At 44.9% G+C, this 202,793-nt stretch overlaps 4 protein-coding genes and 3 non-coding genes across 7 annotated transcripts; 4 read left to right on the top strand and 3 right to left on the bottom strand.

Moving 5' to 3' along the window:
* Positions 1 to 12,161: 12,161 nt before the first annotated feature.
* LOC100485355 (low affinity immunoglobulin gamma Fc region receptor IV) lies at positions 12,162 to 16,887 on the top strand. Its single transcript, XM_031891843.1, has 3 exons — positions 12,162 to 12,340; positions 14,884 to 14,904; positions 16,559 to 16,887. Exons 1-3 carry the CDS (start codon positions 12,310 to 12,312, stop codon positions 16,885 to 16,887), a joined length of 381 nt encoding a protein of 126 aa, XP_031747703.1. The 5' UTR covers positions 12,162 to 12,309.
* Positions 16,821 to 63,062, top strand: LOC100497613 (Fc receptor-like protein 5). The gene is made up of 11 exons (XM_012954266.3): positions 16,821 to 16,992; positions 17,248 to 17,517; positions 22,525 to 22,806; positions 23,719 to 24,000; positions 26,270 to 26,572; positions 41,263 to 41,409; positions 50,477 to 50,539; positions 50,774 to 50,799; positions 58,987 to 59,058; positions 60,461 to 60,547; positions 62,358 to 63,062. Exons 1-11 carry the CDS (start codon positions 16,890 to 16,892, stop codon positions 62,394 to 62,396), a joined length of 1,674 nt encoding a protein of 557 aa, XP_012809720.1. The 5' UTR covers positions 16,821 to 16,889; the 3' UTR covers positions 62,397 to 63,062.
* Positions 19,057 to 19,142, top strand: trnay-gua. The gene is given in 2 exon segments: positions 19,057 to 19,093; positions 19,107 to 19,142. It is a non-coding gene; the product is annotated as a tRNA-Tyr (tRNA).
* On the bottom strand, positions 19,966 to 20,037 carry trnaa-ugc. Its single transcript has one exon. It is a non-coding gene; the product is annotated as a tRNA-Ala (tRNA).
* trnal-cag lies at positions 20,496 to 20,578 on the top strand. Its single transcript has one exon. It is a non-coding gene; the product is annotated as a tRNA-Leu (tRNA).
* Positions 63,063 to 63,365: 303 nt separating the features above from the next.
* LOC108648391 lies at positions 63,366 to 114,096 on the bottom strand. Its single transcript, XM_031891174.1, has 9 exons — positions 113,864 to 114,096; positions 111,953 to 111,976; positions 97,436 to 97,456; positions 92,746 to 92,766; positions 84,517 to 84,537; positions 80,492 to 80,512; positions 76,348 to 76,365; positions 74,450 to 74,470; positions 63,366 to 67,938 (listed from the first exon to the last, which is right to left on the bottom strand). The coding sequence occupies exons 1-9, from the start codon at positions 113,958 to 113,960 to the stop codon at positions 67,841 to 67,843; spliced, it is 342 nt and encodes a 113-aa protein (XP_031747034.1). The 5' UTR covers positions 113,961 to 114,096; the 3' UTR covers positions 63,366 to 67,840.
* A 12,521-nt stretch (positions 114,097 to 126,617) lies between these two features.
* On the bottom strand, positions 126,618 to 184,544 carry LOC100493151 (myelin-oligodendrocyte glycoprotein-like). The gene is made up of 10 exons (XM_012969907.3): positions 184,416 to 184,544; positions 181,111 to 181,191; positions 174,112 to 174,468; positions 146,848 to 146,949; positions 142,997 to 143,017; positions 135,757 to 135,777; positions 133,292 to 133,309; positions 130,459 to 130,479; positions 127,409 to 127,777; positions 126,618 to 126,720 (listed from the first exon to the last, which is right to left on the bottom strand). Coding segments are annotated over exons 2-10 (984 nt in total). The 5' UTR covers positions 181,184 to 181,191; positions 184,416 to 184,544; the 3' UTR covers positions 126,618 to 126,718.
* Between the last annotated feature and the right edge of the window lie 18,249 nt (positions 184,545 to 202,793).

Raw genomic sequence — 202,793 nt, 5'->3', positions numbered from 1 at the left:
CCATCCCTTGCCGTGTCCATTACACGAGCTTTCAGGCTTTTAAACAGCCACATAAAGGGGATTATCTCTCCAACCAAGATTCATTCATTTGTTGCCGGACTACAAATCCCAGAATAATGTAATATATAATGATGGGTGAGGCATGCTGGGAGCTGTAGTCCAGCAACGTCAGGGCTGTATTCTTAAAGCAATATTGCACAATAAAACGTGTCCCCAAATCTCCACAGCCAGCAACTGCATTAAAATGCAAGAAATCCCCCAATGAGAATCCCAGCTGATGTGAGTAAATCCGGCTCCCTGTTCTCTGTTCCTGCAATTGGAGTTGGGAGCAATAAGCACAGTTTCCCAGCACTGAACAAGTCTGTCCCTTTATCCCCATGTCTGATTCCTGTGCCATATAATGACGGGAAAATGACATCATTATCTCTATATGTAAGGTACCAGCAAGGGGCCTGACACAGTGCTGGGAATCAGCATTCTCATTGGTTAATTTTTTTGCATTTATAATGGAGTTTTTGGTCAGTAGAACTCTCACTGATGAATTTTATTGCATCTATAATTATATTTTTGGCAACTCCTATAGATAACATTAGGGGGCACTAGGACAGCATTGCGTTTGGGTTTATAACCCTTTTAAAACTCCCCTTTTCAGTCAAGCCTATACCCCAAGTCCTCAGCTACTTGGTCACCCACTGAACCCCCCTTTCTCTTTCCTCACACTATCACTAACCACATGTCTCACTCTGTACCCACCATCACTTTCCTAACGAACTCAGAAACTCAGCGGCCATGCTGGTCACCCTCACTGCACATCTCACAATTTAAAGCCATAGGGGCTATTTAACCCTACAGGTCCCTACATCCACCCCCAGGAAAACCCATACACAATACAATATCATAGTACCAAATTACATAGTGCAAAGCACCACAGAACCATGTACATCCTCTTCTGGCTGCCTCTCCAGAGCACTACTGGGTAACAATGGTACAATATTAATATCAACAGTACAATCAATAACATTGGAGCAGAATGGGGTATCAGGCCTCCCCTTTTCCAGTTGCAAAAGCAGGAATCAGCTTCTCCAGACGGCTTGGAAGGGTCCCACCCAGCAGGGCAATTGGTAATGGGGGCATTTAGCAGCAAAATCCCACAGCTCCCTGGTGACCTCTGCATTGCACTTCCCACAGCAAGGAACTATAACCCTCCTGCCGTCACTGTCAGACTTTAGTACAAATGTGCTTCGCCGCGTATGGAGATAAAATAAACAGTGTATTCAGTGCAGTGCATGCAGCAGTCTCCCCTCAGCGCTGATTAGAGCTAATGCACATACCCATCTTTCGCGATGGATACACACAAAATGGCGGCAATGGCTTCACATGTGGGAACACCCCCCTGGTTAACTTGCCCCAAATATTCACTAGCACCAAAATGTAAATGCACGAGACTTAAACAGAAGGCAGTACCCGCAGCCAATGGGAGTAACGCTCAAGAACCTCAGAACCTGAACCCACAGCCAATTACCTTGCGCATTTTACAAAGGGAACAATTGCCTTTATTTACTTCGTAAAGAAAGATACACCAGCAGCTTAACCTTCGAGCCCCACGCCTTTTGGGCACCTAATGTAACCTCTATTTCAGCTCAATAGCTGCTTTCCCGGACTAGTACCAGTAGAACATGGGTTACACTGTACTCTCTCACCCAGAATGGGCCTTCGCTAAGTGGAAGAGGAAGGTGAGGGCATTGTGCAACTACACCTCTCTTGCTGCTATACAGAAAAATGAAAACAGAGGGCGCCACAGGTTCTTGCAAATAACAAAATAACAAGTGTTTATTAAACACCCACAGGGTTACTCACAATACAGCTTCAGGGGCCAGTGGTACCGGCAATGCCACATACTGTACATTTGCTGGGGGGGGGTAGCATTTGCAAGGGGGATGCGTTCCAAAGTGATTCATTTACAATTAATCTGAATGAGTTTAACAAGGAGAACTACAAGGAGAGCCACTACAGACTGCTTATTGAAAAGTATGAACTGTGTAACATGCAGAACAACTCACTGCTGCACTGAGGAACCCCCCCCCCCCCCCACCTGCTACTGCCATTCCCTGAAGCTACAAGACTGTACCCCCCCCGCTAATGGCAAAACTCACCTCATTTCTACTGATTGTATGCATGGTGCTCCCTAAGGCAGTCTCTTCCTTTAACCCCTCTGTTGTCTGTCCATACTCCATACACATATCCCCCTCCTTGCTCCCATCTACATACTCCAGCTCCTTCACCCTTTGTAACTACTTGCAACACCTCTGTCCCCCGTTATTTTCTTCTCCCATATAACTAACTTTCTTAATGCACATAATTTAGAGACCTGCTGCAATCTAGCTTTCGGCCTGCGCACTCTACTGAGACGGCCTTGTGCAGAGTTACAAGTGATCTTAAGGTGCCAAAGCCAATGGTCTATACCAGGGATCCCCAACCTTTTACACTCATGAGCCACATTCAAATGGAAAGAGTTTTGGAGAGCAACACAAGCATTAAATTAAGTTCCTGGAGGTGCCAATGAAAGCTATAATTGGCTATTTAATAGCCCCCATGTGGACTGGCAGCCTATAGAAGGCTCTGTTTGGCTTTACACTGGGTTTTATGCAACCAAAACTTGCCTCCTTACCAGAAATTCAAAAAAAAGCCCCCTTTTTGAGGCCACTGGGAGCAACATCCAAGTGGTTGGGGAGCAACATGTTGCCCCTGAGCCACTGGTTGGAGATCACTGGTCTATACTAATCCTTTTGACTTTGTGACTTTGATGGCATTTAATAAAAAAAAATCACTATGCATTACATAGTGACCTGTATGACGCCAACTGCATTTAGAGCAAAAACTACCCCAGACCCAAAAACCTAGAGGTGTGTAGTTTCTAAAAAATGTTTTTCACTCCTATCATTAGATATACCATGTTAACATAGAGATGCACTCATCTGTTTTGTTTCAATGTAAAATTGTAGAAAATCCCGTTTTATTATTGGGGTGTCTTCTGGGCAAGAAAAGTGAGGTACCAATACATATTTGGTATTGTTGGATTCAGCAGAATCGGGGCTTTTACAAATAATAACATTTTTGGCAGTAAATGTCAATTTTCTTGAAAATAAAAACACATTTTTCTTTCTTTCTTTCTTTTTTACATATTTCACGCAAAGTTTTTGTTACATCTCCTGAGAAAGTACAATTTTTTTTCCAATTCGTTCCAGAAAAAATTATTATTTATTTCATGGAGGCTTTCTTGTCGAAAAACCTAAGCAAATGTAATGAGTGCAAAATGTCTAAAAATTGCTTGTCAGTAGATGTTCGCTTTTAGGGCAAAGTGGCTGGCAGTGAAAGGGTTAACACGTCATGGCTTTAGATAAACTAAAGAAACTGTGCCATGTAAGTCATGTATATTCACTGAACCTTTCCAAGAGCATTAATTACTACTCAGAAAATCACTTTAAAGGACATGCAAACCCCCAACACAAATAATTTAATAAGTGGACAACCTCTTTGAAACCTTTAAATACCTGGCACTCTGGTTGTTCATAGGTTAATAGTAAGGCTGTAGCACCCCTTTATCACACGTGGTTCCTCCTCCTCCTCCAACCCACTCACCCCCCTCCCTTATGAATTTACTTTGGTGCTTGGCTACTGGGCATGCTCAGTTCTTCTTATCTCAGATTACTAAACACGTCCCCAGTGGGGGAGATCTGTGCCCTCAAAGATGCCCCAGTAGCCCCCCATCTTCTTTTCTGCTGATTTAGAGCACAGGCTCTGTGCTACTGTCACTTACCTGCACTTAGGGACCCACTCACTATATACTGTATATATAGAATATAAATAGCGCAATATACTGTATATATAGAATATAAATAGCACACTATACTGTATATATAGAGTATAAATGTCACACTATACTGTATATATAGAATATAAATGGCACACTATCCTGTATATATAGAATATAAATGGAACACTATACTGTATATATAGAGTATAAATGTCACACTATACTGTATATATAGAATATAAATGGCACACTATACTGTATATATAGAATATAAATGGCACACTATCCTGTATATATAGAATATAAATGGCACACTATCCTGTATATATAGAATATAAATGGCACACTATACTGTATATATAGAATAAAAATGGCACACTATACTGTATATACAGAATATAAGTCACACTATACTGTATATACATGTAGCACACCCTTGAGTGTTGGCTATAAGTGTCCTTGAGCTGTGTGTACCTGTACTACATTTGCTATGGTGTAAGGTGTAGGCTTCCGTCTGGCAACTCCCTGTAGCTCCCAGGACCCTGTTGTTCCGTGGGTGTCACTTACCAGGATGTATTGGTCCCGTCTGGAGAGTGATTGACCAGGAGAGTGAGGGTTGCTGCTTATCAATGTGAACTTCTTTATTTAATCCAACAGTGTTCAATAGTACAGGCAGATTCAGGTATCTCTTTCCGCATACAGCCCAGGGGATTCTCTTCCTTCAGATAATCTCCCCTCTATGGGAATATAATATAACCTGAACTATCCACTTTAAGTCCCTGAACTGTGGCTATTAATGCCACAAGGTAATAACCTCACTGACCTCCTGTTGGGGCTTCCAACTGCCCAACTAAATACCCTATCTGCCCCTTTCACTCCTAGAGTGACTATTAAGTTGTCTGAGTTATCTAGCTAGTCCTGTATCTCACCTCTGTAAGAGGGGAAGTCCCAGGAAAAATACCTCCAGCACACTGCCACCTAGTGGTTGCTGCTTAACTAGTTTAGGAAACTCTCTTTGTTTTTTACACAACAATTAGGACCATTCTCAGGTGTCCTATTCCCACAAGGCCACCTTCTATATTGCCTGTCCAAAAGGGCAATCCAGCTAAGGGGCCTGATCTTGGGGTCCCTACATACAGAATATAAATGTCACCAGGGTCGGACTGGGGGGTGCAGGGCCCACTGGGGCTGCAGCCACAGGGGCCCGCACCCCCCAAGGTGCCTTCTCTGGCCGCATCCCCCGCAGGGGCCCTTCACTGCGCACCCTTAAACCCCCCCTGCAGGGACCCTTCGATTCGCACCCCTAAACCCCCCCCCCGTAGGGCCCCTTCGCTGCGCACCCCCTAAACCCCCCCGCAGGGGCCCTTTTGCTGTGCACCCCTAAACCCCCTCACAGGGGCCCTTCACTGTGCACCCCTAAACCTCCCCACAGGGGCCCTTCGTTGCGCACCCCTAAACCGCCCCGCAGGGGCCCTTCACTGCGCACCCCTAAACCCCCCCCACAGGGGCCCTTCACTGCGCACCCCTAAACCCCCCCGCAGGGGCCCTTGTCCGACATATGTGAAATGCGTCAGGGGAGGACATCATAGGCCATAGAAAGCAGCAATAGGGTCGGGTCTGGGCTGCTGGGGCACACCAGGGCCGGGGCCCATCGGGTATTTTCCCGGTGTCCCGGCGGCCCAGTCCGACCCTGAATGTCACAATATAAGGCTGACTAGTAATTCATTCAGATAGTAATTACATGGCATCTCAGAAACCAGTGCAATTAGCATCAGAATTTAGCAATCAACCTGCCCTGTAGCATCAGCTTATATGAGAGCCCAACCTCATTTTCTGCTTGATAATTTGCTATGACCCCTAAGCTTAACTTATCAACAGCTGCCCAGAGCCCACTGAGCATGTGCAGTGTCACTGTCACTTTCCAAGATGGGGAGCTCCTGTGACAAGTCTGGAGGCCTGGATCATTGCTGCTATTGAGATGCTGAAACTTTCGGCTGGTGCAGTAAGTACAGCATATAAAATATGGCATTTTTAGCCATATTCATTTCTAGGGTTTAGGTCTTCTTTAGCAGAGTTATTCTGTGTATTCATCTGTAGATAAGGAACAGTGACCAATGGCACACAGACTGCAGTGACTGCCTCACTGTTTGCCTACATATCCCACAGACAGACCACTTCCCGTGCAAGATTTAGAGTTTTGACGGCCATGATTCTCCCTGACAGCCCCACAGGGGTAAAAATGTACGGTGTCCCTTAGGCCTTATCAAAAAAGACCTTATCTCCAAATTGCTGATTAAATGTGCCCCTAAGTGTACATTACAATTCAATCACACACACTCCTCTCTTGCCTGCCTACTGCCTTCCTCTCCCAGGCCACGTGCATTACATTACTAATAATTATTACTAATAGTTAACATTTTGAAAGTTAATTGTTGTATTTTTGTATAAGTGTTGGGAGTGAGAGTAGCCTAGAGGCGGGGGGAAAGTGTAACCTGGGGGCCTCACATCTCATTAATCCGACAGCGAATGAGACTTTACTTTGCATTTCAGACTTTGCCCAGTCCATTGCAAGAAATTAGGAAAATCATATTCATGTATAGTTTAAAACAACAGACAAAAAGTACATTCAGCACAAGCCCTATTCATTGCACTAATGCTGAAGGGGAGTATGTTGCCCTATTAAGGTTAAACAGAATATGTTTGTACCAGTCTGTGTTTGTAAATGTGCCACCAAGTGCAATACATTAGGTCTCCCCAGGGCAATGATGGTATGGGGGATATAGCTCTACAGATATGTACCCATCATAGCTCTCAGCCAGAGAAGAGGCCCAAATGTACTGTGGTACTGTGAATAAACAAAAATCTTATCCCAGATATACAAATTCAGCCCACAGACTGAGCCAACACATATTAATGGCTGCCAGATTGATTATCGCCAGCAACTGGAAAAAAATAGGACTTCCACTAAACTCTCTTAAAGCAAAAATAATATGTATAGCTCAGGGTTGGACTAGGGGGTGCAGGGCCCACCGGGGCTCCCGCCCTAGGGCCCTGCAGGTGCCCCAGCCAGCCATGTCCCCTACCCCCCAGGGGCCCCCCTAACCACCCCCACAGGGCCCCCACCTGACGTCCTCCCCGAGCGCGTATAAATTGAATGCGTCGGGAGGAACAGTCAGTAGGGGGAGCGCCGGCAAAGGTCGGACTGGGCCGCCGGGGCCACCCAGTCCGACCCTGGTATAGCCACTAATGAAAAACTCTCATATATGCTACGGAACGATATGGAAGCCTACGAAAAAATCTGGCTACCTTGGCTACTCCACGAAAATGACCCCCAACTATTCATGGCACTACGAGCCTAATCACAGAACTACACCTTTGACCACAGAAACCGGCAAACAACAAAAGAGAATTATACCCATACCCTACTAAAATAACAGGTCCCAGCCGCTACAATACTGTTGTTCACTGTTTTAAGTTACTGTATTATACTCTCCCTATTCCCCCTTCCCCTCTCCCCCTTCCTTCTCTTCCCTTTCCTTTCTCCTCTTTTTACAATTAACGCAGACTACAGCAACGAGCAGTCTACCATTGTTGTAATGCAATATGAATAATAAAACCAATAAAAATTGTCTTTTTAAAAAAAAAAAAAAAAAAACTTATCCCGCTGCCTAAAGTCTGCAACATTTCTACCAGGCACTTCCCCTTAAAGGAAAATAGAGTGTGAAATAACAGAGAAATAGAGGAAGAAACCCAATCAGTGGCTTCCGCTTTTCTACTCAGTGTGTATGTGCCAGAGACCCCATCATGTCTGTCCCGCTGGCTGTCATTCTGCTCTGTAAGTACAAAAAAAGCTATATGGATAAATGCTGAAAATTAATGTAAAATGTCCACCTTTAAACACTATTACTGTTTATACTCGAGTATAAGCCTAGTTTTTCAGCACCCTTGGCTTATACTCAAGTCGGGTGCCATGGGTCCCTCCAGACTAGCACCCTCTGTCCTTTGTGTGCAAATTAGGCCACCCGCAACCAGACCCTCCAGTGCCCTGGCCTAGGCTCCCACTAGCAATACTTATTCCCCCTTACATCCCTCCAGGACTGGGTCTGCTGCCAGTTTGCAATGAGCGTGGGGTAGTACTCATATTGTTTTTGTTGACCCTCTTCTCCGCTTACAGAGCTAGTTTACTGTTTTTCTTTGAAATAAATATTGAAAAACATATACCCCACTGATGCCTCAATTAATGTCATTTTATTGGTATTCATTTTTATTATTGAAACTTAGCAGTAGCGGCTGCATTTCCCACCCTATAGGCTTATACTCGAGTCAATAAGTTTTTCCAGTTTTTGAAGGTAAACTTAGGTACCTCGGCTTATATTCGGATCGGCTTATACTCGAGTATATACGGTAATAAAGATACTTGCACCTTTACATGTTCTTTAACACCTAGTAGAAAGTGCCAAAAGCTGGTTCAGCCCACAAAGTACAAGCTGCACCAATACAAGGGAATTAAGCCTTGGGCAAACTGCTAAGTGCAAATAAATATAAATGGTGCTGTTTTTTGAACTTTGCACCTTGCCCCACAGGTTGTGCTCATTGGTAAAGCTCTTTGTGCTGATAGAATTGAGAAGAGAGATTTGCACTTAGTTTTGAATGCAAAACTACCTGCACTTTGTAGTAACCAATGCATCCAACATTAGTGTTAGTATCCCCTTAAGCTTGCACCGTTATTACTGTACAGCCTATAGTAAGCATTACATACAGTAATTCCCAGCAGTGCTGAGCACCTAATCCTTAATCTGGCACAAGGTGCCAAGCACACCCTCCCCTGACCATTGCCCTTGGTGCGAGTTCTCTGTGCATGGGCCCTAGCCCACTCTAATGCCACACAATGGAATTGATGCCATTCTCACCATAATAACACGTGTGCCCTCTGCCAGTGATTTGATTGACTCTAATTTGAGTTAAGAGTAGAGGTGGCCATACTCAGTAAGATCCGCACATTTGCTAAAGTCACCAAACCAGTGGATCTACTCCCGATATGCCCACTCAAAGATGGTCCTATTGCCAAAGGATAAAATTAAATGGACCGCCGACCGCATCAACAAGCTGATACGATGGAAAATCAAACCTGTCCAATCGAGATCCGGCCAATTTTAGGGCAGATATTGGGTCGGGTAGGTCAGTCGGGGGTCCCCATACATGGGCAGATGAGCTGCTGAATCAGTCCGAAGGACCAGAATTGCCAGCTGAAATCTGCCTGTGTATGGCCTCCTTTAGTTGCAGAACATGTTATTGGGTGGCGGTTGCACTTGAGCTATTGCAGTCTACTGCTACTGCTACTACTAATAATTAACATTTTGAAAGTTAATTGTATATTTGTATAATTGTTGGGAGTGAGAGAGGGGAAAATGTAACCTGGGGGCCTCACATGTCATTATTTCGACAGCGAATGAGACTTTACTTTCCATTTCAGATTTTGCCCTGTCCATTGCAAGAAATCAGGAAAATCATATGCATGTCCAGTTTAAAACAATAGACACAAAAGTATGTTCAAGCCCTATTCATTGCACTAATGCTGAAGGGGAGTATGTTGCCCTATTAAGGTTAAACAGAATATGTTTGTACCAGTCTGTGTTTGTAAATGTGCCACCAAGTGCAATACATTAGCTCTCCACAGGGCAATGATGGTATGGGGGATATAGCTCTACAGATATGTACCCATCATAGCTCTCAAATGTACTGTGGCACTGTGACTAAACAAAAATCTTATCCCACTGCCGAAAGTCTGCAAAATGTCTACCAGGTACTTCCCCCTTATAGGGAATCACAGAGTGTGAAATAACAGAGAAATAGAGAATAAACCCCGGGCAGTGGCTTCTGCTTTTCTACTCAGTCTGTATGTGCCAGAGACCCCATCATGTCTGTCCCGCTGGCTGTCATTCTGCTCTGTAAGTACAACTTCACTCTTTTCCCTTATATCCAATTATCTGTTATTTGTCTTTTGTAGGATGAACAATAACTTCCCAGCACTGGTTCATTAGGTTATTAACATTAGTATAGAACATTAATATCATTTACTATTCAGATGCTCAGCTGTTGATGATATATGGTAGATATCTGCTTAGGTGAGAAGAAATAAGGCCTCATCTTCCTCCCACTTAGTATTTATGGTGAAAAGAGACATTTGCCGCCAAGGGAAGAGTTGTGATGATAGACTTAATCTTGTATCCAAGAAGCTGAACATTTTCCTAGTGTGAATAATGTACCAAACTATGTTGCCTTCTGGGAAGCCGGGCAGGGTGTGGGTTCCTTTAACAGCCGGGTACGAAGTAGAGATAAATCACTTGCTGAATTTATGGTGAGAGTGAATGCAGCGCTCTCTATTTTACTAGAACAGGTAAATGAAAACTATAAGAGAACAAGTACAAATAATATCAGTAAGAACAAACCAATACAGTAATACAATTTATTTACCCCTGTGGGGCACCACATATAACTGAGAGTTGTGTGCACTTTATGTTGGTGTATCTGTAACCCAAGGTGTGACATCCATAAGATCCAGTACATTAGATCTATAATCCATTGATAGAAATCTATCTAGTGTTCCCAGGGATTACAGTGCCCAGTATTTAGTCCTGGTTCTCCTCTTGGGTAGAACTGGGCCACTAACTAAGCAGGGGTGACTGACTCTAACGGGCACCGGAACCTGGGGCTCTAACCTACTCTGGTCAGAGAAGGGACCTGATTACTGAACCTTCTGGTTCTTATAAAACAATTCCCTAAATCCCTAACTGGGCCCTAAATCTGCACTAGTTACAGTGAGTGCCTATTGGAACTGGAACCTAATGGTCCTAGGGTGCAAGAAGAGTAAAAACCTTCCCTGACTGGCACTTACCGGCACACTAAGGGGAACCTACAGTTGGTACAACCTTTCCTGAACTTTACCAACCATGCATCCAAGGGGGTCTCTCTCTCCCTGCTGCCAGATCTGTGCTCTCTCCTTGCCTTATTGCCTTGGCTCCCTCTTTCCCATCTCTCCTTGCAAAGTCACATGGTATCAGCCTTACTGGTTCCAGATTGCCTAAGGCTGCCCATCTGCAGGCTGGAGGTGCCCTTTGCTCTTTGCCTGCCTGTTACAATAATAAGTAGAGTTATAGCCTGTTGTCTCAGTACAACAATATGTGGACCGAGGGCTAGGTCTTCATTGTGGGTTCCCTCCTTAAATAAAAGACAGGTTTGTGTTTGAGTTATTGGAGAGCCAAAGAGAAGTGGTGCCATTGGGTTAGTAGAGGTAGGTGGTAGGACGAGTTGTAGGTAAAGTGCTTTCTAAGAAGTAGTTTTCTCTCCTCCTGCATTGGCAGTGATATTTCAGTAGAACTAGAGATAGAGACTTCCATTGCGGCGGTTACAGTGTTTTCCATATAAAGTGAAATATCGCATTAATGGTTTCGGACACTAATGGTTTTTAAGGCTCATTTACAAGCTTACGCTTAAGCACTTTTATCCCATAATCCCATCATCATTACAAGTTGCACTTGAGCTATTGCAGTCTACCGCTACTGCTAATAATTAACATTTTGAAAGTTAATTGTTGTATATTTGTATAATTGTTGGAAATGAGAGAAGCCTAGAGGCGGGGGGGGGGAAATATAACCTAGGGGCCTCACATGTCATTAATCCGACAGCGAATGAGACTTTACTTTCCATTTTAGATTTTGCCCTGTCCATTGCAAGAAATGAGAAAAGTCATACCCATTTCCTATTTAAAACAATAGACACAAAAGTACATTCAGCACAAGCCCTATTCATTGCACTAATGCTGAAGGGGAATATGTTGCCCTATTAAGGTTAAACAGAAATTGTTTGTACCAGTCTGTGTTTGTAAATGTGCCACCAAGTACAATACATTAGCTCTCCATGGGGCAATGATGGTATGGGGGATATAGCTCTACAGATATGTACCCATCATAGCTCTCAGCCAGACAAGAGGCCCAAATGTACTGTGGCACTGTGACTAAACAAAAATCTTATCCCACTGCCTAAAGTCTGCAAAATGTCTACCAGGTACTCCCCCTTATAGTAGGGATCCCCAACCTTTTATACCCGTGAGCCACATTTTAAATGGAAAAAGTGTTGGGGAGCAACACAAGCATGAAAAAGGTTCCTGGGGGTGCCAATAAGAGCTATAATTGGCTACTTAATAGCCCCTATGTGGACTGGCAGCCTCTACAGGAAGTTCTGTTTGGCATTATACTTGGTTTTTATGTAACCAAAACTTGCCTCTTTACCAGAAATTCAAAAATGAGCACCTGCTTTGAGGCCACTGAGAGCAACATCCAAGGGGTTGGTGAGCAACATGTTGCTCACGAGCCACTGGTTGGGGAACACTGCCTTATAGGGAAACACAGAGTGTGAAATAACAGAGAAATAGAGAATAAACCCCGGGCAGTGGCTTCTGCTTTTCTACTCAGTCTGTATGTGCCAGAGACCCCATCATGTCCGTCCCGCTGGCTGTCATTCTGCTCTGTAAGTACAACTTCACTCTTTTCCCTTATATACAATTATCTGTTATTTGTCTGTTGTAGGATGAACAATAACTTCCCAGCGCTGGTTCATTAGGTTATTAACATTAGTGTAGAACATTAATATCCTTTACTATTCAGATGCTCAGCTGTTGATGATATATGGTAGATATCTGCTTAGGTGAGAAGAAATAAGGCCTCATCTTCCTCCCAGTTAGTGTTTATGGTGAAAAGAGACATTTGCCGCCAAGGGAAGAGTTGTGATGAGAGAATTAATCTTGTATCCAAGAAGCTGAACATTTTCCTAGTGTGAATAATGTACCAAACTATGTTGCCTTCTGGGTAGCCGGGCAGGGTGTGGGTTCCTATAACAGCCGGGTACAAAGTAGAAATGACACACTTGCTGAATTTATGGTGAGAGTGAATGCAGACTCTCTATTTTACTGGAACAGGTAAATGAAAACTATAAGAGAACAAGTACAAATAATATCAGTAAGAACAAACCAATACAGTAATATAATTTATTTACCCCTGTGGGGCACCACATATAACTGAGAGTTGTGTGCACTTTATATTGGTGTATCTGTAACCCAAGGTGTGACATCCATAAGATCCAGTACATAAGATCTATAATCCATTGATAGAAATCTATCCAGTGTTCCCAGGGATTACAGTGTCCAGTATTTAGTCCTGGTTCTCCTCTTGGGTAGAACTGGGCCACTAACTAAGCAGGGGTGACTGACTCTAACGGGCACTGGAACCTGGGGCTCTAACCTACTCTGGTCAGAGAAGGGACCTGACTACTGAACCTTCTGGTTCTTATAAAACAATTCCCTAAATCCCTAACTGGGCCCTAAATCTGCACTAGTTACAGTGAGTTCCTATTGTAACTGGAACCTAATGGTCCTAGGGTGCAAGAAGAGTAAAAACCTTCCCTGACTGACACTTACTGGCACACTAAGGGGAACCTACAGTTGGTACAACCTTTCCTGAACTTTACCAACCATGCATCCAAGGAGGTCTCTCTCCCTGCTGCCAGATCTGTGCTCTCTCCTTGCCTTATTGCCTTGGCTCCCTCTTTCCCATCTCTCCTTGCAAAGTCACATGCTATCAGCCTTACTGGTTCCAGATTGCCTAAGGCTGCCCATCTGCAGGCTGGAGGTGCCCTTTGCACAGTCCTCATTTGCCTGTTACAATAATAAGTAGAGTTATAGCCTGTTGTCTCAGTACAACAATATGTTGATCCAGGGCAAGGTTGGCCAGTCATCATTGTGGGTTCCCTCGTTAAATAAAAGACAGGTTTGTGTTTGAGTTATTAGAGAGCCAAAGAGAAGTGGTGCCGTTGGGTTAGTAGAGGTAGGTGGTAGGATGAGTTGTAGGTAAAGTTCATTTTAAGAAGTGGTTCCTCTCCTTCGGCATTGACAGTGATATTTCAGTAGAAATAGAGATAGAGACCATTGCCGTGTTTTCCATCTAAAGTGAAATATCGCACTAATGGTTTGAGACACTAATGGTTTTTAAAGCTCATTTACAAGTTTAAGCTTAAGCACTTTTATCCCATAATCCCATCACTGTTGCAGCCTTGAGGGGACAATGGTCCTGACACAATTGGGGCTAAAATAAGAGCAGTTGCCCATGTGCTTCAACACAAATAGCACCCAATTGCACTGAAAGCCTTCATCATTTTGGGCCCTTGATGTCAATGTGACACTGGTGCCAAATTTACTTGGGTGCAAGTTGACTGGGGTAATTGAGTCCCATTGCTGTGCCTAAAGTCATGTGACCACATAGTATAAGTATCAGCAGAGTTCTGCATGGCTGCCATCTTGGCTGTGTTATTGGTGATCTCTTTATTCCTTGCCTTATCTTAAAGGGATACCGTCAGGGGAAAACATGTTTTTTTCAAAACCCATCCGTTAATAGAGCTTCTCCAGCAGAATCCTGCATTGTAATCTGTTTTTCGCATGGGGCTAGCCATATTCTTCATTTCCCAGGGTGCCACAGCCATGTTGGTAAAAATACATTTGTTGGTTCAGAGGGAAATATTTGATGTGTAAACAGTGTCATTTAGTAATGAAAAGTACCCCATAAACATCATGGCAGTGTCCCTTTAATGTGCAGGTGTATAAAGGGTGCTGATGAGAGAGAGTGCTTTCTGTAAGGTTATTATAACATAATATAAGGGCTATGAGATGATAAGGTAGGAATGTACCAGCCCAAGTGCTACAAGCTGGGTTGGAAACAAAGCCAGAGGGAGTAATTATACCCCAGTAATGCCCTATAGGATCACTAGCCACCAGGGCCACCATCATAGGGAGAGAGGAGAGAGACCTATCAGGGGCCTGGTTGCACTAGGGTGTAGGCTAGCGTGAGAGGCACGGATACTAAATCTAACCAACACAAATAGCTGAGTCGCCGCAGACACAGAATAGGAAGTGCTGATGAATGTGTCTGATGTAAGACAAAAAAAATCCAACATATGTTACTTCCTTATCATTGTTGGGGTAGTTATTAACCCTGTGTTGCCCTGTCTCTTCTGTTTTGCAGTGCTGCCCATGGGGAACGTTGGTGAGTATATATATACACACAGGTACCTTGCCGCCACCCCCTTTCCACCAATTTTAAATGCACCAAAGTCATGCGTACCCTCTGCAAATATGAAGCAGCAGGCGTGTATAACATTAGCGACTATAGAGGAAGCTGACCCCATGCTCTGGGCCCCTCTGTCCCCCAGGCCCCACTGGAACTGCATCCTCTATAGTTACACCACTGTCTGGGGGCCACACACTATGCCTTTTATAAAATTCTGAGGGGGGAACACATGCTGCTGAAATGCGGGGGGGAACTTATTGTGCCAGTTGTGAAATGTGGAGAGGGGGGCATACTGTGCCAGTTGTGAAATGTGGGGAGGGGGGCATAGTGTGCCAGTTGTGAAATGCTGGGGGGGCCCATTCACTCTGCCTGGTATTAATATTAGGGGTAGTGACGAGCAAATCTGTCCCGTTTTGCGTTGCCGAAAAATTCACGAATCTTTCGAAAGATTCATGAAATGGCAAAAAATTTGAGAAACAGCAAAAATGGCGCGCGGCAAATAAAAAATTGTAGCGCGACTATACTTTTGATGCGCAACTATTCTTTTGCCACCTGTGACTATTCTTGCGTGAATTTTTTGGATGCACGACTATTTTTCCGCACCAAATTTTTTCATCCATTTTGTGAAACAATCCGCCAATGGCGAAATGCAGAAATTCGCCTTGAATTCATGCCTGCCGAAACATTTCGCCCATCACTAGTTAGGGGGCTACAAACTGTGCCAGTTGTGAAATGAGGGGCCACACTGTGGTTGCCATGGGGGGGGGCTGGACTCCAACTCTTGTGGGCCATTCAGCTCCAGTATGGATCTCTTGTGCAGAATTACATGGTGCTGTGTATGATGCTCATTTAAACAGTTTTACCACCCATTCTAACAACAAATATTGTCCTTCCTAAGACTTTTCATCTTTAATTTCAGTAACATTTTAAAAACATTACTAGAAATTACAGATGTAGCGAACTGTTCACCGGCGAACTAATTCGCGCGAACATCGGGTGTTCGGAAGTTCGCAAACTTTTCGCGTATGTTAGCAATTTGGGTTTGTGTGGCGTTTTTCCGCTGCGTTTTTTCTCGGCCTAAAAACGCCGCACAAGCCACACATGGTGTTTTTCAGCAAATCCAGTTTCCATGGTGCTAATAGTGCGAAATAGCAAAAAACACTGCGTATTTCCGCTAGGTCTGCCAGCTGCCTTTGCGATTTTACGCAACGCTGTGTCAACAAAGTATTTTTCAGAGAAATTTTTGCCCTTGATCCCCCTCCTGCATGTCACTGTCCAGGCCGTGGCACCCTTTAAACAACTTTAAAATCAGTTTTCTGGGCAGAAATGACTTTTCTAGGTTTTAAAGTTCACCTTCCCATTGAAGTCTATGGGGTTCGCAAAGTTCGCGAATATTCACACTTTTTGGCGTAAGTTCGCGAACCTTTTTTTTGAGGTTCGCTACATCTCTACTAGAAATACTAATAATGCCCATTGGACAATCACGGACACACACAGGGCATTTATTTATATAGAAAAACTGGAAAACAAGCAAAATCCAAGATTGCCCTATGGGCACTGCATTCACTACTAAAGAATAAAAATGAGTTTTATGGAGCTGATTATTCTGCCTCTTTGTGTTATTCTGTAGGAGCTGCAGCCAGACCGGTGCTTTCCTTCTCCCCAAACTGGGCCCCAATACTCACTGGTGATAATGTAACTCTGACCTGTAACGGGGCCCGTCCTGCACAAGGGAATGAGAGATATACCTGGTACCGAGACAGTAACCCAATACCTGGAGTGGAACAGCAGAACTATACTATCCAGGGGGCCCAGCTAGGACAAAGTGGGAGGTACCAGTGCCAGATTGGTGAGAGAAGTGAGAGAAGTGCTGCCCTCCAGCTGACAGTTAGTGAGGGTGAGTTACCCACCCCAGCTCTGAGAGTGCCCAGAAATGATAAGGAATGTGATGCTACATAGAAATGTCCCAATTCCCCATTTATTTCCCTATAGTTTCCTTCTCTTTATTGCACCAACCTCCCATCTGTATATCTATTTACCCAGTACAGCTGCCAGTTAGTGAGGGTGAGTTACCCACCCCAGCTCTGAGAATGCCCAGAAATGATAAGCCAAGGGGCAGGCCCAAAGTCAAAGTTGACTTTTATAGGCAGAAGAGCACAGAGAGACAGGAATCCAAATACTCCCCAGGGGTTTGGGTTTGCCACACATGAAATTACACCACTATGAAGCTTTAAAGATGTGTGCAAGCAGTGTTGAAAATAAAGATTATTTTAACTGAAGCGTGTTTCCATTATGTTCCTTTATTTTCCTTTATTTCAGATAAAGTCATCCTACAGGCGCCCCCTGGTGCCCATGAGGGGGAGGAGCTGACTCTCAGATGTTACACTCGCCCTGAACATAAAACAACAAACACAACAGTTTTTTACAGGAACAATTCAATCATTAGGCCCCTGGGCTCAGACTCCCTTGTGCTTGGGGGGGCACAGACCAACATGTCGGGGCCATACAGCTGCCAAACAAAGTTACATGATAAGTCTCAGGGTGTCAGTAATCCTTACACATCTGCTGAGGAACATCTTTCAGTCACAGGTAAATATAAACCTGTAATTTATTGTCAGTTTTGTACTGAGAATTTTGTTAGGTTATTGGTTTAGAAGCACCCTGCATGGTATATTCATGTAAATAATAGACGGTTGTCATCAGGGGGTATTGTATAGGGTTAGAATGCAGGAATAAAGTTAAATCCATAGGGGTAGGAGTGGGGTCATCTCCCACCCACAAATTATTACTTTGGTGTATAGTGACTTGCTATCAATGGTTAAGCAAGCCTGCTGATTGGGTACAAATGGGCTCTTCCTTCCCTCCTGGCACCAAAACACTTGCCCCATCCCTATATTATTTGCTGTTGTCCCCAGTCCTTAGCAATAGAGACATATAGATTGCAAGCTCTACGGGGCAGGGACCTCCATCCTCTTGTGTCTTTGGCTCTTAACTTATTGCAACTGTATCTTGTATTTATTTGTATTTACTTGTATGTATTCTACTGTACAGCGCTGCGTACATAAGTAGCACTTTATAAATAAAGATATACATACATACAATAGAGACCCACTAACACACCAATATGCAGAGCCGGACTGGGCTGCCGGGCCGCCAGGAGGAAATCCGGTGGGCCCCGGTGGCCCAGATTGATCCCCATCTATGCTCCCCTGGCCGCCGGTGTCCCTCCCCTGACAAGTGACTTTTACTTATACACACTTAGGGGGGGACAGTGGGCGGCAGGAAGGACACTGGACTGGTGTTGGGGCCCCCCCTGTGGGCGGTGTGGGGAACCCAGTGGGGGCACCTTAGGGCAGTAGCCCCGGTGGGCCCTGCACCCCCCCAGTCCGACCCTGCCAATATGGGCCTAATGACAAACAATCCAGGTGCCATTGAGCAGAAGCAGAAATGTCAAGGGGTCAAATAGATATATGTCACCAAGGGGACAATAAAGGGCATGTTTACTAAGCAATTATGAGATAAAGTTACATTTTTGCTTACTTCTAAATAATTTTGAGATTTAAAAGTGGCTTTTCACCAAAACTTGATTTTTTCATTATTATTCCCAGAACAATTTGAGTTTTTTTAAAATAACTCCCATAATTCATGATTTATTAATGTTAGTAGTTACATAGCTCCATTGTAGCTGAGCTCGAGCCCTTCCCTGTTTCCATAAACTCAATTGTAACAAAAGGGGGTGCCTGTATCATACACATAAGAGTAGCAGAAAAGAACCCCCCAGTCATTTTGACATCTGACTTCTTTATTGTGTGATGTGGTGTAAAAAGTTGCATTTTCTCGAAGCGACTTTTCCTTGCAACTTTTTGCAAGGAGAGATTTTCCCTATACAATTGTAGTGTACCGCCAATAACCCCCAGGAATGTAGGCAGGTCAGAAGGACAGCTTGCCCTTGCGAAACAAAGTCATTCCTGAAAGCAAGTGAAGAGGCAGAACTTCTTTCTGACAGAGCCCTACTTAGCAAGACCTGGGAGCAGTACCCTTTATGTCTTCAGTCTCTCCAAAGTTGCCTCTTTGAAGTCCATCCACCCCATCCCTTTAACAAGACACGGATAGGTAAGGGTCCGCCGGCCTTCGATAGCTCAGCTGGTAGAGCGGAGGACTGTAGGTCTAATCAAGCAAACCTTAGGTCGCTGGTTTGATTCCGGCTCGAAGGACATTTTCCAGCTGTTTTCCCTGCAAGCCAGTGGGGTGATATCTCAACAACTTGCCAAATTCGCTCTTTTAGAAAATGGATTTCAGAGCAGAATCCTGTTGGGGCAGTCTTGTTGACTGATGCATTTTGAATGAAAAATACGCAGTTTACCCCGACAGTATTCCTCTGAACAACTTTGTTTTTAGAAGGAACACATTGACAGGCGCAAAGCATTGTGATTATGATTGAACTAATGAGGAGTCCTCTCGCCAGCTTCTGACAAGAAGCAGAGTGGCGCAGCGGAAGCGTGCTGGGCCCATAACCCAGAGGTCAATGGATCGAAACCATCCTCTGCTATCCCTTTTTAGGCAGGCAGCAAAACAACCTAGAATCTGGCTTTCAATCCACTGTCTAGAGCCATTAAAGGAGGGTTTCAGTCAAATGATTTTGAGGATGAATGGTGGCAGGCCGCTTGATTTCTAGGCGACGTTGAATCTCAGTGCAAAGGAAATGAATGAGAAGAAAGGGATGAGCTTGCGTATCGGTTGTATCGGTTATTGATTGCTTTATATGTTACTCTGTATGTCCAATGTATGTAACCCACTTATTGTACAGCGCTGCGGAATATGTTGGCGCTTTATAAATAAATGTTAATGTAATGTAATATTGTGCACTGAAATCTGTGACGGTGGGTTAAAGTCCTTTGAAAGCGGACTGGTTCTTTAAGAAGGAGAGGCTAAGAAGCGTTTACGGCATTCCCGAGATGGCTCGCTAGACAGAATGTGACTGAAGCGTTACACGCACATAAAAAGAGAGACCCACTCCTGCCTTCAAGAGCCCCAGGTTGGAGATGCTGGGGATTGAACCCAAGACCTCATACATGCAAAGCATGCGCTCTACCACTGAGCTACATCCCCCCAAAGCCTGGTCAAAGCCGTTTTGCTTATTGCCTGAACATTGATAATAATAATAATCCCTGTGCTTCAACAAAGCCTGAGCTGACTATTTGGTTATGATATACTTGCGACGGAATCAGACGGCAGGAGCCCTTTGGGAGGCAGCCTTCTGCTGTCAGAATTAGTGATGAGCGATTTTTTTCGCCAGGCATGGATTCGCAGCGAATTTCCGCATTTCATCATTGGCAAATTGTTTAGCGAAACTTCTGTGAAAATTTGGCGCAAAATAATTTTTTGGGCGGAATAAAAAAAATCCACGAGCACCAAGAAAATAGCCACGCCAACAAAAAATAGATGTGGGCGACAACAAAAAGACGCAAGCGACCAAAAAAATCGCACAACAAATGCGTTTTCGCTAATTTTCTTGCTGTTTCCCCAATTTTATGGTGAAGCAAAAGGGATGCGTTCACCCATGGCTAGTCAGGATGGCCGAGCGGTCTAAGGCGCTGCGTTCAGGTCGCAGTCTCCCCTGGAGGCGTGGGTTCGAATCCCACTTCTGACATTTGGCTTCTTGCTGCCAGACATGAATCTGGACTTTCAAACCACTTTAATCACTGACAGCCAAATAAGAATCTTACAGAAGGCGGTGCACCTGAGTTGATGACATATTTGGATGCTGCTGCTTTCCCATCCGTAATCCAACTAATTCAGCTATTGCCATTCCTCCCGAATAATGGATACTATTGCAAGTTTGGGCCAGCTCTCTCATCTCATTACACGCAAATATGAATGAGCAAGAATGGTGGAAAAATACACGCCCTCCCCTCTGCCGCACGGCGCCTTTTCCCTTGCTAGCCCTTTTTAGGCAGGCAGCAAAACAACCTAGAATCTGGCTTTCAATCCACTGTCTACAGTAATTAAAGGAGGGTTTCAGTCAAATGATTTTGAGGATGAATGGTGGCAGGCCGCTTGATTTCTAGGCGACGTTGAATCTCAGTGCAAAGGAAATGAATGAGAAGAAAGGGATGAGCTTGCGTGCGCTTCTTTTGATAGGGTGCCGCCATCAGAGCAGGGGTTGTGATAGATTCACGCTACAGCACAGCAGGCACCGTGTATACAATTGGCAGGTGGCGCACAAAGCTCACACTTAATCTTCCTTGTATTGCTGGAGCCTTTGTTTCCACCGAGCCAGTAGAGCAAAATGACACCTGAAATGCGCCAACCAATTACAAGACAGTGACAAAGCTGGCCACGAGGCAAAGCAGCCTGCAGGCGCTGCCGCAACCATATGGAGATGCCAATGTTTTTCATCGGCAGACTTTAGTGCCTAGTGAATTATATATGATCAAATGGTTTTAGTATTTCAATAATAACTTCGAAAGGGTTTTCTTTCCTTTTCTTGCTCTTTGTCAGCTGAATATCAGTCTATCAAGTTTGGAGTAAATTAGCTTGGTCTTCTATAGATTCTTCTGGGGTTATGTAATAAAAGGCACTAAGTTTGCCCAGGAGCAGTAACACATGGTAACCAATCAGCAGGCAGAATTTACTGGTCACTTGTTTAAAAGCAAACATCGTATTGGTTGCTATGGGTTACTGCTCCTGGGCAAACAGTGCCTTTTATTACATAAAGGGGTTCATTTCTTATCTCTGAGTATTCACCAAACAGCTCATTATAACCTGCTGGCATTATACCCAATAATCTCTCATTAGCTCTATTCATGCCACCTTTGAAAGGAGACATATTGGATAAATGTGAAAAAACCCTAATTTTGTAGGCAATTATGAATAATATACGGTGCTGGTTTCACCTTTGGCTATATATTAATCCTATCTGTAACAATGGCCCCTTTATTGGAGCTCCCTATGGATCCTATCAGTTCTCTATCGGTGTTTCAAATGAGGGGTGGGCGTGTCCTAATGGTCCCAGCCAGAAGCACAACAGGAGGGGATAGCCAATCACAGCCCTGCACTCACACAAGCACAGACAAGCTTTAGTTCCCTATCTGGTCAGCCTAGCTGCTGATTGGTTCCTATCCTACTGTGCCGCTGCCCCCCCTGCACATCCAGAGAATTCAGCCAACAGGAAGTGGTACAGATGGGCGGGGCTAGTGGGATTTTGGTGGAATTTCTCAATAAATCAGTCAGAAACACAACTTTTTTAAGCCCAATCCATGTCATAATTTTTTAAAAAATTTCCTGGTTACTTGTCTTCCCAAGGCCCACACCTCATGTAATGCAGCTCCCTTCTCCTTTGGCACTGTAAGGACAAGTAGGACCCCTTGGGCTGAGCTTGATGTGGCCTAGGGACATTATTGTGCCCACATGGGTGCCATTAGTGTAGGGTCCCCAGATAGAAAAGGGGTTCAAGCTATTGTTATCCTTCAGTTTCCATTTCATTGAGTTGTGCCTGAGTGGTAAGACTATACTTTCCATTGTTCCGTCACCTACAGGTTATTGTGCATATTATTAATATATTTCATGTTTCGGCTAACTTTGTTTCTTTTGTAGAGCTGTTCAGTTCCCCACAAATAAAAGTGAGTTCAGATCAGGTAAGAGAAGGAGATCACATGACCATAACATGTGACACCGAGCTCAGCCCACACAGAGAGACTACAGAGCTGCAGTTTGCTTTCTACAGAAATGGGCACAATGTGCAGGGATTCAGTTTATCCAACCAATATGGAGTCCCCTCAGCTCAGCTGGAGGATTCTGGGAATTATACCTGTGAGGTACAAACTCCAACCGGCAGTGTGAGGAAGAGGAGCAGAGAGGAACATATACAGATACAGGGTAAGTATGCAATAATTTATTGCTGAAAATGCCCAATTGTCCAATGTGAGGGAAATATAAAATAAACATGGCCACCATGATCTATATATATATATGTAGTCGCTAATGATTGTGTCTGTGCTACTGAGAAACATGCAGCCGAGTAATAAACGTTTGTATCTTCCACTATGGGGGTAACAGGAGTTCAGGCTCTTTTACTCACCCAGGGCCATTTAACACCTTTGCATTTTCCCACAGCAACTAACTAGTTATTAGTTCACTCCCCCCTCATCAGAACCCCTTCATCTGTGCTGTGTAATCTGAGCTAACAGCAGCCAGAGTTGCAGCAGGAAGCTACTGAGACCAAGCTAAAATGGCAGCTGCTATCTTAAACAAACACAGGGAGCTTCTAGGGCTGTTGCTCAGGTATGGTAATGCTTTCTGCAGAATAAATATAGCGCTCTAGGTGGCACTAATGTGGCTAATCTATTGGCAATAAAATGCCAAAATGTCTTTCCTTCTCCAAAAGACTATGGAAATCAGGATAGAGGATTTCCCAGGAGGTTCCACAGGAGGTGATCCAGGTCCACTAAAGGGGGTCACAGAGGTGAAGTGGGAACCTGAAAAGTCTACTCCTGTTGTGTGTTACTACTTTGTCTCAGGGAATCTGTATACTGTGAGTAAACCCTTTGGTGCCCAATAAATCTTTTGTTGTTTGGGAGAACCTCTGGCACTTTAGTGTATTCTCTATACAGCAGCAAGAGAGCTGTAGTTGCACAACACTGTCACCTATCTCTTCCCTTTAGCAAAGGTCCATCTGGGTGACAGAGACCATTGTGACTCATGTTCTGCTGGTTCTAGTCTGGGAAGGCATTATCTGAGCTAAAATAAAGGTTACAATAACTGTCATTAATAATCAATTTTTTATTTTAGAGCTGTTCAGTACCCCACAAATAAGAGTGAGTGCATATCAGGTGACAGAAGGAGATCACATGACCATAACATGTGACACAAAGCTCCGCCCACACAGAGAGACTACAGAGCTGCAGTTTGCTTTCTACAGAAATGGGCACAATGTGCAGGGATTCAACTCATCCAAGCAATATGGAGTCCCCTCAGCTCAGCTGGAGGATTCTGGGAATTATACCTGTGAGGTACAAACTCCAACCGGCAGCATTAAGAAGAATAGCAATGTGACACATATCCGCATACAAGGTGAGTGTGTAATAGTTGAAACTGCTAAACTGAAGCTGTAGGTTAAACAAAAAATACCACATTTTAATTTTTGACGTGTCACCATTATGAATTTATGTAGTTCATATCCAGGATTAACATTGTAAATTCACCTTTTTAATTCCTGGGATTTACATACTGATGGAGCCAAGTTGTCACATTATGTCTCTTCCAGTTAACACAGGGAAAAAAAACAATAATCACCAGCAGGTGGCGCAGGGTCTATGGTGTTTTCTGTTGTGTTTTGCAGACAGGTCTTTGCACTCTAGCACCATCTAGTGGCAGGATTTAACTCTTAAAAAATAGTATCTGGACATGGTGAGACAAAATATGAAAACTTGCTGGCAGCATCTGTATGTAATGCAAATATATCTCCATAATCACAAGCTCTCTGTTTTCATCACTTGCTCTACAGAACAGGACAATGCTGCCAGGCAATGTGAGTCATAGATTGGTGCATACAATTGGGCACTTGGGTAGGAAACTGGCAGAGTTGGAAGTGGGGTAACACTGTGGTCCATTTTGGGCCCAGTAGGAATGTTTTAATAATAGCATAGGGGCGAGTATACACGGTGTGATGGTGCACTAGGGTTGCTATTTCTCCGGTTTTAACCCAGACAGTCGGTTTTTGGAAGGGCTATCTGGTCAAAACCTCCTGCCCCATTTTCCAAATTAGGAAAACCAGGCAGGACTGGTTCATAGCCTGTACAGAGAGATACCATAAAACTATGGCACATAGGGATTCCCCTGTACTAAGCACAATTCAGCAGGAACAGCCCCCTAAGTTTGCCCATAGCCTGTACAGAGAGATACCATAAAACTATGGCACATAGGGATTCCCCTGTACTAAGCACAATTCAGCAGGAACAGCCCCCTAAGTTTGCTCATAGCCTGTACAGAGAGATACCATAAAACTATGGCACATAGGGATTCCCCTGTACTAAGCACAATTCAGCAGGAACAGCCCCCTAAGTTTGCTCATAGCCTGTACAGAGAGATACCATAAAACTATGGCACATAGGGATTCCCCTGTACTAAGCACAATTCAGCAGGAACAGCCCCCTAAGTTTGCCCATAGCCTGTACAGAGAGATACCATAAACCTATGGCACATAGGGATTCCCCTGTACTAAGCACAATTCAGCAGGAACAGCCCCCTAAGTTTGCTCATAGCCTGTACAGAGAGATACCATAAAACTATGGCACATAGGGATTCCCCTGTACTAAGCACAATTCAGCAGGAACAGCCCCCTAAGTTTGCCCATAGCCTGTACAGAGAGATACCATAAAACTATGGCACATAGGGATTCCCCTGTACTAAGCACAATTCAGCAGGAACAGCCCCCTAAGTTTGCCCATAGCCTGTACAGAGAGATACCATAAAACTATGGTACATAGGGATTCCCCTGTACTAAGCACAATTCAGCAGGAACAGTTTGCTCATAGCCTGTACAGAGAGATACCATAAAACTATGGCACATAGGGATTCCCCTGTACTAAGCACAATTCAGCAGGAACAGTCACCTAAGTTTGCCCATAGCCTGTACAGAGAGATACCATAAAACTATGGCACATAGGGATTCCCCTGTACTAAGCACAATTCAGCAGGAACAGCCCCCTAAGTTTGCTCATAGCCTGTACAGAGAGATACCATAAAACTATGGCACATAGGGATTCCCCTGTACTAAGCACAATTCAGCAGGAACAGCCCCCTAAGTTTGCTCATAGCCTGTACAGAGAGATACCATAAAACTATGGCACATAGGGATTCCCCTGTACTAAGCACAATTCAGCAGGAACAGTCACCTAAGTTTGCCCATAGCCTGTACAGAGAGATACCATAAAACTATGGCACATAGGGATTCCCCTGTACTAAGCACAATTCAGCAGGAACAGCCCCCTAAGTTTGCTCATAGCCTGTACAGAGAGATACCATAAAACTATGGCACATAGGGATTCCCCTGTACTAAGCACAATTCAGCAGGAACAGCCCCCTAAGTTTGCTCATAGCCTGTACAGAGAGATACCATAAAACTATGGCACATAGGGATTCCCCTGTACTAAGCACAATTCAGCAGGAACAGCCCCCTAAGTCCATAAAGATTCCTGTGGATAAGAAACAGTCCTTGGCCTTTGCTTGGTATGGCTGTGCACTGCTTGTGCTTTTATATGCATGAACACATATAATATAATGATTAGTCACTGATTTTCTAATTTTAGTCAATGATTATTACCTACATTTTGTTTTCCAGAGCTGTTCAGTGCCCCACAAATAAAAGTGAGCCCAGATCAGATGACAGAAGGGGATCACATGACCATAACATGTGACACAAAGCTCAGCCCACACAGAGAGACTACAGAGCTGCAGTTTGCTTTCTACAGAAATGAGACAAAAGTACAAGAATTCAGTAGATTTTATGAATACAAAATACTTTCATTTGCGCTGAATTATTCTGGGAATTATACCTGTGAGGTACAAGCACTAAATGGCAGGGTGAGGAAGAGGAGCGGCGTGTTTAGAATCTATCAAAACCATGAGCATAATAATGATAAAGGTAAATATTCCAAACCAGTATCATGTCACATGGAAGTGTCTGTCTATAAAAAAAAAAAAAATATATATATATATAACATTATGGGCACAGTATTTACAGTGGAGGAAATAATTATTTGACCCCTCACTGATTTTGTAAGTTTGTCCAATGACAAAGAAATGAAAAGTCTCAGAACAGTATCATTTCAATGGTAGGTTTATTTTAACAGTGGCAGATAGCACATCAAAAGGAAAATGGAAAAAATAACTTTAAATAAAAGATAGCAACTGATTTGCATTTCATTGAGTGAAATAAGTTTTTGAACCCCTACCAACCATTAAGAGTTCTGGCTCCCACAGAGTGGTTAGACACTTCTACTCAATTAGTCAACCTCATTAAGGACACCTGTCTTAACTAGTCACCTGTATAAAAGACACCTGTCCACAGAATCAATCAATCAAGCAGACTCCAAACTCTCCAACATGGGAAAGACCAAAGAGCTGTCCAAGGATGTCAGAGACAAAATTGTAGACCTGCACAAGGCTGGAATGGGCTACAAAACCATTAGCAAGAAGCTGGGAGAGAAGGTGACAACTGTTGGTGCGATTGTTCGAAAATGGAAGGAGCACAAAATGACCATCAATTGACCTCGCTCTGGGGCTCCACGCAAGATCTCACCTCGTGGGGTGTCAATGATTCTGAGAAAGGTGAAAAAGCATCCTAGAACTACACGGGAGGAGTTAGTTAATGACCTCAAATTAGCAGGGACCACAGTCACCAAGAAAACCATTGGAAACACATTACACCGCAATGGATTAAAATCCTGCAGGGCTCGCAAGGTCCCCCTGCTCAAGAAGGCACATGTGCAGGCCCGTCTGAAGTTTGCCAATGAACACCTGAATGATTCTGTGAGTGACTGGGAGAAGGTGCTGTGGTCTGATGAGACCAAAATAGAGCTCTTTGGCATCAACTCAACTCGCTGTGTTTGGAGGAAGAAAAATGCTGTCTATGACCCCCAAAACACCGTCCCCACCGTCAAGCATGGGGGTGGAAACATTTTGCTTTGGGGTGTTTTTCTGCTAAGGGCACAGGACAACTTATTCGCATTAACGGGAAAATGGACGGAGCCATGTATCGTGAAATCCTGAACGACAACCTCCTTCCCTCTGCCAGGAAACTGAAAATGGGTCGTGGATGGGTGTTCCAGCACGACAATGACCCAAAACATACAGCAAAGGCAACAAAGGAGTGGCTTAAGAAGAAGCACATTAAGGTCATGGAGTGGCCTAGTCAGTCTCCGGACCTTAATCCAATAGAAAACCTATGGAGGGAGCTCAAGCTCAGAGTTGCACAGAGACAGAAACCTTAGGGATTTAGAGATGATCTGCAAAGAGGAGTGGGACCAACATTCCTCCTAAAATGTGCGCAAACTTGGTCATCAATTACAAGAAACGTTTGACCTCTGTGCTTGCAAACAAGGGTTTTTCCACTAAGTATTAAGTCTTTTTTTGTTAGAGGGTTCAAAAACTTATTTCACTCAATGAAATGCAAATCAGTTGCTATCTTTTATTTAAAGTTATTTTTTCGATTTTCCTTTTGATGTGCTATCTGCCACTGTTAAACCTACCATTGAAATGATACTGTTCTGAGACTTTTCATTTCTTTGTCATTGGACAAACTTACAAAATCAGTGAGGGGTCAAATAATTATTTCCTCCACTGTATTGCAAACTAATATACAACAGTGGCAGATATAACCTGTACATTCCCGCCTAATCTACTTCAGTCTTATAGTCCCACCCCTATATTCTGATTGGCTGAAGTGTCTTCATAATAAAGGAGCCCTCAGCTATCAGCCCCTCCATCCATCTCTTAACTGATCTCCAGACATGATGTGTCTGATAGTTACATAGTTACGTTGGGATTAAAAAAGACCAAGGTCCATGAAGGTCAGCCCTTCCAAGTGATCCCAGCACCCACATACAGACCCATACCATACCCCGGTTTTTATAGCGCACCCTGCTGTCCCGGATAGTTCAATGAATGTCGCGCATTTCTGTAATAGATTACGGAAATGTGGGACATTCATTGAACTATCTGGGAAAGCGGGATGTGCTGGCTGAAGACAGGCGCTCCGGCTCCTTGTGCGGCTCCGCTCCTTATGCGGCTCCTTGTGCGGCAGCGACAGGCCCTTTTATAAGGTTGCGCCCCTGGGTACGTGTGACATCAATACGCACGGGGCGCAACCTTATAAAAGGGCCTGTCACCACCACATAAGGAGCAGAGCCGCAGAAAAAGGAGTGTCTATGGGGGGCACTGTGCATGGGGGTAATGTCTATAGGGGCAATTGGGGGCACTGTCTATGGGGGATACTGTCTATGGGGCACTGTGTATGGGGGTACTGTCTATGGGGGAAATTGGGGGCACTTTCTATGGGGGCATTGTGTATGGGGGTACCTTCTATGGGGGCACTGTTTATGGGGGTACTGTCTATGGAGAAAATTGAGGGCACTTTCTATGGGGGCATTGTGTATGGGGTACCTTTTATGGGGGCACTGTGTATTGGGCTACTGTCTGTGGGGAAATTGTGGGCACTGTCTATGGCGTCAATTGGGGCACTGTCTATTGGGTCAATTGGGGCACTGTCTATGGGGTCAATTGGGAGCACTTTCTATGTGGGGTACTGTCTATGGGGGGTACTGTCTATGGAGCACTGTCTATGAGGGTACTGTCTTTGGGGTCACTTTCTATGGGAGGCACTGTGTATGGGGCGTACTGTCTATGGGGGCACTGTGTATGGGGGGTACTGTCTATTGGGCCATTGGGGGCACTGTGTATGGGGGGGCAAAACTGGTACATAGTTATAACTCACTTATAACTGACTGCCTTCTCTCTATATTTGTATTTTAGATGTAGGAGTTGCTATATTGTTTTCCTTAGGTCGTACAGTATGAGGGTATAGCATATTTTGCGTCTTGAGTATTTTTTGGGAAAAAAATGGGCTGTGGTAATTGGGGTGTGGCCACAAAAGTGGGCGTGGTCAAAATGTGTCCCTCTTTTCATTTTTCAAATGTTTGGAGGTATGCCATACTGACCTATCTATCCACTCACATACAGACCCACACTGACCTATCTATCCACTCACATACAGACCCATACTGACCTATCTATCCACTCACATACAGACCCACACTGACCTATCTATCCACTCACATACAGACCCATACTGACCTATCTATCCACTCACATACAGACCCACACTGACCTATCTATCCACTCACATACAGACCCACACTGACCTATCTATCCACTCACATACAGACCCACACTGACCTATCCACTCACATACAGACCCACACTGACCTATCCACTCACATACAGACCCATACTGACCTATCTATCCACTCACATACAGACCCATACTGACCTATCCATCCACTCACATACAGACCCATACTGACCTATCCACTCACATACAGACCCATACTGACCTATCCACTCACATACAGACCCACACTGACCTATCCACTCACATACAGACCCACACTGACCTATCTATCCACTCATATACAGACCCACACTGACCTATCTATCCACTCACATACAGACCCACACTGACCTATCTATCCACTCACATACAGACCCACACTGACCTATCCACTCACATACAGACCCATACTGACCTATCTATCCACTCATATACAGACCCACACTGACCTATCCACTCACATACAGACCCACACTGACCTATCTATCCACTCACATACAGACCCACACTGACCTATCTATCCACTCACATACAGACCCACACTGACCTATCCACTCACATACAGACCCATACTGACCTATCTATCCACTCACATACAGACCCATACTGACCTATCTATCCACTCACATACAGACCCACACTGACCTATCCACTCACATACCAGACCCACACTGACCTATCCACTCACATACAGACCCACACTGACCTATCTATCCACTCACATACAGACCCACACTGACCTATCCACTCACATACAGACCCACACTGACCTATCCACTCACATACAGACCCACACTGACCTATCTATCCACTCACATACAGACCCACACTGACCTATCTATCCACTCACATACAGACCCATACTGACCTATCTACCCACTCACATACAGACCCACACTGACCTATCTATCCACTCACATACAGACCCATACTGACCTATCTATCCACTCACATACAGACCCACACTGACCTATCTATCCACTCACATACAGACCCATACTGACCTATCTATCCACTCACATACAGACCCACACTGACCTATCTATCCACTCACATACAGACCCATACTGACCTATCTATCCACTCACATACAGACCCACACTGACCTATCTATCCACTCACATACAGACCCACACTGACCTATCTACCCACTCACATACAGACCCATACTGACCTATCTACCCACTCACATACAGACCCACACTGACCTATCTATCCGCTCACATACAGACCCATACTGACCTATCTATCCACTCACATACAGACCCACACTGACCTATCTACCCACTCACATACAGACCCACACTGACCTATCTATCCACTCACATACAGACCCATACTGACCTATCTATACACTCACATACAGACCCACACTGACCTATCCACTCACATACAGACCCATACTAACCTATCCACTCACATACAGACCCACACTGACCTATCTATCCACTCATATACAGACCCACACTGACCTATCTATCCACTCACATACAGACCCACACTGACCTATCTATCCACTCACATACAGACCCATACTGACCTATCTATACACTCACATACAGACCCACACTGACCTATCCACTCACATACAGACCCACACTGACCTATCCACTCACATACAGACCCATACTAACCTATCCACTCACATACAGACCCACACTGACCTATCTATCCACTCACATACAGATCCATACTGACCTATCTATCCACTCACATACAGACCCATACTGACCTATCTATCCACTCACATACAGACCCATACTGACCTATCTATCCACTCACATACAGACCCATACTGACCTATCCATCCACTCACATACAGACCCATACTGACCTATCTATCCACTCACATACAGACCCACACTGACCTATCTATCCACTCATATACAGACCCACACTGACCTATCTATCCACTCACATACAGACCCATACTGACCTATCCACTCACATACAGACCCATACTGACCTATTCATCCACTCACATACAGACCCATACTGACCTATCCACTCACATACAGACCCATACTGACCTATCCACTCACATACAGACCCACACTGACCTATCCACTCACATACAGACCCACACTGACCTATCTATCCACTCATATACAGACCCACACTGACCTATCTATCCACTCACATACAGACCCACACTGACCTATCCACTCACATACAGACCCACACTGACCTATCTATCCACTCATATACAGACCCACACTGACCTATCTATCCACTCACATACAGACCCACACTGACCTATCCACTCACATACAGACCCATACTGACCTATCCACTCACATACAGACCCACACTGACCTATCTATCCACTCATATACAGACCCACACTGACCTATCTATCCACTCATATACAGACCCACACTGACCTATCTATCCACTCACATACAGACCCACACTGACCTATCTATCCACTCACATACAGACCCACACTGACCTATCTATCCACTCACATACAGACCCACACTGACCCATCTATCCACTCACATACAGACCCATACTGACCAATCTATCCACTCACATACAGACCCATACTGACCTATCCACTCACATACAGACCCATACTGACCTATCTATCCACTCACATACAGACCCACACTGACCTATCTATCCACTCACATACAGACCCACACTGACCTATCTATCCACTCACATACAGACCCACACTGACCTATCTATCCACTCACATACAGACCCACACTGACCTATCTATCCACTCACATACAGACCCACACTGACCTATCTATCCACTCACATACAGACCCACACTGACCTATCTATCCACTCACATACAGACCCACACTGACCTATCTATCCACTCACATACAGACCCACACTGACCTATCCACTCACATACAGACCCACACTGACCTATCCACTCACATACAGACCCATACTGACCTATCCACTCACATACAGACCCACACTGACCTATCCACTCACATACAGACCCATACTGACCTATCCACTCACATACAGACCCATACTGACCTATCCACTCACATACAGACCCATACTGACCTATCTATCCACTCACATACAGACCCATACTGACCTATCCACTCACATACAGACCCACACTGACCTATCCACTCACATACAGACCCATACTGACCTATCCACTCACATACAGACCCACACTGACCTATCCACTCACATACAGACCCATACTGACCTATCCACTCACATACAGACCCATACTGACCTATCCACTCACATACAGACCCATACTGACCTATCTATCCACTCACATACAGACCCACACTGACCTATCTATCCACTCACATACAGACCCATACTGACCTATCTATCCACTCACATACAGACCCACACTGACCTATCTATCCACTCACATACAGACCCATACTGACCTATCCACTCACATACAGACCCACACTGACCTATCTATCCACTCACATACAGACCCACACTGACCTATCTATCCACTCACATACAGACCCATACTGACCTATCCATCCACTCACATACAGACCCATACTGACCTATCTATCCACTCACATACAGACCCACACTGACCTATCCACTCACATACAGACCCACACTGACCTATCCACTCACATACAGACCCATACTGACCTATCTATCCACTCACATACAGACCCACACTGACCTATCCACTCACATACAGACCCATACTGACCTATCCACTCACATACAGACCCACACTGACCTATCCACTCACATACAGACCCATACTGACCTATCCACTCACATACAGACCCATACTGACCTATCCACTCACATACAGACCCACACTGACCTATCCACTCACATACAGACCCATACTGACCTATCCACTCACATACAGACCCATACTGACCTATCCACTCACATACAGACCCATACTGACCTATCTATCCACTCACATACAGACCCACACTGACCTATCTATCCACTCACATTACAGACCCATACTGACCTATCCACTCACATACAGACCCACACTGACCTATCTATCCACTCACATACAGACCCACACTGACCTATCCACTCACATACAGACCCATACTGACCTATCCACTCACATACAGACCCACACTGACCTATCTATCCACTCACATACAGACCCACACTGACCTATCTATCCACTCACATACAGACCCACACTGACCTATCCACTCACATACAGACCCACACTGACCTATCTATCCACTCACATACAGACCCACACTGAACCTATCCACTCACATACAGACCCATACTGACCTATCTATCCACTCACATACAGACCCACACTGACCTATCTATCCACTCACATACAGACCCACACTGACCTATCCACTCACATACAGACCCATACTGACCTATCTATCCACTCACATACAGACCCACACTGACCTATCCACTCACATACAGACCCATACTGACCTATCCACTCACATACAGACCCATACTGACCTATCTATCCACTCACATACAGACCCATACTGACCTATCTATCCACTCACATACAGACCCATACTGACCTATCTATCCACTCACATACAGACCCATACTGACCTATCTATCCACTCACATACAGACCCACACTGACCTATCCACTCACATACAGACCCATACTGACCTATCCACTCACATACAGACCCATACTGACCTATCTATCCACTCACATACAGACCCACACTGACCTATCCACTCACATACAGACCCACACTGACCTATCTATCCACTCACATACAGACCCATACTGACCTATCCACTCACATACAGACCCACACTGACCTATCTATCCACTCACATACAGACCCACACTGACCTATCCACTCACATACAGACCCATACTGACCTATCCACTCACATACAGACCCATACTGACCTATCTATCCACTCACATACAGACCCATACTGACCTATCTATCCACTCACATACAGACCCATACTGACCTATCTATCCACTCACATACAGACCCATACTGACCTATCTATCCACTCACATACAGACCCATACTGACCTATCTATCCACTCACATACAGACCCACACTGACCTATCTATCCACTCACATACAGACCCACACTGACCTATCCACTCACATACAGACCCATACTGACCTATCCACTCACATACAGACCCATACTGACCTATCTATCCACTCACATACAGACCCACACTGACCTATCCACTCACATACAGACCCATACTGACCTATCTATCCACTCACATACAGACCCACACTGACCTATCTATCCACTCACATACAGACCCACACTGACCTATCCACTCACATACAGACCCATACTGACCTATCTATCCACTCACATACAGACCCACACTGACCTATCTATCCACTCACATACAGACCCACACTGACCTATCTATCCACTCACATACAGACCCACACTGACCTATCCACTCACATACAGACCCATACTGACCTATCTATCCACTCACATACAGACCCATACTGACCTATCCACTCACATACAGACCCATACTGACCTATCTATCCACTCACATACAGACCCACACTGACCTATCCACTCACATACAGACCCATACTGACCTATCTATCCACTCACATACAGACCCACACTGACCTATCTATCCACTCACATACAGACCCACACTGACCTATCCACTCACATACAGACCCATACTGACCTATCTATCCACTCACATACAGACCCACACTGACCTATCTATCCACTCACATACAGACCCATACTGACCTATCTATCCACTCACATACAGACCCATACTGACCTATCTATCCACTCACATACAGACCCATACTGACCTATCTATACACTCACATACAGACCCATACTGACCTATCTATCCACTCACATACAGACCCACACTGACCTATCTATCCACTCACATACAGACCCACACTGACCTATCTATCCACTCACATACAGACCCATACTGACCTATCTATCCACTCACATACAGACCCACACTGACCTATCCACTCACATACAGACCCACACTGACCTATCCACTCACATACAGACCCATACTGACCTATCTATCCACTCACATACAGACCCATACTGACCTATCCACTCACATACAGACCCATACTGACCTATCCACTCACATACAGACCCATACTGACCTATCTATCCACTCACATACAGACCCACACTGACCTATCCACTCACATACAGACCCACACTGACCTATCTATCCACTCACATACAGACCCATACTGACCTATCCACTCACATACAGACCCATACTGACCTATCTATCCACTCACATACAGACCCATACTGACCTATCTATCCACTCACATACAGACCCACACTGACCTATCCACTCACATACAGACCCACACTGACCTATCCACTCACATACAGACCCATACTGAACCTATCCACTCACATACAGACCCACACTGGACCTATCCACTCACATACAGACCCATACTGACCTATCCACTCACATACAGACCCATACTGACCTATCTATCCACTCACATACAGACCCACACTGACCTAATCCACTCACATACAGACCCACACTGACCTATCCACTCACATACAGACCCACACTGACCTATCCACTCACATACAGACCCACACTGACCTTCCACTCACATACAGACCCATACTGACTATCCACTCACATACAGACCCACACTGACCTATCCACTCACATACAGACCCACACTGACCTATCCACTCACATACAGACCCATACTGACCTATCTATCCACTCACATACAGACCCATACTGACCTATCTATCCACTCACATACAGACCCACACTGACCTATCCACTCACATACAGACCCACACTGACCTATCCACTCACATACAGACCCATACTGACCTATCCACTCACATACAGACCCATACTGACCTATCTATCCACTCACATACAGACCCATACTGACCTATCCACTCACATACAGACCCATACTGACCTATCCACTCACATACAGACCATACTGACCTATCTATCCACTCACATACAGACCCACACTGACCTATCCACTCACAACAGACCCACACTGACCTATCCACTCACATACAGACCCATACTGACCTATCTATCCACTCACATACAGACCCACACTGACCTATCTATCCACTCACATACAGACTCATACTGACCTATCCACTCACATACAGACCCACACTGACCTATCCACTCACATACAGACCCACACTGACCTATCCACTCACATACAGACCCATACTGACCTATCCACTCACATACAGACCCACACTGACCTATCCACTCACATACAGACCCATACTGAACCTATCTATCCACTCACATACAGACCCACACTGACCTATCTATCCACTCACATACAGACCCATACTGGACCTATCCACTCACATACAGACCCACACTGACCTATCTATCCACTCACATACAGACCCACACTGACCTATCCACTCACATACAGACCCATACTGACCTATCCACTCACATACAGACCCATACTGACCTATCCACTCACATACAGACCCATACTGACCTATCTATCCACTCACATACAGACCCATACTGACCTATCTATCCACTCACATACAGACCCATACTGACCTATCTATCCACTCACATACAGACCCATACTGACCTATCTATCCACTCACATACAGACCCATACTGACCTATCTATCCACTCACATACAGACCCACACTGACCTATCTATCCACTCCACATACAGACCCACACTGACCTATCCACTCACATACAGACCCATACTGACCTATCCACTCCACATACAGACCCATACTGACCTATCTATCCACTCACATACAGACCCACACTGACCTATCCACTCACATACAGACCCATACTGACCTATCTATCCACTCACATACCAGACCCACACTGACCTATCTATCCACTCACATACAGACCCACACTGACCTATCCACTCACATACAGACCCATACTGACCTATCTATCCACTCACATACAGACCCACACTGACCTATCTATCCACTCACATACAGACCCACACTGACCTATCCACTCACATACAGACCCACACTGACCTATCCACTCACATACAGACCCATACTGGACCTATCCACTCACATACAGACCCACACTGACCTATCCACTCACATACAGACCCATACTGACTATCCACTCACATACAGACCCATACTGACCTATCTATCCACTCACATACAGACCCACACTGACCTATCCACTCACATACAGACCCACACTGACCTATCCACTCACATACAGACCCACACTGACCTATCCACTCACATACAGACCCACACTGACCTATCCACTCACATACAGACCCATACTGACCTATCCACTCACATACAGACCCACACTGACCTATCCACTCACATACAGACCCACACTGACCTATCCACTCACATACAGACCCATACTGACCTATCTATCCACTCACATACAGACCCATACTGACCTATCTATCCACTCACATACAGACCCACACTGACCTATCCACTCACATACAGACCCACACTGACCTATCCACTCACATACAGACCCATACTGACCTATCCACTCACATACAGACCCATACTGACCTATCTATCCACTCACATACAGACCCATACTGACCTATCCACTCACATACAGACCCATACTGACCTATCCACTCACATACAGACCCATACTGACCTATCCACTCACATACAGACCCATACTGGACCTATCTATCCACTCACATACAGACCCACACTGACCTATCCACTGCACATACAGACCCACACTGACCTATCCACTCACATACAGACCCATACTGACCTATCTATCCACTCACATACAGACTCATACTGACCTATCCACTCACATACAGACTCATACTGACCTATCCACTCACATACAGACCCACACTGACCTATCCACTCACATACAGACCCACACTGACCTATCCACTCACATACAGACCCATACTGACCTATCCACTCACATACAGACCCACACTGACCTATCCACTCACATACAGACCCATACTGACCTATCTATCACTCACATACAGACCCACACTGACCTATCTATCCACTCACATACAGACCCATACTGACCTATCCACTCACATACAGACCCACACTGACCTATCCACTCACATACAGACCCACACTGACCTATCCACTCACATACAGACCCACACTGACCTATCTATCCACTCAACATTACAGACCCACACTGACCTATCTATCGCACTCACATACAGACCCACACTGACCTATCTATCCACTCACATACAGACCACACTGACCTATCTATCCACTCACATACAGACCCACACTGACCTAATCCACTCACATACAGACCCACACTGACCTATCTATCCACTCACATACAGACCCATACTGACCTATCCACTCACATACAGACCCACACTGACCTATCCACTCACATACAGACCCACACTGACCTATCTATCCACTCACATACAGACCGCACACTGACCTATCCACTCACATACAGACCCATACTGACCTATCCACTCACATACAGACCCATACTGACCTATCCACATCACATACAGACCCATACTGACCTATCTATCCACTCACATACAGACCCATACTGACCTATCTATCCACTCACATACAGACCCATACTGGACCTATCTATCCACTCACATACAGACCCATACTGACCTATCCTATCCACTCACATACAGACCCATACTGACCTATCTATCCACTCACTAACAGACCCACACTGACCTATCTATCCACTCACATACAGACCCACACTGACCTATCCACTCACATACAGACCCATACTGACCTATCACTCACATACAGACCCATACTGACCTATCTATCCACTCACATACAGACCCACACTGACCTATCCACTCACATACAGACCCATACTGACCCTATCTATCCACTCACATACAGACCCACACTGACCTATCTATCCACTCACATACAGACCCACACTGACCTATCCACTCACATACAGACCCATACTGACCTATCTATCCACTCACATACAGACCCACACTGACCTATCTATCCACTCACATACAGACCCACACTGACCTATCTATCCACTCACATACAGACCCACACTGACCTATCCACTCACATACAGACCCATACTGACCTATCTATCCACTCACATACAGACCCATACTGACCTATCCACTCACATACAGACCCATACTGACCTATCTATCCACTCACATACAGACCCACACTGACCTATCCACTCACATACAGACCCATACTGACCTATCTATCCACTCACATACAGACCCCACACTGACCTATCTATCCACTCACATACAGACCCACACTGACCTATCTATCCACTCACATACAGACCCACACTGACCTATCCACTCACATACAGACCCATACTGACCTATCCACTCACATACAGACCCACACTGACCTATCCACTCACATACAGACCCATACTGACCTATCTATCCACTCACATACAGACCCACACTGACCTATCTATCCACTCACATACAGACCCATACTGACCTATCTATCCACTCACATACAGACCCATACTGACCTATCTATACACTCATATACAGACCCATACTGACCTATCTATCCACTCACATACAGACCCACACTGACCTATCTATCCACTCACATACAGACCCACACTGACCTATCTATCCACTCACATACAGACCCATACTGACCTATCTATCCACTCACATACAGACCCACACTGACCTATCCACTCACATACAGACCCATACTGACCTATCCACTCACATACAGACCCACACTGACCTATCTATCCACTCACATACAGACCCATACTGACCTATCTATCCACTCACATACAGACCCACACTGACCTATCCACTCACATACAGACCCACACTGACCTATCCACTCACATACAGACCCATACTGACCTATCTATCCACTCACATACAGACCCATACTGACCTATCCACTCACATACAGACCCATACTGACCTATCTATCCACTCACATACAGACCCATACTGACCTATCCACTCACATACAGACCCATACTGACCTATCCACTCACATACAGACCCATACTGACCTATCTATCCACTCACATACAGACCCATACTGACCTATCCACTCACATACAGACCCACACTGACCTATCCACTCACATACAGACCCACACTGACCTATCTATCCACTCACATACAGACCCATACTGACCTATCCACTCACATACAGACCCATACTGACCTATCTATCCACTCACATACAGACCCATACTGACCTATCCACTCACATACAGACCCATACTGACCTATCTTTCCACTCACATACAGACCCATACTGACCTATCCACTCACATACAGACCCATACTGACCTATCTATCCACTCACATACAGACCCACACTGACCTATCTTTCCACTCACATACAGACCCACACTGACCTATCTATCCACTCACATACAGACCCATACTGACCTATCTATGTGATGCTGGTATTTATGCTGGTAACATCCTACCTTTTGTATTACAGATACGATTCCATTAATGCTGATTATAGGTGGTGCAGTAGCACTGGTTGTGTTGTTATCACTGCTCATTGTTGCTCTCTGTATCCTGAAGTCCAAACACAAACAACATCGGACACAGAGCAGCCGGCGTGCAACTCTCTCGGAACCAGGTAAGCACTCACATGGATTTTTGGGAGTGACTGTGTGTAGGGCAAAAACTTAGGGGGTGATTTATCAATGTACCAATTCAAATTTTTATCACAATTCAATTTTTTTTTTATGCTCAAACTCCCAAAATTCAAGTTATGGCTCAAAAACTCACATTTTTGGTATTTATTTTTAGGGTACTCTAGTTAGCAAACTCAAGTACATCAGGAATTCAAGTTTTTTTATTCAAACAAGTTTTCCATATTAAGAAATAAGCGAGAATTGCAGTTTTTTTAAACATGAGTTTATTCGAATTAGAAAAACTCTTGAACTCAAAACTCGAAAATGTATAAATAAGCCTTTCTCTGTCTCATTCACATAGATCCAATACCAATACAGAACATTTAAAAAATGCAAAGAGGGAGAAGAATAAATGCTGAGCCCCTGATAGGAAATAAAGATACATTTGCCCTTTATAAGATTTAATCCAATGATATTACAAATGTTTGTACATTCTCCATAACATATCAGTATTGTCATTGTTGCTAGTTGCTAGGCAGCTATGAAGCTAAAGCCACATATGTTCCCAATGCCAGTGTTCAGCAGCACAAGCTATCAGACTAGTTACTGAGTAATACAAAGGGCATTTATCAGCAGTCGAGTTTTATTTTTATCTCCAATTTGGTCTTAAAAACTGAAATTTGAGTTATTTTTGAGAAAATGTCTAGTTTTTATTAAGTGCAAAAACTCGAATGCAAAACTTCACCATCTAAAAGCTTGCGAGTTTCTATAGAAGTCAATGGGAGTTCATTTAGGCAAAGTCAAGCCATATTCTTAAACTGGAATTTTTTGAGTTTTTAGAGCTCATAAACTGGAAAAATTTGAGATATTCAAGATTTCCTTATTAATAAATAAGTGACCATTCGTTATGCGAGTTTATTTGATTTAGGAAAACAAACTCAAAAATTGATAAATAAGCCCAAAAGTATTCAGTCTTATTGGCCTTCATATTACAATCAAAAAGACACAGCTTGCATGAGAAAGGCTCCCAGTATTAATATGGGCTCTGAGTGATCAAGGAGTGACAGAAGGACATTACTCCTCATAGCAGAGTCAGAGCCCCCCATTCTCATCATTACCATTTATAGGGTCAAAGGGCAAGAGAGAGATGATCGGGGCTCCCCCTGAGTATATCACCCTGCTATTCTTTACTATTTTTCTATATTTGTTTCTATTGGAAACAGCAGGTGTGGTAGGGGGCTCAGTTCCTATGGGGTAGGGGGCTCAGTTCCTATGGGGTAGGGAACTCAGTTCCTATGGGGTAGGGAGCTCAGTTACTATGGGGTAGGGAGCTCAGTTACTATGGGGTAGGGGGCTCAGTTCCTATGGGGTAGGGGGCTCAGTTACTATGGGGTAGGGGGCTCAGTTCCTATGGGGTAGGGGGCTCAGTTCCTATGGGGTAGGGGGCTCAGTTCCTTTGGGGTATGGAGCTCAGTTACTATGGGGTAGGGGGCTCAGTTCCTATGGGGTAGGGGGCTCAGTTCCTATGGGGTAGGGGGCTCAGTTCCTTTGGGGTATGGAGCTCAGTTACTATGGGGTAGGGGGCTCAGTTCCTATGGGGTAGGGGGCTCAGTTCCTTTGGGGTATGGAGCTCAGTTACTATGGGGTAGGGGCTCAGTTCCTATGGGGTAGGGGGCTCAGTTCCTATGGGGTATGGAGCTCAGTTCCTTTGGGGTATGGAGCTCAGTTACTATGGGGTAGGGGGCTCAGTTCCTATGGGGTAGGGGGCTCAGTTCCTATGGGGTAGGGGGCTCAGTTCCTTTGGGGTATGGAGCTCAGTTACTATGGGGTAGGGGGCTCAGTTCCTATGGGGTAGGGGGCTCAGTTCCTTTGGGGTATGGAGCTCAGTTACTATGGGGTAGGGGGCTCAGTTCCTATGGGGTAGGGGGCTCAGTTCCTATGGGGTAGGGAGCTCAGTTCCTATGGGGTAGGGAGCTCAGTTCCTATGGGGTAGGGGGCTCAGTTCCTATGGGGTAGGGGGCTCAGTTCCTATGGGGTAGGGGGCTCAGTTCCTATGGGGTAGGGAGCTCAGTTCCTATGGGGTAGGGGGCTCAGTTCCTATGGGGTAGGGGGCTCAGTTACTATGGGGTAGGGAGCTCAGTTCCTATGGGGTAGGGGGCTCAGTTCCTATGGGGTAGGGGGCTCAGTTCCTATGGGGTAGGGAACTCAGTTCCTATGGGGTAGGGAGCTCAGTTACTATGGGGTAGGGAGCTCAGTTCCTATGGGGTAGGGAGCTCAGTTACTATGGGGTAGGGGGCTCAGTTCCTATGGGGTAGGGGGCTCAGTTCCTATGGGGTAGGGAACTCAGTTCCTATGGGGTAGGGAGCTCAGTTACTATGGGGTAGGGAGCTCAGTTACTATGGGGTAGGGGGCTCAGTTCCTATGGGGTAGGGGGCTCAGTTACTATGGGGTAGGGGGCTCAGTTCCTATGGGGTAGGGAGCTCAGTTACTATGGGGTAGGGGGCTCAGTTCCTATGGGGTAGGGGGCTCAGTTCCTATGGGGTAGGGAACTCAGTTCCTATGGGGTAGGGAGCTCAGTTACTATGGGGTAGGGAGCTCAGTTACTATGGGGTAGGGAGCTCAGTTCCTATGGGGTAGGGGGCTCAGTTCCTATGGGGTAGGGAGCTCAGTTACTATGGGGTAGGGGGCTCAGTTCCTATGGGGTAGGGGGCTCAGTTCCTATGGGGTAGGGAACTCAGTTCCTATGGGGTAGGGAGCTCAGTTACTATGGGGTAGGGAGCTCAGTTACTATGGGGTAGGGGGCTCAGTTCCTATGGGGTAGGGAGCTCAGTTACTATGGGGTAGGGGGCTCAGTTCCTATGGGGTAGGGAGCTTCAGTTACTATGGGGTAGGGGGCTCAGTTCCTATGGGGTAGGGGGCTCAGTTCCTATGGGGTAGGGAACTCAGTTCCTATGGGGTAGGGAGCTCAGTTACTATGGGGTAGGGAGCCTCAGTTACTATGGGGTAGGGGGCTCAGTTCCTATGGGGTAGGGGGCTCAGTTACTATGGGGTAGGGGCTCAGTTCCTATGGGGTAGGGGGCTCAGTTCCTATGGGGTAGGGGGCTCAGTTCCTTTGGGGTATGGAGCTCAGTTACTATGGGGTAGGGGGCTCAGTTCCTATGGGGTAGGGGGCTCAGTTCCTATGGGGTAGGGGGCTCAGTTCCTTTGGGGTATGGAGCTCAGTTACTATGGGGTAGGGGCTCAGTTCCTATGGGGTAGGGGGCTCAGTTCCTTTGGGGTATGGAGCTCAGTTACTATGGGGTAGGGGGCTCAGTTCCTATGGGGTAGGGGGCTCAGTTCCTATGGGGTATGGAGCTCAGTTCCTTTGGGGTATGGAGCTCAGTTACTATGGGGTAGGGGGCTCAGTTCCTATGGGGTAGGGGGCTCAGTTCCTATGGGGTAGGGGGCTCAGTTCCTTTGGGGTATGGAGCTCAGTTACTATGGGGTAGGGGGCCTCAGTTCCTATGGGGTAGGGGGCTCAGTTCCTTTGGGGTATGGAGCTCAGTTACTATGGGTAGGGGGCTCAGTTCCTATGGGGTAGGGGGCTCAGTTCCTATGGGGTAGGGAACTCAGTTCCTATGGGGTAGGGAGCTCAGTTCCTATGGGGTAGGGGGCTCAGTTCCTATGGGGTAGGGGGCTCAGTTCCTATGGGGTAGGGGGTCAGTTCCTATGGGGTAGGGAGCTCAGTTCCTATGGGGTAGGGGGCTCAGTTCCTATGGGGTAGGGGGCTCAGTTACTATGGGGTAGGGAGCTCAGTTCCTATGGGGTAGGGGGCTCAGTTCCTATGGGGTAGGGAGCCTCAGTTCCTATGGGGTAGGGAGCTCAGTTACTATGGGGTAGGGAGCTCAGTTCCTATGGGGTAGGGAGCTCAGTTCCTATGGGGTAGGGGGCTCAGTTCCTATGGGGTAGGGAGCTCAGTTCCTATGGGGTAGGGGGCTCAGTTCCTATGGGTAGGGAGCTCAGTTCCTATGGGGTAGGGGGCTCAGTTACTATGGGGTAGGGGGCTCAGTTCCTATGGGGTAGGGAGCTCAGTTACTATGGGGTAGGGGGCTCAGTTCCTATGGGTAGGGAGCTCAGTTACTATGGGGTAGGGGCTCAGTTACTATGGGGTAGGGAGCTCAGTTCCTATGGGGTAGGGGGCTCAGTTACTATGGGGTAGGGAGCTCAGTTACTATGGGGTAGGGGGCTCAGTTCCTATGGGTAGGGAGCTCAGTTCCTATGGGGTAGGGGGCTCAGTTACTATGGGGTAGGGAGCTCAGTTACTATGGGGTAGGGGGCTCAGTTACTATGGGGTAGGGGGCTCAGTTCCTATGGGGTAGGGAGCTCAGTTACTATGGGGTAGGGAGTTCAGTTCCTATGGGGTAGGGGGCTCAGTTACTATGGGGTAGGGAGCTCAGTTACTATGGGGTAGGGAGCTCAGTTCCTATGGGGTAGGGGGCTCAGTTCCTATGGGGTAGGGGGCTCAGTTACTATGGGGTAGGGGGCTCAGTTACTATGGGGTAGGGAGCTCAGTTACTATGGGGTAGGGAGTTTAGTTCCTATGGGGTAGGGGGCTCAGTTACTATGGGGTAGGGAACTCAGTTACTATGGGGTAGGGGGCTCAGTTACTATGGGTAGGGAGCTCAGTTACTATGGGGTAGGGAGCTCAGTTCCTATGGGGTAGGGGGCTCAGTTCCTATGGGGTAGGGAACTCAGTTACTATGGGGTAGGGGGCTCAGTTCCTATGGGGTAGGGAGCTCAGTTACTATGGGGTAGGGGGCTCAGTTTCCTATGGGGTAGGGGGCTCAGTTACTATGGGGTAGGGGGCTCAGTTACTATGGGGTAGGGAGCTCAGTTACTATGGGGTAGGGAGTTTAGTTCCTATGGGTAGGGGGCTCAGTTACTATGGGGTAGGGGGCTCAGTTCCTATGGGGTAGGGGCTCAGTTACTATGGGGTAGGGAACTCAGTTACTATGGGGTAGGGAGCTCAGTTCCTATGGGGTAGGGGGCTCAGTTCCTATGGGGTAGGGAACTCAGTTACTATGGGGTAGGGGGCTCAGTTACTATGGGGTAGGGAGCTCAGTTACTATGGGGTAGGGGGCTCAGTTCCTATGGGGTAGGGGGCTCAGTTACTATGGGGTAGGGAACTCAGTTACTATGGGGTAGGGAACTCAGTTACTATGGGGTAGGGAGCTCAGTTCCTATGGGGTAGGGAACTCAGTTACTATGGGGTAGGGAGCTCAGTTCCTATGGGGTAGGGGGCTCAGTTCCTATGGGGTAGGGGGCTCAGTTCCTATGGGGTAGGGAACTCAGTTACTATGGGGTAGGGGGCTCAGTTCCTATGGGGTAGGGGGCTCAGTTCCTATGGGGTAGGGGGCTCAGTTCCTATGGGGTAGGGAACTCAGTTACTATGGGGTAGGGGGCTCAGTTCCTATGGGGTAGGGGGCTCAGTTCCTATGGGGTAGGGGGCTCAGTTCCTATGGGGTAGGGAACTCAGTTACTATGGGGTAGGGGGCTCAGTTACTATGGGGTAGGGAGCTCAGTTACTATGGGGTAGGGGCTCAGTTCCTATGGGGTAGGGGGCTCAGTTACTATGGGGTAGGGAACTCAGTTACTATGGGGTAGGGAACTCAGTTACTATGGGGTAGGGAGTTCAGTTCCTATGGGGTAGGGGGCTCAGTTCCTATGGGGTAGGGAACTCAGTTACTATGGGGTAGGGAGTTCAGTTCCTATGGGGTAGGGAGCTCAGTTACTATGGGGTAGGGAACTCAGTTACTATGGGGTAGGGAACTCAGTTACTATGGGGTAGGGAGCTCAGTTCCTATGGGGTAGGGGGCTCAGTTCCTATGGGGTAGGGAACTCAGTTACTATGGGGTAGGGAGCTCAGTTCCTATGGGGTAGGGGGCTCAGTTCCTATGGGGTAGGGAACTCAGTTACTATGGGGTAGGGAGCTCAGTTACTATGGGGTAGGGGGCTCAGTTACTATGGGGTAGGGAGCTCAGTTACTATGAGGTAGGGGGCTCAGTTACTATGGGGTAGGGGGCTCAGTTCCTATGGGGTAGGGAACTCAGTTACTATGGAGTAGGGAGCTCAGTTACTATGGAGTAGGGGGCTCAGTTCCTATGGGGTAGGGGGCTCAGTTCCTATGGGGTGGGGGGCTCAGTTCCTATGGGGTACTCCAAATCATCCCAATTCTCATGTGTGGGAAAACAAGAGCTAGGTTTCAGATAGATACACTAAGGACATGGGGTCTGGGGGGGGGCACTGACCATTTATGCAGGGGATCCCATTCACTGGCACGTGTGTGTTTGTTCTGGTTCCTAGGGACCTGGATACACTGACAATCCTCTAGTGATGTAGGATTGATACCTCTGCCGGCCTTTTTCTCTGGGCAGGGGATGGGCAGTGACATCATGGGGGTGGGGAAGAGGTTGGGGTGTGATGTCATGGGCAGGAAAGAGGTCGGGGTGTGATGCCACAGGGCGGGAAAGAGATGAGGCAGGGCTATGAAGCAGCAATTTCTAATTGGCCAATCGCCATATCAATCTCAGTGAGTCCTAGTTTTTGGAAGGGCTGTTCAAGTCAAAACCTACTGCTTTAGGAAAACCAGGCAGGAGGTTTTGACCTGGACAGACCTTCGGAAAACTGGGCAGTCTGGGTCAAAACCGGATAGGTGGCAACTCTAGTCCAAACGTGCCCTTTACATCGCTAGGGTCTATATTGTGCAGGGTATGGTCTGCAGGCTGTTTATACGAAAGTTTCTCCTTAGGATAAAACTAGTGAGTTTATTTATCAGCATTCCAGTTTGTTTTTCTAAATTGAAAAAACTGGCTTATTTATTAATAAGGAAAACACTCAAATATTTTTCAAGTTTCTGAACTTTAAAAACTCAAAAATTCAAGATTTTGAATGTGCCTTGACTTTGCCTAGGGCAACTCCCATTGACTTCTATAGATGGCAAAGTTTTACAATTTTTGGGTATTTTTGCACTTAATAAATACCCGACATTCAAGTTTTTAAAATTCGAATTCGAGGTTTTTTAGGGCAAAAAAACTAGAATCATGAAATAAAAAAATCAAACTCAAACATTGATAAATCTCCCCCAAGTGTGGCCCTAGCCTAGGGACAGTCAGATATTCGCTATACCCAGTAGATCTAAGTCTCATTGGGCCTTTATGGGAGGTTCTGGGACTCAGGCCCCACAATAACGTTCTACATTTTCCTTCTTTCAACCTTAGAAACATGAAGTACATTTACTTTACTACAATAAAAATCAGTAGAAACTGGAAAATATCTGATCTGTACATTATGCTTAGTCCTCAGGCATCTGTATGATAACTGCCCCTCAGGGGCAACTGCACCGCAACGGTGATCTATAGAAGTTGCTGAACAATGTAATTCTAGATGCAAAAAAATTCACCAATGAGAATTCTACTGACGGAAAACTTCATTATAAATGCAAAAGAATTGACCAATGAGAATGCTGATTCCCAGCACTGTGTCAGGCCCCTTGCTGGTACCTTACATATAGAGATAATGATGGCATTTTTCCCCTCATTATATGGCACAGGAATCAGACATGGGGATAAAGGGACAGACTTGTTCAGTGCTGGGAAACTGTGCTTATTGCTCCCAACTAGTGATGGGCGAAATGTTTCGCCAGGCATGGATTTGCGGCGAATTTCCGCGTTTCGCCGCAGAAAAATTAGCCGCACGTCCAAAAAATGTCGCCGGAGTCAAAAAAGAATAGTCGCAGGCGTCAAAACAATAGCCGCGCGACAAAATAATAGCCGCGGACGACGAAACAATAGCCGGGGATGACAAAAGAATAGCCGCGGGCGACGGAACAATAGCCGCGTGACAAAATAATAGCCGCGGGCGACGAAACAATAGCCGTGGACGACAAAAGAATAGCCACGGGCGACGAAACAATAGCCGCGTGACAAAATAATAGCCGCGGGCGACGAAACAATAGCCGCGAGACAAAATAATAGCCGCGGACGACGAAACAATAGCCGCGTGACAAAATAATAGCCGCGAACGACGAAACAATAGCTGAGGACGACAAAAGAATAGCCCCGGGCGACGGAACAATAGCCGCTGACGACAAAAGAATAGCCGCGGGCGACAAAATAATAGCCGCGGATGACAAAAGAATAGCCGCGGACAACAATTTTTTTTGTCGCACGAATTTTTCGCCGTTTCGCGGATCTTTTGAAAGATTCACGAATTTTTCGGCGAAGCGAAATGGAACAGATTCGCTCATCACTACTCAGCTGGGATTCTCATTGGGGGATTCGTTTGCATTTGAAAGTAGTTACTGGCTGTTTTTTGAAAAGTTTTATTGGGCAATATTGCTTTAGGAATACAACCCTGATGTTGCTGGACTACAGCTCCCAGCATGCCTCAGCCTTCATTACATGTTATATTATTCTGTGTTTGGTAGCCCAGCAACAACTGAATAAAGTTTGGTTGAGCAGCACTGTGTAGCAGGGTTTCCATCCCCTTTAAGTTATTATTAACTGCCAATATCATGATTTTTTGTGACAACAGTGCCACTTGCTGGTGAGTTCCTGTAACTGTACAGTCGGAGATTCACCTTCAAAAGGAAACAGGAAGGAGCATCTGAGGTCTCTGATCTCTTTCCTGATCTGAACAACATCAGAGCCCTACTCTGTTTCCTTCTGAAGGTGTATCTATCCGACTATACAGTTATTGGGACTGACCAGCAGGTGGTGCTGTTGTTAGAAAATTCATTATATTGGCAGTTAAAAAAAACTCAAATATATCTGAAAAAATAAAGAAACTAATGTCAATTGCAAACATGTTTGGTAAGCAGTTTGAACCATTTAGCATTTACTAAGCCTTTAAATAACACGGGAGCCTATAGGGATATAGGGGCTGTGTATATATATATATATATACATATAGCATAGTTTCCAGTTATTTCCGTGAGTTTCCTCCTAATATGACCCACCCTTTAGTAAGTGGAACCCAAAGACCTCAGGGTGAGCTCATAATACAGAATTCTCATTTGTCTCTCATTCCCAGGAGAAACCAACTTGGAAGAGGAGGTGTGTTATATCTCCATTAACTTTAATCGGCAGCCTAAAGGTCAGTCCCAAAGCTCCGCACTCCCCTGTAACCTGCGCTACTATGCTGGGCATTTATTATACTGAATTAGCAGCTTGAAATAATATATATATATAACATAAAGTATATGTGCTGTTCCACTATACCCACTGTTACCCCTATATACATATCTACTGTGCCTGCCTGATGGTATATATATATATATATAATAATCTTCTCCTAACAGAAACACTATTTCACATTTCTCTCTTACAGGTCACTCAGCTGCGCAAAATAATGATGTGAGTGTCACTGTAACCATAAAATATCTTATTGTCTTTCTATATATCTATATAACTTCAGAATAATAACAATAATATAACCAATTAGTCAGTCTGATTTGATATGTATAATTACTCATCTGCTGCTGAACTATACAGGTTGGGGAACTCTGAGTATCACTCATGTATTATAAGGGATAATGTACCCCCTACTGTAAATGATAAGGATATTAGCAGTCACTGAGGGGTTCTGTGCCCCCCATATAAAGGCACAAGGCTGCAGGCTGAGTTATACAGGGAACTCTGAGTATCACTCATGTATTATAAGGGATAATGTACCCCCTACTGTAAATGATAAGGATATTAGCAGTCACTGAGGGGTTCTGTGCCCCCCATATAAAGGCACAAGGCTGCAGGCTGAGTTATACAGGGAACTCTGAGTATCACTCATGTATTATAAGGGATAATGTACCCCCTACTGTAAATGATAAGGATATTAGCAGTCACTGAGGGGTTCTGTGCCCATATAAAGGCACAAGGCTGCAGGCTGAGTTATACAGGGAACTCTGAGTATCACTCATGTATTATAAGGGATAATGTACCCCCTACTGTAAATGATAAGGATATTAGCAGTCACTGAGGGGTTCTGTGCCCCCCATATAAAGGCACAAGGCTGCAGGCTGAGTTATACAGGGAACTCTGAGTATCACTCATGTATTATAAGGGATAATGTACCCCCTACTTTAAATGATAAGGATATTAGCAGTCACGGAGGGGTTCTGTGCCCCCCATATAAAGGCACAAGGCTGCAGGCTGAGTTATACAGGGAACTCTGAGTATCACTCATGTATTATAAGGGATAATGTACCCCCTACTGTAAATGATAAGGATATTAGCAGTCACTGAGGGGTTCTGTGCCCCCCATATAAAGGCACAAGGCTGCAGGCTGAGTTATACAGGGAACTCTGAGTATCACTCATGTATTATAAGGGATAATGTACCCCCTACTGTAAATGATAAGGATATTAGCAGTCACTGAGGGGTTCTGTGCCCCCCATATAAAGGCACAAGGCTGCAGGCTGAGTTATACAGGGAACTCTGAGTATCACTCATGTATTATAAGGGATAATGTACCCCCTACTGTAAATGATAAGGATATTAGCAGTCACTGAGGGGTTCTGTGCCCATATAAAGGCACAAGGCTGCAGGCTGAGTTATACAGGGAACTCTGAGTATCACTCATGTATTATAAGGGATAATGTACCCCCTACTGTAAATGATAAGGATATTAGCAGTCACTGAGGGGTTCTGTGCCCCCCATATAAAGGCACAAGGCTGCAGGCTGAGTTATACAGGGAACTCTGAGTATCACTCATGTATTATAAGGGATAATGTACCCCCTACTTTAAATGATAAGGATATTAGCAGTCACGGAGGGGTTCTGTGCCCCCCATATAAAGGCACAAGGCTGCAGGCTGAGTTATACAGGGAACTCTGAGTATCACTCATGTATTATAAGGGATAATGTACCCCCTACTGTAAATGATAAGGATATTAGCAGTCACTGAGGGGTTCTGTGCCCCCCATATAAAGGCACAAGGCTGCAGGCTGAGTTATACAGGGAACTCTGAGTATCACTCATGTATTATAAGGGATAATGTACCCCCTACTGTAAATGATAAGGATATTAGCAGTCACTGAGGGGTTCTGTGCCCATATAAAGGCACAAGGCTGCAGGCTGAGTTATACAGGGAACTCTGAGTATCACTCATGTATTATAAGGGATAATGTACCCCCTACTGTAAATGATAAGGATATTAGCAGTCACTGAGGGGTTCTGTGCCCCCCATATAAAGGCACAAGGCTGCAGGCTGAGTTATACAGGGAACTCTGAGTATCACTCATGTATTATAAGGGATAATGTACCCCCTACTGTAAATGATAAGGATATTAGCAGTCACTGAGGGGTTCTGTGCCCATATAAAGGCACAAGGCTGCAGGCTGAGTTATACAGGGAACTCTGAGTATCACTCATGTATTATAAGGGATAATGTACCCCCTACTGTAAATGATAAGGATATTAGCAGTCACTGAGGGGTTCTGTGCCCATATAAAGGCACAAGGCTGCAGGCTGAGTTATACAGGGAACTCTGAGTATCACTCATGTATTATAAGGGATAATGTACCCCCTACTGTAAATGATAAGGATATTAGCAGTCACTGAGGGGTTCTGTGCCCCCCATATAAAGGCACAAGGCTGCAGGCTGAGTTATACAGGGAACTCTGAGTATCACTCATGTATTATAAGGGATAATGTACCCCCTACTGTAAATGATAAGGATATTAGCAGTCACTGAGGGGTTCTGTGCCCCCCATATAAAGGCACAAGGCTGCAGGCTGAGTTATACAGGGAACTCTGAGTATCACTCATGTATTATAAGGGATAATGTACCCCCTACTGTAAATGATAAGGATATTAGCAGTCACTGAGGGGTTCTGTGCCCCCCATATAAAGGCACAAGGCTGCAGGCTGAGTTATACAGGGAACTCTGAGTATCACTCATGTATTATAAGGGATAATGTACCCCCTACTGTAAATGATAAGGATATTAGCAGTCACTGAGGGGTTCTGTGCCCCCCATATAAAGGCACAAGGCTGCAGGCTGAGTTATACAGGGAACTCTGAGTATCACTCATGTATTATAAGGGATAATGTACCCCCTACTGTAAATGATAAGGATATTAGCAGTCACTGAGGGGTTCTGTGCCCATATAAAGGCACAAGGCTGCAGGCTGAGTTATACAGGGAACTCTGAGTATCACTCATGTATTATAAGGGATAATGTACCCCCTACTGTAAATGATAAGGATATTAGCAGTCACTGAGGGGTTCTGTGCCCCCCATATAAAGGCACAAGGCTGCAGGCTGAGTTATACAGGGAACTCTGAGTATCACTCATGTATTATAAGGGATAATGTACCCCCTACTGTAAATGATAAGGATATTAGCAGTCACTGAGGGGTTCTGTGCCCCCCATATAAAGGCACAAGGCTGCAGGCTGAGTTATACAGGGAACTCTGAGTATCACTCATGTATTATAAGGGATAATGTACCCCCTACTTTAAATGATAAGGATATTAGCAGTCACTGAGGGGTTCTGTGCCCCCCATATAAAGGCACAAGGCTGCAGGCTGAGTTATACAGGGAACTCTGAGTATCACTCATGTATTATAAGGGATAATGTACCCCCTACTGTAAATGATAAGGATATTAGCAGTCACTGAGGGGTTCTGTGCCCCCCATATAAAGGCACAAGGCTGCAGGCTGAGTTATACAGGGAACTCTGAGTATCACTCATGTATTATAAGGGATAATGTACCCCCTACTGTAAATGATAAGGATATTAGCAGTCACTGAGGGGTTCTGTGCCCATATAAAGGCACAAGGCTGCAGGCTGAGTTATACAGGGAACTCTGAGTATCACTCATGTATTATAAGGGATAATGTACCCCCTACTGTAAATGATAAGGATATTAGCAGTCACTGAGGGGTTCTGTGTCCAAATAAAGGCACAAGGCTGCAGGCTGAGTTATACAGGGAACTCTGAGTATCACTCATGTATTATAAGGGATAATGTACCCCCTACTGTAAATGATAAGGATATTAGCAGTCACTGAGGGGTTCTGTGCCCCCCATATAAAGGCACAAGGCTGCAGGCTGAGTTATACAGGGAACTCTGAGTATCACTCATGTATTATAAGGGATAATGTACCCCCTACTGTAAATGATAAGGATATTAGCAGTCACTGAGGGGTTCTGTGCCCCCCATATAAAGGCACAAGGCTGCAGGCTGAGTTATACAGGGAACTCTGAGTATCACTCATGTATTATAAGGGATAATGTACCCCCTACTGTAAATGATAAGGATATTAGCAGTCACTGAGGGGTTCTGTGCCCATATAAAGGCACAAGGCTGCAGGCTGAGTTATACAGGGAACTCTGAGTATCACTCATGTATTATAAGGGATAATGTACCCCCTACTGTAAATGATAAGGATATTAGCAGTCACTGAGGGGTTCTGTGCCCATATAAAGGCACAAGGCTGCAGGCTGAGTTATACAGGGAACTCTGAGTATCACTCATGTATTATAAGGGATAATGTACCCCTACTGTAAATGATAAGGATATTAGCAGTCACTGAGGGGTTCTGTGCCCCCCATATAAAGGCACAAGGCTGCAGGCTGAGTTATACAGGGAACTCTGAGTATCACTCATGTATTATAAGGGATAATGTACCCCCTACTGTAAATGATAAGGATATTAGCAGTCACTGAGGGGTTCTGTGCCCCCCATATAAAGGCACAAGGCTGCAGGCTGAGTTATACAGGGAACTCTGAGTATCACTCATGTATTATAAGGGATAATGTACCCCCTACTTTAAATGATAAGGATATTAGCAGTCACTGAGGGGTTCTGTGCCCCCCATATAAAGGCACAAGGCTGCAGGCTGAGTTATACAGGGAACTCTGAGTATCACTCATGTATTATAAGGGATAATGTACCCCCTACTGTAAATGATAAGGATATTAGCAGTCACTGAGGGGTTCTGTGCCCATATAAAGGCACAAGGCTGCAGGCTGAGTTATACAGGGAACTCTGAGTATCACTCATGTATTATAAGGCATAATGTACCCCCTACTGTAAATGATAAGGATATTAGCAGTCACTGAGGGGTTCTGTGCCCATATAAAGGCACAAGGCTGCAGGCTGAGTTATACAGGGAACTCTGAGTATCACTCATGTATTATAAGGGATAATGTACCCCCTACTGTAAATGATAAGGATATTAGCAGTCACTGAGGGGTTCTGTGCCCCCCATATAAAGGCACAAGGCTGCAGGCTGAGTTATACAGGGAACTCTGAGTATCACTCATGTATTATAAGGGATAATGTACCCCCTACTGTAAATGAAAAGGATATTAGCAGTCACTGAGGGGTTCTGTGCCCCCCATATAAAGGCACAAGGCTGCAGGCTGAGTTATACAGGGAACTCTGAGTATCACTCATGTATTATAAGGGATAATGTACCCCCTACTGTAAATGATAAGGATATTAGCCGTCACTGAGGGGTTCTGTGCCCATATAAAGGCACAAGGCTGCAGGCTGAGTTATACAGGGAACTCTGAGTATCACTCATGTATTATAAGGGATAATGTACCCCCTACTGTAAATGATAAGGATATTAGCAGTCACTGAGGGGTTCTGTGCCCATATAAAGGCACAAGGCTGCAGGCTGAGTTATACAGGGAACTCTGAGTATCACTCATGTATTATAAGGGATAATGTACCCCCTACTGTAAATGATAAGGATATTAGCAGTCACTGAGGGGTTCTGTGCCCCCCATATAAAGGCACAAGGCTGCAGGCTGAGTTATACAGGGAACTCTGAGTATCACTCATGTATTATAAGGGATAATGTACCCCCTACTGTAAATGATAAGGATATTAGCAGTCACTGAGGGGTTCTGTGCCCATATAAAGGCACAAGGCTGCAGGCTGAGTTATACAGGGAACTCTGAGTATCACTCATGTATTATAAGGGATAATGTACCCCCTACTGTAAATGATAAGGATATTAGCAGTCACTGAGGGGTTCTGTGTCCAAATAAAGGCACAAGGCTGCAGGCTGAGTTATACAGGGAACTCTGAGTATCACTCATGTATTATAAGGGATAATGTACCCCCTACTGTAAATGATAAGGATATTAGCAGTCACTGAGGGGTTCTGTGCCCCCCATATAAAGGCACAAGGCTGCAGGCTGAGTTATACAGGGAACTCTGAGTATCACTCATGTATTATAAGGGATAATGTACCCCCTACTGTAAATGATAAGGATATTAGCAGTCACTGAGGGGTTCTGTGCCCATATAAAGGCACAAGGCTGCAGGCTGAGTTATACAGGGAACTCTGAGTATCACTCATGTATTATAAGGGATAATGTACCCCCTACTGTAAATGATAAGGATATTAGCAGTCACTGAGGGGTTCTGTGCCCCCCATATAAAGGCACAAGGCTGCAGGCTGAGTTATACAGGGAACTCTGAGTATCACTCATGTATTATAAGGGATAATGTACCCCCTACTGTAAATGATAAGGATATTAGCAGTCACTGAGGGGTTCTGTGCCCCCCATATAAAGGCACAAGGCTGCAGGCTGAGTTATACAGGGAACTCTGAGTATCACTCATGTATTATAAGGGATAATGTACCCCCTACTGTAAATGATAAGGATATTAGCAGTCACTGAGGGGTTCTGTGCCCCCCATATAAAGGCACAAGGCTGCAGGCTGAGTTATACAGGGAACTCTGAGTATCACTCATGTATTATAAGGGATAATGTACCCCCTACTGTAAATGATAAGGATATTAGCAGTCACTGAGGGGTTCTGTGCCCCCCATATAAAGGCACAAGGCTGCAGGCTGAGTTATACAGGGAACTCTGAGTATCACTCATGTATTATAAGGGATAATGTACCCCCTACTGTAAATGATAAGGATATTAGCAGTCACTGAGGGGTTCTGTGCCCCCCATATAAAGGCACAAGGCTGCAGGCTGAGTTATACAGGGAACTCTGAGTATCACTCATGTATTATAAGGGATAATGTACCCCCTACTGTAAATGATAAGGATATTAGCAGTCACTGAGGGGTTCTGTGCCCATATAAAGGCACAAGGCTGCAGGCTGAGTTATACAGGGAACTCTGAGTATCACTCATGTATTATAAGGGATACTGTACCCCCTACTGTAAATGATAAGGATATTAGCAGTCACTGAGGGGTTCTGTGCCCATATAAAGGCACAAGGCTGCAGGCTGAGTTATACAGGGAACTCTGAGTATCACTCATGTATTATAAGGGATAATGTACCCCCTACTGTAAATGATAAGGATATTAGCAGTCACTGAGGGGTTCTGTGCCCCCCATATAAAGGCACAAGGCTGCAGGCTGAGTTATACAGGGAACTCTGAGTATCACTCATGTATTATAAGGGATAATGTACCCCCTACTGTAAATGATAAGGATATTAGCAGTCACTGAGGGGTTCTGTGCCCCCCATATAAAGGCACAAGGCTGCAGGCTGAGTTATACAGGGAACTCTGAGTATCACTCATGTATTATAAGGGATAATGTACCCCCTACTTTAAATGATAAGGATATTAGCAGTCACTGAGGGGTTCTGTGCCCCCCATATAAAGGCACAAGGCTGCAGGCTGAGTTATACAGGGAACTCTGAGTATCACTCATGTATTATAAGGGATAATGTACCCCCTACTGTAAATGATAAGGATATTAGCAGTCACTGAGGGGTTCTGTGCCCATATAAAGGCACAAGGCTGCAGGCTGAGTTATACAGGGAACTCTGAGTATCACTCATGTATTATAAGGCATAATGTACCCCCTACTGTAAATGATAAGGATATTAGCAGTCACTGAGGGGTTCTGTGCCCATATAAAGGCACAAGGCTGCAGGCTGAGTTATACAGGGAACTCTGAGTATCACTCATGTATTATAAGGGATAATGTACCCCCTACTGTAAATGATAAGGATATTAGCAGTCACTGAGGGGTTCTGTGCCCATATAAAGGCACAAGGCTGCAGGCTGAGTTATACAGGGAACTCTGAGTATCACTCATGTATTATAAGGGATAATGTACCCCCTACTGTAAATGATAAGGATATTAGCAGTCACTGAGGGGTTCTGTGCCCATATAAAGGCACAAGGCTGCAGGCTGAGTTATACAGGGAACTCTGAGTATCACTCATGTATTATAAGGGATAATGTACCCCCTACTGTAAATGATAAGGATATTAGCAGTCACTGAGGGGTTCTGTGCCCATATAAAGGCACAAGGCTGCAGGCTGAGTTATACAGGGAACTCTGAGTATCACTCATGTATTATAAGGGATAATGTACCCCCTACTGTAAATGATAAGGATATTAGCAGTCACTGAGGGGTTCTGTGCCCCCCATATAAAGGCACAAGGCTGCAGGCTGAGTTATACAGGGAACTCTGAGTATCACTCATGTATTATAAGGGATAATGTACCCCCTACTGTAAATGAAAAGGATATTAGGTATGGTATGTTCTACAAGTACAAGATATTACATTACAGATACAGTGACCTCTGTTTCTTTGTTCAGGATGGAAATAATGTTATTTATGCTGCAGTGAGGGGAAATGATACAGGGAATGCACAGGCTGGTTATAAACAGGTACGGTTTGTTATTGTATCTCTCTGTGTGTGATACAGACCCTATAATGTATCAGATCTACTACTCATCCCCCCTCTCTTGGTAGGGAACCCCATAACCTGACTGCCCTTACAGTAAGGAACCCCTTCCTATGCTGATGGTGAGATCCCCTTTCCTCCCCACCCCCAATGTACCACTCATTCCCCCTCTCTTGGGAGGGAACCCCATAACCTGACTGCCCTTACAGTAAGGAACCCCTTCCTATGCTGATAGTGAGATCCCCTTTCCTCCCCACCCCCAATGTATCACTCATTCCCCCTCTCTTGGGAGGGAACCCCATAACCTGACTGCCCTTACAGTAAGGAACCCCTTCCTATGCTGATGGTGAGATTCCTTTTCCACCCCACCCCCAATGTATCACTCATTCCCCCTCTCTTGGGAGGGAACCCCATAACCTGACTGCCCTTACAGTAAGGAACCCCTTCCTATGCTGATGGTGAGATCCCCTTTCCTCCCCACCCCCAATGTACCACTCATTCCCCCTCTCTTGGGAGGGAACCCCATAACCTGACTGCCCTTACAGTAAGGAACCCCTTCCTATGCTGATGGTGAAATCCCCTTTCCTCCCCACCCCCAATGTATCACTCATTCCCCCTCTCTTGGTAGGGAACCCCATAACCTGACTGCCCTTACAGTAAGGAACCCCTTCCTATGCTAACGGTGAGATCCCCTTTCCTCCCCACCCCCAATGAATAACTCATTCCCCCTCTCTTGGTAGGGAATCCCATAACCTGACTGCCCTTACAGTAAGGAACCCCTTCCTATGGTGATGGTGAGATCCCCTTTCCTCCCTACCCCCAATGAATAACTCATTCCCCCTCTCTTGGTAGGGAATCCCATAACCTGACTGCCCTTACAGTAAGGAACCCCTTCCTATGCTAACGGTGAGATCCCCTTTCCTCCCTACCCCCAATGTATCACTCATCCCCCCTCTCTTGGTAGGGAATCCCATAACCTGACTGCCCTTACAGTAAGGAACCCCTTCCTATGCTGATGGTGAGATCCCCTTTCCTCCCCACCCCCAATGTATCACTCATTCCCCCTCTCTTGGTAGGGAATCCCATAACCTGACTGCCCTTACAGTAAGGAACCCCTTCCTATGCTGATGGTGAGATCCCCTTTCCTCCCCACCCCCAATGAATCACATCATTCCCACCATGAATGTCCTAACATAAAAAAATATTTTATAGACTGATGACAACATTCCATAATCCAATATGTACTCCACCTTGGAGTAGGGGGGTGCTGCTGTATCTGTGGGTCCCTGTCTGCCCCAGTTGCCCAGGACACGGAACATACAGAGTCCATGCCATTGGTTGGTGCATGCTATTCTCTAATGCCATTGGTCAAATGTCCCTTACAGGCTCAGAGAGAAAACTCAGTTGTTTATGCTGCTTTGAAAACTCCAGAAAGAAACAAAAACAATCGAGAACGCAGGAATATCCCCCAGGTATTATTCTTTTCTTTATTATTTTATGAGTAAAGACTGGACTAAAGTGACTGACTTTTATTCCTTTACTGTTTTATTTTCCCTTTTGCCTCTGTATATATAAATATATATATAATTCCCTATTGGTTTCTTTCCCTTTGTGCCTATGAAGATGTTACAAACTTGATTGCAGTTCCAGTCCTGCCCAGCCTGCCTTTGTCAGCTCCCTGGCCCCAACCTGCCTTTCCTCCCATAGCCCTCCTTTTGTATTACAAATCCTAGTGAACTTTATTGAGACCAATTAAAACCAATTATTAAAATTAAAACAAACCAAAGAAATGAGAAAGTTAAAATTGACAAATCTCAATACCTTTCTATGATAAGTCCGGGCTGGGGCTAGATCTTAATAGTACAGACTAATATCCATCAATAGCCAGAAATAAAGGCTTTGAATGCCCTTTTGGCAACTATATATGGAGGGTAAATATATATAATATTGGTCAATACTCGTGTATATATCTACCCTTGTATAAGTGAAACCAACGGCTGTAAAATAAACACTGCACAGGTTTTGTATAAACCGAAAAAGTGGCTTTATTAATGATGATTTGTGATATTGGTAACGACATCACTCACAATACGGCCATAATTCTGCCAAACACCCTATAATTATAAATCTGTGGGGATATAATTAAACTCCATACTTACCATTGTTGAAGGTGCTTATGGGTTAAAATAAGGTGATTTTACTTACCTTTTTTCCTTTTTAATTGGTCTCAATAAAGTTTTGTTTGTATAGTAGCTCCCAGACAGGTGTGCCAATGGAGGTGTGTCCTTTCCATTACAAACTAGACTTACCTTTACACAATGCGCACCCTGTGATGTGACTATAGTGCAGGGGTTTTTCTTTATAACATAAGAGCCTTGGACATCCTGTAAATGGTACTTTTATAAAGGGTACTTAGTGATGTCATCAGTTATAATCAGAGCTTAGTGATGTAATTGCTGTCACATGACCAACTCTGATTTGTGCATTACAATAAATAATGTGCAACTGTTGTAAAATACATGCATATAAGTCACATTGGAGTTCTATGACCTGTATATAAGCCCTCAGCCTTCAGCCTTTATATGGCCATGGAACCCCTCTGTGCCTTATAATATCCCTATATGTTACAACAGGGGGTACTTTATTCACTATATAATATACAGGAGCCACAAATAACCTTTATATGGCCATGGAACCCCTCAGTGACTTATAATATCCCTATATGTTACAATAGGGGGTACTTTATTCACTATATAATATACAAGAGCCACAAATACCCTTTATATGGCCATGGAACCCCTCTGTGCTTTATAATATCCCTATATGTTACAATAGGGGGTACTTTATTCGTTATATAATATACAGGAGCCACAAATAACCTTTATATGGCCATGGAACTCCTCTGTGCCTTATAATATCCCTATATGTTACAATAGGGGGTACTTTATTCACTATATAATATACAGGAGCCACAAATAACCTTTATATGGCCATGGAACCCCTCTGTGCCTTATAATATCCCTATATGTTACAATAGGGGGTACTTTATTCACTATATATTATAAGGAACCCCTCTGTGCCTTATAATATCCCTATATGTTACAATAGGGGGTACTTTATTCACTATATATTATAAGGAACCCCTCTGTGACTTATAACACCCCTATATGTTACAACAGGGGGTACTTTATTCTCTATATAAACACTGTATATTATATTTATCCCCAGGAAATGTTTATGTCCTTTTAAATCATTTTGTTTGTGTATTTCTGTTTGGTGCAGGATGAGAACTGTGTTTATGCCTTGGTGAAGAAGAGATGAATCAAGAGCCCATTGGCTGTTGGATATGTAGCCTCCTGGACCTATTAGGACTATTCCTATAGTCGAAAATAACATGAAATAATCACAATAGCAGTGTTCTACAACATTATCAACATCAGATCCCAGCCCACCAGAAAGAGGGGGTTTTTTGATTGGTTGTTGATGCAGATTGAAGTCCATTGGATATTTATTCTATACCCCCCCCCGAGGGGATGAATGAGAAGCTCAGATTTGCCCCCTTCCTATAGAGAAATGGACAAATGATAACGTGTAGTGTGGTTTAATTTAATTATGGGAATTTGTAGTTTTGCTATGAGAAAAAATTGTCATTTTAGTTGTTTCTTTGTTTGGTTTCAAATCCATTATGAGCTGTGGTGCAGTTATGTTTGCCATATGAAGCATTAATGGGTTGTGGTACATTTATAGCAGCCGGTTAATGACATTTTTTTCTATTTAACCCAGCTTCAACTGAAACACATTATTGGTTTCCCAGAATGAGCGCCAATGCTCCCAAAATGGCTGCTGGAGCACTTCCTGTTTGGGGAAAAATAGACGATTCATGAAAACGAATATTTAAACTCAGATTTTTTGCGTTTTAATGATACCTTTGGCTGGAAACATTTGTGATTTTTAACAAAAAAATTTATAAAAGACATTTTGTAAATACAACAATGATGAAGTTTTATTTGAACCTATACCATGTCGGTTTTATACGACTTTCAAGGCCAGAAAAAAATGAGTTTTAGCAAATGTGCCCCTTATTAATCACTAGCACACCATTATTGTACTAATACAGAAATATGGGCCTTCTCCAGACCCCATAATGTAGGAATTGCCAGGATTGTTATTGTATGAAGTAGTTGCAGCTTTGCTAGCAATAATGGCTGTGGCTTAAATTCCTATTATTAGAAGAGATACTTGTGGCCATATAGTGGCAACTTACTCCGACAATAAACAGGGACAGGAGAGTTAGAGGAAAAATTAACTTTTATTCCATAAAAACACATAGAAAGTCACAATTAGTCTGGTGATTACAGTTTCAATGAGAAATGAATAACAGACGTTAACGTTGCACATAGATAAGTCTCACCCTGCCGGCCGTTACATCTCATAGAACCATATACTGTAAGGGACTTTGGGAAAGGAATCTTCCCTTATGGGCTCTGGATGTTCATCCTTCCTGGTCCCAATTATTATCATTGGTCTTCTTGTCTATGGGTTTCACTTTACCCAATCAGATTGGACCCTGTTACACCTGAGCTGCAATATATCTGTATCAGCACAAACTCTATGCAGTCACGGCAGGGTCCGGTTATGTCCCACAAGTTCTATCTCTGTATCTATTATGGGACATGGGCTAATACTGAGCACTGCCAAGTCTTTATATGGACCCTGCCTGTAGCTCAGAGGGACCTATCAGCTTAAACTCTTTATCAATGTGCTTTGCATGGAACCCGGCAGCAACTTTTCCTCTTTTTATAAAAATGATTACAAAAAAATTAACAAAATGCCAATATATGGCTTTATGAAGCAGATAAATATAAGTGCTTTGCAAATACACCATAACCCTCCCCAAAGGGTTGTTATGGTTCCTTCTATATCATCATCATGTCTACATTACTACATCAGCATCGCATAGCAACAGTGTAACAGCAACAGCACCCAGGGTGGGACTGGCCTGCCGGAGAGAGTACCAGGGAACTGCCGGAGGGCCCCCTGCAAGGATAATACCCATCAGGCCTTGCTTATTTTCCCCATAGGTCTATATGGCACCTATTACATTCAGCAGTGGGTACATCTTATTGGGAGAGGGGCCCCTCAATGTCAGGTTCTCTGGTTCCCCTAGGGGGCGCAGTCCAACACCCTGTAACTACATTTTAGCTTTACATATAATATTATATAACATATCACAGCAAATATAAAATCAGGCTTCAGACAAATTTCCTTTGGCAAAAACAAAAATAGAATAACGAATCCCGTGTTCCTATACACAAATCTATACACAAACAGTCAACAATGTGAAAGTTCTGTGCAAGAACCATGGGTTGGAAATGAGGCGGGGCTTGTGGTGTTCAAGGGATACAAAATGGCAACAATCCCCAAGGTCAGTGGGGTCCAGTTGGACCCAATGGAAGGTTCTGAGGATGGTCCTTCACTGGCAATCTGTACTTTGTTTGCCCCACGTTACATGTGTATCAGCCATAGGTTAAACACCATAAGAAAGTGTCCAAATGTGCCCAGCTGTGCCCCCTGGGGGCTCATTGAGGAACAATGTGGGAGGAGCTTGCTGGGCAATGATAGTTAAGGGGCTGCTGAGCTGCTAATGGGCATTGCTGGGCATCAAACACATGAATAAGCCCAGGGGGAGGCTCCTATGGCTGAGATCCTACCCATGGTCTCTCCCATCACTTTTATTCCATAAAAACACACAGAAATGCACAATATATCTATGATTACAGTTTCCCTGAGCGATTAATAGCAGATGGTAACTTTGCACATAGATATGAATGTCTTTCCCCGCCATAACATCTTATAAAAGGAAAACAATATCACTAAAGGAATTGTCCACAATAAATGGAATATACAGTAATCAAGTACATAGTAAGCAATATCAACTGAGAGCATTACTAAATGTTCTATAACATAATTGACTATATTGAATGTTCTAGAAGCAATAAAGACTAAACACTGATGGTTAAAGGGGAAGTTAAACTTGAACTTTCAGGGTAAGGACAGGTTTTGCCACCTCTGAGGCAAATTAGAGAAAGGCCAATGTGAGATTTTCCTATTTATTGTCTATGACTATTTTCTCTTTAGACATTCTTTGTCTGTATCTTCCATCTGCATCTATTGCCCCCATAATCTAGTCTGCCATACTGAGAAGGCTGTTGGGATCTGCCATGTCTGTTCCTGGCATAGGGATCATATTGTTGGTAGAACGTTGGTTTGTATAGGGGCCGGCCCACAGGTATAGTAACCTCCTAGTTTTGTATAAAATGAATGACTTATTAAGAGAAAGGTAAAAAAAAACACAATAAGCAAACAAAAACCCAAGCGCTGGAGGCAGTGAGAGCGCGGCTCTAGTGGTTACCGGGTTACTCTAAACGATCAAGGAGGCTTGTAACAAATACACATTGCTGGGCTGCAGGGCAGATGTTCTAGGTGGATATTAAGTGCCCATTATTTCTATGACCCACTTACCCAGGGTAATGGCACTTAGCAACTCCACCTGTTCCATTGCCTGGGGGACTAATAGCCCCATAAGCAGTGCCAGGTATGGGGGGTTGCCCCCTCTGATGGCTTTTTTTGTCACAAGGTGGGTACAAGCCGGGGCAGTGACGTCACTGGGCAGGGCTATAACATGGTGATTGGCAATTGGCTGATCACCACGTCAATCTCAGTGAGTCCAACACGGTTTTCCTAATTTAGAAAACCATGAGGTTTTGACCTGGGCAACCCTTCCGAAAACCAGGCTTTCTGGGTAAAAACTGGACAGGGGGCAACCCTACATTTATGCCATAAAGCAAGTTGAAAAAGTTGTTTTTTTAAGTGTAAATACTGAAATTGCATATTGACCACAATGCACCGAGTAACTCCCCTCTCTGACTGTCAGTCCAACACGACTGTTAGAAGAAAGATTTCACTTTTATTCCTTGAACAAAGCACAGAAAGTGCCAATTAGCCCATTAGTTACAGTCTCACTGGGAAGTGAATTACAGATACTAACTGCGCACATAGATGTCTTATACTGTTATATACACACAAACTATACCCAGTAATGGCAGGATCCCTCTATGGCCGGCAGGTATATCCCTATATCTATTATGGGACAGGGGTATGAACTGGCGCTGCTTATGTCTGTATAGAACCGTCTGTAGCCAAAGGAACCTTCACTTAATGAGCTCTGCAAGGAATGAAAGTGAGAACCTCTGGCTCTTATTATATAAATCATATAAAGAAAGTAACACAAAACATGATTATATGTATCACAGACTTACAGTGAGACCCCATAACCCCACGGGCTACATTGTCACTGCCCTATTTACATAGATATTACATGTAACTATACATGGAGAGGTTAGTAACAGCTATATGGGGTTAATACGGCTATAAGACTGTAAAATTCACAATGAGGGGTATTACAGCCCCATCATCTCACATTAAGGCATTGCACATTTTAATACAACCTGAATAACACAGAGACCTATAAAGTGCACCCGGGGGCTGTGCCTAGGGCGGCAGCTGGAGGGGTGACCCTTGGGTGCCTATATAGATAGAAAATGCTTGGATTTATTCTCCCCTGACAGCTAATTGGCACTTTGGCCTAAATTTGGCTTCAAAAAAATAAGTGCATTCACAGGACAGTCTGGGCCGAGCCAATCGCTGAGAGGAGAGGGTTGAAGTTCAGCGCCGAGAGCGCTGGTTTATTACTTTACACTCATCCCCCAAAAAGGGCAATATCAGTAAATGGGTTTCCTGAATACATTGAAAATGCAGTATCTACAGTTATTAACAAAGGCCACGGGAGCGTTCCCTATAATACTATATCAGCATGTCTTGTTGATAGGGTCAGTGACCCTGGCAACCAGAAGCATGAGGTGAGACTACATTGAATACTGCTAATAAATATATTTTGTTGAGACTTATTTCCAAGTCAGGCACACAGGCTCCTAATTGGTTGCTATGGTGCAACAAAAACAACATAAAATGAAGTTGAGTTTGAAATGTCATTTGAATTTCCTTCATTAGATTAAAATAAATTATTAGCACCAATTTCCATTGTTCACATTAAGTCAGGAATATAAATTCCTCTCTCACAGTGAGCAGGCAGGGTGGGGCTGAACTGCTGGTTTAGAGCAGCTTGACCATTTTTCCCATAATTCTTTATACTTTACCCAGCATGCTACTGGGATCTGTCATGGCTGCTATGAGTGCATGGATCCTTTAATGTGTGGAGCCGCCCCGCAGGCACAATGACTTCTATTTTATCAAATGTATTACAATTATTACATGAAAAAACATAACAAACAAACAATAAAACAGATGGTGGGGGGACCACTGACCTATAGCCCCATAATATATTGGGGCACTAAAGGGGGGGCACCTCATCCCTTTTATACCTATCAGATATGGAATCCTGATGCTACATGGCTGATTAGAAATCAATAAAGGTAAGAGTTGCATGGCTACTTAGGAACCCCTGTGCCCTGCAGCATTCCTGCTCGTTGCTAACCAGCCGTGCATCAGGGAGATTATATACGGGGCTGATGTGAAAGGGATGAAGTCGGACCCTGTGTGTGAAATTCTGTTTCATGGGAACATCATTTAGGGCCACAGATTTAAGACCCATCAAGTGGGAAAGTTCTGTATAACAAATGGCAAAAACCCGAGTGAGTTCTTTAACTGATCAGTAATATGGAGCCTGAAGCTCAATGCTTTGTAAATTAGACCACTCCCCCCTTTGCCTCTTCATCCGATTGTTTATCGAGAAATAGGGTGTCTTCTTCATTCGCAGTTCCACTGTTCTGTTCTTCCAGATTACCTTCAATGTACAAGAAGAAAGAAAACACAATGAGTTATGAGTTATTGCCCCAAGCTGTGTGAGTAACAGAGAGTCATTATACAGGCAGGGGAGATGCTTTATGTACTAACCCTGAGTCAGTGCAGTTGGACCTTCATCTCACTTGTACGGCCAAAATATATTGAGCTACCAAAGTAATATACAGCTAGGGTCTCTAATATGATTTTCTTTTTCTTTACTATTAAGCAACTAATAGGGTTGTAATATCCAGTTGTATCTGTATTTAGTGTTTGTGTTCAAAAAAAGGCTGGATTTGGCCCGAATCCTGACCGAATCTGGGATTCAGTGCATCCCTAATCATAGTTTGTCCCCAGGATGGTTTTGGCCAGCCAAGAGTTGGGCCTGATTTACAACTGGGAAGGGGTAGCTCAATATCTGGCCAGGGGGTGTCAGGGTTCCCTAGTACCTAATGGGGGAGCCAACATGTGCTCTGCCCCTTGGCATTGGTTAGGGCTTTGTAGTCTTCATCCCCATGCCCACTGGCTTTCTACACCCATCTTCTCAGTGGAGACACTGGCACCGATGAAATGCCAGTCAGCATCCACCTCCATCCCCATCTTAGGCCTCTCAAGATGGGACGTTACACTTGATGCCTTACTTACATACCTTTCTGCAACTCTCACTCACCACTCACTCCCCACTCAGATTGCTCCCGTGACATCACCACACACCCCAGCATTCTGGTGCCTCCTTCTTGACTTAGAGCAGACACTTACTTAGTCATGCAAAATGGCCGCCCCAAATGTAACAATATGGGCTAGCTCTTGTACCCCAAATCCTGATTTGGCCTTACCAAATTGGAACTCGGCCCATTGTGAGCATAACATGTGAGTCTTTCCTCTCAAATGGGCCCTGGCTGTACTGTTGGATGAAGGATTAAAAACCCAGAATCCACACACAGAACTTGATCTTTCAAAGGGAAATATATCTCTAAAAGGGAAAATATACCCTTTTTTGATTCAGCTGGGCTTAAGTGCATACAGATAACTCTATTGGCTGAATCACTCACAGTCTCTTGGCTGGTGCTGATTGGATGCTACAAACATCAATCACTTGACAGTTATTTCAAATGGTTTTATCTGACAGATGGTTCTCTTACTATTATAGCTGTCGTGTTCCCAACACCCCAAAGGTAGTAGCCCAGGATGGGCCCTTAGCCCCAATGTTAGTTCTCACTGCCTTGGTACAACAACCCTGAGTGCCAGGCAATGCTCATAGGGGGGAATTCACAAAAGTGCGGATATTGAGACAAAATAAAAGTGGAGAGAGATTTGTCAGATTTTCCACCTTATTCACAAACCTCTATCTCCACTTTTGTGAATTTGTCTTTTCAACAGACAGTTTTCAAATTTTGTCATTTTCCCAACATTTTTTTCATGAATTTGCCTTTAGCTGTTAGTAAATCTATTGGTGCCATCAAACCCAGTCCCACAGCTACAGGAGCCTCGGGGTAAGGATTTTACCTGCAGGATTTTGCATTTCATTTGTCATTTGTCATTTCACTTTGGGGCATTTCCTGAGGGGTAATATTAGTTTGCCCAGGGAAACTATACATCATTTTTTTCAGGACAATCTGGGCTTTCTAATGTTTTCTATATTTCTGTGTAATTCCCCTTCTGTAACAAGATTTAAGGGTCTAAATACCTTATTCTCCAGCCCCTACTCATTACTGAGCAGCAGCAATCCGGCCCCCACACCAACATGCCCGGTGAATAGAGGTCTAACAGGACTAGGTCCAGCGGGTTTTTATCCAGTGCCCTGTTGGGCCAGTCCAACCCTGTACCCCAATATCCCAGTTTGGGTGCCAGTGTGTATGTGCTGTTTGCTGATCCTCAATATGGCGGCTGGGAACAGGTGGGGCCAATGCTGTCAGGCAGCTCTGTAGTTCAGGACATGCTATGGGGGCACAGATAAGTTGGGGCAAATGTCAGTGAAGTGATTAAAGAGGGGGCACTGCTGCTAAAACTAAACAAAAACTAAATAAAAATATTTACAATATATTCACACAAAATGTTATTATTGCCTCATTCATTAACCCTTTAAGTGCTAGCCGAATTCGTCATTTCAGTTCCCCCCAGTGCCAGACGTTTTGTAAACATTCTGTGCTCTCTCAATGTAGGGGCTTTTACTGGGGGCAGGGTTAAGTGTAGGTAGGCAAACTATATATTGTTTTTCCAAATCTACCTGAGTTTTTGTGTATTTCCACTTCTGGAACAAGATTTAGAGCTTGAAATACAAAAAAAAAAAAAGAAAAAATGCTATTTTTTATGATATAAGGATTTCTACCAGAAACACATTTTATTTTATGGACAAAAATTCAACTGATTAGGAAAGCCTCATGTCTCCTGAACGTGCCAATACCTGATATGTATAGTTTTATTGAGATTTCTGACTTCTATAGATCAAAAACTCCCAGCAGTAAATTACCAAATTTTCAAAGCATTACAGCAGAATACAGCATACTTTACATTCCAAAGCCAAAAATCCTGGAACATTACGTTTACCCCAGGAAACCATACATTTTTGAAAACTACACATTCTGACGAATCCGAAATGGGTAACTATGTCTTCCAACTCCTAAGTACCAAACGGCAATGCTTTACTGAATTTAGCATTTTCTATAAAAAATTATGAAATTTCTAAAAAATCACCTCAAATCTTCCACTTTCAAGCACCTTATCTCCCACATAACATTAGGTACCAAGAAAACACACCCTAAATATGAAAGCCAAGGGTCCGCTGAACAGTTTGATGCCCATTGTGCATAGGATCAGCACTGTATCTGGCATTTAGAGACCCCATAAGGAAGTTAGTACATACAAATTGCCCAGGAGATCTCTTTTGCTACTGAAAATTTAACACATTTACAGCATTTTCTGTGGGGTAAAAACACAAAAAAATACATTGACCCCCCCAAACCATATATTTTTGGAAAGTACTCATTCGGACGATTTCAAAATTGGTACCCATGTCTTTCTATTCCAAACTACTGAGTCGCAGTGCTTTCCCAAAATTGCCAGTTTTGATGAAATACCTAAAAATCACATCAAATCTTCCACTTTCAAGCACCTTATCTCCCACATAACATTAGGTACCAAAAGAACACACCCTAAATATGAAAGCCAAGGGTCCGCTGAACAGTTTGATGCCCATTGTGCATAGGATCACCAATGTATCTGGCATTTAGAGACCCCAAAAGGAAGTTAGTGCATACAAATTGCCCAGGAGATCTCTTTAGCTACTGAAAATTCAACACATTTACTGCATTTTCTGTGGGGTAAAAACACAAAAAAATACATTGACCCCCCCAAAACCATATATTTTTGGAAAGTACACATTCGGGCGAATTCAAAATTGGTACCCATGTCTTTCTACTCCAAACTACTGAGTCGCAGTGCTTTCCCAAAATTGCTAGTTTTGGTGAAATACCTGAAAATCACATCAAATCTTCAACTTTCAAGCACCATATCTCCCACATAACATTAGGTACCAAGAAAACACACCCTAAATATGAAAGCCAAGGGTCCGCTGAACAGTTTGATGCCCATTGTGCATAGGATCAGCACTGTATCTGGCATTTAGAGACCCCATAAGGACATTAGTGCATAGAGATTGCCCCAGAGGTCTCTTTAGCTACTGAAAATTCAACACGTTTACTGCATTTTCTGTGGGGTAAAAACACAAAAAAATACATTGATCCCCCAAAACCATATATTTTTGGAAAGTACACATTCGGGCAAATTCAAAATTGGTACCCATGTCTTTCTACTCCAAACTACAGAGTCGCAGTGCTTTCCCAAAATTGCTAGTTTTGGTGAAATACCTGAAAATCACATCAAATCTTCCACTTTCAAGCACCATATCTCCCAGATAACATTAGGTACCAAGAAAACACACCCTAAATATGAAAGCCAAGGATCCGCTGAACAGTTTGATGCCCATTGTGCATAGGATCAGCACTGTATCTGGCATTTAGAGACCCCAAAAGGAAGTTAGTGCATACAAAGTGTATACGCTGCAATATAAGCTACCGGCATGTGCATTATGCAGCATAAGACCCCCTAACAGTAAGGAGACCCTAGAAAACTATACATTTTCCAAAAGTACACAATCTGACAAAACAAAAATGGGTAAATACATCTTTCTACTGCAAACTACCAAACTACAAAGCTATTCTAAACAGAACGGTTTTTTGACATTTCTGAAAATCGTCACAAAGCTTGCATTTTACCCCATTATGTACCCCCACATTTTGTACCGTATCAACATAAAACATTCTAAATATGAACGCCAGGGGCCTACTGAACAGTTTGATGCCCTATATGCATAGATTTACCAAACTATGTGGGGTACAGGGGCACCCAAGTAAAAATAGTGCATATGAATTTTCACATAAGATGCTTCGGCTCATGCAGTTTTTGCACCCGGTATGTGTATTATGTGCCATACGACCACCTAACAGTAAGGAGACCCTAGAAAACCATATATTTTCCAAAAGTACACATTCTGACAAAACAAAAATGGGTAAATACAACAGTTTGATGCCCTATATGCATAGATTTACCAAATTATGTGGGGTACAGGGGCACCCAAGTAAAAATAGTGCATATGAATTTTCACATAAGACGCTCCGGCTCATGCAGTCCTTGCAACAACTATGCATAACTGAAAATGCTATAAAATGGCTAAACATGCAGTAAAATACCCAAAAATGCACCAAAATCACAGAAAATGTAGTAGAAACACCAAAATAATACACAAAAGGTATTGCGCAGTGCGGTTAGCGAATACACTATCCGCAATTGCAATAAAACATTTTTTTCAGGCAAGAATAAAAACGATGCGATTAGAAAAAAAAAAAAAAATTACAAAATAACATAAGTGTGTAAGTGTGTGTGTACATTAGGTAAAATGTGTTTTGTGTGCATGTGTGTGAGTGTGCAAGTGAGTGTGAGTTTTCTCTAAGTGCTGTAAGTGATGAATGTTTGAAAACCTCCCAAAAATGCATGTGTGTGTGTGTGTGTATAAGTGTGAGTATAAGTGTGTATTAGTGTCATAAGTGTGTGATTGTGTGTTTGTGTGTGTATTTGCCACTTACTTGGGGTCTAGAAGATCAGGATCTGCAGGAGAAACTCGATCTGGCACAGCAGCAGTAGATCATGTGAGGGGGCGGGGAGGAAGCTGCGGAACGGAGAGGAGCTGCCGGCAAAGCCACGTGGATGGCAGGTGAGTTGTATGTGGCCCCTGGGCGATCGTGACCCAGGGGCCACTCGTTCCCCACCTCTGACTTTTGTCTGGAGGCTGGGGAACGAGTGGGGAGCGAAGGAACGGCTTGAAAAGCCGTTCCTCCGCTCCCAAAACCGGAAGTGCAGCAGGACGTAGAATCTACATTCTGTGGCACTTTGGTCCTTTGATAGACAGGATGTAGATTCTATGTCCTGCTGCACTAAAAAGGTTAAGCTAAAACTAGCATAACAATGCAAATGTGTTGTAAAAACTTTTTATATATAAGATATAAATTGAACTTTTTTTAATCAGTGTTTTACTTGTTTATAAAATGTTAATGAGGCTTTTTGCACCTACTGTTCTAGGGTTGGACAGAGACTTGTCCCCTAACAATAGGCTGCTAATCCCCATTAATATGTTACTGATCCCCCAATGGGGCCCCTACCAGAGGTGGGAAATGGAGACTGGGGGAAACAAAACAGAAGAGTTTAGAATTGGTCTGACAGAGTTACACTGAGCTTTTTCTCCATTTTGAAAATGTCGGGGAAAAATGTCGGGAAAAAATGTTGTTAAAACGTTGTATAAATGTTGTTTAAATGACAAATTCACAAAAGTGTCTGTAAACTGTCTTTTTTTCACCAAAAACTGAAAAGTGTTGGTTGAGTCAAAATTTAGGCGGATTTCTGTTTGTGAATCCAAAAAGGGCACTCTCCACTTTTGAGACGGGTCAAGGTCAGGCTGGTTAATAATGAAACAATCAGGAGAAGGATGATTGACAGGGCCCATATGTGATGAATGAATCTGGCTTCCCCTTTAAAATCCTAGGGAACCCTGACACCCCTGGCCTTATACTGAACTGCCAAGGGACCTGCTCCAACTGCCAACTGTAACTCAGTCCCAGCTCTAGCTGGCAAGAACCTTCCTGGGGACAACCTAACATTGAGATTGGGAAATCCTTTACCCCCTAAAAACTACAGCCATAATGTGCTGGGAGCCCCTATGCACAACCAGCCTTTGATTACAGTGTAATGTAATGAGGCCAATATAACACAATCTCCATATGTAACGTAACAGCAGCATTCTAACTGTAACTGGGGGTACAGGGGGGCAGGTATGTGTAAGGTGTATATTCCCTTTAATGTGTGTGGGGATTTGTTGTGCAGAAAGAGTTTAGGAAAGTGCAGGTCAGTAACTGTGTTTAGATCCCTATTACATAAAATGAGTTCAAATCAAAACAGACACTTACCTAGTTCTTTTTTCATTTCAGCTATTAAAAGAAACAAGAAAGAAAATAAATCATTATTGCATGACAGGAAATAACCTAAAATAAAGTCTAACTGGGCCCAGTTTCACTTGTATCAATGGAAGAGTTGCAGCACAGAGTTGCACAGATTTCTTGCAATCACCCATATAGAATACAAAGGCAACTAAAGAAAACAATTCAGTGGATACAAGTTCTCTGGGCACTGGGAACCCCTGTATCTGATTTTATATCCACCCAGTAGGAATGGCTGTGACTGTCAGCAGTAGGTGGTTTTTCACGGTGAGGGCAGTGAGGTTATGGAATGCCCTTCCTAGTGATGGGGTAATGGCAGACTCTGTTAGTGCCTATAAGAGGGGCCTGGATGAGTTCTTGATCAATCAGAATATCCAAGGCTATTGTGATACTAATATCTACAGTTAGTACTAGTGGTTGTATTTATAGTTTATGTATGTGAGTGTATAGATTGGTAGGTGGGGGTTAGGTGTGCTGGGTTTACTTGGATGGGTTGAACTTTTTGGACTCTGGTCTTTTTTCAACCCTATGTAACTATGTAACTAACTATGTAACTATGTATATAATGCAACTGTGTATGGGGTCTCAGTGAGATACAGTTTCCTGGCACCAGTCTGTCCCTTTATCCCCATGTCTGATTCATGTGTCGTATATTGATGCCAAAATGGCACAGTGGGGTCATTTGTCAACACTGAGCAGTAACCCATGGTAGCCAGTTGTGGCATTCATTGTTCTACCTGAAACGGGCGAAAAAAAGGCCAATCTTTGATTGGATGTGTAGGGGATCAGAGAACTCTGTCCCCTGTTTCTCAGTCTGTGACATCATCCAGCCTAGCTACAGCCTGGGGAGGGACCCGATTGGCTGGATGTAGCAGTGCACCTCTGGGAGGAGGTGTGCTTAAGGGTTTGGAGCCAAAAATCTAGGGGCGGGCCCAGCAGTTGATAAAAGGGAGTCCCTGTTGTTTTTGCCAGTGTTGGAAGAGAGATACAGAGTGAGCAGCCAGTACCACTGTTGTGAGTTCAGACTGAAAGGATAAGAGTCTGCTGGGCTGCTGGGGAGTACAAAGGCCTCTGTGGAATCTCTGTGTGTGTCCCCTGGTGGTGAGAACAGGTATTGCTCGCTTGCCTGTTACATGGGAGCAGCCACCTTTCCAAAGGGGAAGGTACTCTGGGGCAGGTAGTGCTACCTGGGGGGCTTAACAGCTCTTGGGGAAGGGACTGAACTGAATAAAAGGGTTGGGGTCTATCTGGATCCAAGTTGGGACTGGGCACCTACAGAGACTGTGCCAGGAGTGGATAGACTGCACGGGTTCCTCAGAGCAGGATAATCAGTTATCCATAAAGTTGTTTTACATTCTATTTCAACAGTTATATAAATTTGATATTTGCTGCAAAACTGTGTGTGATTATTTCCTGGAAATCCCCTAGAGGTGTGTTCCTCAGTGTCCACTAGGGGGAGGCACTGCGCTAAAATCCCAGTTCCCTGTATCTTTATAATTCAAAGAGAACAAATTCTCCTGCTAAAACAAGTAAACAGCGCAGCAGAAGTGAGTGTGCCAAGAAAGGGTTACAGTTGCTATGGGTTACTGCTGACAGACACATTTGTCCAGTCTTGATAAATGAGCTCTAATCTCTGTACGTAAGATACCAGCAAGATGGCTGCCATAGTGCTGGGAATCAGCATTCTTATTGGTCAGTTCTCTTGCATCTGTCATTAAAGGGATATGTTTAACATTTTGGCCATCATCTTTAGAGACATTTATATGCAGGGTTCCCATTCCATTTAATGTATATTGAAATAGCAAAGTCCAATTCAGTGTTAAGATCTCTTTTAAATAAGAAGAGTTCAGATCAAAACAGACACTTACCTTGTGCCTCTTCTCCTCCTATTAAAACACAAAACAAGAAAGAAAAGAAATCATTATTGTATGAGAGGAAATAGCAGTTTCCCCCTATGGAACCCATGCAGCTTTATACACAGGGGGGCTAAGGGCTCAGTTGGGTATTTATTGGTTGGTTAATCCCCCCAGGCTGCATTACATGGAAATAGTTATACAGGTATAGGACCCGTTATCCAGAATGCTCGGGACCAAGGGTATTCCAGATAAGGGGTCTTTCCATAATTTGGATCTCCTTACCTTAAGTCTGCTAAAAAATCAATAAAACATTAATTAACCGCAATAGGCTTGTTTTGCCTTTAGTAAGGATTATTTATACCTTAGTTGGGATCAAGTACAGGTACTGTTTTATTATTACAGAGAAAAGGGAATCATTTAACCATTAAATAAACCCAATAGGGCTGTTCTGCCCCCAATAAGGGGTAATTATATCTTAGTTGGGATCAAGTACAGGTACTGTTTTATTATTACAGAGAAAAGGGAATCATTTAACCATTAAATAAACCCAATAGGGCTGTTCTGCCCCAATAAGGGGTAATTATATCTTAGTTGGGATCAAGTACAGGTACTGTTTTATTATTACAGAGAAAAGGGAATCATTTAACCATTAAATAAACCCAATAGGGCTGTTCTGCCCCAATAAGGGGTAATTATATCTTAGTTGGGATCAAGTACAGGTACTGTTTTATTATTACAGAGAAAAGGGAATCATTTAACCATTAAATAAACCCAATAGGGCTGTTCTGCCCCAATAAGGGGTAATTATATCTTAGTTGGGATCAAGTACAGGTACTGTTTTATTATTACAGAGAAAAGGGAATCATTTAACCATTAAATAAACCCAATAGGGCTGTTCTGCCCCAATAAGGGGTAATTATATCTTAGTTGGGATCAAGTACAGGTACTGTTTTATTATTACAGAGAAAAGGGAATCATTTAACCATTAAATAAACCCAATAGGGCTGTTCTGCCCCCAATAAGGGGTAATTATATCTTAGTTGGGATCAAGTACAGGTACTGTTTTATTATTACAGAAAAAAGGGAATCATTTAACCATTAAATAAACCCAATAGGGCTGTTCTGCCCCAATAAGGGGTAATTATATCTTAGTTGGGATCAAGTACAGGTACTGTTTTATTATTACAGAGAAAAGGGAATCATTTAACCATTAAATAAACCCAATAGGGCTGTTCTGCCCCCAATAAGGGGTAATTATATCTTAGTTGGGATCAAGTACAGGTACTGTTTTATTATTACAGAGAAAAGGGAATCATTTAACCATTAAATAAACCCAATAGGGCTGTTCTGCCCCCAATAAGGGGTAATTATATCTTAGTTGGGATCAAGTACAGGTACTGTTTTATTATTACAGAGAAAAGGGAATCATTTAACCATTAAATAAACCCAATAGGGCTGTTCTGCCCCAATAAGGGGTAATTATATCTTAGTTGGGATCAAGTACAGGTACTGTTTTATTATTACAGAGAAAAGGGAATCATTTAACCATGAAATAAACCCAATAGGGCTGTTCTGCCCCCAATAAGGGGTAATTATATCTTAGTTGGGATCAAGTTCCTGTCTGACCATGGGAAAGAGAGCAGCCCAGGAGCAGGAAGTACAGAGAATCAGAGCTCTGTACCTGGGTAAGTACTGGGGGGAAATTGGATTCACTTACCCAGGGGGAGGTTCCTGTCTGACCATGGGAAAGAGAGCAGCCCAGGAGCAGGAAGTACAGAGAATCAGAGCTCTGTACCTGGGTAAGTACTGGGGGGAGATTGGATTCACTTACCCAGGGGGAGGTTCCTATCTGACCATGGGAAAGAGAGCAGCCCAGGAGCAGGAAGTACAGAGAATCAGAGCTCTGTACCTGGGTAAGTACTGGGGGGAGATTGGATTCACTTACCCAGGGGGCGTTCCTGTCTGACCATGGGAAAGAGAGCAGCCCAGGAGCAGGAAGTACAGAGAATCAGAGCTCTGTACCTGGGTAAGTACTGGGGGGAGATTGGATTCACTTACCCAGGGGGAGGTTCCTGCCTGACCATGGGAAAGAGAGCAGCCCAGGAGCAGGAAGTACAGAGAATCAGAGCTCTGTACCTGGGTAAGTACTGGGGGGAGATTGGATTCACTTACCCAGGGGGCGGTTCCTGCCTGACCATGGGAAAGAGAGCAGCCCAGGAGCAGGAAGTACAGAGAATCAGAGCTCTGTACCTGGGTAAGTACTGGGGGGAGATTGGATTCACTTACCCAGGGGGAGGTTCCTGCCTGACCATGAGAAAGAGAGCAGCCCAGGAGCAGGAAGTACAGAGAATCAGAGCTCTGTACCTGGGTAAGTACTGGGGGGAGATTGGATTCACTTACCCAGGGGGAGGTTCCTGCCTGACCATGGGAAAGAGAGCAGCCCAGGAGCAGGAAGTACAGAGAATCAGAGCTCTGTACCTGGGTAAGTACTGGGGGGAGATTGGATTCACTTACCCAGGGGGGGGGGTTCCTGTCTGACCATGGGAAAGAGAGCAGCCCAGGAGCAGGAAGTACAGAGAATCAGAGCTCTGTACCTAGGTAAGTACTGGGGGGATTGGATTCACTTACCCAGGGGGAGGTTCCTGCCTGACCATGGGAAAGAGAGCAGCCCAGGAGCAGGAAGTACAGAGAATCAGAGCTCTGTACCTGGGTAAGTACTGGGGGGAGATTGGATTCACTTACCCAGGGGGAGGTTCCTGCCTGACCATGGGAAAGAGAGCAGCCCAGGAGCAGGAAGTACAGAGAATCAGAGCTCTGTACCTGGGTAAGTACTGGGGGGAGATTGGATTCACTTACCCAGGAGAGGTTAAGTCAATTAATGTCAACTAATGCTGCATGGCTGCTTGGAAATCCATATGCAGAGCATTCCATTAAATGAAAATTTTATTCACAATAATACAAAAACATGACAGGGGACAAATAGAAATGTGTGTGTGTAACGTGGCAAATTTGTTTTGACCACAGGCATTTTTATGATTACCCCCCCTAAATACCACTCCCATTTGACTAAATTTGGCAGGTTATGTAAAGTTTGAACACATTTCTGAGGGTTTTATGTGTTACAGTTTTGCTAATGAAGGTGAAGTTGCCCTTTAAGCTGTGAGTCTCAGTTCCCCCAAGAGACCTGTTTAGCTTATTAGTTACACGTGTATCTCAGTGCAGGGGGTGAGTATTCTGGGCTCTGCCAACAGCTACTTATCTAATTAAGTTTGAGAAACTTTGTATCTTTTTTGGCACTCAGTGCAGGAGATCAAAGGGAAATGAGGGAATTTTCAGTAAGAATCCGGGACTGTGGTCTGAGTTGTTACAATCAGGACTGTCCTGTGAAAATCAGCCCAGTTGGGGGGTAATATCAGCGTGTTTGTCTCCATCACCAACATCCCTCAGAAGCATCACTACTCACTAAAGGAACCACCTGGCAATGCAATCAGTATAACTCTGCAAATAAACTAAATGCATCACACAAATGGGGGGCAAAACCTGTATGTGCTTATCTGCCAATGCCGGTACCTGACACATGAGAAACATCCCATGTTGGCCATAAGGCCTTGTGCATCAACTGGGAATTCTAACTGGGCCCAGTTTCACTTGTACCAATGGAACAGAGTCACAGAGTTCCCTAACTGTGTATTCTTATTGGGTGATTGCAACAAAGTGCGAGTGGAACCCAATTCAGTGGATACAAGTTCTCTGGGCACTGGGAGCCCCTGTATCTGATTTTATATCCCCCAGTGGCTTTATCCCCATGTCTGATTCCAGCGTAATATAATGATGCCAAAATGGCACAGTAATATCTGTATGTAAGGTACCAGCAAGATGGCTGCCCCACTGCTGGGCATCAGCATTCTCATTGGTCAATTGTCTTTTATTTGTCTTTAAATGGATATATTTTTTTTTATGTTGAACTACCCTATTGAGATTTTGGTTATCATCTTATGAGAACTAGGGGGGCAGTGGGACATTTATATGGAGGGTTCATATTCCCTTTAATGTGTATTATGATTTGTAGTGCGGAAAAAATTTAAGAAAGTGCAGGTCAGTAACAGTGTTTAGATCCCTTTATATAAGATGAGATCAAATCAAAACAGACACTTACCTGCTATTACATCACGAATTTCTGTTGAGAGAAACAAGAAAGAAAAGAAATCATTATTGTATGAGAGGAAATAGCAGTTTCCCCCTATGGAACCCATGCAGCTTTATACACAGGGGGGCTAAGGCCTCAGTTGGGTATTTATTGGTTGGTTAATCCCCCAGGCTGCATTAGTATCTGGTCTATTCAATAACATTTGTCAGTCCATTCAGTAAGTAACAAACCCACACCTTCCTGCCTGAACATGGGAAAGAGAGCAGCCCAAGAGCAGGAAGTACAGAGAATTAGAGCTCTGTACCTGGGTAAGTACTGGGGGGGAGATTGGATTCACTTACCCAGGGGGAGGTTCCTGCCTGACCATGGGAAAGAGAGCAGCCCAGGAGAAGGAAGTACAGAGAATCAGAGCTCTGTACCTGGGTAAGTACTGTCCTGCCTGAATGTGTACTTTCCAAAACTATATGGTTTTCTGGGGGTCTCTGTATAGTTGGGGGGGTTACGACACATAATAAGCTGACAGGGGGGTTACAGCACATAATACGCTGACAGGGGTCTCTGTATAGTTAGGGGGCATTACGGCACATAATACGCTGAAAGGGGGCTCTGTATAGTTAGGGGGGTTACGGCACATAATACGCTGACAGGGGTCTCGGTATAGTTAGGGGGAGTTATGGCACATAATACGCTGACAGGGGGCTCTGTATAGTTAGGGGGGTTACGGCACATAATACGCTGACAGGGGTCTCGGTATAGTTAGGGGGAGTTATGGCATATAATACGCTGACAGGGGGCTCTGTATAGTTAGGGGGGTTACGACACATAATAAGCTGACAGGGGGCTCTGTATAGTTAGGGGGGTTACGGCACATAATACGCTGACAGGGGTCTCTGTTTAGTTAGGGGGGGTTACGGCACATAATACGCTGACAGGGGGCTCTGTATAGTGAGGGGGGTTACGGCACATAATATGCTGACAGGGGTCTCTGTATAGTTAGGGGGCGTTATGGCACATAATACGCTGACAGGGGGCCCTGTATAGTTGGGGGGGTTATGGCACATAATACGCTGACAGGGGGCTCTGTATAGTTGGGGGGGTTTCGGCACATAATACGCTGACAGGGGTCTCTGTATAGTTAGGGGGGGTTACGGCACATAATAAGCTGACACGGGGCTCTGTATAGTTAGGGGGGGTTACTGCACATAATAAGCTGACACAGGGCTCTGTATAGTTAGGGGGGTTACGGCACATAATAAGCTGACACGGGGCTCTGTATAGTTAGGGGGGGTTACGGCACATAATAAGCTGACACAGGGCTCTGTATAGTTAGGGGGGGTTATGGCACATAATAAGCTGACACAGGGCTCTGTATAGTTAGGGGGGTTACGGCACATAATAAGCTGACACAGGGCTCTGTATAGTTAGGGGGGGTTACGGCACATAATACGCTGACAGGGGTCTCTGTATAGTTAGGGGGCGTTACGGCACATAATACGCTGACAGGGGGCCCTGTATAGTTAGGGGGGTTACGGCACATAATACGCTGACGGGGGCTCTGTATAGTTGGGGGGTTTCGGCACATAATAAGCTGACACGGGGCTCTGTATAGTTAGGGGGGGTTACGGCACATAATAAGCTGACACAGGGCTCTGTATAGTTAGGGTGGTTATGGCACATAATACGCTGACAGGGGGCTCTGTATAGTTAGGGGGGTTACGGCACATAATACGCTGACAGGGGGCTCTGTATAGTTAGGGGGGTTACGGCACATAATATGCTGACAGGGGGCTCTGTATAGTTAGGGGGGTTACGGCACATAATACGCTGACAGGGGGCTCTGTATAGTTAGGGGGGTTACGGCACATAATACGCTGACAGGGGGCTCTGTATAGTTAGGGGGGTTACGGCACATAATACGCTGACAGGGGGCTCTGTATAGTTAGGGGGGTTATGGCACATAATACACTGACAGGGGGCTCTGTATAGTTAGGGGGGTTAGGGCACATAATACGCTGACAGGGGGCTCTGTATAGTTAGGGGGGTTATGGCACATAATACGCTGACAGGGGGCTCTTTATAGTTAGGGGGAGTTACAGCACATAATACGCTGACAGGGGGCTCTGTATAGTTAGGGGTTTACAGCACATAATACGCTGACAGGGGGCTCTGTATAGTTAGGGGGGTTACGGCACATAATACAGGGGGCTCTGTATGCAAAAGCTGAATTGGCAGGTGAGAAATCCATATGCGCTATTTTTATTTTGGGGTCAGTACATACCGCAGACTTGGGTATATCTATGCATATTGGGCATCAAACTGTTCAGTAGGCCTCTGGTGTTCCTATTTGGGGTGACTTGCCTTTGTACGCAAGAAATTGTGTGAGATAAATGTGGCAAATTGCACCATTTTTATGCAATTGAAATGCATGAATATGAAATCTGAAATGTCATAAAAATCTGCAAACTTAGGAAAGCTTTGTGGCTTGGTACGTTGGTGTAAAAAGACACAGGTACCCATTTTAGATTTGGGGGAATGTGTACTTTCCAAAAATATATGGCTTTCTGGAGTGAGCGTACTTTTTGTAGCTTTATCCCACATATAATGATGTAAATGTGTTGATTTTGCAGGAGCTGAAATGATTGATCATATGGGGGTATGTTCCCATTGGGGCCCCTACATGCCACAAACTTAGGTAAACCTATACATATTGGGCATCAAACTGTTCAGTGGAACCCTGGCATTCATATTTAGGGTGTTTTATCTGGTTACTTTATGACCTGTAGGAGATAAGATACTATACAATTTTTAATAAAAACCAATAACTTTAGGAAAGCATTGTGACTTGATAGTTTGGAGTAGACAGACAGTTGTGCCTATTCTGGATTCCCCAGAATCTGTTCTTTCCAAAAATGTACAATTTTCTGGGATAAACCTTCTTTAAGTGGAATCTTTGGCCTTGAAATCTAAAGTATGCAGCTTTCTGGAGCAGTGCTTTGGGAATTTGGTAATGTACTGCTGGGAGTTTGTGACCTATACAAGTGAGAAATCTCCATAAAACTATATATATTTGGTATTGGCACGTTCAGGAGACATGGGACTTTCCAAATCAGTTGTATATTCATGCATAAAATAATTTTTGTTTCTAGTATGTGTGTTTATATTATGAATTTTTTTTTTCATTTTTAGACATTTAGAAGCCCATATCTTGTTACAGAATTGGAATTACTCAAAAATTCTACCATATCCTAACCTAGTCCTGGGTAAACTAAAAGTCCCCCCGAGGAAAGGCCCCTAAAGTGAAACAGTGCAAAATGTTCAAAAACTGTCTGGCAATACAAGTTCCGCTTTGTCCAAAACGGATTTGGTTATCATCTTATGAGAACTAGGGGGGGCAGTGGGACATTTATATGGAGGGTTCACATTCCCTTTAAAGAACAATGAAAGGTTAATATGAATTAAAAGTAAGTGTAAAGACATTCTTTTACTGCATATCTAAATTCCCAGATCCCTGCTTGCTTCTCTGAGATATGGTGCTGGCAGCCTACAGCAGTGTGAAGCCTACAGTAACATCACTGAAATCTCTCTCCCCTTCCTGTAGGTGCCAGCGGCAGCCTTCCTATTCTCTGAGCATGTGTGTAACTTGATCCTGTCTCCTGTTCTGAGCTACACATGCCCACCAGCCAATCAGAAGCGGATCTGGCAGAGGGGAGGGGGGGGGAGGGAATGAAACACATGTGCAATATGAAGCAAGGAGGGAAAGGAAGGGAGAATACCTTTTTAGAGATGGCTGCCTGTTCTAGAAAATGTGAGTAAGTGTGACTGAGTAAATATGTGATTAGGGGAGCCAAAAGTGTGGCGTTTTTACTAAACAATAGGAGGGCTATTGGGCAGTATGCTTTTTACATTTTGACTTGCATTCTCCTTTAATGTGTATTAGGATTTGTAGTGCAGAAAGAGTTTATGAAAGTTCAAGTCAGTAACTGTGTTTAGATCCATTTCAAATAGGATGAGTTCAGATCAGAACAGATACTTACCTGCTATAAATTCACGCAATTCTGTTTAGAGAAACAAGAAAGAAAAGAAATCATTATTGTATGAGAGGAAATAGCAGTTTCCCCCTATGGAACCCATGCAGCTTTATACACAGGGGGGCTAAGGGCTCAGTTGGGTATTTATTGGTTGGTTAATCCCCACAGGCTGCATTAGTATCTGGTCTATTCAATAACATTTGTCAGCCCATTCAGTAAGCAACAAACCCACACCTTCCTGCCTGACCATGGGAAAGAGAGCAGCCCAAGAGCAGGAAGTACAGAGAATCAGAGCTCTGTACCTGAGAAAGTACTGAGGGGGAGATTGGATTCACTTACCCAGGGGGAGGTTCCTGCCTGACCATGGGAAAGAGAGCAGCCCAGGAGCAGGAAGTACAGAGAATCAGAGCTCTGTACCTGGGTAAGTACCGGGGGGAGATTGGATTCACTTACCCAGGGGGGGAGTCCTGCCTGACCATGGGAAAGAGAGCAGCCCAGGAGCAGGAAGTACAGAGAATCAGAGCTCTGTACCTGAGAAAGTGCTGAGGGGGAGATTGGATTCACTTACCCAGGGGGAGGTTCCTGCCTGACCATGGGAAAGAGAGCAGCCTAGGAGCAGGAAGTACAGAGAATCAGAGCTCTGTACCTGGGTAAGTACTGGGGGGAGATTGGATTCACTTACTCCACTTACCCGGGGGGGGGGTTCCTGCCTGACCATGGGAAAGAGAGCAGCCCAGGAGCAGGAAGTACAGAGAATCAGAGCTCTGTACCTGGGTAAGTACTGGGGGGAGATTGGATTCACTTACCCAGGGGGAGGTTCCTGCCTGACCATGGGAAAGAGAGCAGCCCAGGAGCAGGAAGTACAGAGAATCAGAGCTCTGTACCTGGGTAAGTACTGGGGGGAGATTGGATTCACTTACCCAGGGGGGGTTCCTGCCTGACCATGGGAAAGAGAGCAGCCCAGGGCAGGAGGTACAGAGAATCAGAGCTATGTACCTGGGTAAGTACTGGGGGGAGATTGGATTCACTTACCCAGGGGGGGTTCCTGCCTGACCATGGGAAAGAGAGCAACCCAGGAGCAGGAGGTACAGAGAATCAGAGCTCTGTACCTGGGTAAGTACTGGGGGAGATTGGATTCACTTACCCAGGGGGGGTTCCTGCCTGACCATGGGAAAGAGAGCAGCCCAGGAGCAGGAAGTACAGAGAATCAGAGCTCTGTACCTGGGTAAGTACTGGGGGGAGATTGGATTCACTTACCCAGGGGGGGTTCCTGCCTGACCATAGGAAAGAGAGCAGCCCAGGAGCAGGAAGTACAGAGAATTAGAGCTCAGTACCTGGGTAAGTACTGGGGGGAGATTGGATTCACTTACCATGGGGGAGGTTCCTGCCTGACCATGGGAAAGAGAGCAGCCCAGGAGCAGGAAGTACAGAGAATCAGAGCTCTGTACCTGGGTAAGTACTGGGGGGAGATTGGATTCACTTACCCAGGGGGAGGATCCTATCTGACCATGGGAAAGAGAGCAGCCCAGGAGCAGGAAGTACAGAGAATCAGAGCTCTGTACCTGGGTAAGTACTGGGGGGAGATTGGATTCAAGGCCTTGTGCATCACACTGGGAATTCTAACTGGGCCCAGTTTCACTTGTACCAATGGAACAGAGTCACAGAGTTCCCTAACTGTATTTTTTTGTTATTTTTTTTTTAAACTGACAATTTTTATTGGTTTTATTGTTCATGTTGCATTTCATCATTGGCAGACTGTTTCCACAGTCTGCGTTACCACAATCATCATTGATTGGCATCATAAATAACAGAAGAGATATTGAAAAGAAAGAAAAAAAGAAGAAAGAAAAAAAGAAAAAAAAAAGGGGGGAGAAAAGAAAAAAAGAGGAGTAAATATGGAAACAGAATATCATAACTAATTATAGTTAAAAACATTGTCGTAGCGGCTGGGACCTTTTGTTTTGGTAATGTGGGGGTACCTTTCTTTTTTATTTCTTTCTACGGTTATTATGATTAATGGTATGGTTCTGTGGTTAGACTCCGATGGCCATAAATAGCTGGGGGTCGTTTTCGTGTAATAGCCAGGGCAGCCAAATTTTTTTCATAGGCTTCCATGTCATTCTGTAGCATATATGAAAGCTTTTCATTAGTGGCTATGCAGATTATCTTTGCTTTTAGGGAGTTTAATGAGAGTCCTGTTTTTTCCAGTTGCTGGCAATGATTAGTCTGGCAGCCATTAGTATGTGTTGGCTCAGCCTGTGTCCTGAATATGTAAACCGAGGTGGTTTTTTTCCAAGTAGCAGAGTTAGTGGATCTTTGGGAAACTGTGTGTGGAAGATTCTTGATAGCAGATGGGTTACTGAGTCCCAAAATTTTGAGGCAATGCTGTAGTTCCCCCATATATGTAGCATGGTTCCCAATTCCAGGCATCCTCTGTAACATTGCAGGTTACAGGTTGGGTAGAGTTTGTTCAGTCTGTATGGGACTAAATATGTTTTGTGGAGGATTTTAATGGAGGTTTCTCTCACTGTTACACAGGTGCTTCCTTTGTTAGCCATTTCGCTGCAGTGGGCCCATTGCTTTGTTGTGAGGGTGGTGTTGAGGTCTCTCTCCCATTTTAGCATGCTGTTAAGTTTTTAGCTGTTTAGGGGCGGTTGGTTGATTAGTTTGTATATCAGGCTGATGGTTCCCGGTTGTAGCGGGGTTTGTCGGCATATTGCTTCCAGTCCTGCGGAGCTTATAGTGTTATGATCTCCCTGTTTAGCCTGTTGTTTTATGAAGTGCACTAGCTGTGATGCTCTATATTTTTCCTGTGGGGGGGGGGTGGAATTTATCCATTATTTGTAGTGCGGTAAGTGGTTTGTTGTGCGCAGTAAGGGAGTATAGATTGATTACCATGCAAATGTTCATTTTGATAGTTCGGGTGGGAAGTCTTGGTTGTTTATCAGAGGTGTTAATGGGGATGGTTTGGAAATTAGGTGATGTCTTTGCGGTAGGGTCTGCCATGTTTGTAACATTTCCCTTGTGATTGGAGAGATATTTTCCAGTCTGTTATGGGGTATTTTTCAGAGCCATAGTATCTGTTATAAAGAGTACGGGTAAATAAGGTCATCCTCTATTTGTACCCATAAGGGTTTACTATGGCCTGCATGGGCGGGTGTAATCTGTGCAATTCTGGCTGCCCAATAGTATTTCAGTAAGTTGGGGTTGATAAGCCTCCATTTGTTTTATGTGGGTACATCATCTGCTTTGATATCCTTGGATGTTTATTGTTCCATATGAAGTTAGTTATCCTGCTTTGGAGTTTATGTAAGTCCTGGGTGGCTATTTTTATTGGTAGCGTTCTGAATAGATAAAGCAGCTTAGGTAATATAACCATTTTGGCACAGTGTATTCTCCCAATCCAGGAGATGTTATGCTTGTCGCATGCTAATTATGCATTAAAAGTTTTATCAAGGGGGGGGGAAGTTCACCTTATATAATGTTTTTAAGTTTGGAGTGAGTTTGACTCCTAGATATTGCAGAGAGTCAGTTTGCATTTTGAAACAAAATTTAGTTCTATAAGTTTCACCATGTGTTTGGGTACGTTGCAGGGCAGCATTTCAGATTTGTCTGGGTTAACTGATAATCCCGAAACTTTCGCAAAGTCTGCTAATATTTTCATCAGATTGGGTAATGAGGTTACAGGTTTTGTTACATGAAGCAAGAGGTCATCGGCGAATAGAGATACTTTGTATTCTTTGTCTTTTACCTTTAGACCTTGGATATCTCTATTCTCCCGAATTGCTCTGGCCAGTGGTTCCATTGCCAGTGCAAAAAGGGCTGGAGATAAGGGGCATCCCTGTCTGGTTCCCCTGTGGATTTCTATGTATCCCAGTGGTCTAGTGGTTGGGAGGTTGAGCTGGGCTCTGGGGGCACAGTAGTATGTTTGTAATGTTTTAATAAAGATAGAACCAAGGCCTATAGTTTCCAGGAGGATAAGTAGATATTTCCAATTTAGTGTGTCAAACGCTTTTTCAATATCTAAAGTGAGCAAGCAAAGAGGGGTATTTGTTTTATTTGCCTGTGTGATTAGGTTTAGAATTTTTCGTATATTGTCTGGGGCTTGTCTGGATGGAATAAATCCTATTTGATCCTTATGAATTGTGGTTATTAGGATTCTGTTTAGGTGGAGGGCTAGGATGGTTGCTAACATTTTTATATCTACATTGAGGAGTGAAATTGGTCTGTGATTTTTGGGGGTGAGGGGATCCTTGTTTGGTTTTGGGATTATTGTTATTCTAGCTTCATTCATCTCCAGTGGTAGTGGATGGCCTGTGATAATGTGTTGGTAGAGTCTATGCAGGTGTTGGATTAGTTGATCTTGGAATTTTTGTAATAGAGGGATGAAAAGCCATCAGGGCCTGGGGCTTTGTTTCACTTTAATTTTTTGATTGTCTGCTGTATCTCTTCGTGTGTGATATCTCCTTCTATTATTTGTTTCATTTCTGGTGTTAGTGGGGCAGGGGCATATTTTTTGAGAAATGAGTTGATATCTGGTGCATGTATTTCGTTAGTTATTTTGTAAAGTCGTTGGTAGTATGTCATGAATGTTGAGGCTTTTGTATTAGGGTTAGTAGAAATGTGGCCATTTGGTTGTCTAATTTTGTATAAAGTATTACGTTTGTTATGGGCTTTTAGCAAATTGACCAACATCCTATCAGGTTTATTAGCATACAAGTAAAATTTATGGTTGGTTTTACGGATGGCTTTCTCCGCGTTTGCTATCTGGCAGGCTTTACGTTTTTGCTTAAGTTCTTCTATAGATTTTCTGGTTCTAGTTGAGCTATGTGTTCTATTGCTTTGTTCTAGTATTACAAGATCGTATTCTAATAAGGTTTGCGTTCGTAGTCTTTCTTTTTTCTTTCTAGATGCGTACTGGATCAAGCATCCCCTTATGTATGCTTTGTGTGATACCCATACCCAAGCTGGGGATGATTCAGGGCTAGAGTTTTCTTGAAAGAAGTGTTTTAATTCTTGTGAGATATATTTAACGCAGTCAGGGTCTGCTAATAAGCTCTTGTTTAATCTCCATGTGGGGCGGATGGGTGGGACTGTTGGTCCAGCACTTACATCATAAAATCATGATCAGACCATGCACAGTGTATAATTCTTGATTCCTGCAATAATGAGAGATCAAATGAATTTATTAGGATATAATCTATCCTTGAGTAGCTATTATGTGTATGGGAATAGAATGTGTCATCTCTTTTTTTGTTGTTAGCCTCTCTCCATGTGTCTGATTGTGTGCTTGTAGCAATTGTTCTATTTGTTTTGTCAATTTTCTATGTCTGGTTGCAGAGGTAGTTGTAGATCTGTCTAAAACATGGTTAAATGATAGATTAAAATCTCCGGCCCAGAGGACTCTTGCTTTAGGGAGACATGTTAAGATGTTTGTAATTGTTTTAAAAAAGGTGAGTGGGGAATCTGTTGGGGCATATGTTGAGAGGATAGTGTACGGTGTATCGTATAACGTTCCTTGGAGGATAACATATTGGCCTTGGTTATCTATGTTTGTCTTAGTGATATTAAAGGTGAAGTGGTTATGTAAGAATATACCGTATATACTCGAGTATAAGCCGAGTTTTTCAGCACTAAAAATGTGCTGAAAAAGTAGTAACCTCGGCTTATACTCGAGTATATACGGTAAACATCTATTGCTTGAGTATATACGGTAAACATCTATTGCATTGCGCTCGTTGCGCGCACCTAAAACTCCCCCCGTGGACGACCTTACCTTCTGGCTTTAAACCTCCTGTGCACTATTTCAATGGCACCGGCGCTTGTTGTGCTCATTGCGCTCGTTGCACGCAGCCCCCCCGTGGACGACCGTACCTTCCGGCTTTGGGTAAAACAGCCTCACAACGTTCCTGACTAAATGAATACAAGGCAGGTAATAAATATTTCACGATACCGTCACACACACGTCCTTGCCCTACACTCTAGCAGCCTCCGCCCCCGCGGCACTTCCTGATACCGGGACGAGGTGTACCAACATGGCAGCCTGTGTGCAGAGAGATAGCGGAGCCACGGTGGAGCGCACACTGGCAGCTCCCTCACGGGCAGCCCTGCTTCTTATAGCAGTAGTGTTGTGGGTGCCCGGCGTGTGCAAGGTGCCCAGGCTGAGAGCGGGGTGAGAGCTGTCATTTCCACTAACTGGTCGACACTGCTGGAGGGGGAGTGGATGATTCAATTGTGAGTATGGGTACAGGTCCCTATAACTACTGACTTTTCCCAGCAAGCACTGGCTCTCCAGGGTCGATGGGAGATGTAGTGCAGTGTGCAGGCATAGCTGAACTATTTACAGTAGGACATCCAATATAATTTGCTTATATGCCTGTGTATAGCGCACAGTGACAGCCCCAAGGCAGCCTGTGTATAGGTCGAGAAGGTCGAGATGAAGTCGCTGCAATAGTTGGGGAAATTGGAACAACTCTAGTTATGATATGTAATGAAGGTAAAGTGGTTGCTTTCTTTCTAATCTGTTATCCTCTAGTCATGCAAAGCACACAGCAGGATGGGAAGTACTTGATAATTAGTATGGAAGCTTCCTTAGCCTTCCCAAACTTGCTTTTGTCTGCTGCTGTAGCCTTTTTCTTTCCCTAAAGTTATCTATTATTTATTTATCTGTTATTTGATTATTGAAACTTAGCAGTAGCTGCTGCATTTCCCACCCTAGGCTTATACTCGATTCAATAAGTTTTTCCAGTTTTCTTAGGTAAAATTAGGTACCTCGGCTTATATTCGGATCGGCTTATACTCGAGTATATACGGTAGCAACCCCTCTGTGCTTGCTTGCCATAGATGAAAGACAGTATAGTGCTTGTGGAAAAATTTTGGGTAGGAATTTCTGGTAAAGTGTGTCTCCTGGAGGCATAGTATATCTGGGGAAAGCCTGTTGTAGTGCTGAAATGCTGCCCGCCTCTTACAAGGAGAGTTGAGACCTTGTGTGTTGTGAGATAGTATTTTAATCGACATCAAGGTGATAGGTAAAAAATCTAAATTTAGCTGTATGTGTTGTCTGCTGATAGGGTCTCAAGTCTCAATTTCCCTGTATCACAGTTTTTTTGTACCTATATCAGCCGCTAAACCAAACAAACACAAATATAACTTTTCATATTTGCAAACATAAAACATATAATAATACAGTGAGTTAACCCTTGTTAGTGAGCACTAAATCGTTGTGGTCCCCTCTTCCTTTCAGGGGGAAGCACTAGAGGGTGCTCTTTGGGGGTAACAACTTCCCAGAACCGCTGGGTCAGATAGCAATATAGGGAGCATCTGCCAACAAATATTAAGCCAAGGGCTTTTATGTTACTATAGTTGAGACTTAAATTGGATTGTAGGTGGTCTCTCTGTGTCAGGTTGGGTCTCCGTTCGGACGTGGTCTAGATGGCCTTTGTTCCCTAGTGGGAGAGCTTGGAGGGGGTCGTTTTTGTTGCCTGTTGGTGGGGACTGTAGTCCATTCCGGGTCTGGATGAGGTGAGGTAGAGGGTGGGCTGTTGGTTCTGGCTGGGCTCAATGCTGTGCCTTCCATTAATGCCATCCCCTCCTCTGGCGTGTGGATGGTGTGGTTTTGGCCTTTACAGGAAAATTGTAGCGAGAATGGGAAGCCCCATCTGTATTTGACTTGATGCTGCGTAAGTATTGTAGTGACTGGTTTCATCTGATGTCTCTTTTGTAGTATGATAGGTGCAATGTCCGCATAGAGTTACATATTGTAAGGTCGTTTCTCTTTGGACATAGTTCGGGCAGCCTGCAAGACTAAGTCTCTCACTTCTACGTGATGTAGTTTCAGCACAATGTCCCTGGGAAGGTTGGTATTGCGTGGGCGGACTAAGGCCCTGTGTATCCTTTCTATATGTAAGTAGTCATTGGGGTGTTCGGGGAGTAGCTGGTGTAGGACCTCCTCCATTAGTAGTGTGAGGTCAGTTACTGTTTCGGGGACCCCCCTTACCCACAGGTTACCTCTCCTTGAGCGGTTCTCTAGGTTTTTTTATGTTGAACTAGCCTATTAAGATTGTGGTTATTATCTTGAGAACTAGGGGGGCAGTGGGACATTTATATGGAGGGTTCACATTACCTTTTATGTGTATTGGGATTTGCAGAGCAGAAAAAATTTAGGAAAGTGCAGGTCAGTAACTGTGTTTAGATCCCTTTCAAATAGGATGAGTTCAGATCAGAACAGACACTTACCTTGTTCTTCTTCCTTTCTTTCTGTTAAGAGAGAAACAAGAAAGAAAAGAAATCATTATTGTATGAGAGGAAATAGCAGTTTCCCCCTATGAAACCCATGCAGCTTTATACACAGGGGGGCTAAGGGCTCAGTTGGGTATTTATTGGTTGGTTAATCCCCCCAGGCTGCATTAGTATCTGGTCTATTCAATAACATTTGTCAGTCCATTCAGTAAGCAACAAACCCACACCTTCCTGCCTGACCGCGGGGAAGAGAGCAGCCACAAAACAGGGAGTATGGGAAATCCATGTGCAGAGCCCTCCATTTAATTAATATTTTATTCCCAATAAGGGCTCTCACATGGGGGCCAACCCCTGTTCCACTGAAATGGATCTCTCCTGTGTTCCACCCCAGGGAAGTGCAGGGAAAATGCTGCCAATTCTTCTGGACCAGGTTCTCCTCATTCAGGCAAAAGTAACTGCCAAATGCAGGTGAAATTAATCTAAATCTGCTTGTATGGGAACCCAGCAGGAACAGCCATGTGTAAGTGCCCTTAGATAGAAACATGTCCGGGGCATTACAGCTCTGCCCAGCAGGGGCTAAAATAAATAAATAAATACAGGCACCCAGTGGCATTCAGTGACAATAACCCATCTCCCACATTGGCACCAATGGCACAGAAATGCATACATAGGCAGGGGGGGCTATATTTATTTGGGGAGCAAAAAAATTCCTATATTATTGGCGCTATGTGGATGACAATTTTTTAAAGGAGAACTAAACCCCCATACCTACAAGGGCCCCCCTTACCTCTCCCTCCCCACACAGTATTTAATGTAGGAAAGTGCCCCTTTTTGAAAACATGAGCTCTCCCAATAATACAGAGAAAGGTAAAGCTGGGGCCCCTGAGGGGGATCCATCGGACCTGTTGGCTCATGTGGGTGCAGGACCTGCCCTTTTGTAGGAGACTTGGGAAACGCTGATGCCAGAGATCCCAGAACTGGGGAAAATCTCTCATAATAACAGTGCCATGTAGCAGGGGTTGTACCACTCCTGTTGGATGGGTCGGTATACCCAGGCCCCTTCCAAACTTCTAGGTTGCCATATATACAAACCCTAGCAACCCTGTCAGGTTGCTGCCTTGTGTTACATTGTTTCAGGGGTCAGTCTCCCCCAGCGAGTCAGGTCTGTCAGGCTGCTGCCTTGTGTTACACTGTTTCAGGGGTCAGTCTCCCCCAGCGAGTCAGGTCTGTCAGGCTGCTGCCTTGTGTTACACTGTTTCAGGGGTCAGTCTCCCCCAGTGAGTCAGGTCTGTCAGGCTGCTGCCTTGTGTTACATTGTTTCAGGGGTCAGTCTCCCCCAGTGAGTCAGGTCTGTCAGGCTGCTGCCTTGTGTTACACTGTTTCAGGGGTCAGTCTCCCCCAGCGAGTCAGGTCTGTCAGGCTGCTGCCTTGTGTTACACTGTTTCAGGGGTCAGTCTTCCCCAGCGAGTCAGGTCTGTCAGGCTGCTGCCTTGTGTTACACTGTTTCAGGGGTCAGTCTCCTCCAGCGAGTCAGGTCTGTCAGGCTGCTGCCTTGTGTTACAGTGTTTCAGGGGTCAGTCTCCCCCCAGTGAGTCAGGTCTGTCAGGCTGCTGCCTTGTGTTACACTGTTTCAGGGGTCAGTCTCCTCCAGCGAGTCAGGTCTGTCAGGCTGCTGCCTTGTGTTACAGTGTTTCAGGGGTCAGTCTCCCCCAGCGAGTCAGGTCTGTCAGGCTGCTGCCTTGTGTTACACTGTTTCAGGGGTCAGTCTCCTCCAGCGAGTCAGGTCTGTCAGGCTGCTGCCTTGTGTTACAGTGTTTCAGGGGTCAGTCTCCCCCAGCGAGTCAGGTCTGTCAGGCTGCTGCCTTGTGTTACACTGCTTCAGGGGTCAGTCTCCCCCAGCGAGTCAGGTCTGTCAGGCTGCTGCCTTGTGTTACACTGTTTCAGGGGTCAGTCTCCCCCAGTGAGTCAGGTCTGTCAGGCTGCTGCCTTGTGTTACACTGTTTCAGGGGTCAGTCTCCCCCAGCGAGTCAGGTCTGTCAGGCTGCTGCCTTGTGTTACACTGTTTCAGGGGTCAGTCTCCCCCAGTGAGTCAGGTCTGTCAGGCTGCTGCCTTGTGTTACACTGTTTCAGGGGTCAGTCTCCCCCAGTGAGTCAGGTCTGTCAGGCTGCTGCCTTGTGTTACACTGTTTCAGGGGTCAGTCTCCCCCAGCGAGTCAGGTCTGTCAGGCTGCTGCCTTGTGTTACACTGTTTCAGTCAGAGCCCCCAGGGCAGGGAATATGAAGGGACAGACAAACACTGCTTCTAATAGTAATTATATATACAAACTAGAAAAGTAAGTATGAGAACAAACTTCTTGTTGGGTTGAAAAACGTGAAGTCACTGAATGAAATCTGATCTGTTGTTGGCTCCACCCACTTTTTATAACCTTGAACCGCAGTTATACAGTAAAAACCACTGTCACAGCCTCAGGGCCGTGAGTTCACAGACATAGGGCAGGACCCAAACAGTCATTCCGTAGGGAATAGGGAAATCCACACACAGTTGGAGGGAATCTTCCTGCCACAGCTAGGGTAGATTCCAGGGGAACACAGGGGAGGGGGTCCTGCCATAGCGAGGTTCCACCCCAGACGAACAAAAAAGCTCCTTGGAACTGTTGGAAGCCACCTTTAAAACCAGAAAGGGAGCAGCCCCTGTCGTAAATGCAGAACAGGGTTTTATTCCTTCTGCCAACCCCAAGGCAGCTTCCGGAGGGGCCAATCACAACTAATCCCACTTGGCCTATGGGAAGCCACCTAGTGAGCATGCCCAGTTCAGTCTATTGCATTCCCCAGACAAAGCACTGCTCTCACAAGGGGGTGATAACTATATGTATTCTGTTACAGTGGGGTGTGGCTTTGTGTGCCATCACAGTAGGGGGCAATTACCTTGGAAGGGCCAGACAGAGCCAGCTGGCTACACACAATACACACTTGCATCCAAGATTATCCCACACATTTTAACATACTCAGGATATTTCATGTTTTCAATCCACTTATAAAACTTGTTATGTCACAACCACTGTGCAAAGTTTGGGGCCCTGGTTTTAATAGTGTCTGAATGGCAGCAATTTAAATTTCCCCACTGAAAGTCAATGAGTGACATCTGATTGGCGGTTGGTGGCTCCGCCTCCTTTTTCTAACCTGGAACTGCAGTTACCCAGTGACTAACTCTGCAAAGTTTAGGGACCCTCGGATTAATAGTTACAGAACGGCAGCAGTTTAAATTTAAACCAATACAAGTCAACAGGTAAATTGTGATTGGTGGTTGGTGGCTCCGCCCACTTTTTCTAACCTTGAGTCGAAGTCACCCAGTGACAAACAGTGGGCACCCTGGCATAAATAGTGTGAGAATGACAGCATTCTAAATTTAAACCAATAAAATTCAATGGATGAAATCTGATTGGCCCAACCCACTTTTCCTATTTTTGAACTGCAGTCCCCCAGTGACCAACTTTGCAACGTTTGGGGTCTCAGGCATAAAAATTGTGAGACTGACAGCATTTTACACTTCAACATTAAAAGTAAATAGGTGAAATGTGATTGGCTGTTGGTGACCCCACCCACTTTTTTCTAACTTTGAATGGCAAATACCCAGTGACTAACTCTGGCTAGTTTAACAACCCTGGAATTAATACTTAAATAATGGCATCAGTTTAAATATAAACCAATGAAATTTAATAGGTGGAAATGGATTGGCTGTTGGTGGCTCCACCCACTTTTTCTAACCCTGAATACATAGTCACCCAGTGACTGACTGTGCAAAGTTTGGGAACCCCGACATAAATAGTGTGAGAAAGGCAGCATTTTACATTTAAACAAAAAAAAATCAATAGGTGAAGTTTAATTGGCTGTTGGTGGCTCCACCTACTTTTAAAACCTAAAAATCTAGTCCCCTAGTGGCCCTGGTGTTAATACTGTGAGAATGGCAGCAGGTTGGATTTCCTCAAAGTCAAATGACCCAGCAGTACCCCCTCAGCAATTTCAGGTCCAGCCCAGGACTCGGGGTGCAAACACTTTCTCACCAGATGGAGTAGGTGAAACATGTGAGAGCATGGGGGCGTGTCTGGGGGAGGAGCAATTCCCCTATTAATAAGGGAGTCCGGCCCACTGCTCCCTGGGCCATCAGTCCCTTCAGGGGTCTGTTCTAAACCAGTGAGATGTGTCTCTGCATCATTATCTCATCTTTTGCAGAAAGTGGTTCATATGGATTTTGCCCAAGTGTTGCTATGGGTGCCTATGGGGGGCTCTGGGGGTCTCTGCACCCACCCTATGGGGACCTGTCTGTGACTGCAGCTGCTGCCAGAGTTGCAATTGGCTGCTCAGTACGGGCTCGCTGATGTGCACAAACTGCTTTACTATCTCTTCCATGTTGCAAACACAACTTGGGATAACGACCCCTTTAATTCATGGTCTCTTTTCTTGCATCAGTCATTAAAGGGATATTTTTTTCAAATTTTTTTTAAATGCCCCTTTTGGACATCATCTTTATCTAGAACTAGGGGGTGTATTGGGAAATATATATACAGGGTTCAACTTAATTTTAATGTATATTGGCATTTACAGTGCATAATGTTTAGAAAAGTGCAGTTCAGCAACGGTGTTTATATCCCTGTTATATAAGATGAGTTCAGATCAAATAGACACTTACGTAGCAGTCCTTGTATGCTGTCTGTTGAGAAAAACAAGAAAGAAAAGAAATCATTATTGTATGAGAGGAAATAGCAGTTTCCCCCTATGAAACCCATGCAGCTTTATACACAGGGGGGCTAAGGGCTCAGTTGGGTATTTATTGGTTGGTTACTCCCCCCAGGCTGCATTACATGGAAATAGTTATACTGACATTTTCTAACCCTGCATTTGCCCAGTGAGAGCCCCTGTATATGCCCCGGGGGGGGACAAAATAAAGCAAATATACAATAATGCTCAGTGCTAATGTTAGGTGTATCAGTCCTTCGATAATCAGCAAATCAGAGCTCTGTACCTGGGTAAGTACTGGGGGGAGATTGGATTCACTTACCCAGGGGGAGGTTCCTGCCTGACCATGGGAAAGAGAGCAGCCCAGGAGCAGGAAGTACAGAGAATCAGAGCTCTGTACCTGGGTAAGTACTGGGGGGAGTTTGGATTCACTTACCCAGGGGGAGGTTCCTGCCTGACCATGGGAAAGAGAGCAGCCCAGGAGCAGGAAGTACAGAGAATCAGAGCTCTGTACCTGGGTAAGTACTGGGGGGAGATTGGATTCACTTACCCAGGGGGAGGTTCCTGTCTGACCATGGGAAAGAGAGCAGCCCAGGAGCAGGAAGTACAGAGAATCAGAGCTCTGTACCTGGGTAAGTACTGGGGGGAGATTGGATTCACTTACCCAGGGGGAGGTTCCTGTCTGACCATGGGAAAGAGAGCAGCCCAGGAGCAGGAAGTACAGAGAATCAGAGCTCTGTACCTGGGTAAGTACTGGGGGGAGATTGGATTCACTTACCCAGGGGGAGGTTCCTGCCTGACCATGGGAAAGAGAGCAGCCCAGGAGCAGGAAGTACAGAGAATCAGAGCTCTGTACCTGGGTAAGTACTGGGGGGAGATTGGATTCACTTACCCAGGGGGGGTTCCTGCCTGACCATGGGAAAGAGAGCAGCCCAGGAGCAGGAAGTACAGAAAATCAGAGCTCTGTACCTGGGTAAGTACTGGGGGGAGATTGGATTCACTTACCCAGGGGGAGGTTCCTGCCTGACCATGGGAAAGAGAGCAGCCCAGGAGCAGGAAGTACAGAGAATCAGAGCTCTGTACCTGGGTAAGTACTGGGGGGAGATTGGATTCACTTACCCAGGGGGAGGTTCCTGTCTGACCATGGGAAAGAGAGCAGCCCAGGAGCAGGAAGTACAGAGAATCAGAGCTCTGTACCTGGGTAAGTACTGGGGGGAGATTGGATTCACTTACCCAGGGGGAGGTTCCTGCCTGACCATGGGAAAGAGAGCAGCCCAGGAGCAGGAAGTGCAGAGAATCAGAGCTCTGTACCTGGGTAAGTACTGGGGGGAGATTGGATTCACTTACCCAGGGGGAGGTTCCTGCCTGACCATGGGAAAGAGAGCAGCCCAGGAGCAGGAAGTACAGAGAATCAGAGCTCTGTACCAGGGTAAGTACTGGGGGGAGATTGGATTCACTTACCCAGGGGGAGGTTCTGGTAAATAAAGCATTAGAGAGGTTATTACATGATCCCCTTGTATATATTTACACATAGTTATCATGTCACCTCTTAAAGAATAAGTTAACCTTTTTTTTCTGTCAGCCTCCAGAATTACCTACCTCATCAAAAAAAAAAAACTCTGCTAATGCACAAACTGGCTCCTGCTGCCTCCAGGCATGCCCAGAAGGCTCTCCAGGTCGACTACAATAGTCGAATTGAAGAGAGCACTAAACAGGAAGTGGGGGCGGTGCTTCACTTTGCACAAGGAAGCAAAGAAAAACTATCAACTTCTAACTGAGGAGCCAGGTCAGAGAGAATGCTGGGACAAAGGTAGGTAATTCTGGAGGCTGTTTAGAGTAATTTTACTGATAGAAAAAAAAAGTTTTACTTATTCTTTAAGCGCCTCTTCCCCAGTATAAACAGACCCAACTGGGCCAGTCTTTCCCCATAACTGAGACTTTCCATACCCTTTACCAGCTTAGTTGCCCTTCTCTGGACCCTCTCTAACTCAATAATGTCCCGTTTGAGCACTGGAGACAAAACAGCTTCAGCCTGTTGAAAACCAATTATAACTGGGCCCAGACCAAGTTATTTTGCAGCCCATATTGCAGGAGAATACAAAGCAGATGCTTTGGGCAGAACTGTAACAGACTATGGAGAATGGGAAATCAAGAAAGAGATATTCAGCTGTATAAGCTCCATATGGGCAGCACCCAAATTAGACTTTCAGAGAAGAACTTTGAGATCAATTGTTTTTTCCCAGAGCCCTGTTCAGCCAATCAGTGGGATAGATGCCTTTTCTCAAAGGAGGAGCCTTTGGCTGTACATGTTTCCCAGTTACTGTTTGATCTGTAACGTTTTGAGGAGAAATCTAATCTCTCACAGAGAGTTGTTCCCTTTAATTCCCAACTGGCCTCACAGACCCGGGTATTCCCTTCTCTAATGACTATCATTGTCCAAACCCCTGAAGTTCCCACTGGTAAGGGAGCGGATAAAGCCAGGCCGACATTTCCATCCAAACCTTTGTGATCTTAACTGTATGGCCTGAAGGTTGGGGAGCCCAGATTATATTTACAGGGGTGTTCAGGTCAGTAACTGAAACCCTGGTTATAGCTAGAAGAATGGGCACCTCTGCTTCTCTCCATGGGCTAATGAATAGAATTGGAATCAATTAGAGCCTTTGACACCATCCAGTAAAGTCTGGATTATGTTTATTTTCCATAAAGTGCAAGTTTCACTTTATCGGCAGTTTTAGTTAGAAGGGCTAAAGAACCTCTGATTAACAAAGTCAGTTTGAGGATCAGAACTCCAATCTGAATTTGCTGCTGGTTCTACAAGCATTGTCATCTACTTCTTTTGAACTGTGATGGTTATCCTTTAACTGCCAACGACGTTGCACGTTGTTTCGCAGTTTAAGATTCTCTCTTAGAATCGGCATGTGACACTTCTGCAGAGAGTTATTAGCGATGACAGCCCCCTGGGCAATGAGCCAGGGGGCTGTCATGTCGGTCCTGCAACACGATTGTCACAGGACCAACCTTTAAGCAGCTCTTCCTCCTTCCCCCCCAGCGCCGGCCCATTGACTAGGGGGACTTCTTGCTCTAGGACAGCAGCACGAGGACCAAGCAATCTTCAGGACAGGTAAGGGTGATATTTTTCTTGCATTTACACACACTTACAGCACACAATTTAGCAGTTTTTATATTTTGTTTTTTTTATTTTGCACACTTAAATACACTCATATACAAAATTACACAATGTCACACAACTTTTACATATGTACACACACATGTATACACAAACAATTTTTATTTTTTTCACTTTACCACTTTGTTTTTAGTTTCTTTTACCTAAAAACTGTTTATTATGACAGCGTGACTATTGGATCAGATATTCTGACCACTAATTACACTGTTGTGTGACTTATTTTGTTGTTTCACTGATTTGCACAATTTTTGTGGTTTTATTGCATTTTAATCCCTGTATTAGTATTCCTAATCTGTTTTTAGCATAGCTTTGCCAGGTGTAACTTTGGTGTACAAAAATAACTTTACCTATTTTGAATTCATCAGAATGTGTACTATCCAAAACTATATGGTTTTATGGGGGTCTCTGTATAGTTAGGGGGGTTACGGCACATAATACACTGACAGGGGGCTCTGTATAGTTACGGGGGGTTACGGCACATAATACGCTGACAGGGGTCTCTGTATAGTTAGGGGGGTTACGGCACATAATACACTGACAGGGGTCTCTGTATAGTTAGGGGGTTACGGCACATAATACGCTGACAGGGGTCTCTGTATAGTTAGGGGGGTTACAGCACATAATACGCTGACAGGGGTCTCTGTATAGTTAGGGGGGTTACGGCACATAATACGCTGACAGGGGGCTCTGTATAGTTAAGGGGGGTTACGGCACATAATACGCTGACAGGGGGCTCTGTATAGTTAGGGGGGTTATAGCACATAATACGCTGACAGGGGGCTCTGTATAGTTAGGGGGGTTATAGCACATAATACGCTGACAGGGGGCTCTGTATAGTTAGGGGGGTTATGGCACATAATACGCTGACAGGGGGCTCTGTATAGTTAGGGGGGTTACAGCACATAATACGCTGACAGGGGGCTCTGTATAGTTAGGGGGGGTTATGGCTACGGCACATAATACGCTGACAGGGGGCTCTGTATAGTTAGGGGGGGTTACGGCACATAATACGCTGACAGGGGGCTCTGTATAGTTAGGAGGGTTACGGCACATAATACGCTGACAGGGGGCTCTGTATAGTTAGGGGGATTATGGCACATAATACGCTGACAGGGGGCTCTGTATAGTTGGGGGGGTTACGGCACATAATACGCTGACAGGGGGCTCTGTATAGTTAGGGGGGGTTACAGCACATAATACGCTGACAGGGGGCTCTATATAGTTAGGGGGGGTTACGGCACATAATACATTGACAGGGGGCTCTGTATAGTTAGGGGGGTTATGGCACATAATACACTGAAAGGGGGCCCTGTATAGTTAGGGGGGTTATGGCACATAATACGCTGACAGGGGGCTCTGTATAGTTAGGGGGGTTATGGCACATAATACGCTGACAGGGGGCTCTGTATAGTTAGGGGGTTATGGCACATAATACACTGAAAGGGGGCCCTGTATAGTTAGGGGGGTTATGGCACATAATACGCTGACAGGGGGCTCTGTATAGTTAGGGGGGTTATGGCACATAATACGCTGACAGGGGGCTCTGTATAGTTAGGGGGGTTATGGCACATAATACGCTGACAGGGGGCTCTGTATAGTTTAGGGGGGTTATGGCACATAATACGCTGACAGGGGGCTCTGTATAGTTAGGGGGTTATGGCACATAATACACTGAAAGGGGGCCCTGTATAGTTAGGGGGGTTATGGCACATAATACGCTGACAGGGGGCTCTGTATAGTTAGGGGGGTTATGGCACATAATACGCTGACAGGGGGCTCTGTATAGTTAGGGGGGTTATGGCACATAATACGCTGACAGGGGGCTCTGTATAGTTAGGGGGGTTACGGCACATAATACACTGACAGGGGGCTCTGTATAGTTAGGGGGGGTTACAGCACATAATACGCTGACAGGGGGCTCTGTATAGTTAGGGGGGTTATGGCTACGGCACATAATACGCTGACAGGGGGCTCTGTATAGTTAGGGGGGTTACGGCACATAATACACTGACAGGGGGCTCTGTATAGTTAGGGGGGTTACGGCACATAATACACTGACAGGGGGCTCTGTGCTATGTGGGAGATAAGATGCTGCAAAGTGGAAGCATTGAGGGGATTTTTGGAAATTTGCTAACTTTAGAAAAGCTTTGCGGCTTGGTACTTTGGAGTAGAAAGACATGGGTACCCATTTTAGATTTGGGGGAATTTGTACTTTCTAAAAATATATGACTTTCTGGGGTGAGTGTACTTTTTACTAGCTTCATCCCACATATAATGATGTAAATGTGTTGATTTTGCAGGAGCTGAAAGGACCCCTGGCGTTCATATTTAGGATGTTTTATTTGGTTACTTTATGACGTGTAGGAGATGAGATACTATAGACTGGAAGCTTTGAAGCGATTTTTTAGAAATTTTACAAATTTTGATAAAAACCAATAACTTTAGGAAAGCATTTCGACTTGGTAATTTGGAGTAGACAGACAGTTCTACCTATTCTGTATTCCCCAGAATCTATTCTTTCCAAAAACTTTCTGTTAGTCATCCAACAAATGTCGCTGTTTCATTCGGGGTGACCCCATGATGATGTTATTCAAGGTGTAGCTTCAAAGCTGTAAGTGTGGCAGCAGTTTGAAGAAAGACGGGGGGTGAGATCTCTTAGAAAAGCACAAGCAACCTGCTCCGCTATAGGGCGAAGAAATGTGGGGAGTTTGGGTGTTGTACCCCTAAGCCTGTAGGAGGAGTAGCATTTAGAAAATGGGGGCGCTAAGAATAATAAGAAGTGGAAGAATAAGCTGAAGTCAAAGAATAGTTTGTGGGGTTTTTCAACCCAACATAATTATGTACTGAAGAATGGCATTATGGGTAGGAATCAGCATGACTATGAAGGACAGGGCATGTCAGACCAATTTAATTGCTTTTTATGATGAGGTAAGTAAGAAGCTGGACAGTGGGGATGCAGTAGATATAATCTATTTGGATTTTGCCAAAGCATTTGATACCGTTCCCCACAAACGACTGCTTTCTAAGCTAAGGTCTATTGGTCTTAGTGAAGTCATTTGCACATGGATAGAAAACTGGCTACAGGATCGGGTACAGAGGGGGGTTGTTAATGGTACATTCTCTACTTGGAGTAAGGTTCTCAGTGGGGTCCCTCAGGGTTCTGTACTGGGTCCACTTTTGTTTAACTTGTTCATAAATGACTTAGGGGAGGGTATTATGAGTAATGTATCAGTGTTTGCAGATGGCATAAAACTCTGCAGCCCAGTCAGTTCTATCCAGGGTGTGACATCCCTGCAGCAGGATCCGAGCCAACTGGCAATCTGGGCAGCTAAGTGGCAGATGAGATTTAATGTGGATAAATGTAAGGTCATGCACCTGGGATGTAACAATATGCCCCCACTTATACCCTTAATGGGACTGCACTAGGCAAATCCATAATGGAGAAGGACCTTGGAGTCCTTGTAGATAATAAACTTGGCTGTAGCAAGCAATGCCAGGCAGCAGCTGCAAGGGCAAACAAGGTTTTGAGCTGTATTAAAAGGGGTATAGATTCACGGGAGGAGGGGGTTATTCTTCCCCTTTACAGAGCGCTGGTAAGGCCCCATCTAGAATATGCTGTTCAGTTTTGGTCTCCAGTGCTCAAACGGGACATTATTGAGTTAGAGAGGGTCCAGAGAAGGGCAACTAAGCTGGTAAAGGGTATGGAAAGTCTCAGTTATGGGGAAAGACTGGCCAAGTTGGGTCTGTTTACACTGGGGAAGGGGTGCTTAAGAGGTGACATGATAACTATGTATAAATATATAAAGGGATCATATAATAACCTCTCTAATGTTTTATTTACCAGTAGGTCCTGCCAACAGACACGAGGGCACTCACTCTGTTTAGAAGAACCTTTGATATAGAGGAGAGCACCATACAGCAGAATTCTGCTAAAATGCTATTTATTTCAGACCATATTACACAACATAAACTCAACACAATAAACAGATCCGGAGCGCATAGATTGGGGGACAAAAGAAAAACAATAATAGTGTAGTAACGTTTAAATATTGTGACAGTATTAAACCCCGTTTAGAGTTCCCAGTGTTCAATAAATTAATATTAACACCAAGTGTGGTACCGCTAACTGCTCACCAGATGGCAGTGTTGTTGAAGTTGTTTTACTTCAACAACACTGCCATCTGGTGAGCAGTTAGCGGTACCACACTTGGTGTTAATATTAATTTATTGAACACTGGGAACTCTAAACGGGGTTTAATACTGTCACAATATTTAAACGTTACTACACTATTATTGTTTTTCTTTTGTCCCCCATTCTATGCGCTCCGGATCTGTTTATTGTGTTGAGTTTACTTCGGAACCCAGTCAAAGGGGTTGTTTCAAGACGGAGCTGCAGTAAAGAAAACGTTTACACATCTAATTTTGTTACACGATTCAAGTAAGACTGGACATTTTATCATTTGCTAGCACTGAGGACCTTTTTGGTATTGTTTTTTACCTCACTACATATTACACAACATGTTTTGGGCAATGTGATGCCCTTTATCTACACTTGATAAAGGGCATCACATTGCCCGAAACATGTTGTGTAATATGGAGATTCTCTAACTCATTCAAGATCTTGCCTTTATGGACCCCAGGGCTGGTCAGTAACATCAGGGAAGAGAACATTCTGGCAGAATCCTTCAATACAGTTGCTGATTTGGCTGGTGTGGATTCTGTTCAGTTAAAATCTTTTAAACTTTAAAGATAACTATCCACTATTAAAAAATCCAGCCTTCCTCAAACAGCCACGGTCACTATAGAGGAAAGTGATGATGATGATGATGATGAGGAAATAGGCAGTGATAAAAAAAAATGTGTGTGAAAACTGTCTCACCTGTTACTACAGGCTTCTTTATGGCCATAGTTACATAGTTATAGTTACATAGTTACATAGGGTTGAAAAAAGACCAGTGTCCATCAAGTTCAACCCATCCAAGTAAACCCAGCACCCACACCCTATACTTACCAATCTATACACTCACATACATAAACTATAAATACAACCACTAGTACTAACTGTAGGTATTAGTATCACAATAGCCTTGGGTATTCTGCTTGTTCAAGAACTCATCCAGGCCCCTCTTATAGGCACTAACAGAGTCTGCCATTACCCCATCACTAGGAAGGGCATCCCCCAACCCCACTGCCCTCACCGTGAGGTACCCCCTACCCAACATCCCCCGGCAGGGCATTCCCCAACCTCACTGCCCTCACCGTGAGGAACCCCCTACCCAACATCCCCCGGCAGGGCATTCCCCAACCTCACTGCCCTCACCGTGAGGAACCCCCTACCCAACATCCCCCGGCAGGGCATTCCCCAACCTCACTGCCCTCACCGTGAGGAACCCCCTACCCAACATCCCCCGGCAGGGCATTCCCCAACCCCCTCACTGCCCTCACCATGAGGAACCCCCTACCCAACATCCCTGGCAGGGCATTCCCCAACCCCCTCACTGCCCTCACCGTGAGGAACCCCATACCCAACATCCCCCGGCAGGGCATTCCCCAACCCCCTCACTGCCCTCACCGTGAGGAACCCCCTACCCAACATCCCCCGGCAGGGCATTCCCCAACCTCCTCACTGCCCTCACCGTGAGGAACCCCCTACCCAACATCCCCCGGCAGGGCATTCCCCAACCCCCTCACTGCCCTCACTGTGAGGAACCCCCTACCCAACATCCCCCGGCAGGGCATTCCCCAACCCCCTCACTGCCCTCACCATGAGGAACCCCCTACCCAACATCCCCCCGCAGGGCATTCCCCAACCTCACTGCCCTCACCGTGAGGAACCCCCTACCCAACACGCCCCGGCAGGGCATTCTCCAACCCCCTCACTGCCCTCACCATGAGGAACCCCCTACCCAACATCCCCCGGCAGGGCATTCCCCAACCCCCTCACTGCCCTCACCGTGAGGAACCCCCTACCCAAAATCCCCCGGCAGGGCATTCCCCAACCCCCTCACTGCCCTCACCGTGAGGAACCCCCTACCCAACATCCCCCGGCAGGGCATTCCCCAACCTCCTCACTGCCCTCACCGTGAGGAACCCCCTACCCAACATCCCCCGGCAGGGCATTCCCCAACCCCCTCACTGCCCTCACCGTGAGGAACCCCCTACCCAACATCCCCCAGCAGGGCATTCCCCAACCTCACTGCCCTCACTGTGAGGAACCCCCTACCCAACATCCCCGGCAGGGCATTCCCCAACCTCCTCACTGCCCTCACCATGAGGAACCCCCTACCGAACATCCCCCGGCAGGGCATTCCCCAACCCCCTCACTGCCCTCACCGTGAGGAACCCCCTACCCAACATCCCCCAGCAGGGCATTCCCCAACCCTCTCACTGCCCTCACCGTGAGGAACCCCCTACCCAACATCCCCCGACAGGGCATTCCCCAACCCCCTCACTGCCCTCACCGTGAGGAACCCCCTACCCAACATCCCCCGGCAGGGCATTCCCCAACCCCCTCACTGCCCTCACAGTGAGGAACCCCCTACCCAACATCCCCCGGCAGGGCATTCCCCAACCCCTTCACTGCCCTCACCGTGAGGAACCCCCTACCCAACATCCCCCGGCAGGGCATTCCCCAACCCCCTCACTGCCCTCACCGTGAGGAACCCCCTACCCAACATCCCCCGGCAGGGCATTCCCCAACCCCCTCACTGCCCTCACCGTGAGGAACCCCCTACCCAAAATCCCCCGGCAGGGCATTCCCCAACCCCCTCACTGCCCTCACCGTGAGGAACCCCCTACCCAACATCCCCCGGCAGGGCATTCCCCAACCTCCTCACTGCCCTCACCGTGAGGAACCCCCTACCCAACATCCCCCGGCAGGGCATTCCCCAACCCCCTCACTGCCCTCACCGTAAGGAACCCCCTACCCAACATCCCCCAGCAGGGCATTCCCCAACCTCACTGCCCTCACTGTGAGGAACCCCCTACCCAACATCCCCCGGCAGGGCATTCCCCAACCCCCTCACTGCCCTCACAGTGAGGAACCCCCTACCCAACATCCCCCGGCAGGGCATTCCCCAACCCCTTCACTGCCCTCACCGTGAGGAACCCCCTACCCAACATCCCCCGGCAGGGCATTCCCCAACCCCCTCACTGCCCTCACCGTGAGGAACCCCCTACCCAACATCCCCCGGCAGGGCATTCCCCAACCCCCTCACTGCCCTCACCGTGAGGAACCCCCTACCCAACATCCCCCGGCAGGGCATTCCCCAACCCCCTCACTGCCCTCACCGTGAGGAACCCCCTACCCAACATCCCCCGGCAGGGCATTCCCCAACCCCCTCACTGCCCTCACCGTGAGGAACCCCCTACCCAAAATCCCCCGGCAGGGCATTCCCCAACCCCCTCACTGCCCTCACCGTGAGGAACCCCCTACCCAACATCCCCCGGCAGGGCATTCCCCAACCTCCTCACTGCCCTCACCGTGAGGAACCCCCTACCGAACATCCCCCGGCAGGGCATTCCCCAACCCCCTCACTGCCCTCACCGTGAGGAACCCCCTACCCAACATCCCCCAGCAGGGCATTCCCCAACCCTCTCACTGCCCTCACCGTGAGGAACCCCCTACCCAACATCCCCCGGCAGGGCATTCCCCAACCCCCTCACTGCCCTCACCGTGAGGAACCCCCTACCCAACATCCCCCGGCAGGGCATTCCCCAACCTCACTGCCCTCACTGTGAGGAACCCCCTACCCAACATCCCCGGCAGGGCATTCCCCAACCTCCTCACTGCCCTCACCATGAGGAACCCCCTACCGAACATCCCCCGGCAGGGCATTCCTCAACCCCCTCACTGCCCTCACCGTGAGGAACCCCCTACCCAACATCCCCCAGCAGGGCATTCCCCAACCCTCTCACTGCCCTCACCGTGAGGAACCCCCTACCCAACATCCCCCGACAGGGCATTCCCCAACCCCCTCACTGCCCTCACCATGAGGAACCCCCTACCCAACATCCCCCGGCAGGGCATTCCCCAACCCCCTCACTGCCCTCACAGTGAGGAACCCCCTACCCAACATCCCCCGGCAGGGCATTCCCCAACCCCCTCACTGCCCTCACCGTGAGGAACCCCCTACCCAACATCCCCCGGCAGGGCATTCCCCAACCCCCTCACTGCCCTCACCGTGAGGAACCCCCTACCCAACATCCCCCGGCAGGGCATTCCCCAACCCCCTCACTGCCCTCACCGTGAGGAACCCCCTACCCAACATCCCCCGGCAGGGCATTCCCCAACCCCCTCACTGCCCTCACCGTGAGGAACCCCCTACCCAACATCCCCCGGCAGGGCATTCCCCAACCTCCTCACTGCCCTCACCGTGAGGAACCCCCTACCCAACATCCCCCGGCAGGGCATTCCCCAACCTCCTCACTGCCATCACCGTGAGGAACCCCCTACCCAACATCCCCCGGCAGGGCATTCCCCAACCCCCTCACTGCCCTCACCGTGAGGAACCCCCTACCCAATATCCCCCGGCAGGGCATTCCCCAACCCCCTCACTGCCCTCACCGTGAGGAACCCCCTACCCAACATCCCCCGGCAGGGCATTCCCCAACCCCCTCACTGCCCTCACCGTGAGGAACCCCCTACCCAACATCCCCCGGCAGGGCATTCCCCAACCTCCTCACTGCCCTCACCGTGAGGAACCCCCTACCCAACATCCCCCGGCAGGGCATTCCCCAACCTCCTCACTGCCCTCACCGTGAGGAACCCCCTACCCAACATCCCCCGGCAGGGCATTCCCCAACCCCCTCACTGCCCTCACCGTGAGGAACCCCCTACCCAACATCCCCCGGCAGGGCATTCCCCAACCCCCTCACTGCCCTCACCGTGAGGAACCCCCTACCCAACATCCCCCGGCAGGGCATTCCCCAACCCCCTCACTGCCCTCACCGTGAGGAACCCCCTACCCAACATCCCCCGGCAGGGCATTCCCCAACCCCCTCACTGCCCTCACCGTGAGGAACCCCCTACCCAACATCCCCCGGCAGGGCATTCCCCAACCCCCTCACTGCCCTCACCGTGAGGAACCCCCTACCCAACATCCCCCGGCAGGGCATTCCCCAACCCCCTCACTGCCCTCACCGTGAGGAACCCCCTACCCAACATCCCCCGGCAGGGCATTCCCCAACCCCCTCACTGCCCTCACCGTGAGGAACCCCCTACCCAACATCCCCCGGCAGGGCATTCCCCAACCCCCTCACTGCCCTCACCGTGAGGAACCCCCTACCCAACATCCCCCGGCAGGGCATTCCCCAACCCCCTCACTGCCCTCACCGTGAGGAACCCCCTAAGCTGCTTCAAATGGAAGCTCTGTTCCTCTAATCTATAGGGGGGGCCTCTGGTGCGCTGATTGTTTTTATGGGAAAAAAGAACCCCCCCAACTGCCTATAATCCCCTCTAATGTACTTGTACAGAGTAATCATGTCCCCTCGCAAGCACCTCTTTTCCAGAGAAAACAACCCCAACCTCGACAGTCTCACCTCATAGTTTAACCCTTCCATCCCCTTTACCAGTTTAGTTGCAGTCTCTGCACTCTCTCCAGCTCATTAATATCCTTCTTAAGGACTGGAGCCCAAAACTGCCCCCCATACTCAAGGTGAGGCCTTACCAGGGACCTATAAAGGGGCAAAATTATGTTCTCATCCCTTGAGTCAATGCCCTTTTTTATACAAGACAGCACTTTATTTGCACTCTCTGCCTACACCAACCTAACTAAACTGAAAATAGTAAAAACCTGTTTAAAGGGGACCTGTCACCCTAAGTAATAATTCCAAATTGTTTTCTATTGTGTTTGTCAAGTAAAATAAACTTCACTTACACTATAAACATTATTTTAATCTTATTTTTTTTTAGCCTTGGAATTCACAATTGCAGCAAGAAAACAGTCGCCATTTTGTGGACACTATTAGTAAGGCAAGCTTTGTATCCTGCCAAAATCTTGTTTCTGTGCCAGTATGGGGGACCAGATCCCACACTGGGTACAAAATTAGATGGTGAGGAGGGAGGGGGAATGTGAGGAGTGTAGTGAGATCTAAGAAGTTCTGAATTGAAAGTGAAAGTAACTGTCTGCCCCGCCTCTATACCTAAGGCATAGAGGCGGGGCAGGCAATATAATTGAAAGCTGGGATTTTTAAATGCCTTTATAATGGGTTGGGATGTGTTAATAAAAACATGAGTTTGGGTTTCTTGTTTAATTTGAAAAGGACTTTTATTATACAGCTTTTTATGTCTGGGTGACAGGTCCACTTTAAGATCTATGATTGGACAGGAGCTGCTTGAATCATTTTTGCTAATTAATATTGAAAGGGACATTGCAAATAATTTAATTTATGATGATATAATTGATAACTTTCCAAAATCATCTTCCCTCTTGCAGAAATTGCTTATTTGAGATTAGTTGCTCTGTTTCTGCAAAAGTTCGCAGGGAGTCTGTTTTTTTAAAGGTAACTAAGAGTTATACTCATTATTACTGTATGATCAGTGATTTAACTATATTTTCTTTTATACATCTTGAATAACATTGTATTTTTCAGTTATTTATTTAGCAGTTGTTGCAATTTAATGTTATTTAATAGTAATTTAATGCGACTATTCTATTTTTTAGATTTAATCTAAATAAAAATGTTCTCTTTGGTATGCATTTCCTTTACTTTCTTGAGTAAATGGGGGGGCCCTTGAGATCAAGTTTTCTGGTGGGCCCCAGTCTGACACTGAATGCATGCATGCAAACAAGAGGGAGAGAGGGGTGCAGGATATATGATTAGGCTTGTTTGAGGGGTGATGGCCTTATACATCTAGGACTGGACACGTTAAATCTCTGTATGTAAGATAAGAGCAAGATGGCTGACATAGTGCTGGGAATCAGCATTCTCATTCTTGAACTGAGGGGCTCAGTGTGACATTAATATGCAGGCCAATCCACACCCTGGCCTTCCCACTCTGCTCTGCCTGGTGCACAGTATTTGGAGAGACTTCAGCACTCTCCACCACATTCCAAATTGCATAAAAATAGGATTTATTTAACAGGATAAACCCTGCTAATTTTTAATAGTAGCTAACCCTGTAACATTTCAGGGACACGCCCCTTTGTCAGACATTTATATACAGGGTTCAAATTGCCTTTAATATATATTAGAAGCTGTAGAGCAGAAAAAGTTTGGGAAAGTGCAGGTCAGTAACAGTGTTTAGATCCCTTTTATATACGTTCAGATCAGAACACTTACCTATTGTTTTTTCTTTTGATTTCACTGTTAAGAGAGAAACAAGAAAGAAAAGAAATCATTATTGTATGAGAGGAAATAGCAGTTTCCCCCTATGGAACCCATGCAGCTTTATACACAGGGGGGCTAAGGGCTCAGTTGGGTATTTATTGGTTGGTTAATCCCCCCAGGCTGCATTACATGGAAATAGTTATACTGACATTTTCTAACCCTGCATTTTGCCACAATTTGTGTCTCAACCCTTTCTCCTTGTAGAGTGTAAGCTCTTTTGGGCAGGTCTCTCTTCCCCTCCTGTATCGGTTACTGATTGCTTTATATGTTACTCCTTGTAGAGTGTAAGCTCTTTTGGGCAGGGCTCTCTTCCCCTCTTGTATCGGTTACTGATTGCTTTATATGTTACTCCTTGTAGAGTGTAAGCTCTTTTGGGCAGGGCTCCCTTCCCCTCCTGTATCGGTTATTGATTGCTTTATATGTTACTCCTTGTAGATTGTAAGCTCTTTTGGGCAGGGCTCTCTTCCCCTCCTGTATCGGTTACTGATTGCTTTATATGTTACTCCTTGTAGATTGTAAGCTCTTTTGGGCAGGGCTCCCTTCCCCTCTTGTATCGGTTACTGATTGCTTTATATGTTACTCCTTGTAGAGTGTAAGCTCTTTTGGGCAGGTCTCTCTTCCCCTCCTGTATCGGTTACTGATTGCTTTATATGTTACTCCTTGTAGAGTGTAAGCTCTTTTGGGCAGGGCTCCCTTCCCCGCCTGTATCGGTTACTGATTGCTTTATATGTTACTCCTTGTAGAGTGTAAGCTCTTTTGGGCAGGTCTCTCTTCCCCTCCTGTATCGGTTACTGATTGCTTTATATGTTACTCTGTATGTCCAATGTATGGAACCCACTTATTGTACAGCGCTGCGGGATATGTTGGCACTTTATAGATAAATGTTAATACATTTTAATATATGCCCTGGGGGTAGGTGGGGAGTTATTTTACAAGAAGATTTTACAAGATTTATGTTTATTTGACCTGCCAAATATACACAATAATTCTCAATGCTAATTACTAGGGGGGGATTGAAATCACTTACCCAGAGGGAGGTTCCTGCCTGACCATGGGAAAGAGAGCAGCCCAGGAGCAGGGAGTACAGAGAATCAGAGCTCTATACCTGGGTAAGTACTGGGGGGAGATTGGATTCACTTACCCAGGGGGAGGTTCCTGCCTGACCATGGGAAAGAGAGCAGCCCAGGAGCAGGAAGTACAGAGAATCAGAGCTCTATACCTGGGTAAGTACTGGGGGGGGGAGATTGGATTCACTTACCCAGGGGGGTGTTCCTGCCTGACCATGGGAAAGAGAGCAGCCCAGGAGCAGGAAGTACAGAGAATCAGAGCTCTGTACCTGGGTAAGTACTGGGGGGAGATTGGATTCACTTACCCAGGGGGAGGTTCCTGCCTGACCATGGGAAAGAGAGCAGCCCAGGAGCAGGAAGTACAGAGAATCAGAGCTCTGTACCTGGGTAAGTACTGGTACTCACTGGTCTGGATTTATATAACTCAGTAGAGGTTAAGTCAATTAAAGTGCATGTTCCATGACTGCTTAGAAATCCATCTGCAGATCATCCCATTAAAGGGGATCTAACCGACAACACTAAATTGGTGTTAACTTACATTTTTTGAGATTAGCAGTGTTAGACAGTTTTATACAGTCAGGCAGTCTTTAACTCATCAACTCTCCCAGGCAGTCAGTGACCCCAGCATTCATCTTGTAACTAGGGAGAGCTGGGGGAACATGTGTGAGGGGTTTATATCCCCATTAATGTGTATGGAGATTTGCAGTGCAGAAAGAGATTAGGAAAGTGCAGGTCAGTAACGGTGTTTAGATCTTTTTTTTTAATAAAATGAGTTCATATAAAAAAAAACACTTACATTTTTCTTTTAGCTTTTTATCTGTTGAGAGAAACAAGAAAGAAAAGAAATCATTATTGTATGAGAGGAAATAGCAGTTTCCCCCTATGGAACCCATGCAGCTTTATACACAGGGGGGCTAAGGGCTCAGTTGGGTATTTATTGGTTGGTTAATCCCCCCAGGCTGCATTACATGGAAATAGTTATACTGACATTTTCTAACCCTGCATTTTGCCACAATTTGTGTCTCAACCCTTTCTCCTTGTAGAGTGTAAGCTCTTTTGGGCAGGGCTCCCTTCCCCTCTTGTATCGGTTACTGATTGCTTTATATGTTACTCCTTGTAGAGTGTAAGCTCTTTTGGGCAGGGCTCCCTTCCCCTCTTGTATCGGTTACTGATTGCTTTATATGTTACTCTGTATGTCCAATGTATGAAACCCACTTATTGTACAGCGCTGCGGGATATGTTGGTGCTTTATAATTACATAGTTACATAGGGTTGAAAAAAGACCAGTGTCCATCAAGTTCAACCCATCCAAGTAAACCCAGCACACCTAACCCACACCTACCAATCTATACACTCACATACATAAACTATAAATACAACCACTAGTACTAACTGTAGATATTAGTATCACAATAGCCTTGGATATTCTGATTGATCAAGAACTCATCCAGGCCCCTCTTATAGGCATTAACAGAATCTGCCATTACCCCATCACTAGGAAGGGCATTCCCCAACCTCACTGCCCTCACCGTGAAAAACCCCCTACGCTGCTTCAAATGGAAGCTCCGTTCCTCTAATCTATAGGGGGGGCCTCTGGTGCGCTGATTGTTTTTATGGGAAAAAAGAACATCCCCCAACTGCCTATAATCCCCTCTAATGTACTTGTACAGAGTAATCATGTCCCCTCGCAAGCGCCTCTTTTCCAGAGAAAACAACCCCAACCTCGACAGTCTAACCTCATAGCTTAAATCTTCCATCCCCTTAACCAGTTTAGTTGCAGTCTCTGCACTCTCTCCAGCTCATTAATATCCTTTTTTATACAAGACAGCACTTTATTTGCTTTAGCAGCCACAGAATGACACTGCCTGGAATTAGACAACTTGTTATCAACAAAAACCCCTAGATCCTTCTCCATTAAGGAAACCCCCAACACACTACCATTCAGTAGATAGTTTGCGTTTATATTATTTCTACCAAAGTGCATAACTTTGCACTTATCAACATTGAACCTCATTTTCCAGTTTGCTGCCCAGTTTCCCAGTCAAATCTCTCTGCAAAGCAGCAGCATCCTGCATGGAACTTATAGTTTTGCACAATTTTGTGTCATCAGCAAAAATAGAAACAGTACTGTCTATGCCCCCCTCCAGGGCATTAATAAACAAGTTAAAAAGCAAAGGACCAAGGACTGACCCCTGCGGTACCCACTAACCACACTGGCCCAATTAGAATATGTTCCATTTACCCCACTCTTTGTAATCTATCCTTCAGCCAGTTCTCTATCCAATTACAAATATTATGTTCTAGGCCAATATTCCTCAATAAATAAATATTAATAAATGTTAATATATGCCCTGGGGGTAGGTGGGGAGTTATTTTACAAGAAGATTTTACAAGATTTATGTTTATTTGACCTGCCAAATATACACAATAATTCTCAAAGCTAATTACTAGGGGGGATTAAAATCACTTACCCATGAGGAGTTCCTGTCTGACCATGGGAAAGAGAGCAGCCCAGGAGCAGGAAGTACAGAGAATCAGAGCTCTGTACCTGGGTAAGTACTGGGGGGAGATTGGATTCACTTACCCAGGGGGAGGTTCCTGCCTGACCATGGGAAAGAGAGCAGCCCAGGAGCAGGAAGTACAGAGAATCAGAGCTCTGTACCTGGGTAAGTACTGGGGGGAGATTGGATTCACTTACCCAGGGGGAGGTTCCTGTCTGACCATGGGAAAGAGAGCAGCCCAGGAGCAGGAAGTACAGAGAATCAGAGCTCTGTACCTGGGTAAGTACTGGGGGGAGATTGGATTCACTTACCCAGGGGGAGGTTCCTGCCTGACCATGGGAAAGAGAGCAGCCCAGGAGCAGGAAGTACAGAGAATCAGAGCTCTGTACCTGGGTAAGTACTGGGGGGGAGATTGGATTCACTTACCCAGGGGGAGGTTCCTGCCTGACCATGGGAAAGAGAGCAGCCCAGGAGCAGGAAGTACAGAGAATCAGAGCTCTGTACCTGGGTAAGTACTGGGGGGAGATTGGATTCATTTACCCAGGGGGAGGTTCCTGCCTGACCATGGGAAAGAGAGCAGCCCAGGAGCAGAAAGTACAGAGAATCAGAGCTCTGTACCTGGGTAAGTACTGGGGGGGAGATTGGATTCACTTACCCAGGGGGAGGTTCCTGTCTGACCATGGGAAAGAGAGCAGCCCAGGAGCAGGAAGTACAGAGAATCAGAGCTCTGTACCTGGGTAAGTACTGGGGGGAGATTGGATTCACTTACCCAGGGGGGGGTTCCTGCCTGACCATGGGAAAGAGAGCAGCCCAGGAGCAGGAAGTACAGAGAATCAGAGCTCTGTGCCTGGGTAAGTACTGGGGGGAGATTGGATTCACTTACCCAGGGGGAGGTTCCTGCCTGACCATGGGAAAGAGAGCAGCCCAGGAGCAGGAAGTACAGAGAATCAGAGCTCTGTACCTGGGTAAGTACTGGGGGGAGATTGGATTCACTTACCCAGGGGGAGGTTCCTGCCTGACCATGGGAAAGAGAGCAGCCCAGGAGCAGGAAGTACAGAGAATCAGAGCTCTGTACCTGGGTAAGTACTGGGGGGAGATTGGATTCACTTACCCAGGGGGAGGTTCCTGCCTGACCATGGGAAAGAGAGCAGCCCAGGAGCAGGAAGTACAGAGAATCAGAGCTCTGTACCTGGGTAAGTACTGGTACTCACTGGTCTGGATTTATTTAACTTAGTAGAGGTTAAGTCAATTAAAGTGCATGTTCCATGACTGCTTAGAAATCCATCTGCAGATCATCCCATTAAAGGGGATCTAACCGACAACACTAAATTGGTATTAACTTACATTTTTTGAGATTAGCAGTTTTGGACAGTTTTATACAGTCAGGCAGTCTTTAACTCATCAACTTTCCAAGGCAGTCAGTGACCCCAGCATTCATCTTGTAACTAGGGAGAGCTGGGGGAACATGTGTGAGGGGTTTATATCCCCATTAATGTGTATGGAGATTTGTAGGGCAGAAAGAGATTAGGAAAGTGCAGTCTCAACAACAGTGTTTAGATCTTTTTTTCAATAAAATAAGTATATATCAAAAGAAATACTTACATTCGTCTTTTTGCAGGTCAGGTATTGAGAGAAACAAGAAAGAAGAGAAATCATTATTGTATGAGAGGAAATAGCAGTTTCCCCCTATGAAACCCATGCAGCTTTATACACAGGGGGGCTAAGGGCTCAGTTGGGTATTTATTGGTTGGTTAATCCCCCCAGGCTGCATTACATGGAAATAGTTATACTGACATGAGTGTGGTCAGTACTTTAGAGAGGTTATTATATGATCCCCTTATATATTTATACATAGTTATCATGTCACCTCTTAAGCGCCTCTTCCCCAGTGTAAACAAACCCAACTTGGCCAGTCTTTCCCCATAACTGAGACTTCCCATACCCTTTACCAGCTTAGTTGCCCTTCTCTGGACCCTCTCTAACTCAGTAATATCCCGTTTGAGCACTGGAGACAAAACGGCTTGAGTCTGTTGAAAACCAATTATAACTGGGCTCAGACCAAGTTATTTTGCAGCCCATATTGCAGGAGAATACAAAGCCGATGCTTTGGGCAGAACTGTAACAGACTATGGAGAATGGGAAATCAAGAAAGAGATATTCAGCTGTATAAGCTCCATATGGGCAGCGCCCAAATTAGACTTGAGGCTTCAGAGAAGATGTCAGGAACACGCCACGCTCAGATGCACGTGACACCAGGATGGGGAAACAAGGGGTTGCACTCAGTCACCTTACACACAGGTTAGACTAACATCAGGCCCCCCCAAACACATCACCGCCCCAAATAACTATTCGCTGCCACCATCTATCATTAACAGGCGATACAAACCTAATGTGAATATCTCCCTGCTCTCTACAACAGGTACTATTCCCAATACACAAATGTATCACACACTCCCTCTCACCGTAGTTAGGGTTAGCTTCCACTAATTCTACAAGCACTCTAGCGGCCAAAGGGTTAAATGACAGTCAAAAACACTCTCCTGCTAGCAGTCAACTAGTTAATTAGCATTTACACACACAACTTTCCCTCTACACACAGCCAAGCAGTTAATATATTTAGGCCCAAGCATTCATACAACGTACGTGAGATCTTTTAGAGCAACCAGACAAAACTTCTTAAATTTTATATTAAATATTACAAGAGTAAACAGTGCATATAAAATGATGTTACAAAAAGAGACATACACATACAAACAGTCAATAAAATAAAAGGGAATAAAACACAGAGAAACCCTATTTATGTTACCAAGTTAGGAATTTCCTTTGTGTCCCCCTGAGGCAAGAGTTTGGAAACCTGGGCACACACCCCCAACAGAATTGGAACCTCACGTATGAGCTGTTAGTCACTGGGTCTTTTGCCCTTTCATCCCCAGCTGGCCCCTTCCTCATTACCGTATGCATGAGGGGGAAGTGCCCAGGAACTTGTCCCTTGGGACCCCCTGTAGAGAGCTGCACTTCTCATGCCAGTTGCTTTCATATAATATTGGTACTTGCCAGTACCCAATATTATTATGAATATATGGGCTTGCTTTAACCCATATGTGGGTGATCTAAATGATACCAAACATAAGGGGTGTCTCATGTCCCAGTCCCTCAGAAACTATCCCTCCTAACTGGTGGGTATAGGCAGTCCCTGTTTGGTATCATTGGGAAGCCTGGGGCCTCCCCATAACCAATATGTGATTCGTGAGGATGTGAACCCTAAAGCCAAGGAGATATGGATCCCTTTCTATAATCCATATTTTTCTCATAGCTGCACCCCCTGCAGTTATAGGTCCACAGCTCACTTTCTTTGATCAACAGATCAAAGAAACCAATAGCCCCAGCTTTCCTGCCCCAAATGGTCTGGCTCTGAATTTTTTAATTTGCTGCTGGTTCTACAAGCACAGTCCTCTCCTTCTGTTGAACTGTGACCTTTATCCTTTAAAGTAATATTTCTGGTAGCCCTGACTCTTGCCAGAAGAGTGAGAAAGTTGCAGGACTTGTCACTTGATCATCCCTATAAGTATCCTGAGGCCAGTGCCAGCTTTTCTGCTCATCTGTTATAAGATTTTATATCAAAGAACCCATTCTCTTGCCGCCTTTACTGCCCAACACAGAGATAAGAATGTGCCAGATGGGAAGAGATGCCTAGAAGTTAATGGCAACAGGATACAATCTGTGAGGAAATCCCCAGAACTCCTGGTTATCCCTGTGGGGCAAGGGAAGGGGAGCAGCTTCTCAGTATGCCTTAAGTAGCTGGTTTGTCCCATTACCCAGGCCTACAGGGCAGGCCATCTCCTAAAGAGATTAGAGCATGTTTCTTTGGCTGATGCTCAATTTGCCAAGTCAGTTTGTCTGGGTCTTAAAGATAAATTCAGCATCAAAGTCTTTTTTTCTCCCCATTTTATATTGCAATGATATCTATGCAAATAAGCCAAAACTATTTGCTTTAGCCTATAGGCTAAAGCTCACCGACTGGGTTATTAAAGCCAAAGCCGGGATAATAGCTGCTCAGATTCCCAACTACAGACCGGTTTCGCCCTTCTTGGGGCTCATCAGTGTAGTGCATCAGTGTAGTGCTTAAACCTATAGGATAAACCCGTGTAAATGGGATTTTTCTAAGAGCCTTAAGGAATTTGTTCCCAGAATCCAAACCCTGCACTACACTGATGAGCCCCACTCAAAATTAAAAAATGTAAATTAGTTATATAATATAACAAAGAAAAATCAAAAAAATCAAAAGGGGGCTATTTTTAAAACAGTAACTCATACTAAGTAAATAATTGAGGTTTGGGTGTGTAAACCACGAGCCTCGCACACAAGTGTGGTAAACGTCCAGAAGCCCAGCAATAGTAAACAGTAAGGAGAAGTCAAAAACACTCACTGGAGTGCCGTAGTGATCCGGGTGCTCGAAGCCCCTAACCGGTAGCCAAAGGAAGAGATCAGTTTGGGGGTGATCTTTGACTCCAGTCTCTCCTTTTCTAACCACATTAACTCCACTGTCAAAACCTGTCACTTTTTCTTACACAATATTGCCAAAATCCGTCCCTTTCTCTCTACTGCAACAGCTAGGCTGCTCATGCATGCTCTCATCCTGTCACATCTGGACTACTGTAACCTGCTACTAACCAGCCTCCCTAACTCCCATCTTTCCCCCCTACAGTCTATATTAAACACTGCTGCCAGAATTCTCCTCCTCTCATCCAGGAGAGTTCAGGCCCTTCCCCTGCTAAAGTCCTTATCTTGGCTCCTATTAAACACAGAATATCCTACAAACTCCTTCTCTTAACCTTCCCTCCATTCCTCTGCTCCTCACTACATCTCTTCCCTTGTGTCTCCGTACGTTCCTGGCCGACTCCTTCGTTCCTCGCAGAGCAATCGTTTGGTTGCGCCCCCCACTACTACTGCTGTTGCCCGCCTTAACCCTTTCTGCCCTGCTGCCCCTCACATTGGGAATGCCCTCCCTGATTTCCTCCGGAGAGAATCCTCCCTCAGTCTTTTTAAAACCAAACTAAAAGACTCCCTATTGGAGCACTCGCCCAGCACCTGATCTGGGAACTGGCACTTATATTGTAGTGTCACCCACTGTGACCTACAGCACTTATATTTGCCTATTTGTATCTGTAAGTTACCCTCCCATATAGATTGTAAGCTCTACGGGGCAGGGACCTCCTTCCTCTTGTGTCTTTGACTCTTAACTTATTGCAACTGTAACTGTATCTTGTATTTATTTGTATTTATTGTTATACTTTGTATTTATCTTTTATTATCTTATTAACCTACTGTTTGTATTAATGTATTCTACTGTACAGCGCTGCGTATATAAGTAGCACTTTATAAAAAAAATTATACATACATACATACAGTACACAAAAACGAAGAAGAACTTCCAAGCACTCCGGACACAGAGGTATCACTAATAGTGATGGGCGAAATGTTTTGCCAGGCATGGATTTGCGGCGAATTTCCATGTTTCGCCATTGGCGGATTGTTTCGCGAAAAATTCTCAGTGCGTCCAAAAATTGTCGCGGGCGACGAAATATTAGCCGCGCGACGAAACAATAGCCACGGGCGACGAAACAATAGCCGTGCGACTAAACAATGGCCGCGGGCGACGAAATAATAGCCGTGCGACGAAACAATAGCCGCGGGCGACGAAATAATAGCTGTGCGACTAAATAATAGCCGCGTGACGAAATAATAGCCGCGTGACGAAATAATAGCCGCGGGCGACAAAATAATAGCTGTGCAACGAAATAATAGCTGCGGGCGACAATTTTTTTTGACGCGCGACATTTTCGCCGTTTCGCGAATTTCCTGCCGTTTCGCGAATCTTTTGAAAGATTCGCTAATTTTTCGGCGAAGCGAAACAGGACAGATTCGCTCATCACTAATCACTAAAAGTAGATCTTTATTAATCCATCTAAGAACTGAACGCCCAACGTGTTTCGTGCGCATGTGCACTTAATCATAGGCATTATTTATTGATTAATAAAGATCTACCTTTAGCGATACCTCTGTGTCCGGAGTGCTTGGAAGTTCTTCTTCATTTTTGTGGGAATCTGATCAGCTATTATCCCGGCTTCTGCTTTAAAAACCCAGTGGCTGAGCTTTAGCCTATTGGATAAACCCATGGAAATGGGATTTTTCTAAGAGCCTTAAGGAATTTGTTCCCAGAATCCCTTTTGACTTATTTACATACGTATGAGGCAGTCTCCTCAACCCTTTTGACTTGTTAATGATATCTATCTGAGTATTTTGTTTATGCTGCCCAGGGATGACCAGGAAAGGAGGAAATTGTTTCCACACATCCTAATTTTCCCTTCTTGTTCATCCCCATGGCAGCATAACCACCCTGTAACCTTCTGATTTTTTATGTTTTAAAACCAAGATAGTGGATCATTTTTAGGGGAGATATTTATGTTTAACTTGGGGGGGACTGTACCTAAGTGTTTAGTCTATGAGGCCATGGGGATGACTAGAAAAGTGAAGTTTAATGCTTAAACCTTGTCCCATATTTGGTGCCGATGAAGACAGAGTATAAATTTACCCTGCACCACTCACTTTACTGCGTAAGCGCAAAGACCGAAGGAGGAAGAGGAACACTCGCTTGTGTACACCCCAGCCAGTGCAGTTTTCAGAAGCACCAGCTGGGAGTTTCAGGTAAGTGATTACAATCACTGTGGGGCACCCCACAGTAATTTTAACTTTCCTACTCCTTTAACATCAATTAACATCAAACAATCTAAAGAAAAGAGGGAAACCTTAATTTCAGGACAAGTGTTCCTAATCTGTTTTTAGCGTAGCTTTGCCAGGTGTAACTTTGGTGTACGAAAATAACTTTACATATTTTGAATTCATCAGAATGTGTACTTTCCAAAAATATATGAGGGCTGATTCACTAAAGTGCGTTAAAACGTGCGCTATTTTCTCGACTTAACGCACAATTCACTATAAGCACCCTTGCGCTAATTTACACGCGATACTGCATGCGATATTTTAGTCGCGAAAACTCTACACCCGTTAAATAATGTGTGCGCTACTTTTTGCATGCGCGCTAATTAAAGCACACGCGGTATATACCGCATGCACGCTAATTAACGCACGCTCACAGCGGTAAGTACCGCATGTGCGCTAATTAACGCACTTTTCGCGTGCATGCTAATTAGCGCACGTGCGATAACATTTGCATGCGCGCTAATTGTCGTGACATTACGCACGCTGCAATTGCCACGCGACTTGACGCATGCGGCAGCATAAAACTGGCGCCATTTTGTGTATTTGCCTTGGGAAAGCACAGAAGTGCTAGAGAGAGAGAGAGATATCGATATCTATATTCTTTTTTCTGTTAAAAAACATGCAGACCTCTAAAAAGAAGCACCTTCCTGATACCGTATCCTCTAGCAGTGACTTGGAGAGGCCAGTATACTTGGGGAGCCCTGATGTGTCCGAGCCTGAGGGCACAGACAGGGACTACCGTCTGGAGGAAGCCACCGGTGAGAGCGATGAGCTTCCCCCCCTCATCTGGCCCGTCATCTGGGAAAAGGAAGAGGCAGGAGAGGCTGCATAACCTCAAATTTACTGAATTTGAGAACGAGGCACTGATAGAGGGGCTGGTGCCGGTGTACCACAAGGTGATTGGCAAATATGCCACAAAAACACCCACTGCTGTAAAAGCTAAGGCATGGAAGGACATTGCGGAGCACGTTAACAGCGTGGGTGTGTGTCTCCGCAATGTCCAAAACTACAAGAAGAGGGTCCTGGAAAAAAAGTTGGCAGAGGACTCCAGATACAGGTAAATATCTTACATTCATCTTTCTATTTAACACTCGCTCATCTGCTTTTCTACTCAACTGGCTTTTCCTTTTGGCTTACTGATTTCCTTCCTTTTTGCCTTCTTTCCTACTTACTTTACTTGTATGTATGGCCACCTATTATTATGTGTGTAACTTATGTCCTCCAAGCTGTGTAGTACAACATCAAATTAGGCCAGTAAATGGGGGGGGCATTTAAGAATATTTAGCCAAATACTCAGGGGTCCGTTTACTAAAGTGGCTTAAATTAAGTGGGATATTTTAGACACAGAATAAATCGCAAATATGTTATGGGCACTTTATTAAATGGGAACAAATATAATATTGCAATTATTCTGGCAACAAAATGGGCTAAAGACAAAATTGTTGGCAGAATATTTGCAAACATTTAACCCATATAGCATATTGATGCTGTTACTGATAAATGTAAGAGTGTAGGGGAAACTACATGAAAGTATAGAATACCATATCAAGGAAAGCAAAATAATTAGACATTACCCAGTTCAAAAGTACAAAACTAAAAACTTTTATTTTTACAATAATAAAATTTTAAATTTTTTTGTAAAAAATATAAAAAAAAAAAACTTAGGGCTTGCTGCCCTTTATATCCCTAATGTCCCCCTGGAGCTGGGCCATGTTGCCCCAGAGCTGGGCCAACTGGGCCTTGATGGTGTTCCGGTCCTCCTGTATTGACCGAAGTGTGGGGTCAGTCCACCCAGGTGTTGTTTGGGTCCCCACATCTTCGGTCCGTCATGAGGGTCCCTTGTCCGCAGGAGGACCTGGTGCCCAGGGTTTGGCCCGGGGAGAGTCCGGGGCCTGGGGTTATTTCAATCTATTATACATATATATATACATTCATACACAGAGGGCCACCATCATAAATAACGGGGCCCCTCACAAGAACATTTTTTGGGCCCACCTCCTCCCATGCCCCAACTGGCCCCTCCCCCTGTGAACCCTCACATCAATACAAAGAACACACAGACATTGTTAGCCGGGGCCCCCTAAAGCATTTGTGGCCCTTCCCCAAATGACTCACACTATGGGCCGCTCCCTGCTGCTTCCCCCCTGCTTTAAACTTATTTATGCATATGTATTTGAAAATAGATGTATATATATAATGGATGTGTAGAAAGCACTCACAGCATATATATATATATATATATATATATATATATATATATGTGTGTGTATATGTTTTTTTTTCTCAAAATGCCACAACATATTTAAAATTACCTCTTTATTGTGAACTTTATTGTGTGTTTTTGAAAAAACATACATATATATATATATATATAGAATATACATTTCTTACATTTATACTTTTAGTTCAAATTACTTGCTAAATCTTTTACTGAACGTATTGTGTAAAACCATATTAAAGTACAATAATTACCTTCAGCGATTTCCACTATTTCCTCCAAATTCCTGCGCTTCAAGTCTGACCATATCCGCTGGAGCAGGCGGAGGTCCATATCAAGGTTGAAGCCCCTGCGCAACCCGTCTATTAGGTCACGTAGGATAGCCCTCTTCCTCTCATGGACCCCTATGGGCCCCAGCGGCAGCCTGTCATACCCTGAGCTCAGGAAGAATTCTATAATATAGCGCCTCTCCCCCGGTAGCAGCTCAGAAACCCCAGGCATGATGTCTCTCAGTGTGTGACAGCAGGCTCAATGACACAAAATGGCCGCAAGTCGCACATGTCACGAGATTAGAAAGTCGCGACAAAAGAGTCACCAAAATATACCTAGTAATGTATTTGTGCGATTTGTCGCGACTTTGTATTATTCATCGCTATAGTGGCGAATATTATAACGATTATATATTCACCTCTATATTGGCGAATATTATGGCGACCAAAGAAACTTTGCCACTATTCTTGCTAACAAATATTCTACTTTAAAGTTAGTGACTGTTCATAGACTATACTCTTAGACAATTTAAATGCACTATAGTAAACAGACCCCTTAATGCCCTGTACTGTCCTTTAACAAGGAGGATTATTGTTTAAGCATTGGTTATACAGAGAGAGTATAAGGGAGAGCCCTGGGAGTTAGCGAGGCCACTTAGCAGCAACTTGCAGCATTTTAGTAGGGTTTGTGTCACAGCCTTAGTATTGTTATACTTGAAAGTAAAGGGAATTGATTGGGGCAACAATGAGTAACAAAAAGTGACTGCGTTGTTATGGGCTTGCTTATTGGAGACAACACAATAAAACCATTTGTATATTTTATTTAGATCAGGAACTGGAGGAGGCCCTTGTAAGAGGGTGCATTACACCCATTATGAGGAGCTGCTGCTGCCTTATACACCGGGAGAGCGTGCGCGGTGTCTCCGGCACCTTCGATACAGACCGGAATGTTGGCCAAGGTAGGTGTAATGACAGTAATACAAGTGTATTTGCTCTTGCAGAGAAGCTTAAGATTAAAGTGATACTGACATGAAAAAACAACTTTTTAAAATGTAAATCTATATAAAAAGTTGCCTATAGGTCGTGTTGATCATTTTTTTTACTGATAGGGCTGCTTTTGTAAGTAATTGTTACTTGAAATCCCAAAACCTGACTGTTTTGCCAACCTGACTGTCCCTTCTCAGCCTGTCAGTTACAGCTTCTAATGCCAACGGCCTTCTGCTGCACAAATATGGCCGCCCCCTCATATAGGAACATGGGGGATCAGATAGGGAATGTAAAAGCTTGGCCAAATAATTATGGCCAAATTATAAATAGCATGTAAACACAATGTTATGACAGATGTAAAAATAATTTCCTTTCTGGTGTCAGTATCTCTTTAAGGTTAAACAATCTTTTTCTCAAACAGATTCATCTCTACCTGGGCCGAGCAGGCGCAGACAAATGGCATCTGCTCCCGTTCCAGGTATTATTCTTAACAAATTTCATTTGACGTGTGTTTTGTGTCAGGCTTGTGCAGTGGCATAATAATGAATTGTGTATATTGCAGCTGTTTCAGTTCCAGGAGTGCAGTGTATTGCTAATAAGATAGGGGTGTTATTGGCCAAGTGTGTCTTGCTGGGTTAGGTGCAGTCAGTTCATCTTGTACTTTTGGACAGTCAGTCTTTTCAACTTGATTTAACCTTTTTGCCTCATTTGGAATGAATCAATGTCCACAAATTTTTGGGTACAAATAAACTTGGTCATGTTTGAACAAAACTGACAATCATTGTCCATGAAGTTTGTTTTGCATCATGAAGATAACAAAAAATTAAATAAACTTTTTTCTTCTTTTTTTCCAAAGGTGGACGCTCCTCGTCTGGGACCCACTCCCCACAGGGCCATCCTGTAATTGAAGGAAAGACCTTTAGTGGGGAGGAAAGCGAAAGAGGGTCCCACATCGGTGGCAGCGACGTGGCCTTCTTCTCAGATGAGGAGCCAGCCAATATTCCCCAGCAGCAGCAGCTCCCAACCCCAGGCCCAAAAAGATAGGTTCCACCAAACACTAATAAAGCACCACAAAATCATGATGCGCAAACTGAATGTCTTGCATACCGATTTGTGTGTGGCCACTCAGGCCTACAATGAGGCTCAGGCACGCCAGGCTGCACATGAGTTGGCAATGCGAGGCCACGAGGCTGCCATGTTGAGCCTGCAGGAGAAGGTAGAGCTCAAAAGGCAACAAGTGGCTCTGTTGGCGAAACAAAATTGGCTAATAAAACAACTTGCTGCCCTCCAGCAACTGGGCCAAAAGCCAACAGAGCCCACAAGCTCTACCAACGCAGCTCCCCCTCCTGCAGGCTCAACGAGGCAGCTTCGTAAGCGCAAATAAATTGGGCACGGTCATATTAGGGTTTGGTGGAACCTATCTTTTCTTTGGCCTATGTTTTGTTTTTGGTTTATTTTTGTTTCTAGACAGGTTTTAAACCTGTAGAAAAAAAAATTGGGGAAGTGTTCCCTAACAATAAATATTTTTTTTTGGACAAGTTGTTTGGTATTTCTTGTGTATGGGATTAAAGATTGTAGGTACTTACAGGCAAAGTAATTGAAGTAAATGATTTGTCCCCGGACTTGACTCCCTCGGGCATCCGCACTTTGGACAGGATCTGGTGGATGGATGGGGTCCTCCAGGTCATCGGCCACATCGCCTGGTAAGCCGTGCCGGTTCGCCAGATTGTGCAGTACAGCACAAGCACCGACAAAGTTGGCAACTTTGGTGGGGCTGTACATTAGGCTGCCTCCTGACTTATCCAGGCAGCGGAACCAGCTTTTTAGGACCCCAAATGTCCGCTCAATCACAGACCGCGCTCTCACATGTGCTTGGTTAAAAGCACGATCCGCCAGTGAACGCGGCCTGTGAATCGGTGTGATGAGCCACCGACCGCACGGGTAGCCAGCATCTCCTGCAACAGATGTGACAGTGTGAGACTGATAGGTGACACTACAAGCAGCTGCTTTGCCTCTGCCAGTGGCAAAAGAGGGCACTTTACACATTGCATTACAAGCTTATGGCAGGCGGGGACTGGTTTTACAGTGGGACACACAAAGCAAATGTGGGCAAGTTGTGCTAGACGTGACACAAATACTTACCTAACAGCCACCCGTGAGGCATTTGTCCTGTCTCAAATGATTGGTAAATCCCGGACTGCCTTAGGGTGTAAGCATCGTGAGAGGAGCCGGGGAACCCAGACACGATGCTCAGAATGTTCATCTTGGTATCGCACATCACCTGAATATTTAGGGAGTGGTATCCCTTGCGGTTACGAAATATGTGCTCCCTGACTTGGGGGGGTTAAACGCCACATGGTTGCAATCAATTGCACCCAACACATTGGGGATGCCACTTACCCCATAAAAATTCCTCTTCACGGTGTTCCACTTGTTCCGATGTTGTGGGAACGAGATGAAATTCCTGGACACCGAGCGGATGGCGTCCAGGACCTAGCCAAGGCACCGTGAAAAGGTGGGCTGTGACACCCCCCCCGTAAACCCCCCCGACCCTCTGGAAACTTCCAGTGGCCAAAAAGTGCAGGGAGCACAGGAGCTTTACCATTCCGGGGACTGCACAGCTTCGGCAAGTCAGTGGTTCAAGCGAAGGCTCAAGCGGCTCATACAGGCTGGTGATTGCTGCCCTATTGAGCCTTCACTTCATCCTCGCTTAGGCCCTCTAACGTGGCCCTTTGGTGAAAAAGCCGAGGTTGCATGACTCTGGAAGGCTGCGGGTGTTGCTGCTCCTCCAAATCCAAAAAAACCCCATACACATACTCCATTTTGCTTGAAACACTCAAAAGTGAAAAATGTGCTCTGCCCAACGCCTCCCCCAATCAGGCACTAAAATACGCACACATTTGCATGCTAATTAACGCTTTATGTGCTTTTGTGAATCATTCGTTCGCATTCTTTTCATTCGCTAATTACCGCATTGTGATAAAATTAACACACGCGAATTAGCGCATGCGATGTGCAACTTAACGCATGCGGTAATACTGTTGTGAATCGTGCTAATTGTCGCATCTATTTTAATGCAAAAAAACGTGCGATAAAATTTATCGCACTTTAGTGAATCAACCCTATGGTTTTCTGGGGGTCTCTGTATAGTTAGGGGGGGTTTCAGCACATAATACGCTATCAGGGGGCTCTGTATAGTTAAGGGGGGTTATGGCACATAATACACTGACAGGGGGCTCTGTATAGTTAGGGGGGTTTCGGCACATAATACGCTGACAGGGGGCTCTGTATAGTTGGGGGGGTTACGACACATAATACACTGACAGGGGGCTCTGTATAGTTAGGGGGGGTTATGGCACATAATACGCTGACAGGGGGCTCTGTATAGTTGGGGGGGTTACGGCACATAATACACTGACAGGGGGCTCTGTATAGTTAGGGGGGTTACAGCACATAATACGCTGACAGGGGGCTCTGTGTGCAAAAGCTGAGTTGGCAGGCGAGAAATCCATATGCGCTATTTTCATTTTGGGGTCAGTACATACCGCAGACTTTGGTATATCTATGCGTATTGGGCATCAAACTGTTCAGTAGGCCTCTGGTGTTCCTATTTGGGGTGACTTGCCTTTGTACGCAAGAAATTGTGAGAGATAAATGCGGCAAATTGCAACATTTTTAGGCAATTTTATGACATGTCATATAAATCTGCAAACTTAGGAAAGCTTTACAGCTTGGTACTTTGGAGTAAAAAGAAATGTTTACCCATTATAGATTCTGGGGGAATTGTGTACTTTCCAAAAATATATGACTTTCTGGGGTGAGTGTACTTTTTTGTAGCATTATCCCACATAAAGGATGTAAATGTGTTGATTTTGCAGGAGCTGAAATGATAGATCATATGGGGGTATGTTCCCATTGGGGCCCCTACATGCCACATACTTAGGGAAACCTATACATATTGGGCATCAAACTGTTCAGTGGACCCCTGGCGTTCAAATTTAGGGTGTTTTATCTGGTTACTTTATGACCTGTAGGAGATAAGATACTATAGACTGGAAGCTTTGAAGCGATTTTTTAAAAATTTCACAAATTTTGATAAAAACCAATAACTTTAGGAAAGCATTGTGACTTGGTAGTTTGGGCTAGACAGGCAGTTCTATCTATTCTGTATTCCCCACAATCTGTTCTTCCCAAAAATGTATAATTTTCTGGGATACACCTTCTGAGAATTCTCATTGGTGAATTGTCTTTTATTTGTCTTTAAATGAATATATTTTTTCATGTTGAACTACCCTATTAAGATTTTGGTTATCATCTTATGAGAACTAGGGGGGCAGTGGGACATTTATATTGGGGGTTCACATTCCCTTTAATGTGTATTAGGATTTGTAATGCAGAAAAAATTTAGGAAAGTGCAGGTCAGTAACAGTGTTTCGATCCCTTTCAAATAGGATCAGTTCATATCAAAATGTTTACAGTGTAACCCTTTTGAAATAAAAAATTACAAAAGTGATATAAAGGTGATACCTTTATTGGCTAACTAAGATAATCATAGCAAGCTTTCAGAACATTCTAGTTCCTTTTTCAAGCTGATTACCAGATTTCAGACTGATTTCAGATCAAAACAGATACTTACGTATTAGTTCTTTCATTCTTTCTGTTAAGAGAGAAACAAGAAAGAAAAGAAATGATTATTGTATGAGAGGAAATAGCAGTTTCCCCCTATGGAACCCATGCAGCTTTATACACAGGGGGGCTAAGGGCTCAGTTGGGTATTTATTGGTTGGTTACTCCCCCCAGGCTGCATTAGTATCTTGTCTATTCAATAACATTTGTCAGTCCATTCAGTAAGCAACAAACCCACACCTCCCAGTCTGAACATGGGAAAGAGAGCAGCCACAAAACAGGGAGTATGGGAAATCCAAGTGCAGAGCACTCCATTTAATTAATATTGTATTCACAATAAGGGCTCTCACATGGGGGCCAACCCCTCTTCCACTGAAATGGATCTCTCCTGTGTTCCACCCCAGGGAAGTGCAGGGAAAATGCTGCCAATTCTTCTGGACCGGGTTCTCCTCATTCAGGCAAAAGTAACTGCCAAATGCAGGTGAAATTAATCTAAATCTGCTTGTATGGGAACCCAGCAGGAACAGCCATGTGTAAGTGCCCTTAGATAGAAACATGTCCGGGGCATTACAGCTCTGCCCAGCAGGGGCTAAAATAAATAAATAAATAGAGGCACCCAGTGACATTCAGTGACAATAACCCATCTCCCACATTGGCACCAATGGCATAGAAATGCATACATAGGCAGGGGGGGCTATATTTATTTGGGGAGCCTAAAGGCGGCATACGTTGCATTACCCACTGATGGGCCTGCAGGGAGAATGCACAGTTATTTCTGCATAAAGGTGGATTTTATTGTTCAAAATATTCCATTTCCAGTAGGAAAAATGCCTATTTCTTATGAATGGGCCTCTAACTAAAGGTGGCCAAACACGGCCCGATTGAGCTTATCGGGCCATCTAGGGGCAGAAACGACGAACATGCCTGACCGATATCTGGCCTGAAATTGACCAGATATCAATGGGGCAGGGTAAAAAATTTAGTCGCATCAGGGACCGCATTGGCTCGTTGATGCGGTCCCCGAACCGAATGCGCCTATTCCAGCGTCCTAATTCAATCGTTTGGCCCCAGGGCGAAACAACTGAATTAGCCTAAATTCACCTGATATCACCCACCCGTAGTCTACAGGGCAGAGGTGAGAGTCCTGACATCATGGTGCCGGCACAACAACCTGCTGCTCAACGTCAGCAAAACTAAGGAGCTCATTGTGGATTACAGGAGACTGCAGGGAGGAGGCCATACCCCCATTCACATTGAGGGAGCAAAGGTGAGAGAGTCAGCTGCTTCAGATTCCTGGGCATCAATATCAGTGAGGATCTGAGTTGGTCTCACCACGTTGGGGTCACACTTCTTTCTGCGGCGCCTGCGAAGGTTCGGCATGGACTCCAGAATACTCACAAACTTCTATCGATGCACCATTGAGAGTATTCTGTCTGGCTGTATCACCACCTGGTATGGCAGCTGTAATGATTTGGAGCGCAAAGCTCTGCAGAGGGTGGTGAGATCAGCAGAGCGCATCCCCAGGACTGAACTGCCAGCCATGCAGGACCTGTACAGACAGCGCTGTAGGAGGAAGATGCAGTGGATCCTCTCTGACCCCGGCCACCCCAGCCACAGACTTTTCATGCTCCTACCATCAGGCAGGCGGTACAGGAGCATCCAGACCCGCACCAGCAGATACAGAGACAGTTTCTACCCACAAGCCATCAGGCTTCTGAACTGCTGACATTCTGCCCAACACACACTCCCCATAACTACTGGACTCCTCCCAGTGTCACTTTAAGCAAAGCCACTTTAAATCCTCACTGCACAATTTCAAATATTTAATTGCATTTTTTTTTATTGTAGATACTTGTACCTTTATTGCTCACTTTCATTATATTATTTGTATTTTTTTTTGTCTATGTAAAATTGGGAGGAACACGGGTCAAAAAATTTCATTACAGTAATGATGCTTCATTGTTATTTGTATATGACAATAAAACTTGAAAACTTGAAAACCGTAGGTGGGGATATCGGGAGAAGATCCACTCGCTTGGCGACCTTGCCCGGCGAGCGGATCTTAATGAGTATGGCCACCTTAACACAGGTCAGTTACCCTGACTGACAAGCAGCAAGCCTACCGGCTGTCTCCCAAACACAAAATGTAAAGAAAAACAAAATCCCAATCAGTTCTCCTGTCTCTCCCCCCAGACTGGGATTCTACCTTGTGGCTTCAGCTGCTTTTTAATTATCCATCTGAGGAGTCTCAGGCAGCCATAAAGCCCTCAGGCTGGGCTAGCAGCCCCACAGCCACTCTGTTAGGCACCTGGGAGATATATAAGCTCTTTCCTGGACTTTCCCAGGTATCCAGATAGTGACCTTCCCATAGGGGTAATGCAGCCCATTGGGGTGAGGATCAATGAGCCAATGCAGCCCCCACCCATACAGGTTCTCTGGGCACTGGGGCCCCTGTATCTGATTTTATATCCACCCAGTGGCTTTATCCCCATGTCTGATTCCAGCATAATATAATGATGCCAAAATGGCACAGTAATATCTGTATGTAAGGTACCAGCAAGATGGCTGCCACACTGCTGGGCATCAGCATTCTCATTGGTCAATTGTCTTTTATTTGCCTTTAAATGGATTTATTTTTTTTAATGTTAAACTACCATATTAAGTTTTTGGTTATTATCTTATGAGAACTAGGGGGGACAGTGGGACATTTATATGGAGGGTTCACATTCCCTTTAATGTGTATTGGGATTTCTAGTGCAGAAAACATTTAGGAAAGTGCAGGTCAGTAACAGTGTTTAGATCCCTTTCAAATAGGATGAGTTCAGATCAGAACAGGTACTTACCTCGTTTTAAGTCGTTTTCTATTAAATAACAAAACAAGAAAGAAAAGAAATCATTATTGTATGAGAGGAAATAGCAGTTTCCCCCTATGGAACCCATGCAGCTTTATACACAGGGGGGCTAAGGGCTCAGTTGGGTATTTATTGGTTGGTTAATCCCCCCAGGCTGCATTACATGGAAATAGTTATACTGACATTTTCTAACCCTGCATTTGCCCAGTGAGAGCCCCTGTATATGCCCTGGGGGGGGAAGATAACAATTCTGTTTATTATATAGTATCCGACCTATCCAACAACAGGGATCAGCCCATTCAGAAAGCAATAAACCCCTCCCCACCTTCCTGCAGCCCAGGAGCAGGAAGTACAGAGAATCAGAGCTCTGTACCTAGGTAAGTACTGGGGGGAGATTGGATTCACTTACCCAGGGGGAGGTTCCTGCCTGACCATGGGAAAGAGAGCAGCCCAGGAGCAGGAAGTACAGAGAATCAGAGCTCTGTACCTGGGTAAGTACTGGGGGGAGATTGGATTCACTTACCCAGGGGGAGGTTCCTGCCTGACCATGGGAAAGAGAGCAGCCCAGGAGCAGGAAGTACAGAGAATCAGAGCTCTGTACCTGGGTAAGTACTGGGGGGAGATTGGATTTACTTACCCATGGGGGGTTCCTGCCTGACCATGGGAAAGAGAGCAGCCCAGGAGCAGGAAGTACAGAGAATCAGAGCTCTGTACCTGGGTAAGTACTGAGGGGAGATTGGATTCACTTACCCAGGGGAAGGTTCCTGCCTGACCATGGGAAAGAGAGCAGCCCAGGAGCAGGAAGTACAGAGAATCAGAGCTCTGTACCTGGGTAAGTACTGGGGGGAGATTGGATTCACTTACCCAGGGGGAGGTTCCTGCCTGACCATAGGAAAGAGAGCAGCCCAGGAGCAGGAAGTACAGAGAATCAGAGCTCTGTACCTGGGTAAGTACTGGGGGGAGATTGGATTCACTTACCCAGGGGGAGGTTCCTGCCTGACCATAGGAAAGAGAGCAGCCCAGGAGCAGGAAGTACAGAGAATCAGAGCTCTGTACCTGGGTAAGTACTGGGGGGAGATTGGATTCACTTACCCAGGGGGAGGTTCCTGCCTGACCATAGGAAAGAGAGCAGCCCAGGAGCAGGAAGTACAGAGAATCAGAGCTCTGTACCTGGGTAAGTACTGGGGGGAGATTGGATTCACTTACCCAGGAGAGGTTAAGTCAATTAATGTGGATGCTGCATGGCTGCTTAGAAATCCATATGCAGAGCATTCCATTAAATAAAAATTTTATTTACAATAATACAAAAACATGACCGGGGACAAATATAAATGTGTGTGTAATGTTGCAATTTTTTTTTTTGACCACAGGGATTTTTATAACCACACCCCCTAAATACCACTCCAATTTGACTAAATGTGGCAGGTTATTTAAAGTTTGAACACATTTCTGGGGGTTTTGGGCTCTTGTTTTATGTGTTATTACAGTTTTGCTAATGAAGGTGAAGTTGCCCTTTAAGCCTTGAGTCTCAGTTCCCCCAAGAGACCTGTTTAGCTTATTAGTTACACGTGTATCTCAGTGCAGGGGGTGAGTATTCTGGGCTCTGCCTAAAGCTACTTATCTAATTAAGTTTGTGAAATGTTATATCTTTTTCTGCACTCAGTGCAGGAGATCAAAGGGAATTTTCAGTAAGAATCAAGGACTGGGGGTTGAGTTGTTACAATCAGGGCTGTCCCGTGAAAATCAGCCCAGTTGGGGGGTAATATCAGCGTGTTTGTCTCCATCACCAACATCCCTCAGAAGCATCACTACTCGCTAAAGGAACCATCTGGCAATGCAATCAGTATAACTCTGCAAATAAACTAAAGGCAAAACCTGTATGTGCTTATCTGCCAATGCCGGTACCTGACACATGAGAAACACATCCCATGTTGGCCATAAGGCCTTGTGCATCAACTGGGAATTCTAACTGGGCCCAGTTTCACTTGTACCAATGGAACAGAGTCACAGAGTTCCCTAACTGTGTATTCTTAATGGGTGATTGCAACAAAGTGCGAGTGGAACCCAATTCAGTGGATACAAGTTCTCTGAGCACTGGGAGCCCCTGTATCTGATTTTATATCCACCCAGTGGCTTTATCCCCATGTCTGATTCCAGCGTAATATAATGATGCCAAAATGGCACAGTAATATCTGTATGTAAGGTACCAGCAACATGGCTGCCCCACTGCTGGGCATCAGCATTCTCACTGGTGAATTGTCTTTTATTTGTCTTTAAATGGATATATTTTTTAAAATGTTGAACTACCATATTAAGATTTTGGTTATCATCTTATGAGAACATTCCCTTTAATGTGTATTAGGATTTGTAGTGCAGAAAACATTTAGGAAAGTGCAGGTCAGTAACAGTGTTTCGATCCCTTTTATAAGAAGAGTTCAGCTCAAATAGACACTTACTTAGTTCTGTTCTCAGTTGAGCTGTTGAGAGAAACAAGAAAGAAAAGAAATCATTATTGTATGAGAGGAAATAGCAGTTTCCCCCTATGAAACCCATGCAGCTTTATACACAGGGGGGCTAAGGGCTCAGTTGGGTATTTATTGGTTGGTTAATCCCCCCAGGCTGCATTAGTATCTGGTCTATTCAATAACATTTGTCAGTCCATTCAGTAAGCAACAAACCCACACCTTCCTGCCTGACCATGGGGAAGAGAGCAGCCCAAGAGCAGCTCTGTGTCTGGGTGAAAACCGTCGGAAATTGGATTGACTAGAGATTCCCGGCTGATAATCTGAGTATCGGATAATCAGAGCTCTGTACCTGAGTGAGTACAGGGGAAGACTGGATTCATTTACCCAATGAAAGGATCAATTAATGTGGATGCTTAGAAATCCATGTGCAGAGCATTCCATTCAGTAAGCAACAAACCCACACCTTCCAGTCTGAACATGGGAAAGAGAGCAGCCACAAAACAGGGAGTATGGGAAATCCAAGTGCAGAGCCCTCCATTTAATTCATATTTTATTCACAATAAGGGCTCTCACATGTGGGCAAACCCCTGTTCCACTGAAATGGATCTCTCCTGTGTTCCACCCCAGGGAAGTGCAGGGAAAATGCTGCCAATTCGTCTGTACCAGGTTCTCCTCATTCAGGCAAAAGTAACTGCCAAATGCAGGTGAAATTAATCTAAATGTGCTTGTATGGGAACCCAGCAGGAACAGCCATGTGTAAGTGCCCTTAGATAGAAACATGTCCGGGGCATTACAGCTCTGCCCAGCAGGGGCTAAAATAAATAAATAAATACAGGCACCCAGTGGCATTCAGTGACAATAACCCATCTCCCACATTGGCACCAATGGCACAGAAATGCATACATAGGCAGGGGGGCTATATTTATTTGGGGAGCCTAAAGGCTGCATACATATATATAAGCTCTTTCCTGGACTTTCCCAGGTATCCCGATAGTGACCTTCCCATAGGGGTAATGCAGCCCATTGGGGTGAGGATCAATGAGCCAATACAGCCCCCACCCATACAGGTTCTCTGGGCACTGGGGCCCCTGTATCTGATTTTATATCCACCCAGTAGGAATGGCTGTGACTGTGTATAAGCAACTGTGTATGGGGTCTCAGTGAGACATTTCCTGGCACCAGTCTGTCCCTTTATCTCCATGTAGTCCCAGTGTAACATGGTAAAGCAAAAAAAAACAATAATACACATCCAGGCCTAGATTTGTGGGAAGGACTAAACTAGCCCTTTAATATTTAAGATCTTAAGACTTTGGAGATCATCTTTAGAGAACTAGGGGTGCAGTGGGACATTTATTAGGGTTCACTTTCCCTTTAATGTATGTTGACCTTTGTAGTGCAGAAAGAGTTTAGGAAAGTGCAGTTCACCAACAATGTTTAGATCCATTTTAAATAATGTTGTTATAACCAGACTAAATGCATCACACAAATGGGGGCAAAACCTGTATGTGCTTATCTGCCAATGCCGGTACCTGACACATGAGAAACACATCCCACGTTGGCCATAAGGCCTTGTGCATATTTGCCCTTTAAAAGTGAGTACAAATGCTCTGATTTATCACATACAGAATCCGCCTCAGGGCACAGAGATGTCTCAGCTCAGAGTTGAAGTCACACTGGGAATTCTAACTGGGCCCAGTTTCACTTGTATCAATGGAACAGAGTCACAGAGTTCCCTAACTGTGTATTCTTATTGGGTGAATTGTCTTTTATTTGCCTTTACATACTTACATATGTTACATAGTTACATAGTTACATAGGGTTGAAAAAAAACCAGTGTCCATCAAGTTCAACCCATCCAAGTAAACCCAGCACCTAACCCACACCTACCAATCTATACACTCACATACATAAACTATAAATACAACCACTAATACTAACTGTAGATATTAGTATCACAATAGCCTTGGATATTCTCATTGTTCAAGAACTCATCCAGGCCCCTCTTATAGGCATTAACAGAGTCTGCCATTACCCCATCACTAGGAAGGGCATCCCCCAACCTCACTGCCCTCACCGTGAGGAACCCCCTACCCAACATCCCCCGGCAGGGCATTCCCCAACCTCACTGCCCTCACCGTGAGGAACCCCCTACCCAACATCCCCCGGCAGGGCATTCCCCAACCCCCTCACTGCCCTCACCATGAGGAACCCCCTACCCAACATACCCCGGCAGGGCATTCCCCAACCCCCTCACTGCCCTCACCATGAGGAACCCCCTACCCAACATCCTCCGGCAGGGCATTCCCCAACCTCACTGCCCTCACCATGAGGAACCCCCTACCCAACATCCTCCGGCAGGGCATTCCCCAACCCCCTCACTGCCCTCACCATGAGGAACCCCCTACCCAACATCCTCCGGCAGGGCATTCCCCAACCTCACTGCCCTCACCATGAGGAACCCCCTACCCAACATCCCCCGGCAGGGCATTCCCCAACCTCACTGCCCTCACCATGAGGAACCCCCTACCCAACATCCCCCGGCAGGGCATTCCCCAACCCCCTCACTGCCCTCACCATGAGGAACCCCCTACCCAACATACCCCGGCAGGGCATTCCCCAACCCCCTCACTGCCCTCACCATGAGGAACCCCCTACCCAACATCCCCCGGCAGGGCATTCCCCAACCTCACTGCCCTCACCGTGAGGAACCCCCTACCCAACATCCCCCGGCAGGGCATTGCCCAACCCCCTCACTGCCCTCACCGTGAGGAACCCCCTACCCAACATCCCCCGGCAGGGCATTCCCCAACCCCCTCACTGCCCTCACCGTGAGGAACCCCCTACCCAACATCCCCCGGCAGGGCATTCCCCAACCCCCTCACTGCCCTCACCGTGAGGAACCCCCTACCCAACATCCCCCGGCAGGGCATTCCCCAACCCCCTCACTGCCCTCACCGTGAAAAACCACCTATGCTGCTTCAAATGGAAGCTCCTTTCCTCTAATCTAAAGGGGTGACCTCTGGTGCGTTGATTGTTTTTATGGGAAAAAAGAACATCCCCCAACTGCCTATAATCCCCTCTAATGTACTTGTACAGAGTAATCATGTCCCCTCGCAAGCGCCTCTTTTCCAGAGAAAACAACCCCAACCTCGACAGTCTCACCTCATAGTTTAAATCTTCCATCCCCTTTAACCAGTTTAGTTGCACGTCTCTGCACTCTCTCCAGCTCATTAATATCCTTCTTAAGGACTGGAGCCCAAAACTGCACTGCATACTCAAGGTGAGGCCTTACCAGGGACCTATAAAGGGGCAAAATTATGTTCTCATCCCTTGAGTCAATGCCCTTTTTTATACAAGACAGCACTTTATTTGCTTTAGTAGCCACAGAATGACACTGCCTGGAATTAGACAACTTGTTATCAACAAAAACCCCAGATCCTTCTCCATTAAGGATCCCCCCAACACACTCCCATTCAGTAGATCGTTCGCGTTTATATTATTTCTACCAAAGTGCATAACTTTGCACTTATCAACATTGAACCTCATTTTCCAGTTTGCTGCCCAGTTATCTAATTTTGTCAAATCGCTCTGCAAAGCGGCACATCCTGCATGGAACTTATAGTTTTGCACAATTTTGTGTCATCAGCAAAAATAGAAACAGTACTGTCTATGCCCCCCTCCAGGTCATTAATAAACAAGTTCAAAAGCAAAGGACCAAGGACTGACCCCTGCGGTACTCCACTAACCACACTGGTCCAATTAGAAAATGTTCCATTTACCCCCACTCTGTGTACTCTATCCTTCAGCCAGTTCTCTATCCAATTACAAATATGTTCTAGGCCAATATTCCTTAATTTGATCATTAACCTTCTGTGAGGTACTGTATCAAACGCTTTAGCAAAGTCCAAGTAGATGACATCAACTGCCATTCCAGCATCAAGGTTCCTGCTCACCTCCTCATAAAAGGTGACTAAATTAGTCTGGCAAGATCTGTTACGCATAAAACCATGTGGCACAAACTAATAGTATTGTGAACTGCAATGTATTCAAGTACCCTATCCCTTATTACCCCTTCCAAAAGTTTTCCTACTACTGATGTCAGACTAACAGGCCTATAGTTTTCAGGCTGAGAACGGGATCCCTGTTTAAATAATGGCACCACATTAGCAATTCGCCAGTCTCTCGGCACCATGCCAGACCTCAACGAATCCTGAAAAATTAAGTGAAGAGGTTTGGCAATCACAGCGCTCAGCTCATTTAATACCCTGGGATGAATCCCATCCGGCCCTGGACCTTTGTTTACCTTTACATGTTCAAGTCTCTTTTGAATTTCCTCCCGAGTGACCCATGCGTCAGTAGCTAAATTACTAGAACTGGGTATATTTCAAGGGAAGCCTTCATTATCTGGCTCCTCAGATGTATAGACAGATGAAAAATAAGAGTTCAAAATTTCAGCTTTTTCCCCGTTCTCATCAACCAACTTACCCCCCCGTGATAATAAGGTTCCCACCCCTTCTTGCTTCATTTTTTTACTATTCACATAATTAAAAAATAATTTAGGATTCTTTTTACTCCTAGCAGCAATATCCCTTTCCATTTCTATTTTAGCTGCCTGATAGCTTTTTTGCTGCTTTATTTGCCCCCCTGTACCTGATGAAAGTTTCTGCTGTCCCAGCTAACTTGAATGCCCTAAAAGCAGGTTTTTTATTACCAACCTCGACAATAACACTTTTATTCAGCCATAAAGGTTTTGCTTTGCGATGCCTCTCCTTGCTTACAAGGGGAATATACTGTTGTGTATACCTACAAAGCAATGTTTTAAAGATGTTCCATTTTCCTTCTGTGTCTAACCCCATGAAAAGCCTTTCCCAGTTGACACATTGCAGAGATGCCCTTATACTGGCAAAGTCTGCACGGCTAAAATTGAGCGTATTAGTTACTCCCTTATAGCGCTGTCTCTGCAGCATTATCTCAAAGGAGACCATGTTGTGATCACTGTTCCCCAAATGCTCACCCACACAAATGTTAGAGATGAGTTCAGTATTATTAGAAATCACCAGGTCCAAAATAGAGTCATTCCTAGTGGGTTCTTGAACCGCCTGAAATAAAAAGTTGTCACTTAGCATATTTACAAACCTACTAGCTTTTTCTGACTTAGCCCCCCCATTACTCCAGTCAATGTCCGGATAATTAAAGTCCCCCATAATAACAACTTGACCCAGTTTTGAAGCCTCCTCCATTTGCAACAATAGCTGGGCCTCATCCCCCTCATCTATACGGGGTGGTTTATAACATACACCAATGATCATTTTCTTTGTGACCTTCAGCCCTACTGAAATTTCTACCCAAAGAGATTCAACGTTTTCATTGGTAATGTCTTTATTACATGGCTTTAAGTCTGACTTTACGTAAAGACAAACCCCTCCACCCTTTTTAATCTCTCTGTCCCTCCTAAAAAGTGTATAGCCATTTAAATTCGCAGCCGAGTCGCATTTTTCATCCCACCAGGTCTCAGTGATACCAATTAAATCATAATTTTCAATACATGCAATAGCCTGCAGCTCCCCTAATTTACCCGACAAGCTACGCGCATTACCCAGCATGCAGCGGAGATTATTACTTCTCCCTCTGATGTTTACATTAGCTAAGGGAGAGTTAGAGCTAAGGCAAATATGAGACTGCTTTCCTTGTAACGGAAGCTCCTTATCTGATAAACTATATGCCCCCATCACTCCTCCCCCACAACCCTTTGCTAGTCCCCCTACCCCGTCTACACTAATTTTCCCATAGAATTCTAGCTCACCCACCCCCCCCCCTTGTCTAGTTTAAACACTCCTCCAACCTCTTAACCATTCTCTCCCCTAGCACAGCAGACCCCCTTCCATTGAGGTGCAATCCGTCAGGGCTGTATAGATTGTACCCCAAGGAAAAGTCAGCCCAGTGCTCTAGGAACCCAAACCCTTCCTTCCTACACCAAGACTTTAGCCACGCATTTAGCTCCCTAAGCTCCCGCTGTCTCCCTAAACTTGCACGCGGCACCGGCAAAATTTCCGAAAAAATGACATTGGAGGACCTTTGCCTAATCTTAGAGCCTAGATCCCTGAACTCACTCTTTAAGGTCCCCCACCTACCGTTCATTTTGTCGTTAGTACCGATATGTACCAAGACAGCCGGGTCATGCCCAGCCCCTCCCAATAATGTGTCGACCCGATCAACCACATGCCGAACCCTGGCACCAGGAAGACAGCAAACTGTCCGGTTGAAGCGATCCGCTCGACAGATTACCCTGTCCACTTTCCTAATGATCAAATCCCCTATAACCACCATCTGTTTAGGCCTAGCTCTGCTCTCCTCCCCACCACTACTAGAGAAACTGGCCTCCCGGCTGTTAGAGAGATCAGCCTCACCTAGAACCGCCAGAACCACCTAGAACCTAGAACCAGTTCACACTCCCATCTTCTTCACACAATCTGGCAAATCTGTTGGGATGCGCAAACCCTGGAGCAGCCTCCCTTTTCCTTTTACCCACACTAGATTTTCTAACTGTCACCCAGCTTACTGCCCTATCATCCTTTTGCTGCTCCCCTCCACTTATACTATCTGACCCCACTAGTTCTTGTTCAGTTAGCAAGAGACCCCTCTCAAGATTGTCAATAGAACGCAGTGTTGCAACGTGTTCCTCTAGTGCTCTAACGCGAGCCTCCAAAGTGGCAATTCCCTCACATCCACAACAGAGGTAAGTATCTGGGAACTGTTGTTCCACAACTGCATACATGTGGCAGGCTGTGCACTGTGTCAGACCTTCAATGTTGCTGCCACTCATTCTCCCAGTTACAAGAACAGTTAAACAAAAATAGGTCTAAGGACTTGTAGTAAATACCTTGTTTTACCTTGTTTTTAACTCCCTTAGTGTTTAACTCCCTGAGTTTATAACTCCACTTACAGAGCCCCCACTAACTCCCTCCACCTCAAGCTGAGGGTAATTACAAAGGAGCTGAGGGTAATTACAAAGGATGGATTTATTTGTTTTAATGTTGAACTACCCTATTGAGATTTTGGTTATCATCTTATGAGAACTAGGGGGGCAGTGGGACATTTATATGGAGGGTTCACATTCCCTTTAATGTGTATTAGGATTTGTAGAGCAGAAAGAGTTTAGGAAAGTGCAGGTCAGTAACAGTGTTTAGATCCCTTTCAAACAGGATGAGTTAAGATCAAAGAAGGCACTTACCTAGTTCCTTATCTCTTCTTCCTGTTAAGAGAGAAACAAGAAAGAAAAGAAATCATTATTGTATGAGAGGAAATAGCAGTTTCCCCCTATGAAACCCATGCAGCTTTATACACAGGGGGGCTAAGGGCTCAGTTGGGTATTTATTGGTTGGTTAATCCCCCCAGGCTGCATTAGTATCTGGTCTATTCAATAACATTTGTCAGTCCATTCAGTAAGCAACAAACCCAAACCTTCCCGTCTGAACATGGGAAAGAGAGCAGCCACAAAACAGGGAGTATGGGAAATCCATGTGCAGAGCTCTCCATTTAATTAATATTTTATTCCCAATAAGGGCTCTCACATGTGGGCCAACCCCTGTTCCACTGAAATGGATCTCTCCTGTGTTCCACCCCAGGGAAGTGCAGGGAAAATGCTGCCAGTTCTTCTGGACCGGGTTCTCCTCATTCAGGCAAAAGTAACTGCCAAATGCAGGTGAAATGAATCTAAATGTGCTTGTATGGGAACCCAGCAGGAACAGCCATGTGTAAGTGCCCTTAGATAGAAACATGTCCGGGGCATTACAGCTCTGCCCAGCAGGGGCTAAAATAAATAAATAAATACAGGCACCCAGTGGCATTCAGTGACAATAAATAACCCATCTCCTACCTTGTGGCTTGAGCTGCTTTTTAATTATTCATCTGAGGAGTCTCAGGCAGCCATAAAGCCCTCAGGCAGAAACCTGGGAGATATAGTATATAAGCTCTTTCCTGGACTTTCCCAGGTATCTCAGTGAAACATTTACTGGCACTAGTCTGTCCCTTTATCCCCATGTAGTCGCAGTGTAACATGGTAAAGCAAAAAAAAAAAAAAAATTCCCCTCCAGGCCTAGATTTGTGGGAAGGAGACAAAGGCGCCAAATCCCCAGTGCTATGAACCCGCTGACTGGCTCTCTGGCATAGGGGCGCAGGCTCTATAAATCTGGGCCTGAACCCAATAATCTCTGTATGTAAGATAACAGCAAGATGCCTGATACAGGGAATGAGCAATCTCATTGGTGATTTCTCTTGCATCTGGGTTTTTTTTCTAAACTGGCTCTTTAAGATTTAAGAGCTTAAGACTTTGGAGATCATCTTTAGAGAACAAGGGGGTGCAGTGGGACATTTATTAGGGTTCACTTTCCCTTTAATGTATGTTGACCTTTGTAATACAGAAAGAGTTTGGGAAAGTGCAGTTCACCAACAATGTTGTTATTACCAGACCCCTCAGATACAGAGACTTTGATGTTGCTTAAAGGAGAAGGAAAGGCTAATAAAGAGTTAATCTCAAGCTGCAGGCATACCTTCAGTTGTCTCAATAGTGCCCTTAAGTCTCCCCAAATTGCAATCGTTCAGATGATCAAAAGCCAAACAGAAAAAAAAAACCGCTGAGCTGGGTAAGGAGGATTCCCATAATGCATCGCTCCTGCAAGGACTTGAAGACTTGGATTGTAGGCGGCGCATGCGCAAACGACCCTATGCAGCACAAGCAGGCGCCCCCCTTCAGCCCCTGCTCCTCACTCCTGCACAGATACCAACCGGCACAGTCACACCAAACCCCCCCACCACTCCCCTCCCGTCCCCGCACCTGCTTGCTGTATCCCCGCTACTGCACACACAAGCAGGCAGCGCGTCGCCATGGCAACCGCATGGGGAGACAGGGTTTCTTCTGTGCGCATGCTCAGTGGAAAGGGGAAGTGACGGAGGCACTTTTTAAATGGCAGCGCCAGCCTTACAAATGGAGCAAATGTTTCAATAAGGATTACATCAGTAGGAGATCTCAGCAAAGAAAATTACAGTAGCGTTTTGGGAGGCACCAGGGGTGTGATAATCTTTCAAAGCCTTTCCTTCTCCTTTAAAGAGAGAAGTTTACAGGGTTACAATAATGGAAGTGTCAGGGAAACACCACTCTCAGACACGCCTGATACCAGACGGAGTAACAAGGGGTTACACTCAGTCACCTTTCACACAGGTTAGACTAACATCAAGCTCCCCCAAACAAACCACCGCCCCGAATAACTATTCGCTGCCACCATCTATCATTAACAGGCAATAGAAACTTAATACACAAATATATCACACAAGCTTTCTTACTATAGTGAGGGATAGTTCTACTACTTCCACAAACACACCAGCAGCCAAAGGGTTAATTTATATACACACTTTCCTACTGACAGTCCACTAGTTAATTAGTATTTACACAGAACTGGCCCACCTTACTCAACACACACACACACACAGCCAAGCAGTTAATGTATTCACATGTAAACGAGGTACATGGGGATCTTTATAGAGCCAAAGGACAGAACTTATTAAATTTTATATTTAATATTACAAGAGTAAACAGTGCAATTTAAAAAGATGTTACAAAAAGAGACATACACATACAAAACAGTCAATAAAATAAAAGGGGATAAAAACACAGAGAAACCCTAAGTACGTTACCGAGTATCTTCTCCTGAGGCTGGAGTTAGGAACAGTGAACTCACAATCCAAAAGAACATGGAGCCTCAAAATATGAGTTAACTGGCACCTGGGCCTGTTGCCCTTTTTATCCTACTGCTGGGCCCTCCCTCATTACTGTATTCATCAGGGGGGAGTGCCAAGGAACTTATCACTTATGACCCCCTGTAGAGAGCTGCACTTCTCATGCCAGTACCCAATATTATTATGACAATAGGGGCTTGTCTTAACCCATATGGGGGCGATCAAAATGATACCAAACATGAGGGGTGTCTCATGTCCCAGTCCCACAGAAACTATCCCCCTAACTGTTGGGTATAGGCAGTCCCTGTTTGGTATCATTGAGAAGCCTGGGGCCCCCCCATAACCAATATGTGATTTATGAGGATGTGAACCCTAAAGCAGACGAGATATGGATCCATTTCTATAATCCATATTTTTCTGATAGCTGCACCCCCCCCTGCTGCTCTGGGTCCACAACTGACTTCTTTGATCACAGATCAAAGAAATCAATAGCCCCAGGTTTCCCGCCCTCCAAATGGCTGGATTCGCCTGGTCTGCTCCCTTTGCTGAATTTGTCACCTTCCAGCAGCCCCTGGGTGCATATTTAATTAAAGGTCTCTGCGGGAGCCCAGATGGTGCTAGGGGTTAACCCTTTGCCATGCCAGGGCCAGGTTGCCTTGGCATGACAGGAAGTGATAGCAATTCAAAATCCCTTCTGCTCGGCACTGACATCCCATCTGCCAATAGAAGGTGGGCCGGCCCGGTGTCCCCCAATTATCTCACATGACTAGGGGGAGAGGCCTGTGTCCCACTCTAAACTAGAGCCCATGTCTGCCTGTTGGATACAAATTGTCTTGTTTCTATAGTAAGATTTACAGCTCCCCCATGTAACAGAGACTGGCTACTGTATTTATATAATGTGAAGGTATCACTGTGTCAGTCTGCAGTTTAGACTTTGCTTAAGTGGCCATTGTCTCACTGGCAGGCCGGAAACTTGCTCTTTGTCCCTCTCACAAGGTTTCTATTTTATAGCCAATTAGTAGAAGCCTGACTAGGCAGCCTGGCCTGAGGCCAATGAGTTTAGTGATAGATTTACTGTCATTTGAATATAAATAAAAATATTTCCTGCTCAACGGTGAAATTAGCTATAACATGAAAAATCTATCTAAAAGCAAAGCCAGATACTACTCTCTGCACATAGATATTCCCATACCTACCAATGTTCCTAAACAAACACACAGGCCCGGGGGGTACATCACTAGTGCAGAGAGCGCTATTGCCCCACACCTTGCCTCATGGTGGGAGCTGCCCTACTGCCCCAGGACAAGCGACAGAGTGCAGGTACTGTGTGTGTTTGTGCCTCATACTTACTGTTCTTAAAGTGGCACCAACCCAAGGCAACAGCAGCAGCAGCAACAGCAGCAGCAATGCTCCCAGCGACTATTCCTACAATCTGCCCACCAGTCAAGGAATCTTTTGGAGGGAAAAAACAAGGTGAATTAGTTTATCACACTGCCTGCACCCTGTGCCCACTTGTCACTTTGCCCCTCAGTGCCACCTCCTGCCCCTACATCAAACTGAAGTTTGGTGATTACTCTCATAGCACCAGTTTTTTTTCACTTTTGTTTGCAGTTTTTAGTTATTTTGCACAATAAAACTTTTCCCCAGCTCCCCAGAGCCAGCAGCTGCATTAGAATGTACAATATTTCCCCATGAGAATCCCAGCTGGTCTGTGTAAATCTGTCCCAGTTCTTTCCCCACCTTTGATATAAAATCCCCACTGTAGGTTCTGTACTGATTACTAACTGGGCTCATTTCACTCCTGACCTGCTATATTGCTGGTCCATCAGCGCTCCCTTTCCTGTGACAGAATCAGTAGGAGAATTGAAACAAACTCCTCCCACCCTGAGTTCCCTAATGCCCCTCCCTAATCTGCTGCCCTTACCCCTCGGTGAGCCCCTCCCTGAATGCTCCCTATTGGCTCAATAAACTGAAGCATCCAATCCAAACGACTCACTGTGTGTAACTAACCAAATCATTAGATATCATAATACACCACTGTCAATATGCATCTCTCCTGTAAATTTATATAGGGACCCATAGGGTTAAGCTCCCCTATGGCTTTAAACCCTACTACTTCCTAATTTCTGCTGTTACTGTGTCTAGTTTTTCCTTTATCTTATACCTATGGGTTATTTGGGTTGATCACACCTCTTGCAAAATCATATAGTGTTTAGCAGGAGGGTGTGGCTTCCTCTTTGGCTGCCTCTGTGTCTCAGGTGAAGGTCCACTGAGCCTGGGATCAGAACTAGGCCCCAGTAAAGCCTTATTGCCCCAGAGTTTAATACCTACTCTGGTGAAGTCAGGGACAGGGCCCCATGAATGAGGACCAGTAAGATAGTTATTTTTGTAAGAGCACTCTCTAGGAAAGTGAGATAGAGAGGGAAGGAAGAAAGAGCAGTTTTATAGCCCCACCAAGGAAAGTAGCTGGAAGTACCCTCCCATACAGGCATTGTAGCATAGGGCCACAGAGTAGAGAGACAGGCTAGAACAAACCCTGATCCATACAAACCTGGAGGACTCTCAAGCTAGGGGTTATCAACCTGAGGACTGAGGTATCTATCCTGACTGCTTCCAAAGGGGTGCCAAGCTGACCAGGTGTATTTACCCTGCCCAGAGTATGTATGTGTGTGTGTGTGTGTGTGTAGGTATGTGCGTGTGTGTGTGTAGGTATATAAGCATGTATTTGACTGATAATGTAATTGGAAGTTTTACATTTTTAACTGACAATAAAAATTAAATATTTAGTAATGGATAACAATATATATTTATTGCCAAAATCAATAAGTTAAATTATTTGGTTTAATTTTTATATTTTTCAAGATTATGTTTTTAATAAAACTGAACTTTTATCTAAATAACATTTTCCCCAATGTTTATCTTTCTAGTAGTAAACTTTGTATAGACTAAGGCATCATGTATTTATTTATATGTCATGATAATGTTGGTAGGGTCAAATGAAAATATTTAGTTTATTGTGTGAAAAGCACAATTTTAAATGACTGTTCATTTCCATATATCCTCTTTATTTTTCCCAAACATGAAATGCTCCAGCAGCCACTCTAGGGGCATTGGTACCCCAGCAGGGCATTCCCCAACCTCACTGCCCTCACCTTGAGGAACCCCCTACCCAACATCCCCCGGCAGGGCATTCCCCAACCTCACTGCCCTCACCTTGAGGAACCCCCTACCCAACATCCCCCGGCAGGGCATTCCCCAACCCCCTCACTACCCTCACCGTGAGGAACCCCCTACCCAACATCCCCCGGCAGGGCATTCCCCAACCCCCTCACTACCCTCACCGTGAGGAACCCCCTACCCAACATCCCCCAGCAGGTCATTCCCCAACCCCCTCATTGCCCTCACCGTGAGGAACCCCCTACCCAACATCCCCCGGCAGGGCATTCCCCAACCCCCTCACTGCCCTCACCGTGAGGAACCCCCTACCCAACATCCCCTGGCAGGGCATTCCCCAACCCCCTCACTGCCCTCACCGTGAGGAACCCCCTACCCTACATCCCCCGGCAGGGCATTCCCCCACCTCTCTGCCCTCACCTTGAGGAACCCCCTACCCAAAATCCCCCGGCAGGGCATTCCCCAACCTCACTGCCCTCACCTTGAGGAACCCCCTACCCAACATCCCCCGGCAGGGCATTCCCCAACCCCCTCACTGCCCTCACCGTGAGGAACCCCCTACCCAACATCCCCTGGCAGGGCATTCCCCAACCCCCTCACTGCCCTCACCGTGAGGAACCCCCTACCCTACATCCCCCGGCAGGGCATTCCCCCACCTCTCTGCCCTCACCTTGAGGAACCCCCTACCCAACATCCCCCGGCAGGGCATTCCCCAACCTCACTGCCCTCACCTTGAGGAACCCCCTACCCAACATCCCTCAGCAGGGCATTCCCCAACCTCACTGCCCTCACCTTGAGGAACCCCCTACCCAACATCCCCCGGCAGGGCATTCCCCAACCTCACTGCCCTCACCTTGAGGAACCCCCTACCCAACATCCCCCAGCAGGGCATTCCCCAACCCCCTCACTACCCTCACCGTGAGGAACCCCCTACCCAACATCCCCCGGCAGGGCATTCCCCAACCCCCTCACTACCCTCACCGTGAGGAACCCCCTACCCAACATCCCCCAGCAGGTCATTCCCCAACCCCCTCATTGCCCTCACCGTGAGGAACCCCCTACCCAACATCCCCCGGCAGGGCATTCCCCAACCCCTCACTGCCCTCACCGTGAGGAACCCCCTACCCAACATCCCCTGGCAGGGCATTCCCCAACCCCCTCACTGCCCTCACCGTGAGGAACCCCCTACCCTACATCCCCCGGCAGGGCATTCCCCCACCTCTCTGCCCTCACCTTGAGGAACCCCCTACCCAACATCCCCCGGCAGGGCATTCCCCAACCTCACTGCCCTCACCTTGAGGAACCCCCTACCCAACATCCCCCAGCAGGGAATTCCCCAACCTCACTGCCCTCACTGTGAGGAACCCCCTACCCAACATCCCCCGGCAGGGCAGGGCATTCCCCAACCCCCTCACTGCCCTCACCGTGAGGAACCCCCTACCCAACATGCCCCGGCAGGGCATTCCCAAACCTCACTGCCCTCACCTTGAGGAACCCCCTACCCAACATCCCCCGGCAGGGCATTCCCCAACCCCCTCACTGCCCTCACCGTGAGGAACCCCCTACCCTACATCCCCCTGGCAGGGCATTCCCTAACCTCTCTGCCCTCACCGTGAGGAACCCCCTACCCAACATCCCCCGGCAGGGCATTCCCCAACCCCCTCACTGCCCTCACCGTGAGGAACCCCCTACCCAACATCCCCCGGCAGGGCATTCCCAACCCCCTCACTGCCCTCACCATGAGGAACCCCCTACCCTACATCCCCCGGCAGGGCATTCCCCAACCTCTCTGCCCTCACCTTGAGGAACCCCCTACCCAACATCCCCTGGCAGGGCATTCCCCAACCTCTCTGCCCTCACCTTGAGGAACCCCCTACCCAACATCCCCTGGCAGGGCATTCCCCAACCCCCTCACTGCCCTCACTGTGAGGAACCCCCTACCCCACATCCCCCGGCAGGGCATTCCCCAACCTCACTGCCCTCACCTTGAGGAACCCCCTACCCAACATCCCCCGGCAGGGCATTCCCCAACCCCCTCACCGTGAGGAACTCCCTACCCAGCATCCCCCGGCAGGGCATTCCCCAACCTCACTGCCCTCACCTTGAGGAACCCCTACCCAACATCCCCCGGCAGGGCATTCCCCAACCTCACTGCCCTCACCTTGAGGAACCCCCTACCCAACATCCCCCGGCAGGGCATTCCCCAACCCCCTCACTACCCTCACCGTGAGGAACCCCCTACCCAACATCCCCCGGCAGGGCATTCCCCAACCCCCTCACTACCCTCACCGTGAGGAACCCCCTACCCAACATCCCCCAGCAGGTCATTCCCCAACCCCCTCATTGCCCTCACCGTGAGGAACCCCTACCCAACATCCCCCGGCAGGGCATTCCCCAACCCCCTCACTGCCCTCACCGTGAGGAACCCCCTACCCAACATCCCCTGGCAGGGCATTCCCCAACCCCCTCACTGCCCTCACCGTGAGGAACCCCCTACCCTACATCCCCCGGCAGGGCATTCCCCCACCTCTCTGCCCTCACCTTGAGGAACCCCCTACCCAACATGCCCTCACCGTGAGGAACCCCCTACCCAACATCCCCCGGCAGGGCATTCCCCAACCTCACTGCCCTTACCGTGAGGAACCCCCTACCCAACATCCCCGGCAGGGCATTCCCCAACCCCCACACTGCCCTCACCGTGAGGAACCCCCTACCCCACATCCCCCGGCAGGGCATTCCCCAACCTCACTGCCCTCACCTTGAGGAACCCCCTACCCAACATCCCCCGGCAGGGCATTCCCCAACCCCCTCACCGTGAGGAACTCCCTACCCAGCATCCCCCGGCAGGGCATTCCCCAACCTCACTGCCCTCACCTTGAGGAACCCCCTACAACCCCAACCCTGACAGTCTCACCTCATAGTTTAACCCCCTACCCAACATCCCCCGGCAGGGCATTCCCCAACCCCCTCACTGCCCTCACCGTGAGGAACCCCCTACCCAACATCCCCCGGCAGGGCATTCCCCAACCCCCTCACTGCCCTCACCGTGAGGAACCCCCTACCCAACACCCCCCGGCAGGGCATTCCCCAACCTCACTGCCCTCACCGTGAGGAACCCCCTACCCAACATCCCCCGGCAGGGCATTCCCCAACCCCCTCACCGTGAGGAACTCCCTACCCAGCATCCCCCGGCAGGGCATTCCCCAACCTCACTGCCCTCACCGTGAGGAACCCCCTACCCAACATCCCCCGGCAGGGCATTCCCCAACCTCACTGCCCTTACCGTGAGGAACCCCCTACCCAACATCCCCCGGCAGGGCATTCCCCAACCCCCACACTGCCCTCACCGTGAGGAACCCCCTACCCCACATCCCCCGGCAGGGCATTCCCCAACCTCACTGCCCTCACCTTGAGGAACCCCCTACCCAACATCCCCCGGCAGGGCATTCCCCAACCCCCTCACCGTGAGGAACTCCCTACCCAGCATCCCCCGGCAGGGCATTCCCCAACCTCACTGCCCTCACCTTGAGGAACCCCCTACAACCCCAACCCTGACAGTCTCACCTCATAGTTTAACCCTTCCATCCCCTTTACCAGTTTAGTTGCACGTCTGCACTCTCTCCAGCTCATTAATATCCTTCTTAAAGTGATTGGGCAAATACTTTTAAAACATAATTAAACGGTATATGCACTGCTCAGAAATGAAAAATAGAAAGTGCAATCTAGTAAAGAAGATCATAGATGGTGCAGTTTGCATAAATCCTCAGTCAGGGGTAAAAATTGCCAATTTAAATAGTTCAAAGGCAAAGCAAAGCAAATCTTGATGATTATTGATATTAAAAACAGTTCAGGTATCAGTATCTCTTTAAGGACTGGAGCCCAAAACTGCCCCCCATACTCAAGGTGAGGCCTTACCAGGGACCTATAAAGGGGCAAAATTATGTTTCATCCCTTGAGTCAATGCCCTTTTTTATACAAGACAGCACTTTATTTGCTTTAGTAGCCACAGAATGACACTGCCTGGAATTGGACAACTTGTTATCTACAAAAACCCCCAGATCCTTCTCCATTAAGGATGCCCCCAACACACTACCATTCAGTAGATAGTTTGCGTTTATATTATTTCTACCAAAATGCATAACTTTGCACTTATCAACATTGAACCTCATTTTCCAGTTTGCTGCCCAGTTATCTAATTTTGTCAAATCGCTCTGCAAAGCGGCAGCATCCTGCATGGAACTTATAGTTTTGCACAATTTAGTGTCATCAGCAAAAATAGAAACAGTACTGTCTATGCCCACCTCCAGGTCATTAATAAACAAGTTAAACAGCAAGGGACCAAGGACTGACCCCTGCAGTACTCCACTAACCACACTGGTCCAATTAGAAAATGTTCCATTTACCCCACTCTGTGTACTCTATCCTTCAGCCAGTTCTCTATCCAATTACAAATATTATGTTCTAGGCCAATATTCCTTAATTTGATCATTAACCTTCTGTGAGGTACTGTATCAAACGCTTTAGCAAAGTCCAAGTAGATCCCATCCACTGCCATTCCAGCATCAAGGTTCCTACTCACCTCCTCATGAAAGGCGACTAAATTAGTCTGGCAAGATCTGTTACGCATAAAACCATGTGGCACAAACTAATAGTATTGCGAACTGCAATGTATTCAAGTACCCTATCCCTTATTACCCCTTCCAGAAGCTTTCCTACTACTGATGTCAGACTAACAGGCCTATAGTTTTCAGGCTGAGAACGGGATCCCTTTTTAAATAACGGCACCACATTAGCAATCCGCCAGTCTCTCGGCACCATGCCAAACCTCAATGAATCCTGAAAAATTAAGTAAAGAGGTTTGGCAATCACAGCGCTCAGCTCATTTAATACCCTGGGATGAATCCCATCCGGCCCTGGACCTTTGTTTACCTTTACATGTTCAAGTCTCTTTTGAATTTCCTCCCGAGTGACCCATGCGCCAGTAGCTAAATTACTAGCACTGGGCATATTAAAAGGGAAGCCTTCATTATCTGGCTCCTCAGATGTATAGACAGATGAAAAATAAGAGTTCAAAATTTCAGCTTTTTCCCCGTTCTCATCAACCAACGTACCCCCCCGTGATAATAAAGTTCCCACCCCTTCTTGCTTCATTTTTTTACTATTCACATAATTAAAAAATAATTTAGGATTCTTTTTACTCCTAGCAGCAATATCCCTTTCCATTTCTATTTTAGCTTGCCTGATAGCTTTTTTGCTGCTTTATTTGCCCCCCTGTACCAGATGAAAGTTTCTGCTGTCCCAGCTAACTTTAATTCCCTAAAAGCACGTCTTTTCTTACCAACCTCGACAATAACACTTTTATTCAGCCATAAAGGTTTTGCTTTGCGATGCCTCTCCTTGCTTACAAGGGGGATATACTGTTGTGTATACCTACAAAGCAATGTTTTAAAGATGTTCCATTTTCCTTCTGTGCCTAACCCCATGAAAAGCCTTTCCCAGTTGACACATTGCAGAGATGCCCTTATACTGGCAAAGTCTGCACGGCTAAAATCCAGCGTTTTAGTTACTCCCTTATAGCACTGTCTCTGCAGCATTATCTCAAAGTAGAGCATGTTGTGATCACTGTTCCCCAAATGCCCCCCCACACAAATGTTAGAGATGAGTTCATTATTATTAGAAATCACCAGTCCCAAAATAGAGTCATTCCTAGTGGATTCTTGAACCGCCTGAAATAAAAAGTTGCCATTTAGCATATTTACAAACCTACTAGCTTTTTCTGACTTAGCCCCCCCATTACTCCAGTCAGTGCCGGATAATTAAAGTCCCCCATAATAACAACTTGACCCAGTTTTGAAGTCTCCTCCATTTGCAACAATAGCTGGGCCTCATCCCCCTCATCTATACGGGGGGTTTATAACATACACCAATGATCATTTTCTTTGTGACCTTCAGCCCTACTGAAATTTCTACTCAAAGAGATTCAATGTTTTCATTGGTAATGTCTTTATGTAAAGTCAGATTTAAAGCCATGTAATAAAGACAAACCCCTCCACCCTTTTTAATCTCTCTGTCCCTCCTAAAAAGTGTATAACCATTTAAATTCGCAGCCGAGTCGCATTTTTCATCCCACCAGGTCTCAGTGATACCTATTAAATCATAATTTTCAGTACATGCAATAGCCTGCAGCTCCCCTAATTTACCCAACAAGCTACGCGCATTAGCCAGCATGCAGTGGAGATTACTAATTCTCACTCTGATGTTTACTAAAGCCTGTTACTTAAGCCTGTGGTTCCTAATCCTTTTGTTGGCTGAGTCCCGGAGCCAGACAGGACAGAACAACTAGGCCTCATGTCTGTGTCTGTTCTCTTGCATGCAATACATTTTACCCTACAGCTGACAATCCTTTGGCTTCATATTCAACATTTGATCTTAACAGTTCTGACGCAGTACGTGCTTGCGTCTTGTCGCCAGCCTGTAAATAGTCGCCATGTACATGCGTTCTTTGCTTGGTTATCAAGTTTACTCTAGTGCCTGGCGTTTTCCCTATCCTGACTTTGCTGCTGTTGAACCTCTGCCTGACTACCACTTGTGAACCTGTTCTGCCTGCCTCGACCTGGACCCGTCTGACCATTCTCCTGCTTGATCCTTTGGTTCTACATTTTAGCTCTCCGGCCTCTCTCCACTTTCCCTGCTTCCTGTTCTCATCCTCAGGCAAGCCTCTGGTCAGTGTGAGATGTTTGTGGGCTTGCTTGCTACGACCTCTCCTGAAGCTTCAACTCCACTTCATCTGCCTGACAGTTCCCAGTACCTTTCACTATTGCAAAGGGGCTCAGGGGACTAAGCATAGATGCCATTGAACCCACCTTGATTGGGCCCTGTTTTACGATTGTTGGGTTAAACCATGGTAGATGGCTCCTCGCTGATTTTTCTATTTCACACTATTTAATAAGAGTAATCAGTAATGTGGCAGTTGCTCATTATAATAATATGCCTGGAATATGTAATTTATGTATATGCCCATTACATCTTCTGCTTGCTTGTGAAGCGTTATTATGGGGTTGGGGGCTGGGGCGCATTTCTTTGTGCGCTCCAATTACTTTTGTGTGGGGAGAGGGGAAATGGAACACACGTGCATAAGAGAATGCCGCCTGGGCAGACAGATTTCAACACGGACTGCAGGAGGGGGAGGCGGAACTGATGCCAGACGCCGCTCCACACTGCAGCCCGGACACATTGAGGGGGGACCTCTTCTACAGGTATATATTGCACTGAATGGCAGTACTCGTTCTGCCTTATTTTGATTTTTTAATGCCCCTAATGAAGATTATTTATTGGTTGAAATGCATAGGGCAAATTCATGCATTTTTGTGATGAAATAAAACTTTTTTTATTTTTCTAAGAGTGTGCATTCCTCCCTATGTTTTAATGATGGGAAGACAATCTGACCTTTATGCTTTTACACTGGTGCTAACAATAATGTAGACTTTGTTATTAATCTGAAAACTGTAAATAATGTAAATATATTGTTTTAGTTGAATCTCTTAATTGTAACAATCGATTGATTTGTTATTAAATATATTCCCTTTTATATACACTTATTGGTGTGGATTATTTGTCTTCTTCTCAAAAGAATCATAACCCTAGCAAGAGCGGTGAATATAATATTTTATTACCTTACAGCAGCAAAGGAACACATAAAGGTGTAGATATTGGTGTTTTAGGTTTATGTTACAAACACTTATATTTTAGTAGTTATTAAAGAACAAAGATTAAGAACAGGACACAGGCACAGAACAACTGCAATTGTAGGATGATTTTAGACATTAAGACCAGAGGTCATTCTGTTTGCTTGGGCCTTAGAATGCTCACACAGAACAAGGAATCCATCTGTTGTCTCCTGTCACAAGTATCCCTAGTGCGGGGCTGGGTATCCCTAGTGCGGGGCTGGGTATCCCTAGTGCGGGGCTGGGTATCCCTAGTGTGGGGCTGGGTATCCCTAGTGCGGGGCTGGGTATCCCTAGTGCGGGGCTGAGTATCCCTAGTGCGGGGCTGGGTATCCCTAGTGCGGGGCTGAGTATCCCTAGTGCGGGGCTGGGTATCCCTAGTGCGGGGCTGGGTATCCCTAGTGCGGGGCTGGGTATCCCTAGTGCGGGGCTGGGTATCCCTAGTGCGGGGCTGAGTATCCCTAGTGCGGGGCTGGGTATCCCTAGTGCGGGGCTGGGTATCCCTAGTGCGGGGCTGGGTATCCCTAGTGCGGGGCTGGGTATCCCTAGTGCGGGGCTGAGTATCCCTAGTGCGAGGTTAAGAATGTCACAAATAGTCTCAGAAACACCAACTATACAAATACCATTCAGGTCATTGTGCTCCGTCCATCTTCCCAAAGATGGACGGAGAGACACAGTTACGCTAAAACAAGGCTAATGATTGGCTGCCATGGGATCAGCCCCATGTAGGAAGAAATGGTTAAATGGCAACATGTTTGTACTTTAATTTGTTCCCCTCACGTCCTCACGAGCTTTCAGGACATATGAGCTATTATTTAATACTCTGTATTGTAATACCTCTAATAAAGCTGTCTGGTTAATATCCTGAGTGAATCTGAATGGTTCAGGTCAGGCCCAGGGGGAACTTCGGGGCCAGGCTCGATTTGAGTAAGTATTTATTTAAATCCAAGAGTGACTTACTCACTGTGGGTGAGAATCATATATCCCTAGTGGAGGATCATATGGGGAGATGAGTACATATGAGCCCTGTATACCGAGCATTGAATACAGGTATAGGATCCCTTATCTGGAAACCCATTATCCAGAAAGATCCAAATTACAGAAAGGCCATCTCCCATAGACTCCATTATAAGCTAATAATTTTAATTTTTAAAAATGATTTCCTTTTTCTCTGTAATAATAAAACAGTACCTGTACTTGATCCCAACTAAGATATAATTACCCCTTATTGGGGGCAGAACAGCCCTATTGGGTTTATTTAATGGTTAAATGATTCCCTTTTCTCTGTAATAATAAAACAGTACCTGTACTTGATCCCAACTAAGATATAATTACCCCTTATTGGGGCAGAACAGCCCTATTGGGTTTATTTCATGGTTAAATGATTCCCTTTTCTCTGTAATAATAAAACAGTACCTGTACTTGATCCCAACTAAGATATAATTACCCCTTATTGGGGTAGAACAGCCCTATTGGGTTTATTTAATGGTTAAATGATTCCCTTTTCTCTGTAATAATAAAACAGTACCTGTACTTGATCCCAACTAAGATATAATTACCCCTTATTGGGGGCAGAACAGCCCTATTGGGTTTATTTAATGGTTAAATGATTCCCTTTTCTCTGTAATAATAAAACAGTACCTGTACTTGATCCCAACTAAGATATAATTACCCCTTATTGGGGGCAGAACAGCTCTATTGGGTTTATTTCATGGTTAAATGATTCCCTTTTCTCTGTAATAATAAAACAGTACCTGTACTTGATCCCAACTAAAATATAATTACTCCTTATTGGGGCAGAACAGCCCTATTGGGTTTATTTAATGGTTAAATGATTCCCTTTTCTCTGTAATAATAAAACAGTACCTGTACTTGATCCCAACTAAGATATAATTACCCCTTATTGGGGGCAGAACAGCCCTATTGGGTTTATTTAATGGTTAAATGATTCCCTTTTCTCTGTAATAATAAAACAGTACCTGTACTTGATCCCAACTAAGATATAATTACCCCTTATTGGGGCAGAACAGCCCTATTGGGTTTATTTAATGGTTAAATGATTCCCTTTTCTCTGTAATAATAAAACAGTACCTGTACTTGATCCCAACTAAGATATAATTACCCCTTATTGGGGGCAGAACAGCTCTATTGGGTTTATTTCATGGTTAAATGATTCCCTTTTCTCTGTAATAATAAAACAGTACCTGTACTTGATCCCAACTAAAATATAATTACTCCTTATTGGGGCAGAACAGCCCTATTGGGTTTATTTCATGGTTAAATGATTCCCTTTTCTCTGTAATAATAAAATAGTACCTGTACTTGATCCCAACTAAGATATAATTACCCCTTTCTTTACATCCTACATGCAGCACCAAGCGAAGGGTTAATCATCTGGACCACTCTGGTAGGACAGGAGAATAGCACAACCAATTAGAATAAGTTACAAATATCCCATCTCTCCCCCTTGCTCCCCAGTGTTTTTTTTTTTGTCCTCTCTAGGTAAGCCAGGAAATCCTGGGGCCTGAGAAGGCTGAAGATCCAGACTCTGAGGAGTCTGAGGGCCGTTGGCTGACCGCTTCAGAGCGGGTTAGTCAGGGGGAAAGAATGTACCCTAGGCTTTGGAAGGTACCTGTAGCTTCTGTGGGCGCTGCTCTGCAGAAGCGACTTGTAAGGTGTGGGAACCGCTGTCACTGTGCCTTCCTTCTCAGCGTTTCTCCTGTGCTGCACAGGGAGAGACTGGCGTGATGCTGATGACATCATCAGGGATGCGACGAGTACACACGCGTGTCAGGAAGGAAGAATCACTGTTTTATCTGCAAGAATGGCTGATTACATGGCGGTTTTAAGGTATTTAAATCCTTCCTTTGCAAAATTGAGTTGCCTCTGTAGCTTTGCTCTGCTGGTACGCTGCTGGGCTGTAAATCATTGATTTGGCTGCTAAGGTATGTACCTGTAGCTTGCCTCTCTTCCCAATTCAAATGTGTATTTGGGGGAAATGATATTTATACTGAATTTTTTCTCTTGCAGATGGATAAGTCTGGCAAGAGAAAAAGAAAGTCAAGGCACTTAATGTGTTCAGGATGTAATCAGTTACTACCAGATAACTGGGATGGCAACAAATGTTCTGCATGTTTACAATTTTCTCATGGGAATGATACCAATCAGTTCATTAACTGGTTTAAATCTGTCATGTTAAAAGTTGTGGATGAATATAGACCTCCTGTTACTTCATTGCACCAAACTGCATTAAATAAAGATTCAGACTCTGATGCAGAATCATCAGGAGAAATTGTATCCAGTTCCTCTTCTTCTTCTTACATTTTTTTCTATTTCCGGTTGAAAAGATGACCAGATTAATTAAAGAAGTCATTTCACCAAAAGAATCCACTCAAACAAGTTCAAGCGCCCAAGACTTCCCCTTTTTTATTCAAAAAAAGGCATTAACCTTTCCAGTACATTCTTCAGTAAAAAATCTGATTGAACAAGAATGGAAAAATCCAGGCAAGAAACCTGAAGCATCTAAACGCTTCAAGCTTATGTTTCCCTTTGAGAATAAAGATATTGAAGAGTGGGAAAATCCACCTAAAGTTGATATTCCAGTAGCTAGACTGTCCAAAAGGACAACTATCCCTGTGGAAGAGGCAGCAATAAAGGACCAGATGGATCGTAGAGCAGAATGTGCCCTGCGCAGATCATATATTTCGGGTGCTTCAGTCTGTAAACCTTCATTGGCAGCGGTTTCTGTCTCCAGATCTCTTAAACATTGGATAAATACCTTAGAAGAGGATATAGATTCTGGGGTTTCAAGAGATGTCCTTCTTGATATGTTATATCCAATAAAGTTAGCAGTGGATTTCTTATGTGATGTTGCAGTAGATACCTTGAAGTTAGGGGCCAGGACTATGGCCTTGTCTACAGCTGACAGAAGGGCCTTATGGCTTAAAGCATGGACAGCAGATGCAGCTAGTAAAAACAGTCTGATCTCTATGTCATTTGAACCTGGGAGGCTCTTTGGCTCAGCTTTGGATAAATTAATAGAAAATCTGTCAACAGGAAAGGATAAAGTTTTACCTCAAGATAAGAAAAAAAGTAATTATAAGTCTGCCTTTCGTCCATCCTCCAGAAGAACATCACCTAAATCCAATTATTTTAGAAGAAATAACTTCAGAGACAGAAACAGAAACACTTTCAGAAATTTCAGATCTAGAAACTTCAGATCTCAGGCATCCAAAGATTCTAGTCAAAGGAAAGATTCCTCCTCAAAGAAAGCAGAATTCTGATGCCAGAAGTCAGGGAGAAGTGGGAGCAAGGTTAACCCAATTTCTTCCAGAGTGGGAAAAAACTACGTCAGATGCCTGGGTTTTAAGTATCATAAGGCCAGGTTACTTCATAAACTTCCAAAAGAAGCCAATCTCCAAGTTCTGTGTGAACTTAAAAAAATCAAACAGCCTAAAACAACAAGTTATAGAAGAGGCCGTTATGGATTTTGTGAGGATGGGAGTTCTGGAACCAGTTCCCATGCGGGAAAAAGGAATGGGAATATATTCCCGAATTTTTCTAGTGCCCAAACCAGATGGCAGATTCAGACTCATTATAGACCTAAAATACCGAAATCAATTCATTGCAAAGGAAAAGTTCAGGATGGAAACAATCAGATCAGCCTTGAATATTCTTCAGAAGGGGGATCTGATGATTACTTTGGATCTGAAGGACGCGTACCTTCATGTACCAATTCATCTAGCCAGCAGGAAGTTTCTTCGCATAGCAGTTGTTCTGAAGGGGAAGATTCTTCATTTCCAGTTCAGGGCTCTTCCCTTTGGAATTACTTCGGCTCCAAGAGTGTTCACAAAAATAATTGTGATTCTAGCAGCTCATCTAAGGAAACAGGGAGTGTTTGTGATTCCTTATCTGGACGACTGGCTGATCAAAGCTTCATCGGAAGCTCTATTGAGAAATCATATGAATCTGACAATGGAAATATTAAACAAGCACAGCTGGATAATAAACAAAGAAAAATCAAATCTGCAACCATCAACCTCAGCTGTTTTTCTGGGTCTACAATTGGACACAGTCAAGATGAAAGTTTTTCTTCCAGCACAGAAAGTGCAATCACTCAGAACAGCCATAAAATCCTTGATTTGCTTGTGATCAGTGTCTGTTCGTCAAGCCATGAGAGTGCTGGGCCTGATGACATCTGCAATAGAGGCTATACCTTGGGCCAGAGCTCACATGAGACAAGAATCTTCAGTCTTTGGACAAATCATTTCACATGAACCTTCAATTGAAGAAAGATCTGAGATGGTGGTTATCCAATCACAATCTGAATCAAGGGAGGTCCTTTCAGACTCCAGATTTTCGTTTGTTGACGACGGATTCATCCGCATCAGGTTGGGGTGCTCACCTTGGAAATCATGTAGTCCAAGGAAAGTGGTCATTTTGGGAAAAGAATCAATCTTCCAATTTCAGAGAGTTGAAAGCAGTCCGGTTGGCACTTCAGAAGTTCAAAAAAATCCGCCGCGAAAAAATTCAACGCACGTCCAAAAATTCGCTGCGAATCCATGCCTGGCGAAACATTTCATCACTTGTAGCCAAATATAAATAGTTGCGCAAATGAACGCATGCCATGTTAGCCATACACGCCAATACTTGCGGAAAATTACTGTATTAAAAATGAACATTTCGCTGCAAACTGGCGGCTGCGTCACTCTGGGGGAAACACATACTTCAATAAATAACACTGTAAGTCCATATTTTATTGCCAAAAACTCATTTACTGTACTTTTCTATAATTATCGCCTGCCTGTAGTAGGTGTTAATTTTGAGTAAAATTGAGTAAAAAGACACATACTTGAATAAATAACACTGTAAGTCCATATTTTATTGCAAAAAACTCTTTTACTGTAGTTTTCTATAATTTTTCGCCTGCCTGTAGTTGGTGTTAATTTTCGCATAGCCGAATGCGATATTTAGCGCGCAAAAGTTATAGTGAATCATGCGATCGTATTCTTTTCAGAGCAGAAATTAACGCATGTGGTAAAACTAGCGCGAGAAATACCCCATGCAAAAATACTATGGTGAATCGTGCGCAAATTATCGCGTCTTTTTTGCCGCAAAAAAGCGTGCGATAATTTACTTTAGTGAATCAGGCCCATAAAATTAAAATTTCTGACCTGGAAAACGGCATTCCTAGTTGCTATTTCTTCCGCTAGAAGAGTTGGGGAGCTACAAGCCTTAGCAGTAGGACCTCCATATACTCAAATTTTTCCAGACAAAGTTATGCTCAAAACTCTGCCTTTTTTCGTCCAAAAGTTTCTTCAATTGCCAACCTTAATTCTCAGATTGTATTACCTTCTTTCTCGTTGGCTGTGTGCAGATGTCTGTTGACGTACATTTGTGTTTTCTGTCTGATTTCTCCGTGTTTGACCTTGCCTGATCCTGATTTTGACTATTGCTGCCTGTCCTGACCCTTTTGCCTGGTTTTGATCACACTTTTGGATTCCAATTTTGTACCTTCTCCTCCTGATTCCATATTAACGCTTGGGTTCCCCAGCCTGCCCAGAACATTTGCCCTGGTTCTCTCACATTAGTCCTGGAGGCACTCGAGTAGCAGAGGGCTCCTCCTGAAGTGAAGGTGGCGGTTATAGGTGAAAGAGTGAGCTCAGACCAGGGACCTTGGCTTTTGTTCTGGGTTTTGGGATACCGTGTGTGACAATATTTTATGGATAACTGGGGATGGATACTGGGAGTTGTAGCTAAATAACAGGACCTATAGAATAAACTATGGATAATGATGGGTGCAGGGAGTTGTAGCCAACTAATAGAACCTGCAGGTGGTATTATAGATGATACACTGACCCACATCATTTATTTGCCCTGGGGTCCTGTCTTACACCAGTAAGGGAGACTGGAGTTGGTGTATGTTGGCCTGAAGGTATAGAATAACTCTGGGTAGGGAGGTAATGAGATTGAGACTAACAGGGAGAAATATAGAGAAAGTTTAGCATCAGAGGGATGGAGAGGGGAAACGGCATGTGATTATGCCATGAGTTGGGGAGGAATCAGTAGAAAGGTTGGAGCAGGAGGGCAATGGGGCAGGGGGGGCAAATAATAAAATACTGACAGCAGGGGAAAGGGAGCCGGAGAAGGACAGAGGGCAGCAGTAATAAATCCATCCCATGGCTTTGAAAACTCAGTAGCAGTGTTCACATTGGTGCCAATTCACTAAAGATTGATGATGCTTATCGCATGCATTAAGACCCAATTCATCAATGTCATTTCGCATGCGTTAAGACGCATATCGCATGTGCAAAAAAACAAACTATCGCAATGCATTTATTTACCTCGTATTGCGTTAATTAGCGAATAAAAATAATATTAGAGCATGATTCACAAACACATAAGATAGATGCGCTAAATATCGCATTAGTCTGTGCGAAGATTAACCCCTACTTGGGGCAGGCGGTACTTAAAGAAAATTGTGGTTAATGAGCTTTTGGCAACACAATAAGGACTTTGCAGTGGGATTTATTCAGTCTGTGTTGGCCCCAGAGTGATGCAGCCGCCAGTTTGCAGGGAAATGGGCATTTTCAGTACAGTAATTTTCCTAAAGTAATGGTTACGTGCGTAAAACCGTGTGCTAATATAGCAAGCAGCGAAATATATCGCGCACAGCGGGAAATAATGCAAGAAAACCGCTCATCACAAGTTAAATAACGCAAAGCACATCGCATCTTAATTATGATGCTTGTCCTTTTAGTGAATCGAGCGTTAAGTCACAAAAAATAAAATAAGAAGTGAGAACATTTTTAACGCATGCTATAAATAGCACTCGTTTTATCGACCTTTAGTGAATCGGCCCCATTGGGTTCTTGGTGCCTCCTGGAACAGCGCAATGAGATGTCACAATCGTGAGTGGGGAATTACATGAGCGGAACATTAAAGTAAAAATCCAGGACAGAGGGCTGAGCCATGCACATTGAGACTGTCCCTTGAAAAGAGGCAAATGGTATCAGGGCAATATATAAGAATATGGCATTTATGTCCCAGTGGATTTTTTCACCCTTTGACTTTTATGGGGAAATTGAAACTGCTGCCAATCTTACAGCTTTGAGGCTACACTCCCCAAACTTGAATCACACAGTCATGGGCTCAGCCTGAATGAAAATTTGATGATTGTTGGATGCCCAAAAGTGGGCGGAGCTGTGAACAGCCAATCAGATTTACCAATTGACTTTCAATGGGGAAATCCAACCTGCTGCCGTTCTCACAGTAATTACCCCAGGGTCCCCAAACTTTTCCCAGTTTGTCACTAGGGGACTAAAGTTTTAGTTTGAAAAAGTGGGTGGAGCCACCAACAGCCAATCATATTTTACCTATTGATTTTTATTGGTTTGATGCCAGGGTTCCCAAACTTTGCATAGTCAGTCACTGGGTGACTACATATTCATGGTTAGAACAAGTGGGTGGGGCCACCAACAGCCAATCTCATTTCTTTGATTGATTTCAGTGGGGAAATTTTAACTGCTGTCATTCTCACACGTTTAATGCCAGTGTCCCCAAACTTTGCACAGCTGGTCGCTGGGGGACAAAGGTTAGGAGAAGTGGGCGGAACCACAAATAGCCAATCCATTTCCACCCATTAAATTTCATTGGTTTATATTTAAACTGATGCCATTATTTAAGTATTTATTCTAATATTGTTAAACTTTGCTAAGTTAGTCACTGGGTATTTGCAGTTTAAAGTTAGAAATAGTGGGCAGAGCCACCAACAGCCAATCACATCTCACCTATGTACTGTCAATGGTGAAATGTAAAATGCTATCAAAATGCTGTCAGTCCCCAAACTTTGCAGAGTTGGTCACTGGGGAACTGCAGTTGAAAAATAGGAAAAGTGGGTTGGGCCACTAACAGCCAATCAGATTTCATTTATTGAATTTCATTAGCTTAAATATAAAATGCGGTCATCCTCACACTATTTATGCCAGAGTGCCGAAACAGTTTTTCACTTTGACTTAAGGTTAGAAAAAGTGGGCGGAGCCACCAACCACCAATCACAATTCACTTATTGACTTTTACTGCCGTTGTTTGACTATTAATCCTGGGGTCCCTAAACTTTGCAGAGTTAGTAACTGGGTAACTGCAGTTCCAGGTTAGAAAAAGTGGGTGGAGCCACCAACCTCCAATCAGATGTCACTCATTGACTTTCAGTGGGGAAATTTAAGTTGCTGCCATTCAGACACTATTAAAATTTTGCACAGTGGTTTTTACTATATAACTGTGGGTCCAAGGTTAAAAAAAGTGGGTGGAGCCAACAACAGATCAGATTTCTTCAGTGACTTACCCTTTTTCTTTTTTTTTTTTTTTTTGTAACTTATATTTTTTTTTTTTTTTTTTTCCAATAACAAAAGCAAGGGCAAAGACATACAGCGTTATATGATACAAAGGTACATTGGTTGTCATGAGATATTGAGTTAGTATAGCTGTTGTTCCAATGATAAGTCTTAATCGTTTTGTCTGCCTTTCCCTGCAAAAAGATATCCAACAATAGGGTAGGTTCAAAGGGAGGGGTAGAAAAAGGAAGGTTATGGCTAAGGATACTGTTAGCTAGTGGATGCATGATAAAAGCCTAAATTGGCTATTAGGTTTTTAGTTGTTGGGTTGTCTATGGGCAGTAAGTCTGCAGCTGAAAAGAACATAGGCGGGCGAGCAGATGGGTGTCCCCTGTGAAGCTTGATTGGGTTAAGTGGCCAAGCCGTGTAGTTCCCAAATGTCCCATATTTTGAGATATTGGGGGGTGTTGTTGTGTAGGGTGGCGATTCCGTATTCAAATTTCCTGTTGGAGTTCACTCGATTGATTATTTCAGTCATAGAAGGTGCAATAGGTGATTTCCATTTGGCTGCGATGGCTAGTCTGGTGGCGGTAAGTATCTGGTTGGCTAATGTTTGGCCACATTTGCGCATTTTGGGAAGTGGTTTCCCCAGTAACAATATAGTGGGATCTAGGGGAACCTCACGTGAGAACAGTCGGCTCAGTAGGCTTGCTATTTCCGTCCAGATGGGTTGGATTATGGGGCATTCCCAAAAGATGTGTTGTAGGGAGCCCTGAGATCCGCAACCTCTCCAGCAATTTGGGGGATGATCCGGGAAGAGCTTATTTAGTTTTTCAGGGGTGTGATACCAGAACATCAGGATTTTGTATATGTGTTCTTTTTGTCTGACACAGGTTGACATTTTTTTTGCGTTGTCCCAGATATTTGTCCAGTCTGCTTCAGATAGCGGTTGGGTGAGTGTGACTTACCCTTTTTCAATCCAACATGACGTTTGTTGTCAATCTTCCCTTTCTAGTTTCTGATTGTCCTTTGTGTTTTGTCCCTTGCCTGACCTTGACTCTGCTGATTACTGCCTGTACTGACCTTCTGCCTGTATTTCTGACTACACTTTCTGGATCTCAATTCTGAACCTCGTTGCCCACATGGTTTTGACCTCGGCCTTTTCCACCTTCATTTTAATTGTATTTCTAAAGGATTTGGTAAGTAGACAGGGAGAGCTTCTGATTTGGACATATTGATTTGATTGATCATTTGAAATTTCCCTAAAAGTCTTTAGTTTCTGCAATATTTGAAAATTACATAAGATTATCTGCAAAAGCAGCAATTTTGTATTCTGTTGTATGTACTGTTAGGCCTCATATATCTAGATTTTGTCTTATCGCTATTAGCAAATGTTCCATGCATAGTATATACAATAAAGGAGATAAGGGGCATCCCTACCGAGTCCCACTCCTAATATCAAATGTGTCAGAGAAAATACCATGCATTTTTATTTTTGTGGTGGGTTTAGAATATAATGGCATTATTCTGTATTGAAATGACTGGTTAAGGCCCATCCCCTCTAATAATCTTAAAAATGTCCAATTCACCCAACCAAATGCCTTTTCCGCATCCACTGAGAGGAGCAGAGAAGGCACCCGAAGATATTTTGCCCAATTGACTAGATGCAAAATTTATATTGTGTTTTCTTCCCTTCTCTCTCTCTTTGTCAAAACCCACTTGGTCTCTATGTTTCATGGTAGGGAGTAGTGAATTTAGCCTTTGCGCTATTATTGTTGTGTACAATTTCAAGTCTAATATTTAGCAAAGATATAGGCCTATAACAATTGGTTGGTTCTTTGCCTTACTTAGGTATAACCAAAAAATACCATATGCATCATACCCCCTTCATACAAGGGCCTTATAACAACAGACCACAACTATTAAGGACTTTTACCACCATTTGTTCCTTGGTCCCCTTCTATTATTTCTTTGTGTTACAGAAACTTTCCTACCATCTGCCCCTAGGTCTTCTTCTATGTTGCACTTGATATATAAATATATATGTAACTAAGTACAGGCCTGGATTTATTTGAAAATTTCCATGATTTTGGACCAATATTCTTCAAGCATTCATTGACACAATTATAGCTTTGAGGTCTGCCACAACCCTCTTTAAGTGTTGCCTTCAAGTAGTGATTCTGTTCCATTCCGAATTTGTATAGTTGCTATCAGAGTCAGGTTTGTTCCTACCCTATCATGTTGGTTTAGGTCCTGGGCTCATTGGTCACCTTCATGTCCTACAGATGTCAGGAACTTTTTCAGGAACTTCTGACTCACCAAGTTTGTATGGTGTAGGATCCTCTCTTGATGGATCTTTCAATTGACTGTGCTTACCCATTATAACTGGTATTTTTTCCACTTTTTGTGGAGACTTAGAGCTATGCGTCCATCTTATTGCATAGTCAGCCATGCCCCCCAGAGTCAGTTCAATTCCATATCAAGCTGATAGAGATCCAGGAGGTGCCCAGTGCCACAGGGGAGAATGTCTGTACTGCAACCTTTTTATGGGTTGGTGGGAGAGGCTCCATGTCTTTGGAGAGATAAATCGGTTCCAAAATCAGATTGTCTGCTTTTATCGCTATATTGACAATTGTATTGGAGTTTGGGATGGTGATGAACCATCCTTACAGTCTTTTATAAATTATTGCAATGGAGGGTATTAAATTTACTTATGAGACAAATAAGGTGAGGATCCCATTCCTGGACGTAGTTTTTAATGTAAATAACAACATGATACAGACGGATCTTTTTCGTAAGCCGATCACACGTAACACTCTCCTACATGCTGATACTGGGCATCCTGTTACGTGTTTGATGGTTATCCAAGTGGGACAATTTTTGCATCTTAGATGTATATGCTCATCCTGGGATGCGTTTCAAAACCAAGCAATGCAATTGTGGGACAGATTTACCCAACGAGGCTATGATACTCAAACTATTAAAAGGGCATATGATAGAGCCATGCCCACTAGTAGAGCTGATCTGTTGAATCAGAAACCTAAGTATTCAGGGTGCAAACAGGGAATAAAATCTAGACCCAGGTTCTGCACAACATACAGGAGAGGAGTGTTCGATATACAGAGGAGTATTTGGAAGCATAGCCTCCTGGGTTTCCAGGAGTTTTTATTCCTCTGGTACTAAGAACAAGGATCGACATGGCTGCAATATAAGGGCACTTTCAGATGTGGTAAAAACAGGTGTAAGGCCTGCAATGTGATTAAGGTTTCACATACTTTTACCTGTACTTACACAGGTCGCAGTTTTACCATTCCTCAATATTTTAATTTCCAATCTAAGGATATAGTTTACCTGGTGACTTGTGAATGCGGAGCCCAGTATGTGGGTAAGACCATTAGGAGAGCAGGAACTAGGTTCCTTGAACACTTGGCAGCAATAGATAGGAAGGATTTGAAATCTGCTGTTGCCAAACATGTCATTGAAAAGCATGCGGGCAGAGGGATGGTGATTCAGGTCATTGATAAACCAAAGTGGAGTGTAAGGAGGGGTGATCTGGACACTAAATTTTAACAGAGAGAGGTATATTGCATATATCATTTGAAGTCTGTGGAACAGTACGGTGGTTTAAATAGGGAATGGGAGATTTCATGCTTTTGTTAAAGAGATCAGGATGTGTAATGACTGATATTAATTAAATTTGCAGTGTGGGCCATGAAAACATATAATTGAATTAAATATATTGGAATATACTAACATAAAATATACTATAATGATAACATCATAAGAGAGCTAATGGCCTGTAATAAATACATAGAATTTATGCAACTAATAGTGTACCTCAACAAAATATTTCTGACCAAAAAAATACAATGGGGATGGACATTGTTCTGTATGGTTTATTGTGAGAGGTACCACCGGTTTAGCTTCATGTTTGAGATTGTTTTGCAATTATTTAGATGGTGTAGTATATGAACATATGTGCAATGTATAAATGGAGTCGAATGTATAAATCGTATTATATGGGGATTAATACTGAGTTTGGGCTTCTTGAGATAATGGATGTACATTGAATAATATGTATTTTTCGATGTTTTCTAACTTCTGTTTTTAAAGGGATCAATTGGGTTTTATAGAGGGTTAATTTACATAGAGCTCCCACTGAGTGACCCCCCAAAAGGAAGATACTGGAAAGGTTGTAAGTGTGCGGACCCCTGTGGGAGGACAGGTTTTGTTTGTATACCTACATGGAAGCAACTACTGCGGTAATAGATCTTTTGGGGAAGGGATATATTGCACTGAATTGTGCATTTATTAATCCTGTTAGGAGTTAGTTGTGGGACTGTGACACTAAAGGACTGTGTTAGTGAGCCAGATAGACCCCCACATGGCCCCAGGGCAGGATTGCTGTTTATAGTAAATACTGTCTGCTTAATTTCTCAAGTTCATGTTTGTTGTAGCAAAGCTTTGTCTGTTTTTTCCACTAGGTGAAAGCAAATAAAAGGAATTCTGGGAATGAATTCTAAACTCTTGAAAAAATCCCATTTACATGGGTTTATCCTATAGGCTACAGCTCACCCACTGGGTTTGAAGCAGAAGCCGGGATAATAGCTGATCAGATTCCCAACTACAGACCGGTTTCATCTTTCTTGAGGCTCATCAGTGTAGTGCAGGGTTTTCTGATCAGCTTAGTTAGAGTCACCATGTGGTTCTACAAACAAATAAATAAGGTTGAGGAGACTGCCTCATACAGACAAAAGCAAACAAAAGGAATTCTGGGAATGAATTCCAAACTCTTAATTCCCAAGATGATTGGGAGGAGGCAACAGACTCCATGTAATATAACTGTCTCATCTCTACTAGAGACAGATTGATACAGTATAAAACCTTTCATCACCTGTATATCACACCATTAAGGTTGCACCAGATGGGCCGTACCCCAACAAATAAGTGCCCGAGATGTGCAGCTAGCCCTGCTAACTTTTTTCATATGATCTGGGCATGTCCCCATATCGCTAAGTTCTAGTCAGCAGTCACTAAATACTTATCGAATAACTTAGCCTTCCCTACTCAAGAAGTCAAGTCAAGAAGGCCCACCAGCGTCTATTCTTCTTGAGAACACTAAAGAAGAATCAGCTGTCTTCAACTATTCTGGTGAACTTTTATCGCTGCACAATAGAAAGCATCCTAACCAACTGTGTCACAGTTTGGTATGGAAGCTGTTCTGTTGCTGAGCGTAAGGCACTGCAGCGAGTGGTGAAAACTGCCCAGTGTATTATAGGGACTCCACTTCCAGCCATTGAGGACATTCAAAAGAAACACTGTGTGCGTCGAGCACGCAGTATTCTTAAGGATTACTCTCATCCCGCCCACAAACTGTTCTCTCTCCTGCCTTCTGGACGGCGCTTCAGGTGTCTCAGGTCAAGAACCAACAGACTGAGGAACAGCTTCTTTCATAGAGCTGTCTCCTTATTGAACTCTGCCCCCCACTGACACTGTTTACATCTCACAACCCTATACTCTTACCATTATACTAATTACACTTTACATTATCTATTCAATATTGCAACACAATGTACATATCTGTTTGAAAAATACAAAAATACAAATATCCATTTACAATACATTTGTAAAACTTCTGATTGAGTATATATTCGCACATCACATGTCTACTTGTAAATTCCTGTACACTATGTTCATATTTATCTGTAATTGTTCACTTGTAAACTCCTGTCTGTAGAAATTAACAACCTGTATATTATGTTCATATCTATCTGCAAATTCCTGACTAAGTTAATAATACTGGTATATATGATACATCCATTGTAAATTCATAAGTATGGTTACTAGTAATCTGTAGTCTGTATATATGCTCACCAATGAATCTTCTGTAATAAGTACCTATAGCTCTACCTGCACATTTCCCTTAAATGCACTTAACTTATACCTTATCCTGTATTTTCTGCTAATTGCACTTCTGGTTAGACCTAAACTGTATTTCGTTGCCTTGTACGTGTACATGTGTAATGACAATAAAGTTGAATCTATCTATCTATCTACTGTGACTGCTCCCGAAACTTGCTTGCTAGGAGTCCTAGACAGTATAGTTGCTCAAAATAGTTCCCGGATACGCTACAGAATACTCCTGTTCTATGCAAATAAAACAGTTGCAATGCATTGGATGGGCCCCACCCTGCCCACTGTTACAGCCTGGAAGAATCTAGTGAATGCGGTAGCTCCTCTGTATAAACTCACATACGAGACTAGAGGCGCACCTGATAAATTTGACAAAGTTTGGGGCCCTTGGTGTGACCTAGAGGGAAACTGATCGATCCCGCTCCTGGCTGCATACTAAGTCCCCCAGCGCCTTCCCACCTTTTTTCTGCCATACCCTGAACATCTAACTCAGTAAGGTGACGGACCCAATATGTTGGAACTGCTGCCAGACATTCACACTCTGTAATGCTACACCTATCCCTTTAATGTTTGCAACAAATTTTAGAGATAGACCTTGAAAAGAAAATCCAATACTTTTTCCTCATTGCACTGTAAAATGTGTTATTTTATTTTATGTTTTTGTTTGTATGAAAATTAATAAAATGCACCTTTGAAAAAAGGAGTGTAAACCTATTCTGCAGAAGTGTGTAAAAAAGGGTTACAAATGTTACACATATACAGCATTAAACATTAGTATCAACATCTGCATTGCTTGTATATCTTCTATCACTATACTAATGATAAGTATAGTGGTTAGGTGTTGATTAACCCTTTAAGTGCCAGCACAATTTCACATTTTAGTTCCCCCTAGGGCAGGGGTGGGCAAACTTTTTGGCTCAGGGGCCACATTGACTTTTAAAAATTTGACAGATGGGCCGGGCCCATCAGTCCCCAGACACCAAGTCTTGCCGGATTAAAAAGACCAACAGGCCGGACGTGGCCCAAGTGGCCCATCCCTGCCTTAGGGGCATTTACTGGGGGTAGTTTGGGCATATTTCCACTTCTGGAACAAGATTTAGAGCTCTCAATACAAAGAAAAATTACTATTCTTCATGATATAGTGATTTATATCAGAAAAAATATTTTATTTTAGGGACAAAAATTCAACTGATTGGGAAAGCCTCATGTCTCCTGAACGTGCCAATACCCGATATGTATAGTTTTATGGTGGTTTCTGACTTCTCAAAGCAATTTTCAAAGCATTACAGCAGAATATTGCACACTTTATCTTTAGTAATAAGTCAAATCAACTGGACTTGCTCTGTTTTTCTTAAAGATGGTTTGCCAGTCATCTCACTGATCTTCCTGGAATAAATACCCTAGACTGTTGCTCCAATTAGCATAATCTGTTTATCATAACCAGCATGGGATCAGGGATCTCATGAAGGTGAAGGCCTGATTGTATGAGCATTAAGGGGTTATTAAACCCTCCAGGAAGATGTGCCAAAATAGCATTGTATGTGGCAGACAATAGATGTCGCTCACCAGTTGAATGACTGGCAAAACATCTTTAAAAAAGAACACAGTAAGTCCAGTTGATTTGACTTACTACTACCATGACCTGGATGAATGAGAATCTTCATAAACATTGCATACTTTAGATTCCAAAGCCAAAAATCCTGCAACATAAGGTTTACCCCAGGAAACCATATATTTTTGAAAAGTACACATTCTGCCGAATCCAAAATGGGTAACTATGTCTTTCTACTCCTAAATACCAAACTGCAATGCTTTCCCAAACTTGTCTCAAAGCTTCCACTTTCAGGCATCATATCTCCCACATAACATTAGGTACCAAGAAAACACATCCTAAATATGAAAGCCAAGGGTCCACTGAACAGTTTGATGCCCATTGTGCATAGGATCACCAAGGTATCTGGCGTTTAGAGACCCCAAAAGGAAGTTAGTGTGCAACATGAGCCGACACTGTGCTCACTCTGACAGGAGTTTTAATCTTCAGCCAGTTATCGGTTGGGGAAGCCCATTGGCCCCATACACAGTTCAAAAGCTGCCAACTCAGTCTGTTAGCAGTTCTTATGGGCCAGTGTATGGCCACGTTAACATTCAAAGGAGTCAGTGATTATAATGATTTATACATTTTAATGTTTTAAGCCTCCTTAGGGAAGGGAACACTGTTTAGGGTGAAAAACAACTTAAAAAAACAGACAAATGCAAAACTACAGGCACTTTCATGCAAATATAAATGGCCATGCACAAAATGAGAAAACATTATTTTACAAAAGAATATGACTTTACTGAGGAAGAAAAATATCCACAACTGTTAAAATTTGAATTGTTTACAAAATATCATCATTGAAAATCTAATTGATAGTACTTACACCCAATTAACAGTATTTAAGCAACAAGCAGAAGAAATACAGATTACTGACCTGCTGGTGGAGCCTCCTTTAGCTCCAGTGTTGCAAAGTCCACGTGATCATCAGAAGCAAATATACAGGTGTAGAATGCTATATCCGACGGCTGAAAATTCTTTATTCTCACAGTGACTTGTCCTTGTCCGATATTCTCTGTCAGAAACTCCGTCCTCCCCTTATACTCTTCGTCCTGATTACCAGTGTCATCCAGTCTCTTGTTATACACGTAAACATAGGAGTTTGGGTCTCCCCGATGGAACTTGATTGTCATACTCTCAGCGCTGCCTGCAGGTACCAGGTAACAGCCCAGATCTGCATCACTGCCCACAGGGGCAATAACTGGTGTGTGAGAGGCAATAACCTTAAACCACTCTGCAAAATAAAGCAAATTATTATACAGGGAACTCCTGTATCAGTCATAGTTACATAGGATTGAATAAAGACCAGAGTCCATCAAGTTTAACCCTTCCAAGTAAACCCAGCACACACAACCTATACTTACTCATGTATTATAAGGGATAATGTACCCCCTACTGTAAATGATAAGGATATTAGCAGTCACTGAGGGGTTCTGTGCCCATATAAAGGCACAAGGCTGCAGGCTGAGTTATACAGGGAACTCTGAGTATCACTCATGTATTATAAGGGATAATGTACCCCCTACTGTAAATGATAAGGATATTAGCAGTCACTGAGGGGTTCTGTGCCCATATAAAGGCACAATATCCAGGATAAAATGAAAAAACAGCAGCACTCCGGAAATGTTGTAGAAAAAAGTGACTTTACTCAAGTGCACACAGCAACGTTTCGGGCATAAACCAGCCCTTTATCAAGCCATATAAAGGCACAAGGCTGCAGGCTGAGATCAGTAAGCTCATTAGCCTCATCCATCACAATACAAATTACAGTTCTAGGTACATCCACCCTAGCTAGCAAAGCCAACAACTTTCCATTTTTGTCTCCCTTGTCATACCAAGCTGCTGCCCTGTATAAGTCACACTATGAATACTTCTCTGTTAGGAGCAAGTCTATCTCTCTGTGCTGTCTGCATTCCCAGTTTGGTTGCATTAGTGTTAAATCTGCCTCTGCCTTAGCTAGCACATCCCACGCAAGGCAAGGTGCTGAATCATACTCCTGCCGGACTGATTTCCCAGAGCTGCCATCTTCTGCAATCTGTAATATTAGTTCAAAGGACCCCTTTCTGTGGATTGTTTTAAAGGCCAACATCCCTTGTCTCTGGGGAAAGAATGGTGACTTCCAAAGTATTAGAGGAAAGGAAGAATTTTTGTACTTTTTCTTGGGATTTACAGGGAAGTGCTACAAGCAGCCATTGAGAAAGAAACAATCATTAAATAAGAACTCCCTCCCCCCCTTAGTAATGTGGATCTGAGCCAATCAGCAGGGAGCTGACTCATAGTCTAACTGAGCATGTTCACTTGGTCTGGGTGTCTGTGCAGGAGTGAGGCATTATGGGAACTTTCTTTACCCAGCTCAGTGTTTTTTCTTCCTGTTTGGCTTCTGATCATCTGAACGGGAGAAATATGGGGAGACTTAAGGGCACTATTGAGAGAACTGAAGGTATGCCTGCAGCTTGGGATTAACTCTTTACTAGCCTTTCCTTCTCCTTTAAGCTGTTCCTATCGCTGATTCCCGTGTTCCCAAGTTATCTTTCTCGTGACCCCCTTCTGGTTCCAAGCTCCAGTTTCCATGTCCTGTTCCTGTTCTCCGGTGCCCTTCCTTGTTCTGTTCTGATTCCCCGGTTCTGACCTTGGCCTGTCCTCGCCTTTGTTGATTGCTGCCAGCCCTGACCTTTGGCCTGATTTGGATTTTGTCTCTGCCTGCTGTTTTCAACTATTCAAGTCTGTATATCCTTAGGGGCCCATTTACTTACTCACGAACGGGCCGAATGCGTCCGATTGCGTTTTTTTCGTAATGATCGGTAGCGTTTAAACTTGCGCAAAAAGTTGCGATTTTTTTCGTAGTGTTAAAACTTGCGCAAAACGTCGCACCTTTTAAGTTTTAACGCTACGAAAAAAGCGCAACTTTTCGCGCAAGTTTTAACGCTACGAAAAAATCGCAACTTTCGGAATGGCTACGAAAAACTCGCGTTTTTTCGCGCAAATCGTATTGGTAACGAAAAAGACGCGATAATTTCCGAAATTCGTAAAGGCGCCGAAAAAATTGCAAAAAATACGAATAAGTCGCAATATGTTCGTTTTCCAATCGGAATTTTTCCAATTCGGTCGGAATTCATGTCTTAGTAAATCAGCCCCATAGTGTGCACTGTTACTGACTTCACTACGTTTATTGAAGTTCCTTCCACTGATCATCATGGCCTCTGACACCAGTTCTGTGGTATATGGTTACACTCCGGGTTACCCAGTCTTCAGACTCCCACCTTCCTGGTACTCCATGGTGTCTCCTCAGGGAGATCATGGCAGATATTATAAGGCATAGAGGGGTTCCATGGCCATTTAAAGGTTATTTGTGGCTCCTGTATATTATATAGTGAATAAAGTACCCCCTATTGTAACATATAGGGATATTATAAGGCACAGAGGGGTTCCATGGCCATTTAAAGGTTATTTGTGGCTCCTGTATATTATATAGTGAATAAAGTACCCCCTATTGTAACATATAGGGATATTATAAGGCACAGAGGGGGTCCATGGCCATATAAAGGGTATTTGTGGCTCCTGTATATTATATAGTGAATAAAGTACCCCCTATTGTAACATATAGGGATATTATAAGGCACAGAGGGGTTCCATGGCCATATAAAGGTTATTTGTGGCTCCTGTATATTATATAGTGAATAAAGTACCCCCTATTGTAACATATAGGGATATTATAAGTCACAGAGGGGTTCCATGGCCATATAAAGGTTATTTGTGGCTCTTGTATATTATATAGTGAATAAGAGGAGTTCCATGGCCATATAAAGGTTATTTGTGGCTCTTGTATATTATATAGTGAATAAAGTACTTCCTATTGTAAAATATAGGGATATTATAAGTCACAGAGGGGTTCCATGGCCATATAAAGGGTATTTGTGGCTCCTGTATATTATATAGTGAATAAAGTACCCCTATTGTAACATATAGGGATATTATAAGGCACAGAGGGGTTCCATGGCCATATAAAGGTTATTTGTGGCTCCTGTATATTATATAGTGAATAAAGTACCCCCTATTGTAAAATATAGGGATATTATAAGGCATGAAGGAGTTCCATGGCCATACAAAAGCACAAGGCTAAAGGCCAATTGCTTTTATACAGATCCTGGAACTCCTAAAATATACACTTTTCAGTGAGTCATGTGACAGAAATTACATGACTAAGCTCCAATTATAAGGATATAATTTACAGAATATTTGTGGCTCATGTGTATTATATATATATATATATGTGTGTGTATGTTAGAATTCATACAGTGCATTTAACAATTAACCAAGCTTAACAATATAACCTTTAGCTCCCAAGAGCTAAGGGTAAATGTATAAATATAACCCTGATAGGGTGGAGTGATAGGTGGCATTTGGGGAATATGAATATTTCTACTTATGAGGGACCTAGATGAGTTCTTGATCAATCAGAATACCCAAGGCTATTGTAATACTAATATCTACAGTTAGTACTAGTGGTTGTATTTATAGTTTATGTATGTGAGTGTATAGATTGGTAGGTGTGGGTTAGGTGTGCTGGGTTTACTTGGATGGGTTGAACTTGATGGACACTGGTCTTTTTTCAACCCTATGTAACTATGTAACTTATGTCCAGTTTAGTATTAGGTTTCATATATAAAATTATATGTTGGATATGGTTGTTTATATCATTTTACATATAAAACACAGGCTTGGGTCTTCTAGATTTGCCTGTCATAGAAATTTGCCTAGAGCTGTAGCATGGAAACTACTGAGACCAAGATAAAATGGAAACTGCTAAGTTTGTTTTATACAGGCTACAGAAATAGTAGATGAAACTGCTAAAGAAAGTGAAGTACTTCTACTGAGAGAGAATTTATCAAGCAGATATTATAAATTACATGTTTGTTTTTTCATTACTCTCTAGTAAGGTATGCATACCTCCCAACTGTTATGATTTTGACAACTCAGACCACAGTCCCGGCTTCTTATTAAAAAGTCCCTCATTTCCCTTTGATCTCCTGCACTGGGTGCCAAAAAGATACAAAGTTTCTCAAACTTAATTAGATAAGTAGCTGTTGGCAGAGCCCAGAATACTCAGCCCCTGCACCGAGATATAATTGTAACTAAAAAGCTAAACAGGTCTCTTGGGGGAACTGAGAATCACAGCTTAAAGGGCAACTTCACCTTCATTAGCAAAACTGTAATAACACATAAAACAAGAGCCCAAAACCCCCAGAAATGTGTTCAAACTTTACATAACCTGCCAAATTTAGTCAAATGGGAGTGGTATTTAGGGGGGTGTAGTTTCAAGGCTCTATGCGCTGCAGCTGTTTTTGTCCCTCTTTAGTTTTTTCAAATGTTGGAAGGCGTGGGTATGTGCATTGTCTAGTTGTGGTGTTAGATAGGCCTCTGGCAGTATCTAATTTTAACTGATTTTTCTCAACAGGTATTTAGGGGGACTTGATGGGGCTTTTTTCTATAAAAAACAGTTTTTTGCTAAAAACAATATTTTTTTAACCCTAAATGTGGTTCTTTTGTTAAATAGAACTTTCTTCAAATACACATTTAAGGACTCATGCACTGGACTGTGGTTAATTAAAGGGGGCAGGCACTTGTGATATGGTGGCTATTTAGGGCTCTGGCACACAGGGAGGTTAGTCGCCCGTGACAAATCTCCCTTGTCACGGGCGACTAATCTCCCCGAACTACCATCCCACCAGCGAAAATGTAAGTCACCGGTGGGATGGCACACGCTGCGCAGGCGATTTCGGCAAAACGCTGAAGTTGCCTCGCGAGGCATTTTCGGCGATTTGCCAAAATCACCTGCGCAGTGTGTGCCATCCCACTGGCAACTTTCATTTTCACCGATGGGATGGTAGTTCGGGGAGATTAGTCGCCCGTGACAAGGGAGATTTGTCGCGGGCGACTAATCTCCCCGTGTGCCAGAGCCCTTAAGGGTGTTTGCAATATGGCTTGTTATCACTTGAAAAAGGGACTAGTTCCTGAAACATGTCGGGATAAGCACCAATAAAAGGTGAATGGCAGACTTCAGTACTGCTGTCTTCCATGTGTTTCTACATTGTGTGTTTGATGCTATGTACCATATGCACAAGGCCTGGTGCAAACAGGTAAAGTGCTCACATTTTGTGGTCAGCAAATGAGCTCTATGTTATGTTCTCCCTTTTACATATAATCTGAGCAAAACCATATTTGTCTTATAGGAGAACTGCCATGGAATATATTAGGAGCAATTCACCTTAAAATTACATTTTTGAGTGATGTAGACAGTAGGGGTAATATATGATTGTACCAGCAAGTGCTTGTGCTCTAAAATAGACTCAACTGAGATCATATATTGATGCAATTCATTATGGTACTTCCAGATAAACACACTCCTGCACACCCATGTGGGTGTCAATGTGCCCATCTTGCTTCTTCTAATGAATGATGTGTGACCATGCCTATTAGCACTAGGGTTCCGCTGCTAACATGAACCTAGTTGTAGCTCTAGGGATTGCACAGGGCCAACCCTATCTCTAAATATGCAAGGCCACATTGGGCTTATGCTAATTTACTGTAGATCCTAAACTGTGCACATTGCACTTATGATAGTAAATGACCTCTAGAAAGAAAATACACGCTCCTTGTAGATAGTGCCCTGGCTGTGCAATGAATGATCGGGTAGCATCCGTGACCAGCAGCAGCAATTAAGCATGGGGGGTGGGGGGCATATTTGCTTATAAGGGTCTTGCATTGGTTTCCTTTCTGTGTGATCCAGCTCTGATGCTAGCCTTAATTCTTAGGGCATTTTGTTATCTTTGCTAACTAAGGTGACCTGCAGTTGGTAGTGGGCATTTTGTCCCATAAGCCTTGGCATTTAGAACTTTGTGCAAATGCGTGTCTTCTCCAGAGAAAGCTTCATGGAATATGCAGAGTATCCATCAGATATAATAACTTTTGTTTTGTTTAGTGTCTGTGCTTCCAACACCAATGTTGCATATATCTGATTGCCCACAATATATCCAAATGACTAAGGAATTCTGAAAGACTGCAATATTCATCATACCATAGATAGGAGTAGGTCCTGCTACAGAGATCTTACCATCTACAGTAAACTACACAAAACATTTAGGGGCCGATTCACTAAAGGTCGATAAACGAACGCTATTTATAGCATGCATTAAAAATGTTATCACTTCTTATTTTTTGTGACTTAACGCTCGATTCACTAAAAGGACACGTGTCATAATTAAGAAGTGATGTTCTTGGCGTTATCTCACGGTAAGCGATATTTCGCCTCGCGCGATATATTACTACAGCACATGATATTCCGCACGTAACCGTTACTTTCTGAAAACTACTGTACTGAAAATGCCCATTTCCCTGCAAACTGGCGGCTGCATCACTCTGGGGCCAACACAGACTTGAATAAATCCCACTGCAAAGTCCTTATTGTGTTGCCAAAAGCTCATTAACTGTACTTTTCTATAATTACCGCCTGCCCCAAGTAGGGGTTAATATTCACACAGATTAAAGTGATATTTTGTGCGTTTAACGCTTCATATGTGTTTGTGAATCAGGTGTTACTATTATTTCTATGCGAGAATTAACGCAATGCGTGGTAAGTAACGCTTTGCGATGCTTTTTTGCGCATGCGATATGACTTTGATGAATCGGTACTTAATTATCGCGTACTTTTTAACGCAAAAAACCATGCGATAAACATTATCGCCCTTTAGTGAATCGCCCCATAGTGTCAAATCTCTTGTTAAATATTACCCAGGCATTCATAAAAATGAATAAGGAAACAGCCAACTGTTAAAAAATGTAAGAATTATAAAATATCAAAATAAAATAAATTACGTACGTGCAAATGAAGGCTGAAGAGTTGCTAAAATAGCCATAAATGTAAAGATGGGAATTTTTTTGAGCCCAGCCATTGTTCTTTCTGCAATAGAAGACACATATATATATTTAATATATTCATATTTTTACCACAAGTAATTGTAGTTCAGTTCTCTTATTTTATATATATATATATATATATATAGACAGGGGAAATACAATAAGAAGTTGCTGTAAAAAAGAGCCTTAAAAAAAAAGACTAATTAATGAATTTGAAGTTTTTATACATTATAGTAAATATATCTTTACAATATGTCAACCAAAAGCCAAAAGTTTTTTAACCTCTAGACACCCATAGGGTTAAATTCTTCTATGGCTTGGAAATCCCCTGGTTTGGCCACCTAATAGCTGGACCTAATGTATAGGTGGATGGGGGAGTTGTTTCCACTGCTCCTCATCTCCTGGTGCACGTGCATGAATGAGCATGTACAGCCCCAGCTGTTATACCCTACGCACGTGCCCCTTCTGCCTACTCCTAGTTCTGGCCCTGAAAGGGAGGCCCGAAGTAAAGTGAGACCTTTCTGATATCAGGGAACAGGGCCCCATGAATGAGGCATTAGACAGGAGCAGGTGTAGCTCCCTTTATAGTACCACTCTAAGGCAGTTAGGGTTGGGCCACCGTACCCGTTATCATTCTAGGGGTGTAAGGCAGTTAGGGTTGGGCCCCCGTACCAGTACCACTCTAGGGGTATAAGGCAGTTAGGGTTGGGCCCCCATACCACTCTAGGGGTGTAAGGCAGTTAGGGTTAGGCCCCTGTACCAGTACCACTCTAGGGTGTAAGGCAGTTAGGGTTGGGCCCCGTACCAGTACCACTCTAGGGGTGTAAGGCAGTTAGGGTTGAGCCCCCGTACCAGTACCACTCTAGGGGTGTAAGGCAGTTAGGGCTGAGCCCCTGTACCAGTACTACTCTAGGGGTGTAAGGCAGTTAGGGTTGGGCCCCCGTACCAGTACCACTCTAGGGGTATAAGGCAGTTAGGGTTGGGCCCCCATACCAGTACCACTCTAGGGGTGTTAGGAAGTTAGGGTTAGGCCCCTGTACCAGTACCACTCTAGGGTGTAAGGCAGTTAGGGTTGGGCCCCCGTACCAGTACCACTCTAGGGGTGTTAGGAAGTTAGGGTTAGGCCCCTGTACCAGTACCACTCTAGGGGTGTTAGGCAGTTAGGGTTGGGCCACCATACCAGTACCACTCTAGGGGTGTAAGGCAGTTAGGGTTGAGCCCCCGTACCAGTACCACTCTAGGAGTGTAAGGCAGTTAGGGTTGTGCCCCCGTACCAGTACCACTCTAGGGGTGTAAGGCAGTTAGGGTTGGGCCCCCGTACCAGTACCACTCTAGGGGTGTAAGGCAGTTAGGGTTGGGCCCCCGTACCAGTACCACTCTAGGGGTGTAAGGCAGTTAGGGTTGGGCCCCCGTCCAGTACCACTCTAGGGGTGTAAGGCAGTTAGGGTTGGGCCCACGTACCAGTACCACTCTAGGGGTGTTAGGCAGTTAGGGTTGGGCCCCCATACCAGTACCACTCTAGGGGTGTAAGGCAGTTAGGTTTGGGCCCCCGTACCAGTACCACTCTAGGGGTGTAAGGCAGTTAGGGTTGGGCCCCCGTACCAGTACCACTCTAGGGGTGTAAGGCAGTTAGGGTTGGGCCCCCGTACCAGTACCACTCTAGGGGTGTAAGGTAGTTAGGGTTGGGCCCCCGTACCAGTACAACTCTAGGGGTGTAAGGCAGTTAGGGTTGGGCCCCCGTACCAGTACCACTCTAGGGGTGTAAGGCAGTTAGGGTTGGGCCCCCGTACCAGTACCACTCTAGGGGTATAAGGCAGTTAGGGTTGGGCCCCCGTACCAGTACCACTCTAGGGGTGTAAGGCAGTTAGGGTTGGGCCCCCGTACCAGTACCACTCTAGGGGTGTAAGGCAGTTAGCATTGGGCCCCCGTACCAGTACCACTCTAGGGGTGTAAGGTAGTTAGGGTTGGGCCTCTGTACCAGTACCACTCTAGGGGTGTAAGGCAGTTAGCATTGGGCCCCCGTACCAGTACCACTCTAGGGGTGTAAGGTAGTTAGGGTTGGGCCTCTGTACCAGTACCACTCTAGGAGAATAAGGTAGATAGGGTTGAGCTAGAAAGAGCAGCTTTGAGCTCCTTCTCGTAGGATGATAGATTGGAGGTCTCTTTCTTATGTGAAAACTCAGGCACACTTTACTGCTGCGCTGCAAGTTGGAGTGATATCCCCCCACCCCCAGCAGCCGATCAGCAGAACAATGGGAAGGGAGCAAGATAGCAGCTCCCAGTAGGTATCAGAATAGCACTCAATAGTAAGAAATCCAAGTCCGGCTTGGGACTCCTCCAGTTACATGGGAGTAGGAGAAACAATAGGTTAGCTGAAAGCAGTTCTAATGTGTAGCGCTGGCTGAAAGCTCAGACTCAGGCACAAGGCACTGAGATGGCGCCTACACACCAATATTACAGCTACAAATACATTTGTTGGTTCAAGGGTAAACTGTTAAATGGCAGAGGGAATTATTTGCTGTGTAACAGGGTCATTTAGAAATAAAAAGTACCCCATAAAAATTTCGGCAGTATCCCCTTATCTATTACAGCACTCAATCCAAACAGAACTTATCAAAGAAAGTTCTGCCTGTGTAAGCCTGCATTCTTCATTGCATGAACTTTACAGCGCACACGTGCTGGTTGCAGATGTAAATGTCACTGAAGATGTGAGAGAGGGAAAATGGCAGCTGGGTGAATGCTGTTATTTGTTTTAGGAAAATGTGATGGAACTGGAAAACAAAGGGGATATATGCAGTACAAGTGGTATGCTTTGGGTGGGGCACAACTTTTATACATGGTAGGAAAACGTTTACATGGCCTTTAAACCTTTAAATTCGTGGAATCCACATGCTGGAAAGCTGCTAGGCATATCTAAGATACACTGTGCATGACTGTACAGAAATCTGGATAGTCAGCAGCAGGCATCTAAATTAACTATTAGTTATTATTCAAGTAGAACATATATTTCATATGTGTCCGGTTTTAATGGTATGAGGTGGCAACTTAATATAATATATTGTTTAACTAGAACTCACAGCCTTCTGTTACCCAAAGTACTATATTGGTTACAGTCACACCCTCTCTGCCCTGAGCTGTAACGGATCTGATACACATCAAAGAGCAGAAAAAAGAAACCTGGAAATGCATTCTTTATACACAGGATTATGAAATGCAGCATGATTTGATGCTTTATATAGAACAGTTATAATGTTAATTATTACTCACAGCCGCCCTGCTGTTGCTTTTTCCGCTCGGGTTCCAGGATAAAGAGAAAATTCTGGCAGTTTCACTTTCCCTTTAGAGACTGAGCAACAGCAATTGGTTAAGAGAAGCAGCCTGACATGGGGAGGGGGTGTGTTGGTACAATAACATACAGAGAGTGTATCTCACACACAGGCTGGGTGGGGGCCTGATCCAGAGCTGCATAAACACAGCCAGGGGGGCCCAGAGTGGGGAAGGAAGGCACATAGCCTGAGACACACACACACACATACAGACATATACACACACACACATATACACACACACACACACACATACAGACATATACACACACACACATATACACACACACACACACACATATACACACACACATATACACACATATACACACACACACATATACACACATATACACACATATACACATACACACACACACATATACACACACACACACACACATATACACACATATACACACATATACACACACACACATATACACACACACACACACACACACATATACACACACATACACACATATACACACACACACATATACACACACACACACACACACACATATACACACACATACACACATATACACACACACACACACACACAATTGCAAGAAAGGGGAAGTTGTACTCACCACTAGTTTTTAAACCATTTAAACCAGAGGATGCAATGTGGCTGTGACCACAAAATTCATAAATGTATATAGACAGAAACAAGAGCCCCTCTGCACTTACCCATTATCATTATATACAGGGCATTAAGCCATTCTGTGCATTAAGCTGCCAAGCAATGCCCTCCCCTTTAAGCAAAATAGTGATTGTTTGTCCATATATAGTTATATACTTCTAGCTGGCCAACTGGGTCCCACTCACCCCCGGTCTGGCCTACACTCACTCACCCCCCGGTCTGTCCTGTCCTACACTCACTCACCCCCAGTCTAGCCAGTCCTACACTCACTCACCCCCGGTCTGTCCTGTCCTACACTCACTCACCCCCAGTCTAGCCAGTCCTACACTCACTCACCCCCGGTCTGGCCTGTCCTACACTCACTCAGCCCCGGTCTGGCCTGTCCTACACTCACTCAGCCCCGGTCTGGCCTGTCCTAAACTCACTCATCCCTGGTCTGGCCTGTCCTACACTCACTCACCCCCAGTCTGGCCTGTCCTACACTCACTCACCCCCGGTCTGGCCTGTCCTACACTCACTCAGCCCCGGTCTGGCCTGTCCTAAACTCACTCATCCCTGGTCTGGCCTGTCCTACACTCACTCACCCCCAGTCTGGCCAGTCCTACACTCACTCACCCCCAGTCTGGCCAGTCCTGCACTCACTCACCCCCAGTCTGGCCAGTCCTGCACTCACTCACCCCCGGTCTGGCCTGTCCTACACTCACTCACCCCCAGTCTGGCCAGTCCTACACTCACTCACCCCCAGTCTGGCCAGTCCTACACTCACCCCCAGTCTGGCCAGTCCTGCACTCACTCACCCCCAGTCTGGCCAGTCCTGCACTCACTCACCCCCAGTCTGGCCAGTCCTGCGCTCACTCACCCCCAGTCTGGCCAGTCCTGCGCTCACTCACCCCCAGTCTGGCCAGTCCTGCGCTCACTCACCCCTGGTCTGGCCTGTCCTACACTCACTCACCCCCAGTCTGGCCAGTCAACGCTCACTCACCCCCGGTCTGGCCTGTCCTACACTCACTCACCCCCGGTCTGTCCAGTCCTACACTCACTCACCCCCAGTCTGGCCAGTCCTACGCTCACTCACCCCCGGTCTGGCCTGTCCTACACTCACTCACCCCCGGTCTGGCCTGTCCTACACTCACTCACCCCCGGTCTGTCCAGTCCTACACTCACTCACCCCCGGTCTGTCCAGTCCTACACTCACTCACCCCCGGTCTGTCCAGTCCTAAACTCACTCACCCCCGGTCTGGCCTGTCCTACACTCACTCACCCCCAGTCTGGCCAGTCCTACACTCACTCACCCCCGGTCTGGCCAATCCTACACTCACTCACCCCCGGTCTGGCCAATCCTACACATGAAAAGTCTCGGAACAGTATCATTTCAATGGTAGGTTTAACAGTGGCAGATAGCACATCAAAAGGAAAATCGAAAAAATAACTTTAAATAAAAGATAGCAACTGATTTGCATTTCATTGAGTGAAATAAGTTTTTGAACCCCTACCAACCATTAAGAGTTCTGGCTCCCACAGAGTGGTTAGACACTTCTACTCAATTAGTCAACCTCATTAAGGACACCTGTCTTAACTAGTCACCTGTATAAAAGACACCTGTCCACAGAATCAATCAATCAAGCAGACTCCAAACTCTCCAACATGGGAAAGACCAAAGAGCTGTCCAAGGATGTCAGAGACAAAATTGTAGACCTGCACAAGGCTGGAATGGGCTACAAAACCATTAGCAAGAAGCTGGGAGAGAAGGTGACAACTGTTGGTGCGATTGTTGGAAAATGGAAGGAGCACAAAATGACCATCAATCGACCTTGCTCTGGGGCTCCACGCAAGGTGTCAATGATTCTGAGAAAGGTGAAAAAGCATCCTAGAACTACACGGGAGGAGTTAGTTAATGACCTCAAATTAGCAGGGACCACAGTCACCAAGAAAACCATTGGAAACACATTACACCGCAATGGATTAAAATCCTGCAGGGCTCGCAAGGTCCCCCTGCTCAAGAAGGCACATGTGCAGGCCCGTCTGAAGTTTGCCAATGAACACCTGAATGATTCTGTGAGTGACTGGGAGAAGGTGCTGTGGTCTGATGAGACCAAAATAGAGCTCTTTGGCAATAACTCAACTCGCTGTGTTTGGAGGAACAAAAATGCTGCCTATGACCCCCAAAACACCGTCCCCACCGTCAAGCATGGGGGGTGGAAACCTTTTGCTTTGGGGGTGTTTTTCTGCTAAGGGCACAGGACAACTTATTCGCATTAACGGGAAAATGGACGGAGCCATGTATCGTGAAATCCTGAACGACAACCTCCTTCCCTCTGCCAGGAAACTGAAAATGGGTCGTGGATGGGTGTTCCAGCACGACAATGACCCAAAACATACAGCAAAGGCAACAAAGGAGTGGCTCAAGAAGAAGCACATTAAGGTCATGGAGTGGCCTAGTCAGTCTCCGGACCTTAATCCAATAGAAAACCTATGGAGGGAGCTCAAGCTCAGAGTTGCACAGAGACAGCCTCGAAACCTTAGGGATTTAGAGATGATCTGCAAAGAGGAGTGGGACCAACATTCCTCCTAAAATGGGCGCAAACTTGGTCATCAATTACAAGAAACGTTTGACCTCTGTGCTTGCAAACAAGGGTTTTGCACTAAGTATTAAGTCTTTTTTTGTTAGAGGGTTCAAAAACTTATTTCACTCAATAAAATGCAAATCAGTTGCTATCTTTTATTTAAAGTTATTTTTTCCATTTTCCTTTTGATGTGCTATCTGCCACTGTTAAACCTACCATTGAAATGATACTGTTCTGAGACTTTTCATTTCTTTGTCATTGGACAAACTTACAAAATCAGTGAGGGGTCAAATAATTATTTCCTCCACTGTATATATATATGTATATAATATAGTTCTGCACTCAGTGATCTTTGTCAAATAAATAAAAATGTATTTGTATACACATATGCTAATCCAACATTTCAGTCACACCATTGCCATGTGAACTTGTATATGCTGTGCCCATAGTACATTTTCCAGAATTCTCTCTTACCTCAAACTTGTGGCATGTACCCATGCTTGCATTTATGACAGTGTACTACCCAGACCCCTGATAACAACAAATATGTGCAGAGAAACAAATGAGTGTGACATGCCCAGCCTATGACTATCAAGTATAAATGTAAGGGGATGCATTGTAACATATTTCATAGGCATAAGGAAACCAAGCTAAATGTGAGCATAAATGATCCCCCAAGTTACTCAGAAATGAGTGGGTGGATGGGACAACATAATATTTGCCAATGGACTAAAAGGCATTAGACATGTCTCCATCAGACTGCTGTACTTTGGTTTGTGTGGCAAACTGTGTGCTTACTGTTATATATTATTCTACTGGACATATTGATCAGATTTACTGCACTTAGAGACCACCTGCAAATATGGGTATTATCCAGGGTTCAAGCAAACCCAGAGACACCTGACCATAGCTAGGCAATGCATGGCTTGCTATAAGCTGGTCAGCTTTACCAGTGGCCAAAGCCACATGTATTGCACATTAGTGATTGTGTATTAATTTCCTGTAAGTTGTGGATGCCTTCCCCACATAAGATAGACCACAGTGAAAAAACACCAGGTAAATTACAAAATAATGACTACAGGTTAAGGGGGTGTGTAGAAACGCCTCTCTGTAACATGTGGCTGCCAAACATGCAGTGGCCACATTTAACCTTTTAAGTGCCAGCAAAATTTCACATTTTGGTTCCCCTCAGTGCCAGAAGTTTCCTTAACATTTTGTGCTCTCTCATTTTAGGGGCATTTACTGGGGGAGGGTTAAGTTTAGGTAGGCAAAATATATATTGTTTTTTCAGGAGAACCTGAGCTTTCCAAATCTGCCTGAGTTTTTGTGTATTTCCACTTCTGGAACAAGATTTAGAGCTTGAAATACAAAAAAAAAAGAAAAAAAATGCTATTTTTCATGATATAGGGATTTATACCAGAAACATATTTTATTTTATGGACAAAAATTCAACTGATTTGGAAAGCCTCATGTCTCCTGAACGTGCCAATACCTGATAATTATATTTTATTGAGATTTCTGACTTCTATAGATCAAAAACTCCCAGCAGTAAATTACTAAATTTTCAAAGCATTACAGCAGAATACGGCATACTTTACATTCCAAAGCCAAAAGTCCTGGAACATTAGGTTTACCCCAGGAAACCATACATTTTTGAAAACTACACATTCTGCCGAATCTGAAATGGGTAACTATGTCTTCCAACTCCTAAGTACCAAACGGCAATGCTTTACTGAATTTAGCAGTTTCTATAAAAAATCGCCTCAAATCTTCCACTTTCAAGCATCATATCTCCCACATAACATTAGGTACCAAGAAAATACATCCTAAATATGAAAGCCAAGGGCCCACTGAACAGTTTGATGCCCATTGTGCATAGGATCACTGATGTATCTGGCATTTAGAGACCCCATAAGGACGTCAGTGCATACAAAGTGCCCCAGAGGTCTCTTTAGCTACTGAAAATTCAACAAAAACTGCATTTTTGTGGGGTAAAAACAGACAAAAATACATTGACCCCCCAAAACCATATATTTTTGGAAAGTACACATTCAGGCGAATTCAAAATTGGCACCCATGTCTTTCCACTCCAAACTACAGAGTCGCAGTGCTTTCCCAAAATTGCTGGTTTTGATGAAATACCTGAAAATCGCATCAAATCTTCCACTTTCAAGCACCATATCTCCCACATAACATTAGGTACCAAGAAAACACATCCTAAGTATGAAAGCCAAGGGCCCACTGAACAGTTTGATGCCCATTGTGCATAGGACCTGCACCTCAGCTGTACCACTCTCAGCCACTTGCACCTCAGCTGCCCCAGCACTCACTGCCCCACCCCCCTCAGTCACACAAATTGCATTACCTGCATGTACCCAGGCCCGGATTTGTGGAAAGGCCACAAAGGCCCGGGCCTAGGGCGGCACAAGTTTAGGGGCGGCATGCCACCCCGCCGCAACAGTTTTTTTAAATTTGGCTCCCATACGGAGCAGTCGGGACCTCTCCCCACTGCTCCTTATGGGAGTTTAAATGTGCGTTTGCGCATGCGCATTGATCGCGCATGCGCACTGGAGGGAGAGGGCACCGCGCAATTGCTCATGCGCACTCGTGGGGGGGCGGGGGCAGGGGCGGCCTCGGGGCGCCGACACGGTAAATCCGGCCCTGCATGTACCTGCACCCCAGCCGCTTGCCCCACACTGCCCCCAGCACTCACCCCACTCACGGCAGCTGCACACACACTATCAGCATTGGAAAGACTGTTACTATGCACAATATCAGTAGCACTGCTACATTCTGCAACAGTTTTTGAAACCTCGGTCTCTTTGAGCAGTTCAGCAACTTTAAGCAGTCTCTCAGCGGTCACATTGCCTTCCTGCATCTACTCAAATCTCTGCTTGTTGCCATACAGCTCCTTCCATGGCTCTATAACAGCCAGAATGTCTTTAATGTAAGTCTCAGTCTCTCCCAGCTCCTTATTGTGGAAAGCCAACTCCCTGATGTACTGCGCTCTCCTCTCAGCAACTTCAGATTCTTTATCAGTCTATCAATGCCTCTGTTTAAATTGTTTTGTTTCTCCTCCAAACACCTCAGCTCCTTCAATGCATTAATAATAGTGTTATACTGTATAACAGTCTCAGCCCCTTTGTGCCCTTCCCCTGCCTTCCCCAGGGGGCCGGCAGCCATTACCTGCTCACTCTCCTGGGCCACACGGCTTCCATGCACCTCACAGGCAGCAGCCATTTCTGGTCACTCAGAGTTCTTTCTGCAACCTCCAGGGCCACACGGCTTCCATGTTCCCCATTGGCAGCAGCCATCTCCTGGTTGGTCAGAGCACTTTCTGCAACCACCATTGCCATATGGCTTCCATGCCCCTCACTGCCAGCAGCCATTTTGCAGCCATCAGACTCTGCTCTCACCTCCTGGCCTGCCTCTGTTGTAGCTCCGCAGCTCCCTGCAGTTACTCCAACACCAGCGCCCAGGTCTTCAGAGTCACTCTCCATGCCGCTTTGGGAACAGCTTTTTGCTTTTCTTTTCTTTTCCTTTAATGGAGCAGGAAACATTGCCCTCTGCAGTGCAGTGGCCCTCTTACTGGTTCTCAAATGGGTCTTTACTACCCAGCTAAACAGTTTTATCACTTTCTTCCCCATTGAGTAGGGAAAATCAGCAAAAAACAAAGAAAAAGTACCCACAAAAGAGACCCAGAGAGACCCAGCTGGGCCTGGGAGAAAGTCACAACTCCTCAGAGCACCTCCACTCACTAGCAACAGCAATGAGCAAATGGCCTCTGAGAAGGGGGTGTGTTAGAAAAATAGTGTCTTGGACCAATATTCTTCAGGGTGTGGTTGCGGGATAGCAGGTATAGTAGGGAGAGATGGTGCCTATAGTAGCAATGGGGGGATAATAGCCTCTGGGAAGGGACTGGGGCTGTGGGATAGCAGGTATAGTAGGGAGAGATGGTGCCTATAGTAGCAGTGGGGGGATAATAGCCTCTGGGAAGGGACTGGGGCTGTGGGATAGCAGGTATAGTAGGGAGAGATGGTGCCTATAGTAGCAATGGGGGGATAATAGCCTCTGGGAAGGGACTGGGGCTGTGGGATAGCAGGTATAGTAGGGAGAGATGGTGCCTATAGTAGCAGTGGGGGGATAATAGCCTCTGGGAAGGGACTGGGGCTGTGGGATAGCAGGTATAGTAGGGAGAGATGGTGCCTATAGTAGCAGTGGGGGGATAATAGCCTCTGGGAAGGGACTGGGGCTGTGGGATTGCAGGTATAGTAGGGAGAGATGGTGCCTATAGTAGCAGTGGGGGGATAATAGCCTCTGGGAAGGGACTGGGGCTGTGGGATAGCAGGTATAGTAGGGAGAGATGGTGCTTATAGTAGCAGTGGGGGGATAATAGCCTCTGGGAAGGGACTGGGGCTGTGGGATAGCAGGTATAGTAGGGAGAGATGGTGCCTATAGTAGCAGTGGGATAATAGCCTCTGGGAAGGGACTGGGGCTGTGGGATAGCAGGTATAGTAGGGAGAGATGGTGCCTATAGTAGCAGTGGGGGGATAATAGCCTCTGGGAAGGGACTGGGGCTGTGGGGTAGCAGGTATAGTAGGGAGAGATGGTGCCTATAGTAGCAGTGGGGGGAGATAATAGCCTCTGGGAAGGGACTGGGGCTGTGGGATAGCAGGTATAGTAGGGAGAGATGGTGCCTATAGTAGCAGTGGGATAATAGCCTCTGGGAATGGACTGGGGCTGTGGGATAGCAGGTATAGTAGGGAGAGATGGTGCCTATAGTACCAGTTGGGGATAATAGCCTCTGGGAATGGACTGGGGCTGTGGGATAGCAGGTATAGTAGGGAGAGATGGTGCCTATAGTAGCAGTGGGGGGATAATAGCCTCTGGGAAGGGACTGGGGCTGTGGGGTAGCAGGTATAGTAGGGAGAGATGGTGCCTATAGTAGCAGTGGGGGGAGATAATAGCCTCTGGGAAGGGACTGGGGCTGTGGGATAGCAGGTATAGTAGGGAGAGATGGTGCCTATAGTAGCAGTGGGATAATAGCCTCTGGGAAGGGACTGGGGCTGTGGGATAGCAGGTATAGTAGGGAGAGATGGTGCCTATAGTAGCAGTGGGGGATAATAGCCTCTGGGAAGGGACTGGGGCTGTGGGATAGCAGGTATAGTAGGGAGAGATGGTGCCTATAGTAGCAGTGGGATAATAGCCTCTGGGAAGGGACTGGGGCTGTGGGATAGCAGGTATAGTAGGGAGAGATGGTGCCTATAGTAGCAGTGGGGGGATAATAGCCTCTGGGAAGGGACTGGGGCTGTGGGATAGCAGGTATAGTAGGGAGAGATGGTGCCTATAGTAGCAGTGGGATAATAGCCTCTGGGAAGGGACTGAGGCTGTGGGATAGCAGGTATAGTAGGGAGAGATTGTGCCTATAGTAGCAGTGGGGGGATAATAGCCTCTGGGAAGGGACTGGGGCTGTGGGATAGCAGGTATAGTAGGGAGAGATGGTGCCTATAGTAGCAATGGGGGGATAATAGCCTCTGGGAAGGGACTGGGGCTGTGGGATAGCAGGTATAGTAGGGAGAGATGGTGCCTATAGTAACAGTGGGGGATAATAGCCTCTGGGAAGGGACTGGGCTGTGGGATAGCAGGTATAGTAGGGAGAGATGGTGCCTATAGTAGCAGTGGGATAATAGCCTCAGGGAAGGGACTGGGGCTGTGGGATAGCAGGTATAGTAGGGAGAGATGGTGCCTATAGTAGCAGTGGGGGGATAATAGCCTCTGGGAAGGGACTGGGGCTGTGGGATAGCAGGTATAGTAGGGAGAGATGGTGCCTATAGTAGCAGTGGGGGGATAATAGCCTCTGGGAAGGGACTGGGGCTGTGGGATAGCAGGTATAGTAGGGAGAGATGGTGCCTATAGTAGCAGTGGGATAATAGCCTCTGGGAAGGGACTGGGGCTGTGGGATAGCAGGTATAGTAGGGAGAGATGGTGCCTATAGTAGCAGTGGGGGGATAATAGCCTCTGGGAAGGGACTGTGGCTGTGGGATAGCAGGTATAGTAGGGAGAGATGGTGCCTATAGTAGCAGTGGGGGGATAATAGCCTCTGGGAAGGGACTGGGGCTGTGGGATAGCAGGTATAGTAGGGAGAGATGGTGCCTATAATAGCAGTGGGGGGATAATAGCCTCTGGGAAGGGACTGGGGCTGTGGGATAGCAGGTATAGTAGGGAGAGATGGTGCCTATAGTAGCAGTGGGGGGATAATAGCCTCTGGGAAGGGACTGGGGCTGTGGGATAGCAGGTATAGTAGGGAGAGATGGTGCCTATAGTAGCAGTGGGGGGATAATAGCCTCTGGGAAGGGACTGGGGCTGTGGGATAGCAGGTATAGTAGGGAGAGAATTTTATTAAAATATATTAAACAAATACAATAAAACAATAATTACATTTCAGTCAAGCAAAAAATATATATAAATTAATATCACATCAAAAAACAAAGAGACTTTTCCTTTTCTCCCTCTCCTCCTCCTCCATTCTCTCCAACTCTACCTGTTCCTCTGCTAAATCCCCCCCACAATTTCCCTCCTGGCAAAACAAACCTATTTTCAGTTGGGAGGGTAATTACACCCGGGCACTGAGCCTCCTTAGCATTATTAGATTTGCTGCCCACCACTATCCAACCATCCCCTCCGCCTCCCTCCTCTTGGGCTGCCCGTACCGCTGCCTGTTTGTTCTCTCTCTCCTTCCCTCTCACCTCTTTTCCCCCACCTGCCCTCTCCTCCCCCCTTCCCTCAGTCTGTGGCAAGTTCTCCCCTGGCATTGGGATACTCATTACATTTTCCAGATTGGGACAAGCCTTCCTAATGTTCCGCCAGGCGTCGGGGCAGGCTCTATAAGCATGGCCGGATTGCATACACAGGTTGCACTTTATTGCCTTTACACACTCCTTGCTTGGGTGCCCAGTCTCCCCATACAAAGCACATTTCTGTATGTTACACTTTACAGCATAATGCCTGTTGGACCCACATTTATAGCATAGCCTGGGCTGGCCCACATAGAAACAGACGCACGGGGGGGGACACCCACAAGGGAGAAATCTGGCCCTGTCTGCAGAGGTAAACATATGACTTTTTCAAAACACAAATTTATGTGTTTGCCTTCCTAACAGGAAATCACTGTGTTGCCAGTGGGAAAACATTCAAGGGACATTTGCAACCCGTGGTACCAGAAAATTAACCACAGACAACTAATCTCCCCATTTTTCCTCATCCTAAAGATCTTTTAATTTCAAGAGAGAGAAAGTACTCAGAATGCAAAAGTGGCATAAAATAATGCTGGCCTAGACATTTAGTTAATAAAATCTGGAGTTGAATCAGCTTCTAAAGTGAAAGTTACAAAGTAACGCATAGTGGTATAAAGCTGATAGAGCTATATCTGATTACAGTCTTTTTATTTTACTTATACTTACAACTAAAGTGTGAGGCGATGAGCCCTGCTCGCATTCTTGTCCCAGCTGCTGAGGCTTCCTCAGAGCCATCAGGGTAACCCTCTAACTCAGGCCTCAGATCATCATCAATGTTGTTCAGTACCCCATGTCGTACTGCCAGATTTTGGAGTACCGCACAAACAACAATGATGTCTGAGACCTTAGCAGGAGAGTAGAGCAACTTTCCGCCAGGGCTAGAGACACCGGAAATGCGACTTCCACACACCAAATAGGTGCTCTACTACGTTGCGTGTTTTCCAGTGTGTCTGATTGTATCTATGCTCTGTTGGTGTCTGAGGAAACAGCAGAGGTGTCATCAACCATGGATGAATCCCATATCCTACGTCTCCTATAAAGACAAAAAATATTATACTGTGAAAAAAATGTTCGTCACTGCTCCTAATATCACAACACCTCCTCTGTACTGCTCACACACTGCCATGCCCCTGCAAGTCACCCTGCCTATTTATCTGCCTGGCCCTAATACACAGATCCACAAACTCTGGCTTACTCGGACACTTTACTTAACTACCCCTCTTATACCCACCTTTTCCAGTTGTCCCTGTCTTAAGCCCAGCTTTAATTTCAAACATGTGAGAAAAGGGTCTCCACCAAATGTATACACCAGCAAATCAATGCTGTTAAAAACTGAATGTTTGTGCACCTCTGAGCAATGACACTGTGAATGCTGAGTTTCTGGGTGTATGAGCTACTGTATATAAGAGCTCCATCTCATATTATCATCTAGCACAGTGCCTCAGAATTGTTTAAGAGCCCCTAGAGGTGAAGATACATTTGTCATATTTTCTTCCTTATTCACAGACCTCTATTTCCACTTTTGTGAATTTGTCTTTTATACAGACATTTTATAACATTTATCATTTATAATGATATTTTGCCAGCTTATTTTTATGAATTTGTCTTTAGCACTAAATAAATCTGCTGGTGTGCCATCATATCCAGTCCCACATCTACATGTTCTTTGTACTAATGCCTTTGCTGACAGGATTTTGCATTTTATTTTTATTACATTTTTACATTAACATTTATTTATAAAGCGCCAACATATCCCGCAGCGCTGTACAATAAGTGGGTTACATACATTGGACATACAGAGTAACATATAAAGCAATCAGTAACCGATACAGGAGGGGAAGAGGGCCCTGCCCAAAAGAGCTTACACTCTACAAGGAGTAACATATAAAGCAATCAGTAACCGATACAGGAGGGGAAGGGAGCCCTGCCCAAAAGAGCTTACACTCTACAAGGAGCAACATATAAAGCAATCAGTAACCGATACAGGAGGTGAAGAGGGCCCTGCCCAAAAGAGCTTACACTCTACAAGGAGTAACATATAAAGCAATCAGTAACCGATACAGGAGGGGAAGGGAGCCCTGCCCAAAAGAGCTTACACTCTACAAGGAGTAACATATAAAGCAATCAGTAACCGATACAAGAGGGGAAGAGAGTCCTGCCCAAAAGAGCTTACACTCTACAAAATACATACAGAGTAACATATAAAGCAACCAATAACCGATACAAGAGGGGAAGAGAGTCCTGCCCAAAAGAGCTTACACTCTACAAAATACATACAGAGTAACATATAAAGCAATCAGTAACCGATACAAGAGGGGAAGAGAGTCCTGCCCAAAAGAGCTTACACTCTACAAAATACATACAGAGTAACATATAAAGCAACCAATAACCGATACAGGAGGGGAAGGGAGCCCTGCCCAAAAGAGCTTACACTCTACAAGGAGTAACATATAAAGCAATCAGTAACCGATACAGGAGGGGAAGGGAGCCCTGCCCAAAAGAGCTTACAATCTACAAGGAGTAACATATAAAGCAATCAGTAACCGATACAGGAGGGGAAGAGAGCCCTGCCCAAAAGAGCTTACACTCTACAAAATACATACAGAGTAACATATAAAGCAACCAATAACCGATACAAGGGGTGAAGAGGGCCCTGCCCAAAAGAGCTTACTGCTAGACATTACAGTTTAGGGGCATTTCCTGAAGGGAAATTTTAGTTTGGCTAGGAAAACTATACATGATTTATTCAGGACAAACTGGGCTTTCTAATGTCTTATGTAATTTCTGTGTAACAAGATTTATGGATCTATATACCTTCATCATGGGAAGTAGTAAATCAAGGGTCCACACCTGCACTACTCTGCCACCGCACTACTTCTGTAGCCCCTACTGATTGCTGGTCGACAGCAATCTGGCTCACCCACCCACATGTCTGGTAAAAAGGGGCCCAATAAGACTATGGCCTACCGGGTTTTTAAACATTGCCATGTTGGGGCCGATCCAACCTTGTACACCACTATGCCAGTTAGAGTGCCAGTGTGCATGGGCTGCTTGCTGGTTACCAAGATGGCTACTGCAAACTGATAGGACACAGCTAAAGGTGGGGGGCACAGATAAGTTGGGGCAAGTGTCAGTGTTTAAAGAGGGGGCGCTACTGCTTAAACTAAGAATTTGCCTGGGAGGCTTAAATTTTCCTTTGACTGAAAATGTATACAATATATTCACTTAAAACATTATCATTGCCTCATACATTGAGCTAAAACTACAATAAAAATGCAAATTTGACTTTAAAATTAATTTATTTTATTTTATCAATGTTTAAATTAGTTTTTTTTAAACGTAAATGAGGCTTTTTTGCACCTAATGTTCTTGGGTTATACAGAAACTTGTCACCTGCCATTAGTCTGCTAATCCCATTAATATGTTAATGATCTCCCAATGGGGCCCCTACCAGAGGTGTGAGTTAAAGCCTGGTGAAACAAAGCAAAACAGAAGAACTTACAATTGATCTGAGTTAAACTGAGCTTTACTCCATTTTGAAAATGTCAGAAACAATGTCAGGAAAAAGTGTAATTAAAATGTTATATTTAAGACAAATTCACAAAAGTGTCTGTAAAATGTCTTTCTTTCAACAAAAACTGAAAGGTGGCAGTTGAGTCGGAAGTTAGGTGGATATCATTCTGTGAATATGGAGAAAGTGTTTTACACCAGTTTTACCACCATTTTTAATTGGAAAAAGGGCCCTCCCAAATCTCCAGCCACAACTCACCTGACCCGATAATAAACCCCAATAACAAAAATGAAACGTCAACAATCCTCAAAATTGCCACACTAAATTGTAAAGGCCTAAATACTCCAGTAAAAAGACGCTTAGCGTGCCACGACCTCTTAGCAACTGGAGCACAAATTCTAATTCTTACAGAAACCCACCTAATCCGACAAAAAGAACCAAAATATTGGCACAAAAATATAGACAGAAAATTCTTCTCCTCAACTAAAGACAAAAAAACCAAAGGAGTAGGTGTCCTTGTCCATAGAAACTGCCCATTGCAAATTACAAGACACCAAACAGATACGGATGGCCGTATTCTGCTTATTAACGGCACATTGCCAAACACAGAAGTAACCCCAGTGGCAATATACGCCCCAAACGAAAAACAACCAGAATTTTTCCGTCAAGTAGACAAATTCATCACACAATACAGGAGCGGTGAACTCATTGTGGCTGGAGATTTTAATTCTGTGCTAATCCCAAGCTTAGACAAATCCAAACACAGGTCATCCACCATACCAACAGTGACCAAAAGCCTGCGGTCACTGATCAAATCCCAAAGTCTCATGGATACTTGAAGAACTCTGAATCCGGATAGCAAGGACTATACATACTACTCCCCCCCCCCCCACGATTCATACAGCAGGATCGACCTTATCCTAACATCTAACTCCCTAATAGAACTCCTGACCGACACTAAAATTATTCCATGCTCCTGGTCGGACCATGAAATAATGTTGTCTACTTTCACGCTAAACACTATTAGACCCAGAGGGGAATGGAAACTGAATGAATGGCTACTAAACTTTAACCCAGTGACCCAGGAAGTGACCCAAAGCATCCCCCAATACTTCTCAGAAAACCAAAATGGCGAAGTATCAGAGGAAATAGTATGGGCAGCCCACAAACCAGTCATTAGGGGCATACTAATTAAACATGCCGCATATATCCGCAAACAACAACTTAGTAAAATTAAGAACCTATCTGCTGAAATCTTGTCACTAGAGACATCACACAAACTTAACCACGACCCAAACACCCTGACCTCCTTAATAAACAAAAAGGGAGAACTAAAACAAATCCTAATAGAAAAAGCAGAAAAATCCCTCCGAAACAGCAATAGACTCTTTTATGAAAAAGGTAACAAAGCAGACACTTTACTAGCAAAACTATTGACAAACAAAAACCGTCCCCAAATGATTCAAGCAATCAAAACGCCCACAGGCACAACAACATACAAACCTAGAAATATATTAAACCAATTCGCACAATACTATGCAAACCTATAGAGCAGAAATAAAACATCTCCAACCCCAACAACACTAACAAAACTGAAAGAATTTCTAGAAAGCTGCAAATTACCTAAAATTTCACCAGCAGATTCCCAAAAACTACAAACAGAAATCACAGGGGACGAAATAACAGCAGTCATTAAAAACTTAAAGCCAAAAAAAGCCCCAGGCCCCGACGGATTCTCCATGCTATTCTATAAGAAATTTATTAAAGAATTACTCCCACACATGCAATCCTTATTCAACAACCTCATTCACAACAAATGCAAGATACCCCCTGATATGCTGAGAGCAAACATAACAGTTATCCCTAAACCACCAAAAGACCCCTTGTACTGCCAAAACTACCGCCCCATATCATTAATAAATAACGATGTTAAGATCTATGCAAAAATTCTAGCAGATAGACTAGCTAAAATTATGCCACAACTCATACACCCAGATCAAGTAGGATTTATCGTAGGCAGAGACGCTACAACATTAGATGAATCACGCACCTACTCCACCATGTCGAAGACCTCTCCATACCTAGCATCTTCCTATCACTGGACGCTGAAAAGGCCTTCGACATGGTGGATTGGCAATTCCTAAAAGCTGTACTAGAAAATACAGGATGCCACCCTAATTTTAGTAATGCAATTATGGCCCTTTACAACCACCCAACGGCTAGAGTCCACTCATCAGGCTATTACTCAGACCCATTCTGCATCTATAATGGGACAAGACAGGGATGCCCCATGTCCCCCCTTTTGTTTGCACTATGTATTGAACCCCTAGCACAAAGAGTCAGATTGAACCCAAACATCACAGGCATAAACATTATAAACATTGGGAAAGACACATTCAAAATAGCACTATTTGCAGACGACACCCTCCTCACCCTCACACATCCGCAGACATCCCTACCAAACTTATTCAACGAAATAACTAACTATGCCAAACTATCCGGATTCAGAGTTAACAACTCAAAATCAGAAGCCATGGCAATAGCCCTCCAACATCATCACCAAAAACTCTTGGAGATGAACTTTGAATTCAAATGGAGGAAAGATACTATGAAGTATCTAGGAATCAACTTAACCCCAAAACATAAGGAGCTGTACAACAAAAATTATCCCCCAATGATCGAAAACTTGATCTCATTAATAAACTCATGGGAAAAACAACACCTCTCCTGGCTAGGAAGACTACACACCCTAAAAATTATGATAGTTCCTAAAATACTATACCTTTTCCGCACCCTCCCCATCCCAATTAATGTAACAGATCTAGAAAAACTACAGAAAAGGATGCTTACCTTTCTCTGGAATAACAAACCCCATAGAATAAACAAAAGTGTTATTATGAGATCAACACTACAAGGGGGACTGAACTTCCCAAATCTACTTAATTATTGGAAAGCAGCACAATTAGCCCAGATGGTCAGAATGCATTGTTCACCCGCAGCTGTCAGATGGGTCGCCCTAGAAACGCAACTATTGGCTCCCCAATCACCAAGATCCATACTCTGGATCGCACGAAACTATGGACCACAAACCACCCTGACCAATCCAATACTCAGACACACAATGAGACTCTGGGATAAACTACTAGTAAAACATAAACCTTGGATCAGCTCAGACCCCTCTCCCTTTGTCCCAATTGTAAATAACCCTGACTTCCCTCCAGGTACAGATTCCCAAGCATTGCAATGGTGGACAACAAACCAATACACAGACATTGGCAGCCTTACCCCACTAGGCAACCTCCTGACATGGGATGATCTAAAACAAAAAAAAGCAATCCCCAACAGAGAATTTTTCCGATACGCACAGATCAAACATTTCATCCAATCAAAACTGGGAAGGTCAAACAAGCAAAAAACAACCTTTGAACGGCTAAGCTACCATCCACACCACAAACAACAAATAACATGGCTCTACAATGAACTTAACTCCCATAAAATACCAAACAAAACACATGATACGATGGGAACAGCGACTTAATGTGACCATAGACGACGACCAATGGCAGTCAATCCTAGAGAACATCAAAAAAGCCTCCATCAACACCATAATCAAAGAAAACGCCTATAAAATACTATACGACTGGTACCTCATGCCACAGAAACTACATAAAATATACAAGTCAGACCACACCTGCTACAGAGGATGCGGTGAAATAGGTGATGAGCTACATATTTGGTGGACATGTCCCCAAATTACAACACTCTGGAAAGAGGTTTTCAGTTTCATGAGCCAACTACTACATAAGGAAATACAACCAGACCCCCAACTAGCCCTTCTACTCAACAAACCACACCACCTGACCAGGGCCGAATTCAAACTGTGCTCCCAAATATGCCTAGCGACTAGATGCGGAATAGCAAAAAAATGGAAGTCAACACCACCACCACTCTCTGAAATAATAACAAAAATCTGGTGGACATCTACAATGGAAAAACTGACTGCACTCATCCACCACAAAACAGACACTCTTCCCTGGAGGGACAGACAGATCTCTCTTCCTGAGAGACAGGCACACACACCCCCAGATACTTAAATATTACGCTTATAAATATGCATTAATTATACAAATTATTTGCTGTAAGCCGTCAGGGGTATGCTTTGACTGACTATTTGTACCTTGCATATAATTTGTAACACTTCTCCACACAATAAAGATATTTTGCGACCACCTTGGTGATTGGTACTTTGACCAGAGTACTTACCCAAAATTTTAAAATAAATATATTAATTTCAACACATCCCAGCATCAATAGGCACATCTTACTAGCACCAAAAGAACTGGGTGCAGATGTCACTCTCCTACCAACACCAGAAATGACACCAGCCAGACTTTGAAGATATTTGGCACAAAGTGCACATGCAATTGCTTACATTTTGAAGAGTCAGCCAACATTGAGTTAGGCATAGTACAATTTTGCTATGTGCTACTCCCTATTGTGATCAGGGCTGGATTTCTATCCTGGGTGCCCCGAGGCCGCCCCTGTGGGTGTCCCCCCGTGCGCATGCGCAAACGCGCCCCAGTGTGCATGCGCGAACACTCCTTTAAACTCCCATACGGAGCAGTGGGGAGAGGTCCCGACTGCTCCGTATGGGAGCCAAATTTAAAAATTTTCCTTTGCGGCAGGGCGGCATGCCACCCCTAAACTTCTGCCGCCCTAGGCCCGGGCCTTTGTGGCCTCTCCACAAATCCGGGCCTGATAGTGATTACAATTAAGCTATAATTCTGGGGGGAAAAGC

This window comes from Xenopus tropicalis, chromosome 8 (assembly GCF_000004195.4).
Source record: "Xenopus tropicalis strain Nigerian chromosome 8, UCB_Xtro_10.0, whole genome shotgun sequence".
NCBI lineage: Eukaryota > Metazoa > Chordata > Amphibia > Anura > Pipidae > Xenopus > Xenopus tropicalis.
This window is presented reverse-complemented; position numbering and strand designations above follow the sequence as displayed.

Bases quoted from the DNA above. Each gene is read 5' to 3' on its own strand.
- LOC100485355 (XM_031891843.1), top strand. From the start codon at position 12,310: ATGTCCGTCCCGCTGGCTGTCATTCTGCTCT. The intron at 12,341-14,883 runs GTAAGTACAACT...TCTGTTTTGCAG, and splicing joins GCTGGCTGTCATTCTGCTCT to TGCTGCCCATGGGGAACGTT. The intron at 14,905-16,558 runs GTGAGTATATAT...GTTATTCTGTAG, and splicing joins GCTGCCCATGGGGAACGTTG to GAGCTGCAGCCAGACCGGTG.
- LOC100497613 (XM_012954266.3), top strand. From the start codon at position 16,890: ATGTCCCAATTCCCCATTTATTTCCCTATAGTTTCCTTCTCTTTATTG. The intron at 26,573-41,262 runs GTAAATATTCCA...TTTGTATTACAG, and splicing joins TGAGCATAATAATGATAAAG to ATACGATTCCATTAATGCTG. The intron at 60,548-62,357 runs GTATTATTCTTT...TGTTTGGTGCAG, and splicing joins AACGCAGGAATATCCCCCAG to GATGAGAACTGTGTTTATGC.
- LOC108648391 (XM_031891174.1), bottom strand. From the start codon at position 113,960: ATGGGTTCCATAGGGGGAAACTGCTATTTCCTCTCATACAATAATGAT. The intron at 97,457-111,952 runs GTAAGTGTTCTG...TTTTCTCAACAG, and splicing joins ATCAAAAGAAAAAACAATAG to ACAGCATACAAGGACTGCTA. The intron at 92,767-97,435 runs GTAAGTGTCTAT...CTCTCTTAACAG, and splicing joins CAGCATACAAGGACTGCTAC to AAAGAAAGGAAGAAGAACAA.
- LOC100493151 (XM_012969907.3), bottom strand. From the start codon at position 181,183: ATGGCTGGGCTCAAAAAAATTCCCATCTTTACATTTATGGCTATTTTA. The intron at 146,950-174,111 runs GTCAGTAATCTG...TCCCTCCAAAAG, and splicing joins AAAGGAGGCTCCACCAGCAG to ATTCCTTGACTGGTGGGCAG. The intron at 143,018-146,847 runs GTAAGTATGAGG...CTCTCTTAACAG, and splicing joins TTGGTGCCACTTTAAGAACA to GAAGAAGAGATAAGGAACTA.